Source organism: Falco cherrug, chromosome 6, assembly GCF_023634085.1.
Source record: "Falco cherrug isolate bFalChe1 chromosome 6, bFalChe1.pri, whole genome shotgun sequence".
Lineage (NCBI taxonomy): Eukaryota > Metazoa > Chordata > Aves > Falconiformes > Falconidae > Falco > Falco cherrug.
In genome coordinates, this window is record NC_073702.1 from 6,301,562 (window position 1) to 6,574,071 (window position 272,510).

General features: G+C 43.7%; 1 protein-coding gene and 2 long non-coding RNA genes across 4 annotated transcripts; all 3 read left to right on the forward strand.

Annotated features, from left to right (window-relative positions):
- Positions 1-8,933: 8,933 nt before the first annotated feature.
- On the forward strand, positions 8,934-150,104 carry LOC114014414 (uncharacterized). 2 transcript variants are annotated; one of them, XR_008732990.1, is made up of 7 exons: positions 8,934-9,080; positions 12,819-12,961; positions 13,317-13,381; positions 65,255-65,332; positions 131,541-131,656; positions 132,211-132,336; positions 149,843-150,104. It is a non-coding gene; the product is annotated as an uncharacterized LOC114014414 (long non-coding RNA). The 2 variants fall into 2 exon arrangements; XR_003557888.2 differs by lacking the exon at positions 8,934-9,080 and adding an exon at positions 9,777-9,848.
- A 94-nt stretch (positions 150,105-150,198) lies between these two features.
- Positions 150,199-150,759, forward strand: LOC129736343 (uncharacterized). Its single transcript, XM_055714044.1, has one exon. The coding sequence runs from the start codon at positions 150,199-150,201 to the stop codon at positions 150,757-150,759; it is 561 nt and encodes a 186-aa protein (XP_055570019.1).
- Positions 150,760-152,658: 1,899 nt separating this feature from the next.
- On the forward strand, positions 152,659-163,974 carry LOC114014415 (uncharacterized). Its single transcript, XR_008732965.1, has 2 exons — positions 152,659-153,301; positions 156,225-163,974. It is a non-coding gene; the product is annotated as an uncharacterized LOC114014415 (long non-coding RNA).
- The last annotated feature ends 108,536 nt before the right edge of the window (positions 163,975-272,510 follow it).

A 272,510-nucleotide genomic window follows, 5' to 3' on the forward strand; every position in this document is an offset into this window, starting at 1 on the left:
GGACAGTCACTGGCACTTAAAGAGTGATCCGTTTACTCTACAGTAGACGTACCGGCTGGGATTCATCACCTAAACAAAGGTGCTGGTGCTGTTGGTGGTCTTCAGGTATCCCCCTAGAATGGAGGATCTTGTGTAGGTCTGGTGTCATATCTGCCAGCCTCAAGTGGCTGTCTTGGATGTCTGGATGTCTCTTTTTGGGCAACTGAGTGTCTTGTGCCATGGCTGGTCTGCTGGATTTCTCTTTGGGGTGCATTCCCTGTACTGACTAGATCTCCACTAATTTTATGAGTTTAAACAGCTCATCACATGTAAACACCAGTCCTGAGTTCAGTTGCACCCACTTTGCCCTGATCCGGTAGCCCTGCTCTGAACCTGCTAGACAAACAGCAATGCCAGCATTACCAAGTGGACCAAATCTTCTAGAACCCATCTTCAGAAACAATCAGAATTATAGAATGGTTTAGGTTAGAAGGGACTTTAAAGATCCCCTAGTTCCAACCCCCTGCCATGGGGAGGGACACCTTCCACCTTCCACCAGACCAGGTTGCTCAAAGCCCCATCCAGCTTGGCCTCAAACACTTCCAGGGATGGGGCATCCACAGCTTCTCTGGGAAACCTGTTCCAGTGCTCACCACTCTCAGAGTGAAGAACAACTCTGGCCAGTCATTCTGCTTCTGGATGGCCAAACTTGCATGTATGTGCACACCAAACAGCATTTACCTCATTGGCATCTCTCTGGCCTTGTCTCTGGCCTCATCAGTCATTGTCCCCAGCCACGCTGTTTCTAAACAGATGCTGGTTCTGCCCACCACAGCTCTATGCAAACACAAAGAGCAAAAACCCAAAGGAAACAGAATGTACTTGCATACACAATATTGTCTCTGGCTTGTAGAGCACAACCCTATTCCAAACTCCACAGAGCTCTTCACCCCTGGAACAGTCATGCTTTAGTCTGGTCCAGGACAGTGTATCAGAAAAGACCCTGAGCTGCCCTGAAAATTCACTTCACCTCGTATCAGGGATGAACAATGGAGTACTCATAGGGGGGCCATCCTACCTCTTACGCCTGCTGGCCTTGGCCATTCATGATGTCTCCCTTATCAGGCTTCTCATTCTGATTCTGCAAAGATATCATGTCATGCAACCTTCATTTATGAGGTGATCAGACACATACATAGGCATCCTTTTGCTGCTTTTTGGTGACAGTGCCTTTATGTTGGGAAGCAGCTTCCTGGATATTAATTAAGGCAAGAAGAGGGAGAATACATGAGACCAGCCTCGTGCTAAAAAGGCCTACTCCAGAACCATGCCAGGATGCCCAGAGCAGGGATATTCAGGCCAAGGGATGTGCTACTACTAAAACAGGATGTCCATGAGATACCTTATCCACCTGCTCCTATTGCAGCCGCTCCAGCCTACCACTGATGTTTCAATGAAAAGCATAGCATTACGAAAATACACAGAAATACACCTGAGACTGCTAGAACTGAAGCTAGAGAAGACAAGAGAGCACCAGAAAGGTGCCTAACAAGTCTATGAGAAAGAGAGAGAGCTAAAGAGAGGAAAACAGTGCTTCATGCATAATTGTTAGTGGACTCCCTTTCTCCCCTTCTGCTCCTCTGGAAGAAGCGATTAAGCTGTGCTTCATGATGTTAGTGGCACATCCCGTGACAGTGGAGACCAATCTTCATATTCAGCACTGGCATGTGCCTCAGGAAAGCTCTTCCAGAGCTGCTTTAATAATTTTAAAAGCTCTCACACAGGACTGGTTCTGACATGGGCTAAAGTGTTGCAAACCTTGTTGGGCAAGGGTGAATTGCACAGGCAGGCAGCAGCACTTTGAGAGAGCATGGGTATTACCTCTCTTCATTGTCGTTTCCCTCTAGGAAGTGGGTTTCTCTATGTTGTTCCTTTAAGTCACTCAGCAGAGCTGTATGGGCAACGAGCTCTTTGTCTTTACTCTGGAAGCCAGCATGGAACACAGGATAATGAGTATGTCTTGACTTTTGGAGTTAAATGTTACTAGAAGTAATTCTGGAGCTTCCGAAGAAGGCTTCCAAGTGAAAGGCTTCTTTTATCACTGTGTTTCTTCCGGGAATCTCTGTCGTGGGGCCTAGCAGCCCACATCAGGCATTACAACATAGCTGCTTTCAAAATATTCTGTAATGGGCTACTTAGCTGCACTGGGTGGCTTCTAGAGGAACTCAGGGCACTGAGGCGAAGGGAGCCTTCTCTTCAGGGGCTGGCTCTGAGATGAATAAGGACTGTCACAGACTGGCAGCCAGCTGAGTAAACATCGCACATGGGTAGAATTTCTCATGCTCTACCACAAGCATTACAGGGTGGTCTGACTCAGCAATCAACTGAGCTGCTAGGAATGGTGGTTCCCGGCATTTCTGTGCTTGGAGGTGTTACAGGATAAACCAGACTTCCCTCTTCGGCCTTTAGCTAGAACGGGGCTTTCTCTGCTGTCTTTTTAGCTGTATGATTGAGAGAGTCTAAACTGAGGTCAGCCACTTCTTCCCCAAGACTGAGAACCCAGAAACAATGAACTATCTCAGTGGACTTCAGAAGACTGTCAAGTGTCATAAACGTCACCACTGGCTTCTCATATAGCTCCTCACTTCCATGCATGGCTTCATTTTGTCCCAGCTCACATACCTCTGAGACATGCTGTCATTGCTCTTCCAGGGCTTCCTCCCTGGGTACACTCCCACCATTGTGGCAGTGGGTTCTTAGGTATGCCTTAGAAGACAGAACGATACCCCATGCTGTTCCTTCCCTCAGTCAATCCTTTGCACATCATTCTCATTTCCACCCTGGTGGAGTGGAGATCCTCATCCCTTTTCTCTCCCTCCTGTGTCTTACAAGTATGAATGTTCACTGTAATGCTTAGTCCAAACAGACTTAGTCCCTTCTGATGCAACTGTATTTCTTTTCTTGATACCACTAATTGTTGTTAGACTTGTGGCATTAATTGAAGTAATACCTACTGCTTTATCTCTGGTATAGTGATTTTACTTTAATAACATCAAAAGGTAAAGTGCTTTTATGGACAATAATTCACTAATTTCTCTGTGCATGTGATTGAAAGGACAGGGAAAGAGAGTGACTACCACCCATAATTTTTTTTTTTTTTTTTGGTCTTTACATAGGTTTCTCCAGCAGTATGGCTAGTCAGAAATGTGCAAAAAAAGGCTCCTTCCTTCCCACAGTACAGTACAGCTGGAGTGGGAAGGGGCCAGTGACTAATACCATCCCTTCCAGCTGCTAAGGAACAGTTGTTACTTCTTCCCTTAGAATGGAACAGCAACCACATGTGGTTGGTTGAACCCCGTGCTGCTGCTGAAAGCAGATTTGACTTCTCAGTCTCTGTTCCCATTCCCATGGTACCTGCACTCCATGGTTCACTGTAGACAAAGTGCATTTCACCAGTATTGCTTAGGCCTCCTGGATGCAGTGCCTGGATTCAGCCATATCTTGGGCATATAGTGCTCCATTTCTACTTGACTGGAAACCATTATGATACCGGTATTATGAGTATTTATTGCCTGTTCTACAGAAGTGCTTAGATTTGAACCCAAGAAGTATCTCAGATGAGACAGGACATAAAAAAGAGCCCTTAGGCCAGAGTTTACAGTCCAGATTAAGAGTACATGGAGCAGGCTTTTAAACAAATAACTGGGCAGGGAAAAGTAACAGATGGAAAAAAGGGTCTGGGAAAGATAATGTAGAAATCTGAAATAAAACAAGTTTTGCGATCAAAGTTGCATTTTATTTGTACCTTTATTTTTTGGTCAGAAAACACAGTTTTGAAATCAAATCCACAAACTAACTGGGTCCCCTCCTGCCTGACCTGTTAAATTGGGTAGCTGTATATCTTGTACCTGCCATTAATAAAGTATGTTGGTTGTCACTAACAGTAGTATTTTTTAAGCCATGATGCAAAATATCTATCTTAAATACGTTTCCCATGAAAAGACAGGAAACAAGTAGTCAACACAGAGAGATGGGCATCCTATCTATCATGGGCACACAATTTAGCATAAAATCTCTATTGACTGGAGCAAGCCTGGAAGACTGAAGTTAGATCAGCTGAATCTCAATAATCTTGAAGGACAGGAAATCTCACAACCAACGCTGGCCATACAATCTTAATCTGATTTCACTGTGCATATGTCTTATCATCAGGTTTTAACTATCAGATCATAAAATATGCTTTTCAGCTGGACTTCTGATTCAGGTACTGTGCAGGATGGACTATGGAACCCCTCACTGCTGTACCTCAGTGTTAGCAGAATGTTACTTAATTTCTAGACCACCCCTCTGGGGTAACATAGTGATCTCATCACTGTTTTATGAATCAGGGATTTATGATGCACAGAAATTAAGATTAGAAATGTCACCTTCCCCAGCCTCAGTCTCCTAAGACATGGCTTTTCAGAGTACTCAGGTGGCCTTTTCTCAAGCATGGTACAACTTCAGCTGTTGCCTTTGGTAGTTCTGCACACTGCAGACTACTGATCCTCATGTCAAGCACCAGTTGACATGATCACCACTTAGAAAACAAAAGTGAGCAATGACTAGCAAAAGTTTCACTAAGTGAATTCCCAAATATCATGCCAAACCTGCAAATGTGCTAAAGTGCTGTTCTTTGGGATTTGTCCAGTGACTCTAACCACGGCATCATCCTCCTTCTATAACCCCCTTTCTTATGTCTTATGTTCTTTGTACTTCTGCAACAAATGTGGTATGAAGGGAGGGAAAGCACTCTCCTTCACTGTACAAAGCTGATCACACCTAGAACAAGCTTTTTCCATACAGAGAATGAAAAAAATTCCAGTGGAGAATAGTGGCTGTGTACTTCAAGACCCCATCATAATGCCTTTTCACAGGGGACTGGGTAAAAATAATTTTAATGCTGACTTCACCTGATTTTTCAAGATTTGACTCTGCAACCTTAACAAGGTTTTTAAAAATAATGTTGTCAGCAATGTCCTAGGGTTTTTTAAAAAGCAAATGAGAATAAAAACAAAACCAGAAGTTCTATAATGTGGCAGCATATTATGTCCATGGTACCACAGTTGGTTTGGAACCTCCAAATCCACAGTACAGACCTCTTCCTGCTGACTTCTGCCAAAACGACAGAGGGTGATAGCATATTTCCATCCTTCATGGTGCAATACTGTACTAGGTCAGACACGGGGTTTCACAGAGACTTGCAGGAAGCAGAATAGTGTCACATAGGCATCCCAAGGCCTCTGTAAAGAGGCAGGCTTTACTGGTTAACAGAATATCCTTTCTGCTTGTTCCTTTCCTCTTTGATCCCTCCTGTCTTATCTCTTTCAGCATGAGGTTTTTTCCCCCCATCTCTGGCTCCAGGTACTAACCCCATTCTCTTTGCCTGTACTACTTCTTGTTTCATTCTCTGCTCTGTCAGTCCTGTGAGGTCATTTGATTTCAATGTCCTGCCCTACCACCAGGCTACCAGTCACCTCATTATTTCTTCGGCTAACCCTCCACTCCTCAGTGTCTGGCCTGGATCTTCCTGGCTCCCACTTCCAATTGCAGTCCCAGATTCTTCCTCCTACTTTCCAGCCCCCAAACTTTTATGTGGAAAAACACAGTCAATCACTTAAGAGCATCGAAGTATGATTCAAAATTCATAAATGAAAAGGTATCACACTTTTCCTGGGAGATTTGCTTATTTGCAACACGCACACCCCTTTTATTTAATCAGAAGGCAAAGGGCTCACAGCCTTGTGCACATGCACTGCCTTTAGGGCGATGCTGCACTCTGCTGGATGTGGCTAGTTCTGTCACGTGCATGTTTTAGCCTTCCCTGTTTTCCTGCAATTAGTTTGTATTCAGCACTTTTCAGTACAAGTACAGCTTTAGCAGAAAAAAATTCTACTTTGCAGCATTGTTTTTCATAAAAGCTGACTGACGTCCCTCTTTCTGATTTGGCTTCCATTATACTCAAATCCTAAGAGATAAGGAAATTAGAGGAAGAAAAAAAGATGGGAGTAGAAATATGTCCGACCATCCAGGTGTTTCCTTTGTGTTTGCCAGACCTCAGCTCTGCAAGTGCCATCTCTTGTGAGAGAGGTCTCCATAGTCCATGCCCCTTTGACCAAACATCCCAACTATGACAGGCTCCAGGCACCTTTCTGTAACTCCTCTTCCTTAGAAGCACCGCTAAGGAAAAGTCTGCATGAAATTTGCAAACAATCAAGGACTCAACTGGTCTAATTAAAACAGAATGTACTAAGAATGTGTAGGAAAACTGGAGTGGACCAAAAGGACTTGCCTGAGTAACTAACACAGTTTACTCGGCAAACGTCAGGCTAGGGAGGTACATCTTGGATTCATTACAAAGGAAGCAATATCTTACTTGTCCTCCGCTCCTGTCCTCAGGCAGCTGTCAGCAAGACAATCTCTTCCTTCCTCTCCTTTCTGATCCTCTTGACTAGCATCTCAGAGACACAGCCTCTAGTGTCCAATGTCTCTTGTCCCTACTGTTCCCACAAACACCATTCCTTTATAGCCTGTGACCACTTTTGATGTTCAAGTTGTGACAGATTTCATTACCTTATAACATGAGCTGGTTGCAGTTGTATTTCAACAATGAAACGTCTGCACCATCTGGGATAAGAGTCTCTCTTCTCTCTACAGTGGTTAACACCTTCTAACATGACCCTCATCCCTGCCCCCTCCAGCTAACTCTGGAGTTATATTTCCCAATTTCCTTTCTCAGAACTTGGCATTTCAAAAGCCTCTTTGATCTTGCCATCACCTCGGCATGCCTGAAGGGTAAAGATGTGTAGACCGTGATTTGCATGTCAGTCTCCCCTCATTCAAGGTGTTGGACTGGCTAGGTTGATTTGTCCATAAACCAACAAGACTGGTATTTTCATACTGTCTTACTGATACATCTCCTCCATAACACCGATGAATTATTGATAAATGAAAGTCACTCATCCCAGTGGCTAGGGACTTTACTACCTTTTGGTCCATGGAGTTCTGTTTCTGGACTGTGTTTAATTCCGTATTTCTCATATCTAATGTATTAGATTCCTGTTTCACCTGAACTGTCAGCAAAGCAAAAGAAGATTCCATCAGTGGAATGAAAAGCAAAACAAACGTATCCTGACTCCTTATTTATGGCAGAGACGGGAATGCAGGATCTGAAAGGCCTCACCTACAAAGAACAAGTCCAGTCAAACTTTAGATTAAAAAATTAAACCATGTGTTCACACAGGAATTGTGTCCTACTACTTAGCTGGTAATACCCAATCCCTTAAAAGTGTAAATGGCAATAACCTTGCTCCTCCAGTGCTATGCAACAACAAAAAGCAGTATTTTATTCTACAGAAGCCCAGGACAATGTCAAGCAAAGATTTCACTACAGGACATCCCCAGAACTCTGGAACTCTCTTTCCCTGGCTCCAGCTCTGGTACTTTCCTTCTGATGCTGCCCACAACATAAGCACTTCCCAATCCCCAAAGGCCATGAACACAGGAAGGACCTAGTAGACCTCTTCTTCTTTTGCTATATTCTTTTGCACTCATAAACCAACTGCTGTTTCTCAGCTATAACCATCCAGCTTAGCATGACTGCCAGTAGGCTCCTCTTAGAAAATCACAAGCATTTCCCCTTAGCTCATCCCTTTCACCATACGTCTCGCATTTTGGAAATAGTTTTTATTAAGCACCTATGTGCTTATTCTGCCCATTGAGATGCTACTGCTGAAAGTAACAGTAGGTATTGTGCACTGGTAAGTGTAGATACCAGAGACAATGGGATTTCAGACTACAACTTAGATCTCTTGGTACTTCTGACACCAAATAGTGCTGGTGACATTATTATTGGTAGAATTAATGTCATTCCACTGGACAATGCTGATTTTTGGGACAAAATGTCATGCTAGAAGGATCAGTTCCCATTAACCTCAACTGAAAATTGTGTTGAAAAGCTTCTAAGAATTACCAGCATAACCTGCTTCACATTTTAAATTAAAACTTTTGGGTTTTAATTGGGAAGTGCAAATTCATTTTGAATTTTAGCGAATTTATGGTGAAATGGGTGGAAAAGCGTTAAGGTCAAAATAATACACTCTTTCGATTTTTCACTGGACCTGGTTTATTTTCTGTTCAAATGATAGGTTTATGAAAGTGTTTAAAGTTTTGTCTTTTTGACTGGTTTTAGAGAAGAACCTCCAGTTTCATGCCATAAACCTTTCCTGCATAGCAATGCCACTCACCAGAGGCGGGTACGTGCAAATTACCAACCAGGCCACAGAATACAGCAGGCCTGCAGGTGCCAACAACCTAGCTTGGGACAAACACAAAAAAGTACAACAAAACAAACGTGGAGGGCCGTTTAAGCCACGAGGCAGGATCTTGACTCAGCCGTTCTCGGATCAAGGCCCGGGAAGTGCCAAGGTCACACAAAAGCCCTAAGGCTTGGCGCGGTGCCTCAGCTTCTTCAAAATGGCGGCGCGGGTGGCGGTTCCCGCCCAGGCAGTTTTCCCGCCGTTTCTAACGGTTCCGAGGGCACCGAGCGCGCCAGCCCCGGCCCCAGCTCCCACCGCCCTCCGCGCTCGCGACGCACACTTCGCCCATGTCAGCGGCCTCCGCCGGCCCCCGCACACCTGCGTCCCGCCCGCTGCCTCCCCGCCGCTCCACAGCCATCGCGGTGCCGCTGCGGGCAGCAGCCGACTCGCCCTCCCTGCCGCTGAGCCCCCCGAGTCCCCGCTGGCAACGGCGAGGCGGAGCGCCGTGCGGCAGGGGAAGGCGATCGCTCTGCGGGCCGCGGCTGGGCGCCCGGGCGGGCGGCGGTGGGGGAGCCTGCCCCTCGGGGCGCCTTTCCCCCGGCCGCCATGAGAGGGGGCTGCGGCTCTTCTCGTGGCTCGGTCTCCCCGCCGCTGCCTCCGTCCCGCGGCCCGCGGTGACCGGGCGTCCGCGGCGGCGGCTGAAGCCTTGGCGCAGGGGGAGAGCCGGCGGCGTTAGCGTGAAACTTCATGAGGCGGCATCTGGCTAACTGGGGGACGTGGGCAGCGATCACAGAGGAAGCAGCAGTAGGTTCCCCCTTCCCCGTCGCTAGCGGGGGAATTGCTGCTCCCTCCTTGCGGCTGGCGCCGGGGCAGGAGAGGCCGCGGGGCGCGCGGGGGCCCCGGAGCAGAAACCGTGCCTCCTCCCGCCCTCGGCCCGGAGTAACCCCTGGCCCCCCCCGGGATGGAGAAGCTCCTCCGGGACAAGGCGTTGAGCATTTTTTCCTTCAGAAGGAGGCCAGACTAGCGGGCTGCGGGGCAGCTGGGGCAGCGTGCGCTCCCAGGGCCCGCCAGGCTGCGCGGCCGCACGCAGGAGGGGCAGAGAGATCGAGGAGCCGATGTTGCTGGGGAGGTGCCTCATACCCTGGGTCGGGATAATCCTAGTCTGAGTCCCAGCCAGTTGTAATCCCAGGTGGAAAAGGGGCAGTCCAATCATAATTCCCAAGTTTTGCCATATTTCAAAATGTTTAGGGTTCCGCAGCAGATGTAAAATTGGAGTAAAAGCTGGCACAGGAAAGGCTGGCTGCTGGTCTCTCATCTCGTTACCTTCTGCTTTCGTCGTCAGAGAAAAATGTAAAAATGATGTTTGGTTTAGATTACAAAGATAACACCAGGGTAAAGTAGCTGTAAGAGAGCAGAGTTAGTCTCTCTCTGCTAACACAGTGCAACAGACCTAGGAACAAAATGGCTGCTGCCTTTGCATATCAGCAGCGTCAATGGAAAAGTATGGAAAATGCACACAGCTCTCTGCTCCCCGGCTTCATCCCTTGATGCCATCCATCCTCCTTTGCAAATGTAAGGAATTGGCTTTTGCACTGAAACTTGTGGGTATTTGCATTTGTAGCTTACTAAATAATATGCAATTCTTGGTATTTTGCCTGACTCTCTGTAAGGGTCATCAGGCAGTCAGACTAGTATTGACCCTGAGGTGCAGTTTCTTAATGTTATAAGGGTTTGGATATTACAAATTTGCATTTCTTTGTCCAGTATATAATAGGGACAGTGTGCAATTGATGCCAGTTTGGGGGGTTTTGTCTCACCAAAGGTATTAACTCCAGGCCTCCTTCAGCTGAAGGGAGAGATGTCCATCTGTTATCTACTGGGCATAGTAGTTGTCTTCACAGAAAGCTCCAAATTTATGGCTCTCTTCCAGCTACCAACTCTGTTTTGAAAGGGCAGTTGATCTTATAGGTGATGAAATTTAAAATTATAAGTAACCCTGAGATGCTGAATACCTGGAGGACAGGTGACAGGGAAAAAAATCGATTTCCTATTTTCTCACTGTTCTATTGTAGACGTGATTTTCTAAGGGTGTAAATGGGGCAAGGTTTGTAGAGAGAGTTAACGTGTTTTATTAAATTAGTTTATATGGTTGGAAAAATACATTCAAGCTCTTGGGCACACAAGCACTTTTTAAGAGAGGTTGTCTGTTTTTTCCAGTTATATCCTGTTTTCTGATATTCAGCTGAATATCTGAATTTCCAGGTGTCTGAGTTTGTCAGAGCCTTTCAAGGGCTTTCTTGGAGCCTATTATAGAAAACCTCTAATTTATGTCTGAAATTTTTTCATCTTCTTTTAGAACTCGATGTATACATAAGCAGTGCTCTGATTGAATCCCTAATATGTGTGTATCCTTAAATATCAATATAAATAACTGAAATGGAAACAGAAATATGAAAAAAAATATTCCCAACACAACAAGGTTGGTTATCGAAAAAATTAAGCATGCAGAAGACCATAAATGTATAGTGCTAAAAGTGAGAACATTTTGTGTTGCACAGACAGCTTGGGATGTGCCAGTTTTCTGTCAACTCTTACTTTCCAGTTATAGATGCTAACCATCAGAGGGCACTCCTGATCCTACGAAGAAATAATGTAGTTTCCTAGAACAATAGTGAACAGTCAGACTTTCCTAATCTGGAAACATGCTTTACATGATTTATATGCCATTGGCATCTGGATTATGAGTCAACAGATGATAAAGTCAGATATTTATGACACCTCCATTTACCACCCTTTACAGCACAGTGCTAAATACCGTATAACTGATGCACTTGATTTAAAAGTCACTTGCAGCGTAGCAGTTCTAGTGATTTCTTCACAATTTAATATAGTACTTAGCTCAGGCTGTGAAGGAAGTTTGCTAAAAGAAATGATTAACAATAGAGTCTGTGTTTCTTTAGCAATGTCCTTAGCGTCCATATAAGAGTGTTAGTCCAGGTCAAGATACTGTGTCTGGTAAAGTATAGCATGTTCTTACTAATATTCACCTAGGAGCAGCTTATTTGGCTGTATGTGAGAGGAGAGGCAGTCAGATAGGTTAGGGGTGTGATTAGCAGAGAAGTGTGGTAAGCTTTAATATTTCCTTTCGTACAGTCTTATACCCCTGCAAATTTTGCCTTATAAGTCCTTCTGTAGGAGTGTCTTTTTTTTTTTTTCCCCTGTGAGAAACTTCCCTAAAGTATGCATTTCATTTTTTAATGCACTTCTATCCTCTTTTTGAAAGGGAGCACTTTCTTCTTTTTGCAAAAGCAAAAGCTTGAAAACAGTGCACTTTCTGAGTTTGTAACAGCATGCTCACAAAAACAACAAATCAACTACCAAAACATGATTTTTTGGGTTCTGGTTGTTTGTTTGTTTTGGTTTTTTTTCCTTTGAGGAACTTGCCTGATGGCAACCATGGACTCTAAGACAGGCATAAAATGTGGGGGGAACCTGCTACACCTTTTTTCCCCCAGCCTCAGCCCCACAGCATATTATCAAGTTTATTCCTTGAGAATAGGCAAATTCATGCAATTGGTTATACACGTGCACTCTCCTTGTAACAGTGTCAGGACTGCACAGAGCGATATGCAGGAAGTAGGAACATATCCAAATGGAGGGAGCAGCAGGCACTGCTTACATGTATGATCCAAGACCTCAGGGGCAGAATTCTTGTTTGGCCCCTGGTCTGGGCTCTTTATTCGTGCCAGTGTTCCTGTCTGTGTTTTATCTCACACTGATGCTGGTGCTTGAACCCAGGGAAAGATTTCTATTCTAATGGGTAGATCCTGTTGCATCTTTTTTTGGGGACATGGGTTTGGACTGTGTGTGCCATCCAGTTTAGCTTCAGTACTCTGCTGTTTGAGCTTCAACATCCATATGGTTTCAACAGTGTTGAAATTGCTCCATGCTGCTGTGACAATATAAACTGGGTTGACATGTAGCTTGATCCAAGACTCCAAATCCCATACCAAATCGATGGGTCTCCAGAAGAGTTCTGGAGAGAATTTTCTGGCTTTTGCCACTGCCATTCTGTGTCGGCTGATGGCTGGAAAGTTAACATGCATAGGCAGTTTCGGAGACAGTTCTTAAGTTGCCTGGAGTGCAAGAGGGAAAGTTCTCCTTCATATGGTCATAATAGGCTTATTAAATTAGATTTTAATTTTTTAGTACTCATGTGCGTGCCAAGGCAATGGGCACATAACACTGAAGAGGTTTGATTACTTATTACTGTGTCTCATATAGATGACAAAAGTACCCAATATGAGACTTGGGTTTTTATGAATGAAACTGTATGTAACTTACTGTTGAGTACTTGGTGTTTTAGGGAACTATTGCTGTTGAGTCAGCTCTCTGTTTACAGTGTAGATTCAGAAATGCTTTTAACTAAGCAAATTCATCCAGAACTTTTCTGTTGCTTGTTAAAATGTCTTCACTGATAGCAAAGAATATGAAAACAAAGTGTGGCTTGGGAGGACATGCCAAAGGTTGATTTCTCTTCAGCAGGTCAAGTGTTCCAAGCTGGGAACAAGAAACATTTTGAATGGCCTGGCACACTCATGGGGAGCTGCCTGAGGAGCGTGTGTGTATGCTGCCCTCCTAAAGGTTTACTGGAAACTCGTGGGCACAGATAGACCCTGGACTGGGTGAGTTTTTGGCTGGATCGAGGATGCATAATGGCCAAGGTGGGCAGAGCTGAGCAATTGTCACCTGTTGGCAGGATACTTGGACTCTTCACTTCAGGCCATGGTCAGATACCTAAGTCCCTCTGCCTAGCCTATGGGGAAAGCTGGGCAGCTCTGATGGCTTCTCGAGAGCAACCCGGAGAGTCTAAACAAGACACTGAGCTGGGAGATACCTAAAGGAATAGGGAGGAGGAGTAGTTTTTGATCAATAGGAAACATGGACTGAATGTCTGTATGTGCAGAGAACAGAATTGGGTGGAAATGAGGCGGTTAGAATGCAGTTCTTCTGTTTAGTAGTTGTCTCTACCACCTTTAGGAAGAAAGTACACAGCTAAAACTGTTGATGAAGAGGCCAGAACCAGTCATGCTACTTGTGAGAAGGTTAGTACCCAACATGTCTCAAGATCCATGCAGTCCGGGGCCAAGAATTGATGTGGACCATTAAGCTTTGTGTGATTAGAAAAGGGCAGCCCTCCTGTTTGACACCACTTCTGACCTTTCCTTAGAAGGACAGTATAATAGGTTTTCTGTGGTTCAGACTTACTTGCAGATTAATACGTATTTGGTTTTGTCTTTTTTTTCTCACCCATGGGAAATGATGACAAAGCAATTGTAATTACTTGGCTAGAAAATTACTTTTAAACTGTCTGGTGTTGACTGTCCATTTCAGAAGTATTTCTCTTATCACTGTCTCCTTTTTTCCTCATATTTTCCTCACACTTTCACAAGATTTATTAAATGCCCATGTCCTGGAAAGAGTTCTGCAGGGATTTCTGCTCCTCTTAAATCAAGGGTAGCACTCATAGGATTTACACTGCATCTGATCATTGGACTGTTTTTTATATTTCCTTGAAATGATCCCTTCAGGGGGGAAAATGATCCATGAATAATGAGATTGTTTGAAGTTTAGAGGTAAAGTTAAAGCAGTTTGGGTGTGGAGATGGCAGCCGTTATAGGCGCCATGGTCTGCCATCCTCTGCTGCCCCCAGAGGAGAGAAAGCAGAAGAGAGGTGTTGGGGCACTTGGGTTTCTGCCATCTTCGTGCTGGGTTGGCCACCTCTGGGACTGAGGGAAGGCACACTGTGGGACGCTGGTGTCTTAGACTGTCTCAGCTGGGCCTGACAAAGCTGATCCATAGAGCCCAAGAAGAGTAGAGGGGTTGCTCAGTGACAATCTTCCAAGCAACCCTGATAAAACAAATCATCCTGTTTATCAGTACTACAGAAGTGATGTGTGAGGTTGGTTGAAACATTGGGAGTGTAGAGATGCTGGAGAGGGCCAAGTGGAAGGCTACCAAGGTGGTAGAGGCCTGGAGGACATACCCTTTAGGGAAAGGTGAAGGGTGCTGTGCTTGTAGAGGCTGATGAGGAAGCAGCTATGGGGCACACTAATAGCCTGTAACTGGTTGAAGGCAAGCTATGGAGATGGTGAAGCCAAACCCTTCTTGATTGTTTCAAGTGGCAAAAAAGAGAGGGCCCGGCATCAGGTTGTGGCTTTGGAGGTTAGAATGGAAGTTAGGAATAATCTTTTCTCTTTGGAGGGTAGTGCAGGATTGGAGCAAGGTACGCAGAGAGGAGGTGGAATATCTATCCCTGATAGTTTTCAGGACTTGACTAAACAAAACCATGGCTGATTTGGTCTGATGCTGGTGATGGTCCTGGAGACAGGCACTTGGATTAGAGGACCTCCAGAAGACCCCCCAACATCAACATTTTGGTGAATGTGTGAACAATGTAAAGATTTCACTCGAGTTTGACCTTAGCATTGTTCGCAAGCAACTTAGAAGAGGTGATTTCTTTATTAAAAATTATAGGTAAAAGTGTTCACAGGAAACTTACAACACTGCTTCTCAGTGTTTTAAGCAATGCTAATGTAGCTGAAGGCTTTGATTAAATTTTTTTTTGTTTGTTTCAAATAATCTTTAAAAGTGAAGCTTTGTCACTTAATTTGCACAAAATAAAGAACTCCTTTTCTTTTCATACCACTGAATAAGCACTGTAGTTGATTAGGTACTTCTCCTTATCCAGTATGAATAGTTGCTGCACATGTATGTGTTTATATATATAGCATATCTCTAAAAAGGATAAATGCAAACATTTTTTCACTCAGCAGACTGCTAGCTCTCAGTTGTCACCTCATAACTATAAATAATAGCTTTGGAGCTAGGTATATTTCAGACAGAGGCACAGAAAGAGCAAGCAAATAGAGTTATTTTTTTTCCGTATCATTGGCACACCATTGTTCCGCTGTGGTCAGTGGTAGGATGTACAAACAGTATTTCAGATTCCATAGGAACCTGTTTTGTATTTATGCTAGGCCAGCGTCATGTGTTACTCGACCGACTGGAGGGATGGGAATGATAACCAGCAGCTTGCTTGGGCAAGAAGGAAGAGGTGCTCTTCCGTAGTTATTAAAGAAGCAGAAACTTGAAACAAAATCAGACTAAAATACACGTTTTTAGAACTTGAATTTGCCTACGTCAGCTAAGTTTTGTCATGGCAAAAGTGCAAAGAGGAATGTGGGAACACTTTTACCAGGTTGTCTTCATCTGAAAAAACAAAGTGAGCAAATTTTAACCAGAAATTGAATGGTAGCCACTTCTGCGAGTCTTCAAATGTTAACATCCATGGAAGAAATACTATATTGCTGTGGCTTTTCCTCAGTGCATTTGCAGGAAATGCCAAACAGTAATGCTCTCCAGTTTAAAGCATGAGTCATGTGACAGAAGGAAAATGCACGTGTAAAGTTGATTACTGGGCTTTTACAATATGTTTTCTGCCCATTTAAATGAATTTTAAAGAAGAAGTTAGCTTTTTTTGTTCATTGATGTCAGCTTTTTGCTATAATTTATGTTGGGTGCTAACTGCTACTGTGGCATCACAGGAGAAGAGCAGTGCAGTGGTTGCACACAGCAGTACTCTGGCAATGTCCTGCTGCTCAGATGCACCCCAGTTTGCTCCTGTCACATTAAGGGTGTTTTAAAATGAGCCATCATTTACAGATTCCACCTAAAGGAGTTTTCAGCTGGCCTTGCAGTGCATCTTTATGACCATTTCCTCTGCCGCATATTTATCCTCAGAGAATTATGAAATGCAGAGACCAAGTGGTTGTTCAGGTTCACTGAAATGCACAGGAAGGATTTTTACTGATAATTTCAAATCCTGTATTAACCGCATGGAAAAATATTTAATACCATTAGTAATCTGACCATATAATTCCCCTTGCCACTTTATGGTATATTTTCATGCAGTTTTTAAGAAGGAGAAAGATGAAGAAGCAGCCATACTCGAATCTGACGTTATGAAAAAGTTTCAAAAATTTAAGTTATGTTAACCTGCCATCTCAGGTTCAGTGAATAATTGTTATGGATTTCTAAATTTATATCAATGCAGATTAATGCTTTACAGTTCTTCTACATGAAGTTAGATCGGCAAAGAAAGTTGGCTTTCTTGGTTTTACAGTGATGCCCATCAGCTATGCAATTGATAAGCAGACTACTCAGACACAAAAGGTCACAAGGTAATACAGATCCATTCGTTGCACAAAAATTGAGAGCACCATGCGCTGTTTCAAAATAAGTTACCTAAAGTCAGGTTTCAGTTAAGATTCAGTTTCATCTTTAAATTCATTCTTGTGCAAGTTTTCTTACATCAGTAGTGGAAATGCTAAATGACCTGCTCAAAAGTTGCATTTCTGCTTATCTCGTGCTTCCATTGTTATCTTTAAGAGGATTCTTTGGGCAAATGACAGTAGAAGTTACTGGCGCTTTATAAATGTATCCATACTTTCCGATTTATCTCAGTACCAAAGGGCCAATGGCAGTTATGTACAGTAATGCAAGTTCTTACATGCTTAAGTCTGGTCCTGTGTGTATAATAAATGAGATCTACTCTGAAGAATTTGGAAAGCCAGGAGGTTGCAGGGTTAGCCTGCTATGAAATACCAGGGGACTGAGGCCCTGATCCCCAGTCCGTTCTTATTTGTAAAAGCACTTCAGCACATATGTATCTCTAGGCATGTGTTTAAGAGCCATTGACATCAATGAGACTTTAGCTGATGCTTAACCTCTGAGCATATGCTTAAGTTTCCTGCCGAATAAGCAGGGCCTTGAGCATATGCTTAAAAATACCCTGCTGAATTGCTGATCTCTCTCAGGCCTCTAGCCTGCCCCACATACAAAACTTTACTTGCTTCTCTAGGTCACTTGTTTTGGCTTGGACTTCAGATTTTTTCTTCTTTAGCATTTCCTTTTCACTCAGCTGGCTAGATCTATTTTCTACAGCCCCCATTATCACACACACATGGTGTTCATTATCACTCCACATTGCTCCACATTACAAAGTTGAGTACCCAGTTGGCTAATTTAATGCTTTCGGTGAAAGTGCTATCTATTTATAGTTTTCTGCAAATTTAAAATCATGTATGGAAGAAGCTGTTGTCAGTTAAATAAACATATTATTTATATTCAGATGCTGTTGGGATACAAACTTTTCACTATAATCCTTTCACAGTCTCTTTCACTGTGCAACATTATTGTTGCATTAGGTGTGATATTTAAAATAGCTACAAAAATCCATTGTAGCTTTCCCAGACTTTTGCACAAGTTGTAATTACTGTTGGCCACAGTATTTAGTACCGAAAATTTTCTTACCAAAAATACTGTGTTGTTTAAGCTGAATTTTTATAGGGTTACTTTATCTCCACTGGAAATTTTCAATTTACTTGCAGCAAATATATCCAGTAGTGTTTTTCATATTGAATCAGTGTTTCAGTATGAAAGTTTTTTGATTCATTTTATTTTAGCACATTGGGTTTTTCAGCAAAAAAAATTATGGTATTTTAAGTCAAAGTGAAACTATAACGCTCCTTTAAAATTTTCAAAAATTTCCCATGATGGAAACCTACAGTTTCAAAGGAAAAAGTTCAAACCAAGTTTTTTTCCGTTAAAACATTTCCCACATGAAAAAGAGGTTTTCTGTTTACTTTTAGTTAACAACAAAGAATTTACCTGGTGTCTTTTATTACTACCAAGAGAAGCCTGTGAAAGAATAAACTAAATATGGACTCACTATTCTGAATTTTTATGCAGTAGTCGTTTTAGAAGACTGACTATGCTGATCCAAGTCGGAATGTGAACACCCCCCCCCCCCCCCCCCCAGATTCATGGGTCTCAGGATAGGTGTTTCGTAGGTTTAGTAAAGGCAATTGAGGGCTCCTGAATGTGCCTGCAGCTCATGGATTTCTGTTAGAACATAGGATAATCTTAGCAGATACCTAGGCACATGTAAAAGGATAATAATTTCCCAATTCCAACAATTGGCTTTGGAAATTATGAAAAAATTACTTAACTGTTGTTTTCATTATCTGGTGTCCACTTTCAGATGCTTACCATTGAACATTCATGACTAAAAATAGTTTATGCTGCACATACTGTTTAAATACATTTCTTGGATGAATCCAGAAAACCACCAATCAGTGAACTGAAACTCAAGCTCCTACTCTACTTGTCAAGAGATTCTAGATCCTCATGTTACACCAAAACATAACAAACTGTTAAGACCATTTCATGCTTCATTGGCTTCAAATAAACCAGAAGTATCCAGAAAAAGGTTTCCTCCAACTTTCATTTGTCTACATCTGAATTTTGGTAAATTCAGATGTTCTGCACACTTTGCTCTTGGCTTCAGTCACTGCATCTTGCTAGGAGGGCAGTGGATTTTGTTTTCCTTGCAAGTAAGGAACAGAGAAACATTTTTTCACTGAAGTATTGTGGTTCAGATGTAAGGAGGCATTTGTATTTTACTGCCCACACAGACCCACGCTGTTAGCTTGCAGGCTGTCACCCCTGGTCGATGGAGTCCAAAGCCTCCTTGTGGTGCGGAAGTTTGCGGTATCGCCACAGACACACACGTCCCGTGCAAGTAAGTACTGGTAGCTGGCACGATCAGAGTGGGGATCTTCCAGGACAGATGGAATCCAACACATGTTTTATAAGATTTGAGGACAGACCGGTTTCTTAATTCAATGAAAAATTCCTTTTACCTCCTTTTTGCTGACTCAGCATATTGTTTGCAGCTGGACCAGAGTGGGAATGCCTGTGTAGAAGAGTTATATGACTCTGGCAAAACTAACTGGTATGGAACTAATTGCAGCCCACCCAAACCTAGCAGGAGGCAGAGTTTTCCTTTCAATTAAAAGCATTCTGCTAGAAGGCAGCACACAAGATCTGATGCATGTGTTCAGATGAATGCTTAATAACAGCTTTCATGGGCTATAATAATCTTCAGGAATGAAGGCAAACAGGAGACGGAATTTAAAGAAAAATATTAAAAAGGGTCCAGCTCTAAACCAGAAGGTGAGAATATCTTTCCTGAAAATAATTTTTCATTTACTAAAGGAACAGATCTGAGAGAAGAATTATAAAGGCCATTATTAATTGGACTGATCCATTTATTAAACTTCCTGTAGCAGACTGGCGCTGCTCATCTTTGCAACCCCTCTTATTAGCAAATTTTGAACCCCCTGGTTCTTGCGGTCTGTCTGGCAGGTGTAAGACATTTGCTTCATCCTGGTTGCAAGGCGGTGGGAGTTGGGAGGGCAATTACCTCCTAAAACACAGGGAGTTGTGATTGAGGACAAGAATTTTACTGAGGAAAGCTCAAGAACAGCTTGGCTTAGTTGACAGTTACATTTGTGCACTTATTACTCAAATTACCCACAAAACCAACTCAGCTGCAAAAGGCTGAAGTAGTTGGATTAAATATGGTGGAGGCAAACTCTTCATGCTGTCTTGTCTGCCAGGTGGTAAAAATAAAAGTTTGAAGCTGCCTGCAGTACTAAAGAAATTGTCAGCAGGGAAAAGGGAATGGAAATGAAGCTGTGGAAGGGCAGGGGGAGGTCTGATCTCTACTGGAGAATAGGCTAGAAATGGTGGTGACTGAATGATTTACTGTCATCAGGTGGGATAAGGATCTTTCACAAAGGGCCAGAAGACAGAGAAGGGTAAGAAAGGTTGAGGGAGGCTGTGTAGAGCTGGCCTCCAGTGAGAAAGGCATTGAGGAAGGCCCGTGGTGCTGTGAGGTGCTACCAAGGAAGAGCACGGGGTGCATGTGAAGCCTTTCACTGGCCAGACTGGAAACTAACATATGAGAAGTCCCTGTGGCAGGGAGCTGAGGGAGGGAGGCAGGAGCCTGTATTCAGGGAAGGGACAGCAAGAACCTGGTCATGGGTTAGAGGTGAGGACCACAGCGCTATTTCTGGTCAGGCACAGCTGTGGGGATGGGGGACCAGGAGAAGACTTTGGACCTACTGGGATTTTTGTCGTCCCACTGGAAGGAGCTGAGCTATTCTGCCATCATAAACAGCCATTCTTCCTTTCCTCTGTCAGTCATTATTTGGGGCATTGTATGGCGAACCTCTCTTCCTCTTTTGGAAATGCACCCGGTATTTTTACTTTTTTTTTTTTTTTCATGCTTTTGGGTGCCAAGTGAAAAGGCCCTGCTGTCTGCTGGGGACCTCTGTCTTTCTGTCTTTGATGATCAGTATTTGAATAAGGATTATTTTCCATCCGGTAATAAAGGAGAAAGATGTGATCTTAGTATTGTGGTGCAAGTTGCAAAAATAATTTCTGCTTGCTTGGTAACTTCATCCTTTGAAGTATGCAGATTCTCTCAGGGGTGTATGTGACCTCACCTTCTAGTTACCAAACTTTTCCAAATGTCGGATTACACTCAACACCAGATTAGGAATGTGCTTGACATTTCTTTATAAGGTGCAGGAAAATATCTGGGTGGAGATGAAAGCAGATACAAGTGGAACTGGGATATTGGAATAAATTATATATTGCTACTATTACACTTCTCTTCCTGTGCTTCAGCCTACCTTTGTGCTGGGGCTTTGGCTAACATTCAGTTGTCTGCATACTTCCTGAGAACTCATGAGAAATTTGTTCATTACAAGTCCAAATCACCTCAGGAAAGGGACTGCAACAGCTTGCTCTGCAGCATTCACATGGAACAAACTGACAGTCTACTTTTACCCTCTTCGTTATTTATGTCCACATCTTAAATTACAGGTGGCATTGCTGGTGCAGTAGAGTTTGGCAGTTTGGTGACTATGAACTACTGGAAGTGCCAGTACAGTGTTTGATCCTGCTGCTGTTTGTATTCAGAATTTATGTGTGGAAAACTGTAGACCAGCACCTGAAAATACTGCAAAACATTTTGCTATGACAACATAAATATAACTATTTTACAAAAGAGTGAATGACTGATCATATACCTCAGCAACATGTATCATATGTCCTTCATGGATAAACCTTTTTAAAACACTGAGACAAAACTTCACAATTCGGAACAGGAAAGAAACAGAAGTTTGTTGGAAGGTATGCAGGGCTACTCTAGGAATTTTCAGCTCTGGTCATGACATGAATAACAGGCATCATCAAGATAATAATCTCTGAGCATTCAATATTTCTTATTCATTCTTATTGAATAGCATCGCTATGGAGCTTTCAATATTCTTTGGCATGGCTTATGTTAATACATTGTCGGTCTTAGGCAGAATGAGTCTTAATACTTTTCATAGTTTTAACTTTTTAAAATGGTTTCAGTTCCATAACAAGAAAATTGAACTAGGTGTGTCTGTGGAATGACATATGCTTGTCTGTTTACATTTCTTAGCATGTTTTGTATCTATTTACTGCTCTGACTTTTTTCCTGAACAGTCTCCCATTTCCAGCTGAGAGGGGTGTGTGTGTGTGTGTGGTTAAAGGGACCATTTCATTAATCTCTTGCATCTTAACCTTTCTTCCTTATTTGAACCTTAGTTCTGACACTCACAGAAATGGCCATTGCCTGTACCTTCTCCTCACCAAGTGCTGCTCCGTTTTTCTCTCTTAGTAAGTTCCTTCTCTCTGGTCACTGTCTTACTACTTTCAGCAAACCATCGTTTCATTCTGCTGTTTACACAGAGAAGTGCATGTGCACTCTCTGCCATTTTTGGCTCTTTTTTCCTTATGGCATAGTAGGGTTGTCTGATTGTGAGCAGATACACTTTTTTAGCTTTGCATGGTATCTAACTCTGAATTAATGTCCTTGTGTGAGTGAGTTTGTAGCTGCTCATTTGCTCTGCTCCCTTCACAGTTCTTGAATAGCAGAGTTCCTCTGCCAAGCCTCAAGTCTATCATGCCAACATCACTTCAGCCCAGTGGTCTGCCTTGGCTTGATACTGCTTTCCCAAGGGAGAACTTGTGACCTATGGACCTCTTTGACAGTTTAAACATCTTTTTTTGCTTCCTTCCAAATCATTACAGGCCCCACTAGTCTATCAAGAGCCCTACTTACCCTCTAGCAGACCTAGTGTGGATGTAACGGTAAATTAGCTGGATCCAGTACTGGGGCTATTCTGTCTGTGTCGATAAAAGTCTGTGACTGTGGCTTACCACTTCTGCTGCCACTCACACAGGACTCCCAGCATGGTAGTTTGTAAGGCTGAAGCAAATGGTAGAGAGGACCTTAAGCTGGATAACATTGGGGTTAGCAGAACATTATATTAAAGGCTGAGCAATACTTGGAGATTTAAGTGTTAACTCTTCTATAATTTTGAAATTAATACAAAAAACTGATTACCTTGTACTTTGCTTTATCTCATGAGGCTTTAGATATAATCTTGATTTCTGAACTGAAGGCTGTTTGCGCAAGGGGTTCCCAAGAGCTTCCTAACAAGTAAAAACAATTCATGAAATGACCAGGTGGCCACGGTGGGTTTTTCCCTTGTTTCTAGGGGAAGCGATGGGGGGGTTTGCATGCATGCATCTGATACTCGGACAGTGCATGTGGTCTCACCCTGAATGATCTCTATCACTTGTCAGGCCTGCATATGCAATAGAGACTGACGCATTTGCACATGCTAGGACTGAGCAAAATGGGTTGCAGCCAGCCTACTCTTAGAAAAGTGGGTGGCTCAAGGGCATGTTCTGTGGTCACTGAACCTGCAAGAAACCCACACAGTGAAAGCTGAACCCGATCACTGGCAGAAACCTGAGAGTGGCTGTGGGCTTGTTGTTATTGTTGACCTCTGACTGCCAGGGATTATGTTTTTGTTTTGTTTCTACTATTGGACAATGTGCCCTACTAATCTATAGTTAATTTAGAAGAGGCTCTGAGGTTTTTTTGGAAGGCAAAGAGACCACATTTTCTTGTGCAAGTATTTAAGAATGACTGCTGACTTGTGGCTACTTTTCATACTGGAGGGAATATTGTGGAGAGCACCAGTATCTGCCAACCAGTTAGTGTTGATTAAAAAGTTTGGAGATGAAGGAGGCTTGTGAAACTGTTAATTGCACTTCCTCAATAATGGACCTGGCTGTAATTAAGGCGATGGCACTCCTCGTACACAACCTTGGCAGTCTGAGATGTTTTGTGAAAATTCTTGATAAATTGTGCTGGTTCAAAACTTGGAAATAAGAGGCAGGGATAATAGTGAGAAGGAATGCATATCTGGGATTCACAGGCTGAGGTCTGGCATTTGAAGAGATCAGGAAGGGGAGATCATAAGTGGATCAGAAGGAGCATGAAGCTACTTGTGGCCGTAGGGGAGGGGCAGATTAGGATGAGTTTACTCATTTTTAGGGAACTATTTGGGCTATTCATGTTAGTTAGGCCAGTGAGGATAGTCCTGTTCTGAATCTGCATCTAAAGGAGCTGTTCTCTACAGACTATGTATGGAGAGAGCCAAGAGAAATTAGCATCTCTAAGCTAAAATTAGCCTTCCTGAGTCCTGGAGTAATAGTCTGCTACACAAAATGATTGTGAGAGCTCATCTACTCCACCAGTTACTCCAAGGCAATTATCTACATTTATTGCAGGCACTGATGAAACCTGTTCTTAAAATTCTTTGTTAATATATTGAGACAGTTGAATTTCCACTGCACCACCTCACTAGTCTTGCCAGAGAAAGAAGTCTCTAATGTCTAACCTAAGACTTTTTTTGCTGTAAGTGCAGAGCATTTTTGGCCAATTTGAAATCAGCCATGTTCATGCTAACTGGTTAATCTCATTCGCTTTGCACTACTTTATTTTTAAAGTACTGTCATGATTTTGCAAATCAATCTGCTTTTTTCTAGATTTAAATAGCTTGAGATCCTTCAGCAATTCCTAATTTTCCTCATTTCTAGACATCTTCTTCAGACTTCCCACAGGAGGCTGGCATTTTTCATGAAGTGCTGTGCCACCATCTGACTATGAGACCTGGAGTGGCAGAATGATTGCTTTTTGACAGTGCCCTCATCGTTGCTACTTTAAAGAACTGCTAGTTCTTCTGGACTCTTTTTTCCCCTTCTAACCTGTTAAAATGGCATTTCTTGATGGTTGTTTTCCTGAAGTCCATCGTCCTGTTTGCTCTTTGTGTATTTCTTTTCTAAAGAATTCACAGTCACAATTACACTCCTACCTTCCTTACCCTGTCCCTCCTTGCTCCTTGGAGTGGAGTCCAGACAAATCCTCTCCTTCTTACCCCAGGACAGATGCATTTCAAGAACTTGCTGGGGAGGAGTCAGCACACATAACATATACATTAAGTATGCAGGCTATATGTCCAGGTTGTCTCTTCAGCCAGTGGATACATAGGGGCACATCCAGGAGCAGTTGACTTCATTTACGGTATCAGGCTAGGATTAATTCTTGTCAAATATTTATCTCTCTTCATTGACTATAAAAATGTTTCAATATTTGGGCAACTTGGATGGGACAAGCTTCACAATATTCCTTTTTCAACTAAAGATTGGGACATTAAAATTAAACCCACCAAGTTATACAGTTGAGGTCATTTTGATTACAATCATCACAAGCTTTGCCATGTGGATTTCCCAATGTGATTATTATGCTGTGCTCAAATCCAAGATGGCCCCAATAGTCCTCTACCCCTTCTGACATTGTCCAAAGACCTTAAAGTAGCAGGTATCTCTGTCTGGACATCAGAGAAAGTGTGTATGTATGCTTAATATGTAAGACTTTTACTCCTTCCTGACTGAACAAACTGTAATCTCCTATAAATATACCAGTTCTATATATTGTCCAATTAATTCTGCCGTGCCAATGAAATAATTTTCCCCCTTCATTCATGGACAATATACGGTTCATCGACCACCATCCTCCTTTGGCCTTTTGTAACCTTAGTGTTACTTAATCTTTTGTGATTTTAAGCCGCTTCTGCAGGCTGCCCTCATTTAACCCTTCCTTGAGAATTTCAGATTCTAGGGTCTGTCAATTCTGGTTTAAAACTGGTCATTATGTTAGCAAGCCAGTGTGCAAAAAGATTATTCTTTGTTAACACAAAGGTTAGGATATAAGAGAAGGTATTGGGATGGTGTGCCACTGGGGAGAAAGCATGCAAAGAGGTCAAAACAAAAGCCTAAGCCTGTTTGAAAGTATTTCTCACCAGAAATTTGAAGGGCAAAATTAACAATCAAGTTTCTGTCCAAAATTTTGCAGTTCTGGCACACCTCTTCACTGAAGTAAAATAAAATGCTAGTTTTAAAAAATATTAATCAGCTCACAGGAAAAAAATTATGATATTTATCTGAGCAAAACTGGGGTTTTTTTGTGTGGTTTGTTCCCGCTGTTTTTCACAGTGCGCTGATACTTAGAGAACATGACAGTGTAGTAGTGGGGAACTTGAAAGTATATATGAAATACAAGAAATAGAAGTTTGTCACTGGAAGTTTTGTACTGCAGAGTAGTTTGATACAGTTTTCTTCATTCTACGATCAGTTTGGGTCTGAGAGATCTTACAAGAACAAACCCGTATGCCTGGCAGCAATCTATGTGATTTCCATCCTGCTCCAGTGTGAAATATCGCGTTCTAGGCAGGCAATGAAATTTTCTAATGCCCTCATTTTTTCCACTGGCCTCAGAAAAATGGCAAACCTGGTTGTGATTGTACATTGTTAAATAAAATAGCTGTTAAATGGTGTTTCAATATATTTTAGTTAATATCCAGTTACTAGAGAATTGGCCCAACTTATGCATCCCATCAGACTTAAACAGATTAACAGGTTTAAAGTTCTGCATCGATTTCAGAATTTCAGGTAATTGTTCATATATTAGATTTTCAAGTAAGATATGGGACTATACTGGCCCCTTCCTGTGAAGAGGCAAAGCTGTTTTCAATCTCAGCCTACATGTCACAGCAAACTCTTTGCAACTTTCTGTCTTGCATTCTGAGTGCTTTTAGAGATGATCCATCATACCACCTAAATCAGGTCTAAACTCATCTGTTGGTCCTTCTGCTCAAGGCTTCTGGTTGGTTCACTGCTGGTCTCTTGACAGCAGAAGATTCTGCCATATTCTCCTTTTTCTGTCCCAGTGGTGGCCATGGGGATATAGACCCTTTCTGTGCTTGAAAAATTGCTGGGCCTGCTGAGGAATGCTGCCAGCGGTTCAGTGGACTGCCAAGGATGAGGTGTGTATATATGTGGCAATGAAAGAGATGTTAGTGATGGCAGTTATGCATGAGCTGTTTGTTTAACAAATGAGCTCGTAAGAACTTGAATTCATATATGCAAAGCGATAGCGCTTCAGAAATAATGTAAAAGTTTACACATTGATTCCATTGCTTTAGGTGTTAGTGTTGCTTCCCTGTCATTTATGGATATCAGATCTGTAGGTACTCAAGACTGAAGCCTACTGTGGTAGATCTGGGAAAGAATACCTTTTTAGGATGTCTCCTGCAGAACTTGGTCCCTATTTTTGGGAAACAACAATTTTTAGATATGTAATATTTATAACTAAGAATTAATTAATAAAGTGATATTTAATAGGACAAGGGGTAATGGTTTTAAGATAAAAGAGGGTAGATTTAGATTAGATATTGGGAAGAAATTCTTTACTGTGATGGTGGTGAGACATTGGCACAGGCTGCCCAGAGCAGCTGTGGGTGTCCCATCCCTGGGAGTGCTCAGGGCCAGGCTGGATGGGGTTTGAGCAACCTGGTCTGGTGGAAGGTGTCCGTGCCCATGGCAGGGGGTTGGAACTGGGTGATCCTTAAGGTCCCTTCCAACCCAAACCACTCTATGATTCTATGTTTTATATATTTATAAATACAGATAGTCTGCAGGTCTGTTCTTTAATCACAGGCTAGAAAAAAGCGAGTATTTTTGTGACTTGAGGAAGGCTGAACTTCTGAAGAACAAGCTTTTTTTTATAAATAGGACTCAGAATAAAGCTCCTTAAGCTAGTTTACTGTAAGACCACAAAGATGAGATCTTCAGCAAATTTGAAAGTTAAATCAACACCACTTCACTGAAGTCAGAGAAGCTGCATCCGTTTATACCAGTTAAAGATGACAAATTTCCAAGGTCTGTATTAATGAGAGGCCTGGAAGTGGGTGGAGGCATGAAATTACTTCAGTATTATTACTTCAGCAAGGCCTTCTGCACATACTCCTACCATGGGACCACCATGGAGCATTTGTCTGAGGAACAGTTTTGTCACATCAAACTAAATGAGTTTCTGTTGCTGCTCTCAGCACTCAGTCCCATCAAGGGCTCTCGCATGGCTGCTCCAGCACAGAAGAATGCATTCAGGAAGGAGCTGTGATCAAAGCTTCCTGGCTCTACTGAAAATGGGAGTCTGGACAGAGAACCGAGGCACTTCCACAGAGCAGCACACCCCGGGTGTGTGCTCATGGGGGAAGGCGGAGGTGAGCTGAGTACAGCTGGTGGGTGTGGATTTCAGTTCTGCTCCAAGTTACATGTCTTCACTTACATTTCCTTCAGTGTGAAATTATGTTTACATGTATTTAATTCACTTTAATGATTAACTCTTATTTGTCTTTCTTTATTAGACTTCATAGAAAAAGATCTAAGCTGTATGTCATGTCAGAGGAAAAGCCAAGCCAATTGAACTAAGTTGCCTGATGTAGGTTTTCCAAGTTAGCAATTGACATTAGCTGTAGTCTTGACCTTATTTAGTTTTTCAGATTTTGCTGGGGCTAGAGGTAGATCCTGAGTAGTTTCTTGTTTCCAGGTTGCAGCAGAAGTCTCAGCTGGAGTGAGCTCCTCTCTCCCAGAAATGGAGCTTATGAGCATTATGGCAATTAAGCAACAAGTTTCATGAGACAAACACTACCAAAGAGGTCCCACTCCCACTCCCTGTCTCTGTGCTGCAACCACTTACCTTGAGCTGTCTGTGTGTGGGAGCTGATTCAACTCACTGAAGTGGCAGAAAACAAGCCCAGCAAAGAAGTGGATGATTTTCTGCTGTGTAGAGTTAAATTGCCACAGCAAGGGTCCTGGGAGCATCACAGCTAGCAGAAGAGAAGGAATGGTGTTGTGTGGCTGGGAGTAAGAGAGGAGGGAACAGGAGTGCGACACTCTCTAACTCCTTTTGGGAGTGTGCTCAGCTGGCTCTGCTGAACATGTAGCTGTAAATTAGTTGCCTGGGGAGTTTCCAGGCAGAGGAGAGAAGTGCCTGATGAATTCAGGCTCCAGAAAGGTTAGGCAGTTTTGGAAGGCAGGCAGAGTGGATCGCTGTTGGTGTATGTGGGTTTTAGATGCTGAAGTTCCATCTTTGGTGGGGTTTGAGCAAGCCAGATCCCACCCTGAAAGATCTGCTTATAAAACAAACAAACAAAAGAGTTGTTCTGTGTTTTTCATTGGAATGCCACTAACTGTGTTAATGACAATGGGGACCACCAATAGCGTGAACTCCCTGTTCTAATGCAATACTTCCAGGCTTCTTTAAACTACATTTTATAAGAGGCATCAAAGGCAAAAAAATTCTGCATTAGCTCTATGGGAGCTGCGTGCATACATCAGAGGGCAAATATGGCCCCCAGTGTTCTCCCTGCAGTGAATTTGGGTCTCTGATAGCATCAGTGCAAGAAGAATAGAGCAGTAGCTTAGGAGGCATGTGGCATTTCCTGGCTGGGTGCAATGGATTCCCCAGCTGAAACCAATAAAAATCAGTTCAGGAAGAATTTTTCAGAAAATCCGTGGTGAAATTGACAGTCTTGAAATGCTCACACAATTCTTGCAGCTGTGGAGTCCTTAAAGTCAATGAGTTCCAGGAAAAATGACAATAGTTCTGGAAACTTTCCCATGACTGCCTCTGGGCAAGCATTCAGAATAGCTCGTTTACTCAACGATGCTAATTCATTAATCATTAGAGATACTTTTGTTCAGTTCCCTTTGAAGTTGGCCACAACTTTTCTTTTCTCCTAAGATGAAATGTGGTCAATTATATCCATACATAGATATAACACGGGGCAGGTTCTTCTCTGACAAATTATTTACTAGCTTTGTCAACCCAGACTTCTCTCTCTCTGATGTTTCTCTATTGTATATGCTGACCAGAAAATGTTGCAAGTCATCCAGTTTTAACTGTATTAGATCGACTTTTCTTTCAGCTCAGTTGTTAACGTCCTCGGTTGCTGTGATAAACTTTGATGTGATTGGTCTTAATTTTCTTACTATGGGACACATCATCTTCTGTGCTCACAGCCAACCATAGCATTATCTTTTCAAAGGCATGACTAGTCCAGCAGTACCCCTTCTCCAGAAACTGATATGTTTTGGTGACCTCTCTTGGCTTTTCTGCCTTTCCTTGCACTTCTTGAGCTGATGAGTGACCAAACTTGAAGCCAGATGGTGTCACAGAACTCCTGAGAAGACTTAGTCTTACCTAGCCTTGCCTTTGTGGTGGCTTGGGCCCTCCAGCACTGTGCCTGGACTGGAAAGAGCTCACTCTATTTCTTCTAGTCCTCTTTAGTGTATCTGGCCTCTCCAACAGGCTTTCTCCTCTCCTGTGAGTGAGGTTTCATGAGGCATCTGAGTCAGCCCATGAACTTGCTGCTGGCGAAAGGGGCAGGCCCATTCCTGGACCCATGCTCCATTTGTCTCCCTTCTGTCATCTCTGGGATGTGTCTGATCCATTAGCTCACTAAAGTGGTGAAAACTATTCACTTTTTCTTGATTTGTTTTGGTTTATTGCATTAGATTTCTGCCAGTTTAGTGAGCTAAATTCATTTTCTAAGGGGCCAAGTGAATGCAAGAGCTGGTGAAAGGGAAGGGTATGTCTCCATAGCTGGCAGCAAGAGAGGGAGCGGAAGTTTTGTTGGTTAAACTGAGCTGTTTTGGAAAAGGATGGCAGCTGCTGCTGCATTTTGAGTGTTTCTGAAAGCACTTGCTGCATTGAGTGCCTCAGGAGAGATTGACAGAGTGCTTGGTTTGCGGATCTGAACAAGGTTCAGGCCTCAGGTAGGTGTTGAACTCCTCAGGCAATTCATCATGGGGTATTTCCCAGTGGTTGTCCAGAAATGAAGTTTGAAGGGCAGAGGGAACTGTGGATTTTAGGCATGTAGCTTCAGGGGAGGAGTAAGCGTAAGAGGCACTACATGCTGCAATTTTGGATGCTAGTGTCTAAATTCTACCTAAGGTCTCTTGGTTGTGGCCATTTCTTCCTTCTGTTTAGCCAAGAAAGTTGTGGTGGTGAGGATGGCTGTTACAGTAGGATATCATACTGGTGCTCAGAGGTTATATTTGGGCTTGCAGTTTTAGCATGTAGTGCTGAAAATGACCCACAAGAGATGCTCAACAAATTCTGCAGTAGTCAAGGGAGCTCTCCACTGATGCTCTGAGATACAGTGAAGCAGAGGAACAAGCTTCCACCTCACTGTAATGTTAGAGACCTCAATGTAGGTTCTGCTACCCACTGTTTTGGGGAGGGCAGGACTGCCACTGAAAAACAACAGTGTGAGCTCCAAGGAAATCTGCCACTGGCTGGGATCCCAAGCCCTGAAGGTGTCTACATCTTATTTGTAGGTTCTAGGTTTATGCATCTCTGAATCTGGGTTTGGGTAACCACACCAGTCTGTCGTCGTCATCATCATCATCATCATCATCATCATCATCATCATCATCATCATCAGGGGCAGTATTGTCATCAGTTTCTGTGTGATTAATTCTGGAGCAGGAGAAAAAGGGAAGTTCACCAACACTGTTTTCTTACACGTAGGAGTGCTGTACGTGCTCCTCATGGCTGTGTTTAGCAGATTTCTGGGTGACTTTGTGGCTGTAGGAAGGCTGTATCTGTCTTCATTTGAGTGGAAAGAACAAGAGTCTGGACAGAGCCACAGGCAACTGAAGCCATGCCAGAATTCCAGGTTTGAATGGGACACTTCCCTGGGGAGGAAACACAGAGGTCTGAAATTCCCACAGTAGTCTTTTTTTTAAAAAAGGAGCCACTGATCTTACTTTCAGTGATCTGCTCTAGAAGAAGTTAGGCAGATTAATTTACTTTACATGCTTTAGCTGACCAGTTGAAATGCTGGAGCTTAGTCTCCTGAAACAGCATCTTCAGGACAGAAGGGCTACTTAATTCTGACTGATTTCTACATGTGAAGTTTTGAGGCCAAATAGTTTTTGTAAGGTGCTTACAGACACAGGAATTAGCTACACAAACAAAGAAGTCCAGTAAGTCTTTAAATCTGTTTTCTTTCTTAGTTGTGTTTTTCTTTCTTAATTGTGTTTGAGCTCCGGACTTGCATCTGTGGAAGGTTTGACATTTCTTGAGAAGTTCATCAGGTATAATTTTCTGTTTCCATCCTTTTTACTTTATTGGGAAAAACTGAGATCAATTCCCAATATAAACCGAGGTGAATTGTTTATACATTAAGGGAATGTGACTTCCATTGTCTTTCTGGAGTCCTGGGCTGCTCTTTTCCAGCCCATGGAGGGGGGGTTTCACTTTTTTCTTACTGTCTTAATACAATAAGAACTGCAGAACAAAAGGAATTGGTAGCTGCTTTGTCTTCTAGACACACAACTATTAATTATCAGAATACATAGACCTGTCAGAATGACGTATGTGTAAAAATAATGGTGCCAAATATGTTTCCTCTCCTGCACATAATACAGACACATAAGAACAATTCACTTGCCCCAGTGTTAAATGAACCTTGTGAAGATGTTGGCTAAATACAGTGTAGGCAAATGCAGATCTGCTGAATATCTGTTATTTGAGATGGCACATCAGATGGTGTGGGCTTGTCTTGCAAGGCTGAGCAGCCCTGTCGGATATTTTGACATGAAAAGTGAGCGACTTACACATTTGGTGGAGGGTAGAGCAGTACGGAAGTAAGCAAGAAGTACCAGGTAGAAAGTGAAAGAGAAAGCAGGCCTCCCATTTATTGAATTTGATGTCATGGAATACTTGGGCCTCTTGGGGACCATATTGATGCACCTGATGCAATCAGCCACTCCCACCAGTGACTTCAACTCCTAGAGTTACACCCATCTACATCAGGGCATGGAAATGTTCCTCAAAGAGTACTTAGCTCTTTGGGGCTTTGACCTTTAAGCTACTCCACTTTGTCATTTGTTTTCTGACCAATCCCATTTCTATGATTTAATTCTAACTGCTGCAAAACTTGGCTTACAGTCTACAGAACCATGCAGATGAAGCAGAGGTAACTTTGTGAAACTAATTATTTAGGGAAGCAGCTATTTTAGTTACAAAATAGAGCTGGTTTTGCTCCAAATCTTAATTCTGAGCCTTCTCTGTTACTGTTTTTTATTAGACTAACTGATAAAATAACAGAGACAAGCTTTCAGGCGTACAAGCCCTCTTTCAGATATGAAGCAGAAACAGCAAGTGTTAAGTTAAGGGTGTAATTCATTGCCTGTGTCCATGCCCCATTCTATGAACACTCGTTCTTTGTGCCAGTCTCTGTCTGCTGACTCCTGTGTTATGCTGACAGAACCATTTGCAATGGCTCCTACTGAATTAGATCAGGAGACTGATGCTGGTGAGGAATGGCTGTGTTTTGCTTCTTACTTTTCAGCCAGATGAGCTCTTTGGTGCATTGCTGCCTGAATGCTTGTGTGGGCACAAGGGAGAAAAGAACTAATTGTAGAGCAAAATAGGTTGACACTGAGAGAGGGCAGGGTCTGGGCAGGCCATCTCCAGCAGCAGGCTGTGCTCAGCACAAAGTCAGAATTTATCAATATAACGTCGAGCTTAGACTTAGGGGTGCTGATCTCAGCTTATATTGCAAAGAAACACACCCTTTGAATCTATTATCTGTCTCCCCTCTCTCTTTTCAGCTCAACCTGCTTATCCTTGCAATTTCAGATGTCTATTACGACCCATCCCATGTATCCCTGCTGTCCTTTCCCCGCCTTTCTAGTCTGTCGTGTGTGGTTTCATGTGGTATCACCATACTGAAAACAGGGAAATGTGGGCTTCTCACCATTCTTTCCTTTCTCTTGCTGTAGGACATTTCTTGTTGCCTTTGCACATTATTCTTTTTTCCACCCATACTCTCTTCCATTCCCTGCACAAGTTTCTCCTTGAGTTATTCTTCTGCAGATTTGTTCTGTGATATCCGCCTGTGTCTCCCACTGATTCCAGGAGCATCTGAATGTTATTCAGAACCTCTGAAAACTGTAGGGTGTTATACCTGAAAATGGATTTTTTGAAGGTGAGAAAAACCTACTGAAACTCATTTTATGGCTAACTTATCACAACTGGTCCAGTGGGGCATGGTGGTCACCATATCCACTTTGGTGTTTTGTCACAAACTCAGGGGGCTGTTACATAAAGGATGAAAGCTGTGCTGCAATGGATTTTATCTGTTTGCAGTAATTCTCAGTTTAATTGTGTCCCTACTTCTGAAACTAGGAACATTCCTGGGAATTATATTTCTGAGAAACAACGGCAGCACAAAATGGCATGCTGCACTGCTGGGAGTGACCCTTTGAAATAAAATGAATGTTCTCTGACATTCTTTCTCTCTTCATTGTAGCTTAACTGGCATCAATACAAAGGTTTACATCTGTATTAAAGATGTTGGTGATTGCTGAATGCATGATACATGGATGGCCATTATCATCTGCAGAGAGTTAGTGTACTATGCATATAATCAATCAGATTCTGTTCATGTCAGGAGCTGGCCAGCTCATTACAGCCTGTATCAGATTAACCCTTGCAGTGGAGTGATAAAAGGCAGAAATATTCTGGAACAGGCCAAACAGTGATCCTATCTACTTACTTTTTGTCTGGCAACCCCATAGGCATGCAGATTTGTTAGACACCAACCCAGACAACCTGAACACTTACATTTAGCCGCTCATGTCAGCTCTTGGGTCTATTTCTCGTTCACTCAAAAGAGGAGTTCATTTCCCACTTAGCATTATCCTGATATTCAAATTCTAGGCAATCAGGTACTGGATCTGGTCAGGAAAGCAACTGTCATCATCTGACATGCTGTCATCTGCCTTTTGGACGATAGCCTAGTGGTAAAAACACTCACCTGGGAAGTGGGAGGTGGAGAGCAGGAGGCAGGACAGAGCCTGACTCTAGTCCTGCTCCGTGGGCTGTACCTGAACCATGGGCAGAACTGGGGTTCCATATGATGCTGTCAGGGCTCTGTTGTTCTATCCAATGGCAAATCATTGACTTAAACACAGAACTGAGAGCATGGCCTAGAAAGCCAGCCTTGTAGTGTGCACAAAGTCCAGCGATCAGCAAAGTGAGCCAGTAAAAGCATAGAGGAAATAATGCGTTTTCTGGAAGAGTTAAATAACACTGATAAAGCTACTTCAGCTGTGGGATACATAGATCTGATGACTTTTATTGACTCTTATAAAGGAAATCAGATAATTTGTCTGGTCTCCTAATCTATAAAAGGCCTTGATCCCTGGCTTTGCAGCTCTACTGATGCTTCACAGCCACGATGCTGGCTTAACTGGCCGTATCAAGCATAGGAGGAGACAGGGCTCCAGCAACAGCTGGAGAAAGATTAGCTATTTGTAAATCAGTCGTTTTGCCATGACCTTTTCAAGGAATAGGAAAGCACAAAGAACCTCGTGTTTCAACTATCATGGCAGAGTTAGGTTAGCATGAATGTGGCTTTCTGTGCTCAAGTCATTACTAATTTCCATGATAACTCTCAGGCTCTACAGGACGCTGAACTTGCACCAAGGGATAGTCCAATGCACATCTGAGAAGTCCAAAGATGTCCTCAGACATGTGCTCCCACCTCTTGAATTGACTGTGCTGAGATCTGAATCCCTATAAACAGCTGGGGAACCTCTTAAAATAGCCTTAATTTCTGCAGTGAGATGATGACATCTTTGAAACTGTAGTCAGGCTTTGAAGCTGACAGTAGCAAAGCTGAAGCTTCTGGAACTGCAGCCCCAGACCCTGGCACAGATGCCTGCTCTTCACCCTGTGTTTGGCTTTTAATTGTTGGCATAATTTTTGAGTTATTGGAATTTCAAGAATAAGAAATTCTTCTAATCTAAACAAGTAAAATAGCACTATAAATAACATTTAATCTTCATTGTGACTAAATTAAGTGAAGCAAGAAGTTATTAAACACATTTCAATTCATTGCCATAGCTTCTCTTAAATTTTATGTGAAGCAGGAAGCTGCAGTTGAAAGCAGGGAAAGACAAAGGTTTCTGACTGAGCCAAGGATGTGGCACAGCTGGGAAAGAAGTAAATATAAATCTCAGGCAAAGTATTGCTAGCAGAGGCATTAAACAAAAGAGAATTTTTCTATGTGGTACCAATATGATCTTAGCTGAATTCTTACACAATTTTATCTGCCTGTGTTAAAAAACACAAAAAAGATTCAAACTGGAACAGGTGCAGAGAATGGTGGAAGGAAGCCTGCTTTAGGAGGCAGACTCAAAAAAGTTATTTAGCTTGACTGATGAAGGTTGAGAAGGGATATGAATAGTTTATAAATATATTTTGTGGATTAGGAGAATAGAGAATAACACAATTGGGAACTACTTAGTCTTGCCTGACTCTGGAGGTAAAGCACAGGACTGCAAACTGATACAGGTACATTTAGCCTGAAGGTTAGAAGAGCATCTGTAACCACTGGAGCAACGCGACTGTAGTTATTTAGTCCTTTTCTTTTTAGGACTAATGCCCAGCCCTAACCCGTGTCAAGTCTTCATTGATGGGGAAGGGGCCGAAGAAACAAGACACAAGGAGAAGAACCGTCAGGAGCAGAACTGATGAAAACTGAAAGGGCATGGTGTGAGGGCTGGGAAAGAGATTGCTAAGGGATGTGGGCTGGGGGACACTGAGTGCCCAGGGAACTGCTGGAAGCTGCCTGGTGCTCTGGGCTCTACTCAGAAATGGGGGTGGAGGAGGGAGCGCACATGTTGCACATCCACAAGTTACTAACATCCTTGCTGTCACATATCCTCCTCCTGTGGACCTGGGGGGTCAGTTTGGCCAGAGCCAGGAGGAGATTGTTGAGGAGAGTTCCCATGACTTGGTGGAAGCAACCTTCTAGTCAGGCTGAGGAAAAAATGTTACATTTAAGTTGGGACTTCTCTGTACAGGAAATAATTGTGTCTTATAGTTCCATGTACAGCAAGGTGATGGCACTCCATAGGAACAGTCCCTATGGGTTTCTGCTGTTACTGCCTTAAAAAAAAAGCCCCCCAAAACCCAACTCTTCCTCTAGTCAGCAATGTGGTTGTTACAGTCTGAAGACTTGTTTTGGCTCAGAGAGAACCGATTAATTACACAAAAGGTTCATTAGAAACCTGCTGGCTATCATTACTCTGCAATTCTATCTTTGGGAAACCTAAGTCAGTTTTTTGTCTGTTTTTTTTCTCTTTTCCTGAGAGGTATGGCAAAAGGCATCAGGTTTCATATCAAGCTCTGATCGCAGTAATAAAGCTGGACAGAGCTGGTTGTAATGACAGCTGCCTGTGTGATATTGACATACAGCAGGGTTTGATTGTAAGGTGCTTCTAAAAGTGGCTAAATGTTTGTCGGATTAATGTCTTTACATGTCAGTATTTCATTCACTGCATAGAAACGAGTGAGAGACCAGACAGCCTTAACAATATTATGTGCCATGATCTGTCTTGTGAAGACATCTTTCAAGCGCTTGGCATTGTTAGGTTTTTAATGTCTCCAAGAATCAGATAAGAATAGAGAGAAACTTGGGACATTGCAGCCAGAGCCAAGTGCAAAATTGCTGAAGCTGTTTCAGTAAGAGTGGAAAAGAAATGATTTCCCGCTTTCTTTGGGAAACCTCATTAAAGTTTACACCAGACTCAGACTAGAAGCATAATTCCAACAATGCTGCTCAAAGATGTTTTATAGTTATCCTTTTATCTTTCCTTCCCAGCTTTGCAGTTAGTTTTAGTCCCCGTGAATTCATTGGAAGAATGGATGCCACTAAAGCCCCACCACCTTACATGTCCTGAGGATCTCTTGTTGTTCCTTGCCAAAATCACTTCAGATTGCATTTGATACGAAGTATCATTGATATGAAGTATCACTGCTGTGATATGACAAGATTCCATACATTTATTTATATATATATTTTAATATATATAAAATCTATGTGTGCGTGTGTATATGAATATACACATACATTATGTAAATAAATACATCATTGCTGTTGTTGGATGACCTTCTGGAATCAGTGTGAGACACCAGAGAGACTCTGGTTTATCCCTATTTTACGTGGACTCATTTCTCAAACTCTAATTGTTAAACAACCTGTAGTATATCCTTAGGAGGACACAGGTTCACATATAATAGCCCTACATGCAAGTGATAATTTTTATTGAATATTTTGCTATTAACCATTCCATGAGGAAGGCCATAAAATCCCCTAAAAACTCTCCAAACCCAACCTCTGTTTAAACTCTTGTATTTTAAGTGCCCTAGGAAAAAAAGCTTATCAATGTCATAAAAACAAAATAATTCCCAGAATCTATAATGATGTCTACTGGGACAGCAGTTTTCATTTGACATTAACCTAAATAGTAATAATCTGCATCTGCCAGAGGTCACACTAATTATGGAATAGCGCTTCTCCTAAATTTGAAGTTTAGTATTTTCTCTACTCTTGTTTTGCACATTGTCTCTTTCAACACTGCCTTTTAAAAATTGAACTATTGGACATGTTGAAGCATATTCTTTCTCCATATTCTTTTACGATGTCATAGTTATATAAAGCACATTCATTTTAATATAAATTTTAAACAAAACATATTGTTTTAAAATGCTGCAAAGCAAGAATGACCAAGAAATGCACTTAGAATAGAAGTAGAGACCTAGAAGTATTTCACTATCAGATTGACTTGTTGGCTTTGTTTCATTTTTACATTCTTTGCCTGGCACCATTAGAAAGGGTGTCCTACTTTTGGCTAGGACTCATCTCACCTGAATTTAGGTGTTCAGCCTAGGAGTTTAGTCTAGACTGCCTCTATCACTGAGACAGGCACTGCCATATTCCATCTTGCTCATTTTAAACAGCTTGTCTAGGGTGGGATGTCCTGCCTCAGAAGCATTTCCCTCCCTCCCCTCACTACAGCTAGAATTTAAGATGAGCTTTGAATAAGTATTTAACCTTTGAATGATCACCTTGAGATGGCACGTAATGAACCTACACTGTTTAGGTAAATGCGATTTTAACTCCAAGGTATTCAAACCTATTACCATGGTGTGTTTAGTCTTAATTACGGCTAGACCTATTTTAAGTAACCAGCTGTAATAATGATACTCTTCATAATTAGTATTTTCCTTACTGGTGCTACAAGTTTCATAACCTGCTCATGAGAAGTTAGTGTTTCTTCCTCTTGTTTGACAGGCTGTGTCGATAGGTCGCTCCAAAGTATTTGCTTAACTTGTATTAGTTACGGTATCTGTTGGACGGCATGCATGTGAGATAAATAAGAAGTGGGCAGTTTACGCAGATTAAAACCACGTGATTTGAAATAAACATGGTTTTAAGAAAAGGAAACATTTGGAACTTGTTAGCTTTGTGAGCACTTCTTGAAAATAGATGTAATTCTAATGGTCTTCAGGATCTGTGCAAGGAAGAGGATTAATCTTCCTTGACTTCTGAGGCAGAATGATTGGCAAATATTGGGACTTAATTTGTTGGAAAACAAATGATGTCATAGTTTAAATGGCTTTGTCAGTGAGTACAGTAAGAATTATGAAGACAGAAATCTCACAGGGAATGAAAGAAATTTGGTGCCCCAGCGTTTTATTATGAATGCTTTCAGTAATGCATTTACTCTAGTATTGTCTATGCTGATGTACAGTAACATCTGTTAGTCAGAGAAATCCAATTTTTAATACTTGTCTTGACAAGGCACAAAAAAGATCAAGTAGCTTGCTCAGGGTCACAGAGAGAGAGAGAGAGAGAGATTTAGTTTGTGCTTGCAAAGAAGTACTGCCTGGATCCCAGCCTTTTATTTAGTCAGTAGAGCTCATATTCTCCTTAATATTTAGAACTTGTTCCATATAGCACATTATTAAAGTGCTTATGGCTACAGCTTCAAGACCTGCTGTTATTTGAGTTGGAACTTAAAGCAATTCTATTCAGAGTGCCAATTAAAGATATTAGATAGAAAAGTAAACAAAGCATGATTTTCTAATATATAACTCTAATAGTTTGGAAAAGCTAAGCTTGTAAAGGATAGTGCAGTCACTAACAGCATAATAGCTAATGTGCAGTATTTAAATCCAGCTCTTTAAAAACATTTTTTACATTGCTTTCAGACAACTGGGAACAGAAAATGTTCTATTATTGTATTATGTATTTGTTATTTAACACACCAAGCTAGCAATTTTTAAAACACATGATACTCCTTGTCTCTTTAAAATTTGTTATTTACTTTAAGAAGGACCTTCACTTTGAGTTTTTTATTATTATTATTAAAAATATTATTAAAAAGAAATATCTTGGGAATAAAAAATTCCTTCTTTTTAAAGACTGAATCTGACAATTGTAATAATAATAATAATAACAATAACAATAACAATAATGATATCTTTTAATAAAAATTTAGGCATGTGGTGCTGCAGAATCTAAAATTTGTTGAATATTCCTTCCAATTAGAAGTTATTTGGCAAAACCACTGCAGTGGATTGCTCAGGGGTTCAGCAGGTCGATATGGGTGTGTAATACCTATGTTCAAGTCAAAACTATTAGATTGGCCTTACCATTTCAGAGCAAGGGCCCCATTTGCCAGTATCCTGAGTCCAACAATGGCTGTAAGCAGATGCTAGGAATGATGAGGAACAGGACAAGCATGTGTTGGTACTGCCTCAACAGCCTCTGTACTCTCCCAGTTCCAGCTATACTGTCAGCTCAGGAGATTTCCTGGTTCTCTTGTCATTTGTCTATTTGTCAGCCTTCGGTGATGTGGCTAATAAGTATGTGTTGTACCTTCCCTTGTCATGACGTGCGTATCTGCAACACCCCTTGTCAGGGAGCTGCGCAAGTTTACACGCTGCGCTGCTGCCACCTCCTTTTGTTTGTTTTGAATGTGGCTTGTACTAGCGCTGTTTAATGGCTCCTAGCTCTTTGTAGTGGAAGATGCCGTGCGTAGTTGAACCTTTCTTGTTACTCAGAATTGTAGACTCACCTACATTTTTCAGGATAAACCAGCCTAACCTACCCTGCAAATCTCTGCAATGATTCCCAGTTCTCCTCAGGATGTATTTCAAAATATTATTTGCAGACTTATCCAAGAGACCTTTTCACGCTTTCTGGTTTGCACTGTTTTCAGTGTTTAACAATCCAACTTTCAACCCTTCAGGTCTGTCTGGAGTAATTTTTATTTGAAAACCCTGTAACACAAATGACAGCTGTCTATGCAGTAATCTTTAGGCCATGTTAGAAAGAAGATCCGTTTTGAATTATATTTGATGAACTGTTTTCCACTGTTCTTGTTTCCTTGTTTTTAGTGTGCATAATTTCATCTTATTTTTAATCTCCTTAATTAAAAACTAGTATGCTTCAACTATAAAAACTCAGGTTCTCTGTGGATAACTGGCTAGCTGAAAAGGGTCACATAGACATAGTCCAGCTGGCTGGACAAAAATGCACATCGCTCTCAGCTTATCTGAAGTAAAGCAAAAATACACTGTCTTTGGCTGTCCTTGTTACACAGTAACAGGAAGATTTCGGTGGGAAAAGAATGTTGCAGGTGGGAACAGAAAACTACAGAAGGGAAACAAGGGGCGGGCTCGGTATTTAGGCAACTAACCAATAATGAGCTTAACTTTTGTAATATGTATGAGCTAATTATAAGAAGGCATAAAAGGTGACTGTAAGAGACAATAAAGGAAGTCTGCTGATCACTCATATTGAGCGACTGTGTCTTCCCTCCGTCGCGACAGTTCTCAAATATTACACTGACAGGACTGAAAAAAGTGTAGATACTTTTAGTACATTGGTATTACAAATGAAAACAACCCTGGTACCTTGCTGTAGTTCTGTGCAGCGTATCAGTTCCTGATCCCTATGATGTGGCAGTTATGTCTGAGAAATAAAGTACGGTGGAAGTGCCAATTAAAAATATCTGTTACAGTCATAAAGTTTATCCTGCGTAAATTACTTTTCTCAGAATGAGAAAATAAAAAATAATATTTAATGCTCTGTTTTAATTTTAAGGGTAACGTTGGCAGCCTCCCTCAATATTCTCCAAAACATTCAGCTTCATCACATCTCAGGCTGTGGTGAGGTATTCAGCACAAGTGCCAAACAGGTTGGCATAAACAAACCCTGACTATCCTCGAGCGTTCATTGCTGCACTTGTGTCTGATCACCCAGGTTTTTTCATGTGTTTCTGTATTTACACTGAAGAGATGCATGTGTAAATGTGACTATGGTATTGCAGAATATGTTTTTAAAATAAGGGTTGCCTGCCTCACTTTATCCACTTCAACACTTTAGATGCTGAAAAAATACATGTGAAAGGACTGGGAAAACCGTGTAAGAGTCTCTTTTATGTCAGAAAGGAAGCGGGAAGAAAGTATGGTATTAAGTAAGTGCTGCTGGGGAAAGTGATTGGCTCAAGCAGTGGGATGCAGGATGACTCTTGTCCAGAACTCTCCTGAGGTACTCAGCTGGCCAAAAAGAAAATTTGTTGTGCTTTTAGCAACAAGTAGTACTGCCAGTCTCAGGCATTCCAAAACCATGAATCAGGCCCCAGAAATCACAAGATTAGGAAGAAAAAGAGAATTTTTAGAAACAGTACACATTTGGAGATATTTGTATCTTGTTTTTTCAGTCTTTACTGTACTTAATAGCGTATTTTGAGTTTTCTTCCACATCCTTGAGGAATAACAGATACTCTTAAATTCACCTGATAACATGAGTTGAAGAGCTTGGGCTTTGTGGAAACCACTGGCTATCAGAAACTTTGATAATACGTTCAAAAGCGTTAGCAACAAAGAGTAAAAGAATGGGGAAATGAAGTAGAAGGGCTTCAGAAAGATCAAACTGCCTGTCTGAGTGAGTTGACTAGCACTGTTACTGAAATTAAAGTGAGGCTGGCCAGATGAGAAGAGATTGTAAAGATTTTATTGATTAACCTTTTGCAGGGAACATACATCTCATTTTTCTGATAAAACAGAACAGGCTCCAAAGAGCAAAATGGGGTGATTTAGAAAATGCTCAAAGGAGAAGCAATGACAGGATTTATGGCATTCCTAAAAATGCAGAAAATAACAAAAATGTGGGAATGTTGCCTCTGTCACTTACAGAATCCTTGCATTTTGATAGTCTTATATAAAGACCTTATAGGGCAGAAGCAAAAAAATCCCCAGATCCAGCTAAGATATTTAGTTTTCTGTTTCCAGAATTATCAAACTCAGCAATAATTTTTTACAGGCAGCTGGGAAGAACAATGACTAGCTGTATAAGAAAAAATTATCTGCTTTGATGACAATTAGTACCCTGAAGTTCAGAAAATTTGGAGGCATGTTGGAGCTAAGCAAAACCAGCTTAGGAAAAGGGATAAGGTCCTTCATTTCATAATCATCACAACTAAGATGGGTATTATTATATAAGAACAAAAGGTCTCAGGGAAGCATTGTCAGTGCTTGGCAGTTGAGGCATTGTGATCCTTCAAAGAAAAGAAACAGAAGGATTAAACATCCAGTCTTCAGTAATTAGACCAACATCTGACTTCACAGCACATTCACCTGGATTTTACAAAGAGGCAGGAGGGCTGTCATGCATCAGGACTGCAGAAAGAGAAGCAGAGAGAAAGAAATGAAATAAGAAGTCCGGATGCTCTACTATGTCCAAGGAGCAAAAAGGACACCCAGGGGAGGAAGTGTAAAGCTGCCTTTTTCTGGGATGCAGCGTTCCTGCATCCAGACCCTTGGAGGAACTTCCAGCAAACTTAAGGCTGTTTGGGGTTATGTATTATCTGGCAATGGGCTCAGGGGTCCAATAAAGCAGCTGGGGATCAGCTTAGAGAAATACTATCTCCTGTGGAAGCAGTAGGAAGAAGAAGGGGAAATTCTGAACTGAAATTCTCATTTTCTAGCAAGCGTAAGAGCACAGCTGTATGAACCACTTGCACGCTGGCTATATCAGGCGTAAGAGCAAAATCTTTGGGCTGTGAAGCCACACCATCAAAACAGGCAACAAGCTTTATAAACACCATGTTCTACATTGTGCTACCATGGCAGGTTTAGTAGCCAGTTGCCAGGGAGTGATATAATGGATACTAGGAAGGGAAATAAATGACAGGATGAATCTATTAAAATACAAGGCTGTACACTGGGTAAGGCGTGCAAAGAACTACTGATAGAAGAAGGGGCAAGTAGACAGAGGATAATACAGCCTGCCTAAGTCAACTGCCTCTGTTCCAGACTTGCCTTGTTCCTCTAGTCCTTATTCTGAAAAGTAAAGAAACAAAAATTAGAAAAAAATGTAAAATACATTGCATCATTCTGCGCTGTTTCTTTTTCCTTCATATTCTTTTAATACAACGCAAAAGTTGGTTGGGGAACTTCCTGGGAAGGCATTCTTTGCCTCCTTCAGCTGTTAAAAATAGTAGTTGTAGTGCTCAGCCTACTGATCTCTGAAGTCACACAGCTTTTCTGTCCAAATTAATTTGAGTTCATGAACAACTAGTTTAAGTTATTTGTTGATCCTAGCTGAGAGTTTTCACTAGGTCAGGACGGCTTTATACCCAGAAAAAAATGTAATGCTAGCTGTGTTCTTTATTACGGCATGCTGGATATATTTGTATTGTTATACGGGGGAGCTAAACCTGAAACTAAAGCGTTGCCTTTCTTTCTGTCCACTCTCCTCTTTCTTTAGTGCCTTTGCCTCCAGAGCTAGGTCCATACCTACACATTAATGAACACCACAGCCCTTCTGTCTTTCACATGGGACAACAGTGGTGATGTTTTATTTTCTTTACAGCAGCTTCTTTTTTAGGAATGTTAACATGAATGTGTAGGTTTGTACAAGATTTTGTGACTTGACGATGAAGCACGAATATCGACCATTTTGAAAGAGACCATTAGTGTTTTTAGGGTTGTGGTGAAAGAAGCTTTGGACAGTGTTCACACAGAAACAATTTAAAAGACACACAGAGCAGCTGCAGTATTAGTTGCTGCCTAACCTCTCCAAGGGTGATGCTTGGAACTCAGATGCTGGGAATGGGAGAAACAGGAGAAATTTAGGCAGCAGGTTGTGGGCTAGAACTTCTGAAACTCCTCAGCCGTGCTGTAGTTAGTTGCAGTGGTATGAACACCAAATTAGCTATGTAGTAAGCTCAAGACACAGCCAAGCAGTCATAGAGACTTTAGGGCTGAATAGATTCTGCTTTGTTCAAATATAGTTAATACAAGCAACACATCTGCTGGTGGTTAAAGAGCCCTCAGTGTGGCTGGAAGACAATGTACTGTAAATTGTATGAGCAAATTATTGTTGGCTCTGTCTGTTACTATGACAGTAATGGTGTGTAAAATATGAAGCTATAGCCAAGGTCACGATGGACGGCACCTCAATGAGTAAGATATTAAGTTGTTTAATGTGGCACAGCTTAGGTCTCCGAAGACAGAAGAGAACCATGCCAGCTTTAATTCTCAGTTGAACTATTTGAAGATAAGAATAGATACAAGTAACTCGGTATAGATAATGATTTCATATGGAATATTTGCCCCCATTCTGTACAGCCCTGTCATAACAGTGCAAAATGTACAGAGGCATTCTGCTTATATGAATTTAAGAGATGACATAACTTACTGGTGCTAAGATTTGCTTCTATCTGAACTGTCAGAAATACGAGATCATCTTCTTCTTCCTTACTTAAACTGACCTTTTCCTCTAGAAAATATTTTAATCATAATTTCCATTACAGTCTTGCTTTAGGCATTACATACATGCACAAAAAGGAACATTTTAAGAACACTTTCATCCCCCTCTCCAAACCTGAAAATGCTACCTATCCTGATACTTCATATCAAGTGGAAAAAGTAAACAAAGTTAAGAGAAGGAGGTAAACTGGCAACTAGTTGTGAACTATAATAAGTAACAGTCTTAGCACCCCAACTGAAAATCATCAAGCAGACTTGACCTAACTTGCTCCATATATTATTTACCGTACTTTGGGCTCAGTTGCTTTTAATTTCACTGCCACAGCCTAGCAGTCATTTTGGTTTGTTTTCCACTGTGACATGTTTAACAACACACCCAAGGAAAACAGCAGACAGGTTAAAGCTCAAGCAACTTGATCAAAAATTGCCAAATTTTGTATTTGAATTCTAGAATGATGATTTAAAACAGTCTAGAGCTAACCTGTTCCCAGGCAAACCTGAATAACTGAATAACTAAGCCAGGCCCTGAAAACTACATACTTTGCAACATGATGGTGGGAAGCACTACCGGGTTCTTGCAGGTAGTTTTACAATAATTCATGTTCCAGGTTGAGTAGCATAGCAATTTTGTTGAAAAGCTGCACTCTCAGTTTAGCAATGCATATTTTTAGAAACATAGCAGTGCTAACTGGGATTGTTTTCCACCTTGATTTCTTGAGTTAGGTATATTACCTGACACCAGATACCAGAAGACAAGGAGTGTTGCAATGCTGGAGAGCTGACTGGCTCAACAAAATGTGACAATATTGTTTTCTTTACATGTGGGCAAGGTTGACCTTTCCTCACATCCTTTACTGGCTTACTGACTTTTCCCAGTCTGGAGTTCTCCTTGTAACTGGCCTTCCAGTGTTCTTGCTCTCTTGTGCTTGTTCTTGAAGTGTTTTGAGTCCCTCAGTCTCTGCTGCCAGGCTCAAATCTCTGAAAGGAGAGCTAGTAACCCTACAGGATTCCATAGCATATATTGTCCCCCATTTTTTTTTTTTTAATCTCCTTCTTGGTAGAGTTAAACTGCTCCATTCCCCAGTGCTGCCTGAACAAGTCCAGCCTTGCATATTGCACATTAGATTGCTTGTCCAGGCTCCCTCTTCCTTAATGCTCTCAAAGGGAGCCTCTAGTTTCTTCTTTTCGCGTTTGTGACTTCAAGCTTGTATGGAAATTTGTAATGATCCATCAGTCATTTATGCACATTTTCCCCCTTCTTCCTACTTTCTGCTGCCTTTCTCTGGTTGCTCCTTCTCTTTTGTCCCTTGCCCCCATACTTCTATTGATCTCCTCCTGTGGATGAATGCCTGTTTTTCTGAGGAGCCAAGACAGGATGTTGTAAAAGACTTTTAGTTCCTTCCTATTACTCTGATGCACTGACACCTGTAGTCCCTCTGGGCTAAAGTTGTAAGCAGCAGGCAATGCTGCAGAAAACACCTTGGCAAGCAACTGCAGTATGTCTAAAAGAAGTCAATAAGACCACTACATCGGCACAGTTCATACAGTGCAGCGGTCAAAATTTGCAAGTGAAACCTGTAGATTCTCCACCCTTCCTACCTTTTTTGTCATGGTGCATCACCTCCATCATGTGGGGATCCTCAGACTTAGTGGGGCTCCTCTGATGAACCCCTTGGAGTCAGCCAACCCAAGGATGTATGTTTGAGCCACATCCAGCACAACCCATTACTAGCAAGGTCAGATCAAAAAACCAGCAGTCAGCACCATTTTACAAATACAGCGTTATTCACCGCTGGGGAATGGGAAACCTAAGTCAGTTCTTCCCTCAGAAGAGTACTGATGGAGAAGAATATTCGCCAGCATATGGTAATAAGCGGCAGTTTCCAATCTTCCTTTGGAAGCTGGGCTGCTCTATAGAAATAAATGCAAGTTGACAGATGACCCTGACCGCTGACTTTGTATCCAAATAAGTCATTGGTACTTGGGGGAGACCAGTGCTGGGCTTTCATCAATTCTTTCAGGACTGTTTACACTATTTTACCCAAATTTTAAATCCCAAATGGATAGGGTCTAAGACACTTCTTTGTAGCATTTTCTGTTGGCTTCCCAGTATGGTTCTAGTTACCAAACTAATCTTCACCTGCCTGACAGTCCTGTGCGCAGTGTAGAGAGCACCAGTGGCTGTTCAGTGCTGTGGATTTGAGACTGATGACCATGTAGTCTATAAGATAGCCATTGAGATGCTTGGCATCATTTACTTGCATCCCTTTGCGTCTTATTAAAATAATGAGAAAGGAGGTGGAGGGGGAGGCAATCTTCTGTCCTCAGAGAGAAGTGTGTTCCTAACAGTGGTCCCAGCTTCTCTTCCGAAATGGAAGATGCCCTTCTTTTCACCTCTGTGGCTCTGCCCAGTCAGCAGCTTCTGCTCTTTGCTTTTGACTCGAGTGTTCTCAGCTGCCAGCTGGTTCTTCCATCGAAGTGACTGAATCACAAGGCAGACTAGGGCTCTGTGTGACATACTGAGTGGTATCTCAAGAGGTAGTAAATAAAGGCTTGTTTATTCAAAGGAAATGAAATACGTAATAATGAATAAAATTCACGGATTTTTGCTTAAGAAAATAAGTCTAGTGAGATTCATTTGAAGAGTAGATTTTTTTGTCTGTGTTTATTTTTAAAAGAAGTGCATGGATGCCAGAGTTCCAGGTATTTTTTTAGGATAAGTTCATGAATTCTTCAGATGCGACTTTGAAGCTTTTCCCAACCTTTTGAAAGTATAAGTAATAAAATTGGGTGGGTTCAGTGCCTCAGATGGAATCTCCTAGACGTAAAATCCATCTACTAAGGTGTTTCATATTTTCTAAAAGCCAAAATCATGCAAACTGCAGCCCGAACTACGAGGTGCTTGTTAAGCGTAGGCAGAAAACAGTGTCAAATGTTCTTTAGGCTGCATTTCATAATCACTTGTTGGCTCCACTCCTGCAGGACCTCCTACAAGGAGGTCTTGGCCATGTTCTAAAATAATACATTTACCCATAGGCAGCAAAGGCTACAGCTGCAGCCTGCTGGTTGTGTGAGATTTAAACACCAATGGAAAGGTCTTTTAACTACTCTGAATTCCTCATTAAAATGCTGGTGTGATTTTGAGCAGCCACCTCAGCACAGAGTAGCAGCCCAACAAAGAAGCACTGGAAAGGATTGGCATTGCATGTTTCTCTTTGAATTGTGGCAAACTGAGGAATAAACTTGAATCCCCCATCAAGAAAAATTGCAGCATGAAGATTATTTTCACCACTAGCCACTGTGGGTAGGGATTCTGTGGAGGCAGCTCTCCAGCAAGGAGCTGGTGATGAGAAGTTCAAGGAAAGACTGCAGTCTTGAAATGCTGCATGTCTTTGTAGATCCTGTTGCCTTCTTAAAAAAAAAACAACAAAACAAAACCACCCCCCCCCCAAAAAAAAAAAACAACCAAACCCCAAAAACCAACAAAGGGTTTTTTCTTTTATTGCAATTTTTTCTCTAGCTGGGCTTTCCCCTCTTAACACATGAGCTAGTCTGCCTTTGCTGTCTACCCTGATCTCTGGGAGTGCAGAGGAGACAGGATAGGACTGTCAGAGCTGTATATATGTATGTGTATGATTATGGACAGGTTTATTTGTCCAAGGAATAATGAAAACCAATGGCCTGAAACTGAAGCCAGACAAAGTCATATTGGAAATAAGACATGACTTTTTAACAGGGGAAAGATTAGCCTTTGGAAAATACCACTGCAGGGAATGTTACTGTCTCCATCTCTGGACACCTTCAAATCAAACCAGACTGTCGGTGCTAGATCTGTGTGCTGGACTCACCAGAGCCAGGTGCAGATGCCTTGGCCAAGCTGAATCTGCTGGGCCCAGCACAGGAGTAACTGGGTGTGATTTAAAGGCCTGGGAAGTCAGGCTATGTGATCCAGTTCTAGCACATCCTCCTCACTTTTTGGATATGAGAAGCTTTGTAAGGAAAGGAAGAGCCCTGAAATTCAGCCCAGCTTTAGATTGACAGGCTCAACTCTATTACATCTGCTTGCTTTTACTAGATGTGTAATGATGTAGTTAAAAGGCATAGTAAATAGTTTCATTGCAAGCCTCCTAAGATGTATGAGCTTTAGAAAGCAGTTTCTCAAGGTTAGCGTGTACCTGATGTATAGATGTTTCCTAAGGCTAATATAATCAGTTTTGTCATATTTTTACCAGTTGTGCTAGGGTGTAACAGATTTCTTACCTGGGCACTGTGAAATGGTAGTTTATCACCTAAACAAAGAAGGCCTGATCTGTTCTTGGATGCACCGTGTAGTACTGTGTGATGCAATCAGGTGTACTGAAATGGATGCCACTGTTTGCTGAGTATTAGTAAGTTTCAGAATCAAACTGGCAGGTAGTGTTTGTTATTCACGTGTGACCAGAAACATTTTGCATTTAGAAAATGCTGTCTGTTTTCAAAAGATCAGAATAAAAAAATCAGAGTTTGACATTCTTGCAATGATTATTTTGAGATGAGTCCATGGCGGCCCAAGAGGGGCCAGAATTGTGTGCAGCATGGGTGACAGCTGTAAAAAACAGCTGTGTTACCAGAGAAAATAGGGAGAGAGGAAAGAAGGTTGAAAGCAACTGGAATTAGAAAGCATTTTTTTTCCTAACATCCCTTGAAGAGAAGTATTTGCCTGTATCTCTGTCTTAGAGGTGAAGTTTAAAAGTATGCATGGTTTTATTTATTATTCAGAATATCTGGGTTTCTGCTGATGCTTTTAAAATGGCAACCACAGTTAGCATGGCGTGAATTTGGGATATCTTTGTGTCTGAAAACCTTTATTAGATGGTTTGTTGCACTTCAAAATCCCTCAATCTCTGTAGACATTTGCACAAATCTGCTTAGCTATATAAAGCTTTTTTTAAAGGATTAAGTCATTTGGTGTTCTCTTGACTTTGGAAAGGCTACAAGAGTTAAGTGGTTTAATAAAGATACTAGAGTGAAAATAATAATTTTATTGTAGAATTAGGAAAAGAAAGCAATTGTGGCTAAGAGTAATGCTTTTACTATGGACAGGTAGATACTGGACCTGAAAACTTTATACTGCTTGTGAAGTGCTTTTTTTTGGTGGAGGAGAGGGTTAAAACCCAGCAGTGCTTATGAAAGAAGGCATCATATGTGACAAATTATCACTGTGCAGTAAATAACTGAAAGGGAAGAGATCTGCAAGACTTCACCCAGAATTTTATTTGCCTTGATATATTGCTGTCGCAGAAGAAGATGAGTCTGGTTGGGAAACTGTGGTGGGATACCTACATGAAGGAGTAACCACTGGTGTGGATCCGGTAGATGCACCGGTTGGAAGGACAAGAATCCAGCCTTGTAGCTGAGGATATTACCAACAGAGGCTCTGGAAAACAAGGGTTGTCATCAAACTGTAGTGCTAAAAGGCACTGTAATAGGAGTTTAAGAGTAGGTGTAGAGCTGAAGGAGTATCAGTTAAAGTGTTGTGTGCAACTGAATTTCTGCTCACATAATTATGTGCCACCCTCTTGTTCAGATTCAGTAGCGTAAAGCATTCATCACATCCTAGCCTAAAATACTGCAGAGAGTTTCTGTACTTTGCTAAGCATTTATGACAGGCTGTCCTAGAGGGTGAGCACGTTTCAGTGGTGGATGAAGAGGTCCCTGTGTACATTGGCCACTTATCAGCCTAAGTTTGTAAAATGTTTTGGAATCCTTTGGGGCACAAGGGCTTGTAATGTAAGGCCATTATCATGTTTGCTCAGAAAGCTGGGTTTGCTGCCAAAAAAGACAAAATCTCCTTTAAACTTTGAAAGCCTATAGCTAGACTCTGCATTAAAATAGTGCAAGAACAAAGTACTATGGGAATTACCGGTAATTTCAGTGTTGCCTTGGCACTGCCTCTTCCCGATGTAGGCAATGCTGATCCTACTCCTTTTCACCTTCTTCCTCTGGGTTCTCCAGAGTCCGTGGCTATAATCATGGGGTGGACTTGGCAGCCGTGTGTAGGACCTGGAATGTGTTTTTCCAGCAGCCGTGTCTGGATTTGTGGCTGACTTCTTTGGCTGACGCCACGGCTGGCTCCGCTGGCAGACAGATCTTCTTGGGGGCTGTTTTGGGTTCACAGGGCTGTCAGCTCACTTTCTGTTCTGCCCTGGATGCTGTTTTCCTTGAGTCACACTTCTGGGTTTTTGGTGGGTTTTTTTTGGAGGACCATGTTTGTGGACAAATTTTCTATTATGAAAACATATGATATAGCAAAAATCTTTCCATATTTCAGGGTTCTTGTAAATGTTTTCCTGTGAACCAAGACTAAATGTGCACATGTGCTCAGAAAAGTAACTCCTGCTGTAGATGTGGTCATTTCCAAATAAAGCTGCTCATCTGGGGACCTTCTGTGGCAATTTCTGTCACTGGTATTGTGGCAAATCCTGATTCCTGTAACAAAAGTGCCCTGTAGTGCCCTTCGCTGAAATAAGACCTCGATCTGCAAAGGTATTTAGGTGACTAACCATTATGTAGGTTCCTCATTTCCACTGACTCATATTAAGTGCACTAACTGCTTTTAAGGATGTGGGCTTAAACCTTGGAGACAGCCAGAGCCATCAGGTCGTGTGAGTGATGCCAGCTCGGCAGGACGGATTCTTGCTCACAGTCCTGGATTTCCACCTGATCGCTCATCTGCTGACTATTTGCTCTGCTGGAGTTTTGTTATGTTGCTACAAGTAGTTTCACCAGGGGATGGGATATGCCATTCATAGTAATCTGAAAGACCCTCACTGGATCCTCATGAGAGCTCTCCAAGTCTTTTTTGCTTTTTCTGAGATTTTGAAATATATTTTCAAAGATCAATTTTCTTTGTTTTTTTCTCCCTTAGATCTTTCTCTGTTTCTTCCCGCTTTTTCTTCTTTTAATTTCTAGATTCCTTCCTTCAGAGACAGCATGGAAAAGAAAGCAAGCAGGAAAGTAAGGAAAAAAAGGCAAAAAAATAGGACCATAGTGCAAAGCAAAAATATTTCAGTTTGGAAAAGCAGCCTCTACTTTTCAGAAATTATTTGAATAGAGAATGTTCAGAGCTGTAATTTTAACTGGATTGAGACAACAATTCTCAACCTATGTTAGAACTGGTTTTAGGAAAAAAGTGTTTCCTTTTCTACGTTAGATGGCTTTATAAGCATTTTGCATTGTGATGTCTGTACTCCTTAGACAAAACTGTGGACGTGTACTCTAGGCCATCTCAGCACGTCAGCAAAGTTAATTCAGCTTGTACCCTCTTTTGGCTATGGACCCTGGTTCCCAACTGTAGAGGCATTACCGTACTCCTGGGCTTTTTTCTCAAATAAGCCAGCTTTGGATATAAGCTAATTTCATGCACTGTTGAGTAGGTAAGTGACTAGCTTGAAGTCAACACTCAACTTTCTCTCTACATTAGAGAGATACAGATTTGATGGGTGGACCGTTTGGTGGATGAGGAATTGGTTGGATGGTCACATCCAGAGGATAGTGGTCAATGGCTCGAGGTTCAGATGGAGATCGGTGACAAATAGTGTCCCTCAGGGAACTGTACTGGGACCAGTGCTGTTCAGTATCTTCATCAGTGACATAGTGCGATCAAGTACAGTCTCGGCAAGTTTACAGATGACACCAAGCTGAGTGGTGCGGTTGACACGCCTAAGGAATGGGATGCCATTCAGAGGCACCTGGACAAGCTCGAGAAGTGGGCTCATGTGGACCTCATGAGGTTCAACAAGGCCAAGTGCAAGGTTCTGCACCTGGGATTGGGGTGACTCCCGGTATCAATACAGGCTGGGGCATGAAGGGATTGAGAGAGTCCTGCAGAGAAGGACTGATGGATAAAAAGCTGGACGTGAGCCAACAATGTGCTCAGAAAGCCAACTGTATCTTGGGCTGCATCAAAAGGAGCATGGCCAGCAGGTCGAGGGAGTGACTCTGCCCCTTTACTCCACTCTGGTGAGACCCCACCTGCAGTACTGCACCCAGCTCTGGAGCCCTTAGCACAGGAAAGACACGGACCCGTTGGAGAGGGTCCAGAGGAGGAGTATAAAAATGCTCAGAGGGGTTGACGTGCAGAATCAGACTCTGTAATTCAAGGAGAGTTATAAAGCAGGTATGTTTATTGCGGTGCCAGGTGCAAGGGGGATCACTTCTCCTAACTTGCACACTGAGGGGTTAAGTAAGCAGATACTTATTACACAGAAACATGCATATTGGGGTTATTACAATTAGTTCCAGGAATTCATTAGCATAAATCTCCTCCCTCTGGTGCAGGGGTCTCTGGGAGCAAGGCTCCCAGTCTTCTTCAAGATGTACTATTCCCTGTGGCACAAAAATGCGGAGTAGTCCACATCAGCAACCGCAGAGCCAGATTGTACTAGTTCTCTTCCGGGGCAGTACATTTTGTAGACAACACAATTCTTGCTTACAACTTACTATTCGTTCTGTATCTACACGTGCAGGCAGCGTCCTTCTTAGTCAGTCTCTTACGTACTAATGCTGAAGCACTAGTTGCCAGTTCTACTATTTACCAAATGACTTTCAGCTTTAACTATTTCAGGGTGAAACGCCTCTCCTGTCAGGAAAGGCTGAGGGGGCTGGGATTATTCAGCCTGGAGAAGAGAAGGCTCCGGGGAAGACCCTATAGTGGCCTTTCAATATTTAAATGGGACTTACAAGAAAGATGGGGATGAACTTTTTAGCAGAGCCTGTAGCAATTGGACAAGGGATAATGGTTTTAAACTAAAAGAAGGTAGATTTAGACTATATACAACGAAGAAATTTTTTATGAGGGTGGTGAAACACTGGAACAGGTTGCCCAGAGCGGTGGTAGGTGTCACATCCCTGGAAGCATTTAAGGTCAGGTTGGACTGGGCTCCGAGCAACCTGATTTGGTTGAAAATGCGCCTTCTCCATTGCAGGGGGGTTGGACTAGATGACCACTAAAGGCCTCTTTCAACCCAAATTATTCTATGATTCTATGCCCTTTATATGGCTGAGCTTGAGTCTAATTATTTCCAAAACAGATATATGCACAGAGTATGTTTTCTAAGGGGACTTTTCCCTGGAGTCCACCTTGAGTACATTTTTATCTTTTGCACCTTCTAATCCATCTCTAAAACACAGAAGCAAGACTAAGAGGGAATTAGTAAATAACAATATGGCTTTGTGCAAGAGTAGTGGGAATATCAAGTTCCTTTTTTGAAAATAAATTGGAATTCCAGCTTTTTGACAAGGAACAAACTTTTCTTGTTATAACAGGAAGGCTGAGCAGCAAAGGAGAAGTATGAAATATTTTCTGAAGCTGCAGAGTGAAGTGGGAATCCCTGCATTCTGAATTACAGCTGCAGTGATTTATACCTTCATTATGTAGAGACATGAGAATGACATAGCAGAAGACAGTGGTTTTCTGTTAGTAACTCCAACTTTGCTTCCTAAACAAATGTTTAGGAATATTTTTGGTGGATATTTTTTTGCTGTTGTTTTAAATGTGCAGTGTTATGAATTTGAAAAATCTGACAGAAAATATCTTCAGGAAGTGTTTATGAGTATAAAGTGTGCATAAGGGTAGTATATTGCTTGCTGTAACATTTTAGACAAGTGAGGTTAAGTGACATAAATGGCTAATTCAATTGAAAGAGTCATAACTTGTCTTTTGCATTTTGATTTATAAATATCTAGGAGGTATTTATCAAGCAATAATAGCTGGCAAGCTCTTGCCAGCCAGCCCTAGACAGATACCTAATGTTTTTTTCAGTGATTTGTCCAGTTTGCTCTTGAAGTTACTAGGAACAATAAGACTCCTGCAGATTTTCTTCAGATACTAATCTCTTAGTTAACAAAGCTCATTGTTAAGAATTTATCCTAGTATATTAATTTTCTGTATTTTCAGTTACACCTTCTTGTGCCAGCCTGGTTATTTATTCCCTTCCTTGTTGTTTACACTCTTCAGATCCTTGACGTGGTTGACATACAGCTGCTGGATATTGTGTAGACAATTAAACATAATTCCTTTAATCTCTCCTCATAAATCAACCCCTCCAGCTCTTCGGTCATTTTCATGGCTTTTTTTCACATACCTATCATTCTGTTGCTCTCTTTCTGGTCTTGAAGTACCCAGAATTGTGTAGAGATTCCTGCATATAATCCCCCCCTCCCACCCCAGAGGGAGGCCGAGTCATTCACTCTTGTAGAATATCTGTGACTACATACACAGTTAACTGCAAATTCTGATTTGCAGAATCTGTCTCGCATCCAATAATTTGGTGCTTTGTAACGAGTCTTCCGTTCTGGTTAAACCAGAACAACATTTTGGACAGATTCAAAGTGTCATGTTTTAACCCGAGCTGGTGACTCAGTACCACGCAGCTGCTTACTCACTGCTCCCCTACCCCCCCCACCCCCCCCGCAGGATAGGGAGGAGAATCAGGGAAAAGGTAAAACTTGTGGGTTGAGATAAGAACAATTTAGTAATTAAAATAAAAGAAAATATAGTAATTTTAATATTAATAATAATAATTCTAATGAAAAGGAGAGAGGAATAAAACAAAAAAAACCCCAAGTGATGCGCAATACAATTGCTCACAACCCACTGGCTGATGCCCAGCCAGTCCCTGAGCAGCGATCAGCCAGGCACAGCCAACTCCCCCCAATTTATATACTGAGCATGTTGTTCTGTGGTATGCTATGGGACATCCCTTTGGCTAGTTCAGCTCAGCTGTCCCAGCTGTGTCCCCTCCCAATTTCTAGTGCCCCTCCAGCCCTCTGGCTGGCAGGGCCTGAGAAACTGAAAAGTCCTTGACTTAGCATAAACATTCCTTAGCAACAGCTGAAAACATCAGTGTGTTATCAAGGTTATTCTCACACTAAATCCAAAACACAGCACTGCACCAGCTACTAAGAAGAAAATTAACTCTATCCTAGCTGCAACCAGGACAGAAAGCTTGAATTAATAAATTTATGCTATTTAGAAATTTTAGGAGGGATGCTGTAAATTAGTGATCACAGGTTTGCATAACAACCAACAACAAATAAGGACTAAATGTGATACTGCTATGTCAGGAAGAGATGTAAAAGAAGCAAGTATTTTAACACAGCATGTAGGAAGGAGATATAGTATTCACATGCATTAAATGGCAATTGGTAGCATTACTGAATCAGAAAAATAAGAAGAGTGGCATATGAAGGCACAGACCCCAAGTGAGATCCCCCAATGCATACACAAGTAGTGGTTATATACAATAACTTATCCACCCAAATTCTGCCCCAAAATATGCCTGCATACAGCAAAGCACCTTTGCAGCCGGGTTACGCTCCACCGAGCTGTTTGCCTCCTCTGTGCTCACCTGAGGAGGTCCCTGCTTCCCAGATCCTTAAGCTGTGGGAGGCTCTGGGCAGCCCCTCATTGCAGCCAGGTGAGCACAGAACTGACTTGCAGGTGAGCTCAGGGAGCCAGATTTCGTGCTCGTTGCTTCCTCGCTGCATTTCAAGGAACAATCACTCTGCAGCCCGGCACCCGGCCAACGAGTAAAGCCTTGCCTCAGAAAGGGCCCTTACAGTGAAGGATCTAAGACACCACCTAGTCTATTATCCTGCCTAGAGGTAGGATGCAGTGTAGCTCTGTTGCTTCTGATGAATTTATCTTTCCCGTTATTAAGGATGTCCACCAAAGAGGCTGTAATTTCTGCGGGAAGTCAGTTCCAGTATTTACAAAGCAATCTGGCTAGAAGTCTTTTCCTGTTTTCCAACCTGCATAATTTTGATTTTCAGGCTTCTCAGGAGGATTAAAAGTTGCCTTTTTTTGTTACTCTAAATGACATTGATGAAATATGGGAGTAGGAACTGGGTGTACCTGTTCCTTACAACAAAAAGAAGACACAAATGATGAAAGAAATATGGTTACTGTGTGGCCTGTCATTATTAATCTGGTTCTCTAGTCACAAAATATTTAAGCAGCTATAATCAGTGCTTTTGAGAACAACTGGGAAGGAGATGCTGACAAGAAGTAGTACTATTAATTCAACAAGAAAGGCTTTATCCATGCCAGAGTCCCAGCTGCTGATAAGATGATTGCAGTAGTGCTGTGCTGATTTGCACCAGCTGAAGGTCTGTGATCTAGGTAGACTGAGTTTGTTTGAAAAATACAGAACTATGGTACAAATTTCACCTCGGCTCCTTGCGTGTGTACCTGCAGTTTCTTCTGAACTAACAAAACTTCACTTGTACAATACTATTAATTCAAAACTGTCCTAACAGATAAAAATAGCAGGACAAGATGCAAAACTGCCCTGGAAACACTGTAAGAAGTTATTTCTTAAGTTGTGTTTAGGATACTTAATTGGGGGCGGGGTGGGGGGTCGTGTGTGCTGTAAGTACCTTGCAAATGTTTTGTGGTTTTATTGATACTTCAGCCCCATATTCTATCCCATATTCTAGCTAGTGTCTGGAATAGCAGGGACACATCATGGAGAAAATGCTACCCAAGTCTAGAAGGTGTTTAGTGGTCTGGGAAATGGTCCAAATTGGATATTCAACACAAAATATAACACATCTTTTGAAAGTCTCAGAAGTGTTCCAGTTCCCATGTAAGTATTAGCATTTACTGAAAATGTAGTACAGACATACACACAGGTCATTCTTATCCAAAACTGAACTCATTTGATGAACAAGTAAACATGCTTTTAAAAGTAAGGACTCAGTTTCTCAATTTTGAGATGTGGTTATTTTAGAAATCAGGTATTGTGATAATTACATGCCATACTTTCTGCCATTTGCTGCTCAGAAATGAACTAATTGTAATATCCTCTGTGTGGATGAGCCTGGAAAATTTTTGCCCAGATTATGTACCCAGAAAACATATAAGAAATGTGTCATACCTCAGACAAAAGTGTCACAGGCAAAAGAAGCTCTTCGGAATATTCACCTATCAAGCAGGAATAAGGCCATCAAATATGTCTAGAGCGCTTCCCAACATCCTCCCTGATGTCCCTTTTAAGAATAACAACAAAGCAAATACAATAAAATGGCACCATCTCACAATTCTGTAACACAGAAAATCACAATACACTGCCATGTAACCCTGTAGGGCTTGGTTTACGCTACCTTGCTTTAAGCACCTCGTTGAAACACCTATATAATGAGCAAAATCCTTCAAGAAGTTCTCTAGGGTCAATAGAAGGGGATGGACACCACTAGAAGGCAATATAGCTGTCAAAGTCTGAACTGTAGTGTTGGTATAAATCAGTTCTGCTTCCTTCCCCAAATCAAACCTGAATATATATTTTAATTAGGAAAAAAAGTGCAATTTACCAACTAAACTAAAATACAAACCTTAATAGTCTGCACATACCACACAGACTGAATCTCTCCCAGAGAAGTGTCCCGGTCAGTCAGCCTCACTGAAGGATTCATTGGGGAAATGGATATTGATGTACAACAGACCTAAAAATCAGTAAAATCAGACCGTGGGGTGGAAAGGGTGGAAAGAAAACCTCAGAATTAGGATTTTCTTACTTAGAATGTCCTGTATCTAATATGATCCTTTCATATTTAACTTGGGATCCAGTCATGTTAGTGATGGAATTCCTGGTTTTTAAAGATGACACTTAGAACTGCATAGAAAATTATTTTTACTCAAATTGTTTTAAACGCAGAACTAAGAATATATGTTCCTGTATATTGTGGATTGTATATATACATATAATATATATAATTATCTATTTTATTTTTCAAGTATATTTCTGCTTTTGGTAAGCCCATGCCACCATTGAATTCTCATATCTTGAGTGAAATATAGGAGATAGGAAAGAAACTAAGAGTTAAAGCATCTACTTCTAATAAAACAGGAACTTTTTCAAGGATAACAATATCCAGCAGTATGTATTTTACTAAATGCTAATGCTCTACTAGCGTTTCATGTGCAATACCATGCTTACGTGCCTATTTTACTGAATTTTCTGTTCTAAAAGTGGTATTCCTCTTTTGTAAATTAACCACCATCTATGAATGGATTGTCTATGTCTAAGCTAGTTAGCCTCATGCCCATATATATTTTTATATATATATATAAAATGGAAAGAAATGGGCACCCCCAGGGAGCAAATACGTCTGGGCCTGTCTTTTCCTTAAACAGAATGACAAAACTGTGCAGGTTAGAATCAAACTCTGAAACTCACCTAGTCCAGTTCCCAGCTCAAAGATGGGCCAGTTGCTCAAGGACCTGTCCAGCCTGGTTTTGAAAATCTCCTGGGAAACCTGTTTCAGTGTTTGATCACCCTCGTGGTAAAGAGGTTTTTTTCCTTTTATGCAATCAGAATTTCTGATCCAGCTGTGATTGAACTTGCTTCTCTTGCATCTTGTTTCATGCCTGTGTACCTCTGAGAAGAGGCTCCCTCTGTCTCCCATAGTCCACCTCATAAGATAGTTACAAGCAGCCATAAGGTCCCCCCCCAAGCCTTGTCTTCTGAAGACTGAACAAATCCAGTTCATGCAGCCTCTTGTCATGCACCCTGTGCATTGGCCTCCTGCCCTTTTTGGTGGCCCTCCACTGGGCTCACTCCAGCACGTCCGTGGCTTTGTGGTACTGAGCAGCCTAAAGCAGGTGCAGTTTCAAAAGGGCCAAACAGAGGCAAGGAAACCCTTTGTTTGACATGCAAGTTGAAGCGCTAATACAGTTCAGTTGGCCTTTGCTGCAAGGGCGTAGTGCTGACTTAGATTCAGCAGATTTTCCGTCAGGATGCCCTGGTCCTTTTCTGCCAAGTTGTTTTCCAGATGGTTGAGCCCCAGCCTTTATTGCTGCATGGAGATACTCCCTCACAGAGGCAGGACTTTGTATTTGCTTTAGCCCTCATGGGGTTCCCGTCAGCCCGTTTCTCCAGCCTGCCCCAGGTCCCTCTGAACAGTAGCCTGTGCTCCTGCATATTGATTCATCTTCCTCTTTTGGTATCACCCATGAAGAGGCTTGAGTGTGTCCAGTCATTAGTAAAGACTAAACAGCATCAGCCTTGGAGAGGTCAAGATGTGCAACACCTTTTGCTCTTCCCTTGTCCATGAGGCTGGCCGTCTCATCATAGAAAGCAGTCAGATTGGTCAGGCATGATTTGCCCTTGCTAGATTCCCGTCACCTTCTTGCCTTTCTTGTGGTCAGAAATGGCTTCTAGCTTCCCGGAGGATTTGCTCCGTAATCTGCCCAGGGGCTGAGGTGAGGCTGACAAACCTGAGTCATCCTGCCTGCCCTTTCTGAAGATGAGTGTGGTGTTTACTTTTTTTTCAGTCATCAGGAACCTCCCCTGACTTCAGTGACCTTTCAAAGATGATGGCTCTTTTCCAGCGGTGTCAGCCAGCTCTCTCAGCACCCTCTGATGTATCTGGCCTGCTCTGTGGGTTGCATGTGCTTAGTTTGCTTAAGTGGTCTCTGACCCTGCCTTCCTCTCCTGCAGGTATGGTGTCATTCTCATAGACTCTGCTGGTAGCCTTCAGGGGCTGGAACACCTGAGGACACATCTGCCCAGCAAAAACTGAGGGGAAAACAAAAGAGATGGAGTACTTCAGTCTTTCACATGCCCTTTGTCGCTCAGCCCCTTGCTCCATTGAGCAGAGACCCCATATTCACATTAATCTTCTCCCCATCGGACGTTTTTCTTTTTAGTGAATAGAAAGACAGAGCAGGCAGATTAGCTTAGTCTTGACTAATTTTCAAAAGCCTAGGAAACAATTATGTGAATCATATTTCAGATTCAGATAAACCTTTGATTTGTGATTGTTGTCATTACTGACCTGTGCTGGGCTGGTGCAGCCTGGGCTGGTGGCATGTTTGCATGAGATGATAGCTGCCTTCAGCAGCCCGGCAGGGTAGCACCACCACATTGCACAAGGAGCAAGGGCTTTGATCAAGCATCAAAATCAGGATTTTCAGGCTTTTATTCTTTGTTGTGTTCTGACTTGCATACTGCTTTTAATTACTTGAAGAGTGATTGATGGCAGAGAAACACAGCTCCATGATCAGTGCAGTCTCAAGCAGTTACCAAGCCTGTGATAATGTGGATCACCAGAAGTCTTCTGGCTCTATGGAGGTTCCTGCTGGTATGCAGAGAGATGTGTGCTTGGCTTATTTGTCACATACAGCAGTTTTGTAGGGTCTAATTTTTGACGCAGAACGGTACTAAGTCAAATGAAGACACCAAAGATTACTTTCTCTTATGAGCTAATACTAAAGGAAGGTGGTACAGAAGGTGCTTGTAAAGTATTTAAAAGCACTTATGGGAAGAGTAATCTACATGGAGAAGTCATTCTGCCGTTGTTCTGCAATGCTTGTTTTTTTAGGGGCAGTTTTACTCACAGGAGGCACACTGTCAAGGCAGATGTTACCTTTATGGGTTCTTCCAGTGCAGCTGTGCTGTTGGATGGCTGATTTAGCTTAGGTTTTATACATCAAGGTTACAGTAAAAATCAAACCACAGGACTTTTACCTGAACAGAGCAAAACAAGGCAGGGAAGCATTTTCTGTCTTAAAACTCCTAAAAAGAATGCTCTACATAATGTTTGGGGAGTGCATTGGGGTGTGTATCATGATAATAGAGTGGAATGAAAAGTGCTATTTATGAAAAAGTAAAAATACATAAGTGCAAAAGAAGAAATAGTTTATCTCAGTAACCTCTCTGCCAGTGCAGTCCTTCCTATAACATCCCTTGTAATAACTATTCCAGGAGATTTTTGCCTGCCAGGAGAGCAGTGTTTCCATGGAGCATGCAACACGCCAAGGGCCTGTGCGGGTCCCAGCAAGGGCGAGGGATGGATTCCAGGTGACTTTAATGCTTTTTCAATCCAAGTCTAAAGCCTACAGTTTGCCTAAGACTACAGTTAAATAAGACCTTCCTGTGCTTAAGAGCTGAGATCTGCTAGAGCAGGTAGTGCCAGATTAGCAAGGCAAAAATTACTTTATAGATCTTTAGGCTGCTGTAAAACTATTAGAAATTAATCCTGGCTACCTGTGAGCCCAAAGAGTATTTCTGGTAGCAAAGGAGGAATATCGTATCGATACTACACCCTCTAGCTGAAGAAGGGAAGGTGGCATACAGCAACTATTCCTGCTTTAAATTACCTAGTGTTTCCCCTGATGAAGAACCATCAGGAGAGCAAGACTGCTGGGTCTCTAGCTTTTTTGCACTGCTGAAGTGGCAAAAAGCAGCTGGAGCAGACCTGAGAACAAAGCTGCACAGCTCGTTTCATTTAGCATACTTCTATATTTTCTTCCTGTTTCTGAGCTGTACGGCAAATGGCAAAACTTTCAATTGGCTTTAATTACTCAATATGTTAAAATATTAGTAAACACTCATAATACATGAATTACCAACAAATTTCTGAAGACACTTACTGACATTGATTAATTACATAGGAGATGTGTGTCTCTTATAAAATGGATAATCCTCAATAAGCTTATTTCTTGCAACCATTCTGTAATTATTTTACACTAACTATATTTAGATTTGGTAGCATAAATCATAAAATACCAAATTATTATTTAAAACAATATTTAAAAAAACCCTAAGCTGTGTAAGTTAATCCTACAGAAATATGTCTTCAATAATCAACTGGTATTTTTTAAAAAATGCAATTAGAATCTTATTAAATCTAAATTAAAAGCTTACATGAAAAACAATTTAAAAATAGATATTGAAACCTAAGAATTCACACTCTTCAGTGTTTGCTCCTATTACAATGCACACTTAAGAATTTGATAATTTTTTCCAGGTGGACAAAAACAAAAAGGGTTTAAATTTGTAGCTAGTTTCAGATTTTAAAGTAAACAGGGTATTTAAATGGAAGGACGTGGTTTGCCCTGTTGTACCCATATGGGAACATTTAAACACATCATAAAAATAAGGCAGATTAACATTTTTAAGCAACTTTGTGCCATTTGAAGGGAGATTTTATTTTCATTTCAGACATTGAACTTGGTTTTTCCAACATGCAAGTTCTGGGTCAATGATAGGCACAGAGAAGCAAAAGTAAGGATGCAGTGGGCAAGCGTTCATTTCCACAAGAGAAATTAAAGTGAAAAAATCTGTTGAGATCACTGGGTGTGAGGGCATAAAGTATAGCAAGTGTGATACATATATATGTATATATGTATATACTAGAGTGACACTGAGCTTGAGGCAACTGGTTAAGCCTAAAGCCATGGTTTGCTCTCATTGCTTTAATGGAAGGACAAAAATCCCAGCTCTTAGTTATTGCTGAGCCAATTTTTGGTCAATACTTCCAAACTGGGCTGTTACGAGATTCTTTTACCGTGCCACATAGTATGTTTATACACTGAAATTTGTGCTTAGCATTTCTTCTATCATATCCACAGGGCAAAAGCAGAATTAGACATAGAAGCAAAGAGACTCCTGCAGGGAAAGCAGCAAGAAAGGACAGCATATGAATTCTTTCTGGTTTGCATAGAGTTGTGTAATATATGAACTGTAGTTGCAGGTTATGCCTTTTGAGCGCAGATGTTCAATAGTTGATACTTTCACATGTTATCTATCAGGATAACATAATAGCTATAAGACAGTATGATTTTACTGACTTTCGATCACTGTTAAGAATTTTTTAGGCTTTCTGGGAAGTTTTGCCATCTTTATTATATATCCCATGAGCACAGAAGCCTCTCAAATGTCCATTGTTCTCAAAGGATTGCCTTTGGGAACTCAAGGGACACTTGCCTGCTTTTTTGTGGAAGGAAAATAATTAACTTAATGGAAGAGAATCAGGCTTATTAGAGCAGGGTATCCATAGAGCATTTCTGACAATTTGGGGTGTGTTTTCTGAAACATAAATTTTCTTCTCAGCTGCAGGATTGGGTCATGCGCCTACTTACTCCTGATGAAAGCAGTGAAGTGACTGGAACATGGTTTTCTTTCTCTAGAAAAGAGAAACATAACAGAACAGCTTGAGCTGCTACTGTATCATCATCTTTATGACTCGTCTATCTCACTGGACATCCAAGGGGGAGGGTGGTCTCGCAGCGATAAAAGGGAGGCATTATGGACAAACACAGACTGTGTGATTTGACTGTTCATATCCGTCGTATAACAGAGTATCCTCCACATCTCTCTATGTTAACCTACATGTAAAGGCCTGTCAATGTATGTGGCTTGTATGTCAGTCATCGCAGGGAGTTATTTTTTGTTTAGTTGCAGGAAAGATGCTGAGCTATTAAAGCATATATAAGTAGCAAGTGGAAATGCCTAGGAAGGGTAGGGTCTCCGTAACATGGGAATTCATAGTCACGCTAGGAAAGGGTGTAGTCTGGCTAAGAGTGGCTGTCTGGCAGATGTATAGCCTGTGTTCTGTGAAAGAGACCTCTTGGTAGTTCGAAATACTGCTTTGCCCACAAGGGTTTGTATGCAGAACTTCACTGTAAAGACACTCTGAAGGTCTGAATCAAAGGGTTCCTCCTTTTCTGGGGGAACACTTCCTTTTCTTTTCTTTCTGGTCCTATTGAAGTGTACTGTAGAACCTGCTGGTGTGACCTAAATATTTATTAACATAGAAAAGATTTGTGTAACAAAGTCGCTCATACTTCTCATTGCCTGCTCCAGCTGCTACAATGGATAGGCTTGATATTTAAATCCTTCTTTTGTCTAAATAGGGGAATACTCACTTTCTGCTTTACAGAGGACTTGCTTTCTAAGAAAGGATTTGTAAAAAGTGGCTTTCAGTCTTCTTATTGGCCTCAGAAGGCTGTTACAGTTACTAAATACAGATGTCCTGAGTAAAATAACTGCCTGCCTAGAAGCAGCTGATTAGGTTTAAGGACCCATTTGATCCTCCCTTTTACCTTTTTGAGCCTTTGATATATGCTCCAGATAAAGACTTAAAACTCGTACTGTTGTGCTCCTGTGGAGGTCAGGAAAGAGTCCTGCTGGCTATAATGTTCATAAGATGAGATGAGCGCTCTGTTCTTATTCCTCAGTCTGTGGAATCTCAAAGCCCAAAATATTGGATCAAGTCATCCTTATGGCAGTGAGTTGGGCAGCCTTTGAAGATTCTGTTGAAGGACCTCCAAAACTAATTTACTTTACCTCTTTTCCAGATGTTCGTAATCTCCATTAACTACAAAGGAGTCTAGACAACCAGCTTAGTCAGAGATGGCTCCTCTGTTTAACGTTGGGTAAGTGATGTCTCACTGAAGGACCCTATTGCTCCTCAAAATCTCAACCTGAGTATGCCTCATGGTCTTCAGCTCTATTTGTTCCCTTTGACCCTCTGGCCACTCTTCTGAGTGGTGGTAGACGTCTTAACCTCTATGATAGCTCCTTCCTATTTATATATTTCTCAGGCTCATTTTCCGTTTGGTAATCACTGTTTTCTTTTAAAGTGTTTTTTGTATTATGAATGTCTTCTGAACTTCTTAAACATTTCACATACCCTGCAATTAAAGCCCAGGGAAGTCAAAGAAGTGAATTTCCTTGGGCTGCAGGTCAGGTGGCGTAGTTCTAGTGCCATGTTTATAAGGAATAAGCAAAATGCTCCTGGTTTGCCTTTTCTCATCATGTTGCTGACACAGAAAACAGGTGAACATGAGCTGTGTTCTCTGTTTCTGTGAGCTTCTGATTTGCAGAGTTCTGTTGTTCATAAGCTATAATGCGAGAGGGCTCTGAGAGAATGGGTCAGTCACTATGATCTCTCTTCAGTGTTTTACCCAGGGTGGACCTGTCAGTGTGACACAGGCTATCTAGTGTCAGAACTTCTGAATTATTCAGGGATTTCAGAGGCTAAACAAAAATTCCTTTACTGGCTGAACTATTAATCTTGTTCATTTATGTGTTTAAAGAATGATGAAATTAAAAGTGCAGTATGAAAACAGTGACATTTTTTTCATATTTTTCCAACTGTAGGTTTGATTCTGCTTCCTGATAGCTCTTTCTAAGTGTATATTCGTACTTCATCCCCAGAATTTCCTGTGGTTTGAAATTCTTTTGCGTACATGAAAACAGTTATGATTTGAAAAGCAGAATAGTGTTGAAACTGGTAATACATAAAGCAGTTGAAGTTATTAATATGGCTCAGAAACAGGATAGAAGTAAAAGGTGCCATTTCCTATGTGTAAATGGAAAACCTATGAAATGGAGGGCTGGGAATCTCTCATGATTGCATTGACAGACGATGCAAAGAGCAGGATCCACTTATAGAGACTGACTTGAAGGACCTAAAGATCTAGTGTCAGTCCCAGCAGAGACTCTAGGTGAAGCTTGTTTGTACAAGGAACTACTATAGATATAATGAAATAGCTAAATGCTCCTTTAGAAGCTGTCTTTTTGGGATCCCGTTATATTTCTGCTACCAGGTGTGAGAGAGGAGTTGTGAAAACCTTGCCATCCCACTTTACCTTGCCTTGCACCTTATTAGCATTGGCTTTTTCTCAGGGTTGTAATAAGACTTTACTCAGTGTTAGGTATTTTCAGTAGCCCTTCCTGAAGCAGGATGCTGCGGGATGCCTGTGCAAGGCATTCAGCTCCCTCCTCTCCCCCTGCATGAACTGCACTGGTCAAACACTGCTCTGCGTGACCCAGTGCATTTCTGGCCAAGTGCATCTTTATGTTTTCTTGCCAAGCAGTGATATCCCCTTCTGTAGTTAAAAGCGTATTGTTACCTTCACATTATTAAATAAAGAGGCAGATTCCAGAGCCTCTCACTTCTTTCTGTGGATGTCACCCCCCTGAATCTTAAATTTATCACCTGCTGAAGGGAAATGTTTTTGTGGGAGCCACTTGTTAGAATATTGGCACCACAGAATAATTTAGGTTGGAAAAGACCTTTAAGATCATGGAGTCCAACTGCAGAGTCCAACCATCTCCCTGCCTGGGCCACCCATGCAGTCTGGCTGCCTGGAGGTGTTTCCATCATCATGTGCTACTTTGTCAGACACGTGTTTATGGCAGTGACCTGCACGCCTCCCTTCTCCCCTTCAGGAACAAGATGGCTTTTATTTTAATGTGTTAATATATGTGGTAGAGGAGCATTCCTGCTTAGACATGGGTACTCTGTTCTAGCTGCTGATGTTTCAGAGGTGTTGGAACAGCTCAGGAGAAGGCCAGGTTGAAGCTAGCCCTTAAATGAGTATATGGAAACCAAAGGTAGAAAATCTTTATTCTCTCTACATGACGTCTATAAAGCAATACTCAGCTGTGGCACGTTGAAGAAACATTTATTTCAGCACAGTGACCTTTAAAGGGCCAGACAGGGCAGAAGAAGGGATATTTCCTTGCTTTTTACTAAACCACTTCTAAAAATAAGAAACCTTTCTTGGGTTTTTGCAGTAAAGTTTTGGTAGTGGTGGGGGCTACAGGGGTAGCTTCTGTGAGAAGCTACTAGAAGCTTCCCCTATGTCCAATGGAGCCAATGCCAGCCGGCTCCAGGATGGACCCACCGCTGGCCAAGGCCGAGCCTGTCAGTGACAGTGGTAGCACCTCTGCGGTAACATATTTAAGAAGGCGGAAAAGTTGCTGTGCAATGGCATTGAGAAGACAGGAGTGAGACTATGTGAGAGCAACAACCCTGCAGACCCCCCGGCCAGTGCAGAAGGAGGGGGAGCAGCTGCTCCAGGCGCTGGAGCAGAGATTCCCCTGCAGCCCGTGGTGCAGCCCACGGTGAGGCAGGCTGTGCCCTGCAGCCCGTGGAGATCCATGGTGGAGCAGATTTCCACCTGCAGCCCGTGGAGGACCCCACGCCAGAGCAGGGGGATGCCTGATGGAGGCTGTGACCCCGTGGGAAGCCCACGCTGGAGCAGGATCCTGGCAGGATGTGTGGACCCATGGGGAGAGGAGCCCAGGCTGGAGCAGGTTTGCTGGCAGGGCTTGTGACTCCATGGGAGACCCAGGCTGGAGCAGTCTGTTCCTGAAGGATGGCACCCCATGGAAGGGACCCACACTGGAGCAGTTTGTGAAGAACTGCAGCCTGTGGGAAGAACTCACATTGGAGGAGTTTGTGGAGGACTGTCTCCCATGGATGGGACCCCACACTGGAGCAGGGGAAGAGTGTGAGGAGTCTGCCCCCTGAGGAGGTAGGAGCACAGAGACAGCGAGTGATGAACTGACTGCAACCTCCTTTCCCCATCCCTCTGCGCTGCTGAGGGGGAGGTAGAGAAAATCAGGAGTGAAGTTGAACCTGGGAAGAAAGGAGGGGTGGGGGGAAGGTGTTTTTAAGATTTGGTTTTATTTTTCATTATCCTGCTCTGATCTGAATGGTAATAAATTAAACTAATTTCTCCAAGTCAAGTCTGTTTTGCCCATGACAGTAACTGCTGAGTGATCTCCCTGTCTTTTTCTCAATCCATGAGCCTTTCATTGTATTTTCTCTCCCCTGTCCAATTTAACAAGGGAAGTGATAGAGCAGCTTTAGTGGACACCTGGCATCCAGCCAGGGTCAACCCACCATAAAACCACATTACCTTGAAGATGGAAAGAATAGGCAGGTGGCAGGGACCCTGCAAAGACTTGATGTTTTCTCTGGCCACCAATAAGTGTCTCATTTCTTGGAATGTTCTTTGCCACAGCCAGAGTAGAGGCTGGGCTAGAGGCAGCTGAGGCCACGTGAGGATGAAGACATCATGATATGGAGCATCTCCAGGAACAGCTGCCTCTTCTGCACTTGGGTCATGTTGCACAGTCACTTAACACTTTCTGGGCTTCTTTTTAGTGGGGAACAGGTATTCTTCTATGGCTGTCATCTGCTTGGCTCCTACGTAGGCTCCTACTCCTGAACTGAGCTGGTGGAGGAGAAGCATAAACTCCTCTTGCTCTCCTTTCCTCTCTTCAAGTGCTCATGGAGGATCTGGAAGACAGTGGTAGAGGTGTTTGGAAAAATGGAGTTTTGACTTGGTGAAAAAAGTTAGCATTTTGATGTTATTGTCATCTAGAATTAGAATGTAAAGATAAAATACTAAAAAATGTCAAGGAAAGGAATTTTTCTCAGAAAAAAATTGATGTGGAGGAAAAAGCTTTTAGGCAGTGTAAAAGGTTCGTGGAGTGTGTGAAAGATAAATTCCCAAAGCAGCTGGTGAGTGAGCCAGCTAGGGAAGCTACCATGGTGAACCTGTTGTTTATGAGCAGAGGACTTGTGGGTGATGTGGTGGTTGGAGGCCATCTTGGGCATCACAGTCATGAAATGATAGTTTTCAATTCTCAGAAAAGTAAGGAGAGGTGTCAGCAGAACTGCCAGAGGGCAGTTTCCAGAGGGCAGACTTTGACCTGTTTCAGAGCGTGGTTGACAGAGCCCCTTGGAGGCAGCCCTGAAGGACAAAGGGGTCCAGGAAGGCTGGGCATTCTTCAGAAGGAAATCTCAAAGGTGCAGGAGGAGGCTGTCCCCATGTGCTGAAAGATGAGCTGGTGGGGAAGAAGACCAGCCTGGCTGAACAGAGAGATCTGGCTGGAACTCAGGAAAATTAGTTTATGACCTTTGGAAGAAGGGGCAGGCAACTTAGGACTATGAGGATGTTGCGAAGTTATGCAGGCCATATAGAAAACTATAAGGGCCAAAGCCCAGCTAGAACTTAATCTGGGTAGTGTCATGAAAGACAATAAAAAACAATTCTATAAATATATTAGCAACAAAAGCTGGGCTAAGGAGAATCCATCCTTTCTTGAATGCAGGGGAAACAGCGCCAAAGGATGAGGAAAGGCTGAGGTACTTAGTGCCTCCTTGCCTCAGTCTTTAATGGTAAGACCAGTTGTTCTCTGGGTACCGCCCTGCCCCCTGTGCTGGAAGACAGGGATGGGGAGCAGAACGAAGCCCCCGTAATCCAAGGGGAAATGGTCAGTGACCTGCTGCTCCACTCGGACACACACAAGTCTATGGGGCCAGGTGGGATCCACCCAGGGGCACTGAGGGAGCTGGCAGAAGTGCTCACCGAGCCACCTTCGATCATCTATCAGCAGACTTGGCAAACCAGGGGTGGGTGGGGTGTCCCAGTTCACTGGAAGTCAGCAAATGTGACACCCATCTACAAGAAGGGCCGGAAGGAGGATCCAGGGAACGACAGGCCTGTCAGCCTGACCTCAGCGCCGGGGAAGGTTGTGGAGCAGGTCACCCTGAGGCCATCACACAGCATGTGCAGGACAACTGGGGATCGGGCCCCGCCAGCAGGGGTTATGAAAGGCAGGTCCTGCCTGACTGACCTGATCTCCTATGACAAGGTGACCGGCCTAGCGGAGGAGGGAAAGGCTGTGGATGTTTTCTCTACCTGGGCCTTAGCAAAGCCTTTGACACCGTTTCCCACAGCATTCTCCTGGGGAAACTGGCTGCTCATGGCTTGGATGGTGCACTCTACACCCGGTAAAAAACTGGCTGATGGCCGAGGCCAAAGAGTGGTGGTGAATGGAGTTAACTCCGGTTGGTGACTGGTCACAAGTGGTGTTCCCCAGGGCTCAGCACTGGGGCCAGTCCTGTTTCATGTCTTTATCGATGATCTGGATGAGGGGATCGAGTGCACCCTCAGTAAGTTTGCAGACGACACCTGGTTGGGGGGGAGTGTTGATCTGCTTGTGGGCAGGGGGGCTCTGCAGGGGGCTCTGGACAGGCTGGACAGACAGGCCGAGGCCAGCTGTATGAAATTCAATGAAGCGAAGTGCCAGGTGCTGCCCTTGGGTCACACCAGCCCCAGGCAGCGCTACAGGCCTGGGGAAGGGTGGCTGGGAACTGCCTGGGGGAAAGGACCTGGGGGTGCTGGTCAACAGCCGGCTGAACATGAGCCAGCAGTGTGCCCGGGTGGCCGAGGGGGCCGACAGCATCCTGGCTTGTGTCAGACACAGTGTGGCCGGCAGGACCAGGGCAGTGACTGTCCCCCTGTACTGGGCACTGGTGAGGCCGCCCCTCGAACCCTGGGTTCAGGTTTGGGCCCCTCACTACCAGACAGACACTGAGGTGCTGGAGCGTGTCCAGAGCAGGGCAGCGGAGCTGGGGAAGGGGCTGGAGCACAAGTCTGATGAGCAGCAGCTGAGGGAACTGGGGGTGTTTAGCCTGGAGGGAAGGAGGCTGAGGGGAGACCTTATCGCTCTCTACAACTACCTGAAGGGAGGTTGTAGGCAGGTGGGGTCGGTCTCTTCTCCCCGATAACAAGTGATAGGACAAGAGGAAACAGCCTCAGATTGCACCAGGGGAGGCTTAGATTGGATATTAGGAAAAATTTGTTCCCCAAAAGGTTTGTCAAGCACTGGAACAGGCTGCCCAGGGACATGGTGGAGTCACCATCCCTGGAGTTATTTAACAGATGTGTAGATGTAGCACTTAGGGCCATGGTTTAGCGGTGGACTTGGCAGTCCTGGGTTAACGGTTGGACTTGATGGTCTTAAAGATCTTGTCCAACCTAAATGATTCTGTGATTCTATGATTTATGGTCGGTATGAAGCATTTCAGTACTGTGAAAGGAAACAGTAAATTGAAGTGTTAACTTACAGCTGAAACCATTTGTTTCAAACCACATATTCAGACAAAAAGTGTTTTGTAAGGGCAATTCAAATCTAAAAATATTTTCAAGACATAACATTTTCTAAATTCTAAGGAAATCAGATTTTCCGAGAAAAACATTATCTGGAAATCACTCAGTTACTTCTAGGCTCGGAATTGTATGGTGCCGGAGTTATAAACACAGCAAATGGCCCCTGTGCTGCTCATTAGCTTGGGTGTGCATAAGGGGAGCTGCTGGGTTTGAGCTTCCTTGCCACCTGCCCCTGTCCAGACACCGGTGGTCCTTCCTTTCCCTCTGGTTGGAGGTGTGTAGATGCCACATGTGTATTGGCTTCCTGGCAATGTTCTACCAAATCATGCTGAGATCAAGCATTTTTAATAGTTTCTTTCCAGCCTGGATCATTCTGACCAGCTAGATTTTGGAGTGACTACATGGGCTGTTATGCTTTGAGGATACTTTAAGCTTTGGAGAAAAGCAATGGACACAGGCAGTAGCTTTTCCACCTAGCTCAGCTGCAGTCCCAGGTGGCATGTCTGACTTGCAGCCACACACTCACAGGACAAAGTTACACAGTTTTCTTCAGTGGCGAAGCTGGCATAGTAAATTCCTGCCTACGCGCCCCATCCTTCCTCTCCAGCTCTTCAGCAGCAGCTGTGGACTTGCCCTGTAAGCCCAGTCAGCAAAGGTGTACTGAGTTAAAAACAGCTGTTATTCAGAGGTTGTTTCAGGGCTGTCTGAGAGCAGGGCTCTGCAATAGCTGTTTCAGCCCAGCCAAGGAGACAGCAGAGTTGCTGGCACCCCCGTGGGCCTGTGTGAGCTGCCCACACCTCGGCAGCACGGCACACTTGTGCAGAAGCTGCATGGACCACGAAGAGCTAGCTCACCCCATGGATGTGGTCCCAGCACAGTTGGGGAGGGCAAGACAGAGTAAAACAGGACTGCAGGTTTGGTCCTGCTCAGCGTGACCAAATGCTTACCATGATGCTTGTCAGATAAAAGCCTTGGGTTTAGCTCATAGGGTTATGCCTTCTGCTGCTGCTTTTTTTTGCTGCTGTTCTTTGATATCTATCTAGCATTACACAGAAGCCCTTTGCGCATCTTTTACTTCTACATGTGAGCTTACAGAGCAGCAAATATGAAGATTCCCGTTGTATCCTCATGTCTGCTGGAGTTAGTATCAAGTTCAAATCTGTTGATTTTAAGGGATTTAAACTGATACAAAAGTGGTTTGAGGACAGAATCAGGCTCAAAGCTTAGTACTATGAAAATCAACTAAGAAGCGTAAACCATTGAAACTGAAAGCAAATGCATATTTCCAATAGTAAGGGACAAACATTGCAAAGGCACACAGTTACAGACAGTCCTAATCAAGCTGTTAAATTCACAAAGAAAATGTATTGGTTTCTTCCTTTCAGAGGAGTTAGGTTGCATGATCTCCATTAACCAGAATACGCACATTTAAAACTAATAAATAAGTAAGCAAATAAAAGATCAGTGCCACAACTGTTTTGTTATTATTATGACAATCTCCCTGAAACTGATTATTCTATCCTTGTTACTGTTTATTTGCTTTCTGCATTATGTTCAAAGCTTAATGAAAATTGCCTAGCCAGGTTTATTTCCAGAATGAAATGCATAAGTACAAGTGACACAAGTTTGGGACAATACATGTATTGATACAAAATATTTAAAATCATAGTTTCTGCCTGCAGTGTCCACTTTTTTGCCTAAATATGCTTGATGTTGTTCTGTTACAATGGCATCTGGTTTTTTGTCTTTGGTATGCTCTGCAAAATTTGTAGCTCAATGTTTGACGGATATTAGAGGATACACAGCTTCAATCAGATCATCCTTCTTTGTGTCTGGAGGTGTCTTATTTTAAGACTGGATTCATCTCTCCTGCCTTCCTTTTCTTGCTTTTTGTTTCTTTCCTGCCCCTTTGTCCTATTTTCTTCTGATGCTCTGCGGATATTTTATTTATGCAAAATTTAACCTTAGAATCTCCGCTTTTCCCCCCGACCTAGTTTGGTACAGTGGAGATAAACCTGGAAGATTTAGATCTGTAGTTTTAGTTGTGTGTCTGAGTTGGATAAAGTTTTTCTTAGTTTTCTTCTTGAAAAAATGAATTGGGTTTTCTTTAGACTGCCTCATACTTCCTATGGTAAACATTTGCGGTTGGGACATGGAGAAGGATGGTAGTTTTGAACCATCAACTAAAACCAAAGGGCAGATATTTGTATGCTGCTGTGATGGCCCAAGCCAGAAAATCTTTCTAGCTAGGGCTTCCCTAAGGGCAGCTTGTCGCAGCCTGGGGAAAGGTGACCACTAGGGAGAGTCAATCTTGAGGAGCTCAGTGCCCTCTTTATCAAGATGCCACCATGTTGGGGTGTAAATATTGTCATCTACTGTCTTCAGGTCTTTAAACCTCATGTCCTAATGAGGCAAAGGACTCCTGTTAATAATTCTGTTTTCCATTAGGAACTGGGGAGGTGCTTTGCTTGTACATGTCGTTGCTTGGAGTGGGACGTTGGTTATTTGCCGGTGTGGATGGCAGTTTCTCATGAAGACATGGTTTTCTGGCTTCAGTTAAGTCTTCAAAATCATTCAGATTCTCCTGAAAATCCAAAAGTGGCTGATATATGGGCTCACATGGTGTACTTTTGCTTGGTGACTTAGGAGGTCCAAGGTGGACCAACTTTCTGCCTGCAAACTTGGAAACTATATAGAATATAGAATAGATCAGATCAGCTGAAATAGTATTTTCAAGTAAAATAACATGTTAATATCAAAACAGCTTCATCCCGTAAGAAACCCATAAGAAAGGCGGTACTTGTACAGCCATAAATAAAAGTAGTTCTTGACAAAAGAAAATTTTGCACCAAGGATTTAAAGCAAATGGTCATCTGCAGGTAGGCAATCAGCAATTTTTTGGTTGGGTGAACAGTCTTAAATGAGCATCTCAGCATAAAGTTGCCTAGCTTAATTTTAGTGACTATCGTTCATTTATGCTTCTGGGGCTATTTATTACACTAATTTAACCATGCCACCTATGTGAAGAGCTGTGGGTGTGCAATAACTGGAACAGAAGTAAGTCTAAATTCAGATCTGGAGTTTGATTATCAAGTACTGTGCCATTTCTGTATTTTTGAGACTATGGAAAATGATACCATGGATGTGAGTGCAACCTCTTCTTGAGCAGATTGAAGTTGTGATGATTGCACCATGCTCATATTCATCCTGGGAATTTAAATAATCTCCTTTTTTTACTCATAAACATTTATTCCTGGAAGTGCCTTAGCAGTATTAGTACTATCCCAAGATGACTCATAGAGGAACTAATCTGCACACTGACAGAGAACAGTTGTAATCAGTACCTGATGAGTATAAACTAGACCAGGTGTTCACCTGCTAATTTTTTCACCTGATCAAAATTAAATCAATCACCAAACTTGGGGCTGGGAAACAATGGTTGAAAATACTTGTAATTTCAAAACAAGTGGGAGGATATTTCTGTAGCATTTTCAGCCATTGTTTTTTTCCCCAGACAGGTACTCTAGTAACTTTTCAGACTAAGATGCCAAGACTATATTTCAGAACAGTACCTTCTGGTAAGTTTTCTGGGTTTTTCCAATGCGATCTCATCTTCTTAAATAGCATCTGGCGCTGCCAGGGTTAGTACAGAAGGAAATGCCCTATTGCCGTAATTCCTGAGGTTTTCCAGAGTGTCCATTTCAGTCTTCTGGGAAATCTGAATGTCTGTATTCTGAGTCCTTATTAAAATGTTATCAGGATTAATATTGTGGTTTTCTATTTCATTTTCCCTCTGCAAAATGATCAGTCACCATTCAATTAGTTTGGAACAAAAAAGCACCTTGAACTTTAAAGGAAATCACAGTACAATGTGCAATGTGAAATCTTGTTTTCACACAAACCTTAGTTACACACATCAGCTTTTCATTTGAGCAGACCCCATTGCAGAGGTTCTTCCTGAAACCCAGCTGCACATGGGCTGGCAGACCCTGCTTTTCACCACACAGCCCATAGGGAGCCAGTTTTCATGAAAATCCACTGGAGACTAGCGTGCCATCTTTGGAGAGCCTGTAGCACTTCCTTCGAGGCTTACAGAGTTTGCTACCAGATGTCTAAGGGAGACCAGGGTACCACAGCTCATGCTGCAAAGTAGAAAACATTACAGGATCCTGTGAGCCACTCCCAGATCTGGGAAGAAAATTACTGTGGTTCTGTTGCTGTCTGCTGTGAGGGCAGGCAGTCAGCACAGGGCTAGAGCAATCCTGGGAAGGTTTTGCAGTGGGAGTGCGGCAGGAAGGCCTCCATGGAGCTGTGCTAACAGCACTGTGCATCCTCATAAGAACACGGGCTCCAGGACTTACTCCTGCTGCAGTGCTGTAACCCTTACTCGTGATGCATCCTACATGCACGTGGGGATGTGTTCTCATATGTAGGACACTTATCCGTCCCATGATCCACGTTTTCAGAGTCCTCACTCAGGCATGCTGAGTTGCACGTATCAAAACCTTGAAAATGCAAGGGCTGCACAGTGAAGCAAGCCTCCTTCTACAGTACCAAGTCTCATGATGAGCTATCTGTGCCATGTGCTGCTTCTGCCGAAGACTGTCACCTCTCAGGTCTGGCACTCCTGAAAATGAAATTTCTGAAATGTGTTGACTACCTACGTGGATATGGCCAGTGCCAAGCCTTTTTGAATGTTCTCTGTATCATCTTTGACAGATCTGCTTTGTCGTTATGCAGCTACCACTTCAAGGATTATTTGTATGAGTTTTGATCTTTTCACTGCCATCCCCACCTAAACCAAACTTCTCACTTCCAGAATTGGAGAAGTCATTTGTTTTACCATGATATATTTACCTTTCATAGTCCTCTTCTATTCTTTGCATTGCAAAGTACTCCCCCTGTGAAAAATATGTTTTTAATCTAACATGCCATTATAAAAAATCTGTGTAATTTGTGGAGAAAAGGCACTTTTGAATGCTTGCATGTATTTTCTGAGTTAGCGAGAATGTTTGGAAAAATTTGAAGGGCCCCAAACCTCAAACTTGTGGGGTTACTCTATCCTTCCTACATATCTGCAGCACCCAATCACAATTAAGGAAATTATTTTTAAAGTATTTATAAAAAGAAACACAATATGTTTAAGTTGACAACACATTGCTAAAACCACACTAGATCAATTGGGAATTTGAGATGTCATAAGCATTTTAGGCTATGCAATCAAATAGTCTCCCAGGATTTTACACGCTGCTAGTTAAGAAAACAAATTTTCATCTTACATTTTGCAAGCTGTCACCTTATATACAGTATATCAGAAAACTTGCCATGACTGGTTTTACTGCCAGACCTCTTAAGAGCTAATTGGTTAAGCACCTGGGCAGGAAGCTTTTTGGCAGAAATGCTATTTTCTGCAAGGACTAGCTATAAAGTTCTGGATGGCAAATTGTAATCATTAAAGGCTCCTTCTTCTGCAACAGAACACATAAAATGTAAATACATTGCTTGGAGAAACTATGATGCATAAAAGGACAGGCTGTGTTTTAAGTTTATACAATGACTTATGGCTCAAATTTGAACATGGAAAGGATCTTATGCTTTTTTCAGGGTCAAGCTTTCAGCAGACTTCTCTAATTGCACCCAGAAAAATGAGAATCACATCTGTTTGCATCCACCAAAACTATTATTTGCATTTACAAATGTTCTGTATACAAGGAGGAGTTGCAAATACAATGACTTGCACTGGTTTTTCAAACACATGGGTTTTGTACATGAAAAGTAATTTCCACAGGCTTTTTTGCAGTTGTAGATTACAAGTTCTGCTGCAAAATTGTCCCCAGGAAATTGTATATTTCTTTAGTATTGTGTCAAAAATTGTAGTGTAGTCTGCTGCCTGGAATGAGTTGAATGCAGTGTTTTGTGAATGTGTGTTTGAATTCCAAACCATGTTTTGGGCTGATTGTGTTGGTGGAATTTTTTATTGCGTGTTATTCATGAGTATTGTCATGAATGCAAATACTTTTTCGTCTGTGTTGATATTTGATATGTTTGGTACTTTATGGACAGAATTTTCAGAAAAGCCAGATGCCAGCTTTCTCTACAATTCACTAAGAGGAGGAGAGCTTTTCAATTTGCTCAAAAAAATTGGAGTATTTTTTTACCATAAATATACTCCTTTATAAATATTAGCTGTCTGTATATATCTCTTTTCATAGACAGACGAGATTATGCAATGGCCTTTATGGTCCTAGACAGAAATAATGTAAATGAATGGCAATTTGTTTTCAGGGTACTTTATTTTACCTGTGACTGTTAGTTGTTACTTACTTGTTTTGGTCATTTAGGTTTAAGTTTACACTCATTTAGCTGCAAATGCTAATGTTTGTGCTTCAGTTTTATGCACACAAGTTTTCTTGTTGAGCTCAGTAAAACTATTCACATACACAGGTTGCACACATTTGCAAGATCTGGAGAGCTGAAAGGAAATTATGTGATTTAAAGAGGGATCACACACTGCTAGTAATAAATAGCGAACAGTTGGCATTATACAGAATAGGAGGAACATCTATCTATGCATTTTGAAATATCCTTGGCATAATTTGTAATACAAATATCAAACGCCCATGCTGTTGTAATTAAGCTCCAGTAACATTATCAGGATCTCAACAAGATGAAGAAAAAGGGGGACATTTTCCCCTTGCGCTCCGTTAACAGTCTTCACACTTCTTTTTCAGCTGTCTGTGGCTGGGTGGTTGGAGAAGTGCATTGCAACCTGCCAAAGAGGTGGTAGAATTTGGCCTCTTTTAGACCAAAGCAGAGAACCCTCCACCCAAGATAATGCTTTGCCAGCTGCCGCCTCGGAGAGTCGTGCCAGCAGTGTGGGCTAGGCACCAGGGGAGCTGGGGGCTGCTCTAGGCTCTGCCTCTGCCCAAAAACGTCATGCCACCCATGTGGGGCTCCACCTCGGGATCCAAGAGAGGCATTCTTTTCTTTTCCCTATATACTTTGCATACGCTTAGGGCTAAGTTTTGCCATTGTGTAAGCATGTGCATAAAGTAGCTTTTGCTGAAGAACAGGCCAGAGGACACTGGAAAAATAAGAAGAGTAAGAATGGCCAACTTGATTTCTTAGCTAGTCTTCCTCTCTCTCTCCCCTCCTTTTGTCCAAACCCCGGCCTTTCCAGGCAATATGAGTATTATTGAACACTGGAGAAACTGGCATAAGATGGTAGCACTGACGATCGTGATTTAAAAGAGCTCCTGGGGAAGAGTGATTGCACAGGTTAATTGTGTATAAGGCTTGAATAAGAAACATTTGAGAGGTGATTAACTACAAAGAGCTGCAGAGCCTAACTGCTAGCAAGGAAGAAAGATTCATATTCATAATACAGAAGAATATAAGCGGGACTAGAGGGACGAAATTAAGAAACAAATGATGTAGAGTGACTATCCAGAAAAAAACCCTCTGAGTTTTACAAACATTCTTTGGTAACAGAATAATCTTTAAATGGTACTTGCAGCAGCTTTGTGTTTATGAATTTAAAGGTAGCATTTACAAGCCTTGTGCTAACAAACAAGAGGAAATAAACTTTTATTGTCATGGACAGATGTATGAATCTACCTGTTCTAATTTCCTAATTTCTATGTTTTAGTAACAGATATTAGAAGGTATTATTTATGATAGCATCCTCTCTGCCAAATTTAGGCATCCAACTTGTGCCTGTATTTCAGGTTCTCAGCAAAGATGTCCTCCTAAAAGCAATTAATTTCCCTGCAAAGCAGTCAAATAAAGATTCTGTCTGTCTAAATGCAAATTTAAGAAGTCCCCACCTTGAACAGGTGAAGATTTGCAGATCAGCATTGTTTTGTGGTGCGGAAGAAAGACCTGAACACCTGGGAGCTATGTGGAAAGGGGCATAGGAAAGGTGTAGAAATAGGAAGCAGTGGTATGACATGGCTGAACAGACCCCAGAGTGCGTACCCAATTCACATGCTAGACATCCCTGCTAGGTTTAGTTCAGCAAAGGAAAATGTCAAGTCCTGTTCCTGAGGAGGAACGACCCCAGGCACCAGCGTACGCTGGGGCCGCCCAGCTGGAAAGCAGCTCGGCAGAAAAGGACCTGGGGGTCCTTCGCGTTGGGCACCACGGTGACCATGAGCCAGCAGTGTGTCGTGCTGCAGGAAGGCAGGTGGTACCTGGGCTGCGCTAGGAGGAGCGTTGCCAGCAGGTCGAGGGAGCTGATGCTGCCCCTCTGCTCGGCACTGGTAAGGCCGCAGCTGGTGTTCTGTGTCCAGCTCTGGGCTCCTCAGTACAAGAAAGACATGGAGCTACTGGAGAGAGTCCAGTGAAGGGCCGTGGAGACGGTGAAGAGACTGCAGCGCCTGCCCTGCGAGGAAAGGCTGAGGTTGCTGCCGCTGCTCAGCCTGGCAAAGAGAAGGCTCAGGGGGAATCTCGTCAATATATACGAGTATCTCGAGAGAGAGTGCGAAGAGGATGGAGCCGGCTCTTTTCAGTGGTGCCCGGTGCCAGGACCAGAGGCAGTGGGCACAAAGTGAAACACGGGAAGTTCCCTCTGAACATCAGGAAACACTTTTTTACTGGGAGGGTGACCGAGCCCTGTCACAGGTTGCCCAGTGAGGCTGTGGAGTGTCCGTCCCTGGAGATACTCAGAAGCTGTCTGGGCATGGTCCTGGCAACCAGCTCGAGGTGGCCCTGCTTGAGCAAAGGGGTTAGACCAGATGACCTCCAGAGATCCCTGCCAACCTCAGCCAGGCTGTGATTCCGTGAAAGTCACTGCTCTTTTGAGCTGGTAGCCGGCTAGGTTATTTTGGGACAGTACAGGGCCAGGTTTAAACCTTCGACTGGAAAAATGTCAACACAGAGAAAGAAAATGGCAGTCATTCCTTTGTTAAACTACCTTTCTTTTCTTCCTTGGTCTACTAAAACCTCCAGCCTGTCTGGGAAATACATATATACTAGGACTTCAAAACAATAATTTGTAGTGTTATTGCCTTACAATTGGAGCCAGTTTTTGGACCTGTGCTTGAATTCAGCTTGACTCTCTGCCTTAAGAGGCCATTTTGGATACCAGGAGTGGCAGGAGGCAATGCAGCCCCTTAATCGGTTTCTTACTTACTTTATGCACACGGTTGCTTCCCTCTTCCACCGGGGTAGGATGCTGAAAGAGGTCACAGAGGACATGAAACACTACCACTTGCCTGGAAGGCTCAATCTCTAGGGGCTGTAAATCATCTTGATATGCAGAGATTCAAGAAAGCTGGTCAATAGCCTTCACAATATGGCTCTTTTTGAGTGACTTACGATTTAACAGATCCAATTTAAAATTATAAAATGAAAAAAATCACATATGTGAAGGAAAGCCTTCTCCCCCTAAGCGCACGCGTGTGCACACACACACACACACACACACACACTCCCCAACTCATATTTTTGAGTTATGGCTCTGCCTGCAAACACTGCACAGGCTGTTGTGACCTTGAGGCTGTGAGCAGGGATGGAGATCTGGATCTGCTCAAGCTCATCTGAATAATTTCTGGAGGAGTTAACTGGACCTTCTCAAAATACAACTTCTCCAGGGCGAAGGCATTGAATGGGAGGCTAATGGCTGGTGTGTTGTTTTGTAGCTGAAACTTTTCCCGTTGCACTTGTGTGTTAGAAGCTGGAATTTGGCTTCCTGTCTGCCTAGTTTCTGCCTGAAGCAGAATTTTTATGACTGAGCTGTGAACCCCTTAGTGGAGACGGTTGTAAAAGAAAAGCTTACAGCCTTTTTAACTAATTGTGGCCTTACCAGTGATTACCATAATTTTCTGAATTTATTTTTAAAATTTTTGTCCTCTCTGATCTCACTCCATGTCCCTGAGTGAGTCAGAGATGGAGTGTAAGCATAAGATAAAGTGGTAAAAATACAAAAAAAAAAGATGCTGGGAAAAGATTTTACAAATTTCACAGCTTCCCACTCTCCTCCTCAGACTTTGGATCAGGCCAATTCAGACCAGTCAGAAAGGGAAGGAATGGCGAGGTCACTGAGATGCTAATGCTCCATTTCTCAATGGAAAAGTAATCTTTTATGTAAAGCAAAATAATTCTCAATCCCATTACAACCACCAGCCCATTTTTAAATGCATTAGTCATAAAAAAGGGTATATTTATCTCGGGGAAAAAAAGAAAATCTTTAAAAATAATCACCTCTGAGTATGCCAGAAGGTAGGTTTCCTGACACTGCACTCAGATCTACAATTTCATTACTTTTTTGGTGAATTTTGTCTCCATTCCATGGACAACCACCTTTTTCACGTGTGCTGTGTGGTTGTCACGATGTTCCTCATAAGAATCCAGGGAGCACTTTATGCCTGCCATGATCATGATATCTTACCTGGGCTCTTTTGCAGTCTTTCTGGTACCTGAGCAGTTTCTTCAGCAATAAACAATAAGAAGCCGTGGCAGGAGTGGGTCTGTTATTTATTAAAATCTTGATAACTTCTGAAAGACTGAACTCCATCATTTCTCTCATGTAGTTTAAAAGAATAGGATTCAATTCACTGGGGCAAAGACTGAACTATTAGGAAAAAATATTTTAAAACAAATTATGTCTCCAGGTACAGTGTCAGAATTTACAGTAAGTGGACAACACACTTCTTGTAATGTAGCTGGAGTAGCCTAAGTCAATTGTACAGGCAAATTACAATACACAGTTGTACAAAACCCCTCTGTCTGGCTATGCTAACTTCATTGCTGGGCTGAGGCTCTGTTACTGCATTATAAAATATCCTATTGTTGATAAAATCGATTACTCTGAAAGGACACCCACCAGGATTAAGCTTGAAAAATGAAAAGATGGAAAACAGCATTTTCTCATTTTAATCGAGTGTGTATATTTTGGTTCTTAGTACAGTAGTCTCAAATGGATTAACAGAGAGATAGTGTGCATGCCTGTGTGTAAGAAGACAGGAAGATCCCCAAAGGCAGGAAAATCTCAAAGGACAAAAAAAGAAATAAGGAAAGCACAGGAGGATTTTTATTTTTGTATAAATCAGATTGGGAAATAAAGCTTGTTGTAATGATAATTATTTATCTCACAGGCTTCTATGAGTAGTAAGGTCTAGTAAAGTCATTTTAGAAATACAACAGCCTTGGATTCTGAGACTCCTAAGACATTTTTTCAAACTTGTCAGACTTCAGTATGAATGGGCACGGGCACATCGAGGGGAGGGAAGGAGGGTAAAGGTAGGAACGGTGGGCAATTCTCAGCTAAATAAACAAATTATGCATAGATTTATAATAGCTCTGGCTGTGACTGGCAGTGGATTGCCTGGATTGTCGTAGGAAAGCCTGTCATGTGTCCTGTGGATGGTGCAGATTACGTAGGCCCAATTACTCTCTTTTTTTTGATTAATGTAAATTATTGACTTTTAGAGAACGATCTGGGCACAAAATATTTGGCCCATGACTAGCTACTTTTGGCTGTGAGGAAGATATAAAAGTTCCATCACTGAAATTAGGTATTTAAAGACATGCAAAGTATACTTTGCAGCCGCACAATATGAAAGATTAATAACATCTTGAAAGTTGGCAATGTCTCTGTGAAGTGTCATATTGCACATGTCTATTTTAAACTTTTATAATAAACTTAAATGGCAAAGTGGCTAGTTAAAAGAAAAAGGAGACTACTTAAGGTCAGTTACAAAGACAGATGAGAATAAAAATTATTAGAATAACAAGAATGTCAGTGTAATGAAAAAGTATCATTCCTGGAGGTGGGCACGCGAGACCTAGTTTTTCAGGAAAAGATTAGAAGCACGCTGTCAAGAAATTAGTGGCACCAGTGAGACATTCTGAGAACAAAATTACTGATACAACGGATATAATCAGTCCTATGAGGTTGTTTCATCTTGTATAAATTTATCCATGGTTACAAAAGTTGATGTGGTGTTTTCTGAAATAAAATTCTGTCATTTGGAACAGGCAATCTTCTAAAACAAACAAATAAAAAAATTCCTAAAACTCCCAACACTACTCACACACCCCCTCCCCCCAATCCCAAATTCTGAAATCTCAAACTGGAAAAGAGATGTGAAAATTGTTACCTGTTCTCATCGGTAGCAGCCCTCTGTGTTTTCCTGGTGAAGCCTTCGTTCAACCATTTGTCTTTTATCGCTTTTTGACTCCAGGCCTCTTAGCAGGGTCAGGCTCAAGTAAGGACTGCATGAAGTGTACAGCTCCTGTGCAGTATTCAGATGAAATGACTTGTTTACTAGTAATATCTGATTATTTGGGCAGTGCAAAATTTTCCTTTTTCGGAAATGTGGCATGTGCCCTGCTTCTCCACATCGTAAGAACCTCAGCTAAAATCCAGTCTCTAGGGCTACCTCTGGACGGCTCGATAAAACAGTTCTGGCTCTCCTCCGAGAGTGCTGTGGTCCCATGTGGTGATCCTGTTCCCCCAAGGACTCCTGAGCAGGGTGAGCAGCATGTGCCAAACCTTCCCAGGACACACGCTACACACCTATGGATGCTGCTGGAGATCCAGCACTGGACCTCCCTTCCTGATTTGCTTGATTTACCCCAGTGCATGCAGCCTGTGGCATCGATAGCAATCTCAGCATTGTGCTCACTCAGCATTTGATCAAGGCTCTGAGAAGGGGCCCTCTGTGCCAGCTGAGGACCCAGGAGCTGCATTCCTCACACAAAGAAGCTAATCTCATTGATCAGAGTCTCTGTATACAGGGAGGGAGATGGACTTCTGTGCTCCTATGACATATTGTCCTTTGGCTTCCTAGAGTTGGGACAGGGAAAGCTCAAACATTCCCATATGCCTATCGCTCAGCTCCAACACTGTGTAAAGTCCCTCTATTTTTTTTTTCCTTCTTGGGAAAACTCTACTGAATTCTTCCATATTCCTTGGGGATATTTTGCAGAGCAAAATGACAAGTGAGCATTAAACTGGGAACATACTGCTCCTTTCACTTGTAATCTTCTTCAGAAGAACTTAGATCTAAAGTATGCAAAGCTTGTTTACTACTGCTTTCTCACTAAATTCCCAATGGGCAAGGGAACAATGGAGTTATCCGCAGTCTTCCACTAACTGTGTGGGCTTTGTAGAAAAGCAGAGATAATGCATTTATTAGTAGAAGCTATAACAGTAGCATAAATAAGAAAAAAGAGAAATATAATAATTGCAGCTATGGAGGGCTTGTAGACAAATGGAGCTGCTATCTGGCAACCAGTCTCCAAAGAAAGATAAATGAGAGAGTAATGTACAAACGTACTGGATAGCTATGGTAGATATCCTCATACTGGGGGAAAAAAAGAAATTGACTCATCGCATTATCTTAATACTGTAACTCCGGACTAGATCCAGCTAGCTTAGTCTGGAACTGTCTGCTGCTTCCCAGTGCTTGGCTGCAGGCAGCCACTGGAGCTAATCTTGGTTCCTAGGCTCGTTCTTGCCTGTCAGAGCAAAGCTGCTCAAAACGATGGGGAGATCTGAACTCATGCTGGTAGATAGCTGGGCAAAACATGTCTCATTCTGCTCTGCTTTCTGAATAGGGCATTGAAGCTGCACGATAACGGCTGTGAGAAGGGGCCCAAGCCTGTGGTGATCAACAAAGATGATAGTCCAGGTGGAGAGAAAATAGGGACTGAAGCCAGAGGTGTATAGGAATCATTGCGAAGCAGCAGAATCCTGAGCTCTGAGGAAGTAAATTTTGTACTGATAACCCTGACTGTATATACACCAACATGACTTCTGTATTTTAGAGCCATGGACTGTAAATCAGGCTGGAGTTTTTGAGAACTGTCTTTCCCAGGTGTCCTAAAAGACCCCATAGACTGTTCCTCATTAAAGATTGTCAGTAAAATTCATTGAAAAATGTTGTATTTCAGTTCTTTCTCATGAAAAATAGGAACAGGCTCATCACAAAAATAACCCTTCCATTTCTTTAATTATCTCAGTGTTGTGGGTTCTGTCAGTAGCCAAAAGATAAGCTCTTCAGGGAAAATTATCTAAGGTTTTGATAACTGATTTTTGGGAAAACCAGGAAAGAATGCCTGGCTATGGCACACAGCATGGAACATACTAAACATGACAGCGTTCTCATTTATTGCACAGCTGCTCCACTTATGTAAAAGCAATGTGCATTTTATTCCTCCTGTGAATAAGAACCAAGAATAATAGTCTTTTGAAGAGACAACAGTGTTATTTTCCTAGTAGCCTGAGATAAAGAGATCTTGCCTAAGGGCATAAAAAAGTTCATTCTCAATGCAAACAAAGTAACTGGAAAAGGTACCTCTTATTTTCCAGAAGACTCTGTTATCGCTAAATTCACTTCATTACACAGGTTAGACCTTTTATATTTTTAATAAAAATTAGAGTGCTTTCCCAGGGGAGATATCTGAAGGAATAGGGCTGATTTCTCCAATTAACATCTTTTGATGTAGTTGCTTGATATTAAAAGGTTCCACCGTGAAGGTTAATGTGCCAGTTAGCATAGCAAACAAGCTTACACCTTTGTCAAAGAAAAAGACAAACATCGAAGCTCTCTATAATGCTAATAAATATTTGTCAAAAAATCCCAGAAAGCTATGAGTCAGGTTTCAGAGATTGGCCTTCAGTATCAAGAACAAGGTTACAAATTACCTCTAAGCAGCAATTTCTACTGAATACACATCTTGCACATTTTTTCTTTGTGTAAATGCCATTTTATCTGGAAAAGAATATTGTGGGAAGTGTGTATAAAATAGACTGTACAGTGAGTGACTGGAAAGCCTGCAGTGTTGAAAGTGGAAACCTGCTGTTTATTTTTAAAATAAGCTCATTGGAGTGTCAGTGTGGTGTACCCAGCCCATCAGAATAAAGCATTTCGGTTTGGAGGCTGAGTGACAACACAGAGCTGGGACTGATGCGATAGATCTTGCTCCAAATAGTAATTCAGTTCTTCTTGCTTTGCTCAGATTGCTAAATTAGGTGTGACTTATGCCTAGAAGGCATTCATTTGGTAACAGCTTGCTGTTGGCTAAAGACTTAAAACTTTAACTCTTGCAAAAGATTAACAGTCTGCTAGCAGTGATCAGCAAACTCTGTGAAGGTTTGCCATTCAGTTTGGAAAAGCACCAGCGTTGGGAAAACTGGCTCGGCTGTCCCAAGTTTGCGAACGGGAGGTTTCCTTGAACACTCTCCATGGTACTTCCTTGCTCCAGCCGAGCTGTGCCACCACAACAGCGCTTCTCTTCACCATCCTTTGCCATTCCTCTACTGAACTCAGACGAGACAGTAATTTCAGGAATTCAGACAATTCTAATTTAACTTATCTGGTTGGTACATTAGTGCAGATGCTGATGTTACCTGTGAGACAGATCTATTTGTGGTGTGCACAAATGCGATCTTTTTTTCATGTTTTCAAACAGTTGAAAAGCCATGAGAAGGTGGTGGCACCTTTTCCTGAATGTTGCATTGGATTACAGTTGAACCACTGACCTATGGATAAATACTTTTTATTACTCTTGACTAGGAATTATCTTGTTTCACTTTAACCATCTAAAATCTAGGTATCAGTAGTTTTCAATGGAAAGAGACAGGCCTCTCCAAGAGAGATTCATCACAGCTGTGTTATACAGCTATTTTAGGCTACAGTTAAGTGTCTCAGGAGATGAGCTATCTCCCTGCACTGACAATAACAGGGCATTAACTGCCTAGTATAACCCAGATGCCTGGTTGTTAAACGGCTTTCTTTTTTATCTTTGTCAAATGGCTAAATTTTGGTGAGATCGATCTCTTCTCACTTTAACAAACCTTATGATAAATCTGGTAATGCTTTCCAGACCTTTCCTGATGAATCCTTTGAGTAAAAAAACCCAGAGATACAAGGGAAACATGCTGCAATGAAACAACATTGAGTTGACTGAAGTAGCAAGGATTGTCGTTCTATAATACATTACAGCACATGGATTAAATGTAGCTGGAGTTGAAGCAAGGGAAGGGCCCCTGAATATTCTCTGATGAGTGGGAGTAACATGCAGTGCAAATGAATCTTTAATGTCATTACAGCATTAAATAAATTTTTCTTTTCAACACTGCAAACACTACCATGCACTTTAAATTGCTGGTGATGATATACATGATTGGTGCTTTAAACTGGCAATAGCTCTTTTCATCAGCCTACTGGATGGGGAAATCCCCAAGGTATGGGAATTTGGGGAACGGTGGACCTGCCGTCCTAAAATCTGTTTTAAAATCTTATGCACAAATTGTAGCTAGTTAACAATAATGCACTTAGTAGTTAATTGTGAATGGAATCTGACGGTATGTTAAACTTGAAAGTTTATTAGCTATAACAAACTGCTTCTCTATCCCACTGAATGATCTGGATTTGTTTGAATCCAGCAGCCGTTTCCTCAATTCAGCTGGTGCACGAGAGCTAATCACTTCCCAGTCCTCCAAAGAATCTTTAAAATCTCATGCACAAAAGTCATGATTAGGCAAAACAGGCACTGCTGTTCACTGTTGCCTCATAGGAGCCTTAGCTGCATTGCAAGGAATCTGGTTGGTTTTCTGAATGTGCTTTTGACTGTATGGCTTTCTGGTTCCTGTTGTAACGCCTCCTTGTCAGTCCTGCTGAATAAAGTCAGTATTTCTGCACTATACCAAAATCTTTTGATTCCAGAATCTGTAATCCTTTACTTATTTTGTGACAATAGATGTAAATTATCTTTATAATTAATATTTTAGTCCATCAGAATTCCCTTTGCCTCTATGATATTGTGAACAATTCAGAATTAAATTGCAAATATGTTTTATGCCTAAGATGCAGAATATGTCTGTGTTAAACACCAAGGGCCATATAGAAGTTTTATGTAGCCCTTGACCTGTTATGTGGTATTTATTAACAGAGTGAGCTCAGTAAATGGTTCTAAGATTACTGCTTTGCCCTCATTCAGGCTTCTGAAATGTGAGATAAGTATTACCCTATTTAAGTGCAGACGGCATCCTCTAGACCTGATTTGTCTGTGTTGTATCTACGTAATTTCACAGTAGCACTCCTGAAATCCAGACTTACACTGAAGTAATTTGGTAGAATTTGTCCCTTCATCCTTAACTTTGTGACCATTCACACACTGCAAATTTAGGAAAGGTGAGGTGTAAGAATCATAGTTAGGTCAAACCCCTAATATATAGTATGTCTGCCAGAAGCAGGTCTTGAGAGGAATAATGCATATTATATATTTATGTGGATATAAGTCCTCTTTCTCTTTTGAGCATATAGGAATACTAAGCTTCTGTTTTAGGCATCTGAATCAGATGCCTATATGTAGGTACCAGCAACCCTGTAGAGCAAACAAAAACATTTTGTCCTCTCTGAATAACACAGTTTAGTAAAGACTGCTGAGAACTCCTCAAGGAGACTCCATACTCTTACAGCTGGGCGAGCGAGTGGAACATCCCTGCTCAGAGCAGTTCTGTATATCCATGTCTCCCATTCCTTCTGGCGGGTGTCCTGAATGAGGTGGTTTGGATCAAATGCAGTGTTGTGTGTTGAACAGAAGCAGAACATTAAGATTCTTTTGATCAGTATGGTTGTGGGGTGAGATGGGAGGTGGCACTTCTAAGCCAAAAAGTCCAATTACTCTTACAAGCCTTGTGAGTTGTTTGAAATACATGGGCTTTTATCATTGGCTTCAATAGCTGAATTTTTACCCTGCCCCTTAAGATACTGCTAGGATTTATGGTTATAATTATAAATAGGTGAGAGGAGTCTGGATAAAGGTGCATTTGACCAGCCACTGGGTTTTTTTGATCTTAATGCTCTAGGTGAAGATTTGGCTTAGTCTATATTACTCACGCTTATTTTCTGTGCACGGAATCATACCTGCTATGAATGGGCTTAAAAAACATGTTCTCAGTGCAACACTCAGACCTGGCATATGGTCACAGCTAAGGAGAAGGTGATATGTGGACATATATATATACACATATATATAAACACGGACTGCCTTTCAACAATTGATAGACATGGAGAGTCACTCTCCTACCCAGATCCATGAAGATCAAAGGATAAAAACATTAATTTAATATACTATCATTTTCCCAGCTCCACCTATAAAAACTGTCAAAAAAGTAAAACCCCCACAACTTGGCTGCTAGAACTGCAAACTGCAGGTGCATTTGAAAAGTCTGAGTTAATTTACGTGAAAAACTGTTCTTCTGTGGCACCTTCTGCATTCTTCTTTGTTATAAGAGATATATCCTGTAGATGTAATGAACAAGAAAAATTGAGTCCATTTAGGTTTGTGCCACCTACGAAGTAAGTAACTCCGCCTTTTTATCATAAGCTGGTATAAAGGGCCTAGCTAAGGTACGGATGAAGGTCTCATAGCTCTGCTATAGCCACATCTTTGGTCTGTGTGTCCCTGAGACTCATTTTTTCTGTTTAGATTTCTTCTTTTGTTTTGATAAGTACATTTTTAGATCTACTTACATGGACCAGACATCCACTTTTGGACCATATTTCCTATGAGCAAGGAGTTCTGGGGCAGCATAAGCTGGGCTTCCACACCGGGTATGTAACAGCTCCTGGGAGAGACCCTTGAACTTTGCAGTGTTGCTTAGTCCAAAATCTGATGGTTACGAAAACAGAGGCAAAGAAGTTTTAGTCTCTTCTCAAAATACTTTAACTTTACAAATTGGCTGAAGATAGGAGAAAGATGAAAACAGCAGCTAGCTGTAGCGTTTGTTGATGTCTCAGCTGTGGATGCCAATTTGGGTTCAAATAAATGTGCCATGAATTAGAAGAGGAGTAACAGTGAAGTTACCCCGCCATGGGTCTGATTTGGTCAGTTTTGGTTTAGCTCTTTTAGTTTGCCTCAGTTGACTGTATGCTGGTACAAGAGCTTAGCTACACAGCTGCATTAGCATGGCTTAATGAGCTACAGCATTTGGCTCGGCTGAATGTGCTTTAGCCTGCTGTAAATGTTGGGTAAAATGTGCTAACTTAAGCCTTTTTCTCTGTATATGTGCATGTGCGCAAGGGGGAGGGAAGAGAAAGGTGTGATTGTAAAGGACTGGCTGGCTATAAAACAGGGGTGAAGAGTTGGTGCCTTTTTTCTCAGAGGTGTTAAGCTTTTAAAAGTTTGGGAAACACTGGGTTAAACATGTGGCGTCTCTAAGAGTGAGCTTCCCTTGCGGGGAATTTTCTGTGTGGTTTCCATAGAATAAAATTAATGTTTCTCTGAGCTGTGTTAACTGCTTGGTGCAAATTCTCTCATTTTTATAAATGTTTGCTTCACAACTCTAGCAAGATTTCTGTTAGGGACCAAAACAGTCGTCTTTTCCCCCTCCCCCCCCCCCCCCCTTCTTTTTTTTAACACATACCAAATGATGAGATTTCTAGTTGGAATAATGACTTGACAGAAGCTAATGTGTCCATACCTGCATTACACCCCAGAAGATTTATTTCTTTGTCTAGAAATCACTTCTGCTAGGAACAGCTTTCTACACGTAAAAGCTGTAATTGTTTCTTGCTTTTCCAACAACACACAAGGGAAAACAATAGGCAAAATTTCTTTCCTCATTCTCTTAAAAATATTTTTTAGTTAAAGCTCAAACAAGCAAGCTGATAAGTTATACTTCATAATTTTTATTTATTTATTTATTTATTCTAAAAACTTGAATATGTTTATTAAATAATCACAGGCTCACTCATAAAACGTGCTGTTTAAATAGCAGCTGAACTGTCACTGAAAGCCACACAAAATAAAAAGCTGAAAACAAGTTTCACAGATAACGTGTACCTACCAGCGATTTTGATGTTGTTGTTCTCATCAAGAAGAAAATTTTCAATTTTTAGGTCCCTGAAATGAAGACAGAGAGCAAACTTTAGATACCTTATGTCCCAGCTAACCATTAGCAAATAGTTTTTAGCAAAGTTTAATTGAAATAATAACAATAGTTCTGCACAGCTCTGACTACAATTGTAACAAGATCCTTATTCCTTCCTGAAGTTTTCAGTTGGGAAAATGGCAAGTTTCTGTAGTTCAGGGAATATTTTATGAAATATGTATTATTTATATAAATACATAAATATTTATATAAATATCTATATTACATATATATTATATTTTAAATAGTCTGTTCATTTGAGGAATAATCCATTCTACTGATTATTTTTTTTTTTTTTTTTAACAGCATTTATTTCTACCTTTGAATAAATAAGAAATATGCACATACTTGGGCTGGAGGTTTTTTGTCTTTGTTTGAGGTACTGAGCATTGCTGAGTATTTCAGCTTTCTTTGTGAGTAAATCATGCCTGAGAGATATGAAGGATGAGAAGGGAAGTGGAAGTGAGGTCTGCCTTGCTTGTGGAAGAGCGAAGGTGTACCAAAGCTGGGCTGGGGGCAGATACCCTGAAGGTGGAGACGTGTCTGCAGTGATGTTTACGTAAACAGAGTTAACCAGTATCAGCCGCCCCCACAGAAGGACGTAATTCAGAGCTGCAGGAAAAATGCTTACTGGCTTATTGTGGGAACATTTATATCCTTACAAATTCAAACCAAAAGGCGGAATATTACTCCACTGTGGGGAACGCCTGAAGTGGCAGCTGAAATCTTTTGCAGCACTGAGGAATCCTCAGCCAGTGTAATTTGGGTGTTGGGAGCTGGTCCAGGAGCCTGCGATGCTTTGCTGACTCCCATCGCAGCCTCCCGCGTGCCGCTGGGCGCTTCCCTTGGCTCTGTGGGGGTCATGGGGGGACAGAACAAGTTTCAGAAGCAGCACCGGTGGATTTCCCTCCCACCCACTCTGAAGTCATGAAATGCTTTCATCAGCCCAAAGACCTCGGAGGGTACAGGAGGACAAACCAGAAGGAGGGATGGGAACAAGGACAGGAGCAAGAGCTGGGAGGACCGGTGCTGCCCAAACAGCACTGCAGTGCTGCAGGGGATTAAGTCTGCAGGTGTCCCTGGTGGTCCCGATGGGTGGTTTTGTGGGAGCATCCTTTTATCTCCATAGTTGTGGATGAGACAGCATTGCACTTGAAACCCTCTGCTGCCCGAGGCTGGGAATGGGATGGAGATGGTTTTAATGATAACTATTTAATCAGTTTTAATTTGAATAGCATGTTTTCTGGAGTGGCAAATAAGCCAGTGTCCAAAAGCTGGGAGGTAGATTTAAGACAACTTTGTTCATAGCCTATCCCTGTGACATAACCCTGTGCACTAAAACTGTGCGGTTTAAAACTAGTTGTGTTTCAGGACACTGCAGATCTGACATTTCTATGGGTTTTAGTACCCAACAGTGCACTCTGATGGCTTTTACTACACTACAATTAAATAATACTACATTGGATTGCTGCAACTGCTGTTCTATAGGCTGCGCTGAGTGCTCACACAGTTAATAAAAATGTATGCTTCCTTGCCTGAAAACCCTGATAATGGTCACTATTAAAGTTTACATAGTGTCAGATGTTATCTTGCATCAAAGATACATCTTGTTCTTTTTTTCCAAAGGAAACTTTCCCAGAAATGCTGTAAGTTTAAGCAACATCACGAATTTTTTCTCATTCCCATAGGGACTTCAGAGGGAGTGCTTAGGAGGCAGCTTGTGATGCTTCTCCAGGTCTTTGGTCCAGTAGTGACTCGAAAGGATATATGACACTTTTATATGGGAGAAGGGAAAATATCCAGGAGAAATATCTAGGAAAAATGAGGAACTGTACATACAAGCAAGTTACTGTCACTTAGCAAGTGCCAGCTTTAGGAGCTGGTAGCTGACTGTGTGCATGCGCTAACCCAATCCAATTGCAAGGTAATGTGATTTAACTTATATGTCTTTATTTGAGGTTTTTAAGCTCAGATGCATTACCTCACCACTTGGCCATGTCTCGAGCAGGCATAGGGATAGTTAGCAGAGCTCAGCTGATGAGTGTTAGCTTGTGAAGCTGTTGAACCTGATCTTGTGCCTAAGCCTTCATATATCTGGCACAGTAAAATGCTGTGTGCTGGGATAACAGGCAAGTGAGTCAATGCTCTGTCTTCTGGATCATTTTGGCAGCTCTGGCATCAAAATCCCCGGTGATATTGCATGTACAATAAAGGCAGTACCTTTACTGTGAAATGTAGACTCAACCTTAGTTTAAGCCGTAAGGATTTGTCGGATCAGTGTTGATTTTAGTGCTGAAGAGGGAAGTAAACCCATGAAACAAAATACCTGTCAAAAGACAGTACAGGATTTCTGATAAGCAATATCAATTTGGACTAAAATAGCTACAAAACTGGCCAGTTTCTCATAAAGTATATTATTAAGGCAATAGAAAATACTGTTTTTCTGAGGTATACCCCAGGGTTAAAAATCAGGGATGCTCATAAGACAGGTCTGAGCAAAAGTCAATTAAATTAGCAAATTCCTAACCTCATCACTCATAAATGAGACCCTGAAATCACCAGGCACCCCCATTCTAGTAAAGTAAAGGGGCCCCAGGCATAAACCCAACCATTCACACAGAATTATCCATCTCATGAACCGTGATACCTGGTGTGATTTTACCAGCCCCCTCCCCATGGAGCAGCAGCAGTTCCCCATGGACAGCTTGGGAACCCTCCTTTCCTTGTGTTAAAGCAATGCAAAGAGTTGAGCTTTGCTTAGCGCTTAGATGAGAAAATCAGACTGACTTCGTGAGGTAACTTTGCCATTTCTATGCTCATCTTTCTGGAAACATTGATGCCTTCTTTTCAGAAGAGGTTGCACCCACAATTATCCTCATCGGCTTAACCTCTGCACTGAGTTACTATGAATCACTGCAACTAGAGTTGAGCAGGGAAGCCCTTCCAGATCTTTCCTAGTCTGCTTCTGGTATGAGGTCAAGGGCACAACTCTGAATCTCAAAGCTAGCAGCAGGCCATGAGTTGAAGTACTGCTGACCAAACCTACTCCCACAACGCAGCAAGATGGCTGGGCTCCTGCTGGATCGTGCAACTTCAGAAACGCTATGACAAGGCGCTTGAGAGCCAGGGATGATTTTTTCTTTGTTTAGTGGGGCTTGATAGTAAAGCAAGTCTCTGGAGGAGCTCACATCACTTCATACCTGGCTACTCTCAGGGTGTGCTGCAAAATTCTTCTCTCTTGCAAAGCTTTCCCAGCAAAACATTACCAACAAAAGAAGATAAAAGCAGGGGGAAAAGTCAGGCTACTCCCCTGCTCACCAGGAAGAGTTGTTTTGAAATAAAAAGAAGGGAAAAGGGCTTGAGCAATTAATGAGGAATGTTGTCATGGGAAGAACATAAATGTTATGATCATGAGCACTGAATAAATACTGTAAAATAGATTAGTTAGGGAACAAGCAAGGCAGAGATGTCAGCCTGGATTAAATGGGTGAAGTCCCTTGAGTTGATTTTCTGGTGGGTTTTTTTTTTTTGTTTGTTTAAATTCTCTAGGTCAGATACTATTTCTTTCTTGTCTGTTCCTTATTAATTAATAAATCCCATATAATTAAGTGCTGGATTGCAAGCATTTCAAGTCACAAAGCACTTCTGAATGCTGAGCCATCACATTCACAGCTTATTTGTTTCATGGTTGCTGTAATGATACAGTTAGCTGGATTACTTGTTTGGTCCTGGGGGCTTTCTTGATGAGTGCATTTGCCATTTAAAATTAAGGATCTGATTGACCATGAATTATTAAGTAAAAGAGAAGAATGTTGGGAAAAACTACTTCTTGCCTATTCTCCCACCTAAAATGGAAGTCCTTATTCTGCTGCTCTTGGCATATGCACCAAGATCCCCTGTAAGGGGGAAGAAGATCAGCTGTCCTTGCATGGGCTGCTCAGGTTCCTGTAGCAGTGGTTGAAGTCATGATCTGTCCTCATAATGCAAAAGCCAACGTGGTAAGTCAGTGACCTGCCACAGACCTGGACCTGCAAGACTGTGTCCTCTGAGCAAGCAGTGAGCTCTGATTCCTCAGTCTTCTGTCCTGAGTGATGCGTGGTCATTTCAATATGTTGTGGCTAACCAAATAAGATCAATATTGATATGCGTAGCCACACTGAAATTTTTGAATTAGATACATGTTTGTCACCAGCTCATTCTGAGATAATTGTGGCTAAGTATTGATTTGTTGCACTCATCAGCTCTTATCCCTGGACTTTGTTTCTTTACTCCGTAAGGAGTGCATAACAGCTTATCTTCTACCACCACTGAGAATAAAGTGCTGTATTAAGATGGGCTGAAAGAACACAGTCTTCTTTGCAATCCCCCTGTTTTTACAAGGGAAAATAGAAGAAATGTTCTCGGTGAAGAAGAGCACTCTACATGCTTGCACGCTTTCTTTTCTTAACGTTATTTGGATGGGGGGGAAACGTCTCACCTGTGAACAATCCCCTGGCAATGCAGGTGCTCTACTGCAGACAGAATTTGCCTGGTTTATCTCCTTACTTCCCTTCCCACCAGCCTCCCTTTGTCACAAATTCTGTCCAGGAGGTCCCTGCCAAGGCACAGCTCCATCACCAGGTAATAGGAGTTGTCAGTCTCCAAGGTCTCATATAGCCGAACAACACTGGGGTGCTTAATCATCTGGTGCATCCGTGGCTCACGCTCCATGGTTTTCAAAACGTAGGAATCCTGCTTGGCTTTTCTCTTGTCAATTACTTTTATGGCTACCTAAACTGCAGGATATATGCAAACTGGCAACAAGCTTTTCGACCCAGATAAATTTTCAAAAGGATGGGGAGTAAGCTGACATGTGGGAGAAGCTGGTCTTGACATGGTTTTGATAATCAGTATCACAGAGGGAGACATTCCCTGTGGAAGAACACTTTTTATTTCTCTTGAAGACCAAAATGGAAAGGCTGAATGCTGTCATATTTATCCCTCTGATTGCATTAATAAATACCTGACTTTGCTACGTTATTCCCCAAGGAGTGTATAACAGTTTATTTTGTACCACCACTGAGAATAAAATGCTTTATTAAGATGGGCTGAAAGAACATGAAATGCATAAAATCCCTACCTGCTTAACTGGTAACTGCACCTGTAGTGTACCACATATTTTTTCTAACATGCTCCCTTCTGACTTGGTCTAAAAGCCACTCAAGATACTGGCTATAATGGCCTTGGATTAGACCCTTTGCAGTTTGGGAAGCTAGTCAGCCAGTGAAGCCACAAGAAAAGGAAAAAAACAGAAAGCCACTTTATAGATTCACCTTTCCACACGTCTAGTGCAACATTATTTTAGCCCAACTGATCTAGAGGTAACAGCTGTTATCTATGTCCTGCCATATAAATGATTCCTGTCAGAGTGACGGGCTGTTCAGTAAGTGTTGTCCATAGCTTTAAAGGTCAGATATACAGCACTAATTACTCAGGATTATCAGGGAAAGCAGATTTGAAATTGCCCTTACGCCATCATCCTGTTCTGTTTCAGCAGGAGGATATCTTTATTGTCTATATTGTTTTATAATTGTGAAAACAGTTGTACTCCATACATATTCACACATGTGACTGATTATACATGAGCAATAAACTCAGTTTATGAGCTTAATTTATGAGGATAAGGTTCAGAGGATAATTCACTGAATAGATTGTGGTTTGCGGATTAAATGGTCTGAAATTTTCTGACATAAGTTAGTAGGAGGTTACTTGCAATTCCTCTCATCAAGAACTTACCTTCTCCCCAGTGGGGACGTGCAGCCCCTCCGTTACCTTGGCAAAAGAGCCCTTGTTGATCATTTTGCCTACTGGGTAATTCCCAGCTTGTTTGGAGTGAGGGAAAGTCCTTCCGGTCTCTTGGGGTGTCTTGTTAAAACAAGCAGGTATTTCTATGTCCTTTAAGTTTTTCTCCCAGTCTGGTAATGTCCCACCCAAGTTGTCAGTATCTGTCATTTTGTCATCCAAGCCTGCTTTCATCGCTGTGGGCAACCCTGGAGCGCCAGATTTGTATAGCTACTTTCCAGGTGTAGCTTCCGATCCACAGCGGATCCAGCCATTAAGTCTGTACATCTTGTGGTGCAAGTGCCATCCTGCGGATCACAGAGCAACTAATCCTTTCCCTCCGAGGCTCTGTGTTCGTCAGTGGCCTGTAGCCTGAGCACGCAGATCTGCTCAAGCAGAACCAAGTGGTAGGCTATTAGCCTAACCTGATACGCGATGTCAGTTAATACCACAGAGGTGCCGAGTCAGATGACACAAAAACCCGGCATTGGCCTGGCATATACATTGCTCTTCCTCCTACAGTAGTTCCCTAAACACATGCTCAGTGCAAGCTGCACCAAACTAAAATGAGCCACAGTTTTCCTGGATGCATATGGCTGATGTGCAAGGACGCAACTTTATTCTAAGAACACCATGCTAGCGTGAATGCAAAGCCGAGTTACGTACCTAATGCTGTTTAAGCATTACACGTTTGCTGTGTAAAGCATATAAATATATATGCACTGGCAGCACATTGAAGTCCCAGGGCCCTGGTCTGAATCTGGGTCTCACAGAAGTATCTTGCATTTTGTGGGACTCGATTCCCATTCTGTAAAACGTAGCAGGGGGGTGGGGGGTGGGGGGGTGGAGAGTTTTGAGAGACAGTTTGAGAGTTTGAGAGAGAGAGAGAGAGAGAGAGCACGCCTTTTCCTCCTTACAGCAATGACTGACAAAAAGAACAAAAGAGGTGCCTTTTTTCCACAGCTGTTGTCTATCTACATCTGTCTTCATTACCTGGGTTCTTTCCAAAGTCATGGAGACAGAAAAGAGCCTTTCCAAAGAGCGCTTTCACATACCTGTTATTTGAGCCAGGAATTGCCATCTCTCTCTGCTGACTACGATGAAATCTTAGGGACCCAAAGCCCTTCCCAGAACTTAGTGCGATGACAAAGCTTTTCTCCTCCCTTTGTCACTTGGAGTTGAACAATAAGCGGTGTCCCGCTTGTCTGATTTAACTTATGAAGCTCACGAAGGGCAAAAATTTGCCAGGATGAGTGAAAATGAGAAGGAGCTTTTAAAAAAGTGTTTAAAATCCAAAATGGATTTACTGTATGCTTGCTTTACAGTTCAGACTCTTGCGGGCAAGTTCAATGTATTGTCATCTGGGTGCAGCTGCTTGCAGGCACAGGGCAACCCCTTCCCTCTTAGCGTCCAAGTAAAAGATATAGTCCCACTAAGCTGAGCAGGTTTTCTCTTCATAACATACTCAGTTTTCATGCTTTGAGCTGTATCAGTTGCCCAGCTGGAATGGGACTTTGTTTGCTAACTTAAGTGGCTTTTTTCTGTTCCTTACAGAAAGCCAGAAACAAAGGAAACATGGGTTTCTGAGGGAAGAACGAGGAAATTCTCCTTGGTTTGTGCTTGCTATTTGCTCTGCATCCTTCCTGTCTTCCTAAACCACTGTTCATTGACTTTCCCACTAAAAAAAAAGACAATAAAAGTGAGGGGAATCACTGTATGGAACAGAAACCCCATATTTCTGGCACATTTAAGAATAAAGGAAAAAACCTTTTTAAAACTATAACAAACGTTTACAACATGATAGCTAGCTAAGTTAACTATTGCTGTTTTTGGGGAAAGTCCCAGCCTGACACCTTGAAAAATGTTGAAATCAAAAAGCTTCCAAATACCTTTCAAAGTAATTTTTTTTGGCACAGCAGAGGATTAAAAAGAGGGAGGCAGAGAAAAAGGAGCAAAAAAAGAGTCCATCTCTATATTAGGGAGTCACAACTACTGATCACAAGCCAAATGAAGCCGAAATCCTGGATGAGAAGGGAGCCATCGGCTGATGCTAGTGCTGTCTGTGCTCCCATACAGCTGTTATGTGATGTACTGCATTGCAATGTGAAAAAAGTGTGAGAAGAGACCAAATAAAGCAGATCTCTGATAGAAGAGAGATGCCAATAAGGAATAATCTCCAGTAGGGAGGAAAGGATAGCACCGTAGAAGGAAGGACTGCCTTAATGGCTTCAAAAAACAAACAGCCCTCCACCTCGAACAAGCCCTGTGGCATATATTTGCCACCTTGCCTTCATTTGAGGGTGGGTGGGAGGGGAGGCAGTTCTACTTCCTTGAGAACTAAAACAGCCCAAACCAACAAAACCACAGATCTGAGGAAGATACACCATTTTCCTATAAGCAAGTTAAAAAAAAAATAAAATTAATATATAAGTTGGAGACTAATTCCATGTTTGAAAAGACAAATTTTGCTTTATCGTTCCATATGCTTAGTACTGTTCCAGGGAACCTCAAATGAAAAGCATTTCTCATGATGTTTGTGCTACTGATCCAGAAAATATGAGGCTGTGCGTGTGCAGGAGTTAACTTGATGTGAAAGTCAGGCTAGTTAAACAACCTCATTACATCCAGGAGAAATAAAACAGCATGAGCAGGAATTTGTCACTTCACAGCCACCACCTTGGATTTCCTTCTATGAAGCAAAACCCTGCCTGGAGCTGTATCCAAAGCTCTTCTTGTCTCCCATTAGAGATGAGGCAATGCGGTCCTGGTTTCTGCTTTTTGCCATTTCAGAATGAAGACTTGGCTTCATGAAAGGCTGGGGTTTACTTCTTGGAGTAATTTTTTTTGAAGTCCTAATTAATACTCTTGTGAATACTGCCGGTTTTATAAGTTCTAGTGTGAGATTTTTCAAAAGGGCCAAAAAGTCAGATTCTTAAAGCTGTGAAGTCCCACTGATTTGACTCAAGCCCCCCCAATCTGGCTTTCTGGCGTTGCAGATCATACGTCCTACCTATAGATGTGCTTTCCACAGGTGCTGAGGGCATGCTGACTTGATGGGGGGCTGTGTTGCTGTGCAGGATCAACGCTGCATTGGGCTGGGAGATAAGGCTCGTTGGTCAGCAAGCAGCCTCCTGCTGGAGATGGGTCTCGTTAGCTGGGAGGCAGCATCCAACTCTCAGGAAAAAAATCAGCATCTCCCCCTGGATTGACATCGTCATAGGGACGTACCGGCGTGCACAGAACTACTGCAAACATCTCTTTTTCCAAGAGTGTGCTTTAATGCGCGCATATTCTTAGGTGCTTTGGCAACTCTCCCCTTTCCCTTGCCTTTTGACTTCCCCACTAACTGCTGCCGTCTGCTGCTCGAGGTACTCGTGGTGCTGGCTGAGGTCCCGAGCTTGGCCTGCTTTGGAGTACTTGAAGGTTGCAAACAGTTCATATTTCCACATGGCTTAGGTTACCTGGGTGTAGGATGTAGGCTTAGCAGCTCCTTCTAAGACTGGAATCTTTTCAAGTTTCATGCTGAGAAGTGGGGATTTCCTTTTCAGAGAAGGAAATCCAAGATGGTGGCATCTAAATGTGGTGAATGGAGCAAATAAGGGGAAAAATAATGGTTTGAAGACATGGTAGGAGGAATTTCATCTAAACAGCAACCTCACAGTCTGTATCATCATAACTCTGAGATCCTGGAACCACTTCAGTCTGTGTTTTATAACGTACCTAAGACATGCACTGTAACACCTGCCATATTGTAAGTTATTTCTGACTTCTCATATGCTTTTTGGCAGCCATACAGTTTACTTTAGGAGTTACTGCATGTGCAAGTTCAGCAGCTTTTCTGCAGGCTTTACTTACTGCCATGTGTTAAGGGGTTAAAAAGGCATGTAACTCAAGGGCGGGCTAGACTCTCCTCCCAGAATGGTGTAAATCTCTTTTGAGAGTTGTAGTACTTTGTCAAAGAGGTGAGGATTCTTCACCACCGAAAGACCAGTGGAATCAGAAACATATGGATTGTTGTTTTCTTGATATCAATCTGGTCCAGCATTTACACAAGTGAATGAGAATATTTCTTTTATCTTCTTAAGGAGCTGGATCAGGCTGTTAAGGCACAAAAGACTTTGTTCTCCGTAATATATCAATTTTTTATTCATGTAAGTGTATTTCCAAGATGTCACTTGTGAACATATTTGCCCTACACTATCCACAATACTGCTAAATTTGTATCTGATTCTGCACTGATTCCTTAGGTTAGCTGTTAAATTAGACGATGAACATTTACTTTGCAGATAGTCTTTGTCTTTCTGCCATGCAATATATGTTTCCCAAATTTGCAAAAAGTTTGTCACACATATGGATATTTATTTTCAAATTATTTTCTGGTTTGAGGAAAGAAGTCTTGCACCTTCTATTAATCGTCCATGAGAATCAGTATTCATGGTATATTTTAGATGGAGTATTTACGTCAGACCTGTATTTCCTCCAAAGGAGGGCCTCTGTTTCTCAGACATATTGGCAACTTTGGTCTAGTAACCCTCACCTTAGCCTTTATACTTTCCTTCATGTTTCAGTATCTTGTTATGTCTGGTTCTTGAATACATGGAGTCCATAAAAGTACACTATTTACAACAATATCTTTCAGACCCTGTGGATACCCATAGCTTTTATCTTTAAACCCAACGTATTTTAAGTGTTATGCTATGATAAGACATACTAGTCCTTCATGTATGTGTGGACCAGGTACAGGAATGGCAGAAGGATCTCAGTAATCTACTTCCAATTTGGCTTGAAGAAAACAGTGATGGGAGAGGCAACAGTAATTTCCAAAACTGAAACAGTGTTTGACAGCTACCACCAAAAGTGTCCACAAATGATATTTATATTCATCTTTGGATACCGAACTCAGACAATCTGCTTTTTTTCACAAAAGCATTAAGAATTTATGGTCAGAGGGATGATGTGGATTCAGATTGCTGGTAAAAGTGAAGAATTTCAAAGATTTTGCTGAAACTGGATTTCTTTTTCTCTTATATCAATTTAATTTTCTCTGTTTAAAAATTTCTCTAAAGGCTACATTAACACTTTCAGCTTTAATCCCCAAACCGTAAGCATCTAGTGCAGATTGTGAAGAGCTGTGTTTGCTACATTTTTGTGTGATTGGGACAAGATACTCACCAAGGTGACTGCAAACACTACAGCATCTGGATTGTTTTATTTGTTTACCTATAGCCTGGTGAAGGACCAAATTGTCATGCATTCAGAAATGGGGCATTGCTAGAGTTATTTATTTACTTTTTGACCTCTTTGGTATCTCCAGCTGACTGTGGTGGAGTTAAGTGCAAGAATAAGACACCTTAACTTAGTCATTTACAAGTAGGTGTCCTCAAGGGGGCCAGTAAAGGGGCTCAGTTGCCTAAACTTAGGCACCTAGTGGTATTTGAATTACCTGCAGGTATCCCATCAACTTTCAGCTTCTGCTCAAGGCAGACACAGGTATCCCTGGGGTCTCACGCCAAATCTGCCAGCCCCGTGAGGGTGCCTTGGATACCACAGAGCATCTCAAGTGACACTAGGTATCTACATTAGTCAATTGGCCCAAGCGGTCAGTGGCAAACTAAGGACGAGATGAATCACTGCCACGACTTCTCCAGCAGTACTGGGATCTCCATGTGGTACAGTGGGAACTGTGACCCTCCTCTTGCCCACAGACACCGGCTTGTAAATATTTCCATGTGGGAGTTTTGATCTCAGACAGAAACCACTCCTCAGTGTGCTCTGTGTGTGTGAAGATAATTCTGTGCCCTTGATAACCTGTTAATTTAAAAAAGGCTTTTATCACTGCAGCTTCGTAAAATTTTACCTGTGGCACTATGATTCTCAGCAGCTTGATCACTTCAGGAGACAAAGTTGTATTGCTGGAGCTATTAACTGATTAGACAAAGTCAGATCTCATTATTACCTTTCTTCATTAATGCCTTTTGGAAAAGGATAGATATGCTCTTTTTTTGTGAGTTTGTCTTTACTGAACTCAGGGGAAATCAACAGTATCAAACTGTAGCTCTTAATGGACTGAACTTGGAATGAACTCCCTTTTTCTGTCAGTTCTTTGTTGTTTGTTTCATATTTGCTTTACTTCTCTGAATTTAGGAAAGGGATACTATTATTGTCTGGAGCCGGTTGTAATCAACATTATTTTTTTCTCCTCTAAAACTCTCAGTATAGGCTTAACACTGTCCTTCCTCAAGTCAATGAAAAACTACCTCTCACTGAAATGGGAGCAGAATCACGCCAATAAATAGTCCTGAAATCCCAGTGAAGATGGGTGGAGACCATACCATTTCCTAATACACTTTAATGCAAACATATGTTGGACCTTCAATTAATAATGACTACTGGAGACAAAGAGAAGGGCAGACAATTACAAAAAAAAAAAAAAAAAGTTTCTTAGGCATTTTGCTTGTGTTCAGAGGTTTAATATACTGCTGGCAGCAAAGAGGCAAATAGGAGCCATTAGTTTATATGATGGTGAGATTTCTTCTGATTTTCCTTCTCTGAGTCCTCACCAACCAGAGGTTCCAAGCATGCAGTACCATGTAGAAGTGGTACCCTCTGTCCAGCACTCAAGATCACTGACATACTGAACATGTAAAAGGTCACAAATTGTACAAGGTCAATATATGCTTTTGTGGTGTCAAGAATACAAATCATTACTTTATACCACAGTATCCATGTTCTTGGTTGTCCATATACCAGCTGAAGTAATGAAGTTCTGTACTGAATTGCATCTTCTCTTCGCTGAATTATCTTTTGCAAGCAATGTAATATGCTGTTTACAGGTTGCTTTTTTACAGTGGCGTTGTTTTGAGCCCAGCTGACCACCATGTGCATGGTCATTGACCACAGGGAAAAGTGAGAGCTGAAGAGATCTTTATCTCTGCAAGCCCCACAATTTCTCAATGTGGCAATTCCCTGTTGTGATCTTGCAAATTGATAGCCAGTGCTTTGGTGATAGCGAAGCTTCTCCAGTGGTACAATTTTTCAGACAAGCTGCAGTCTAGTCATTTGTAGCTGGCTGAAGTGTAAAAGGTAAGAGAAAGCATGAAACCTTGATCTTACTGACACCTGGTTCCTGCAGGTGGTGGGAGAAGCATGCAGCCTTTGGGTTGCTTTCTTAGTGAAGGGTTAAACAGTCTTGAGGGAGACAGCGCTTACTGTGACACTTGTCCTTCCTCCCGGATGAGGAAAGGAGCGATGTCAATACCATCTGAGTGATTTAGTGAAAACATAGAATCCCAGGATATCTCAAGTTGGAAGGGACCCGTAAGGATCATTGTACCCCAAATGAACAGCATAGTGTAAACTAAGCTCTCTGTGAAGGCTGTGGAGGTATTAATATAATGTGGTTTTCTTCCATCCCCAAAAGCTAGAGTTTAATAGTCTGCTCTTGACTATCCCCATTTTCCATAGCTTTCTTGATGGCAAGTTTACAGATGTGAGAGAATCTTTGGCACAGCCACATCCTTCTGCTTTCCTTTGGGATGCTCAGCATGGCTTGCCCGAAGCTGCAGGGACAGCTGTCTGAGAATCCAGTGTCATATGTCACAGAATCATGAAATAGATGACTTTGGAAGGAACCTGTAGAGGCTTTCTTGTCCAACCACCCCTGATCAAGCAGGGTCGGTCAGAGCAGGTTGCTGAGGACTTTGTCCAGTGGGGTTCTGAATATCTCCAAGGATGTAAACTCTACAACCATGCTGGGCAACCTGCTCCAGTGCTTGGTCACCCTCACACTAAAAGAGTGTTTCCTGATGCTCAGAGGGGACGTCTTGTGTTTCAGTTTGTGCTCATTTGCTTTTGTCACTGGATACCGCTGAGAAGAGTCTAGGGACCCCAGAACTGGAGACAGCACTGCAGATGCATCTCACCAGAGACGAGTAGAGCGGAAGGATCATCTTCCTCAACCTGCTGGTAAAAAGCTCCTACTCATGCAGTGTAGGAGGCAGTTGGCAGTCTTTCCTGCAAGGGTGCATTGCTGGCTCGTGGTCAAATATACATCATGACTGCCTCAAGGCTAGAATCAAGAAGTGCTGTTCTGGTTTTGCCTTCATTGTTTTTGTAAATATTTTTTCAGTGTCCTAAAAAGGGATGAGGTAGACAAACAGGATAAGAACAACATCAGAGGAGTAAGTGTGCAACCCCAGTTTAGTCTGGGGTAAGTAGGAACACAAGGATAGCTTTGAAGGTACTGATTCTGAGCGCCGATAAAGGCAGGCACTCATTGCCAATTCTCCTCTCAATTGCCACTTGAGAAACCACCACTCGAGTCCATTAAGGGACTAAATCAGAACCAAGCTTGTGCTTGGCCATGTAAAAAGGAAATAACAGGTATTAAAAAAATGTAAACTCCCAGCAGACTTGTGAAGACCAGTAAAAAAATTAGAAAACACTGAAGGATTATAGAATCATAGAATATTTTAGGTTGGAAAAAACCTTTAAGATCATCAAGTCCAACCGTTAACCTAGCACTGCTGAGTCCACCACTAAACCATGTTCCTAAGTGCTACATCTACACGTCTTTTAAATACCTCCAGGGATGGTGACTCCACCACGTCCCTGGGCAGCCAGTTCCAATGCTTGACAAACCTTTTGGTGAGAAACCCTCTCAGAGAAGCTTGTAGTGAGTTAGAAACACTGTACTACATCATCTACAGGGTTAAAAATAGCATGCAAATGTAAGTAACACTTACAGCAGGTTTTCTGACCAGTAAGTCTGGTCAGCAAGGATGGTCCAGTGTGTAGGGCGCTAGCCGAGGGCTTGGGGAACCTGGGCTCATTTCTCTCCTCAACCACAGAATTCCTGTGTGACCATGGCAGGTGACTTAGCCTCTCTGGGCTTCGGTTCCCCATCTGTAAAATGTGGATAGTAACACTGCACTGTCTCACAGGGATGCTGAGAGGACACGTAAATCAAAGGCTGTGAGTGCCTAATACCAAAGCAGTCAGACCAGGTACCAGAGAAAGAGACGGGGAGGGCTCTGTTTTGATTTTTGGAAAAATCGTACTGTTTGCACAAACAAGTTTGTAGCAATGTAAAAATGAAAGCAGGCTTAAGCTTGAAGAAGACAGAGACAACTACATTCTGCTTCTGACTGTATTGCCCCAAACCCTCTAAGCAGAGACAAGATTAACATACATACTATTTTACTTCTGGTGTCCACCCAACTCCAGCAAAGTGCTCTACTCCTTCAAAGAGGATTTGGAATGGCTGAAATAGCTCTTTATCCACATCAGCAGTCTGTTGGGAAAGCAGCGATTCAGTGACACCGAGGTGAGGCCCCACAACCAGTTTTTGTGCACAATGAGAGCCTGGACACAGAAGACTTCTTCTGTGCAGCTCATGCAATTTAGATTGTTCAGCCCTTGCAATACAGGGAATTCAACCACATCTGCAGCAAGACACCAGCACAGCAGGAGAGCTGCACACTACCAGCACAGCCAAGGCTGGCACTTGAGAAATCTGGATGCTGCTCACAAATCCATCGTTCATCTCAGACAAATCACTTGGACACTCAGTTTGTCCATGTAAAGGGGAGGTGATTTGTACTGAGCTATTTTGCGAGGTGTTTTCATCAATAGATGTTGAACATCCTGCATGGTCATGACTAATAGTGGCAAGCTGAAGAGTCTAGACAGCAATCTATACAAGGTGTATTCAAGAAACAGACATCTTTACTTGCATATTTGGGGGACTTTATATTTTTGTTTGTATACATTCTTAGGACAATCATAAAATATGATGTCATAAGTATGAGAGAAAAAATTCTTTGGTAGGAAATAAGGTAAACAAAAATAATGGGTCTCTTTCAGTGGGTAGCAACTTTTAAGAAATATTTCTACTTTTTAATTAGTTAGCCAGTATTTTTATTCCTAAAGGGCTCAAGTTTTTGAGCAGTAATGTGGAAAGAAGTTCCAGAACTGTCAGAAGTGTGAAAGTTTGGCATAATGTATTCAGCTGACATATCAATTTCTCAGCAGCTGCTAAGTCACGTATATCCACAGGATATCTAGGCAATGTGAAAGCAGTAAATCTCTGATCAAATGGAGCCCCAATCATAAGACTTTGAACTGAGGAAAGAAGTGTCTTGCAGGGTAATGTTGATGACATCCCACTGTCTGATAGCACATATTCCTACAGGAGCACTTGCTGAAATTAAGGGGAGTGAAATAGGAGTCACAAGCTTCAGTGCAGTGGAACCCTGCGCAACACGTGAAGACATGGGAGCACTGTGTGCCCCCAAAATAAAACCTGAAATCCTGGCCCTCCTGTACCAACAACTGAAATGGGCATTAAGAAGAATGTAAATGTCTTGCAACTTGGTGCAAATAGTAATCAAGTGCAGCATATCATAGACTGTGCAATTCTTCTTTTAGAGGTTTTGGTTATTGCATGAGATTTCACCAAGCCAGCTACTGTTAGCAATACAGATCCCAGCCTGAGTAGCCACTATGGGCTGTGGGTTTTGATACTGAACAAGCTGGGATTTTTAAAAATTGAACGTTTTTGTCAGTAGACAAATAGTAAACTGATGGTTCATCAGAATGTACCAATTCTGATGAGACAGATTTCTCTGCTCCAGGGTAGAATTTGATCTGAAAAAGAAAGATTACAGGACCAAGCGAGTAACAGTGTGATGGCTGAAGCTTTCCTATGAACTGCTGGAGACACCTACCTGCTGAGCCTTCCAAAGTCTTCTGGCACCTAAAGAAATGTTTTAACAGCAACCACAGGGAAGCTGCTCCACTTCTTTAAATGAATGAAGTTTTATTGAGACAGAAAAGGTGGAACTGGATTACTGACTCATTGTTTAATGCATTGTCTTATATATAAAAATGGCTGGAAATTGAAGGATTTGAACTTCAGTTTCACTTGTCCCAGCCCAAGTAGTGGCTGTTGTGATGATCTTCTGGAGCTCAGTTTTTGTCATGGAGGAGATTTTAGGGATGTGGTGGCATTCTAGTGCAGAAATAGATACTTTTATTTTCTATTGTCTTGGAAAAGTCTTACAAGGTGAGAAGACCATCTCCTGCTCAGTTCTGATAAGCCCAAGCCCAGTATTGGCTACGTCTTGCTCCCCTGAGGTTAGTCATAAGCCATCCATTGGCTCCACTGGTCGAGAGTGATTTCTTAGTAATCTACTGCTCAGTGGAAAAATGACACACTTTTATTTTTTCCTAATTATTTAGCATTCAGGGGAAGAGCAGGCTGTTCTAGGGCAATGTGCCTTCCTGAAAAGAGACTCTGTAGACACATAAAAAATGCAACTGGCTTGAAAGGGATAGAAAGGTTAGATGCCCGGGAAAGGGTCCCGCCGCACTAAGGCAAAGTCAGGCTGTGCTGCTCCTTCCTAACCGTGGTCTTTAGAACACAGCTTCAATGGATGTCTCCATCCTTTACTGTGTCTTGGTATGTCTTTTTTACAGTGTGGTGGGATGGGTCTGGCTTGGTGCCAGGTGCCCAGCAAAGCCACTCTATTGTACCCCTCCTCAGCTGAACAGGGGAGAGAAAATACAACAAAAAGCTTGTGGGTTAGGATAAGGACAGGGAGATCACTCAGCAGTTACTGTCATGGGCAAAACAGACTTGACTTGGGGAAATTAGTTTAATTTATTACCATTCAGATCAGAGCAGGATAATGAGAAATAAAAGCACATCTTAAAAACACCTTCCCCCCACCTCTCCTTTCTTCCTAGGCTCAACTTCACTCCTGATTTTCTCTACCTCCTCCCTGCCAGTGGCAGAGAGGGATGAGGAATGGGTGCTGCAGTCTGTTCATCGCTCACTGTCTCTGCTGCTCCTTTCTCCTCAGGGGGAGGGCTTATCACACTCTTCCCCAACTCCAGCGTGGGTCCTTTCCATGGGAGACAGTCCTCCATGAACTTCTGCAACATGAGTCCTTCCCATGGGCTGCAATTCTTGTGGGGTCCCCTATGCGGTCACAAGCCCTGCCAGCAAACCTGCTCCAGCCTGGGCTCCTCTCCCCATGGGTCCACACATCCTGCCAGGATCCTGCTCCAGCGTGGGCTTCCCACGGGGTCACAGCCTTGCTGGGGCATCCCCCTGCTCTGGTGTGGGGTCCTCCACGGGCTGCAGGTGGAAATCTGCTCCACCATGGATCTCCACAGGCTGCAGGTGGAAATCTGCTCCACCATGGATCTCCACGGGCTGCAGGTGGAAATCTGCTCCACCATGGATCTCCACGGGCTGCAGGGCACAGCCTGCCTCACCGTGGGCTGCACCACGGGCTGCAGGGGAATCTCTGCTCCAGCGCCTGGAGCAGCTGCTCCCCCTCCTTCTGCACTGGCCGGGGGGTCTGCAGGGTTGTTGCTCTCACATAGTCTCACTCCTGTCTTCTCAATGCCATTGCACAGCAACTTTTCCGCCTTCTTAAATATGTTACCGCAGAGGTGCTACCACTGTCACTGACAGGCTCGGCCTTGGCCAGCGGTGAGTCCATCCTGGAGCTGGCTGGCATTGGCTGCATTGGACATAGGGGAAGCTTCTAGTAGCTTCTCACAGAAGCCACCCCTGTAGCCCCCCTACCAGCAAAACCTTGCCACGCAAACCCAATACATGTAGGCTCCCCTGTAACCTACTCTAACCTTCACATGCACAGGTTTTAAATCTCTGAACAGCACTAAAATGGTAAAAAATAAATGGGAAAATACTAAACCATTCTCTATCTGATCTGAGCTGCCCCCTTAACACCTTTCCATTAAATGGATTTGTTTTTTGAAAGGAAGTATAAGGGTTAAAGACCATATTTCCATGCAAGTTATTTTATTTATTTATTTAAATGGACAGCTGCAGAGTTTGTACTAATGAAGCAAGCAACAGGAATGAACTGGAGAGTAAGGCCTGTTGTGCAGCCCTATTGACAAGCTGTCAGGTTTACACTGACCTGGAATTTTTTGTACCATGACAGGAGTGCCTATTTTCAGAAACAGTTCAAAGAAGGAAGAAGAGAGAAAAATGTTTTTCTCCCTAAGAGCCTATGTAGAATGCAGTTTGTACTGCCTTTGACTTTTCATTCCTCCGTGGATCAATAAATTAAGTAACACATCAATACCAGATAGCAAATGAATCTCTGCAGAGGAGAGCTCCCCTCTGTGGGTTTCTCTCTTGCCATCAGAAATGTTTGATCTGGGTGTGCTGTCACAAAAGAGAAAAGCAACTTCATCATCTTCAGGAATTTTGATTTACTAACTAGAACTGATGACGTACTTGTTTCTCAGCCTTAATCTGAGGTGGTATGTCTTTAGTCACTTATTCCTTCATTAAAGGTTTTGCTTTTTGGTGGAGAATACCAAACTGAGAAGCAGATAGGTGAAGCATTTGTGGCAACTGGTCTTTGAACAGGCACTGCAACAGACAGTGCTATGCTGGCAGGCAAAACGCAGATGAGGGCAGAACAATCACTACACAAAGCCTTCCTTGTGCTAATAGTGTTTGCTAGGGCTGGACTTTGTTAAATCAATACTGGATGCAGGATTTTGGAAATGGTTAATACTCCTCATGCCTCATCAGATGGAGCCCTCTGCATGGCTTCCAGAAGGGGCCAGGGAGCACTGCTGGATGCAGGCAGCCTGCCTGCGGGGCGATGGCAGCAGCGTCTCCTCTGTTGATCTACAGCACGAGATCTCTTGCACTCAGCAAGGTAATCCCCCACTGATGTATATTAGGAATACAGTTTGGGAAATACCTGGTGCCGGTTGGGGCTGCCTAGGGTTTTGTGCAGATGTGTGTGGCTTTGCCTCCTAAAGCACCTTCCCACAGTATCTCTGGAGCTGCCAGGCTGGACGGGGCTTGGAGCAACCTGGTTTGGTGGAAGGTGTCCCTGCCCATGGCAGGGGGTTGGAACCAGGTGATCTTTAAGGTCCCTTCCAACCCAAACCTCCCAGCCCTACTCTGGGAGTAAATCCCTGCGCTTTGGGATTTCCTCGAGGTGGGTGCTACCTCAAAAGGGAGTGCAGCTGCAGGGGAGGGTGAGGAGGTGCCTCCAGACGCTGCCAGCAGCCTCAGCAGCAGGCATCTTTTAAAAAACACCCAGCGGCAAAGGCAAATCATTCGTCAGGTTTGTTAAAAAGTGAAGGCCTGCTTGAGAAGAGGATGAGGCAGGAATATGTTTTGTTTTTGCAGTGGGAAAGGAATTTTTCCCCTATTTGCTGAGTGAAGCAGGGGTAGGTTAAGCCCACAACCCGTTCTAGAAGGATAATTCTGCGTGCTACATCTGCCAGGTAAACAGCATGTGTGTGTAACACATGCAACAGTGCTGGTGAGTTGTTTGTACTTCAGAGAATTAAAGATGTAGCTGACTGTAATTTCTTGAAGAGGGCTCAGCATTGGGCAGTGACTTTTATTTACAATTTAACAGTTAAACATATTATACTGCATAAACCTTGAAATGGCGTGATTATAAAATGTGTTTTGGAAAGTCCGTGTGCCTTCCCCACAGAGTGCTAAACCTGGTGAAAAATGGGTAGCATCAATAAACACCAAACCTTGTACCAATAAATGTGTTCCCTTCATTACCCAAAGAGCCCAGAGCTATGGAGGTATAAAAGGCTCCATTCTCCCCTACAGGGGAATAACACACGAAGGGTAGAGGAAACTCAATGAATTTCAGCGTGCAGTTTCCTGCTCATTTCTCTGTGGGAGGGGGATGGGTAAAGAGTTATGGCTTGCTTTCTCCATGGGACAAAAAAAAAAATAATAAAAAAAAATAGCTGCCTCCCTAATTTACAGATGCTGGGAAACCCAGAGAGTCAAAACCTTCTTTTATAGTTAACTGTCCTACAGACTGCTTTCGCACTCATCATTAGGTACCTTTCACAAATGATTTTTTTAAAAAAGTGAGGCAAATAAGTTGTGTGTTGCAGTCCTGTCATTAGCACAGGAGGGGTGGGAGCTCTGTGTCCATGCAGTGCTCCAGGCACCCTGACAGACCCTCACACCAGCACAGTGTTTGGTCATAAATTGCAGACTTTGAGTTCCTGCAGTCCTAACGGGCAGTGGGAATCTGCTGTGGTTTTAGAATAAATTAAAATTACATTGTTGCCATGAAATTATGCAGGACGGTTATAAGGTTGCCTGTATTACCTGTGCTTTATGTATACGTACATATAAATATACAAAGGCAGGGCATGTGTAGTTTCTCTTAAGTTTAACCCATTCATCTGGTGCGGATGAGGTGTAGTAGCGTTCGTTGAGTCCTATCGCTACAGCAGCAGCTACCTTCATCAGCCCAGGAACTGAACTTGGGGACTGCCCCAGACCCAACTTTGTGCACGTGAAGGTGTCTGAAAGGAGGCAGATGCTGGCCACGTGGGGTACATGGAGAAGACTTTGACAATGTGGTCCGTGGTTTTCTCTCCTGGTTAGGGGTGGCTTGGGTCTTTTCCACTCTTTCCTCCTTCCTCATGCACTCTGCAAAGCTGGATTCCAGTAAGACCGGGGTAAAATTGGGATATACTGTAGTGGCTGAGTTCCCAAAATGCATTTTTTTTTTTTTTTTGCAGCAAGTTTTCTTCCTTTGGTTGGCCCCGATCTCAGTTTGAGCCTAATGGACATCTTTTCTTAGACTTTGAATCAGATCCAAGACGAGTGTGTGCATTGTCTGTGTATGTGTGTTGAATGCTTTTAAATATCTGCAAAATTATGACAACTTTAGTCTTTTCAGAAAAGTATTCCCTTTGTCTTAAGTGACCATTTTTACCTGACCTGTAAGTTGAATAAGGATTCTCCCATTCAGCTTTACCCTTCATCTGGAAAAAAAGATTGAATTTGCTTCAGGTGTTTTTTGTTGTTTTTGTTTTTGTTTTTTTTTAATAAGCTGTCCCTTTTTCACCTGACTTTCTCAAACATAAATCCCAGACAAAGCATGCTGGCAGAAGCGCCCCCCCGCCTCTGTGCAATCTCTCTGCAAAAGCCAAGCAGGAGCTCCCCAAACGTGACAGTTGCAGATGCATTGCCCCTGTGTGGCAGATGAGAGAATAAACAACATATGGGAGATGCTGAGTGTTGCTTCAACGGGATAGCAATGAGCACAGGATAAAAGCCCCTGTTAAACAAAATAGACTTTTTGCCCTAATCTGCGTTTAAGTACCATAAAATTACATTTATTTCAGGCACATTTCCTTAGCGGTTGTTCTCATTATGTTGCTCTCGAAGATTTAAGTTGATGTATCTGAGCACAGACCCCATGCAGTTCCTTGAATAATCAGAAAATGCTTATCCTGAAAATTCACTTGAGCAGCTGAATTTCACAGATCGGTTTTTCCTTTTCTATACCAGGGGTTGCTTTCCTTGTACCGTGGCGGTAGCCTGCAGCTCCTAGCCATAGCTTATGTTTGCCCCCAAAATATGCTAGGAACTGCTCTGCAGACCCCCGTGCTGCCCGTGCCCTGAGCCCCCTGCCCAGGCCAGCAGGCTGCTCGGTCCAGGGTATGCCATGGTGGCTGTTTTATCCTGGCAGGAGACACCCTCTCCTGTAAACACTTCAGCACCAGTGTGTTACCTTCAGGAAAAGTGCTTTTGTTGCTAGATTCCTGACAAAGTTTTAAGAACTTACAATGTTGGACTCTTAACCCACTCTGGTAGCGAAAGCATGAGTCTGTAGTGAGGATATTTATTTGTTATTTCCCATTGCTGTATACAGCTGTAACAGTTAAAACAACTTTGATCTTTTGTTTTCCCCACTTAGAGAAGTCCTCATTACCAAAACATCACCTCTGACCTTCTTTTACATTTTCAGTGTGCATTTTATTAACTCCTTTTTTATATGGGACATGTGGTGTCTGCCACTTGGTACAAAGGAGACAAAGTTTGCACTTCTGATGCAAAGAACAGCAGTGAGAGGAAGTTGGTTCCTTGCCAACAGTTTATGCAAAAAGAAAAAAAAAATTATGGGGAGGGGTAAATTAAATCTGTGCATATAGTCAGACTTTCTTTGGGCTTGCTGCTGGGGCAAGCCTATTGCACTTAATGGAATTGAGCTAGGGAAGGTGGAACGCATCCTTGTCCCACCCTGTGCATGCACTTTACACAAAGATGATAAATTTCAATCAATTGCCCAAGGAATTTATTTTCACAGCACCTCTTTACTTCCCAGGCTAAGAAACAAGGCATCCAGCCCTTCTCTGCCAGTAACACTGGAGGTTTTGCACTTATTATACATTTGGTGAAACAGTATGCGACAGTGAAAATTTACTAGATGTTGCAGAAAGAAGCAAGGGAAAGTTAAAGCACAGTCTAGAAAAATAAAATGAGTACTGTTTGCATAGACTTTTTTTGATTTCTGACAGCCATGTTATTTTCAGGGACAACAGAAGGGAAAAGAATTTCAGTCTTTGAATGGATGAGTGATATACTACCCCCTGTTTTTAACTAGTCTTATATGTTGTATTTTTTTTGTGCTGGTGCATGCATGTGCAGAAGGGTGTCTACCTAATTGGCCTCAAGAGGGGATTAAACTAAATAAAATCACAGCCCACAGGGGGCCTCTAAATATGGATTTTTAATTTGAAAATTTTTGTGGGTTCCAGTGTAATTCAAGCTTTTCAAGCTTTATTAGTGCACAGTCGTTAGTGCAGCTTGCAAAGCTCCCATCTCGGCAAGTTTGATATGCCCGCCCCTGCTCAAGCAAAAGACAGAGCACTCTCTTCAGCTGCAGAACGCAGTCAGTGACATAACAAAAGCCCTACTGTAAATAAAACACATGTTAATAACAGTGACAGGAGGCGGCAGAAACCAGCAATGCTCATCCAGGCAGCGCCGCCGCTTGAAAGTGGTACTAAATGGAGGTAATGACAGTCAGCAAGCATCTCTCTGCTCTGCCTGTTACAGAGGCACTGGGAGCAGATAGGAGTAAATACCAGCAATTTTACATGTTCGCTTGTAATAAAAGTCAAAATATGCAGCTTGGTGTAACTAATTGCTGTGGAAGGAGAACGAACCAATAGTGCTCGTTGCTGTGAAACTGTTAATGGAGAACTTATGGAGAGAAAGTCCAAGTTCTCTCGTCCAAATTGGAATGTGAAAGAAATCTGTTGGAAGGTGATGACAGAAATGAAGTAAAACAGTTGTTTCCTGATCCATGTGCCAGATGTGTCACATACTGTGATAAATAAGATCTGCATCTTACACTCCAGAAATTGGGGAATATTACAAGCGTTTATTATAGTGAGGTACAAAAAAATGTACTTGAAATGCTTTGTTTCTCCTGGCACCAAGCAGTGAGAAGTTATTGCACAATGCCTGGAGCTGCTAATTCTTTTGTTTAAGTTCAATCCAACACAGCCTATTAAAAGCTTAAATTCAATTTTATTGTTAAGGTATTTATTAACTGATTATGAAAAGACATTAAAGGGCTCATAATTAAACTACTAAATTGCTCCTTACCTTGACGAATCCCCCATTTTCCAAGACTGACTTCCATAGTATAAAATATCAGGGTTTTAATTTAGAGAAGAATGCTGGTCACAGGCAAACCCCAGCCTTTGCTTTAGCTCTTGAGTCAATCCCAGGCTGCCTTGCTGCTGTTCATAAGCCCAGAATATCATGGAAGAAAGCCTAATGCATTGGTGGCATTTCTTGGGAAGGCTGCTCTGCAGGTTTGTGGCATGTTGTCACACATTTGCAGAAATAGCTGCGTGTTGATGTTGGATAACCCAGTCTTATTACTCAGGAAAAAAGTCCCATTGACTTTTGGCCCATATGCTTTTGAAAATGTGTATTGTGAGCAGCTTGCTAGCCCTGCTGAGATTGAAGGCACATGCTTCCAGGCAAAACGGATTCCCAGAATAAGATGCGGTTTCCAAAGATTTGCTATTTAAATACTTCCCCCAATTCAAAGCCTGGGAAGCCAGTGGGAGCTGAGTGACTGGATCTCCTACACCAGGTCAGGATCTCCCACACCAGGTCAGTGTAGGACCTCAAAGAGTCTGATGACCCTCCAAGCCAATGATTTTATGCAGGCAACTGCATAGTGCCTTCATCTAGATGGCTGATGTTTGGGTGGAGTGGGATGGGTGCGGGAGGCAGCCAAGGAGGATTGAGTCTTTCTGGTTTTCCCTTCAGAAATTGCTCTGTTCATCAGAAGGGTCGTTAACCTGCACCGAGGTTAATGGTCTACCCGGAGATCTTACAGCTCTCAGCTAGCTCTGGCTGTCCACGACCTCGCAGAGCTCACCTGCAGGGCTGTAATACTCAGTGGCCTTTCACACCAACTTAATCAGGAAGTTTTTATTGTCAGAACAGACAGAAAGTGCACATCCAATTACCACAGGTAGAGGTGAAAGTTTGAAAACCCTGATAAGCATGATTTGGGTGAACCTCCGAGGTCCCTGGCACGTGATGGTGAACAGCAGTTCCCTGAATGCCTTACTGCGTGTAGATGAAGCCCACCCTGGTTACCACTCATATTTTCCAGGGTTACTTCAGAGAGATTGGCTTGACATGCATTAAAAAAACCTGACATTTACAAAAATGTTGCTTTGGGGAGGTGCCAGTACCCAGTTCTAGCATGTAAGACCTGTAGGTGAGTCCCAGCTGGGAATGTTTCCTAAAGCACATTCTCTCCTTGCTGCCCAGTTTCGCCACACAGACCCCCTCAGGATAGTTTTTAACCTTTGCTGTGTGAATTAGTCTGTCCCACCCTGAAGATGTGACATCATCTACAGTCTTCATCAGTATCCCACCAGCCTTTACTCAGATTTCAGAGGAAAAGACCTCTGTATCAGTTTTAAAATTCTTGGAAACATATTTCCATATTGGAAACATGGAAACTTTGTTTCTTAGGCTACATCTTCACTGCTGGAAGAGCGTTTTGTTACCCCATGGTAGATATCTCATTCTAAAACCCTAATTCAGAGCATCATAGGTAGCTTTTACTTTGAGATAGGTCTTTCACTCCTTCTGGGATTTCCCTTCATTAGTCATAGGGAAGGAAAAACCTCTCTTGCCCTCCTCTCTATTGATGTTTACCAGTGAGATACTGAATTTAGCAGCCCCACTGGAAAAACCACCCTTTTTTTTTTTTGGCAGAGAAGTTACAGCTATAAGTGTTTATGGGAAATAAAATATATCTGATTAGGGTTTTTTTACACACGCTAAGCTGCATACCCTCTGGTAACCTTATTATTTGTTATGCTGTTGGAGGCTGTGGAAGAATGGAAAGACTGCAGTTTCTCAACGGCGCAGCTAGAACTGGCCCACCTTCCAAAATACAGAGGTGCTATTGCTGTTCAAAGATGCTTTATTGAAGAAAGTGATGCTGGTTTTGACAAAACCAGGCAGAGCCTTACAGTAAGGTCTAGTTAGGAGCCTCAGCAAAATGTTATTTTCATGCAGAGCCATGTTTACCCTTAAGGGACACATTAGAAAAAACAATGGACAATGGGCCATACTGACAGCTTACGGGAGGAAATAAAGGAAAGAAATAAAACTTACTATGCTTTTGATGAAGAAAGCTGACAAAGGTCAGTACGTTACGGCTTTGCAAATGGCAGAAATATCATTTGTCCTGGATTGTCACAGAAAGTGAAAACACCTATCATGCACCCTGGGTATGTGAAAAAAAAAGAAGATACTGCAGTGACTAGCCAGGGGTGAATGTGGTGGATAATGTGTGATGCACATCACCTAAGCCAGTGAGTGGATCCTCCTGAGGCAGGGAATATTTTTATGTTGCCTCTTTATACAGTGTGGGATTCATTTCTCCTAAATGGAGACTCCAGAACCCAAGACCTAAAGAGTCCAGTCTAGCCACTTTCCTAATCTCACAGGCAGCTAAATTCATTAGGTGCTTCCCTCCTTAGGGTGAAGGATCCTGAAGCAATGAATGTTAGGGGCCAGAAGTACCTGTTCTGGGAAGAAGATGCCCATCTGCCCTCACGCACCCTCCCAGAGGTCTGCTGTGACCCAGAGGTAGTTGGAGAGGAACCTCGGCTCCACCTGGGGTTGTGGCAGAGCCCTGGCATGGAGATGCAGTGGGGATGAGGGGACCAGGCTGAGGGCTCAGTCTACTCCCTGGGACAGGGACCAAAATGTGATACTAGAACTCCCTCAAGTCAGGCAGCCAAAGGACTGGGTGGGCTGGATCCCTCCCAGTGTTACTGGTAACACTGGGATTCCAGTTAGGTTCACTGAAAATCTGTGCAACAAGGGCCATGGGCAACAATTTGGGATTGTTTACACCAGTGTGGTTCTCAGAGTTTATGCTGTGGATTTCTTGGTCTAGCACAGATAAGCATTGCCAAAAAAAGTACATTCCTAACTCTGGTTAGGTAATCCAAGTTAGCTATTTCAATCTGAATTCCCTGTGAAAACAAGATGACTTGGGTTTTAGGCAGAGCCTGGAGCAGCTCGCTCAGCTTGCTGTGTCTTTTGGGCTGTTTTCACCTAAAGCAGATAAATCGGAGCAGCAAACTGCAGAGTTCAGAAAACTCAAAAGATCTCCCCAGAGATCTGCCCTTCACACAGAGCTGCACATGTGGCTTTATGTTCAGGACAGTGCCTGTAGCTGTGAGGGGTGCCCAGCGTAGCGTAGGGGTGGACGTGGGGCCCCTGCCAGCCCAAGGAGGACCTGGGGCAGCTTTCCCTCATAAACCCTGCTGAGGATTGCCAATTCATATTTCACAGTCTGTACTCCTCTTTGCATGCAGAAAATAAAAGCGTGTCCTATCTTTGCAAATACAGCGCTGAATATGATTTGGGTGACCCCTCGGTGAGAGGAGGGCAGTGCGTCATGCATGAAAAGCACAGTGTCTCCAGTGCGAACTTGGCCCTGCCATCAGCCTCACTGAAGAAATGTGCACTGGCAGTTCCCGTCCGTAGGTGTTAGTGACTGACAGATAGCGATGGAGGCAGAAAAATGTCAAAGTGTTAGAAAAGTCAATATTATTAAGACCTTGCTCCCCTCGCTTCCCTGTTCTGAGTAGTTTCTTGAGTAAGACCAATTACATTCTTTTTTTATGACCAGTCACAAATACAGTTTTTATTAGCTGGTTTGCTCAATGATTCAAACGTATAGACTTTATTTCAGTCTCATTTGAGTTGGAGGAAAGCATACAAGGATTTTTGCTGGCTTAAATTAGTGGAACTGCCCCTTTGGCTGAATGACAGGGCCCTCGCCTTGCAGAGCAGAGCTCCAGCCCCGTCTCTGACTTTTGCCTGTAAATTAGTTTGTGAAGTGGTGTTTATTGCTACATTGGGAGGTTAAGACAGCCTAATTGTATGTTTGTACAGGAGAAAACATCACGCCAGAGCCTTAAGCAATTATTCTTTCCATGTCCTTTCACTGTTTAATCTTGACACTGTTCAGAGGGGAAAGGAGACAATTTGTCTTCACCCTACAGCCAATTAGCAGTAAAAGTTCAGAATGGCTAATGCAATATCCACTGAAGTGCCATCATCCATTCATCAAGATAAGATCCTGGAATAGCATGCATCTAGAACCCCTCGATGGGAATTGTTCTGAGCCCATGCCTGATCTCAGGCAAGGATATCTCTGTGATTTATAACCCAGTGCATGGTTCCAACATGTGACAGTGCTCAGCACCTCTCCTCCCACTTTTCCTCTGCAGTGGTCATCTTCTCTTTGTGGAAGTTATTCTCCAGAGGACCGGTCTTTTTAACAGGCCATTACTCACTGAAATATTTTGTCTTTTCTAAATAGCTAAGGTGAATCATGCGGAATTGCCTTTCTTTCCCAAGGAGAACATGCCAAATATAAGCTGGACAAGTAGTGTCTTCTCTGCATTGGCTAAAAGGTATGTCACAGCCAAGGGAGTCCTTTAATATGACAGCCACTGTGTTAGAAAGAAGAAATGTCTCTTTCGGACCATACCTCATTTATGGAAGTGGCAAATTCTTAAAACAATCCCGGTCTTCTGCTTCACATTTGCATGCAATAAGCCTAAAACTCACAGTCAGACCCAGGATAAATGACAACGGTGGAGCGCTAGTCATGTACACACGATCTGTGTTTGGTTCTGCACGTCCAGGAGTCAGTTTCCTTGAAAGTGTCTGCAGGCATGTTCTCTCAATGTTTTTCTTGTCCACAAAATACTTCTCTTCAAAGTGCTATATAAAAGCCAGCAGGATCTATCTTCCTTGGGGCCAGCGCAACAGGGCCCCAACACTTTTTTACTGGATGCTTAAATATATGCAGTAAGAACAAGCTCATTCTCAAATTTTGCTTTCAACTGTCAATGCAGAAGTTTTCTGGGCTTCTCCCCAAGAGTGATCTAGTCCTATATGTTTTAAGAGGTTAAATTCAGCCCCTTACTTTTGGTACAGGCAATTGCATTGCATCAGGGATGGGCATGGCCCCTAATTTCTATAATGAATGATACAAGAAGAAACCTACCCAGAAATTCTCATTAAATCCTTCATGTGCAGCTTCATCATCCCAATCCATTTTGATGGAGTAAATGAAGCTTTCCATTAAAAATGCTGAGTTTAGATACAGGAAAACTAGACATTTTCAAAGAGGCTTTATTTGCTGGATGGAATAAAAGGGAGGCGCCAAGAACATTTAATCAAATGTTCATTACTGAAAGGATCCAAGAAAAAAACACTGGCAGCCCTATTCGCTTCCAAGCCAACAGACCATTTTGAAGGCTTCAGCATCTATCTATCTATGCATACATACACAAGATGTTCTTCAACTTCCAGCAAAGGACAGGTGAAGGAGGACTAGTGGTTAGCAAGATGGGAACAGGACTGCATGGGAGACTAGTCTGGGAAACATGTTAGACTGTTCCAAAGCTTTAATTTTGACCTTTCTTCAGGAAAAAAAAAAAAAAAAAAAGAGTGCTTTATGTAAAAACTCTCAGATCTTTAGCTTCTCAGTGAAATTGTCTTTTGCCAAGTAACACAGTCACTTACTTACATTCCATACGCCTCTGCCAGAGGGTATGTCCCAGGCCTGATGTGCTAGTAAAACGGGGAGTGTAAATCTGGATTGTGCTCTCACGCCAAGCTTAGGGATGTAAAAGGAGAGGAGACAGGCTTTAAAAGCTTTGCTGCCTTAAAACGCACCTAGGAAGGCAGTCACGAGTGCTGCAGTGTATGTGGAAGCTCTGCTTCCCGGGTACCCCAGGGACAGGAGGAATGATGTCACAATGATGTCATGCTCATCCGGAGTTTCCCTAATGTTAATCACAGCAGCATCTGCTGTAGGCAAGCATTTCTGGGAGAAAGGTGTCAAAAACATGACACTTTCCAACTGTAGCTGGAGTGGGGAGTTTCAAGTGGCGGAGCGCTGACGCTGTGTCCCCTGGGGCCTGAACCACTTCTCTTCTAGGTGTCTGACTGTCAAATGTGCTGCGGCGCGTGTTTTTCCTCTCTTTCATTTACTTTATTGAGGACGGCATCCGTTACAGCTGTTTAAAAAATATCTGAGCAGGTTATTATGGGAAAGGACAGAAGTTCTTATTGCACAAACACAAAACTCAGATGGCTTTCTTTGCAAGGGTGAAGATCATTAGTGGTTTTTCTTCCTGGGCTGTTTCTGGGGAGGGGAGGCATCTTTGGTGTAAGAGAGCTAGCAGAATGGACAGTTGGGGATTTTGGACCTCTGACTGCAGCTCTGGCGCTGATTCCCGCTGAAACTTAGCTAAAAATTTCAAATTGGAGTCTCTGAAAGGTCAATAATAATAAGTAATAGGGCTGGCCAGAAAACAAGAATTCTGTTTTGTGAAAAATGTTGTGGTTTCAAAATTTGTTTTTGTTCCAGTGGAGAAAGAATATGAGATCTTTCTTCCTTTTTTTCTTTTTCAAGGCAGAGGGGAGGGGAAAAAAAAAGCCAGATTAAAAAAAGCCTTACTAGTCTACTAGGTTAGGGCAATGGTTCAGATGAGGAACTTGACCTGACATCTCCTCATCCAAGGTGAGATGGGGGATCTTGACTCTCCAGAGTTGTTTTTCCCACACAGTAATTCTATCCCAGAGATTAAAAATCTTCTTGACAACTTTTTCATAGAAATATTTGTGTCTCTTTAAAAAGTTTTAATACAATGACTTTATTTTTTTATTTAGAAAAGGAGTTGGGATCTATCTTGATCATTTCTAATAGCCACCTCTATGTGTATTTTTATGACTTATAGCAAATGCCAGGTGCAGAGGCAGTTCTTCATCTCATAGACACTGTCCAACTGCTTGCTGACATTGAGGGAGATACAGGATGGCAATATGTCTAAATATTTGGCTGCTTCCATATAACGTTGCTTGGAATTCTGATTGTGTTTTGCTCTGCAGCGTCAGGCAGACATGTTGGAAATAGAAGTCTTAACCATCTCTGACTTCACCTCTGCCACCTCTGAAATGCTGGTGATAATACCAGGATCTTTTGCCAGCTGGCAGGGATGTTGAAAAGTTTAATTACTATCTGCACAGCTCTTTGAATATGACCGTCTTAAGTGCAGTTTTGAATACCTCATCACCTTGAATACCTCGTATGGACAAGACAGTCAGAGATGTAATCAAAGCTACAGACACAGTGCCACATATCAGCAACAGCACCCCAAACTGTCTAAACTGAACCAGCCCAACAAAGGTGTGGTCGACAGGCCAGCTAATGGCTGTTCTCTCTCTTGGCCGTGGCACGACAACATGAGATCATTTATAAATAATCAATTTTTGTTTACCCAAATGTTTTTTGTGAAAGCTTTGGAGGGTTCTCCTAGGTAAATTGAGTCAATATGAAGTACAACGGGGATGAGGTGCAGCTGTAGCTACTACTTTGCTTGTTATAGCTAATAACCAGTGCTTAAGTGGTGCTACAGGAGATGAGATTGCAATTGCAGGGAATTCACACAAGAAACAGACTTCTCTGCAGAACACTGTAGACATTAGACCTACAGGTGCAGCCTGTGAACTTGTAAAGTCTTTTCAAAATTCAGCTGGGGCTTTTCCAAAGCAAAATACAATTTCTGTAGGCAAAATAGATTTAGCACCTAGTCTTGCATAGCTGCGAGTCTCCTTAGCTACCACTGAAACCAATTAAATTTAAAAATACAGTATTGGACTCTTGGTATATAATAGTTTTGTGCTGACTAGTTCTCAGATTGCAATCTTTTAGCCAAGCAGAAAAAAAATACTCAAACAGGCCTGTCAATACCCTTTGTAGCCTTTCCTCATCTACTTGCATCAAGCCATGGCGACTCTTTTTCAGCTGAGATGTCTGGAATGTGATCTTAGGGGCTTTGTGGAGGAATACAGAGAGCCTCAGGGAACTGGGGAGTGACAGATTTCCCTTCTGCTCTGGTGACATCTCTGGCAAGTCCAGTAACATTCAGCAGCAGCAGCAACAGTAAGAACAAACTGAGATGCCACCTTGTATTTTCGTAATATAGCAGAGTCTGGTGAGTTAATCCTTGTAAAACAGCCTCTGAAGTGGCAGAAATGGTTTGAAATGGGAAGCTGGAGTTAAAACAATCAAATTTGGGTGTCTATAGTAAGGCAGCTAAATATGAGCATCTATTTTCCCCCCCCCCCTTGAAAGGCAGAGTGCTGTGGCTGAACTTGTTGATGTCCAGGTTCAGAGTGGGTTTGCAGGACACAGGATTTATCTTTTGATCTTTCTCGAGGAGGCCCAGGGTCTGCTTCCCCTAACGTGAGCATTTCCCCAGCTGCTTGGGCATGGGGATTGTTTCAGGGCTTTGTTTATACCTGGGAGCAGAAACACCGGGTTCTCCTTTCCCTGGCTAAGAAAGCAACGATGGGTAAAATTCAGTGAAAATTCATCAGTTTAACAACAGGTTTTAGACTGCAAATGTGATTATTTTATAACTTGAGAGATTTGGGGGAAAAAAAGTCTGTGCCTACCTTCCACATTTGGAAAGCTCCTGATATTTTATAGGTATTACAGGAAATAAAGACAGGAACAGGAGTAGCTGGTTCGTGACGCAGGACACAAAGTTATACTGTTGAATAAGGGAATTACACAGAATAATACCCTGGCCACAAGCAATAATTTTTATACTAATACTATGCTGTACTGAATTCATCCTGTTTAGCAGCTGAAGCTGGTGTAGCTGGCATTTAGACTGTGCTGCCAGGTTAGGTTTAAGTGCATATCGTAACTGCAACTATTGTACCGTCGTTGGCCCAGAAATCTAACAAACAGATTATTTGATCTGTTTGTGCTGCAAACAATAAGCCAATGAGCTGTGAAAGCTCACTACATTTAAGGCAACAAACCCCCAAACAGCTATTTTAAGGCCTGGAAATCTGTACTCTTGGTTTCGATGGATCTGTGCTGCCATATGGAACCTAAGCATAACTGGGAGAACGGGAGGGAGCTGAGGGAAGGGTGGCCTCAGGCAAAAAGCTCTCGCAGACTTCTTGTGACATTTGTTCTGCTGCTCTCAGAAATACGGTCAGCAATGTCAGACAAATAAATACATGTATTCACGTGATAGTAGAACTGTGCCTTGGGCCGTATCTTAAAGGTTTGACAAAAAGCTCAGAGAGAAGCTCTGAGAATCAGTGGCAATCCTTTTCATAAATACAGAAAAGTAACTGTAAGTTCCCTGCAGGGATAGGGATCTACTGGAGGAGGACACTTACCCCAGGAAACAAAAGATTTGGCTGCTGCCACAGTTCCATTTTCCCAAGATTAAAAATAACACAAGGGAAGAGTTTGTGGAACCAGCTCCTGAGACATCAGGTTTTTGGAATTTGGAATCAAAAATTGATTCTTTTGGCCCATGTTTGGTGAAAACAGTGGAAAGACTAGATTTATTTGAAAGAGAAATTAAAAAAACATGAGCAGTAATAAAAAATAGTACTGACTGTGACAGTAGGACAATTTATAATTGGGGGTCAAGTATCCTATTAGTTTGGGACTATTTCTCTTTAAATAGAAGACCAGTCACAAAGGATTCCTGAGAGATGATATAATCTGAAACTATATTGGAAAAAAGTTTGCTTCTCTCTTAAATTACCAGGGCCTTTTGTATCCTAGTAAAATACTTTATTACTTGATCTGGCTCTAGAGAAACAATGATTCCATAACAAACCTTTCCCAGGACTTTAATTATTTCCTTTATTATATCCTGAAAAAGGACCAGGTCACTTCTAAAGGCCACAGAAAGAGAATAATGTATTTTTTTTCCTGGGCAAACAAACAAAAACCAAAGGAATGTTTCTTTATATCGCAATCCTAAATTGAAGTTTGGTTGCTAAGTACTGAGAGTGCAATAGTTCTGTTCCCAGAAACACCTCTCAATATATTTTAAAGAATTATCTGATGATCTTCCAGTGAATCCCTTAAAAACCAGCCCTGCCCCAACACAACTGTGAATCTTCTTTACCACTACAAATATAAAGAGGGTTTTCAAATGAAAGCCCATGGGGCTTGTGAATCATTTAGGTGCTTCTATAAAGGCCCTGATATTTGATGTTTCAGTGACGGACCCAGCTGTGCATCACAGGGCATGTTCATGCTTTCAACAGCTATAAATTTCTGACAGTGCTTGACCAGCTCCTCGTATGATGGCCCATTATGGATATTGTCCCTCTGAAATTTGCGTGCTGAGGTGGCCACTCAACACAGAGTAGCAGTGAAAACTAGAAAGATGTGCAAGTGTCAGTCACTTTGCAGGACAAATAGGCAACGCAGGGCCCACCTGTGTGTAATTCTACTGAGAATTTCTGGTAACAGAAAACTATAGCTTAATTCACAGTTAAATTGCTAGTAAAACTTGCTAGTCTTTCCTTCCTTCCTTCCTCCTTCCTTCCTTCCTTCCTTCCTTCCTTCCTTCCTTCTTCTTTCCCTCCTTCCCTCACTCCCACCCACCACCCTTCCTTCCTTCCTTCCTTCCTTCCTTCTTCTTTCCCTCCTTCCCTCACTCCCACCCACCACCCTTTCTTCATTCCTTTCTTCCTTCCTTTCCCTGCTATTGTCTTGATAGTGAACTGAAAAGCATTTGCTTATCTACAATATGTGATTTCCTGTACATGCAGGTCATGATTTTGCTTCCCGAGAAGAAGAGAACAAAAAAAGAAAAACCACAAGTCATGCCACAGTCTCATTAAATATATAAAAAAAATAACTGTCCTCATTATAACTAACATCCCATTTCCTCTAGCATTGCCTTCAGGACGCTCAAACCCTGTCATTTGTAGAAATACCCTGAGTGGTCCCTGATTGACTGCATGGCTAGAATTCAATCACGGGCTTCTACTGACACCAGGAATCACCAGGGTACAACTTAAGGGTTTATGAATGGCAGGAAAGCTCCCAGATTGAATTATAACTTTGTTATTTAATCTGAGAACGTATTTTGTTATTTATAGTCAATAGAAAACTCATATGGACTTTTTCAGGTAGAAAATGGTAAATCAGAGTAACAAAATGATCACTTTAATTTCAAATGTAAAGTTTGTGAAGTAGGTAGGGAGAGAAGGATTAGTGTGCACATGATGCAAGGTTATTGGGGTGCGACGGGCAGGGACGACGATGGTTTACAGGGAAATCAAAGGCAGAATTTCACTGGAAAGTAAGCACTTTCTGTGGAAGTTATTAGGTGACCAACTACTATAACTAGTCCTAAAACCATAGTAACAAAACCCAAACAGAAAGACAGACCTCACCGATGGGTTCTCTCTCCCAAAACACCTCAGGTCTATCTTTACTTGCAAGTGTGTTGTTTAAACAATTGTCAGTGGTGGTACCTTTCAGTCTCTCCTGTACTTGTTGTTCTGGGAGTATCTGCAAATCTGTTTATGCCAATGAGTCCAGCGTTTCAAAGGGAAAACCAACAAAGCACTGGTCTGGCATGCAGAAACCCTTGGAGACTTCTGACAATATGGACTAAAATGTAGGTTTTTCTTTGTTTCTTTCTTGGTGTTTTATGGTGGGAAAAAAAAAGAGGCAAATGGTCATTACTGATATTACTGGTTAGTTGCAAGTACTTTTATGGCCCGTGGTGATTCTTGGTTATTGATTCTCAGGCATGTGAAGCCTGGTTCTTCAATGGACCAATTTAAACTTGTCTGTGGTGGTTTTGCAATCCCTTTACCTGATCCTTCTCCCCCAGCATCTTTTCAATACTTTGAGCCTCATTTCCTATATAGCAGTTAATAAAAACAAACTGGCAAGAAACCTTCTTTCCAAATTTATGAAACTGTTGTCTTGCTGTTATTTCACTTTTTTCTTTTTTCTTTTTCTTTTTTTTCTAATTTTTTTTATTTTATTTTTGCCCCAGGTTTTGCTTGCCTGTCAAAGTCATTGAGTTCAAACTTTTTTGAATTTTAGAAACCTGCATTCACACAGTAATTGGAAGAACAGTCCCATAATTTCCAGCTCCAGGGGGAAGCTATCTTGGAACATAACAGCAAAAAAGAAACCCTTGGGTGAAAGAAGAAACCGGGTCAAAATAAAATCACAGATCGTTGATTGAAAATGTAGATGTGATTATTTCTAATAAGCAATGAAGGCAGGCAATTAGAACAAACTGTGTACATTTCTCGAGCCTAACTGAGTAGTCATTTTTAGAGCTATGAGGATTTATAGATTATCCGGTTTAAGGAAATAAATGCAAATATTATGGGGCCTTATTCTGGAAGTTATCCTTTAGGCATGCTTCTTCAGGTAAGGTCTGGTAAACAGGGTGCAGAAATGAACAGTCACACGTAGAGGGGAGCAGGAAAAATGGACTTCGCTGCCAAAGGAAACATATCATGCATCATCTTAGCTACCGAAATTAGGCAAAGCAAGTCCCAGCCAGTGTGCTCTCCAGGTATGACTCAAGCCCAAACAAAAGCGGCAGCCCTGGCTGTCCCTTGTCTAGGCTCTGTTTTCATACCCCTGAAAAATAAATAACACAACACATACTTCCTGCAGAAGGTAGCCAAGGACTTGTCCACATTGCATTGCACAATGTCATATAATCTTCACGTCCAAGGGAGGTTGTTCCTCTTCTTCAGTATGTGAAAAATATCTAGTGTATCCATAGATGGGGGCAACAGTTAGGAAGTGTGTTCCTCTTCATGAATTTCCCTGTGATCCAGTCACACCGGCTGTCATTATAAAGTAAAAGTATGGAAATTCCATCATAAACTGAGATTAATCATTGGCGTAATTCCCCTCCTGCTTGGCAGGACCAGGATTTCACCCAAAGTATCGCTAATATCCAATTAATCAGCTGACACAAAGTCAACAAATGTAGAGCTTTCCAGGCATGGGAAATCAAAATGCCGTAAGAATAAAACTTTATAGCAGTCGAGCTCCCTGTGGAGCAGAGCAGGAGGGTCACTGTGTTCCCCATTGCAATTAGGATTATGCCGCTGTTCCCTGTCAAAGGAATGGACCTTGCCATGGCTCTTTCACAGAGCTGTTCCTGGGGATGCAGGAGCTGCTAGCAGGCTTTGCTCCAGGTGGTTCTCTCCTATTAAGCTGGTCTTAATCTCTGCTCTCTGTTTTGAGCTAAACAGGCAGATGCAAACTAGAAGAAAGGAAGTGGTTACTCCAGTGTCTATGGGAAAGGCATTGATGTTGCAAGAGGGCTTATCAACAACTTCTATATGTACAAAATTCATGGAGCGGCTCCCTCCCTAGGGGCTGGCAAATGTGAGTTCCCACTTCTGCCGCTTCTGAGACTGACTGTGCAGAGACTTCTGCTGATGCAGTAATGTGGGTCTGCAGTACGGTAACTATTAGGAAATTTCTGTATTGATAAAACCCTTAGTGGAGGCACAGCTGCACAGGCAGACATTCGTTTTATAAATGCCTTTGCCAACATTGACTGCTTTCTTATTTCAATTCCACTTTTCAGAACCAGTATAGGATACAGGGGTGGGGAGATATTTCTGCATTAATATCTTCTGCAAATTGGGAAGTTTGCAAAGAGGCAGCTACCCTGACATCGCTAACTGCTGTGTATCTGCTGCTGGTTTATAGACTATCATAAGCTCATAAGTAATACTGGAATGCGAGTACTAGAAAAAGACAGAGGAAAAAATGAGCTTCCCTCTCTCAAGTTTTGAGTGATTCTTGCTGCTTTTGAGTCATTTCTGCTCCCCCCCCCCCGCCCCTGCCCCGGCCCCAGCACAATTTTCTGGGGACAGTGCAAAATCCCAGCTGAATATTGAAATATGCAGCATTACATTTTCCCTGGAGCAGTGCTGGATGTGGCCCTTCCCTTTTCAGACAACAAGCCTGACCACCTCTGCCCCTTATGGCAAAGAGACCTGAGGCGCTGGGAGCTGTGGGTTCAACCACTCAGGCGAAGGAGAGGCTGTATGTGGGTTCCTGATGCAGGGGCTGCCTGCTCTGCCTGCTCTGCCTGCCAGATGAGAGACACCGCTGCCTTCTACTCGTACAACAGTTTAGATGAGGACATCAGTGTCCCCACACACCAACAGGTGGGAGATCTTTTATCAGTGGAGAGAGATTTGCTAACTAGTAGCAGAACAGGGATTGTTCTTCCTTAGCTCCAGCTGCTTTTAGCAGCAGGCACATGGATGCCCAGTGGTTTTAACTGCAGGAAATATTGATACACAGAGATTTCAGGGTCTCCAGGGGAATGGGTGCCAGCCATGTTCAGTTCAGAGGAAATGGATTTTGAGCCCAGAGAGCTCAGATTTTGAGCCTGTGTAGAGGCAGGCATTGTGTACCTACACTATTGTGTGGCTCTGGCCTTCTGGTGCATTTGCACACGAAAACATGCCAGAGTCAATGATATGGCATGTCCCAGGGACTGCTAGAGATGTGCCTGTGAATACTCTGCTCCCAGCACAGTCACAGGGTTTTGACTGCACTCTTAAAGCCAGTGGAAATTGCGCAGTTCAGTCCTGTGGCATCAGGGTCAGATTGCAGGAGACTGAGTACCTTTCCTGGTGGAATCCTGAAGTTATCCCAGAGAGATAACTGATCAACTACATTGTTGGCACACAAGTCAGAAGATACAAGACTTCTTCAATCTAAAGAAATACATCTGCAGATGAATTTTCACTGTTAAACAATCTTACTGGCCTCTCAGCTGTTGGTAAATCTCAAATAACCTGGTAAAATTTGTTACTGGAGTGGTTAAGTGCAGGTGACAAAGGCACAAATGATTGCTGGCTTAGTGTTTCCTCGCATGTAAGTAGCACGGTTTTGCTGGTGCCCTGTGATTTCCAGGCGATGGGGGAAGGCTGAGGGGGCTACTTTGGCTGGCAGCCAGTCATCCCTTCATCCACCCCACCACATCCCACAGAGCGGGTGGGCACAGCTGGGTGGGTAGCAGGGCCATGGACAATTCATCATTATGGTGGTCTGACCACTTTTCTGTGCCTGTGCCTTCCTCTCCTTTCTGTTTGTCTTATGCCAGGGTATTCATTGTCAACAAAGAAACACAAACAAATGTTTGAAGGATGCACATCTGCGCTAGCAACCAGCCCACTGCAATTATACTAGCTCTTGCTTACCCAAAAATGGATCCTTGAACTGCACATGAGTAGTGTCAGCTGTATTACACATCGAGTCTGTCAGCTGCCAGGGTTGGGTGCAGACAAAGATAAAAAAATGAATGAAGACACTGGCAGACTGGGAGGAGAATTCTGCAGTCCTGTTGAGTTCAACAGATACTGCATGAGAAACAGTTTTCCTACAACCTTGTATGGGGGAAGAATATGGAAACATTATGGTGTTAATGCTAGGAAACCTGTCTTTGTAGCTTTTGTCTCCTAAAGGACCCTGTATGATGTATCTTTACTGATAAAAAGGTATTTTTTTTTTAGCTCCAGATTGCTTTAGTTAGAAGAAAAGGATACCATGTTTACCCAGTTTTGGAGAATTTTCTCAAGGATGAAATCCTGTCACTCTGGAAGTCAACAGGAGTTTCCAAAAGGGAAACTCCTGGTGATTTTAGCAGGCCCCAGGTTTCACTTCATGAACTATTTGATTTATCCCACAATACACAAATATTTAAAAATGTTATGATTTTGTTCTTTGAAATTTGACTTGAACCTGCTAAAGCAGACAGTTCAGTAAAATACTTAATCCATCAAAGTAATCTAAACCCATGTGCTTTTCAAATCACCCTGAAAAGGGTCAGATCTGCATACAGTTTCCAATAGATTTAGACTGTAAAATGTTTCTTAATTTATGTTCTTTGGCTTGTATCCAACAGCTTGAGCCTTCGATATTGTATTGATGCCATCCTCAAGACATCCAGTGCTTTGTCTCCACGGGGATAGCTGTGGTCTGAGGTTACAAGCTGGTGTGTTTTGAGTACACGTCACTATGGTAAGGTACAGGAAGTTAATCCGTAGCTTTACCAACAACAGTTTCAGTGCTATGGGGCAGATTGTAGCTTGTGTCTGAATGCAATGTACCTGTGTCCATTGCTATAAATAATCCTTGAATCTGCTTTAGTTCTGCTTTGGAAAACAGGTTCATGTTGAATTTATCTACTAAAGGTCTAAGGCCTTGTCTGGGCATGCAGAATTGGATAGTTTAAAATAGCAATTCTGCTTGGGCGATTCCAGTATAATTTAACACCACCAGGATAACTCCCTTATTCTCTCGTGGGGTAAAACTATCTTACAGGATAAACCTCCTTATTTTGTAGGATAAGACTAAATTTGTTAAAAAATAATTAATATTCCACCTGCAAAGGTGAAATTAATTGTTCTGGGACAGGGATGTTTTTATTTTGGAAGAGAGGGTCCACCTGAGGAGTTGGAAACTGCTATGCCAGCAGCTTCTGGAGGGGAGAGATGGGGAGGGAAGCCAGGATGATTTTCTGACCCTATCCTGTGTGAGTGCACTAGATGCAGGTTTTCCTCCCACCATCCCAGGACCACATGAGTATCCCACTCTTGGTAAAAAGAGTTTGAGCACCAAGAAACCGAGGGAGCACGAGGGCACCAAGGAAGTCGGATGATCAGGAAGGCACAGTTACACCTGAATCTCTCATGGCTGCGGTGAGTAAAGCAATTGCCAAGATTTAAGAGTTTTAAGAGGTTACGAGACTTTCAGAGATGGAAGGGTGCTGCTGTCCACCTGGTGATGCTCTTGACTGTGAATCCTGACACATGAGCTCTGAGGGCCCGTAAGTGCAATCCTATACCTGCAGATCAGGACAATCCTATACCTTTTCTTCTGGCACACTTCTTTATGTTCTTCTTCAGGTCATTTCCAGTTATGAAGCTCAGCCTCTTTATGCAGTGTTTTTTGGTTTTTTGTGAGATCCATCCCAGCTTGTTCCCCAGGAGCATTTGCTGAAGATAACGGGCTTCCTAGCTGCAGTGTATGAAATTTTAAGTGCTGCAGAACTGAACCTAGCCTTGTGCCATTTCACCTTCAGCTTATGCTGGTTTAACATCAACTTGCTCTCCTTTAATATTCTGAGGCATTGCCCACAGTGCCCTTTGGGACCCTGTTGCTCAGTACTCCATCTGAACATCTGCATCTGCAAACCAGCCCCCTTGCACAAAACATAGTAACATGTGAGACTGAGAAGAAAAAGAAGTCCAGAGAAGCTTTTCTGCTTCAATACTGAAAGAGGACCTCCCACCCCCACAGCTGAAGAAATGAGTAAACTGAGCATTTTTTACTTTTCTGCTGGATTGAGACATCAAAAGAATGGCTAACTGAGCAAACCTGAGTGCGTCTAATTGACTTCAGCCCCAGATTTATTCACTGTTCTGCACCTGCTTTGGAGAGCTGATTCAGGTCTTGACCCAAAGCTCTCTCTTGACTTTAGTTTTCATCAGGACTCAGAATTCCAATTGAAATGGAGCATTTCTTGCTGATTTTGGTGAACTTCATTGCAGTGCCTTGGCCCTTTGATAGTGTTTTAAGTCATTTCTGAAACTTCATAATGAAGCAATATTGAGTACATCTGAGTGCTAGCAAGACACTAAAGACACTGTAGGCCATATGTAGAACATGGGTATCACACTGAGCAAGGTTACTTTGAAGTAAACAAAAATCCAAATACCAAAAATTCCCATTTAACTTTCTTTAATTTTTTTTCTACTCTGGGTGGGGAAACCAGCTACATTAGATTCTCTGCTTTAGAAGGGTTCAGTTTTGATTAGTTAAATAACTTTGTCAGCCTTTTGTATTTCAGTATTTCTAGCCTTGTAGCTGAAAATGAGAAACTACTTTGGTCTTACGACGATTTCATAGGATGTACTGATGGCCTGAGAGCTTTCATCAACCATTTCTTCTCTTAACCTCACTGTGCATGATGCATCCCAGTCTTATTTAACCTGTAGGTTCTGCTTACATGGAGAAGCTTTGGTGCCCAGCCTCACAAGAGTTATCTAACTGATTTTAGGGAAACTTTCAGATTTCTTTGTCTTGCCATCTTGAACCTGCTGTTTTCCAGGTTCCTGCTGTTTTCCAGGTTCCGGGCGTAACAGGAGGTCTGCAGCATCCCTCAGGCAGGTGGTGTGCTTCATGGGACGGGGTCCTCCCCTCCTCTAGCATACCATGGTCCCGCAAGGTCTCAAGGCTCCCATTTTGTGCTGAATTCCAGGGTCAGAGAGCTTTAGTCTGACAGGGATGATAGCTTCTGTCTGAGGCAGGTGATCTTTACGCCACTGAAAGACTTTGCAAATTCCACACTTCGCATTGTCTCAAGCCCCTGCTTATATGGGACTCTTTCTACTCTTTCTTTTGTGCTCTTTTCTCTTCTCTTCTCTCTTTTTCCCTCCTTTTCTTTCTCCTATTCTTTTTCTTTTGTTTTCCTTTTTTTTTTTTTTTTTCTTCCCTCCTTGTTTTCCCATCACTGCAGTATTTTAACACTTCTGTGCACTCAGAAAAACAAGTCACGGTCTGGTCTTTAAGATTTTGTGAGAACTGACAAATTTGGTCAAGGGTGAGATTTTGCAAATGCTGTTAAAAACGCGGCTTTTCATGTGGCAACATGTTCTTTTATACTGGAACACGTCCTAAATTTTCACACATGTGCAGGAAGTGAAATCACACCTTTTTATGGCAGAAACAGCTTAGCACAGTGAAATGACAGCTTTTGCCTATAAAAAATGCCTTTAGTTTTTGTGGAAAACAGTGAATTACTTGAGGCAAAACCACAAAGTGTTTCATCAGCAGCACAATGGTTTTTAATGCAGCTCTGCCTTGAAAAGAGCTTGAGGAAGATGGAAATCAGAGGACAACACCACTAGATGTATCAGCCTTGCAGCCCAAATACGCTGTACAAGGTTTGAGTGCTTTTTCAAAAGATTTTTAATTTAATGGTGTCTTCTAAGTCTTCCTTTTCCCTCCTTCTCCATCTTCAAAGTCTATTATTTCCTCTCCTTTGATCCCAAAATTTCATCCCATGGTATTTTTAACTCTCCCTTCCCCCACCAGACTGAGTCCCATCCCCACTCCCCTCCACATGTGGCTGCCCGGCTGCTCCGGCTGCCTCTCCCTACCGCTCAGGAAGCCAAGAGCCAGGCAGACTGGATACAACTGGAGTTTTCTGATGTGCTTTAGCGGTACCTGCATGTCCTGAGCTAAACACACCCCGGTGTGTGTCCTGGCCAGCAGGACATTTGATAGCCCTGCCATCATAATTTTATTGCCTTCAGCGGGAACAAGTGCTGCAGTATCTGGAGGACCAAGGCAACTGCTTTTTACTGGAAAATCCATCCTGTAGAGCTCATAGCTGGATATACAACTGGAAGGAAGATATATTTTATTTCTAAGTTTGCTTCTGCATGGGACAGAAGTTGCAGTGAGGTGAGATGGGTTGCCATGAGTTGCTCTGTTCTCTCCCAAGCTATGCCATTCTCAAATGTAGTTTGCCTTTCCTATGCCTCCTCTTTAACATCTGTGTGTGCTTCCCTTCCCTTAGGCCATGTAGAAACCTGTAGATTTAGAGGGAACTTACCATTGTTGCTCCTGGGGGAGCTCTCAAAGCAGAGTCTTGGAAGCCCTCAAAGCACTTTCAGCATTTGGGTGCTTGGCAGGAGTCAAGAAGAGTCACTGCATGCTCTCAATGTGATGCAGAGTAATTTCAGATTCTGTGCTGTCATTGAGGACCTAAACTGTGACATGGGAGCACCGAGAGGACAAGGACAATTTGCAGTAGTTGAAATAAAAAAGTCAGTCAGTAAGTAGGAAGTGAAATGTATGCGTGCTCTGTCCTACATTTGCAGGTACATCCATGTGTGTGGGAAAGCGTACAAGTGAAAAAGGCATTTGTACAAGTTTCTGAGCAGGTTGTATGCACTGGAGCCAAGCTGCCTACTTGGTGAAGGAGAGATTTTAAACCTGCCCGTAAGTCCAGTAACCAGCTTTCTAACCACACACATCCCACACCTACATTTTTGTGTTCTACAGCTTTCATGTTGGTCAAATAAAAAGCATCAGCACCACATCTACTTGTTTGCATTGAGGGCCAATATGTTTTCTTTGCACTTTAAATACTGTTTAGAGCTCTCTTTATGAGCTTCAATTAGGAGTTTGCTATGGAGGGCTTATTAGAGCAGTTTTATTGGTACTTTAACACATTTTCTTTGTTAAAAGCTAGTTTAGAAGCTAGTTTAAGAAGCTTGTAAATGGGAGCTACAGTGAGCTGTCTGTTCCACTGACAAACACATATCAACAGGCCTCCCAGAGGGTTCCTCAAGTCACCTGGTCCACCCCTGCACAAGCGACTGCAGTGAGCCCCACCATCTGCCAGGCTCTCAGGAAAGGGAGTTGGGTGGGGACATCAGGGAATAAATATTAATTCTGGAATTCAGGGAAAAAAAACCAACCTCCAGACTGGAAGTTTTATATTTAATATAAACTTAAGATGTATGAGATATCCAGTCATTTTGGTATCCAAAGCAATCAGGTCAATAAAATACAAAGAGATCACCCAGACTGGTTTCACCAGCAGAAACAGAGAAATCAGGACTGGGAGTGAAGAAACTTTCCTGCTACCCAGGTTTTCCGTCCAGGGCTCAGGCTGGAGAAGGCGACAGTGTCATGTCCCCTTCTGCTCTGGCCGTGACCCGAGGAAAGCCTCCCTCTTGTTGCCGCTGGAGACTCCACGCCAGGGCAGACATAGCTGATTAGACCCCCCTCCTGGATGAGGCGCAGTGGAGAGCACCCGAGAGCTGTGTCCATCCTCATGCCCCCCACATATGCCCCTGCCTCTGGAGCAGATACCGTGTGTGCTGGTTTCTGTTTTCTCTTCCAGCACAGTTCTTGTTTCAAAGGCACCTAGAGGTGAGTTGTGGCCACAGAGGAGTGGCCTCGGGGAGCCAGGAGAGCCGCTGCAGTAGAGGAAGGAGCGTGAAGGTCTGCCTGAGAGCACTGCCCACCCTGAGAGGCACTTACAGCCCCTCTCAGGTGGCAAGACAATTTAAACTAATTCATGTCTTGGATTCCCCCTCACCTGCCATAGCGCTTTTCAGATGTGGCTGCCCCATCCGCACCAGTTCCTCACAGCTCCCCAGTTCCCTCAGGCAGGGTCCCCTTGCAGCCAGACTCCCGTTGCTGCCATGTCAGCACAGCTGCCATCCTCCGGCCCAAAAGGTGCCATCAATCCTCCACACCTGTCTTTCTGCAAACACCTGTAAAGCCTGTGCCCACAAGAGTCCCACCACAGAAACCCCTGCCGTGACTGCTGAAGCAAGCTTAGGAGTAGGTGGAAAGTATCTACTCCAGATCCCTCAGGGAGGGCCACACGGTATCTAAACAAGTCTGTTTCTTTACCCACATTTATATTTTCCTAGGAAAAGTATGCAAGTAAATATTTTCTCCAGGCTTTTTTCTTTTCTCTCCTCTTTCTCTTGGCTCCTTTTTTCCCTCTAAACCTACAGTACATCACTCACGACGACTTAAATAGTGAAAACTGTCTACAGTTTATCTAAGGATCAAACAGCTGTTGTCTTCACAGGCCTTTTTTATTAATATGAATTAATGTTTTCCAACTTATTTCCTACATTTCTGCTGGGAAGAATAACCCTTCCCAGAAGCATTCTTTGGCAGATAGCAAAATAATTTGAGTAGCAGATATATGATCTCATTTTTTTCTGGACAGATTACAAATTGCAGATTGGCTAGAAGTGGATGAACACAATAAGTATTTTAATCTTGCAGTGATTTCATGTGCCTAAATGCTTCAGCTGCCTACACTTTCCAAGCTATGAGCTGCATCCTTAAGCACTTAAACTGTCTTCAGTTGCAGAGGATACCATGGCCCAGACCTACTGTAATGGAAGAGGGAGTGGGTTGTTTCCATTTGTATGTCACTGCAGAGGTCTCTGAGCATTAACTACTTGCCTGACCAGCATTTCTCGGATGAAGTGCTTTGGAAATATCAATGTTTGAGTCCTACTTTCAGCCTGACATTCACAGAAATAGGGGTTTTTTGACGTAGCTGGACTGCTCCTTCTCTGCAGCTGGATCCTGCACAGTGGGTCTGCAGGTAAAGGTCTAAAAGTCCTGCCTTAGAAGTGTTCTAATAGTATCTTCCAGGGAGAGTCTTTACTGATTTAAGCTGCTTTAAGCAGTTTTATGGAGAGCCAGTCCTTCTAAAAGATTGCTGTTGACCCCGAGAGCGTTCCTGGATCTATTCATACGAACTTTATAACCTACATGTATGTCACAGAGACCTTTGCCACTTGCATGTGCTCTTGGAGCTCTTGCTGACCCTACCTAGTTATGGCAGTGACATGTGAACCATCACACTCCTGCATCTCACCATTTCTGAAACAAGTAATTGTGCACGTCTCTTCCACTGAGAGCTGAAAGTCCCTGTGATTTGCACCCAGCTGTGGGGTGGGTGTTCATCAGAGACACAGCAGATTCAAGAGAAACTATTGTCTCTCAACTCCAATTATTTCTGCTTTTGGAGAAGATTTAGAATTAGTTTCCAGTTGCATTTACTCAGTCTAAATACATCAGTGGCTATAAGGAGTCTTTCTATGTAAGCACTGTGTTCCTTAATAGTCCCTGCTCTTCCAGTGCTCCTCTCTAGCCAAGTCAGGAATGACAAATAACTAAGAATTCAGTGTCCTCTGCATCTCAAATTACATTCCATTATAATTTTTTTTAATCCTGGAGCAGCCAGTTAATTTTGCTTCTTTGATGTTTGATGAAATGTGTATGTTGTGTATATGAAATGAGAAGTTGATAGGAGCCTTGCACCAGATCTCTGCTCTGTTAAACCATGTGGAAAGGACTGAGTGTGATGATAAAATCCTGGGAAGCCCACTTCCTTCTGAAGAACGACTGAACGGAGGGAGGATCCTGCTCAGCTATAACACACACTGGTACAACCAGGAGCTGCTGGCACTTGTGGCGGGTCTGTTACCTCTCTGAACCAAATCCAGGCTGGACACTGCATGTCCTGACCAGCACTGCACTGTAATAATTTAAGCTGAAGTGATTTATCTAAATCTGGACTGGTTTTGCACCTTGGTTCCTTTTTCTTTCTTTGCATTTCATATAATTCTCTCGGGTTTCCTACTTTCCTCCTTGATTATTTTCTTCCTTCAAGAGGGCTTTTCTGTATGTAGGTGATAGGAGCAGCCAAACAAAACGATACAGGATATTGTAAGAGACACGTTGTATGAGAGTGACCTTCACAAAACCGATTTCTTGGCGCCTCAATCTCCTTTAGGCCTTGCACCTAGCTGCAAACTAGTGGGCAGGTTTTCATCAGTATCTTTAATCAGGTTTCAAGACACTATAAAAACACAACAAAAATCATAAAAATTCCTTTTGTCTCAAACACATACCTTAGCAGTAAGGGATGTATCCCTAAATATTTCCTCAGGAAAAATTAATGAAGCAAATTAAAAGAAAAATTCTTTCAAGCTGTTCCAAACAAACTCATTTCACAGCCTTTTATCATGCTTCCTTGCCGTTTGGGAAATTTATTTAAGTTATTAAAAAATTCCCTAAAATTCTCAGCTGAAAAGTTGGCTTCTGTTTTTTCTACAAAGCTAACTCACCTGATTTGTCAGAACAGCTCGAAAATGAAGTGCTAACTGGTGGGTTTTATTGAAAGGAAACCAAGTGGAACAACATATGTATTTTCTTAGGAAACTAAAAAGCTCACAGTCCTGTGGTGTTCCTTGGGGTAAATTCTTTGTTATGAATTACAACCTGCTTACTGATGAGTTGTTAATAAAAAGTAGACCTGCTGGGCCATTATTTTTTTCCACACAGTATACCCAGTTTAGCTTTTTTTAAGCGTTTTCATTAATGCACTGAGTGTGAATAAATCTGTTTCCAATTTGTAATTGTTTTCCCTTCATCTGGACATTAATTTATTGCCAAATCTAACACTCTTCTATTTTTAATATCCCTCCAAACTGAAGAGCTGTTTTAAAAAGAAAGAAAGAGATTAGTAAAATGCAGGATAGTGGGAAGGATCTCTCCTTTTCTTCCTTCTTTCCTTCTTTCTTCCATCCCCTCTTTCCTTCTTTCTCTCTCTCTCTTTAATCTTTTGCTCTTTCACTCTCTCTATTTCCTTTCCCCCCTGCTTTCTCTCCTAGATCATATCCCAGTGTCTGGGACCAGGAGAAAGGGGCGCTGGGTCTCTCCTGGGGCCCCACCGTGTTTAGAAACAACAGCCGCCAGCTGAACTCATAGGTAGTTGACAAAACGGTCTGACGGAAACACTGGAATCAAAGTAGAAACAGATGGTAACCTGAGGTGGCAGCGCAACTTCATTTAATGTGGGGTGGCTTTTTATTTATTTGATTTATTTGTTTATTTTCTAGCTAAGCATCTCTTTGCATGGGGGAGCCTCCTTCCTCGGTCATTACTGCATTGTGTCTGGGCAATAGCAGCAAATCTCATTTGTTGAAGAAAATGAAGGGATTAAGCAGAAGGTAGTCAAATGGCAGTGTGTTTCAATGGGTATTATTAGCAAGTGGGTCTCTTGCTGCTTCAGTTCAACACATTTGCATGTATTCACATGAACTGGAGGCAGGAGCCCAGCCCTAATGGTGGAGCATTACTATCGCAGTCGGGAAAATCTGTGGAATCAGCAGTAAAAAATGTGTCTATTATTCTGGCCTGTTTCTTGCCATGAGGAGGAGGACGTATGAAGGAGAGAAAGGGGAAGGGAGAATTAGTGGTTGCTGAGGTGTTTTCAGAAGCAGTGGCTACTGGTGGTGGCAAATCTCTTGTCAGGCTTTAAGCTGTACGTGTGCATGTGAGGAGAGACACCAGGAGAGGGCTGGAGATGCATAAAATAAAAGCAGTTGATGTGGGATCCCTGAAGCGGTGCTCCTTAGATGCGGAGGGTGCAGCCAACAGCCCAGGTGTGGTGGCTTTGAGGGATGCTGCACGTAGCCAGTAGTAGGGTTGGTACCGGGAGCACCAGGGCATGCGGGAGACACGTGCCCCATGATGCTCTGTAGCAACCCGCAGTGGCTGCTCCGGCCTGGAGAGCTACTTCCAGAGAGCGGGATGTTCACACACAATTTGACCGTGGCTTTCCACCTCCCACCTGTTCGGCTTCATGAACGCCTTTTCTTTAGCTTTTCTGCTCTCCTGAGAACCTGGGGCTTGGTTTTGGGGGGCAAATAGCCACCGTTGGGCCCCAGGCTCCCTTGCAGGCAGAGGGAAGGGAAAGCAGTCATGTTTTTTCCCCTTCAGAAAACCCCAGGTTTCCAGGGAGGAGGGCATACGCAGAAGTCTGTACCTTTCTGGGCACCTGAGCTGATATTAGTCAAGGCTAATTTTTAGGCTGTACCAAGCAGACACCATCCAGGGTCTTGGACTCAGCTCTGCTGGGAAAGCCGGGGGGGCACTGACATTACTGGTATTGTTTTGTAACATTAAACACAGTCAGGAGATGGATGAAAATGCCAAAATAGTTAACCATATATTTGGTGTTTGCATAGCGATTACACCCACTCCATGTACCATTGTCAGATGTGTTTTTGTGATGGACTGGGTGTGCTTATCCTAAAACTCCTGGCAGCAGTTGCAGGCATTTTTCACTAGTCAGATGGTAGCATGGCAGCACAGGCTAGGTGACACAAAATAAAGAGAAAGGAAAAAGAAACAAGGTTTCCCCCTACTCCCATATGGTGCCAGTATCAGCTCTCTGCTGCAGGGACACTCCTCCATCACCCACCAGGATGTGGGGAGCAGTGGGGACACAGCACATTGCAGAGAGGAAGAATTTCTCTGTCTCAAATGCTTTTGACAGCAACTTCTGTGCTGCCTCCGCTCCCCCAAAGATGCTGGTTTTCTCACTGTGTGAACTATGCTCTTTGGCAAGCCAGAGAAACTGATGCAGACACATTTTATATCTCAAATATTTATTTTTTTTTTTTAACCACAGTTAATTCTTCCCTTTTGCCCTGGGTTATAGGACTTACGTCCGGAAACAATAGGAGCCTAGCACCTTCCCATATGATCTCTTTCTTCGTTTTAGCTGCTTGTAAAAACCTATCTTGGTCCCTTGAGTCCTAAAGAGTAATATGTCCATTGCCTCCACAATTGCCTACTCCATCTGGGACTCTCATTGGGATTCAGTCCACACATTCAGTTCAGGTGGGATCTTCAGAAAAATCAATAACCAACATGTCTGGCAGCACTTTACTGCATGGTATCTGTGTCCTGCTTCCTGGCTGGGACTCTCAAAATACTGATGTTCTGTTGAATTGGGGTTTTTCCAAGGTTTCCAGCCACCTCTCTGTTGCTCTGTGATTTTTTTTTCCAGTTGACTGTAATCTATCTCTCATAATCTGTATAGAGATGGCCATTCTTCCTGCTTCGCTGTTTCCCCTCTAACTGAGGCCCTGCAGTTTGTAGCGTTCAAATTACGGCCTTTGGTATTATGGAATGATGCTGCTCCTTTGGAAAGCCGTGGGTGACTGCAACCTGCCAGTTATATCCGCTGCTGCCATAGCACCAGGCTTTTGGTGGAGCAGTGGGCTCTGATCCCAGTGAGGGGGCACGGCTATGGGGTGGGCTGTGCTCCGGCACCCGTAGTGTCAGCTGGGCAAGGGAGGAGATGGGGAGCGTTGCTAATGGTATCCCCCACAGCTTATCTGGGCTCATGTTTATACTGAAACGTAGAGACAGGTTTGTAGTGACACCCACAAATGCTAAGCCAGCTTTAAACTTGCTTGCTTGGGTATGGGTAACAGCCTGCCTGAGGCAGCACAGAGCTGTAAAACAGCACAAGCTGTAAAACTGCTAAAGTACCTGGATCTGGTCCATTCTGAGCTTTCAGATACTGCTGCTAGGTCAGGGTTGAGGGCTGATAATGTAGATCTATGCGGCTGCAGCTAATGCAATGAGCTGCTGTGCAGCCGTCCCCCCAGGGAAAGGAGCAGAGCTCTGTGCTGGACTGAAATGGCCCTTTTCACCCCATGCATGTGAATTCAGCCATTCATACCTGGGGAAATACCATGGCTGTTTTCATGCAGGGAAAGCGAGGCATAAGGAGATTAATGCCTGATTTTCGGCCACGCTGGCCATCTCCACCTCTTGCTAATGGATATATAATGTAGCTTGGTCACAGCTTCTGAAGAAATTGACCCTCAGCTGACTTACTTAAGTTTGCAGAGGCAATACCTGGAGAAGTACTGACCCCATAAACCCTGAGTCTCTTGCTGGTGGGACAACTGGGAGACCCTTTTTCCCTCTCCAGAAGCATCTTCCTTAAGCAAGCAATAACAAAGCTTTGCCAATGTTGAAAATGGTCTGACTTAGTGTAATTATTCATTTTGCTAAGGCTGGCCCTGACTCAGTGCTTCTGAATGCTTTTGAATCTGAAGCCTGCAGAAAGCTGTTGTTCTGTGCAATAAGGAGTTATCATCTTTGCTTAGGCACAGCTCCTGCTATGCAAGGAAGGCAGGCTGTTGATGAATCTGGTTTTCAGTTTCCCATACCATCACACCTGTTTCTCTTTGAGGAGAGGGTCTGAGGTCCCCTGGAGAGATGGGGACTCCTTGTCTCCTGTGTAACTTTCTCTCCAAACAGTGATAAGCAATTGCACTTTCGCAGCTGCGCTGCTATTGACATAATTTCGGCTCCGAACATGCGACTGCTACCAATCAACACAACCGTAACCAGTTTTAACCTGGCCTGTTCTGTTATTCAGAAGTCAAAAAGGCTTTCTAAGCCGGCCACTGAAGGACCAAGCGGCTTTTCAGTCCTGTGAAGGTGGTGTATGCGTTGGTTTTGGAGCACCTGAATTCTGTCATGTAACAGCAGAGGGCATCTTCACAGGGCTACTTTTCCATATAAAGAGAGGATGTCCCTTTAATGCAGCATCAGTGAAAATTCTTCAAAGATCCCTTGAATTTCATAATTATCTATAATTTTACACAGATTTACATTATATGTGGGTTCTGAACAAAGGGAACCTTTCACTTTTTTAAAAAATGAGTTTACGTTGATTATTTCACAAAGTGTTGGTAGCTGACCATAATGCTCCTCACTAACAAAACAATGTCCACTCTGTGGATATTTCTTTTTGAGAAACAACTCTTTCCCATCTTTTAGAATAACACAATATGTTAGAATAAAAAAGATACACTTAGGAAAAAAAGATGAAATGGATCTTCAGGGTCTAGCCCAACTCCTTGGCAGGTTGAAACAGATAAAGTATCACCCACAAATATTTGCCACTTGTGTACTTAAATTCACAAAATAGCTCTGTCGTGTGTTGATAACTTCATGTTCAGGAAATTGTCTTCCATTCAATTAAAACACTGACTGTGGATTTCTTTTGGTACTTCTCCCAGTACTTATGGAGAAGAATCAGGTACATTGTCTTTTAAACTTGTTTGGATAATTAGGCTGTTCTTGTGGTTCCATTTATGACGAGTGCTTAGCACTAAGTCCATGGTGAAGCAGTACCATTGAACTATGGCACTGTAAAGAACTCCAGTTTAGCAGATTCAGAACAGAAAAGACTTATCCTAAGGCCTGTTGATAGAAAATCTATAAGCAAAAGGCAAAGCACTGTGTGACTGTACCATTTGCTACAAAGATAAAAAGAACATCTTCAAATTATCTGAATATCAAAATGCAACTTGTCTGGATATATTACAGGGGAAAATATCCATCGAGAATACGATATAGAAATTTGAATTACATTTTTTGCCTAATCTGTCCTATGATTAATGTTCAATGAAAAATGCATGAAGGATAAGGGAAAAAATAACTTTTTATTATTTTATTACCTTAGTGCCATAGTTGAACTCAAAGTATTCTTGACTACTGAAAATCCAAGGCACTCTGTGTTTTGCAAATAAGTCACTGGCGGAAGGTTCTACTTGAAGAGGTGTGTAAGTAGCTTTATTCTATTTATTTTTAGGTGGATTTCATGTAAGCATTTACCTAAGTATCGGCAGAACCTGAAATCATCAATGCAGTTTCTTGTCAGACTATTCTCCTGTATCCTGGCCCATGACACATGGCCCATTATACATTAATCAGCCTTCCCAAGCTTTGGTTCATATAAATGTTATGAATTGCATGCATTTGCATCACATGATATTTAGTAGGAATAAATTATCTGGGATGAAGGAATTTTAGGCATTTTCTTTTCAAATAAATATCTATATATTTTCCTTTTGGCCAGACTGGGCTTAATGAATCTGATCTTATTTCATCTGAGGAGCAAACATGTTTCAGGCTGGTTAACGGAGAAACTTGGCTCAGGCCACGGACTCTGTATGAGAATTTGATGATTATTAAACCATAGAAACTGAATGGAAACACTGCTTTAGGTCCCATCATCACTGCAGAGCAGATGGACAGGAAAACAAATACATAACTTTCCCTGTGCTGATGCTGAAAATTATAGTCTCACACCTGCCTTTATGGTAGATTTCTTGTATGACTAAGACAAAATAATTCAGAAAAACATTTTCAAAGGCAATTGTAGCACCAGGACACATGTGTCAGTGAAAGCCAAAGGCAGTAAGCAAGCAAATTTGAACCTCTGAGCTGCAACGTCTGTGTCCCAGCCCTCCACCCCTGAGGTGGCTATAATTCTTCCAGTCTTCCAAGCTATTTTATTCTCTTTATAGCGCAGGCAGTTTTTGGAAGGAGCTAACTGACCAGCCAGGAATGGCTAGAAATTCAAGATTTCCATTTTGTGTGACAATGCGGCATGTCAAAAAAGATTTCACTCTCACCGAAAGGAAAAATCTCTGTGTCTCATGGAGAAGAAACTTCTGGCAACTTTTTCTCTTCAGGAATGTCAAGATAATTTCTTCTGACTTCTAAAAAATGAAACAGAGCAGCCAGCTACCCCAACACAACTTCCTTCGTACAGGTTGTCATGGAGCCTAAGCGATCTGGACGATTTGGACTCCAGAGGGAATTATTTCCATCTTGAACTAAAATTAATTGAAACAGACCCGAGATAGTTGTCCTTGTCAAAGATATTTACATGTATTTACACTGTTGAACAGGTCTGTTAGACAGCAAAACCAAAACCTATTTTTTAGCTTGCAGGTCTCCAGACAACACCTCCGCCCTGGCTGGTAGATTGTCTTTGTTTGTTCCTACATTGCTTAAATCATTCTCTAGGTATGAAAAGCTCTTGGCTTAAAGTGCTTCCCAGAATGACAGCAGAAATGCACTAAAACATACAAAGGAGCTAGCCAGATTGCAGTACTTGCCTCCCTGATAGCTTTGTATAGTTTATGGATGCTTTTTAACCTCATTGGTGTAATTAGTTCTTGGTTGGACCTATCTGCACTGGTTGTGATGTCCTTGGGCAGCCTAAGCTCTTTGTATCAGCCGTCTTTGTCAAAATTGCCAGGAAATAATTTCTACAGTGAACAGTGAACACAAAGTAGCTTCTCAAAGTGTCCATGTTAAATGATGGAGTCCTCACTGGGAAAGCTAATTCAGTGCACTTAATTTATGAGGAATTTATAGATTACTCTAGAATTACATAATGAAATATTGTGAGAACAAATGACAAAGGAGAGTCCTGTTGCAAGAAGTCCCACTTCTCACTGGATGAAGTGGGAAATTGTACCTATTTAACTATTCATCCCTAGCGTTTGAGAGAAGAGCAGAAAATTGGGCTGGAGTAGAACATAAAAGACTTCCAGTCCATACTTCTGCCATGAGGAAGGATCTGTTGTTCTTCAGGTATCACCGTCAGAGGTTTACCCAGCTTCTCCTCAGGAGCCTTCAGTGGTGGAGCCTTCCTGAAGGCAATGTATTCCGGTGCTTCCGAATATTGTTTTTTTCTAATTTCCAGACTAAAACTTCTTGGTTGGATACGGTGCTTATTATTTCTAACTCTAAATACCTAGGTGGTGGAGAACAAGGGATTCTCTTCCTCACTGAAGTCCCCTTTTATAATTTGAAAACTTATTATCCAGGTTTATAGTAGGAAATTAAACGCACTGGGGATCATTCTCTGGCACTGGGTCAAATGGCATGCAGCAGCCTGGATCTATTCTAGCAACTCCCTTCAATCTCTAATACAGTCTGATCACATTAAATCTGCCGACTGGGAACATTCCTGGGTTCTATCCCAGGCCCTCTGCCTGGCAGCTGGCCAGGAGAAAGCCAGTGAATCCAGAGAAAATGCGGTAGCCATCTCACTTCAGTCTCCTCTTCATCAAATTGTTATTATTTCAGTCTTTTCTCATAGGCCACATTTTCAAGATCTCCCTTCATAACCATTGCTCTGTGGTCTCGTTCCCAGTCACCCACATCAAACCAGCATGTGATGCTTCAGCCAGAGCCTGGCCCATGCTGAGAGGAGTAATGTTCCTCTGCCTTGAGGGCAAACTCCTAATCAGGGAGCCCACTGTTGCCTCTGTCTTCTTTGCAGCAACAAGATGTTGCTGACCTGTGCCCAGCTGTGGTTGACTAGAAGCACAAGATCTTTCCTGCAGAACCTATCCATTTGTTGCCAATCCTTTACTCGTCTGGGTGATTATTTCTGGGTAAGTGTAACATGTAGGTGGGAATTCTAAGTGAACAACGTCATATCTCTTTGTCAGACCATTTCTCCCATTTGTTCTTATAAATATTTCTGTCCTGCAGCTTCTCCCACATTGATGTTACAAAAATCTTCAGTGTATGTCATCCAGATCATTAATGAATACACAAATGTTGCTAAACTCATAAAGAGTACCATTTTCATAATAAGTTAATGGCTAACTCTTATCTGAGGGCACTGTTCCTTTCTTTTATACACTCACTCAATGATGATTTAATCTAGACTACATCACCCTGCCTTGTCTTTATGAGGCAGTGTCAAAACTCTTGTTAAAATCACTGTATACGAACACTTACTAGCTCTCTTCTCTCCATCCATTAGGCCTGTTACATTGTCAGAGAGGGAAATAATTCAGATTGATGCAGTGCAGTTCTGGAGCAATCCATGTTGCTGGTATTTGCATTGTTAACTTTTAGGTGCTTATGGATTATTTTTATTATTTGTTCCAGTCATATTCTGGGAATTGAAGCCAGTGTGTGGCATCTATGCTTCCAGCTGTGCTGTTTTAGAGACAGGAATGCTGCTTAGCCTTCTTCCTCTTCTTGATCCTCACCTGAACTCTGCAAGGCTTTGCAGAGTACTTGCAACCAGCAACACTCCTTAGCTTTAGCCAGGTATGAAAAATAAAAGCTGTGGCTGATCTGAAAGGCTCTAATTTGTTAAAGTACTCCCTTGCTTTTTGTCCCCCTATTCTAGCAGATCTCACCTTTTATTTGTCATACTGTATTTAAGCCACCCAATTTTAGTTATTACTTCCAATGAAGGGTGACGCAAAAGAGCTTTTGACCTTCAAGAGACCATCTGTTAATAGCTTTCCTTCAGTACTTTCTTGATTTTCCTCTTACAGAGTGATTTCTTGTTATTATTTTGTGCCTTTGCCTTCCTGATCTTGTATTTTACTGTCACATTACTTATTTTCATGTTTAGCAGCCTAGTGTAGTTTCCACTGCTTGTATGTATTCCAGTGTCTGAAGTCAACAAAGAACTTGTGGTTTAACCACGTTTTTTTATTACTTTTGTTTCTCCTTCCCCTGCTTTGGAATGGTTTACTCTTCTACCTGCCATATTTGTTTCACAAAAAAAAAAAAAAAAGAGAGTCAGTTTTCCTTGACTCCTTTTTCTCATAAACTGTCTTTACATAAGATCTTACCTACTTTTCCTCTGAATTTATTGAAATCTGTGTCCTTGAAGTCCACTGTTTCGATCTTGCTGCTCTCTCCTTCCTTTCCTGTGGATCATGTGCACTGTCATTTTGTAACCCTCATCTCAATTTCCATGTTTGCATTTTCAGCCATTTATTTCCAAATCTGGAGAAATCTTCCCCCTACTCTCTCTGCTGGATTTTCTTTACCTATGTGTCAAGAAATTGTCATCAGCACATTCCTGGAGCTTGCTGAACACTATGCTTGCATTTCACGACACACAAAACGTGCCCACAGCTGTTCTTTAGAACTGAGACCAACTGGCAGAGAGTGGCCCACATCTGGACAGCTAAACTCTCTCACCCTCCAAAACTGGGAGGCCATACCCTGGCCACGGGATCTGGCTGCTGCTCTCTGCTAACTCCAAGCAGTGTTTGGGAATTGTTTTGGGACAGTGGTGGGTACCTGAGGACAAAACCATGTCAGGGAGTGTCCCAGCACTTTGGTAGTATGAATGGCAGTGCATCAATGTTGAGGAATGTGCTCCCTCTGGAGCTGTTTCATTTACTGCAATAGATAGTCTGTTGTCTCTTGGTTTATTACTTTCTCTACACGTTGCTGAAATCCCTGGAGAGCATCACCTCCTGGAGGATCCTGCCAGTTGCTCACAAAATGCCATCTCCATCTGCACTTGCTGAGAGGATTGTCCACTTACCCTGATACTTACCCTGAGAGCGCCTGAACTCCTTTCCCCTGTGATCAGACATTCAGCAACTTTTTCTCCCTCTGTTCTGGAGCTGAGGATTAGCTGTATGTGCTAGGCAGCCACGCTTCCCTTCTCCCCTTTCTTGTCCTTCATGAACATGCATCCTCTTCTACTAATGCGCCAAGTATGAGTTATCCCACCATAAGCCTATTTTATGCCTATTAATTTTTGATCATTATATAGACTTCCCCTTATTAATCTCAAGCTTTCGTGCATTAATCTAAACATCCAGATGTTTTGTGGGCTGACATCCCCCAGCACAGGCACTCTCTCACCCCTCTTATGATCCTTCGGTGGACAGATCTGTGGTTCTCTTTGGCTAGAAGTAGATAACGGAAATTATTTCATTACCGTGGGCAAAAATGAAGGCATTAGGTCAGGTATGTTTTGCTTAGCTTCCGATGAGGAAAACAACTCGCAGACACAGGGCAATGACACCCGCCCTCCATCTGAATGTGGTTCGTCTTCCTGGGGCAGAGCCTGTGCTGGAAGCACGTGATATCCTGGCAGTAACACAGCAAATGTCCAAGAGGGAAATGACACGTTAAAACGAAAAGACAAACACATTTTTCACCCTGACAGACAGCTGGCTTACATCTGTATTTTCACAGGCATCAGCAGTGTTGACTGTTATTGTTAAACGCTCAGATACTGCACTGGAGTGTCAGAGGGCCCGGATTCTCCGCAGTGTTATTGCCCACGTCTAAGACATCCTGAAGTGATTAACGGGCTTTCGGGCCTGCCCGCTGGGACGCCCTAACGGCCGAGGGCGCGGGCGGGGAAGCGGGGCCGCCCCGAGGGCGCTGGTCACGGCACCAAGCATGCCCGCCCGCCGGGGCAGCGGCCACGGGCAAGGGGGCAGGGAGCGCCGGGGCTGCACCTGCGGCTCCTCCGCTGCAGCCGCCCACGGCCGGCCCGGGAGCAGGAGCAGGAGCGGGAGCAGCCCAGGAGCGGGAACGGGAGCGGGATGGGAGCGGGAGCGGGACAGGAGTGGGAGCGGGAGCGGGATGGGAGCGGGAGCGGGACGGGAGCGGGAACGGGAGCGGGACGGGAGCGGGAGCAGAACGGGACCGGGAGTGTGAGCGGCCCGGGACTGGGAGCGGGACGGGAGCGGGAACGGGACGGGAGCGGGAGCGGAACGGGTGCGGCCCGGGAGCGGGAGCGGGAGCGGGACGGGAGCGGGAGCGGGAGCGGGACGGGAGCGGGAACGGAAGCGGGACGGGAGCGGGACTGGAGCGGCCCGGAGCGGGAGCGGGAGCGGGAGCGGGACGGGAGCGGGAACGGAAGCGGGAGCGGGAGCGGGACTGGAGCGGCCCGGAGCGGGAGCGGGCCCGCGCTCGCCCTGGCGCCCTCGCCCAGCAGGTGGCAGCACGGCGGGCGGCCGCGGGGCTCGGCCTGGCGGGGCCTCGGCGGGATCCGCGGCGCTGGGGCTGGAGCCGGGCGCGGAGCCGGCTGTGCGGGCTGGCAGCGCCAGGGGACAGCCAGCCGCTTGGGTCCCGCAGCCCGCTGTCGTGCGGCGAGGCGGTAAGGACAGCAGCGGGCACTCAAGATTTTGCAAGGCACGTTGAAGCAAAATTGAGACACGATCGTGTATTTGCAAAGTGTGGGACAAATCCCGGCTCCATTTGTTTGCTGCTCGGTTGGCACGGCGCGGGGTCAGCGTGCCCCATGCAGAGCGCCGCCCCCAGCCCTGCCCGTGTCCCCGCAGGAGGGTACCGCAGACCCCGCTGCCCCCCGGTGACCTCCCCTGGCGGCAGGGACGCTGCCCCCGGTGGGAGAGGCACGGCCCCGGCACGGCCCCGGCACGGCCCCGGCACGGCGGCCCGCAGCGCCCACAGCCGCTCCCGCTCGGCCGCCCGGTGGGGCCGCGCACAGCGACGTCGCGGTGGGACAGCCCGGGTGCGCGCGGCGACCGTGTGGGCGGCCCGGGGACCCCTCAGCCGGGCGGGGACCGGGCAGGGCGAGGTGACGGCCGTCCTGCCGCTGCCGCTGCCGCTGTCCCCGCCCCGTCCCTGCCCCAGCCCCTGTCCCTGTCCCTGTCCCTGTCCCTGTCCCTGTCCCTGCCCCTGCCCCTGTCCCTGCCCCGTCCCTGTCCCTGCCCCTGTCCCTGCCCCTGCCCCTGCCCCAGCCCCTGCCCCTGTCCCTGCCCCTGTCCCTGTCCCTGCCCCTGACCCTGTCCCTGCCCCTGTCCCTGCCCCAGCCCCTGTCCCTGTCCCTGCCCCTGTCCCTGTCCCTGTCCCTGCCCCTGTCCCTGCCCCAGCCCCTGTCCCTGTCCCTGCCCCTGTCCCTGTCCCTGCCCCTGCCCCTGCCCCTGTCCCTGCCCCTGTCCCTGTCCCTGCCCCTGTCCCTGCCCCTGCCCCTGTCCTTGCCCCTGTCCCTGTCCCTGTCCCTGCCCCTGCCCCTGCCCCTGTCCCTGTCCCTGCCCCTGTCCCTGTCCCTGTCCCTGCCCCTGCCCCTGTCCCTGCCCCTGTCCCTGCCCCTGCCCTGCCCCTGTCCCTGTCCCTGCCCCTGCCCCTGTCCCTGTCCCGTCCCTGTCCCTGTCCCTGTCCCTCCCCTGCCCCTGTCCCTGTCCCTGCCCCGTCCCTGTCCCTGCCCCTGTCCCTGTCCCTGTCCCTGTCCCTGTCCCTCCCCTGCCCCTGTCCCTGTCCCTGCCCCTGCCCCTGTCCCTGCCCCTGTCCCTGCCCCTGCCCCTGCCCCTGCCCCTGCCCTGTCCCTGCCCCTGCCCTGCCCCTGCCCTGTCCCTGTCCCCTGCCCCTGTCCCTGTCCCTGTCCCTGCCCCTGTCCCTGTCACTGCCCTGTCCCTGCCCCTGCCCTGCCCCTGCCCTGTCCCTGTCCCCTGCCCCTGCCCTGCCCCAGCCCGGGCCATCTGCGCTCCCTGCCGCTTGCCAGCACAGCACCGCACGGCCGAGGCCCCTCGCTGATGCTGGATGCCGTTTCTCTGTCAGGGGTGCCAGGAGACATTTGTTTGGCATTTGGAATACTGGTTTTTATGGATTTTGGCTATGCTGGGGCTTTGATTTTATAATCCTTCTACAAGGGCTTGGAGCAAAGGCAGGGGACATTTTCCACAAGCTTCACTGAGAAAATACCACAACAAGCTGTCCTGTCAGTGCGGTGGCTGCTCGTGTGCCAAAACCCGTGTGCTGAAATGGTTGTGAAGGGTGTCAGGAAAGGGGGACACAGGCTGGGAACAGCAGGGTCTGGGCTTATGTCCATACGCGGTTGTCCCATCTTAAATGTGTCCTTGTTCTGGCCTGACGGTGCCTTCGCAGCACCCAGTTCATTTCATCGTAAGGTTTATAGATCGTGGAGTTATGGAGAAGCCCGGGTTTGATATAGCGAGCCAGAGCGACAACCTGCTGCTAAAGGGGGAAAGAAAACTGAGGGGAGGGAAGGAGGGAGGGAGGGAGGGAGCATCTCTGTGGCCTCAGTGTGACTCTCCGGAGGTGGCCTGGAGACACCTCAGCAGGTCCTACTTTGGCCCCATTGGCACAGTGGAGGGGAGAGAGCCATACCCTGCTTCTCTCCCCCGTGCTGCTCCACGTGGCTTCTCGGCACATGGCTCCAGGGCCATGAGCTGCATACGCTTGGGGGGCCTAGGTGAAAAGTCAGCCCTGAAAGCTCTTCCCTGCCTCCTGGCCTCTGAGTCGGGGTTTGGGTAGTTTTAGATCCTCCCAGGCTGTGGGGTATAATAAAAGACTTAACTGATGATGCATGCAAGATGGAGGCCCAAAGTGCAGGGTGATGCACAGCTATGTTGCTTTTCTCTGCCCTAGCGGATCTCCTGGGAAGCCCCTCTGTCCCCCAGTCCCCGAGCTGCAGCGTCCTCCCAGAGGATGGAGCCTTTTGCTTTCGGAGGAGGAGAGCCGTCACAGCAGGCTTCACATCCCCCCATGCTTCCCCGGGTGAAGAGTTTTTGCTTGAGAGCCACATCTGTCCCCTGCCATGAGCTGGCCAAGATGCTGTTCCCTGGGGGCACGCACCATTTCAAGGGTGAAGCCCCCTCCTAATTCAGAAAAGGCGAGACGTGCCAGCCCGCCCTTCTCCAGAAGCCAGCAGAGGGGTGAAAGGTGGGGACATTCAGAACGCGCCATAAGACGCTTCTGTTTTCTAGTGCTTCTGGGAGGGTTCAGAGGTACAAGAGTCTGAGGGTCTCTGGGGAGGGTGGGATATTTTTAGCTGTCACTTGGCTGATGTTTGCTGTCATGTAGAGAGTTTGTTTTTCATTTGTGTATGGATGATATTCTTTTAGGAACAGCAAAATCTTCAAGAGTCTGGGATAGGTGCTTTTCCTGCATTCACATAGGAATAACAGTAATAACAACAGTAGTAAATTAATAACTTTGTAGAAATACTCAAGGTTTTACCGGAACACCCCATCTTCTTCCAGCAGTGTAGCTGCTCCGTTCTAAAAACACGTCGTCTTGTGTCAGCCTTTCTGAAAAAGAAAGAAAAGGATTATGCAACTGGCATTATAGACCAGCGGTTTGCCTATTGTGAACTCATGTAGCACTTGAAAACAGTAGTTTTTTGGCCCAAATTCAGCACATCACTTAGGCATATGCTTAACTTTAAGCATGAGAATAGTCATATTGAAATCAGGGGGACTGTTCACATGTTTACAGTTAAGTCTCAATCCAAATGCTTTGCTAAATTTAGGCCTACTGGGAACTGAGAATGCTAATACAGTTTTCAGAGCCTGACCCTGTAAAATATTAAATACAGCTGAGCCCTCTAATTCCCACTGAAGTTAATGGAATTGAGGGTACTTGGCATTCCTCGGGTGCGTGCAGCCCTGCACAGAATCAAACCCTGAACGCAGCCACCAAAAATGGTGCTCACGCGCTTCCTGAAATCAAAGCATGATGCTCCTTGGTTGCAGGTCAGATACAACCTGCCAAATGTAGAGCCCTTGATCTTAAAGGGGATGTTTCACTGCGACCTTTTGGAGTCCAAAGGACCCAAGGTTACATGCGTGACAAAAATATAGCGTGCGACCGTGAGAAGTGGCGGGGGGGTGGTCGTGGAGGGTCTCAGCAACACGCGTTTTCGGCCGCACTTATTAATTACGTTCAGAATGTAACGCCTCAGAGTGATTTAGAAGCATTGCCTCCTGACTTGCCTTGGTATTTGTTACTTTGCCAATTTCTTGTAGCCATTGAAGCAGAGTTTTGGTATGGGATTTGGAAAAGGAGAGCAGACCTGGCTGAAAGGTCTGTATTTTGAAGATTTTATTTTTATGTTTGTATTTTTATTGGCTTGCACTTCATATTTTTATTATAGTTCTTATTGGAAAGAGCGATTTTGATGAGGAAAAGATCCAAAAGTTTTCAAACCACAAATGCAACCGCATACTTAAAGGTTTTAAAACAGTCTGTAGAACAGGCCGTCAATTTTTGGCAATCAAAACTCTTGAACATTTTAATTATTGGTAAGAATTGAGTAAAAATGTATTCATGTTTTGTTACTTATTTTTCTCCAACAATTTCAGGCTGAAGTTGTTGACAACCCTTTTGCAACCAGTAACTTTTTTTTCCTAGTTGTCACTAAATGACATACAGGTTTTTCAGCCAGGCTTAGAAGTTTAGATGGCTTTGCAGGTTGGTTCAGGCTGGGGAATCACAAGGAGGTTGGCTGGAACGAGGAAAGTTGCAGTGGGTGACATCAGGGATAAGAGTGAGAGTTTGGGGGTTTGATGGGGAAGAGGGTTTCATGGTAAAGAAATAAATCTGAAGAATTCGAAGAGGCATCAAGTTGCTCAGATTAGAGCAGTAGCAAAAATAATGATTATGGCAGCTTGTATTGGAGGCTATGGGACATTTTTATCAGGATGATTTGGCAGTCAAGAACACAGCTTCTCAGCGATGAACGTTTTCTGTAGCAAAAAGGAAAAAGCTTTATTTAAGGTCTGATCCAATCAATTTTTTTTAATTAAAATTATGTAAAATATGTAGTTTCAAAAAAGTTCAAATTAAAGCTTCCTTAGGGGAAAAGAATGGGACATGGAGACTCGTGTCTTCCGTTGTGTAATCTGCAATTAGCTCACCAGGCTGCATAGTACAGAAACGAGCATCATTATTGTGCCTAGTGGGAGCTGTAGGACAGCCATGAAGCTCTGCTCTCTCTTCCTTTCTGGGTGGGGTCCCTCACTATACCATATATTTCTCAATGCACACTATATGGTCTTTCCACTGTATCATGCACTACAGGTAGTGAAGTCCTTGTTACGGTGAAGTGTAGTTTCCTATAGGTTTTGGCTCAGAGCAAGCAGAATCTGCAAGGGAAGGCTAACGCAGCCTGATGCTCATTTTACTCTACATAAAGCATGTCAAGTAAACGAAACAAAACTCAGCATTTAGAATTCAATGATTAGAAATGCTGAAAAGTTTTGCCTAAATATGTAGAGGTTAAAATGTTAGTATTTCTGAGGAGGTGCTTTTAAAATCTGAGCCTTATATCCTATTTTGGATGAAAATGAATGTGGGAATTTTCAACTGGAAATTCTGCGTTTCAGTCAAGTCTGAGCTAGACTGATGGGAAAAGAAATGGCAGATCCTGATAATCAAGATATGAGGTGATGAAAACTGGATGAAAATTCCAGTAGACTACACGGGAAGTCTGAATGATTTAAAAATTGCAGAGGAAAATGCATCCCAACTTAGGTAATATTTTTGTATTCTAGCCAAGAGAAAGAAAGGCAATGGCCAAAAATGCTCACCACTCTTGAAACTGCGTGGCAGAATGATGCTAAAGTCACTGGAGAGTGAGAGATGTCCTGGAGAAAAACTGGTGCCTGTTTAATTCAGGCAGATACTGGTATCTGGAGGAGGCTCAGAGCGACAGGCTGGGATGTGCGATGGTGTGAAGGGAAGCTGGACTGAAAAAGGCATCTGACAAAATCAGATCTGAAGTCATGGGAGCAGGATGAATGCCCCAGAGAGGTGGAAGAAAAGGAGAAATCTGAAACCATGACCTTTTCCTCTTTTCCCATAGATCCTTCTTCAATACAGACAGGCCTGACCTTCCTCCAGGGATTGCAGCAGAGCGCAGAGCAGCATGGCACGTGGGTCCTGTGGCACTTCAGAGAGGTTTGCGCCTCTTACTGCTGTAAACAGCCATAAATACCTCAAATTTGGTTCCAAGGTTTCTGCTGAAGGCAGCTGACCAGATAGCCTAATCTGACTGTACCGAACAGATGCACTGCTTTCAGTCGAAAGAGCAATTGACTGCTCCTAGATTTAACACGTGGATGCAGCAGCCTGGGGGTGCTCAACGGTGTTGCTTGAGTGGGATCTATTTCCCCAGGCTTTCCCATTCCCTCTCTCATGTGCCCTGGGAATGCTCTGTCCCTCCCAGACCCCACAAATGACCGAAATGCCACAAGACAAGGAAGGATGTTTGCACTCGCCTGTGCACTGTTGCCCTCTGCTTCTCCAAACTGCAGGGGCCACCTTACAATAATACTTATATAGGGCTATATATTTTCCTAGCATTGTACAAATATTAACTAATTAATACCCAGGACTCCTGTCGCCCATTCTGCTAGACTCTACCAGCCCCAGGCAAGTCATTTAACCTCTGTTTGTCTTAGCTCTGCCATCTGGTACACATTGTTTTTAATTGTCCTCTGAGAAGCTAAGCAAGTTGAATGAGATCTTGGACATGTAAAAATAACTTGCACAGGATGGTGTGGAATGGCTTGGCTAAGCTCCTTGTGGATCCCTTGTCAATCCAGGTTATATTTTAGCATCACCACCAGTACAGCTAAACTAGGCACTTGGCAAACCAGGTTCGTATGTGACTTCCAAGGGGGAGATGAAGTTCCGTTCTGATCACTGAGGTAGAGGGGGTAGAAGAGACAGTATTTAGCAGGAGAGCTGCTCATGTGTCAAGTGGGAGGTTACTTAACCTGTGTTAGTCTACAAAGGAGTGGATCCAAAGACCTGCACGAGACATGTGATGTGTTTCTCCAGCAGCCCTCACTCCCTGGAATGGACAATGAGAAATGCACTAAGGCTCCAAGGAGGACCCCAGTGGGGAACCAGCCTCAGAGCAAGCCAAAGGGCTTGGACCTCAGCTTCTGCACATATTTTGGCCCTAACCTGGCTACAGCTTGGACCCTGAGCCTGCCCTGCAGGCTTAGGAGTGAAGATGGTAGGATGTAAGTGGTCAGTGATGTGCTTATCCTTATGTGAGTACAATCCCCGCAAGACAGCAGAGCTACGAAGGGGGCCAGTGGCCAGTAGGTACGCTGAGGCAGGAGCTGAATATGAGCTTGAGGCTCTGCAGCTGGTCATAGATGAGCATGGGTCATGAGATCAGCCTTGCGCTTTGGCCCTCCTGACCCAGAGATGTATTTCTGTGGAGCATAAACACTGTGAAAAAATTGAAGAGCTTTGATGCTGTGATGGTCTAAATCAGATTTTCCAGGCACAGATTTCTGGGAGGAGGGGTGTAACAAGGAAAGCTGGGCAACAGTAGTGAAGCTACCGGTGTAGACATGCCATCACTTTTCCCAGGAGCATCCCTACCCTGTGGTAGAGCGGTATGATCCCAAAGACTCTTCTGATAGGGCTGACAGACCTGCAAGTATCCTACATAAACCCCTCCCTCTCCCTTACTTTCTGTCTCCATGTGAGACCCAGTGAATGGAAGCCCCTGTGATGGTAAATTGCTACAGCAGCTCTGTACCACTGGGGAGTTTTCCTCCAGAAGGGATCCTCACTTGCCTGACACTCAAGGGTGCCCTGAACTGCTGGTTGGCTTTGCTTAGGATTCATGGACTGGGAGATCTTATCTCCGTCAGAGTAACCCATCAGAAGGACATGCTGCTGCCTTGCTCAAGGCAGAAATATTATACAATGCTCCTAGCAGGTTTTTTTTGCTTCACTTTTCACTTAAATGTAGCACACTTCTCATCATACTCTTAAGAGAAGAAGACAGCTCAGAGTCCTTTATGTGGGCAGTGTGGCTTTTCCAAAACTTCATGTTTTCCAATGCCATTATTAAAAGGTAGGAAGGTAAAGCTTTGCACTAAAAAACATTTCCGACTGCGTGAAATCCCCTTCACTGATTTACATAGCTTTAAGATGGTTTTACAACCTGTATTTTTAAATGGAGGGATAAACATGTGAAACTTTGACCCAGCAAAGCACTTAAGTACATGTTCAACCCCATATGTAGTAGGTTGCAGGCTGGATTGAGGGCATTAAGGGGCAGGATTATAAACAAACATTTGCAAAGCTGGTTTTACTTTTTTAATGAAAATGGAAAACTGGCCTTTTTAATGTAGAGGCTCTAAAATGGGTCATTGCAAGTGCATGTGTAGCATTGCAGGCTGTTCCTGGGCATAATCAATAAGCACGTGAGAAAAGTTCTGAAATTGTAGCTTTCACAATGTGGCGAATTCTTGAAAGTATGGGAAATCTGCTTTTAAATCCAGGCTGAGTTAGACTGTGTTTACAGCTGTTAATATAAACAAGGAAACCTAGCTACAGAGCTCACAGCATGACTGCGACATCATGTTTTCGTTACACTGACTGAAAACTATGCATAATAATCAGCAGATTATTTGGTATTTAAATACAAGTATGGATTCAGTTATAAACCTCTGAAGATGGATATTAAATTAAGGCTCCTTAACTCTTGTCATCTTTTCGCAAATACCTAATAGTTAACTCTTGCTAATTTTTGCATACAACAAATCTGGAGTTAAAATGGTTGCAATTAAGTAGTTAAACAGTGTAATCAAGAGTCAAACTGAAAGTTAGCTCAGCTCAGCAAGTGTGCTAAGCATGGAAAGGGGGGACTGAGCAGGAGGGCATGGATTAGACGTACACATTATTAAGACAGCTTTTCTTGACGTATGCAACTTCCAGTATGCAACTGCTCTGTGCTGGGTGAAATGAAACAATTCAGCCATGGCATCTCCATTGGGCTGAGAAGCATTTCTTTGAAAGAATTATATTCTCTTTAGACAGTGAAATAGGCTTTAGGCTTTCAAAATGCCTGGCTTCTCGAATGCTTGTAGGCAAATATTGTTTTGGGGAAAAAAATGCTAGTGCTCCCCCATTCCCTTCTGCCCAAACAAACAGTAAAATAGTATGGGAAGAAACAGGAAGGTAAATAGGATATTTTGAAATTATTTCTGGCACTCTCATGACCCGATTTTGATCTTGTGCATCTTAAAGGAGCCTTTGTTCGAATTTAACACTTTGGCAGGAAAATGAGGCTGAGCAGTCGTGTTGGAATAGCACAAAAAAGCTGGAAAAACTACCTTGGAACAGCCCTGGAGACCACGTGAGATACAGTGGTATGTTCTTAGCTGGTGGATCCCTGTTCAGTTCTACTCTTTTTGCTTCCCAGTAGAAAACACGTGGTTTGCAAATGCCACGTATGAACCCGACAGACAAAGGCCACAAGGTACACACTGACCTTCTGCGTGGGGTCCTGATCCCACGGTGTTGTATGCACATGCCTCTCTTCACCTGGGTGAGAAACTCCTGTGATTGTACCAACTTATCTAAGGCTGTGTAGGACCAAAGCCTTTTGGTGTCTCAGTAGTTTTCAGGTTAATTTGCAGAGTGAGTTCATCGTTAAATACCATGCTCTTCCATCAATCTTGGCCAAAAAAAAAAAATAAGTATTGGCCTAATTTTGCAGAGATGGGGGCTTCCTCCTTACTCTGTGGACCCCCCGAGGTTTCAAAACCCCCAGGAGGGTTTAGAGACGGGGGGGCTTGCTTGCCTGCCAGTTCACCGTTACCTGTGGCATGCAGAATGGTGGCAGGGTGGCAGGGGCTGCCAAGGAGGGGCAGGCACTCCTTTGGGAAGAAAGTGTTGGTTTGGTGGCCGTGGTTGGGTGGAAGAGAGAGAAAAGAGACACATGCTGGAGGGAAAGGTGAGGTGGTTTGTGCACGAAGGGCTGCATGCAAGGGTAAGACCAGACGCCTAAGTGGACAGGCAAAGGCAAAGTTGGGGGGTTTAGCCCATGATCAATCTCAGCGATTTGTTGTGTCCTGAGACTGAAGAGTGGCACCTTGTTCCCACTCATCAGAGCCTAGACCACCATCTAAACGGGAGCTGCTTTCCTCCCGCTTCTGATTTCTACACAGGGACCTTCTGAGGAAAAGTGCCGTGTTTCCAGTCACGTTTCACAGTCGAGCTGCACTTTAAGAGCAGTGAGCCAACCTCAGCGCATCTGGAGATACAGCGTGGTTAAACAACCCAACGTTCAAATAAACATGTTGCTTTTTGCTTCATTCTCCCACTGGGCCAGCCCCGGGTTTTGCTGAGCTCAGACCTTTTCCTCGCGGCTGCCGCTGAGCTTGTCCCTTCCTCAGTGACTGTCTGAAGAAGGAGGGGTGTCCCAGGAGCTGGTGGGACCTGGAAAACCCAGGTCGCTCCCTATTTCAACTGAGATTGTCCTCCATGACCTTTGCCAAGACACTACCTCCACCCACTGCTTGTGTCTCACATTGATAAAAGCAGAAGACACATTTATCTAATAACTGGTCTTGTGATGATGAAGTCAAGCATTGACTGCAAGAGACTTGGACGCTGCATGGTGAAGACCATGTACATGTATGGGTGAAAGGTAGCTTTCCACAAAGGTTCTCCCGGTGGCTCCCTCACTTACTGCCCTTTGACTAAGCAAGCCCAGACATCCATATTTTCTGAATGAAAGAACCAAAAAACCAAAGAGTCTGGAGGGAGCAGAAATGCGGGAAGCCCCTACAGGACCCTCTGCAGGAGCACATGCTTTGCTCTAAAAGTATGGATTTAAAAAAAATACAGGACTTTTGGAGAGGTCAGACTGCATCCTTTCTGGCCTCAGAAACATATGCTCTAGCAATCAATGCACGTCCTTGACCCTCCCCTACCTTTTCTTACCCAAGGGTTTGCCATCTTGTGTTCATGAGCCAGTTTTTAACTGAATTAAGAAATTTCTCACGTGAAGGCAGCTCTGCTAATCTAAACAAGGCTCGTATGTAACCGGTTTCAGCATGCCGTTCTAAATTGCCTATGGAAACGCTTTCGTCTAGATTGAGCTACGTCTGCCAGGGGGCCTGATATAAAGCTGTGGGTACGGCAAGCGCTGCTGTGATCCCCAGCCCTGGGGCGCCAGAGCTGGGAGCCGCCGGCGTGTGATCGCCCCTCTGCAGCGTGCACATCTGAAAGCGGTCAGCTCCCAAATCCTCTTGTGAATCCAGCCCAAAAATTGGAAACTTTTTGTTTCTGAAATAGGCAAACCCTCACGATTTTTTCTGATGATTTCCTTGCCCCCAGCCCCCCTAAATTTTTGGGCTGAAGCCTAGTCACTAAATCTGACCCAAATTCAAAAATAGCTTTGGCTGCTAGTGGGGAGGGAAAGGTCTGACTCTAATGTGATGTTCCAAAAATCTGGGCTTTTGTGTGAATTAAAGTAGGGGGAGGTGGGTTTGGTTTTCTTAATAGCCTATCAAACCTCATCCTGTCCTAATATTGGAGCATTGCTCAGAGCCATTTCTGCTCTGCTGGTGTTGTATACCCAAGAGTTTTGACAAGATGTTAACACAGCGCACTCAGTATGTATTTGGTTCATAGCAGTTGTTGCTCATTGACATCCAAGCTGCTTTCTGAGTGAGCCTTCCAAGTAGACTCCTCATGATTAACGTTTTAATATTTCCATTACAAACCACTTTTCTCACAACAGATTACTTCGGTGCAAAGGGAAGACACTTTCTGTGTCCAAACTCGCAACTGAGGTAGAGGGGGGAGCAGTTTTTGGGTCTTTTTTTTTAGCTTTGGCTCTAGATGGCAGTTTGATTTGACTCTTTCCATTATGACAAGTCTCTCCCTCCTTCAAATCGCAGAATTTCCTTTTCTAAAATTTTTTCATTCTGCAAATATCCATGTTTGGACTTTCTTAGGCAGGTTATTTTAATCAAAGTTTAAACCAAAGGTTATTTTTTAAATCTCGAGTGCATGTTCTAGGAAGGATATTTTCTCTTCTGTTTGGGTAGATAGAAACCCAGGGCTCATTCCTGATTCTCCGGTGCAGAAGGGAGGAGAGCATCAGCCCCCAGCAGGATAAAGGGTGAGATACTGTGCCTTTGTTTTGGGTCAGCTGTGAACGGTCTGTGGTTTGTCCTGTTGACTTCTGTGGAGTCACTTCTGAAGGATGGTCTTAATAGGTATGAGCTGAGGCAGCTGTATCTGGTCTTAAGGAAAAGAGGGAAACTCACTAAGTGCATTAATTGGGTTATAAAAGTTGTCTCTCAGGAAGGAGAGGACAAGTGTGATGAATTGAGTTAACAGGAAACGGAGCCAGCCACAATAGCTGTCTGAGACCTGTTCATGGTCTCCCTCTCAAAACATAACCGACTGCAGCCAGGCGTGACTCCGCCATTGTTTTTGAGGTGGCCCTGGTGATTTTTTTACAAGGCTACTGATAGGATTCCTTGGCACGCAGCCTGGACTCTGCTGCTTCTTTTGTGGGAGGGGGACTGTTGGGTTTTCCCTGCTGTCTCCTGCTGCAGAAGTTGAACGCGGCTGCTACGCCACACTGAAAGCACCCTGGGAAGAGGAACTTTTGTTCCCCTCTGGATGGCTGTCGAAATAAGCCAGGGCCCTGAGCTACCGGTGAGCTTGCATGTGCATTCCACACAACCACGGCTTCGCACGCGTGGGGCACTTCATCACCGCAAGCACACTGTCAGCAGCAGCTCCCATGGAGGGAAGGATGGGTTTTTTCTTCATGGGAAATGGGAAAAGCTGTGCAGGGAGGCTGGCGGCGTGACCAAAACTACGTGAAGAATCTGTGTTAGAGTACAGCTTCGAAGGCATGCCTCCTTGGTCAAGTGACACAGGATTGACATAATCCCTGTGCTTCCTGCCCTTCTCCCTCCTAGTTCCTGGTTAAGTGGAGCCTGTGGCAGCCTCAGCGTGGCTGACTGTGTGGATCCTCCTCAAGCCGCAGACTGAAGTGGGACCTTCCAAATTGGCGACGCAGATGGTTTTCACAGGCTTTACTGGCTGGCTCTGGTCAGTCTTAGGGATCTGTTGTTAATCCGTCATCTTGAGCAGGTGACTGACTTTTAATCAGAGGGAGCAGTTTCTATCTACTTACCCATTCATGTAGAGCAATAAAGCCTGAAATCTTTAAAAAGAAGGGAAGCCAAGTTTCTCCTGTATCTCTGTAGATTCTGCAAATCCTTCTGTGGCTGTAAAGAGTTGATCCTGTCTCCTCTGTTGATAACAACATGTGTGTGCTTATGCCATACACCTCCACCAAAGCTCCTCAGCAATTCCTGTTTATTTGACTTGCTTTATAAAGCAACGTGTCAATTTGAAAATCATTAGGTATTCCTACCAGGAGTCAAAGACCACATTCAGAGTGGATTACACGCATGTTTCTTAAAAGTGTTAATGTGCTAATCTGCTGGTTACTTGATCCAGGCAAAATGCCATGATATTCCACATGAGCAAAATACCACGGTTCTTGGAGATTTCATATAAATATTACCCACTGTGTTTCCACATTTGAAGTGTTATACTTGTCTATTAAAATCAACAAGCTGGAACTAGGATCTGGAAATAAGTGATATTACTATTTTATTTATGAACTTCAGATTCAGATTCTTTTTAATAAAATACCTTACAAATAAGGAACAGAACATGAATCTTACTGTTATTTCATGTATTCCATGTAAATATTTCAACTATGCCTTGCAGCAATAAAAGCACATTATATATACTCTGCATTACCATTGTGACCAATAATGTTTGACTCACTGTACTGTATTTAGTCCAAAACCAAAACAGAGTCAGGGCAACACCGTGGCTGTTGTAACAGTGTGCTGCGAGTAAGGAACAAGGCTTGCAATGAATAAGGCCTCACACTAAATAAGGGCTTGTTCATTATGAAGCCGTTTGGATTATGGAGTACTCCTGACTCCGTTAAAGAGTGAAAATTTCTTACTTGTGCTCTGGAACAGGGGGTGGGATGAGGCCACACAAACAGTAGCCAGTCTGTGATTTTGAGATTCACAGTGTGGTCCTTGCTGTTTCTTGCAAAGCAAACGCATGAACTGGAGAATAAGCTGATTCTCGGTACAGCGGGACCCCAGCAGTGAGTCTACAGGTGTTACCCAGGCGTGTCCAGAACACTATCCGGTAGGAACCGTCGGGTCACTTCTGCTTTATTTCTTTTATGCTTAAGCTGAATTATCCCTCGAAGGGCTTGTCCCAACAAGGAGCAAAGCCCATTACTGTCTAAGGATTTGGCTGTCTTTGACTCCCTCTGCTTATCAAAGGGAGCACAAAGATGGTTGTTAGCCTGCCGGAGGCTGCCACCGGGTGCAGTCACTGACTGCGAGAAACCTTCCCTCTGGAGAACATGGTGCCAATAGGGATCATTTCTGCTTTCTTCTGTTTGCTGTCATGCAATCTAGCTCAAGGTAAAAAAGGGCCATGTTATTTCCATCTCAGCCACAGATGCTTTTATTGTGGGATTTGGCGTATTGTTTTCAGCAAGGTTTCAGTGGGGCGGGATGCAGGTGCAGATGCACAGATAACATCTCGGCTTTAGAATCGGGGCATGCGGTTTATGTTGCTTAGGACTAATGGGGGAAATGTATGTTTGGTTATAGATCTCTCAATAAACTGTTAAGCTAACACACATTACAAGCCACCTTTTCCTCCTTTTCACCTTTTTGGGGAATCTTATTTTTAATTTACAATAAAATGCCAGGGGAAAAATATTTCTAATTGGTTTAAAATTCCTTCAGATATTTCTTTCAGATCAATTCCAAGTTGCTCTTCTTCTCCCTTTCCTTCCCCCAGTCATGCCACTGAACTGAACAACCTCATATTTTCTCAGTGCTGCTTCACTGGCTACTATTATACATATACCCATCATTTGAGGCTTAAGTAGAAGTTGACTTATATGCATTCCTTGGGTATAGATTTCACTCTGTGTGGCTGCCAGAAACTTACATTCATCTTATCAAGAGTATCACATGAGCCATAAGGAGAGAATAGGCCATATATCTTTGTATTCAGTGATAGAGGCTTGGTCCTGCCCATCTGCCATCTCTAAACCCCTGATGCAACCCCTGCTACACTTGAATTTTAACAAGTGTCTTTTATTCAGGGCTTATTCACAGTGGACATGGGATAAGAGTTAGGCTAGAAAACTACCTCCAGTTTAGAGACAGATGTGCGGCTAATGTCACAGCTGGTAAAACATCAGGCTTAGAGGATTGATGACGGTGTACAGAGCCTTTTCTTTTGGATCATATTTTGCTCAAGATGCCAATACTTACAGTAGAAAATTACCATCTGAGATGTATTTGTGACATCTGGTAAATGAATGATGCAACCTTATCTCCTTTCCGAGCACGTCAAGGATCTCCAGTGTTTGACCGACATTGCTAGCCCTGCTGGTAGCCTCCGCTGCCACGGTGAAAATCCTCAGCCATCGGGTCCCCTGGCACATGTTCTCCTTTGCCCATCTGCTCCTGCAGATGGCCTGGGCTCATGTTCACTGCACCCCTTTTAGGCTCTTGGGTTTGGTACCTACTGACCCTTGAAGGAGACTTCCTGCTCAATGGAAGCTCTGTCAGAAGGTGGCTCAGCCTGTGAAAGCAAGGGGTGCGCCAGTCTCTCTGCAGGGATTACTGAAGGAGAGCTGGGTGTCTGCACTCCTTGCTGAGGGATCTCATACAAATGTCTAAAATTAGGGGAGGTGAATCTGGGCCTTGGTCTATGGCTTCCAAGTCAAGAGTTGTTCATGAGCACTGAATTTATTAGAAGATATCGAGACACAGGTACAGCTAGGCTGCAAGTTCAGCTACAGAAAGGGATTTTCTAACGCATTCTAATATCACAAGAAGCTCTTAGTCGTGGAGGATCCTATGCTCCAGTTAAAGAAACCCATATTTTCTTGATATTCTCCCTTTGTTCAGTTCTCTGTGAACCCAACTGTTCTTTGGACACAAAAAGAAAAAAGCTCTCCAAGCTCTGCCTTAGATTGTGTTAGAACTTCAGCTCTCTTGAGGAACGAAATTTAAATAGCCACACACAGACTAAAATGGTAACAGCAAATCAGCCAAAGCTCGTCAGCATGTAACCGAGGATGCATTGTTCTTCCCTTCTTCACTGCCAATAATTTTTGGGTCTAAAGATATTCTGCTATAACTCATTTCCTATGGCTAAGAAATTCTGTCCAGGATGCCAGAATATCTAAATCCAATAATTACTTCCACTGGCCCACTTGGCACAATTCACCATTATCTGTTTAAGCTTCCAATTAAATCTTGCAGCAGAGAACTGATGCTAACGCTGGTTTAGGGCATCGCTAAAGTCAAGCAGAAGAGAGCTTTGCAGGTTCCCTTGGAATGACGTTGTCTTGATGTCAAGGTGACAGCCTCGGTCAAAGCCTGCCACTGACCTGCAGCAACATTTCTGTCAAGGTTATTGTTAGTTAGTGTATATTTCTGTGCAGCTGAGACTTGGATTGGTCTTCCAGTGCCATTGGAGTGAAGTAGTAGGGGGAAATAAGTGTTTTGATGTTTTCTAGTTTGTGTGAGTGGATGCTTGAGTTATCAGAACTCTGTTGCAATCCAGCTGAGATAAACCAATCAAGTTTTCACATAGGTATTACTCTTTAACAATGCCCTTTCCCTGCAGCTATTCAATATTTAGTTTCAGTTCGTAGGGCTCTTAAATTGAGTTAGCGATACAGCATAATCCTGGAGGTATCCTGTCTCTAATCCTATAACAATACATTTTGTCATTTCAAGAAATGGTCTCTCTTTTTTTCTTTTTTTTTTTTTTTTTGTTTGTCCCAAAGGCAAAGTCATGTCATGCTGCAGGAATGTGTCTATTGCGGCCAAAAGAGGAAATCCAACTAACCAAAATGTTATCAGCAATTAACAAAATAGTCTAACGATTTTTTTCAGCATTTCAGAAAAAAGAAAATAAAACACCAGCTCAGACTAAGTCCATTTAGCTGCATTAGACTCTGGTATACTGCCAATATTCTTTATAACAGAGATTTAGAAGTTAATAGTATTGGAGATTAGAAATTGGTGTCAGTTACAGAACTGTGCAAAGTGATTTCTTTGCATTAAGACATAACAGCTGAAATGAATAAAATACATTTCTTTCTTATTTTTTTTTCAATTCACTGTAATTGCAGTTTTGGCATTCTGACCAAATCTCTTCATCCTGGTGGGATAGCCTCATTCCTCATTCAAAGAACACCAGGAAAAATTTTTTAAAAAGAATGGCTATCATAGTTTATCCTGGAAAAAACAAACAACCCACCAAAACCACCAGTCCCTTCTCCACCTGCTTTACAGGTAGCGCAGAAAACTCTGCTTAAAGAATAAACGAACAAGAGAAGACTGAGGTCTGCCTCAGCACCAGAGCTGCATCTGCTCCTGCCAGACCCACAGCTGGTGGAGGCTGGTGCCTGCGGGCTGGCCTCCAGCAGCCGCACTGCACCCGCGGGGCTGGGGCTCTCACCTGCCGAAACCATCGTCACCGTCCTGAGATGCTTTGGTGGTACCAGGTCTGGCCCTAGGTCTTCACCACGTCAACCTGGAGCTGAACCTCCCCCGGCTGCCAGCAGGCGCAGCTGGACGTGCCTTCTCCTCTCGTGGGTCTGCAGGAACAGGCGCTAGCCGTGACCCACAAGCAATGGAAAGGTTCGCAGCCGCCCATGAAGAGGGAGGCATACAGATCTGCATGGGTATGTTTTTCATGCTCTCCTACAGCACTTCACAGCTATAGCTAAAAATACTACATGAGAACCTTTAAAGTTGCCCAAAAGCTCTTAATTAAAGTTGGGGGGTGGGGGGAACGGATCACAGAAAACCCATTGATTAGGTTCAATAGGGCCTTGTTTTTAAAAATGGAATTTGAGGCCCCAGAGTAACCCTTTAAACTGATCTTTGTCAAATACCTCAGTGATTCAGCACGTGCCATTCCACATGGAGGATTTATTACAAACTTAATAACATAAGTAATTTTAATAGACTGAGTGTGTGCACATGTGTGTGTGTGTGTGCATGATCGTAAGGGATTATAGTTTTTCAACTACTAATTTCCTTGCAAATTAAAATGTTAATATTCAACACACACTTGAAAGTCTCCCAACAACAAACAAAAGTTAAGCTGAGTTGTTAGCGCACAGAGAAAGTACAGAAAATCTGCCAACATCACTGGATTTGAGTTTTATGTAACTAATAGCTTATAAACACTTAATTGGAATCTGTGCAAAAATGTGTTTCTGGGCTGAAACCACCTGCCATGTCCAGTCTCGAATAAATAGTACCTGCTGAGGATCAGCCTTCAACAAACACACGGGCAAATTGCTGCTTAGCCCGGCCAAGTGCCACCCGACGGCAGAGCGTGTCCCACCTCACTAAGGGCTGCAGAGCTTGGATCACAGATAAAAAGAAGCCCACGCTGTAGCAGATGCAGCTGCAGTCCAGAAAGGAGTGTTGTTAGTGGCTGTTTAACAAGGGCTGTCTCTTATCAGGAAAGCACTCATTAACCGTTCTTATTTATTAGTAATGCCAGGCAGGGCAAGAGAGCAAAATTCTTTTTGTTTAGGAAAAATAGTAACAGTAATGTGGCATGTGAAACATTAACTATTAGCGAGTTCTTAGTGGGCAAGTAAAGCATGCTTTATATGTTATAAATGGTTTTATGTGCAAAAATTCATTTAAATGCTAATCTTCAGGTAAGGCACCGTCACACAAAACATAATAGCCGTGGGAAGGCCCCCGTGCACATGAGCAGCTTTGCACAGGAGCAGTCACAGATGTGTGTGCAGAGACCCCTTGCCAGGGCCAGGTCCTGCATGCTCCAGTTGGACTCCCAGCCCCAAGGAGGACCATCCTTGCTTTAGCAGAGGCTCTGGTAAGATGCAACAGGCCCTTTAAGTGAGGATCCTTTGGAGAATGCACTTAGAGGACTTGCTTGGGTTGACACCAGGGTGGGTCTGCAGAAGAAAGAGCAGCACCGTCCCCTGGCATTTCTTAAATCAGACCTGTAACGGTGTTAACCAGAAAGCGGTGTTACAGAGCACTTTCTGCCTTGGAGGTGATTGGCATGCTCTAATTAGATCGTACTTCTATTTGCGTTATACATTAGGAAAACAAACACTGTTTTTTACCGTGCAGTACGTAGCTTTCCATGGAAATTTATGAGCAAACTTTGGAGTTGAGTATGATTTTCAGTAATGATGAAGCTACAGTGAGAGTAAACATGAATAAAGCAGTATTTGATTTATAAATCTAAATCTGTTTAGACAAAAGAGACGCTCCTCAGCTGCGCTGTAGGACAATGCAGCCCTTGGCCACAGCGCGTGGTGCAGGGCCCCGTGCAGCAAGCTTTGTTGTTCCTTGCCAAAGAAAACCTTTGCCTGCTCTGGGACAGGCTGCAACCTGGGCTCCTCAGAGAGCAATTCGCTGCTAGCACTGGCAAGTGAGCAACAGAAGGTGGGAATGTGGCAAAGGTTTCTGCAGAGGCTTTGCTGTTTGTGGCCTGAAGAAATGCAGATTCAGGCAAAGAGCACCGGGATGAAAGGAAAGAGGCTGGGACCTCTGGCCAGCCCCGTCTCTGCCCTGAGGTTGGCATCAGAGGCAGTGGTCGTCCAGCCTGACTGGTGTACACAAATCCTAGGCTGTGGGTCCACACGAGAGCTTTTTGCATCAGACCAGCACTGCAGAAGAATCAAATGTAACCCTACTAATACGATGGCCCCAAATCCCCAAGTGACTGTTTGCCACATCCCATCAGTGCCCGGGATTGATGGAGACACAGCTGCAGCCCAGGGTGGGGAGAGTTTTCCGTGCAAGTCAGGGGAAGGAATAACATCTCTGAGGGCCAGGGAGGAGGGTGGGACCATGGCAGCCCAGACATAGGTTGGCTTAAGCTTCTCCAGAACCTCGTTCCCTACTCAAACGAGAGATAGCGTGACATTAGAGGGGCCATTCTGACACCTGCTTGAGGATGGAATGAAACCTCCCTGGGTGAGAGTCTCTCTCTCCTTTGACCAGTAACTGTTTTATGTCAGTTTAGATTCTGTGCCACACTAATACATGCTTGATTTAATTACACGTGAATGCTATCAGAACAATAATTTGACTGTCTGAAAAGAGGTGGTTTTCTTCTTGGAATGAAATACCATGGAATTTAATCAATTGGAGTTTTGTTCTGATTTAGAGTGGAAACAAGCTTGAACATGTCAAAATATGTCCAGAAATGGCAATTGTGCAAAACCGGCTGTATTGCCAATGCCTGCTATTTCCCTGGAAATACCCGAAATATTTGTTGTATTTTTCTTTAAGAACCAGCATATCTTTTCCAAAACAAAAGAAGTAAAAAATCTATCGCACCACTGTGAGTCTAAATTAAGAAAATTAGGAAACCTTACTTTTTACATGCATATTAATAGTCAGTAATTTCTGGGACAGCCTCTTGGTTTTGCAGGACTTGTTGCCTGATTTTGAAACATTTGCAGTTTTTTTCTTCTGACTCGCAGGACCCAGACAGCATCAGTCAGAGGGAAGTCACAGAGTTTACTCAACCAAGCCATCTTCCCTGTAGGACCTAAAGGGTTACTAGTGAGCTTGTGGAAGTACAATGAGGCTGACAGTTATGTGGATGTTTTGCATTAGGAAAGCTTGAAGTCTTGGGTTCTATCTGCTCAGACTTTCCTGCATCATATTCCAGCACCAAAACACAATTTTGCTCATTTTCTGCATTTTTGTCCAGTGATGTCTCCTTCCTAATAGTTTTTAGGTCCTTCTCTGAGGTGATGCACAACCCCTGAAGGTCTCATGACATGTGCTGCATTTCCGTAGCCTCATGGCATACGGCACATATAAGGTAGAGACAAAAAAATAAGTGAAGAGGCTCATGGTGCTTTTCCGATCACCAAGGGAAAGCAGGACCCTCAGAGGGGGTTCAGAGCCCCACTCGATGGCTGGGTGCATGCGAGGCCAGAAGGAAGGAAGGGGTGAGACAAGGAAAAGGCTTGGCCATGGTATCCTGCCTGGAAGGTGGTGGGAATGGAGGTGGGAGAGGGGCTGGGACAGGCAGCCGGTGTGCAGTAACGCAGCCTGCAGCAGAGACCTCGGCTTCTCCGTCCAAGGCCTGGGAGAGGAGGGAGGACTGGATTCCCCGTCCCTGTGCTAATTGTGCTCTGCTGCTGCAGGGAGACCTTGGGGTTTTGGCATGAAGGCCAAGCCACCTGGTCCCTGAGGTGTCAGGGAGGGCTGAGCTGAGGTGAGGAGGAGAGAGGCCAAGGGGTGGTTGGACCCCACAGACCTCCTCATCCTTGCTCTCTGTCTCTGTGTAACGCTGCCGGGCTGGTTTTGCTCTGCTTGCCCAGGGCAGTTTCCACACTTCGAGCATTTTCCCCAAGCAAGGGAGGAGGGAGGCACCAAGGTGGCATCCATGTAATTGTGCCATGGACTCTTTTTTAATACCCCTGGCTTGCTATATAAAGTGAGGGCTGAGTCCATAAGGCTTTTTCAGATATTATGGCCAGTCTCACGGTAGAAGACCTGGCTTTCACCCAAGAAAGGGGAATAACACCACTTGAAGAACCCTTTACGGCTGGGGCTTCATAGAGCGTAAACTCGGGATTAGATGTCTCAGGCAGTGCAAATGCATGGACTTGTAATGTGTCTGCTCGGGTCCCAGCTAATCCCAACAGGTGCCATGCAGACATACTGCACATTAAAGATTTGTTGTGGGGATGAGGATAAAAATAGCAAGGAGCTGGGAGAAAAAGGGCATTTAAAAAGTGATTTTCCTCCTCACAGAAATGCTGTACTTGCAAACAAAGTTCCCTCCTGCACAAGAACCACATGCACTGATTTTATTTATGTTCATATGCAGTTTGGAGGAGAGTCTCAAATATGCCGATCCAGCATTGTTGGATTTAAGGAAATTAATAAAAACAACTCCAAGCAGCTGGTTGAAACAATTATGCTTTTCACAGAAAGCCTTGCAGACTGCACAGAAAGTTATGAAAATAATCCTTTCAATTAGTGTGTGGTCAGTGCACCTGCAAAGGAGACTTGTCCAAGTAAAAGTATCAACTAGTGTCAATGAGAACAATTCATGAATTCATCACGAGGGCCTTTTTCTATTACCACATTTACACAGATGTGAATCCCTGGGGTGCAGACACCAGAAGGGTAACCCTACTGTAATCCAAAGAGCATGAGAAACATGAGTTCAGATCAGGAAAGCTATTAATTTTTGTGTATATTTGACTTCAGCATCCTTTCCCCTCTTCCACACACTGCGTTTAATAATTATATCTACCTACCTTCCCTGCACTGCCCAGCTCTCTAGAAAGAAATAACATACTATTCCTGGTGAAAAATGACATCAGCTGAAGGACTCTAGAAGAGCAGAAGAATTTACAGCTGGATAATTTTACCACCTATACCATAGCTGTAAATGAGTTCATCAAGCTGGTAGAATAATACTCATATTATCGTCCCGTTTGAACCCATTGGTGCTGTGTGCATGCATCACGTTATATATTGTCCAACTGGTCATCACAGCAGAGTGACATTAGAGGGGGACATGTGAATAATTTGAAGAAGAGTGTTGAAAGAATGGGAAGTCCAAAAGCAAACATAGCTGAGATGAAAGTGGAAGTTGCATGAAGCATGTAACGTCTTCTTTGTCTTGTCCTTCTACAATTTTCTTTTGCAGTTATGTAAGAAAACCGTATTTCTGTAATAAAAAAGTTGCACTAAATTCTAACAACTGTACACATTTACTCTACAAAATGAAGAAAACTGCCAAGTTTGCATCTCAGTAAACATACAGTGAAGCCCCGAAACAGCATAAAACATTAAGGACAGAGAAAGGGAAGACCGGGATGTTTATCAGCAGCTTTTGGGCAGGGGACATTATTTTAATTAAAGTATGTATTTATTGACGACTTCTGTATCAGAATATACTGTCCCAGTGGTTGCAGCATATAAAGTAGAGGCCAGCAGGGTGTGTGTCAGAAAGCCAGGCCACAGAGGGATTGCTCTGCTATCAAAGACCTCTGCACACTTTGAACATTTAGATAAACATTAGTTGATCCAAATTGCTTTAACAGTATTTCCCCAGCTAAAAACACAATACTGGCAGTGGTGAGGCTTTGTAAAAAGTGCTGTTCTTTACATTTGGCCACTCTTAGCACATTTTCCTTTTAATTTTTAGCTGATAACTAATAAAAATGCCTATTGGCATGATATGGTATGTGCTTCCTCATGGGCTCTTTTAGTAGTCCATGCAAAAGAAAAGTGAATAGAGGTATTTATTTGCAATGTATTCTCCGTTGTAAGCTCAGACCAGCAAGAATGCCCTGACCAGCCATAATGCCCCTGATTGAGCTGTGCTTTGGGATTTGCTGCACCACAAATACAAGAGCTGAGGAAGCTCCAGAGCTGCTGGATGTCAGTGACACCCCTGATATTGGAAAATCAACTCCATCTCGACCTGCAGGGTGGGGGCTGGGATGCAGCAGGACCGCACTGTCCATCACTGCATAGTGAGCAGTATGCATGCTAGCTAAGGGGGAGATGAAGGGAATATGTAAACCACGAGTCCTGTTCGGAGCTGTTAAATAGCATCTAGGAAGCACAGAACAGAAGCAACATGGTGGAGCAAATGTCTCCTTCATGACTCCAGGGAAGTTAACGTGTCTCCATCAGCACGGAGGAGACTGGACTTCAGTACCTGCTAGTTGAATCAGGAAAATAAGATGGTAAAGATTTGTCTCATTCGTTCTGGAGAGAGTTTTGCCTTCAATCAGTAGGATTCAGGGGTGTTAATGAGGGCAGGGTTTGGTCCAGGGGTTTTATTTCCCCACTTGTCTTGTGCTGGAAAAGAGGCCGAGTTTCACAGTGCTTTGTCCCTGGAGAAGTCATTTGCACCTGTGCAATGTGTATGCAGCCCTGCCAAATTGCAGGGAGAAGTGTCTGCGATGCCAAACGGGCCTTGCAGATTTCTTATTTAGCAATCACTTCTTAGCATATTTTTCCTTCTCCCTGATGTATCTATTCAGTTCATTTGCAAGGTGTGCTTCATGGCATTTGAAAGCAGTCTTGCACAAGCGCAGATGCACGCAGTCCTGCAAGTGCTGAGAGCAGAGCTCACCAGAGGAGCCAAAGCACAACATTTGCTTCAAATGCACGCTGGCAAGCAATTTCTCGTGGATCTCAACAAAAGGTGAGCTGGGATTTAACCCATCCTCCTCCTCCCCAAGACTGCTGTTAAGACTCAGGCCATGGGGGAAACAGTGAGTGCTTCCAGACGGTTAATCACTGCGTGTTTACAGACTTGGAAACCAGAACTAAAGACCCTTGGAAATCCAAACCTCGACATTTCTAGGCCTGATTCGGTATTGTTTTGTCCCCGGAGCAGTTGCTTGCATCTGTGCAGAAACCTGCCATGATGATCTGGCAGGGCTTTCCAGCCCTGCTGCGCAGGTGCAAATGGCTGCTGGGGAACCATCGTGAGGAACCAAACCCTCTGTACCCCTGCCAAGGTGGACGCCACAGCAGCCACCGGAGATGCAAGCTGAAAGAGCTGTTCCATACGTGACCTTTTCATCGCCCTTTCACAGCCATCTCACAAAGTGGACTGCTGGGCTGAGATAGCCTTACACATATTCTTTACAGCTGGCTGGAAGGGTTTGTTGGGGTTTTTTTTACCCCTTTTTAAAAAATAATTAAATTGAGAACTATTGAAATCTACACTTTCCAGAGGAGATTTGACAAGCAGATTTTTAACATGTATCATTGAATTTCTCCGAGCATTTTATTTCAGCGTGGAAAGAAACACCACCTGATCCTATTGTTTGACATCTAACCTCTTTTCAAACTTCAAATTGGATGCAGTTATTTTTTGTAATTTATAATGGCAGTTAAAATGCAATATTTTGAACACCCTGAAATCTGCAAATGCCTCAAGAGACAACTGAGGCAGTCTGGTTGAGGGTAAAGCTGACACTTCCTACCCATGGGCTCTTCTGATTATCCTCAGTACCACACTCCTACAGAGAAAATTTCCCTTACTTCTGAAAAGTCCTGGAAAAACAACACAAAACCAGCTTTACATATTTTCTTAGTTTAGTTCTATGGAATGAATCTTGTTTTATTCATATAACTGGATTCTGTAAGTATTCAATACAGCAATTTGCAAGAGGCAAACATGTCATTCTGATGCCTCAATGGGAGACCACCTCTCCAAAAAGATTGCTACTGGAATTTTTATTTTTGCAGGAAATACAAAATGTGCTCTACTGTACATGCTGGGGAGTGGGTATATAATCCAGAAAGTCCTACAGGGGCACAGGTTTATCATTTCAGTGGCTGAATGGGAAGTTCAACACGTGTTTCAGGTAAAACAAAACTGAATTCAGCTTGTTCTCAAACCAGAAAATGTCAAAATACAATGTTTGACCTTTCCCAAAGGATTTCCCCTCTATTCTTCTTGTTTTCTTTCCACCATCTAGGAGTCCAAGCCCAGTTCTGGATTTGACCTTACCTCACAAGTATTTTTTGGAGCCTTTTAAATGGCACTGCTTGGTGAATGCTGTGAATCCTGCTCAGGTCCAGCCACAGGGACTTTTCCCTGGGCTCCAGAGGGTCTGCAGGTGGTCCATGGCTAGGCACAGGAGATGGGCAGAAGAAGATGTGCCCCTCCATCGCCACTGGGCACAACACAGCAGCCCAGGCACCAGCATCACCCTCTGCAGCTGCAACACAGCTGTGTCTCACTCCTGAATGGACTGGAGGGAGGGTGCCACCTCCTCCTCCTCCTCCTCCCTGCCAGCATCCCTCTCCATTGGGTGGGCAAGGGGAGCTCGGTTCGGTTTCTGCCATAACAGAGGCTGGAGGCTGCAGCAGCTCCCCGCTTGAGGAAGGGGCCACAGGTCAGGTCCTGCAGCTGCTGTAAGTAGTCACAGCACTATTTAATTCAATGCAGCCTTTATTTACATCAGCTGATCTGGCCCCACTTCTCCTGTTTTCCTCTGCTTGTTTCCTTTAAGATGCATTTTTACAGCCTTGTAAAACACCACTGTATATTCCTGTATAAGCTAGTAAAGATATAAGCACAATGTGATTCTGTGGTTGTTATTACAGCAGCCCCTGAAAAGGGACCCCAGTGTTCCAGGGTCTGTGTGGCTTTCTGAGTGTTGGAGAGTTCGTGTCCAAAACAGGCAAGGGGAGAGAGGATGGGAACAGGGGAGGCTGGCCCAGCCAGGAGAGGAGAGACAAGGCAGCAGGAGCCAGGGGCCAGAAGGAATGAAGCTGAGATGAAGAGCCATGAGCTGGAGGGGGGGTAGGGTTTGGAGCAAACGGCAGTGAAAGACTGAATATGGCCAGTGAAAACTGTGCACAATACTCTGATGTCTGACTCAGCTGCTCCTGCAGCTGTTCTGCCTGCACCTGCCTTTGCCGGGCTCTTTCCTGCCTTTCCCTTCCCAAGGGCCATGCGGCCCAGGGGAGGGGCTGGGGGGAAGGGGGGAGAGGGACAGGGAGAGAGCACAAGCCCCCTGAGAGGTAAGGAAGGACATCTCCCTGAGAAGCTTTGGGTCCAGCCACTGAAGGGAGGAAGACGGCTCTTCAAAGCCCCAGATTCCCTCCCTCCCTTTTCCTGCCCTCTTAACCGCCTCGTGACACGGCTTGGGGCTCCTCAGCCACCTGAGCAGAAATAAATCCTGGCAGAGGTCTTGGTCACTGTGTGCATGTTTGGCCCATGTGCCCCCCTGAGGGAAACCTTTCTTCCACCCAGGAGAAAAGGAGATACGCTGCAAAACAACCAACCTACCTCCAAGCCCCCCAGTATTCAGAAGGAAGGACCGGCCTCAGGTGGGGAAGCTGGGCAGGATAAGCAAAGGAGCAGGAGGAGTTTTCTTTTTTACTGTGTTTTGATCAGATTCAGACCGTGTTGTCGTGTGCCTTGGCGTCTGGGGTGCAATCACCAGGCACCCCACCAGCCCTCCCAGCCCTGGGAGCGCCTGAAGGGAAGAGTGCCTAGGGGGTCTTTGCAAATACTCCTGCTCGCAGTCTGGCATAGGTGGCGGGTTTCTGTGGCCTCCCTGGAGGGCAGGACTACCCTCTCAAAAGACTGACACAAATGACAACGGGCTCAGGCTCTCTTCCCTGAGCAGCAATGTTCACCAAGGTTGCTTTCACACCTTCCCTGGAGTCCAGGCTACACCTTCCTTGGGTTTCCCTACACACATCCACCAGGAGTGGGGAGGGGGAAAGGGGCATGTGCCATATGCAGCGGGGAGAACAAGATGGGATTTCACACGTACTGCAGCTATTACTCCTGTAACTTTACAGAGTAGCTTTCCTGTAAGTCACGCTGATGTTCCTCTGATGTACGCTTTTAACCTTTCAGATCTGTCACTCCACATACATTTTCACCCAGACTTTTATCAAGAAAGAAAGGGTCTTATTTTTTATTTCTTTAACTTAGTATTAGATCTTCAGGACCTAGGAACTGGAATGAGGTGTATAGGAGGCATGGGAAATGCTGCTGAACCACACAAAATGCCATCCAGGTACCACCGTGTCCCAGTCCCAGTAAGACATCACCACCCTGGGGAAGCACCTGAGCATGGAGGTTCAGCACCACACGACCAAAACACAGCTGTGTCCTGACCCAGGACACTTCCTTCAGAAGAGAGGGAGTGTCCTGCGTTACAGTTCCCCGTTGCCTTGTGGTGACCAAGGAAAGGTGCTGCAGCGTGACTAACCCAGTAAGACTACAAATGACAGATGTGAAGGAATTTCGGAAATAAACATGTATCGAATGCAGAGAAAGTGTTTAGGAATGAAGGTTGCTTGTGAATATGGGACAGTTAAAGGTAGTGGCTGGAGAGAAAAAATCCAAGAGGAACGTGAATGATGTAAATAAAGGGAAAACAAGAAAAGAAAATTCCACAGGCAAAGAAAGTCGGTTCTGCTGTACAGGAGACACCAAGCTGTGCATTGATAATCAGTGATTACTCCAAGTACTGTGCCTGGAGCCGTGGGTTTGAATCTGAAAAAGTTCAGGGACAAAAGGGAAGGGACAAATCACAGGACAGACAGAAGGAACCGCAGCATAAAGAGAAAAGACGTTGGCTTCTCTTGGCAAAACATGTTCAAGAGCGCACGGTGAGAGATTTCTACATGGACAAATGCAGGAGGTTGTGCTTCTGCTCCACCTGCACTCGGAGCAATCCAGAAGCCCATTGGTTTTGGGCCCCATAGCAGCAATGGCATAGCACAGTATGGGCTCGAGCTGGTAATATACATTCTCTGAGCAGGCCTTACTCTTTCTAGCTCTGGATCGTACTAATGTGATTGCGTGTCTTGCAAAGAACTCTCTGAGGTAGCGCCTGAACACAGTGTACGCATGGCTGCTTAGAGCTAGGCATGCCAGCATACTGAGAGGCTGTGTGTAAAAACATACCCACTGCAGTGCCTGCTGTCAGCTTCAAAGAAAGAAACGTCTGTTTTGTTCAGATATATTTCACCGCCAGCTTGCATACTGGGGTATTACCAAGCGTAGACCTACGCAGGGAAATCTTTTACATGTTCCATCAGAAAAACATTGATTTGTCTGACCTTGTTTTCAAGAAGCACCAGGTCTGACCAAGCTTTGATGATAAGGGGATTCTCGGATCTACAAGGGAATTTGTGATCAAAACACATCAGACTCATGAATCTCTGGGGCTGGTGGAACGTGGGAGGCTCATGCCAGCCCAGCCACTGCCTCTTCTGGGCTCCATCAGTTTGGAGCTGGTTCACTGTATATGGACACTAAGCATTCCTCAGCATAGTAACCCAGATCCTTTCCTCCGGCACCCCTCAGGCGTGCAGCCTGCACACTCTCTGCCTGCTGCTAGTCTTTCCTTTACCGCCTCTCCTCCTGGCAAGAGATGAAAAGCAGAGCCAGGGGACAGAGGAAAAGCAGAGCAAAACCAGCACGTGAGTGGTAGGGCCGTCACTGCCTATCCCAGGGGCTGAAGTGCTGACTTGGTGGTGTTGTCTGAGACTCTCTGGAACAGCTGCACTTGAAGGAATGGCTCCTCCATTACTCCCATTTTAATCTTTGGCTATTTAAACTGTTTTCTTTATTCCAGGCAACTACCTGTTCAACCTACACTGCGTGCTTCCAGACTAAGTGCAGGAGGCCACAAGAGACTGCAAACCAAGGCAATGAGCAAATGATGATGTATGTGGGGAAGGATGATTTCAATTTACACCTTCTTCAGCTGGGATGTACCTTTTCGGGATGGTAAACAAGGGGTGTAGAATCAAAGACAGGTGGTTGTATTTAGCCCAAGCCACTTGCTAACCTCATGCATTTTCCTTTTTCCCCCTGGCATCTCAAGCATATTCCACCAGGGACACCTATAGCTTGTCAATCATCTAATGAATTTATTTGAATAAACATCTTATGTCAACCTGAGAACCAAAAGAAAAGGGTCCTAGCTCAGGAGAATAAAGTGCAAAAAGTATGTAGAGGAGCTTTCAACAGTAGTAAAAATCAGCTCTCTTGAACAAAATTGTAAGGCTCCAATAATAGACCTTGATGACAAGCGAAATTAAATAAAACATGAGTGATGAAACCCTGTAATGTTTATGGTGAGGTAGTCCAGACAGCTGATTATTAACTGTTACCAAAACAGTGTCTTGGCAGTAGATATGCAGTAACCAGGATGGAGACTGGTAGCTAGTTTAAATTACTGGTAAAGATCTGTTATATGTTTCAAAGAATCCTTCTAACACAATGAAATAATAGCATGAAATCAGTAATTATATGTGTGGGGGAACAGTGTCTGACAGATCATATTCAGAGGAGGGAAAGGGGTTATTTCCCATTTCATTCTGACTTGCTGTCATATCGCCGCGTCTAGTTTCACAGCAAATGCCTGAGGAGCAGGTTTGAGGCTTGCGTGTTGTTTTTAGCTAAGCAGCCATGCATATACCGTGTCGCACCCAGCTTGAAAACGAAAAAAAAAAAATTAAAAAAAAAATGATTATTTGTTGCTCGCTGACACACCTGGAAATAAAATACCAGCGATCCCTAGATGTAACTCACTGACTGATTCCAGTCTGACGGAGATGCCCAAATCCAGCCTCTCCTTTGGCCAGAGCAGTGACGCCTGCCAGGCTCAGGACTAAGTACCGAAGAAGCCTTTTGGGACCAGGAACACCTACATCTAAACCGGGCAGGCGCAATTCATAAAAGCCTCAATCTACTGGAACGAACTGTTTCTGACCCATCGCAGATCCCAAGCACCGTCACCGCCTGCTGCAGAGGACCACTGTTTATGTCCCTTATTGACAGGCTGTTCCTGCAAAAGCTTGAGAGCCCTCAGGGAGAGGGGTAGAAATTTCCAGGACTTGTCACCCTGCTACAAAACAGTGCTTGTCTCTCACATATGCTGCGCAGTGCATTAAGTACCCCATTGCCTTAGCCTCTGTAATGCTCGGGGCCTGCGATCCGCAGCTCCAAGACCTTTTCCTGAAGCTGATGAGGCAGTGTTTTCCAGATTCTCTTTGGCAGTACTTTTCTTTAATTGTTTTTATGCTGTTGTTCTTCTGTTATTTTCATGGGCCTGCACCTGCAAATCCTGGCAGTGTTGTCAGGACAGGACCTCATGGGAAGCAGCTCCCACTGCTGTGGGAATTGACCTCCTCTCCCCCGCTTGCTTTGTCTCCTGGTTTGTACATTTTAGTCTAGATTAGAGAAAATCAAACATAGTGCACAGCAAAGTTAATAATAATAATAGCAACAATAATAATATGCAATAATAATAGTAAATACTCAGTAAATGTTGCCCAATAATATCCATACACGCAGAAACTTAGCAACCAGTCAGTGTGCATTTGATGAGCATACTGCAACCATCACTAACGGCATCATAAACAGAAACACCCCATAAGGAGTTTGAGTGGGTCGCAATAAAAAATATGTTCTACTAGGGAAAAAGCCTGTTGAAAATCATCTTCTTCATCCTCATCTTCAACCTCAACAGCTGCTGCTCTGGAGGGGGTATCAGAGGAGGACTGTGGTCTGGGACCCTGATGCTGCACTTTCCAGCTGGCCCTGGACAGAATTTTCCTTTTATCTTTACTCTTCCATTTGTTTTTATTTTTCCCCAGAAGTAGCTGTCACAGTTAGAGTGGACGCATGCCTTCCGCTACAGGCCAGCCTGGTGCTGCAGGGTCTGGGCTGGTCCCACCACCGCCCTGGCCCAGCTCCCCTGGCCTCGCGGGTGCCACAGGGCTGAGGTTCCGGGACCTTTATGTCCCACTGGCAACACCGACTGGCTGTGCAGCACTGAGGCAAAGTTTAACACAAGTCCTTGCTTTTTGTACCACTCACCTGCCTCAGTTCTTCAGCTGCCCTTGGCCTGAACCCTGGCCCAAACCCTGCCTCTTTCTCAAGACTCACTGGTGATACTGAGCCTACAGACGGCTCAGGATGGCAACGTAGCCCTAAGCCAAGCTTAGCGGTGTCTTCTTCGCCAGTCCGTGCAGCCAAATAGCAACTTTATCCTTAAACCTCAATCTCATTCTGAGGCTTCCTAGCCACTAGCCCAAGTGCCATGTATAGTCCCAAATTAATTAAAATTTGCTCACTCTAATAAGTCAACATCTGTCACCAAGATCTTTTAATACACCACCCTGACATCATCTCCAGTCAATCCTGAAGTAAAAGGCATACAGTAATGGTTGTAAACCTAAGTAGCCGTTATTAGATCCAGTCATAACACATGCTTCCCACTTAAACCCCAAATCCAAACCTGTTATACAAGATAGTACAGCTGTCTTCAGAAAAGAACAGCAAGCTCAGTCTGTTTTCAATACGCAGATACATGGCCCCATCACGTTAGTCCCACACTCGGATAGGAGACCTCTCCAAAAGCCATCAATCACCCTCATGTCCTGGACTCCATCTCTAATCCTAATTCTTGCTGTAAACCCAGTGCTGGGCGTTTTCCCTGGATTACAAGGGTTTATTGATCCAGTTTTAGCACTGTAGCTGAAATGGACCATCTAGCTGTGAGCGGGTTTGGGTCTGGCAGAGTTGTCGATTACTCCGCAGTCACACCACAGCTGGTGGTAGGGCCAGGCTTCAACTTATTTGTAGGTTTGGGGTTAGAGTCAGGCTTTCACTCACCAAAGAGCCAGGAATTTGAGTTGTTGCTGAATCAAGGTGGTACTTTTAAGATAGGTTTATCACTATCAGGGCCCACTTCTGTGTTTAGGTGCAGTCTGACAGTCATCACAAGTCTATTCTTGGGTATGGGTTTAGAGTTGGGTTCCATTTGTAGGCGAGATCAGGGTTTGACTGGCATCGGACATTTGTCTTCATTTATGTTCAATCCAGAAATCACTACCAAGCTATTTTAACACCTCTTGCAAAAAGTGGCAGGGAGTCTATGGTTGTTTCGGTGTCTGGCAGGGTTTCCCGAATGAATTTTCGAATGAAGACTTCATCCAAGATTTAAAACATGTTTTTTCTGTTAAAATCCTACCTCCTGCCCATCACCGGGTTTATTAGATGTTGGTTTGCATTCCCCACACTCAGTCCCTCTCCCATTCAAGCAATCCACCCGGCTCGGTCGACTGGCAAACTTTCACAGCGCCCTGTGGAAACAGCACTCCTTTTACACCTGGTGTAAAACTACAGTCTGAACCCACACCCGTTCTCAGCCTGCCCCCGCGTTCACCTGTGTGATTCATGGCTGCAGCTAGTCCCTTTGCTGAGTGTGGGGACAGTGGCATTTTTGCACCGATGTTCGAGCTCATGCAAGAGGCATATGGGTTTGTATTTCACTGGAGAACATGCTCCGGTTTTAATACCATTTTTGTGCAGGCAGTGTGGGTTTCTTGGTGTGGAAAGTGAGGTACCCACTTTCCCGTGTTTCTTGCGCTGCCTCTGATATTACTGCAGATCTCTAGCAGTAAGTGTGAGGTGTGGGTTGCTTCAGCCCACAGCAGATCTCTGGCCCTCGCCTCTGTGGAGCTGCAGCCCTCAGTGCTTTCAAGACCATGTTGTCACCAAACCATGTCTCTGCCTCCTATCTCACTCACGCAGAGAGATGTGGAAAAATCTATGCGGACCAACTTTCTGCTCTTGGGCAAAAAAAGCAGAGAGCGACCACACTGCCCTTGGCTGACCCTCTAAGGGTTGGTGGAGCCATCCCAGCATTTAATTTCAGTAGTACAGTGAAATCAATAGCCTTCATTTTTCCTGCTTCTCAAGGTGCCTCCAAAGGAACTTGCCAGCCTATTGCCTGACTGGTGATAAGGGCTGGTGAGAACCTGTAGTCCACTGCTATTCCTATATTCAAAAGTATTCAAATAGCACTGAAAGCATTCTCCAGCACAGTGTAAGTACAGCCAAACTCACATAAAATTGATCACTGCACGACAAGAGCAATGTCACATGCACCCAGCTTTCATTAAGTGGTAGGAAGAACCACTTAATTTGCTGTATATATTTTCTCATTGCTAACAGAGACGCTGAGTTATGTTCCTTTGCTTGTGCAGTCTGTGTTGCCAGAGAGCCCCCAACAGCCCCCTGGCCCACAGCTGCCTACCATTTATTCTGTACATAAAGTATGAATTAACATTCTACTCCAATTTTAAAGCTGTTCATCATTACAATAAATTAGATGAATAAACAACACATTGGACAAACTCATGCCTTGAAAAATTATTGTTAGGTACCATAGGGTTGAGTCTTCTTGGTCCTCTTGGTTTTTCTGTGTATTGTTTTGTTGTTTTGATCTTTGCCGTAGGTCCGTTCTTTCCTTATTTAATACCCATTCCCACTCTCAAAGGGCTCAGAGTTTTCCTCGCCCCAGAAAGCAAAGGACAAGACATCAAATCCAGATCTCTTGGAAAACAGCATAATGCACAAACCACAGCAGCAATGGGTGTTCTGAGAGCATCTTTTCAATGTTAACTTTGGCCCCTGCTTTGATGCTTTCTCATATGCTCTCTTGAAACATGGTGAATCTCTGTTAAAAGTTCTACCTTCTGGTTTTATCCTGTGCAAAAGGCAGATCCCGTAGCCTTGTAAAAGTTAGTAGTACAGGATAATAGAAAAAGTATGGAGAAGGTTTTCAGGCTAGAGGAGAAATTAGAGTTGACAACCAACATGCCACCCACTTCCTATTAAAAGATAGCGGTTATTTGCTAAAGCCCTGAGGATTAAATCCTAGCATTACCTTTTATATCAGTTTTAACAAACATCTCCCACAAATCACGAACAGATCTTCAGACAAATTAGACTAATGCCCTGTGAAAATTGTAAACACTGTTTCTCTCCAAGTTGAGAAATTGTCACAGTGCAAGGAAGACTATACTTCCTTCTGTGCACTCACATCACCTTCATTTTTTTCCTGCTTGATGTAATCCTTGTCAGGTTGTCAGAAAACATTTCCACAGTCAGCATTGGAGATGAGGCAAAAGATATTTTAAAAAAATTGCTGAGCCTGGCAGAAAGGAGCGCGGGTTGAACTGCCACGTCACCATGGTAGGGACGATCTGCGGTACATTTTTAAGAGGAACCATCCTTCACATGCTGCTGGACGCCCATAGGTTGTACCAGCATACCGGCCAGAGCATTTTCTTTGTGTTAAGAGCAGGTGGCTGCCACGTCTCACATCTACACAGAGGTACTCTTGTTTCTCCCCAAAGAGGGCACCTTTGTCCCTGCCTGCCAAGTGGGAGCTGTACCTGGCTCTGGCTGTCCTGTGTGAAGAGCTTGGCACTAAGTGGGAGAAGGTAGGCTGGCACCAGCCACAGCCTGGTGGGGAGCGTGCCAGCAGCTACATAGGCTGGACAATCCCATGCCAGTGTCTGAGTCCATGTGTGCTTTACCGTTACTGGCACAGCCCAAGAGCTCGTTCCTAACCACTGATGACGGTGGTCAAACAGGGCTGGAAAATCTGAACCCTGCCTCCCACTGTCCTTCTTCTTAAGGACGGCAAAGCCAGCCCACCCACACTGGCAGGAGTACTGTCCCGAGGAGAAGTGCTGCCTGCTGCTTCCTAACACCTAAGCCCAAAGCCCTCGTAAAGAAGCCCTGAGGTGTCAGGGTTCCTGGCACTCTCAATATAGGAAGAAAGAAGCCCCGTTCCAGCAGCATGACTTGCTTCTTGGGAGCCTGCAAAACTGTATGTGTCTACTGACCACAGGGAGAAAGCCCCCCTTGGCTGAGGAGCAGCCCTCTGCAATAGCTGTCTTCACATGAAGGAGCAGCACACCACCATTTTTCAAAACCCCACTGCAATGGCAGGCTGATGCCTGATGCTGCCTTATGCACTGGCACCACACTCCAGAACCCCTCTGCCAGTAAAACATTTTGCAAAAGAATTCCGGTGGGATGAGGATATAAAATCAGAATGAAAGATGGGAAGAATCATGAATAGGAGGGTAGGTCAGACACCAAAGCATTTTGAGGCTGGTGACAAAATGACTGCTCCCACGTGCAAGCACAGCTCTCTGTAGCACAGCTAACTTCCAGCTTTGTTCAAATGATGGAAAGTCTCCGAATGGCATCAGCACAGCCATGAGAAATTTGGGACGTTATACTTCGTGAGCAGCACCTGGAATTGATTGGCGATCACCCACAGTATAAAGGCAGGGCTGGCCTGGGAATTGTTTCCTACTGGTGCAGCTCTGAGATGCTAGTTCCCTTTCTGAGTCCCCAGAGGAGCAGCTGCATTAACTCACTCCAGCAGAGATGCTGCGGAGATGATACATAAAGGCACCTCACAGCAATATTTTCATCTCTTGTTCTGCTGGCTTTGAGGAGCACCATGCTTTGAAAAGCCACTGGCTGTGACATTGGAATCACCCCTTTAGCCAAAAGACAGGGCTAGCCATGAGGTAAGGCTGCTCCTCCTACCTGCTGTGTGGGTGGTCTCTAGCTGTTTTGGAGGAATGGTGTAAGAATTGTCCTGAGCTCCGACTTAAAGATCATGATCCAAAGCTTACAGAGGCTGTCCATGAATTTTGAGTAGGTTTTGGAGTAGGCACTTCTACTCAACCTTACTGCAATTCGTTGACGGAAGTGGCATGACTTTGCCGAGCTCCTTATGTGCTTCTAGGGGCAGTTGCGGGAAGGGATTAAAGGAGAAGAAACTAGTAAGTTCTAGGTGTCATTTTCTAGTGCAGGCATGTGCCAAAATATGTGAGCTGCTTCATCCAAAAAAAGGGTTTGGCCCACCCTTTCAGGCCAGCAGAGCTGCTCCTGATTCGGCAGTAGTGGTGATTTTAGAGGCTGGAAGAAACTTTGCAAGCAGACAAATGACAGACTAACTGTTCACAAACTGTTTGTCTAAATGTTTATCTGTGGATATGCCTTATAGTATAAATGCTTATATTCTTTCCAAATACATCTATTATAATTCTAACTAAGGGGATGTGTACTCTTTTCTAGGCAAAGAAACAATAATTTCTTGGTTTTTTTCTGGAAGATCTCTTGAAAGATTTTTCTGTTTCTCTTCTTTTCTCTACCCTGCTCTGCGTTGTCCTGCTCTGCCCTTCTTTTATTGTAGTTTTCATACTGTTTGATAAAAGACCCTGTAAACAGTATCTCTGGGTTTAATTAATACATTTTACACCAAAAAAAAAAAGGATGCAACAGTTCTAACTTGTAGTAGCAGGGACACCTAAAGTCTAGAAGGTCCCTGTCTTGATGGGAAGAGAACACAGAAGAAAAGGTATCACAGAGCAGCTTTCCCATCATATTAGGAGGTTGTTTCACATTAATAATTTCCCTTTGTCCAGATTTCTCTCAAAGTGGTACTAGGATTTAGCCAGATTCTTACTAATTGAGAAAATTGAACTTGAACTGAAAACCATGCTTAGGTCTCTTTTTCATACAGCAGCAACCAAAAGTGGGGACACATGCACAAAGAAGCTTTCCGTTCCTTCTTTCTCTTTTTGGAATTCCTTTTTAATCAAAGCCGTGCTTTGGGGTATTTTACTTATATGGCTTGAGGTTTTTAACCCTTTGAAATATATCAGAGTGTAAAAGAGGGAACATTTGAGTTTTCGTAACTTTTCCCTTTCTCTCCATATTTTCTTAGTTACATCACTGGTATTCTTTTAAAGTGGTTTGCTCAGCAAAACATTTTTTTTCCCCAAAGCTTTCTGTTTGAAAAAACAGTCTTTTTTTTCCCCCTAACATTCCCATTTTAAAAAAAACTATTTCGCATTAACAGGGATAAAGGCTTTGCAGAAGGAACGAAGCTCTCTGTCACAGTTGTGCAAGTGAAAGGGGCCACGTGAGTGAAATGGACTGGAACATCCTTTTCATGCTGGTGTAGTTACAACTGGCCTCAAAAGACGGGCTTTTCATCACTTCAGTATGCAAGGTAGATGGAATAAGCTCAGGAATCTCATCAACTTCTTAGTGGTGCCAGTTTCACTTAGCTGGTCCTTAGAGCAGAACCACTCGTTAGCAACTTGGAATTTTCTTCCATTTCCATGTCCATACTTTGCGGCTGAGGCCACTTTGTGCCAGACCCACAAAGGTATTTGGGGGTGCAATTTCTATATAAGTGTCCAACTTGACAATGTGAAATCAAAATCTTTTTAATCCTGCCTAGCTTTATCCTATTCTTTCCTTTGTTATTGTGAACTGCATTTGGCTTTTATGGCATTTATTTTTCAGAAAAGGATAAAACATTTTATCACTTATGAAAATGTGGTTACAATTTGTATGCAGCTCTATAGAATATTACTTGGAGGTGTAACTCTTACCATGCCATTTTCTGAATAGTCTATTTACTAAGTGTTAATGTGAGTCCCAGCAGGGTGCAGTTAGTAAACTTATGGGTGTTTAGAAGTATTACATTAAAGACTGTATTAAATGCCTGATCCTGCAATTAGAAAACATGCAACTAATGCTTATGCACATAAATTGTCTCTATTGTCAGAGCTATTTGGATGCAGCCTTGATCTGAGGACAATTAGGCTGTTGCCTTTTCCAGACTCTGCACAATGCTTCCCCAGCAGAAAAGGGCTGTGGTGGGCATCAGCTGGACCCACCACATCATGAGCAGGCTGGACAGAAACAAGCTCCCACCTTTGTCTCCCCCATCGGGGCTGTTCTGGCTTTGAATCCAGCTCAGGTGTCTCAGTGACACCTCAGGGTAGCTCTGTCCTGAGGGGACCAAAACCATCAACACATTCCTGCACTTAATGCAACTAAGACACTGTTTTCTTATCCCTGTTTTATAGACAAGGTACAGGGAGACTCTGGATATGGCTATACAGTATAGCAATCAGCTCAGCATATATATACACGTATACAGGCATATACATACGTTTATGGGGATGTGTCTATACCCACAATGTACTTAAACATGCATACATATGTGCATCTATGTATGCACATGCTCACACTTTGATATATAAAGAAAACCAAAGTTGGTTTAAACTACCTAGTTTTAGTTCTGTTGCAGTGCTCAGCAGAAGAGCTGGAGATGATTTGTCCCACACTGCTGTTGCTCTGGCTGCTTCTGTAACTGCGCTCTCAGTCCCAGATTCACCGTGTCTGATGCCACCTGAAAATGAGGAGTCCGGTCTCTGACTGAGGTAAGCTGTCCTCTTTCCATTTAACTGCAGAGACCCAGACCCCAGCTTCAACACCTGGGCTTTTGGTTGCTGCAGTAGGGTGAGATGAGCCCTGTTCCCCAAGGTTTCTCCAAGGTCCCACTGGAAATCTTTGCTGAAGGTGGACTGAAACCAGGATTCTCCAGCACAAACCAGCAGCCAAGCCCTTGAACCAGCTTTTCTTTCACGTAGTGTGGATCCGCATGTTTCAAACTGTAGTCATTCTTCATGTGAGTGAATTCCTGATTTTCTTTATTTAGGTCCTAGATTTCTTTAAAATTAATTTTAATCCATGGCCCTGCAACAGGTTGTCTAAATACATATAGATGTAGAAAACGATAATAAAAAAAATTCCCAAAATTATATTCTTTAAGTTTATCTGATCTTCAATTCCTGAATTACGTCTGGATCGCTCTTTACCAGATCTTGGTTATACTGCTTCATGGTGCATATGCATAAAACCTATATATAAAGCTTCTCCATGCTCTTTATTGTATCAGATAAACTATAATACCAAATGAGTGGAAAAATCTGAGTGTAGCCAACTTTTTTGCACTAATTTCTCATTATCTTTTATGCAGACATTTTCGATATGCACCACACCTGTTGGCTCCATGGGCTGGAATCTGGAATTGCTAACACTGATAAATAAATCGCGCTGCTGTTTTGTTTCACGGACCCCCTTCTTCTGAAATGCTATTTTACAGCTTCTGGCATTAGTGTCTGTGAGTAAGTGATGCAAAGAAACAAGAACTCCCACATCATCATGGACACACAGGCTTTTCTTAACCTCAAGGGTAACATCTTTCCAGTGTCACAAGTCATTTGCTGCCCCAGGTCTCCTTGCTTCACAGCCTGCAGATTATGAACCCACAGAAGGGGTGTACAGAGGGATAAAAGCACTAAGGTAAGAGGAAGGGCTGACAATGAGGATCTTCCAGCAGTGTCAATATGTAAAATAAATCTATAGAGGAGATGAAAAGGATATTGCAGCACAGCATATGTAAAATGGTATGTTTTTAATGAGAATTGTAATTGAGGTAATAGATTTTCATTCGGAAACGTCAGTATTTACTAAGACAGCAGCAGGAGAAAGTCAGTGCTGGGAATGTCTAGATTTTGCTTGGGATTGGAGTTAATCCTGTAACAAAGCTAAATTTAACATTTTTATTAAGGGGAGGAGGAGGGGGAGAGCAGCAAAGAAGAAAAACCCCAAGGCTTTGATATTTCGTAATGTTCCCTTGTGCACTGAACTACCTGTTGAAACCACACAAACTTGTATTTTTAATTGGAAAAAGGACACGTCTATGGAATTGGAAAAAGGGCAAGTATGTGTGCCTATGCTCGTGTCTCATGGCATTTTCTGGGAATCAGGATTTGTGGTTCAGTCAATGTGTTTGTAGTTATTTCTGTGGATGGCACCAGCTGCTCCTTTGCTGGTCCAGCACTGGAAGGGGGTCTCTACCAGAAAAGAGCTCTGCTTTCAGAGCACCGCATGTCCCTCTTCTCGTACCACCACCATTACAACTATTCTGTGAGCTGAAGAGGAAAACAAGCCTGTCCCTAACAATCAGGGCAAGGGTAGGAGCAGGTATGTTGGTCTTTGCAGAAATGCACAGAATCCAGGCTATGTCTTAGTTCATGCAAGACTGCTGCATCAAGGAAATTTGCTTGGCTAAAACTTTGGATATAATTATCAACAAAAACCAAAATGAAATGAGCTCACTTACAGTAACTGGGGAATTTCAAAAAGTAATATTTTCCAGACTTCAGGCTAGGAAAACGTGTTGCTTTTTTTCCCCCTGAAATCTCTGGGGACATCAAGAAGATCAGCAGAAAGCCCATTTTTGTCTTAAAACAAGTGGAAGAGGTTCCCTGGTAGGCAGCGTCTCCAAGCCTGGTCAGTATTTCTCAAGACAGGTAGCAAAGCATGCAATAGAAAAATCAGTTCTATTTGCAAAAGCCCAGAGTGTACCTCAAGGAGTATGATACCATCTTCCTTCTGATTTCTTAACTAGCATTACTTGCCACGACATTTAGTTAATTAGTTTTTTAATTAAGGTGGGTAAATGCCAGTAAAATGATCAAATACTACGTATCAGACATATGTAGCTATTGGAAATGCCATCAGAAGTTATTTATTATTCCAGGCAATAATATGAGGGTGAATTAAATTCAACGTCTGCAATCAAAGAAGGTTTAGTCATACCTGTATAGGTAAAACCAACAGGCTATCCATTACCTCTGCAAGTGCAAAAGGATTAACAGTGCAGACAGGAAAAAAAGGCATAGGTTTTAATGATTGATGTCCCTGTAAACAAACTGGAAAATAAAGCTACTGTAGTGACCTTGGGATTTCCACCTATAGACATTTTATAAATATTTGGTGATACCTAAAATGTATTTTGAACATGTGTTTATTATAATATACTATACTAAAATGAAAAACAGAATAAACTCCAATTACTTCCTAAACATTTTGCCTGATAAATCTGGAACATGTTAAAAATATTTTAGGAATAATTGAAACATTTCACACATATAGCATTGATGCAGCATTCTTTTTTATATCTAAACCATCTGTGTGCTACCCAGGGCTTGTCAGATGGGCACTGTGAAAGGAGCCTGCTGATTTGCTGGGAATTGCTCTGGCTGAGAAAGCATTTGACCAGTATAACCACACAGGTCACAATTTATTAGCCAAGGCAGCACGTCACAGCACTCAGGCAGGTATCCAACATGAAACTTGCCTCAGAAAGCTGCAACCCCTACTGTTATCCCCTGGAACCTAATCCAGAAAACATGCCTTGAGGGAGGATCCAGCAGAGGCGTTGCATGATCTTCTGCTGTTTCATGGAAATGCTTTTGGAAGTTATTTTCTGGGGTAATCCATCATGAAACAATCATGGAATAAACGTGTCTTATATAAAGGTCCTGATCCTTTAACTATTCCTCCCTTGGCTTCTCCAAGTGGTTGCTACAACAGTGGTCCTACTTCTGCCTTACACAGACAGAATATCACCTTCCCGTTCCCAGGCCCCATCTCTGTATTTCCAATGGTCGTGTTAGCCTTTTTAACTACAAAACTGTTTTAAGAATTCATGGACAGTCGATTATTTGTGAGGATCCCCTGTGATGCGGTGCCCTGTCCTGTAAACATTATTTAAACACTTTTATTTCTAAATTTGAACCTGTATTTGGCTGCATTTCATTGAACCCAGCCTATGAAGTGAGCCAGATCACCTTCATGCACGAGAGTACTGTCATCTCTACCACTTCCCAGTCTGTGTCACCTGAAAAATGTATTGACAATCGTTTATATGGTATTTGTGATTTAAGCAGATCATGTTGGGTAGAAATGAGAAAGGGGAGATTTCCCTTCCAGAAAGTCTCCACCCATTGATAATTGTCGATAAAATATCCACATTGAAATCTGGCAGATGTTTTTAAAATTGCCATTTTTAAAAAATTTGCAATCAGATAATTGATTTATCAGTTTTCTAATCTTGAAATGTTTTCTATATGAATGAAATCAGGATGATTTGACAAGCTCCAGCTGCCCTGATGTCATAGTAATTGGCACAGATTTTTACCTCTGCCTTCGGTATCAGCCATTTCCTATCTGCTATTCCCAAATGAAAGCTAGGCCAGCCAGCTTGCAGTTATTTGTGTTGTTCCCTTCACTTTTTTTGAGAACAGGCACACCATTCGCTACCTGCCTAGAGAAAGCTCCTTAGCTTCTGCCTTAAGAAGCCTTGGGGACATTTAATCCAGCCTTGCTGAATCAAACAGATCTGAGCTGACTTGCGTTCTCCCAGTTTACTGTTAGACCAGAAAATATTTCATCAGCATCATATGATACTCATACTTGCACCAGCTTTGATCCACCATAACAGAAATACTTACTGAATGCATCTGTCTCATAATGTCTCATTACCAGGAGTTTAACCATCAACATTTAGTAAGGGACTCACACAAGTTCCTTTCATTCCTCATGTATATTTGTAGAAGACATTTCTCGTCTTACATGGGGTTTACCCTCTTCTTCTCTATGCAATGTATAGGGGGAGAAGCATCTGGTTGGTACAGCCTGAGGTGATTAAAAGCTCAGACTGGGAAGGCTCTGAGGAGGCAGAGCTTATATGAACCAGGCTGGGGCAAAAACACCCAAACACCTTGGAGCTCCTTCTGTGGGGAATCTTCTGGAGGAGATTTTGAACAGAACTCTCTTACGATGTCAGGACCCAATGCCAACTGTAAAGGTCTTGTAAGAAACCATTAAAAATATCTGTTTTCTTCCCTGTGAGCTGACCAAGTACTTTTGCACCTGATCACACCATCTGACCCAGAGCACAAGGCTTTCTGTGCTCCCATGAGGCTGCTGTTTGTGGTGGTAAAGTCCCAACATCAGTAGAAGAATGACGATGCCAAAGAATGCCATTGCCTTAGGAAGAGCAGGACAGACCATCACTTCATCTCAGCCGACCTTTTGTGCTCAGCAGATCATGAGATCTCACCCAAACAGGCCATCTCAGTTCCAGCCAGGAGAGGGAATCCTTTCACTGTTGGCTCATGCAAAGGTCTTGGTCCCAGCTGGTCCCAGCCAGCTGGTGTAGCAGCCCCCAGGGGGCAGTTAGAAAAGCTGGGGATTTGCTGGCTGTCATTAGGCCAGCTCAAGCCACAGCTGGGGCAGGCAAAGGAGGACCAGGAGCAGCTCTGTGAGGCTCACAGGGATGGAAGAATGCTGGAGTATGAGTGGCACTTCCCCCAAACTTGACACTTCCCAACACCGGGCACCACAGCACCTGGTTGCATTCCTAGGGCATGTTCATTGTGTGGCCAGCCAGAGCTACGGCGTATCACTCCGGGTGTACCCCAACGGCGGTGTTAGTGCCATGCACCTCGCCGTCTATGCAAACCTCCCATAAAGCAGCTTTTTTGAGCAGCCTCGGGTCTGTCTGCAGTGCAGTGCAGGCAGATGCAGGTGTAAGATCACCGGGGCAGAGCACTCGGTGCAGTGGGCTTTCCCCCGTTTCCAGTGGCAGTGCCTCTGCAGCCACCCCTTCTGCTGGAGCCCACCGGGACCTCCTCAGTGACTCAGCCATGAGCCACCTTCCCAGGTCGGGATCCACGTACACGACTGAGCTGGAAGAGGTAAAATAAACCCAAATCCACCCATCTGGTGCTCACTGCAGGACCTCTGCCAGCATGCAGCTCCACTGGGATCCAGGCCTTACATGTTATATTTTCTGCAGATATTCTTACAATTAAAAACAGGACTACAAAGGAATCTGGGAGGGAGCTCTTGGCAGCATGTTGAAAGCCCCTGAATAATTTTTTAGAAAAAGATTAATGTAACTGTTGCTGGTACCTCTAGGGAAAAGAACAGCACCGTTTTGCAGCAGGCTGTAATTTGTAAATTGAATCTAATATTGCCACATAAATAATGCTGCAGAGATTAAATCTGAGGAAAGGTGTGAAATGAGAGTGCTACAGCATCTAAGAAGCAAATGCAGCGAATACTTTTACAGTCACTGCAGAGCAGAATGTATTAACAAACATTTCTATTGTTCAAGTTAGCTCTCTGCTAAATGAGAATAACATGCACTTTATATCACAGGGAAAGTGCCAAATATTGCATTTTTTTTTCTATTTCCTCCAAGCTAGCCTCTTTGGTCTCCATGTTGCAGTCTTCTGTTACTGTTCCAAGAAAACTTTTGTGTCTTCAATGTATTCTCTACAAACTGAAAATTCCAACTTAATACGAAAGATTTGTATTTTTTTTGGCTGGGAGTGAGGTTGTGAAGCTACTAGAATGCATTATATCCATGAAAAGATTACTGCCTCTTAAAAAAAATTAGCTAAATGTAAAAGAGTTCCATTTTTGACCTTTCATCCCTTGACGCTGTGAGACATCCAGCAGCCTGTGCATAAGCATGATCCCAGAGTGTGTGTGTGTTTAGGGTATACTCTTGTTAAACATTACTCTCACTAAAAGTAGTTAGGTCTACTAGAACTTATAACCCGTAGAGGGAAAATAGACCCCCATGTGCTGTTAAAGTGGTTAAAAGAGACATTTTCTGAGCTATTAGCTCAAATTTTGTCAAAGGAAACATTTCACAGGCAAGTATTGCTTAGCGTCGTCCTGTGGTCTATAGGTTTCTCTTTTCCTTTGCTGTGTATCAATCACTTATGTTCTCATACCTCAAGCAAATTTCTCCTTCGTCACAAGGGGGTAGCAGCTGGGCCATCTCCCTTCCTATAAATTACGATAAAGTTTGATACCCTGCTCCGGCCCAACCCACTCAATGCCCATTAAGGAGAGGAGGGACATCCCCACTGGCTGCGGAGTGCCCAGCAGTAGGTTTTCAGCCTTGCCATGGACACTAACTCAACTACCAGAGTATCTTGTCACTGGGAGTTGAATGTGTAGAGGGAGATGAATATCGTAACCCCCATGCTCTTGAGCCAAACAGACCATCTGCATTCAATAATGCCACAGAACCCCCGAATTTTTCATAGCTCTTTGCCTTGTTTTGGGCAGCTGAATGTTCTGGTTGCACTTTACTCCTATCAGGATATTTGTAAATACATAGCGCCTTAGGTTTTCTCATTAGAAATGTTTGTGTGGTGTCAGCCTCAAAAAACTCCAATTCAGTAAAAATTTAGATGTCATTTTCTATTGATATTACTGGAGTTTCCTGAAACCTGTGAAAAGTTTGAAAATTTCCAACCTGGAACAGAATATTTCTACAATTCCAGGAGATGACTATACATTTTTTCTTAGGCTGAAAGACAAACACTTTCCAAGCCGCCCAAACAGTTGTCAGTGTTTATTGCGGTATGGGTATTATGATGGAAGATCAGAAAGGAGAGAGAGGCTTTGTAAACATACATACTATTAACACCTCAGAGGATGTCCAATCTTCTGTCCAATCTGCTGCAACATAAATTTCCTGATGAAAGAACCTGGAAAGTGTTAAAACAGTCAGTTATATATAATACTTTGAACATTGGTACTGAAAACAATCAAAGCACCAACAACCTTTTTTGAATCCGATGTGCTCTAGAAGCTGCTTTCTTGTGAAATTTCTGCTATTTCTTGTGAACATCTTGGATTTTATCTTTTTTTTTTTGAAGATGAAAACGAAACCCACATGGTACTTGGGCAACAAGCCATTTCTTTCTGGATTTTTGAAATGCTTGAAGTCCCATAACTTAGAAACATGAAAACAGCTGTAGCGGGTGAGATGAAGAGCCTGTCCAACCCAGTATCCTACTTCTAGTAGTGTGAGAAGACCAGAGGGGAAGAGCAAATGAGCAAAGCAAACACGTGTGATACTTCTCCTTGTTGTCTCCCAGCCGCCCACCACCTGCACCATAAATATTTCTCAAGGCAGATGTACAGATGTAATTTTTATGAATCTGGTAACCCTTGATGGGATACAAACACAAACTGTGGATTGCTTGGGGTTTTTTTATGGATTATGACCATTTGGATTGATCCAGAAAGTAGGAAGGAGAATAAAACATTGCACAGGATGGGAAGGGACCCTTAAGACCAGGCCCCCCCAGTTGTGAATAACTATGGAAGAAGTGCCCGGTTCCTTGTTCAACACGAGTTAGCCTTTTCAGAGCCCATAATAGCAACATACAGGCCACAGTTACTTCAGGAGCACTCCTGTGATCATTTGTTATATGTTCCATTCTCCTCTTCGCCGAACTCTGTGTTAGTGCTGTACCGTTTTGCATCAAACTTTAATAAACAAGGGTTAACCAAACAGCTTTTTTGTCTGCTTTTTAGGTGGGTGGGCAAGCACAGCCTAGTGGACAGGCCATGTCTTGTTAGCCCATTATTGGTATACTCTGGGTATCCAAGGAGTATCAACCCCTGGTGCTCACCCTACACTTCCCATCGGAGAGGCTCAGGGCATCTGCTGAAGTCTATCCATCCACCCCTTCTGTGCCCCCTAGGAAGAAGGCCTGGGAGATGGTGTGCCTCCATCCGCTGTGATGGGGAAAGCAAACCTGCTCCCCTTAGTATGGTACCTCCTGGGTTTTAGAGCTTATACGGATGGGAGTATGGGATCAGCTCGCCGTTATATGTCCTGTTCCCAAGGTTAGCAGTGAGAGGCGTTTGGAGGCATTTGTTCTTCTCCAGATGGGGTTGCCTGCTGAAAGCGGTCCTTAGATAGTCCTCCTGAGGGAGGGTGTCAAAATTATCCCTGGACAGGTAGATGGGGTCTGTCTGTCATCTAAGCTCACTGATCAAATCACATGTCCCCAAGAAGTGAATATTCATTAAAGGCCCCATTCTCACTTTCTTAGTGCAGAATCACTCTTCCTCTCCCCATCCCCCTGAAAAGAAAAAGGACAGGGGAGAAAAAAAAAAAAAAGAAAAAAGAGAAGAAAGCCATGAAAATTCAAAGTTCATCTAAACCTATCAACATGTGCATAACGCATGTCTGTGCCTATTAATCACTGCTGGGGAAACACAAAGCCACAATGCCATTATGGAAAAGACAACAGATCATACCAAAGCCATATGGCCACCACCATTGATCCTCACATCCAGGAATCAATGAATGATCTTGACTGGTAAGAATGTAGAATGAGAGCCAATATTCTAAGTCCACTGCTTCCACAGACTGTGGGGAAATATGCCTGGAGAGTAATGCAAAACTGCAGCAAAAGGCACATGGACGTGTGCTCAGTATTTGCTATCAAAGGATTTTATCATGTGGTGTGATATACGTTAAAAGTGATTACAGCAACTTTAAAAAGCATTTGTATTACCCCATTTGTTCCTTAATAAATCAGGTTTTTTAACTGAATCCTGAATGAGCTGGAACCTAAGTTATATGGACAATCCTCAAAAACTTTGCAGTAGTACGTGGTCCTGTGTATTTGAATAGGAAACCTCACATGTGTATGCTAGCACTTGTTAAAAAATCATTGTCATCAACATCATTTCGAGACTTTCAGTAATGCACTAAATAGCACAAGAGGATGCAGGATGCAGCATCTACGTTTTGGTGCCTTCATTGGTGCAGAAACCAGATTGGGAATTTCCAGCTTGTATAGCAGGCTTTAAACATCTTCAACCATTTTTATAAGCCGTGTTAGAAAGTAGGTGGTCTCTGACATGGTCTTTAAATGCAATGGGCCAGATACTCAGCTGGTATTAATTGTCACTCCTTTGTCTTTGAGAGCATCATGCCAATTTAACCCAGTGTAGGATCTGGCTCAGCGTGGTCCTTTCCACACTGTCTGCTTAATCTGTTTAAATCCAAGTTAATCTAAAATAGCTTTCAGTATCGTTTAAAACTACCCCAAGGAACAAACTTTTCTTTCCAAGGATGAAATGGCATCCAGAGAGATTTCCTTATAAAATGTGCTTTCAGAAGCTTATCTCCCACACTGCAGAAGCATGCATCAGTCTTCAGTTCTTGGCTGGCAAGGAAAAAGGATCTAAATTTGAATCTCTCAGTTTGCCATCCCAGACCTCAAGAAAATCTGGATCTGTTCTGCAACTTTGTGTAATCTGTTTAAAAGTTTATATAGATAGATAGGAGAATGTCTCATTACAAACCACTCTTAGGGCAAGATTTGCAGTGAGAATGAAATGCAGAGGTGATGCATCTGCCCCTTCTCTGACATTTGTGGGCTCTCTCTGGGCTGCAGGGAAATGTCACTCCCCCCTCAGCTTTCACCATGTGCAATATTCCCATTGGGTTGGCACCTACATCCTTTTCTTGTGGAAAGCCTATAGGTTTTGTTCATTTCATTGGCCTGTTTAGTTCAAGCTACTGCTTTCCCTGACAAGCTCAGCATCTTTTTCAGAGCTGAATGAGGAGCCACTAAACGTGTTTCCCTTTCCTCAGTGTTTTGCTGGTTGCCACAGCAACCTGTGGGATGTGAAACATGAGTTCAAATGCCCACCACTCAGAGGAGTGTGCTCCAGGCCGTGAAGTGTTAAGGATGGTGATGCTTGGCTTCCTCACCCATATGTCAAAATAGTGAACCATATGTCAAAAGAGTTTCAGTCTGGGATTTTTCCACTCCTGTCTGAAGGTTATCACAGGTCAGAGATGATTCCCAGAAGGCAGGGCAGCTGCAGCCACCCTGTTTGGGGGGGAAAAGGTAGTGATCTGTATGGACATGATCCTTGCAGTGACTATTGGCCTCAGGATCAGAAAAGAGTCTCTGACTTAGTTATGTTGGAGTAGATGCAGCCCCTCATTTTCTCATATTAGAGCTATTTTGCTTTGCATAAAATATTGAAATAGTCAGCGGAGTGGTGTCTGAAGCCAAGCCTTTCCTTCCCACTCTTGGCTACGGTGAGGGGACGTGGTGCCAAACACTGACATGCCGAAAGAAGAAGCTGCCATGCATGACAGAAGAAACTTGCGACCCTGTGGAGTTAGGAGGAGGTTCCTTGAATGCCAGTGATACCTAAGGATTAGATATGGATCCTCAGTGCCTTTTGGGGGGCTGTTCATACCCTGCAGTGAGAAGCCCAGCTTCGGCTCTAAGTGAGCCCTGCAGAGTGTCGCAGTTCCATGCAGAAAAAGTGCTCAGCTCCCAGCACAGCACACCCGCAGAGACGTCCCAGATGTGTTAGCCCAGGCGGGGCACGTACAGCTATGGCCAGGCTGCTTGCCAGGCTGGAAAGGCCGCGGTCCATGTTTGTGCTGCTGCCACAGCCTGCACGTGCCCCAGCGCCGAAGCCGGGCAGCGCTGCTGCTGGCAGTGCCTGCGCAGGGAGCCGCTGGGCTGTCTCCGTACCCCAGGCGCAGGAGCTATGCATGTGCATCCCCTTGGCTGACTATCAGGCAAGAATACATGAAAATTAAACAAATTACTGGTTATTACAAGAAACATATTTCGCTAATTGGCTTCTGAGGGCAACGTTTTATTGGGCAACAACTATCAATAGGCAAAGTGTGGCACTTGTTTAATATTAGAACTTTATTCTAGCCTAAGGGAAAGGAAAGACTAAAGGATCAAGGAGACAAATGAAAAACAAACATGGAAAGCTGCAAAGTTAAAAACACTGAGGGGAGGAAGCCACAAGGGAATGGGATTAGATTTCAGAGTCTCCATAAGTGAGCACTAGGATCTTTCTTGTAAATTAATTCCACACTTAATTTTTCGAATTCTTTCTTACTTTTCCAGACTCCAGCCAAAACTAAGTCAGATGAAATGTTATAAGAGATTGGCATCCTGGGATGTAGTGGTAAACTAGTTTACTTTCACAGTTTCCTTTCATATGTAGATTAAGCACTGAATTTTTCTTTTGTCATTGCTTGCAAAGATCTAAGTTTCCTTCCTAAGGCATCATCTTTTATTAATCAGCTTATCCACAACAGAGTCCAAAGAGACTGGAAATGGGTTCAGACAGATGTTGATAAATGTCTTAAGTTTCTTATAAACTAAATCAAGGCCAGCCATGTTTTATTAATAAGCTAACCTTCAAACATACTTTGCCCTCTGTATACTGTATCACACTTTATATGCCATCCTGTTTACACTGCTTGTCCCAATTTTATTCAAGGCTGTTAACATCCCTTTCTTAAAAAGGCAAACCCCGATGTATATGTATAATGCTGTCATAAAGGCTAAATGTTATCATCTGCAAAAATACATGCTACGTACCAGGTGTGGTAAGAATTTGGAAAGACTTATTCCTTTATTGTTACATTCCCTTTCCTTTCCTTTAATTTCTTATTTTTTTTTTATACCTGTTGCTAGCTAAAAATATTTAACCAGCATGCAGCTTAGCTGATACTATCACCTTGCCATGGAAAATAGACTTCTGTCCCTAGAGCCTTCCCTGCTCTCCAGCAGCAATGCTGTGGAGTGGATACTGGGATCACACTATCCCACTTCTAAGAGCCTGTTCTCAGCCAAGATAGACTAGAAAACCCCAGACCATTCCAGACCAGAAGAAAGACAACATTCACTCTCTTTGGATCCCAAATCCTTCAACTGCTGCCAAGTACAAAGTGGACACTTGAACATGCATTTTTGTTTTATTGATCATTAAGATACATAATATAAATGAGAGGCATTTAGAGTAATGCTTCCATAAAAGAACTGCATGGATCCATGAATGATTGGGTGAGCACTGTGACCAGGATGATCTGAGGAACCAAAGGATCTATATAGTATTTCCAATGGAATATTTGGTGATGGGGGCAGATGACAACCCAAGGAAAATGTTTAGGGAGGTGGGGACAACATGGACAGTGGTCTCTGGCTTAAAGTGTTAGAGAAATGTTGATCCAGACATCCCCCAGTGACCAGAACTGTGAATGTGATTGATGACACCATCACCTTCAAAAGAGCTTAAATTATTTTAGAAGAGAGGGGGAAAAAACTGTCCAAACAGCTTTTGACAAGACTTTTTCTTCAACCTGTCCCTAGAGGTTAGCATTTTAAAGGCATGACAACGTGACTGAAAGAAGCGTTACTGCAATTATAGGCACGTGGTTTGTTAAAGGTGTCCTGCAGTGTGCCTTACAGCATGACTATCTATAGGGGCGTTGTTGTGCTCCTCAAATTCAAGTGTACAATGTTTTGCAGGATCAACCTTCATTAAAAGGCAGATGACACACAGAACATATATTAAAGAGGTACCTTTTCTTTGGGGGTGTTTTATAGAATTTTAGGCTTCTGCAAGCTGATTTTTCAGAGATGCTGAGCATTTTGGCTTTCATTAAAGTATTGCAGGGGCTGAGAGATTTCATAATTTTGAAAAAGAAAAGTCCAATACCTTGGGCAAAATCCTAGCTGTACTGTCATTGATTACATTTTTATTGATGACTTTTTTGAAAAAGAAAAAAAAGCCAAGCTTTTTGCTTTTTTATAAAGAAATCATTAATAAAGTTTACACTGTCTCCACTAAAGCTGGAAATTAACTTTATGTATGTAAAACAAAGCACCAAGAAAAAAGCATGTACAGTCAGAGGCCCCTCTCGCAAATATGGCTCTGGGACATGCAGCTGAGAACAGGATGTTCTCACAGGCACAAAAGCCCAAGTAACATGTATCATGAAACACTTCCCATTAGGTCAGAGTTCGAGTGCTGATTCATTAAAATGCAAAGCGTTGCCCTCAGACTTCAACTTTCAAATGAAATGTTCTGAAAAATGTACCTTTGTGGCTGAAACAGCGTGAAGTCCTGTCCTGTCTCCTTGTCTCCTCTCCCCTCCCAAGTTTCTTACAAAATCTTCCTATGGGAAAAGTCATGAAAAGATAAGCAGAATTCAAGCGGAGGAGCTTGAAACACAGCAAATAATTTATCTCAGTGAAAGGGGTATCCATGAGAGATCTGAAAAGACCATTGGATGATTAAAGTGATACATGATTGGAAATTTATTTCTGACTGTGTCAATTAGGCATCTGTTAAAGGTTTTAACAGAAACTAATGAAACTGCGGAGAAAAGAGAAAAAAATCAGAAGGACGTCTCCAATTTGCTAGATCTATTGTTTCATAAATGTATTTTCCATTGTATCTCAGCATGCTAAAACACTTTAAATGTCTTGCTCTCATCAGGTTCTTGCATAAAGGATCCCCTCTGCTCTTTAGGTGCTTTCTGACAAGTGCAAGATTCCTCTTTGCTAACCAGCTTCAAATCTCACTGAAGCTAATGGGAAATCAGGAAGGTCCTTCATTTTGCAGGTGTGGGCCCAGAGGCAAAAATGAAAATACTTTCACTGTCTTTATTGTGTCCAAGAGATGAAAGGAGAAATTTCGGTGGCACTTAGCACTAGCCTTTTAGGCTCCATGTTCTGTGCCTTTTTCAGGACACAGAAATCCCATGTGCCAATTCCTCTTATTTTTATGGTAGCTGATGAAAGTTCTCAGCATGGGGAATCATGAGAGTCTAACTGCCACAATTCCTTTGCAAAAACCCAGCCTTTAAAAAGTCAGTTTTCCCTCCAGAAAGGACAATCTGCACAGTTCATGACTACTCAGTGCAGGGTGTCCTGCTGAACACCAGCTCCAAGGACTTTCCTGTATGCTCTTCATACAAAGCTGTAGCATTGCCTCCTGCCAGGCTGGTCTGCAGTGGTAACTACATGTCACTGAGGTTTAAAAAAGAAAAACTTAGAAAATGCCTTTCTCTGTAAAAAGAAGTGAGCTGCAAGATCGAATAGCTGCCTGATCCGTGAAAAGAGGGGCGCGTACTGTCAGTGGGTGCATTATAGCTTGACATTCCCAAATTTTTTAAATCAGTAATTTATTTTCCTATCAGCTACATTTATATGTAGCAGCAGGCAGTCGGAAGTCCATTTGAGCTGGATGCAAAACTTCGTGCGTCAAAGTTGCAAAAAACCTCTTGGTCATCCCAGTGGCATCAATAGAAAAATTAGGACCATGCCTACCCTAGCAAAATAAACAAGGTTGGAACACAGGCATGGGCTTTCAGCACGGGCTAACTACTGTTCTGCCAAGCCATTCCCAAGCACAGCTCAAATAAAGTAAAAAGAGCTTTTTTCTTTAATTCCTTGGGATGTCCTCAGAGAGGATGTTCGCTGCAGTTTGTATTTCTTGTGCCGTGGGATTTGCTGAAAAATCCCAGTTCTACATCTTCAGAATAGTTATCTTGAAAGACCAATTGCTCTTCATGGGTGAACTACTCCTCCTGCTCCCTGCAGGATGGAGGGGCAGGGCAGGAACCCCCTAAACCACCCCCGGCCACCAACCGTACCCCAGGAATCATTCAAATTCTGCTGCAGCAGCAGCATGCACACACCGTGCTCAAAACGGGCTACTGCATGGTCTCCTACTGCATCAGCATTTCCCACGGACACTCCGGCACAGTGTCCGTCTGTGGTGCAGTAGCGGCTTTACTGCCGCCTTCTCCACGTTGGCCGGTGCAAAAGTGTAAGCTCAGATTGCTCCTGTGCAGCATGCAGCGAGCAAGCAGCTCCTGCGTGCACTGCCTTTATGTTGCGGGTGCTGGGCCAGGCATAAAAGCTCCAGCTGCTGACTTTGAAGGCGCAACCCTAATCCCGTGCCAGAGAGACTGCAAAGCCCAGTGGGCGGCGAGCAGCGAGCCGAGCGGTTGAGCGGCTGTGCGTGTGTGCCCGCGTGAGTGTGTGCATGTGTGTGCTTTGAAAAGCATTAAAATGGCAGGCTGTTGGCGGGAAAATGACTTGTTTAATTGCTCAGTGGAGGCCTGGCCCACCTATAGTGAGACTGGAGCAGTGTATAATCACGGGGAGTGTAACTGATGGGAAAAATGTGCCGGTTTTACTGAGTGTAATAGATGCTAAAAGGTATAACCTGCTGTGTAGTTTAACAGCTCCTATTAAACCCCCAGACAAAGCATTTGCCGGGATTGTGGAAATTCTGCAAAATCGCCTGTCCCAAAAGTCACCAGAGAGCATGGAGCCTTTCTCTTTTTATAAACTGAATCATAAAAAAATAGAAAAAGCAATTTCTGAATATGTGGCTGGATTAATGAAATTAACAGAACACTGTTAATTTAAAAGAGTTTAATGATGCTCTAAGGGAAATGCAAAACGAAGGCATTAAAAAACCAGTGACTGAATGAAGCTGACTTGATCCCTTCTGTGCTACAAATTGCTCCAGCAATGAAGACAACTGCTAAAATGCCAGGGAGCTTTGACAACATCTGGTAATCTTTACAACAGATAAACTGGTGGTGAGCAGACAGCACAGGCGGCACTTGGACTATGCTTTTTTTCCCTCTCCTCTTGTGACAAATAATCTTCAAAGCACGTTCAGGCACAAGCAAGACACTGCAAAAAGTGACACAAAGAAGAGCAACTGCCTTCTCACAAGGCAAAGAGCGAAGGACCCCAAATCGCCTTTTGGAGTCCTTGGAGAACACTGCAGCAGCTCTACACTCAATTAAGCAGCGCTGGGACTTCTTTACAATTAAAGGAACAAATCTTAATACAAAGCTCATTTCACAGTCTGCTGCTTGTAACTGCAATAATGCCATGAGGGATTGCTCAAAAGCGTATCTGGATGTGACTTCAGCACTGCTGAAACATGCAGAGAGGAAATCCTTCCTGCATTGCCTGCTGCTACAGTGAATGTAAAGAAAATTACAGAATATGCTAAATACTTGAGAAATGAGAAGCTAACATCCACCTTTGTGAGTGGGTGTATGGTTTGGTACTGTGGGAGCCACTGCTCTCATAGTGGTAGAGCCAGCCCATCAGGGTACGCCGCTCGGAGCTTTCCCCCGCAGGCATCAGTCCTGGCCCTGGGACAAGGCTGCACCTCCCTCAGATGGCGCAGGCAGTGCAGGCAGCACAGGCAGCACAGGCAGCCTGAACTAGGCAGATTGCCCCCATCTGCTGCTCCCAGCAAGGCAAGAGGTTGCAGGTCCTGCAGATGGAGGGTGGCAGAGAGGAGGCATTTTCAACATGCAGAAGGATTGCAATGAGGAGTTGATGACCACTGCAACAGAAGTTGGGCAGAATTTAATAGTACAGAAGTTACAGTCATAGGTTGCGGTGCTGAAACAATCCATGCTAGCTGTATGCAAAAAAAAATAAATCCAGGATAAGTGGCTCATGAACAGATGAGCAGAAAATCTTGACCATCAGCCAGTTATGGGATGACTCAGTAGCTTGTGGCTGTGGGAGGACCAAACATGTCCAGAGGGTCTATTACAGCAACATTGTGAGTGTCCCATGAAGTGCTGGTGCTATCAAGCAAGAAGGCCCTGGCAGACCTACCAAGACTACTGATATGGGCTGCTGACAGTTGCTTTTAACAGAGCTTTAAGGCTCCAGTGAACTGACAGCTTTTCTTCAGTTACCCTTCTGAAACCAAGTGTCTCATCTGCTCTCAGAAATTTTAGATGGCTCAGATTCAGATCATTCATGAGTCAGTCTCTTGGATGTCATATCTGTAATGAATAAACTCTCATTACTCAGCGAAGTCTGAAAGAACATCCCCTTTGCGTGAGCCATTACTGAGGCAGTCGGTCCTCACGGTGGAAAAGGTGGATCTTGTCACTGTAGGAAACCGTGCTCTTCAGTCACAGGGGTTAAGCCTTCTACTTGGCCCCGTGGTTTTTCATGTGTAGCCATTTTCATGGTTTTCTGTGTAGCCATTGCTGGAATATGCAATGGGAGGGACTGTGCATCCCTCAAGTGCCTCAAGTTGCAGCTTGGCTACTAAGCAGTAGAAAAGTAACTAAATTTACAGCTTTCCTGACACCACCTACCCAAAGAACAGGGGTCCTCTCCAGTCTCCTTGTTCTCTCCTCCTTTCTGCTCTTTCCACAGACAAAAAGCTTGAGACATCTGCCACATTGCAGATTGAGCATCTCTCACATTGCAGGTGCTGTGTATTACGTTTAATCAGCCAGATCCTAGAAAGCACTTTAATCTCAAAGCGGTGATACAAAAAGCCTTTCCCTCAAAATGTTATTGTGCATAGAAAGTGCTGAGCCTTAGCCTAAATTAGAGCTTGCATGAATTTGGTTGTGAAACAAGATTTCACAGCCCTGATACACATGGTTATTACTATAAAGACATCAATGGATCCACTTCTGATAATTTCCAAGAATTGCACCATGCTGAACCTAAACTCTCATATTTTCTCTTAGATGCCTGGAAGCCCTGACTCACTAAGCAATCGTGTTCTTCAGTCTTTTATGTATTTTCATTGTGTGCAGCATATATTTCACACGTGCAGAAAACAGTCAACAGTATGTAGCATATTAGCCTCCTCTGCATTTGTACGTTGGAGCGATCTTCTTCCCTTTGTCTAAAGGTCAGATTACATTAGCAGTTCACATTCCTGGTTAAACATGCAGGCAGATGTTTTCTTCAGGGGGCAGATCATGTAGGAGGAGGCATCGTTCTCTCCTCCGGTCTTCAGTCAAACTAGACTTGTCATCCTCAGCTGTGTAAATGTGCATCTTAACTGAATGGCATATGCTTCATTTCGGACTAACATTTCAAAGAACTTAAAACCATTTGAGGGTCTGTTATCTCTTTGCTTAAATCCTGGGACACTGAAATTAATGGCAGGTCTGCTGTTGACTTCAGGAAATGGTACTGGGACTCCTGCCTCCCCCTCAGCCGAAATGTGGTTCGGTCATGAAAAATGGAAATCCATTTCACTCTATTTAGCAAGGACGCATTCTGAAATGCAATTTAGCACTGAGGAAGTAAGTCTGGTTCATAAAACAGCTACGTATGCAGAAAAGAAATGACTTTTGCAAAGCCTCCAGCTTCTCTTTAATTAGACTAATAACCCAAGACTGTGACAGGTCTTCTGCAGAGCTGGAGGTCCTTGTGGACCCAGCCTCCAACTGCAGATGAACATTTCAGTCCTACTAATTTTCTATTCTTTTCTGTGAAATTTGCATCCTCCAGCTTGAATTTTCAAGGTCCAGTTGAACATGCCATGCCCTGTACAAGAAGCTTATTAATGCAAGTATTATTGGGAGACCTTAACATAAATGCAGCTTTCTGAAACATTTGCTTTTAATTCATGTCAAAGAGAAGTTCGAAATGACGAAAAAGAATATAGATAAGGCAATGCTCCCTCCAAACAATACTCCCACAATAGCACAGGCGCTGAAAGCTGATTGTTTGAAGATTGGGGATGCAGGGTTCACCTGTGCTGTTTTAGTGAGGGACTTCCTCATGTCTAGGCTGAGTCGGGAGGTAGGGATTGTCTCTGGTACTGCCCCATCATCTCCTCACTAGGGTGTTAGAAGTCTTCACCCTTGAGTGAAATTGCTGACAGTGTCTCCTGGTGGCTTCATGGTTGCATGTGGCACAGTTTGGCATATATCACTGCCACAGCAGACTGAAGGTAAGGTTGAGTTTTGAGCTGGTGCTGAGAGGCAGAATTACTCTATATGTGGGGTGGGGTTTAGGGTGATATTGCAGGGCTACACGTACTACCATCTGCTAAGATTGTTGACACATCCTGATAGAAGATCCTGTTTTCAATTGCTAACAACTCTGCAAAATTATGGTTTGAACATTCCCAATGGTCACCTGTGGTTGGGTGAATCTTCTGATAAACAGTTGAACAACTACTATGGCAAAAGAAAATTTATGGCCATATCCATATCTATATACATATCCAAGACCGGACTAGGAAAAAACCAAACACCTTTGCCTCTCTTGAAGAAACTGGTGACCTTTTCTATTTAAAAAGGAAGCTCAAGTACAACCTCACTGGAGGACTCATCCTTTCTCATGTGACCTTTCCACCAGGGTTAGTTCTGCTCCTGTGAATGCCTGCCCAGACTGGCTAAGCTTTGGGAAAGAGGCTGTTCCCATAGCAAGAACTTTCTACTGCATCGATTGGAAGAGTGCGGCACTGCTGAGCACACTCAGGTCGCTCTCAGCCTGCACAGGTGTCAACACTCAGGAGATGAGGGTGTCCCAGCTCAGCCCCTCCAGTGCTCCTGCTGCCAGCTGCCGGGGAAGCCCTTTGGAAGAGGAGGAGGAAGCCCTCTGATCTGAACCTAGTGCGGGACGAAAGCAAAGCTGGGTGGAAAGGAAAGAGCCACATTATGGCAGCAAGATGTTTCCTGTAGGATCACTGGCAAGTGGAAAGGAAATGTGGGACTACTTAGGCAAGGAGGCACGGCCTGAGAGATGGAAACAAGGAAGGAGGGATAGATCAGAAGAGGATTTAGGAGGGGGAACTGGATGTCGGCTGGAAAGGAAGTCATGGCTAGAAGGTGAAATCTGAGGAACAGATCCTGCGGTAGTTAGGTAACAAGGAGAAACTTCCCTTTCTCAGCTGCAGTTCTTTTCCCAGTCTCAGAGTCAATCAATCAAAAATTAGGCACTTGGAAAGAAGGTTATCCTGCAAAGGAAAAGATTGCAATCCTGTGGGGAAAAATACTATGTGATCATGTAATTAAAGTCTGCATCATGATGCGTATGCGAAAGTAGGCCAAATTTAAATTGTGCAGACAGTAAATATTATTTTTTAATTAAATTGTAGAAATATTTTATGACCTGATGATTTTTTTTGTTTTATTTAGGGGGAAGAAAATCGTGGAAATATGTACAGCAGCCAAAACAATGAGATAGAGAACACTAATACTGGAAAATATTCAAGCACTGCATTGAAGTGACAAGAAATTATCTCAAGAGAACCACAAGCTACCAGAATTTATTTCTCCTTCACTTGTGAGTTCATATGATTTTTGTTACTTTTATTTTTTTTCACCCCCCTGGAAATGGATCAAATATCTATGGGGATACATTTTTAGCCACAACACTGCATTTCAGTGACTAAATACTGCTGATGTCTCTCTTAATGACTCGGTTTTCTGTTATTTCAAGAGGAAGTATGTGTCTATTCCTTCATGATAAGGGAAGAAGTCTGAATTCTGCAGAAATTTCTCAAGTCTACGGAGTGCCATTATGTCCGGCCACAGACTAAACAAACACACCCAGCAACATATGGAATTAAGGGCTAAGGAGAAAGTCCACTAATATGAAAGGAATTGTTTCTTCAAATGCTTTGGATCAGGCCTCACCTCACATTTCCACTGGAAAAACCTTCAGAGCCCATTGTATTAGGAATATGTGAAGTGAGGGTGTTGCTTCATGAACATGTGGGTTTTAAATTCACTGTACATGCTGTATGTCAGAGATAACTTTTGTCCACTTCAGACAACGTTTCTGCGGCTGCCAAAATGGAAAACGGAGAAGTTTCCTGATGTGCAGAAGAGCCATTCAGTTGGTCCACCAGAATGGAGGCAGCAGATCAGCCCTTACATTTCGCTTCTCGTGGAAATAAAAGGGCCTTTTATGACTTTCACTTCAAGGAAAGAGACTTGCAACGATCATGAGGGTCTGTAAGAATTTCACCCTCTGTCTAGCACTCCTGGAAGGGCTCAGACCACACCACCAAGGCTGTGCTTTCCCACTTCCTTACAAATGCGCCTCTTTACAACCCAATATTACATTTATAAAGGTTCATGGGGTTTCGTATTCAAGACCAAATTGTGGTTTGATTTACACTTTGTGCTTTTCCAGGAAGAAACTCACCACGCTGAGAAGCACCTGCCTCGGTGGGTGAGCTCCTCTAAGGAAGAAGCCGCGATGCCCCAGCAGGACGCAGCACCAGGCTGCAGTGCTCCCCGGGAACCAGCTGCTGAGAACCTCAGCGGCTCATTTTTCTGTGTCGGGGGTGTCAGCATTTGGCCAAGAATCTCTCTGTCCCAAAACAGCGCACTGTCAGATACAGCAGTCTTGTGGTTTTTATCTACAGCGCCATTATTTTCCCTTTCTTTGTGTTTGCACAGTGAATTAAGTTATTTTGGAACAGAGCCAGCATGCTTCTCAGCCTCTATCTGAATATATTCCCATAGACTTTCGTTGTAGTTTGAGGCAAAACTAGACCAAATCTGCAGCCTTTTAGTCCTTCTATTATTAAATAAAAAAGTAAAAAATAACAAATTACTTAAAGCAGAGGCTATCTTGCCACGCATTCAGATAGAAGAAGTTTAGAAATGTCAGTGAGCTTGGTTCCCCGACCTACTGAGAGATTTTTTAAAAATGAATGCATTTTCTTTTAATTCATGCATTTGGCTTCTGTCATTGGGCCCAAAAGCATGCACTCACCTCCAAAATATGGCCTTTGCCTTGATTTTAATTAATGTGCTGGAGGATTAGAGGAATCTGACCTTTGTTTTGCTACATTTGGTAGCATCTTTTGCATGTAAGCAAGACCGGTGTGAGCCTCTGTGGGTGTGGGCACAGGAAGGGGGACCCTGTGCAGCTCCATCCACCTGCGCCAGGAGCAGCTGCTGTGCTGGCTGTGGCAGCGCTGCGCTCTGCCCCTGCACATGGGCTGCCGCAGGAGCAGCCCCTTCAAGCCCAAAGATCAGGTTCCTCCTGGACCATCGAGGGACTTCAGCAGCATTTATGTCTGTTTCTTGTAAACGTGTGTTGCAAACATTATATGTCATTTTTGTGTTGCAGCTGATAGCTTTAGAGAGCAATTATTCTGTAAGAGAAGCTGGTCTTTGAAGTTAGGGCTTGAGACCACAAACGGAGGATGTGCGCCCAGCCACTCACAGGAAAATAAACAGAGAGGCCCGTTCTGCTGTGCCACCTTTAACAAACATGCAGCACTATTCAGGGCTTTTAAAAGAAAACAACACAGTTCCTTCTGCCACCCAGTAAAAAATGTACATTTGCAATCGCGTCTTGTTTTGCATATGATTGGTAGCATACTTTTAAACTGCTGTAAGTAATAAAAATATATATGTGCAAGTTGGCTATAAGAAATGCCAAAGTTTCACCTAATAAAATTTTGGTATGCCTCAATTTTCAAAGTAAATTTGATTTATTTGAGCCACCAGCCATCTGATGACAGCCTTGTGTTTTTTATATGAGTCATGTCCCAAGGGGTCTAGAATATGCCAATAGTGTACCTTGGATTGGATCCAGTGTCCGCAAACAGGTTTTCATTAGACTTTGATGCCAGTTGCATTGGGGAGCAGAGAGGCTGCTGAAAACCAGCTTTACCTTGGGATCATTTCTTTCTTTTAGAAAAAATAACAAAGATCTTTTTTAGAGAAGCTTTACGCCTCCACATTGTAGGTGTATGGCAATATTTTAGGGAACAGTAATCTGTTATTGCAGGTGGTCATGCTTCAAGCACTTCCGTATTTTGAGAATAGATCAGACAAAGTGCAACAACTTTTATTGAAAAATTGCCGAATTTGTAAATTAGAAACACATTTTTCTGTGGCTAAGATTAAGTTAGCATGTATTACAGTCACTGGGACTTCTCTGAAGCACTAAGGGGAATATAATTACACAGATTATTCCACATATCCTGGGTTGGGACCATGGGTGTACTAAGGGCACCTCAACCACCCAGTTCTAGATCTGGGTGTTTAGTATCTGTGGTGATACCATGGTGCCTTTGGACTCAAGGCCTTTGACAGGCAATGCGTACCACCTTTCCCCTCATCCCCCCAGCACGGACATTGCTCTCTCCCAGTTGGCAATGTGGGAAGGCAGCAGGAACTGGATTTCAAATTCTGGGAAGAGCCAGTGCTGCGTACTGCCTTACTGCGGTTGCTGTAATAGATTCAGAGGTATCACATTCAGCCTAAAAATGGACCCAGGCCTGTCCTCCCCTTCCTGTAAGGTTACCGCACTTAGAAATTTTGAATAGGACAGGAGGGTAAATGGCAGCAAAGGAAACTCTAAGAGACACTTGGACATGCTGGTGGGTGCATACTCCAGTCCAGTAAAATAACACTTCTGAGGCAGCCAGATTTGTATTCACCATTGATAATTCTGTATGAATACGTAGAGCCTTTGGCCAATACCTGTCATTGATAACAGGCAAAATATTGAAAAGAGGGTTTAACTGGAAATCTTTTTTTTTTTTTTTTCATAATCCCAGAGCACTTCTGACCCTTCTTGTCTAAAGTTGCCACGGGGGGGAAAAAAAAAAAAAAAAAAAAGCCTTGTATTTCTTTAGCTGGACACCTCTGTTGACAAGTAGTGGGAATGGGGAGCAATCCATCCTCCCCAGAGCACCGTTAGCCACAGTGCCGGATGGCAGCAGGAGGGATGGAGGGAGGGAGGCAAGCTTGTGCCCGGTGGGCTGCACACCTACCAGGGAGGGCAGGGCGAGCCAGTGCTCGCATAGCTGTGCACCCATCCAGCTACCACCATGCAAAATGCTGTCCCTCCTGTTCTCACTGTGCAGAATTCTCCTCTCCCTGCTTCAGATTTTAAGGCAGAATTACGCTGATGCTGGAGATCCAGCATCCGTGGGGTGGAAAACTGCATGAAGAAGGAAGAAGACGGAAAAATCATCCCTCCTCTTCCCCAGTGGAGCCCTGCACACTGTGGCATAGGCTTGGGGGGAGGCTGAGCCCTTCTCAGCCAAGGGGTTTCACGAAACTGCAAGTCTGACCCAGCTGTGAGACTACAGGCACTTCTGGAGAGCCTCCAGTTGCTCTTGAAACTCCCTCAGATAGCATTTTTTGAAGGCAGCGCTGGACAGGGAAAGGAAGGAGATGTGGGGCTTGCAGCACCAGGCAGAGCCAAGCTCAGCTTCCCTGCGAGGCTGAGAGCCAACACTTTGGGCAGGGGTTGTCTATGAACTGTTCATCCCAGCACCTCCATTGCCGGAGAGAGACGGGCCTCCCCAGCGAGCCATTCCTTGCTCCCTCCTCTCCCTGCTGGCTTCAGTACCCGCAGTGACAGGTGGCCCTGGAAACCATGGAGGTCCCATCCTCAGGGAAGCACAGAAAGATGAGTGCATCACAGCCTGAGAGTCATGTAGATGTAGGGTTGATGAAGGCCATACCCATACTGTAGACAGGAGCAAGACCCTCACAGTTTCCTTCTGGCAGCTCTCTGAAGATGCCCCTGCAACTGACCTCAGCCCGCATCAGTAGCTGAGCACCTCTCTTCTCACTGGCTCCAACCAGATGTGAGGTGATCGCACAGCCGCCCAGTGCATGAAAGCCTGCCCAGTCTCTGGAATTTACATTTTACGGTGCATAGTGCTTAGGGAAGATTGGAGCAACGAGCAACGCACGCTGAATACTTTTTGATGAGTTACGTTATCTTCCAATGGGATAAATAACTCTCACAATGCAGCTTACTGCCCAACGGTAATTTTCTAATTTACAGATAGCATGAATACCCTGGTATTCATTATCTGCTTCCTACTACTAGTTTTCTAATGAACCCTGCAGGTGAACACTGCATGCTCCCTCCCACTGGATGCAACCCAGCAGCCACCCAGTGTCAGGAGGCACTTGATGTGTTGCTCTAATTGCCCTCAACAGCTTCAGCCCTTTATTCTGTCTGCCTTCCTGTGCGTGCTGCTTATGCTCTCCTCAAACGATCTGGTTTCACACGCTTGATGCTTGCAAACAGAATCCATACAAATACCCCGCGCCATACGGTCATTAGTCACGCTTGGTTACACTTTTCAACAACTTCTCAGTGTGAACCCTGCAAAGGCCCCGCTCTGTTTTGCAGGTTTTAAAGCTTGCAACTGGTAGAGGTGAAGGACAGGTTGCTGGGGTGGGTTTATTTGGCTTTTTAATTCCACTGCATTTTCATGGGAAAGTTATATTTCTGTGAACTTGTGGACACCTGCAGAGTGCAATGCTTAATTCATTTTGATGTTCAAAATAAAAGAAATTGGGACACCCTAGCTTTATTTTCACATATAAGGTTTTACATCCGGCTGTGGTGAAAGCCTTTGAAAAGCAGCCCCAAGGAGATGCAAGATTTCCTCCCGGATGGACATGCTTCTCAGAATGTTCTGAACCTGGAAACTTTAGCAGCATCTGCAAGAGGAGAGGGGCTTGGACGTAAGGCCTGCCAGACAAGCTTAGGCAAAACGCTGTTTCCAATAGCTAACTGAAGAAGCTATATTCAAAACCGAGGTGAAGACAGTGCCAGCTGCACCCACCCATAATTTACACTGTGAGAGATTCTGGTGTCCTTACACCACGCTAGACTTTCTTACACCCTTGCAAAGAGCGGAGCAAACTGAAGCTAAACTGGTACAAATCAGTCATATAAAACTAAAGAAGATTCAGTTCAAGTGCCCCCTGTGTGTACGTATAAAGTACCCTCCAGAAGGAGGTCTCACATAGTGCCTGGAGCACAGGTTAGGGCCAGCTTACTCCTGGTTTGCACATTAGTAGAGGTGATGCAAGTGGGCCTAAGACTCCCTGAGCGTGACCAAAGCTGATCTAATGCACAGCACACCATCTGTTGTTTCTGGTCACCATCAAGTCTCTACTGGCAGAAGCTGTGCATAAAAAGCAGCTGCAGGTCCCAGTATTGGGCACCCAGGATGTTGCAGCAACATTTGGCTTTAATGTGACAGAACATAAAAAAAACCCCACGTGTACACTCTGTGTGTATATGTATGGTGTATGTTCCCATGTACAGTACTCCTTTTCTCAGTTTATCGTTCCACTTTGTAGCAGAGGCAGACACTGCCCCATCTATGCAGCTGAAATCATCTTCCGCCACCAGTCCCACTGGTGGTCTCAGGGCTACTGCCAGTGTTACTCCCCGTGCAGTGCTTCTGCCCTGCTCACTCGGACCCTGCCCGTTCTGGCTTTTTCTCCATTCTTCACTCTCAGGAAGAAAAAAGGAAACTTGAGAAGGTTTCTTTGTCAGAAGCCATTTTCCTCCATCCAGAGCAGCTGCACCATGAAATTATTTGCCCAGCTATTGCCACCTGGCTGCTGCCTCCTTCTGGTCCACCCTGCCACAGCCACCTCCTCGGCTCCCAGCTCCTCCAAGAGTGATTACAGCCCTGCTTCTGGAGTCAAACACCCATTACACCTCTCAGCTTTGCACCCTTTCATTCTTGCAGCCTGGCCTCTGTAGAAATGGAGAAGGAAGGGATGCTGATATTTCTTAATCTTGAAATATTTTCCAGTAAAAAAACGTGTGTTACGGATAATTTCAACTTTTCTTATACATCACAATGTCAGTTAAAGTCCTTAAGGTTTCTATTCATATCTTATTCTTTTTATTTTTACTCTTTTTTTCTTTTTTCAGACAACATTGAAAGATTTGTGCTGCCCTTTGCAAAAGCCCTTTCCTAAGGTGAAACATGCACCTCTGAAATTTGTGCTTGCAGTTTGCTGGGATTTGTATTGTACTTACAAACAGCTTCTGCTCCATCCTCAGTGGATTCCAGAAATAAGTGTTAACACAAGGTCAGCTCACCAACTTGCTTTGCAACAAGACATATAACTGCCACAGGAAAGGACAGCATAAAATGCACCTATGTAAGACAAACTGGCTTGAAGAATAAAACTATGATTTCCTTCTCCTGCCTAAACCAATGAGAATTATGTATTTTTTTAAAATCAATCAAACCCCAAAAGAGGAAAGAAAACTTTTCCCTCCATTGGTCTTCTGCCTCTTGTTCTCCAAGCCATAACAATCCCTTAGACAATCAGGGAATGAATTACCAAGGGTGATGTTACTAAGCATTACGAGGAGAAGCTGACAGCTCTAGGTGTGTCAGGCTTAAGAAGAGAAGATGAAGGTGGTCTGCAACTATTTATGGGAGGACAAAGAGAAGGCAGAGCCAGATTTGTCTCAGCAGTAAGCAGCAAAAGGCTAAGAGGCAATAGGCACAAGTTGCAATATGGAAAATTCCCATTAGATATTAGCAGGATTTTCCCACACTGAGGGTGGTAAAATGTTTCAAAAGGTTGCCCAGTACGCTCTTGAATATACTCAAAACTCAGTGATCTGGTTCGGACCATGTGATATCCAGAAATTTCTTCCAGACTAAACTAATCTATGACCCTATTACAACTGGGAGATGGTAGAAAAGTCATAAATGAAGCCACATTGCTCTCATGAACATTTCAGTTGTTGTAAAGCTGGACACAGACTGAAACTCTTGGGTGCAAAGACAGCTCAGTTTTCTGGCAGTGCAAATGTCGCTGGATTGCTATTGCCCTGTGGATAGGGGATTGTCCAAGCAAAAACCATCCACCTGAGTCAGTGAAATGATGTGGGGTGGGTGTGGGAAGGAAAAGGACCAGTCCTAGGACAGAGAAGCAGGAGGAGAGCTCCAGAGAATTAGCTCATGGTATTGCCTGCTGCCAGGGGAAGCAAAGGACGGGGAGTTACAATATTTACATTCCCTTCCAGCAGTATTTCCCTCCTTATGCAGCCAGCTTGGCCTTAAAGGGCTGTGGTATAGGCAACAGAGGCAGCAGAAGCAAGGCTATTTATGACCTTCTGTCATATTCAACCTGGAAGTCACAATAAGCTCTTTCCTGTGCTTGAGACTGGCCCTCACTCATTTGATACTATTTTACATGACTTTTTTTCCTGGGGATGAATTGTGTGTGAAGCTGTATCACCCTGTTAGGTGTTATTGATTTATGAAGCTCTTATTGGCATAGGTCTAATGTTGAGTGCCATTCTCCTTTCATTCTGGTATCAGCTCAGAAATGCAGAAGCAAAGGAGTGAGAGTAGCAGACTCCCTGGTGGACCTTCTTCTGAAAGCCCTCTGCTCCCCTTCCCCATGCTTGTTCTGAAACAGACCGAAGCTAGTAACATTGAAATGTGCTATAAACTCCATCTCTCCCCATCCTAGCATTCAAGAAGGTAAAAGAACTGCAAAAGAGAGTACGTGGCAGAAAAATTAAAAATTTCCATCTTTGCTGCTGGGACACCAGAGAAGGTGGAACTCAAGTAAGTCCAGTACAATTGAGATAGTTATGCTGAGGCAACAGAGAACATTCATATGTTCTTTTTCCTTGTAGAAGACTCCGGTGAAAGTTTTCAGGCTTCACCAGTGAATGTCATGCTAGTCCAATAAAAATCAACATTTTGAAAAATGATTAGATCTTCAGTGTGGAAAGGCTCAACTTTCCAGAAAGTTGGAGTGTCAAAATGGGCCCCCTCTGAATCAATCAGGAAAGCTAGTCGTAAACTGAAGTCTCTTAACTCAAGCCTTCAATGTCAGCTGATGTTTTGTATTATTCAGAATAAACCTCAGACACCGAGCATCGTGGTCATAGCAGTGATTTACTGATTTGACTCCAAGACACTGCTTCACTTGTGTTAAATTTCTCTGAAACAAAAGTAACTTGTTGCTCTAATTGTCCTTTTTTTCAATAAATGGGTATAAAAAGGAAGAATTGTGAGCATAGATCTAAGATATCTTGTTTATATGATAAAAACAATGTCTCTGAATTTGTGTTGGCCTGGAAACAAGCATTGACATGAGAACCTTTTCCCATACAACTTATTTATTTTGAGATTATTTTTAAACAACCACAGCATTCATCCTCTATCCAAGGATAAGACAAAAATCATCCAAAATTTTTTTCTAGATTATGTCTGCTCTAGCAGTTTGTTACAGGGTATTTCTTAGAAAGAACTGATATCTGTTTCCAGTAAATGTCCCACAGAAGGGAACAGACTGATAATTTGGGAAACTAAGAATATCTGATTTACCTAAACTTGATAAAAATATTAACATGTTTACTTTTAATTCATTGCTGTGTATTATCTCTACACCTATATCAGTTTCCAATATTGCCAGCTTTCTTGCAAACCTCTTAAAACATAGCTGTGTTTCCTCCTACATACTCCCTTGTGGGATGGACAGACCTGTCTGAAAATGGGATCTTTTTTTCTGTCTTCTACTTCTATGTTTGCTTCTTGAACAGGGAAAAGGAGGAAGTACATTCTACTTTGCAACAGTTCACATGATGGGTCTCCATTTTTTTCAGTAAGATTAATACCCAAACTCTCATTAATTATGTTTTTATGCATCAACTGATGGGAAGAAATGTTCAATCCATGGTCATAAATGCTGGCACAACAGAAAAAAACATTCATTGGAGTAGTGCTAATGGGTGAAGAGGCAAGACAGAATGGCTGTGAACAACAGTAAAATGTGGGAATAAACTGCCTTAAAAGACAAAGGTGAATTTCTTGTATGAGTTTGAAATACTCTATCTAGCAGCTCATTCTTTGAATACATCTTCGCTGGCCACTTTAAAGAAAGGGTCTTGGATTCAGGTCTTCAAATTCGTATAATGGCTGAAGAAAATTGACATGGAGGTTGAAGGACCTGATTTAGGTAGAAAACTCCCAGCAGGATATTATTATCCTTGTGCTTTGAGCCCCTGTTAAAGTATCTGGGATGCATGCACACAGTTAAAATTAATTTTTCCACCCGATTTTGATTCAGGGCATAGGTATTCTCCCCAGGGTAATACAGGAGGCTTTGGGGTGAGCCTTGGCCCAGCTCTCACTGTGTTTCCCAGCCAGTCTGTTTGACTTTCTAAGTCTATGGCTATAGCTTTCACCTTTGGGAGAGACAGGACTCCTCAGACAAAAATTGCTTCTTTCTGAGGAAACTTGCTTCTTTGTCTTGATCTCTAGAGCTGTCTCTTCTAAGAAAAAAGTTTCACCGAAATAAAATAACCAGCATGGGTGTAAAGCTGCTGTCTGATTTTTGTCTTGCTGCTTATTGACATTTGAGCCTTTTTCATTTTCTGTAAGTCAGACATTCCTCTTCATCTCGTACGTTGGAAGGCAGGCAAGCATTTTCTCTCGTAGCACTGCTTTTAGCCATGAGCTTAGATCCCTCCATGATATGAACCATAACTCCCCGTGGCAATCGCTTCCGCTAGTAGTGCTCACCTTGTAGGCCGTGCAGGAGTCAGAGGTGGAGAAGAGTTCTTGAGCCACAGGATCCTTACGCAAGTGTCCTCCTCTCAGCTCAAAAAGCAACATACACCCATGACCAGGGAGCAGAGCACTGTCACCGTGCCCTGTGAAGAGGACATAAGAGGTCAGATTTTGCATTATTACAGTGGTGAAATGCCACAAACCTCAGTCAAATAACTCTGAGTCTAAATGTATACTTGTGCAACAAAGCTGGCCCATGACCTCCTCAACCAAAAACTGGCTGGTGACCCCTATCCCATCACCCAAACAAAACACATTATGGGATGTAGATCCTGGTTTTGCTTTGGGAATGAGAAGATAAAACACTTTCCCGTCACCATGGAAATATGCAGTAAAACACAGCTCAAAGCTAACAAAATGAGCAAGACTCAAAGGCTGAGCTGTAGTCCACAGACTGTTGTACAACCACTCACATCTGCTGTTTTGCTATATGGAATCAGAAAAACTTCTAGTGCAGCCCACAAACACGACTCCAGGAAGGGAGTCTAGGAACGCTGAATGGACTACAGTCTGGGGGGCCAGACACTGCCCTGGCCAAACTGCTCCCCAGCCCTGCTCTCAAGACGTGCAGAACGTGAGGCCGGGGGTCCCATCAGCCCAACAAAACCATCTCGTCCTTGGAGGCCCTTTCCTTCATTCATACTATACCTTTTTCTAGATGAATTGCAGAGGGATGAGCGTGTTTAAATGGAAGATGAATCACTCCCACACTCAGCCAACTTAATAAAGCAGAAAATATGAATGAAACAGCCCTTTTAATAGCTTTGGCTGGTTCTGCAGGGGGATTTAAAAATCAGGAGTGAGGCACTGGGCCTGGCATTCAGCTGGGAACCAGCAACATATGGAACAGGGCACCTGGATGATATGGTCCTGGCAATCTGAAATGGGCCGTTTGCTTTCTGAGCCATGTGGAGTCTCTCTCTAAAGTCAGTGATTTCATTACTTAGCAATCTCAGTGATTCATCTGTTCATAGCTATGTGGCTCACTACAGGTAGGTCAAAGCCGATGGGCTGGAATAAGTTCTTCTGCCAATAATGGTTGTTTCTGAATCTAATAGCAGGCAAGTGTGAAGGGCACCAAGACTATGGGAGCTTTGAGAGCAGGACCTTTGACGCATTGGGACACCAGGTTTAGAGATATCTATGTTCCTAACTCCTGTTTGATTTCTGTGGGAGCTAAGAAGCCTAAATAGCTGCCTGGATCTGTGCTAAATGTCTTTGAAGCATTTCCTCTGCTCGTGGCATCTACCCCTTGTTAGCCATGTGAGCAGATTGCACCAAACAATAATCTTGGAGGATGGGTATCATCTGTACAATGCTAGTGTTAATTGAAAAGATCACATGCCAGGGAAGATTCACAGGAGATATTAGCCTGCAGGCTAGGGTGAAACCAACAGTGTTCCCTGCAGACTCCCAGGGCGGAGCACACCTCATAACAACATCAAAATTACATCTGAGTAGAATGGCAGGAATGAATTGGTAAGGCTCAAGGCTGACTTTCCACAGCTGGCTCTGCAGGTTAAGCCTGGACTACAAGCATAAAGTTCCTTGGTAAACACCTCAGCTCAAGGTGGATAGCTAAAAAGAACAGAGGGAGATGCTGGGCAGCAAAGCAGAACCTTTTGCTCAAGTCTTTTCAAACACAAGGCAGAGGTAGGCAATGCTATCTCTTTTTAGTCTTTTCATGGCATGATGTAAGTTTTGAAGCAATATTCCTGGATAAAAATCAGTAGATTGCAGCACATGTTATGCATCATATAGCCACATGTTCTTACATTTCTTCCTCGAACATGAATTGAAGAACTTTATTTAAATTACCAGTCAAAGGCCTGGGCTCATATTCTGTGATCTCAGATAGAGCATTTTTAAGGGATAAATTTCCAGATAAGTAAGACAAATCTCCTCAGCAGAGGAAGATCAGATTAATGAACAAATCGACATACACAAGTCCATGGTGCCCAATGGGATGCACACACGAGTGCTGAGGGAGCTGGCCAATGTCATTGTCACTCTTGATCATCATTGAAATACTATAGCAAATTGGAGAGATTCCTGAGGAATGGAATAAAGTATATGTCACTGCTATCTTCAAGAAAGGGAAAAAAGAGGATCTGAGAAGTGGGGGTAGTCAGCCTTACCTATACCCCAGGGAAACGATGGAGCAAACAATCTGGAAATGTTTCAAAAAATATTAACAACAAAAGGGTTATTGGGAATAGTTAGCATAACCATACAATGGACAAATCATACTTGACCAATCTGACAGTCTTCTATGATGATATGGTTAGTCTGATGGATGAGGAGAGAGCACTGGAGAGCAGTGAATGTGATTTATCTTGATAGTGAAAAGGCTTTTGACACTGCCTTTCATAATATCCTCACTGACAGGCAGGATGAAGTACAGCCTGCCTAATTGGATGGTGAGGTGGATCGAAAACTCTCTGAATTGCCTAGCTCAGGGGGCTGGTGAACAGTGACACAGAGTCCAGCTGGAGGCCGCTAAGTGTTGATACTAGGGCCAGTACAGTTTCTTGACCTGACTGATGGGACAAAGCATCCCGTCAACAAGTTTGCTGAAATTACAAAACTGTGAGGAGCAGCTGATAGACCAGAGGGTTGTACTGTCATCCAGAAGAACCTCAGCAGGCTGGAGAAAATGCAGATCCTGGCCCTGTGGAAGAACAACCCGATGCACCAGGAGAAGCTGGGGGTCAACTGGAAAGCTGCTTTGCAGAAAAAGATCTGGAGGTCCTGTGGGATACCAGTGTGCCAGCAACGTAAGCCAGCAATATTCCCTTGCAGCAAAGCAGCCCAACAGCATAGTGGGCTGGATGGGGTAGAGCATTATCAGCAGCCGAAGGAGATGATCTGTTGCCCTCTACTCAGTCCTTGTGAGACACATCTGGAGTGGCAGGTCCAGTTCTAAGTTTCCCAGTACAACAGAGATATTGGCTGACTGGAGGGAGTCCAGCCACAAACATGGCTAAGACACTGGCACATCTAACATACGGTTGAGAGTTTGAGAGAGCTGGCACTGCTCAGCACAGACATTAACATTACTTTACAGACTATACAAAATTATTGGCCCTATGTTAATGCCCTTCTGTTAACCCTCTGTTTTATTTTGGAGAGATTTAACATCGCAGCATGTAAAATATATAAGGGTTATGTAGAGTGAGTATGCTACAATGAATACAGTTGTAGAGTGAGTATGCTACAATGAATACAGTTATTGTTAAAAAAAAACAACGAGGTTTTAGGATTTGCAGAAAAGGGAGGAGGAGTTGCTTGGTCCTGAGGGATACAGGATTTCCCACCTTCTGCTTTAATCTAATCCCATCTGTTTCATGACCAATTACTTATGGGCATTATCTTTCCCATGAACACATAATGTTGTCTGCATGACTTCAGCTTCAATAGCAGGGCCATAAGGGTGGGGAGGCTTGTTCTGCTTTCTGGTTTTGGGTGGAGAGGGCCACTAACTCCATCTGAAGGAGTTTAGCCTCTAAGAATTGGCTGTCCTGAGCAACACATACCTCTGAGTGCAGTCATAGCTGGGTTAAACCCTGTCACTTCTCACTTCAAGCACAGACACTGAAGTACTGAGAGAGCTGGTATGAGGCTTTCAATGGTATGGTTTTTTGGAAGATATTTTTCCACTAGTCACTTAGTAAAACCCAAGCAATGCTTCAAGCTGATTTATATGGTAGAGATTTTGAGAAGGGCTGACCAACCTTTTATTTAAATTTTAAGCCTGTCATAAACTGGAATCTTATAACCATAATCTATTCACTGAACAAGTTTGCATATGGGTTTTCTTTCCCTCAAGCATTCCTAAAAAATTTGTGACATATCAGGTTGATTTTAGAATTAACAGATGGCTAATGTTATTATTAACATTATTAAACAAATATTTATTTATTTATTATAATTTTATATTTATATAAGAATATAAAATTATAAAAAATAAAATTATTATTTTAAAATGTACTTTTAGATAATGTCTTTAGACATCCACACATTGCGATAAATCTCTGAGTTTTTAACAATATTTTCTGTGCTAGCAGAAGAATCCCAGCACACTTTCCACAATCTCCATTACTAATTCTGTATTACAAGTGACAAAACTGAAAATAACTCTTGTACAAGAAAATTAAAAGCAGGAGCAAAAGTCACTCACAAAACCTCCTTGAAGTAATCCCAATATCAGTACTGAAAATTAGTCCTTTTTCTGAATGTTAGCTATGAAAACTGAAAGAAAGTTCTGCATCTGTCTATCTATCACCATCCCATGTGAGAATATGCTGTCATTACCCAGCAGATACGTATTTGGTGTGAACAACATGGAGCCTGTATGAAATCCAACATTGCATTTCACTGGAGCAAGGATCTGACACTTATACTTCGTAAGGAAAAACAGAAATCATGCAGCTTTCCGTGCTCCTGGAAAAAAAGGATGGTCACTTAACTGTGTGAACAAGTATTTGCTAAGTATAACCATTCCTTCGTTCCTATCTCTCCCACTCACCGAGAGAAAAACCCAGCAGCAACTAACAACACACTTTTCCCAAATATCTAGCCTCTCGCATCTACCTGAGACTGAACAATCTCCAGTTCTGGTAAAAAGTAAAAGTCAAGTTTTTGAGCTATTGAACTTAATGGATATAATTTGTCACCGAGTAGAACATTTCAGTGATTTTGCATAGAAAATGTAAACAGCAAGGAGAAGACAAATGTTCAGGTGAAAAATATCACCTAGCTGAAATATAGGCTTCACAGGCTTCACAAAAAATGATGAAAATAATGGAGAGAAAGTAGCGTATATCAGAGGGGAACAATTATTGCTGTCCATCTACATAATACCATCATCTTGCTGGATTTTTTTTTTCTACCCTCTTGGTACTGGCAAGGCGAGTGACTAATATATTTAGTGTTATGAGAACTCCACAAGGCAATGAGGCAATGACATCACATTACTCAATTCGTCTCCTGTGTCCTCCAAGGAGTCAAAGGTCTCGTGTACACTCAAAAGAAAATCAAGTGACCTAGTCTGAAATGAAAGCACTTTCCAACATAAACAAAACCAAAGATCCAGTATTTTTTCAGTTATGACAAACTAATTTGAAACTTAACGGTTTGGCCCTCGCTTTGAATTAGTCATTTTTTATTTTATTTTTTGTGAAGTGAAAGAAAAATGCCAAATGCTGTCAGAGTATGAAACTTATTGGTATGAGATTTCTCTGTTAGATGATGTTTCCTACACTGATCTTATGCTGCCAACAACTAAAATACCTTTTAATATGTTCTGGCTTTTAATGTATAGCACTGCCTGCGTTCCATATGTTTACCATTATCCATAGGCTCATCAGTTCCCTTTATTTTCAATAGAGGCAGTTGTGGAAGGAAGCCAGATTGTGCAGCAACACAGTTCCGGTAGTGAAATTAGCAACTGCACAATATTCCCAGAGAAGTAGTCCTGTTCGCTTCTGGCCATAAGCCTATTTCTGACACAAAAAATGTCCATAGGAAAGGAGTCATATGTGCACGTATGTTTGTAAGAGCATGTGTGTACAACATACTACATGCATTCACAGAGAACGCTTCGTGTGCAGCTCGGATCTTCACCAGATTGGGTAACCATGGGTAACTATTTTACAATGTAAGAAATTGAGGTGCTGAGGTGCAGGGATGCCAAGTAACTTTCCCAGAGTCCTGCTGTGAGTCTGAGCCAAGCTAGAAGCAGGACATAAGGCTGCAGCTCTGCAGCGTCCTGTCCCTGGTGGCAATAATGGCCGGAGATATTTCTGCATCTCACTCCATCCCCCTGCTCTTCTCCCAGTCTCCGAGCTGCAGTACAATGCCCCTGCGGCTCTGCCAGGACAGCTGCTTGTGGGGAATGGCTGTGAAACAGGTCAGGAAAATGGTTTTAAAAAAAAAAAAAAAACTTTAAAAATTTTTTTTGAAGGGAAAGATGGCATTTTGCAAATCCAGACCCCTTGCCTGGTCAGGGTCACAGCGTTGCTGCAAGAACCATTTTGTCAGCACAGTCTGAAGGCAGGAGGAGGTGATAGACAAGAGGAGATGAACAGGCAGGGATGCCATAAGCCATCATTAGCACATCCATGGCCTAAGTTATCCATACGTGCTGATGACATCCATGTGGTACTCTGCAGAACAAGGCAGTAAATTGAAAGTATCACGTGCCTTTCGCTTACCTCACTTCCAATTCCCTGACTGCTTTATAACATACTTCTCTTGTACTCCACTTTTTCTTAATGAACTAGTACTAAAAAAACCCATAAACTCCTCCTATTCCCTGAACATGGAATATTTATCCTCAGCTTACCCTATGTTTAGTCTTTGCATAAGCAGTATTTAGACATGGACTGATGGCACTTAGAGTTGAAACTTGACGTTTTCTCAGTAGAAAAGAAGTATCCTGCTGGCTTTGGTGGAAATCACCTTGCTTAGATGCACCAAAAATACAGTGTTTTTTCTCTTTAAGAATATGATCAAAGCTCACTTTTAGAGGTGTTACCCAGGTATGGGTTGCAGTTTATTCATCCCTTCACCCGTTGCAGTTTATTCATCCCTTCACCCTTCCTCCCCAAAAGAACTGAAAACACCATTTCAGGACAGCTGAGGGATGTGGTTTTGCAGAGGAAGAAAGAAGAAAGCCCAGTAGATGGGCCATCCATCCTGGGGTACAGTTGAAGGTAATTCAGGTCACCAAATTTCACTCATATATAAGCTGAGTAAGTAACCACCTCCCATATATGCCCGACAAGCAAGTATACCCACAGTTTTTATTGCCTTCACCACGAATGCTGTCCAACCTGACGGCTTCACAGGGAAGTTTTTGGGCATGAAGAGGTGATGCCCTGCTGGGGAGGTTGTCACTGACTCACCCAGGCTGGTACCAGCACCACACTGCACAGATGCCAGCATGCAGAAACACGTCAGAGGTGTCTCCTGGATGTATCCCATGGCCAGACTGCCGTTGGGTGCTGTGTGGTGGGGAGGTGGGGTGGCCTCCAGCTGTGCAGCCCTGGTGTAAGGTACCTCCTTGACATCCCACTGGCACAGGAGTCAGCAAGTGCACAATTGCTCTGCTCTGCATCTTCCTGCTGCTTTTGTGCTCCCCAACAGGCACATGGTCTCCACCACCCAGGCACCCAGGAGTTCCCTAAAGCTTAAACTACTTTACTGGCCATTAAAAGCCAGGTAAAGTCCACCTCTAGGTACTCCAATAACCAGGGAATCCAATGTAAGTCTACTGTAACCTCTGTGCTTCAATCTAGCCCATAACATTATCATTTTTCTCAAACAGAATGAAAATAAATTATCTACCATTCCCTTTTCAAAACTGTTGTTTGGGTTGTTTTGCTTCTTTTCATTTTCTTCACTGGATCTGTCTTTATCTCATTAAGCTTGAATTTGTCAAAGTCCTACATACTTTTGCTTTTTGCCTACTTGGCTTATCTGGGGAGCTATACCCATAGTATTGTAGGGAAAGATGGCTTTAAGATGTGCTGGCTGCTCCTGTGCTGGTCATTTGGAGCTTGGAGCATGCACAGAGCAAACCTCTGCCAGCTTATGTGGTTCTGCTTGTTTTCTGAGTAACGCAGTTAGCATGTGGGCTTTTATTACCTCTTCTCCATGACTCACCTGAGATGAGCCTATCTCCTTCCTCCTGGCAATACAAGGAATGGTCCTCCTGCTTTGCTGTGTTCATACACAATAGTTTGACCTGTAGTTATAAGCATAATGTTCACATTTCCCAGGAAATCAGCCTGGAGGATCATGACTGGTTCCATCTGGCCTTGAAATCTAGGGGAATATTAAAGTTTTTCCATAGGTGAATGTAGCCAAGTTGCCTGTTCTGTCTGCCTTTTTTTTTTTTTCCCCTCCTTTCCAGTGCAGAAATTGGGTAATTTGACTTTGTTTATCAAACGTTCAAAATAAATGTCCATTAAATATATGTTCAGCACATATTTAATAGATAGTGAATATATACCTGGGAGTGTAAATATAGCTTTATATGTGTATTTCGATATGTATGTATTTAAATACCTAGCAGGCTAAACTGATTTAGTATAGATCTGTGTATACAAGCCAGGATCCTGAAGTTCCTTGATGGGTGAAACCACAGAACATTGTTATGTTCCCTGTAAGTAAGCACAAGTGAAGGCTGCTCGAAGATACCAGAGAGATTAAATACTTGATAGAGTGCTCTGAGAGCTTTCCAGCCCTCCCAGTTTCATGTAGCTCTTAAGCATGCAAACACTGCAACCGCACCAAGATCCACAGTCACAGAGCCAGTGGAAAAGGTGGGTGTGCACGGGCCAATGGAGGTCCCATTTCATTCCTTACCCCAAAGTTCACACTAATCACTCTATGTCACTGTGTCCCCTCATGTATCCTCAAGAATGTGAAACAAAAAGCTCTGGGGCTGAGTGAAAGATGTGTGGAAACAGCAACTGAAGCAGGGTGGAGAAGAGGACTGCTTTGGTCCTGCAATATCTGCATGAAGCCTGAGTGCTCCCACAGATGCTGAGGGCTCCCACCTACTCTGCTCTTTTACTTTATGCTTGTAGGCACAGCTGAGCAGTCCCAGCTCCCCAGCACCAGGAAGGAAAATCTGAAGAGAGAAGCCATCATCCTGCTGAATTCGGGGGGGAGGGAGGGGATCCAGAATTTTGTAGAATAAATAAAGTGGATGGAAACACCTGGTACCTGCCATACTTGACCTGATCAAAGAAATTCCATGCAAATTAAGGCAGTAAGTGGCATGGCAGTAATGTGAGTTAAGTTCCTACGTACTTTGGACGTGTTTCTACTATTGTATGCAATGAAGAAGCCACGCATGACACCCTGTGAGGTGATCTGAACACTAACCAGACATTCCAGCTGGTTTCAAATACTCTCAGCTGGGTGTGTTTGCTGGAAATGTGTCCTTTGGAGTACAGCCACACTTTTTGCTTTGCTCACAAGTGCTGCTGGTGTGTTTGTGGTGGTAGTCGTGGTACTTATGTTAAACTGAGAAAAAGTAATAGAAATAACCACTTTGTGGTCATAATCTGAATTGCTGGGATGTAGAGGATGAATTTATTTTTCTTTTCTTCTCCATGTGGTGTTCCAGTGATGATGGCAGTGGCTTTGCACTGGATTGTATACATATCCTACAGGATACAGCTGTGGTGGAGGGGGACAAGTACTGTTCAAAAGGGAACACATCCCTGGTATCCTTGGAGACCCAGAGTCCCCGTGCATTGTGGTTACAAATCAGGGCAACTGTCCCTTACCTTTGTGTAGGAAGGACAACTGAAATAAGTCTGCCTTCACTTGGGAAACTCCTGCATGAACAGAATAATAGTACAAGCAACATTGCCTTAGGTAAGAGAAGCTGCTCCATTGCAGTGTCACCTCCGTCTTCAATTAGTTCTTCAATGTTGAGGTGCACTGTTGGGACTGATCAGTGTCAGGGGAACCAAGCCAGGCTCACTGAAGATGAGTGGTCCAGGAATCTGCTATCATTGAGCAGCTATCCAGCTACATCTGCTGCAGGTTTATAGATTTTTTTGTGGTGGCATGTTGCTGTACAAGACTAGTCAGGAAAACAAACTTCTTGAAACATGCAATAGGCCGGGAACACAAACCCTCATATACATTTGAAGAATGGTATATGGCAACACAAGGAATGGTACCAAGTACACCAGCTGAACTTTCAACCCAAAAAGGTGCTACCATATGAAAAATGTGTACAGATAGCTCCCATTTATTTGTCTTTTGTGCATATCAGCACATATTGATCACGAAACCACTGATGAAAATGATTTCCCATGCTAAGCAATGGGCTGAGGAGCCAAAGCAGACTAAAATTATTGAGATGCTTGTTTCTGTTCTTTACTTTGAACTTAGTTTTTCTTTGGGGCTGACAGTGAAATACTAGTCATAGTTATGGCACAAATCCAGTTCCACTGCAGTTTTCAAGACATTATATTGCACCCCATGGCACTGCCATCTGTTTCACTAGATGTAAAGGACACTTCACTGGTAGAGGTGATATTTTGCAGGACACCTGAGGAAGAAGGAAAGATCATGACAAATAGGCCAGCTTAAACTTTCTCTTGCAGTTCTGCTTTCTATTTGCCAGATGCTATTAAAAGCTCTTTTGCATAATTTTGAAGATTTTGGAGGCTTTGGCGTATGCTTGCTCCAGTTTTCCAGTTTTCTAGTTGAAGGAAAAGAAAAACTATCTCTCTTGATGTCCAGAAGTGTATTAGTGGTTTCCTTCCACGTTCTACCTCATTTTGTGGAAAGCTATTTCAAGTTAGAGTGTATTGCAAGGAAATTTTGAAGAAGCCAAGTCTTATTTTGAAATAGTTCATCAAGTCTTAATGTCGCTAAGAACATATTTAATAACACTGAATAAATCCAACAGTTTTTAACAAATGAAAGCACCTATGACATGGACATAGGTGCATACACATAATCATAACCCTAGCACCGGCAAAAAAATACCCTGTAACGAAGACCAAAGATGTCTGGAAAAAAGTGCTAAGCCAAAAAGCAAGGAGAGGTTACTGAAACATGGTGAATTCTGTGGGGTTCTGATAAAACTGATAAAAAAGGCTCATGATTTTGCCACCCTTTACATCTCACTTCTAATCCTCCAGCTCCCTTAATTAATTATCTACATTTGTCCTAAACATGTCTGGAACATTTTATATTTGAATCATGATTATATGATGAATATTTGATTTATGTTCATTGTATACTTGGGGAAAGTATTACAGACTCAAAATATGCCTAATAACAATTTAACTTATTGAAGACTTAAATAAGAGTGCCAGGAATTTGAAATATGACCTAATGGTGGCCAAAGGGAAAATTCAAAGACTTAAGGCATTTTATAACATAAAGTACTGCGATTTTAAAAATGAATGGGCTGGAGAACTTCACTCAGAAAATTTAATTTTGCAGGACTTAATTAGCTGGGTTCATTCTTTTGAAAACTACCATTTCATTTTTTTAATGAGGGCTTTGAGTTCCCCCATGTATTCTGGGACTATTTGTTTACCCAGAGAGGATCATGTGCTTGGCATAAAGAGTTAATTGCAATACCAACTGGCAAGTAAAGCAATATACATCAATAATGCAGAATGTAACCATCAGAGGGAAGTATTACTAGTTACTCTGGCTTGAGCTTGTCCTAGCAGGAATAAAAACAATACCGTAATTTAGAAAGGACTGAAGCTGATGGATCCCATGGAAGGCATGTGAAGGATATATAGAGGAGAAGTTGAAGGCAGACTTTTCCTCGTACTGAAACAGTGAGATGCACGTATGAATGAGAAGATGAAGAAAATAAATCAGATATGACTAAGCACTGACTGGCTGAAGAAGATGGTCTGTATAAGCAGAACAAGACCTACGTTATACAGCTTTTAACTCAGAAACAAAGCGTAAGGCCTGCATCCACCTTGATAACAAACTAGATCAGTTCTTGAGATTGTATTTTTATATGCAAGAAAGGAGGTAAGGTAGAAGTTGCTACAATAAAGAGAAGATGATGGGATCTTGGATACTCTGAATGAGAGGACAAAATGTGGGATGTTGTAGAGAGAGAAGTCAGCAAGAAGTGACCAGAGTGGACAAAGAGGGTTAAAAATGACAGTGGCTAAACCAGAAAAATATCACTGTAGCTACAGTGATATAAAAATTAAGAGCTACAGTTAACGTAGCTTCATTCACTTTTCAGGACATATTTCCTTGTTTTCCAGCATCAGAAATCTCATCCAAAGGGGTCTTCAGGAATTGCTGTGTCTGTATGACAGCTGCTTCTTGATTGGTGTGTGGGTTTTGTTGGGAGTTTGGGAACAGATGGAAGAGTCCAAATTCTAATTTTAGTTTCCAGTGTTACATGAAGACCGACAGAGTCTGGGTCCTCCCAGCCTGAACATAGTGAAGAGGACGGAGCAGTTGTCATGTGCACAAAGCACATAGTAACTGGCACGGGGTGGGAAAAGGTTTTCTGTGTGTGCCTGTACACCCTAAAGAGGGCCTTTCCTAGTAATTCCCAGATGGATAAATTTTCCATGGCTGTCCACAGCATGAAACCCAAATTCTTAACTTCCATTCCCCTCCCAAAAGCCCTGAAGGACTTCAAAACCCTGAGGCCCTTCAGTCCAAAGCCTCCTCAGTCCTCCCACATCTATTCCCACCTTGCTCCAGACACTGCATCAGATTCCCTCTGATTAACAAGACTCCTCCATGTCCTTTCAGTTCTCTGCTCCCTCCCATGCCCTCCAGTCATTCCTCTTTCTCTGACTTCTCTCTGCTAGCCTCATAGTTCAGCACATCAAATGTAGTCGTTGCTTTATCTTGTTTCCCTGGCCCCTCTCACACTCAGAGCATTTGAGGTCCATGCCCTCAGCTCCCTACCACTCACACAGGTCACCAGCACCTACAGCCAGTGTCCTGCTGTGCAGCACCGTCAGCCTCCACCTGCCTGTCCTCATAGATAACACCTCAAAATGCAGACTGGCCAAAACATCTCTTCACTAAATACTGCCCTGAACTACCAGGACAGAGAAAGAGGACATGTCCACACAAAACCCAACCCTAAAAAAACCACTGGACATATGGTGGCCCCAAACTTCGATTAAAAAATGTATTCTTCAATTCTTAATCATGACTTATCCATAGCTTTCTTGTTTCCATAAAACATGAGGCAGAAGAAACCGTGTGATGACTCACTTTGTTCTCATGGGTGCTCCAAGCCATTCAGATAACTGCACGTGTCTTGCTCAAAGACTGACGCACTTCAGGCTTTGAGACATCACTGCAGGCAGAGAACAAAATCAGCCAGGAGGTCCCCACACAGTGGAGACATGACTAAGCAGGGTATGGCCAAATTATTCCAGTAGGCAAACGAGTGCCACAAAGAAAAAAGACAAAATATCTCTAGAGTCACTACCAATCCAATGGAAAGGAAAATCCCTTCCTCTCCCAAGTGCACAGAGGAGCTTGAACCTGCAAGTGAGCAGCTAAGCTTTTCCCAAAGGATTGCTGCACCAGCTCAGTGTGCTGATCTGTCCTGTCCCGGCACGTCTCTTACTAGCTGTGAACTCCGCCTGTGCTAACCAAGTATTTACCCAGTTTCCCAAAACCTTTCCTAGGCTCTGTGCTGTTGCTGTCTAGTTGAGGCTAACTCAGACAGGCTGGCACAAGTCAAGGTCACTACAGTGAGAGGCCAGACCCTTCATTGCTTCAGAGGAAAGCAAAAACAAAATCACAGCATTCCCATGTTTCATCCAGATCATAACCTTATCAGGCAGTCTTGTGCTATTTGCTGGTCAAAACCATAAGATTCATTTAAATTGTTGTCTTAACGAAGAAAGGCAAGTGTTGTGAGACTATTCCTCCTCCTTACAGTGACCATGGAAGAATGGCATGACCAGAGGAACCCATCAGCTCCCGCAGTCCAAAACCAGCAAAGACTGTCAGGATCATGCAGGCCAGCCTCCTCCTTCCCTTTGCAAACCTAGACCCAACCCATCGTATTGTCAGAGGTGCCAGAGAGTCACACTTTTCAGAAGCATACCTAAGCTTATTGAAGTTGGCAGTCTTCTGTGGCAAAGTGCTCCCGTGTTTAATTACCCTCATAGGCAGGAAATTGCTTCTCACTCAGGTCAGGTTGACTTTGTCTCCTGGCTACTGGATATTTTTACACTTTTGTCAGCAAGTCTGAAAGTCCGTTGTCCCAGAGGAGTGCAGCTTTCACAGTCATTTACAGATCAAAACCCAGTCTTTGATGTAGCTGGGACTTGAGCCATTAATTTTTTCAGAAATCAGGATTGTGTCCTCAGACTGCTTCTGGAAGATGATGGGAAGCCACCAAAAGGATTTGAATGTAGAGTGAGGTGTATATGGTAGTCTGAGCCATAGATATGGCAGGTGCCTTCTTCCTGTGCCAACTGGAGCCTGTGCATCACCTACGCATTTAGCTCAAGACACATAAACTGCAGTAATCCACTTGGGCGTGGGGATAGGGGGGGTGAGCTGGATCCTGAAGGGAGTGAGGGCTTTGCTATTTGCTGGTCAGGAAATAGCAAAGTCAGGACCTGGGAGGAAGGGATTACTTCCCTAGCAAGCAGGAAGGGGCAGGGTCTGACCCTAACAACACTTGGTCTGTCCAGGTCCAGGGCATCCAAAGAGTTCAAAACAGTCTGGATTAGGCTCCAGCCTGTTGTTTCTCCTCCAGGAGGACAGCTGCATGTGTGTGGCCCTGTAAGAGTGGCTGGCAGCGCAAAGGTGGACCCTCTGACTTGCCCACAGGAAGATCTGGGTGGAGTGCAGGGTCAAACCTTGAGTCTCCAAAGCCCACACTAGTTCCTTCAGGAAGAGCTTTCCTCCTCAGTGTCAGCCCAGCTGGCCTGAACCATGATCATCCCGAGAAGCAAGCAGAAATGAGGGCAGGGACTGAGATACAGAGGGCGGTAGGGCAGAGAGAGGGTTGATGCGATTTCAGCAGAGATAATAAAAGAAGGCATGTGATCATTTTACAGTATTAAGGAATAGCAAGTAAAAGAAAATGCAGTCATAAAGAAAACTCCCAGGGACAACAACAAGGTGAGAGAGGAGGGAAGAAACCACAAAACAGTCTGAAGGCTGGAGGTGGCTGCTGACTGCTGACCTCTCTCAACAGTCTCTGAGTTAGGCTCCTATGTAAGGATTGCAGGCTCTAACTCCGAGGTCCTCTTCAGTTCTAAATCCCAAACTGCCAAGGTTGGCCCATGGATCCAAGTCATGAAAAAGGAATTTGGTCCCTTTCTAGCTGCAGGTCTATCGATTGCTGTGCTGCAAAATCAGTTCCTTAATCCAAAACCACCTCGTTCTGGCAAGGGTGTGAGCAGAGGAACAGGGAACAATGACTCCAAACTGTCTGGGATGCCAAGAGCTTTCTGAGAAAGAGATTAACAAAACACTTCAGTAAAAAGGTCAAAAAACCCCCAACCTAGTAAACTAGATAATATAGAGCAAATATTTGCTCTAGAAACTTGTTAGCAAGTGAGAGATGCTTAGAATATGTGATCACAGAAGGAACTTGCTATCTGCTAGACATGAGTGTTGAGGGATATGTGGGGGATTAGCAAGGAAGCTTATTGCAGCACATGTAATCTATTTTAGATTTCCAGGAAAATTGGGAAGTATGGGAAATTTTGAGAAAGAAAAGAGCAAATATGGTACCACTCATCCAAAAAGGAAGAATGACTGACTATTATTGTCCCACAGGGAAACATTTTAAATGGCTATAGATAATGGACTGCTGATCAGCACCAGAGCACATTGTACACAACAACTTTCACTAGATATGCTTGACCATTAGAGGAAGGAAAAGCAGTAGCATTCATACTTGGAAATATGATTGCTCCCCGTGTTTTATGAGGTAATAAAGCTGTCTCAGGCATGTCTATTTCTCATGGAGACTGAGGACTTGATAAAGAGCAGCAGACAGAGAAATACTGTAAAATGGCAATATATAGACCATAAGGGAAGCGTCTAAGGGTTCAAATCAAAAGAACAAATTAGCTTATTTGTATAGTTTATGTGCACACTCGCAGCATGCAGACAAAAGGAAAAAAAAAGCGCCAAGTAATACGGTTTAGCATCAACCGCAATGAACATGAAGGTCCTACCATGGACGATGATAGGTCCAGACCTGTTAAATACTTCCCTTCGTGATTTAGGAGAGTGAGATACAAATATGGTATTAGAAAGGACTGAAAAGTTTATGACTGCATGAGACGCTCTGCAGTACGGATGTGAAGAAAACAGGAGAAGAGAGCAGATGTTTGGAGGTCAAGGAAATTTCTGGGAATCAGTTATCTCTAGAGGTAGCCACCAGGCAAGGAAAACTGAGCTCCTGTTAATGACCTCCAAACATCTGCTCTGCTCACTCCCCTGTTTAGTTTCTACTATGATTTGGGGGATGTCTTATGCAACTATGATTTGTCGTCAACAGGTTAGGGGGGTTGGCTGACTTCCAGTCTCTGTTTCAAGTGGATGTTTCTGCTATGAAGTTTTTGCTGTATCCTTTGCAAATGATTATCAATACCCACTCTCCTCTCTTTTGAAATAACATTGAAATATACTCCTGCCTCTCTTTTCTTCTCCTTATCCTACAACTTCTTTTCTAAAAAGGTTTCCCTAATGTGTCAATGTGGTGAAGTGTAGTTCTGGGATAGCAGATTTGTTGTTACAAGGTAGACAAACCATCTGACCCAAGGCTTGGTTCACTGTGTTGACCACCAACCCAAATCAGAAGTTACCTCAGAGTGCTCTCTTGTGCTGGTCAGTCACCTGAATGTAATGAAGCTTTATATTATAATGCTGTATAAGATTCAGTGACAGCAGCCAATCATGTGCCTTCTGTACCTTGGCTGCAGGAAAAAGAAAAAAACCCCTCCGTTTTCTCAATGTGTAAAATTCAATTTTATACTGGTAGAGATGAGTAAACCAGTGGAAGGGAGGTGTTTTTTTCTTTAGTGGTTTAGTAAAACCTCATCATGAAGGAATTGGCTTTGTGAAATGTAGGAAGGGCTTGTTTGAATAAAATGTTCCCAGGCTGGCTGGGAATGGGTGGGCACCTTTGGTAAACTGGTCTGGTTCTGTTGTAAGCCGGGATTTTTTCCCCCTCTCTTACATCAAAAAGGAAACAAAACTTCATCCACATCTATTTTTAACATAGATGACTTTATATGACTAAATAAGTGGGAAATTAAATAGCAGTCAAACGGAGATGAGGTGTGAGGACAATATCACATAAAACCAAGGAGACAGTCAGGGAAGCACAAAGCAGCAAATAACAACTCTTCAGAAGAGCCACTTACAGTAAACAGTTTGTTCCTTGAAAGTAGAGATAAACAGACCTGATTTCCCACAAAGTTTTGCCCTATGCAACTTAATAGCTTTTCCAGCATTCTCAAACATCTGTCATTCAATAGCCCTCCCACATCTACTTGTTTTCCTAGTGAGGTGGCAGCAGGTATTGTGGCAGGTCCAGGGCTGGTGGATCAGCCAACACATGGCCACCACAGGCTGATATCTGTTTATGTGTGTCTCGGTGGATGTACTAAATAAGATCTTACTTCTCTGTTTAGGTGCCTGTATTTACAACGGTTTAAGACACTTTGTCTCTCTGGGACATCCAAACATCTCTTGAATTCCTTTGAAGTTGGTCTGCTCTTCTAGGGGGACTGACAGTTGTGGAGACTCTATCAATTGACAGGTACAGGTAGATGTTGAGAATGACATGCAGGTAGGCATAACATGCCATCACATGAACATCTTAGGCAGTTCATCTACACATATACTTATGTATTTTTAATAAGAGAATATATGCAGACAGAATTAGAGGAGACAGAAAAGAAGACACTGAGATCCAAATCCTGGGGAAACAAAAAGTCGTTTGTATTCTGGCAGAGATCAGGTAACAACCAACAGAAAAAGACTAACAACTTCTAATGACAAACTGAATGAAATTTAAGTCTTATCTAATTTAATGAATGATAGGCTATTTAAAACAAGAAGCTGTGGGATAAGGTTCCACATCAAAATAAAAGACACCATATAAATAGCTGACAACAAAGCTGATATTCCATGTATGCTACAAACTGCCATAAAGCAGAAGACTGAAATTTAGGAGGACTTGGAAGGTAAAAAATGAAGCAAGTTGAGGAAAATACATAGGACAACAACATGGAAAAAAACATGGGAATGTTTTGCTGAAGGATGAAGTCTTTGACTGCCATGTTTGCAGCAGTGGGCGCTGAAGGAAGAGGCACTGCAGTTCTGCAGGGCTTCGTGGGTCGCAAGGCTTTGACATCCAATTGAAAACACTTGAGGATATCATTAGAAAGCTGGCATATAGCTCATACTTACCAAACAGGTGAGGAGAGGTGCAGAAACTGAATGTGGCTGAAAGCTATCTGTCTGCCCCTTTACAACTAGACTTGCCCAAGCACTATCTTCATCCCACCTTTGCTCACAGAAATGAAGTTGAAGGCTGCTTAAATTAGTCTCTTGAACTTTGCTCAGCAGAAAGCTCCTTCACAACCTGAAACTGGGGGAAGTTCACCACAGCGTAATGCTCCACAGACTTCTATTTTTCCACACGTAAGTCCTTGAAAAGGAAAATTTTCTGTCTGAATTTTTATAGTTTAAGAGATTTTGTTGACTGGAATGTATATCTTTGAAAAACATTTTCTCCTGGCGATGTCTTCTTCGACATAATGAAATTCTGAACTGTTTTCAAATTGGGTTTTTCTTTTTTCAGATGCCAAGTTGACACACAAGAAATTTCAGTGCCTGCCTTCTACAGGTGTCAGCATAATGTTGTCTGTGTGCAGAATTGATAGTCATTTGGGTTTGAAGTAAAGAAAGACAGTTACAGCAAGAAAAGTTAGAGAAGTTATGCATTTTAGGCTCTGGGTAGTCCAGCTGAAATCAAATTATTGACTGACTCGTGGAAGAACTGCATTTTATGATGGATTTAGATGGTGATAAAACTTGATTAATCTGAACCATGAGGACATCTTTTCCTTTCCAGATTTTTAGGTTATAACCCTCATAATCTTTCAGTGAAGAGACAACCTTGAGGAGAGACTACTTGCAGGAACTTGGTACGGGGGTCCCTCACGTGAGTTTGGCCATTCCATTTACTGTAGGAGGAGCTTGCTTAGCCTAGACACTTAATTCTGACACAGACTTAGGCAAAGTGAATCCCACTGTTAAAATGTGCAGCAGTTTTGCTGAGAAAGGGACCCTGTTCCATAAAATGCTGTTGTTCACTACGAGTTGTTTAGAGAATATAACACTGAAGGCATTAGGCAGTGTTGTTAAATAAAACCTGTAATACATAATGAAAGGCAAATAATTGTTTCTGAGAGAGAGATTCAGATCTCCTTGGCACAGGGTCAGTCACCTTTCAATATAATCTTTTAGGTGAAACACCATGTTATAGATTTGTTAAGAGAAATACCAAATTTGATATGCTTTGAAGGCTAGATAGTATGGCAAATCTCCTCTTCTTCATCAACAATTTTAGGGCTTGCCAGAAACAACTGCTGTGCAAAGGGAGCACACTCTTCAGTATGTTAAAATTAGCTAGAATAGGGTGTCTCCTAATCAAATTTTGTCCTGAATTGCCAAATGATGTATAGTTGTTTGTGTTGTAGATAACGCTCCAGTGGGGACTACACTAAAATCCCTGAAAACTCATATTATGCACGACCTCTGGCTGAACTTTAACTCTGTGCTTAGAAGTGAGAAACTGGTGCTATAAGCCACCCAGATCTACACCAAATACCATGATTTTAATTGTACACTTAGCTAACAAAGATCGTCTTTGATTAAATAAGCAATAAATTCCCACCTCTACAAAATGAACTACACAACAATCCAGATGCAGTGTAAGCTGCATTTGAGGCCACCCTCAGAGGAAATGCTGGCAGAAAAGGGACAAAGTGGCCATCACATCATTAGTAGGATCCTAGTACTTTTTGCCTTTGTGTGCAACAGATGTTTCCGTGAGTTGGTCAGTTGTATCATATAAGCTATAAAATAAAGACAGAAGGCTTAACAAATAATTGGCACAGACCCAACACTTAAATCAGCTTCAAGTAGTATGAGAAATGATGCTGCTTTGAGGGCAACTATAAGGAAAATCTATTCTGATGGAGTGTACCTATTCAGTTTTGGCTGATTGCTGTTTGAACTCCCCCTGCTTACAAGTACATTAGGGAGTATATATTTCAAAAAAACATTGCACAGCATTGTTAAGCACTCTGCATATATTTATCCTGTTGAAACGTTTGAAGTTACAAGCCACATATGAGTTTCTAATTTCTTTCCATTTTTAATATGCCCCATTGGAAAATGTCAGTGCATCCACACATTGCACTTGCAGTGCCATTCCAAACCTCTGAAACATTTGCATTAAGTAACGGGGCATCAGAGGCAAAGCTGAGTGTTTGTGTGAAACACCCTTTGCTTGTGCAAAACACACCCTTTATCTTCTCTGTTTTTTCCCTGAGATCTACAGAGCCTCTTTCACCATGCTGCTGCTCAGTCCTGGCTCATTTCTGTTCTTAGGCTGGCGAAAGCGGACTCTCCAGACTTGAAGTTTCAGAGGATTCCTGTAATAGAGACCTATATGAAGGGTTTCACAGTTGGATCTAAACTGACTTGTGCTGATTTACCCCAGCTGTCTGATCTTCTGGACAGGGAGAGATCCCGCAATGCATTTCACGATGTATCTTTTCCTTCTGCTGAGGAGAGGCCCTAGTACCCGGTAGTGCTTCCATTCTTGGGCCAATTTCAGGGGAAGCCTCTTCCTTAAGCCCCCTGATCCCACTCAACCCTCATTGCCTTGGCTTTAAGGGGGGTCAGAGCATCTGTGGAGCTGTCTGATCGAGGTGTACCTCCAAAGAGCTCTGCTGATCTCATAGCTTTAAATTATAAAGGTGATTTGGGGCTTAATGCCATACCCATGTTCAATTCCCCCTCACACCCTGCACTCAAACCGCTGCCATTTTTACAGCATGTTTGCATGCAGCAGGCACCCCCTCAGACCCCTCTCCGTGTTTAGATAGAAAAAGAATGAATATTGGAATACGACGTCAGACAACCCCTGTTATATCTCATGTATGTCCATATCATGATTTTTTTCTTTGAATAACAGCCATCAGCCTTCAAACCTGGGGTTTAACACAAGAGCAATGGGGAGCTTCTAGGTCCTGAAGACTACAGCAGCTTTCTCCTGTAATAATATCAGCCATCATAAGGGCTTCCTTCCTGTGACCTGATCCTTTCACTCACTATTGCTTTTACTATTGGCTACTTGCTATATTATTTGCTATCAGCTTATACTGTTGCTATTTTGCTTTTATTTTAAATTGCCCAAGAACCATTAAGACAGCTGCACTATTCCAGGTCTGTACAGCTACCAAAACTCAAAACAGTGGAAGGAATAGCCTTTGTAGTCAAGAGATCCTGCTGTGGAAGTAGTTTACTGCAGGAGGTTAAGGATAAGCAGAGACTGGCTGCCTTTAGAACATGTTGTAAGACTTCTTCTCTTTCAAAATTTGGATGTGTGAATATTCAAGTTCATGGAGCATGAGAACAGGGATGGGTGACTGACATCTGTCTATTGATATTTGAGCCAAGACCTATTCCTGCAGCAAGGGAAGAAAAACAGCAAAATACACCACAAAATTAATTAGGCACTGTCCTTTCATACTGGAAGACTCTGAGACACTACAGAGGTTGATAAAGAAAGCTCCAGAGCAGATAAATGGAATTGTGTCTTAGCTTGATTTGGCTTTAGTGAGCGAGTTAGATATTTCCTTCTTTAGAAGCAAAAATAAAAAAGCCTTCACTTTTTTTTGATACACAAATATGTTTCCTTATTAAACCCCAAAGGAGGAAATGCAAGCATTCCCTGGTGGATGCCTATAACCTCACAAAACACCCCAAATGACGAAGATCTCTTTCTGAACCACTCTGATAATAATTTCTTCACCCAGAAAAAGCATCAAAGTCACCCTGTTTCAGCAGAGCCATCTACATTAAGTGGGGTTGCCACATACTCCTGACTATGGAGTGGGGGGTATCTGGCAACTCCTTCCAGCTCGTCAGCCACGTGTGCACCGTAAGGCTGGTGCGTGGCATGACACATTGGACAACTGTGCATACAGAGCACATGTGGTAATCCTGGCTTTTTCAGAAACGTTTGATTTATTACGTATCTACCATGGAACTGGTTGATACTTACACATTAGAAATGTCTGGTAATTCCTGATATTCAGCAGCTTGGTCTGAGCTACTGCTACTGCTATGATGAGCTAGAGGCACTTCCAAAAATTCTGGTTGTATATGGAAGCTGGTCTCTTTATACTTGGATTGCAGCTGGGGGGAGGGGGCGGGGGGGATATAAAAAAGTAAAAGAAATATGTGAGGAAACCTGGATTTCTCTACCTGCTCAATTTGAGCTAAAAGCCTGATTCCACAAGAAACAATGGCAGAACTCCCAACACCTTTCATAAAGTCAGGATTTAACCTCTGGCATTTACTTGCTGGTTCTCATCTCTTAGCCGTAGAATATACTTAAAGCACTCAGAGGTGGATCAAGCAAAACTGTAAGGGACAAGGCTAGTGGGACAGCAAGAGTGAGGATTTCCTGGTCAGTCATCCACACGCACAAGGACAAGGCAGCCTTGGTTAGAAGCTCACGTGCCACCGCACCATGCTTCAGAAGCTCGTAGAAATGTCACAAATGCAGGGTGATAGAGAACGTAACAGATGCCAACACCTCCATAAAATTCTGTTGCTGTAATTCAAAAGGGTCATGGGTTATAAGACCAGAAAAAGCTTTTTCATCCACAAGTCCCCTGTTCTTCTGCATAACACCAGACACAGAGCTTCAAATTTAGCCCCAACATGAGTGATTGACATAACTGGGTGGGTTAGCACTGTGGCTTCTGCAAATTCATTGGTGATTTCTTATTACCACAGCAAAAGGATGGTAAGATGAAACCAGGGGTGTGCTGGTAGTGTGGGTTAAGAACCATGTGTCCAAAGGCACATGGCAAGTCTGGCTACAGATTGGCAACCAAGGCCACCAGCACTCGTCCCTTCTCTAAATCAGTTCCAGCACATCTGGATTAGGAAATCAAAGATAGTGGCATTGGACACTAGCCATGCTAGTGCCCTGTTGGCCACAGAAAACAAGGTTCCGTATCCAGCCGAGCCTGTCAAGACAGCTGGTTTTAGATGGGTCCTGGATACTGGATCCAAAGTGCCTTAAACACCAGGTATGTGATATGCCACAACTGCATCATAATTACAAGAGCATCAATGCAAAATGCTATTACTGCTGTGTCATCAAAGTTTTGACTGTTCTGAAACTCAAAGTATTTATGTCCTGAAATAAACAAGAAAATATTGTAAAAGAAAAGGTATGTGTATTTTATTACTTAAATATAAGCTTTATCATCTCCTTATGATTCTTGCATTGATTCATTCTTTCTTTGCTCCACTAGTATATAATATTGAGTATATTACTTTCCTGCAAATGCCTGGAAAAGGAGGAGTTAATGCATCATGGAAAATAACTTTGTGTGGAAGACATTTATTTTTATGGATCTGGCTCTAAGACTCTCTCTCTAGTTTTAAAATTACTATCACAGCCAGATTGTGCATCAAAAAGATCCCACTTAGCAGAATATATGATCTCAAAAATGAATATCTGTTAGATTGTTCATACAGAGTGCTTTGAGAAATAACTTCTCACAGATGGAAAGCTATAAAAATGGTGTTCTGCTATCTTGTAGTTTGAACCACAATCTCAGAACATATGAAATATTGATATTGAATCAAGCTGTACCTGGTTCCCCTTGAATTAGTTTCTCCAAGTTCTTGACCTCTGTTCTAGTGCTGTTTCATTTTAGGCTGGAGTCCAATGGAAAAAAAAAAAAAAGCACCACAACAAAACCCCCAAAACCCTCAACCTTTTGTCCGTGAGCAGAGGCAAATCGGGAACGACACACTGTTTTCTAACCAAACTATTAGATATTATATGCTATCTTTGAAGAGAATCGTTATAATAAAATATAATGACATGAATGGTCACACACATGAACATTTACTTGGTGACAAGTGTTTTCACTGCTCTCCCTACAGAATAGATATGTCTTTACAAAGAGAGATGGCATAGAAAGCACTGTTGACATTTTTAGGTGATGGAATAATGAAAATAAATGTTTGTAACTGCTGGCTTTTTCTGGAGAAGATTCTCTACTGACAGTATCACTCAGTAGAAAATGCCGACAGCAGCAGCAGAGAAGTCTATCTGTGAATAGGAATTTTTGCTGCGGGAGTCTCCCTCTTCTTGCACCACTTCAGTCCTAGCACAGTTTTCAGAGCGTACTGCAAGGATGCTCTCAAGCACATTGCCTTTAAATCAGTGCTGAGGCCACACCAAAAGTACCAGTATAACATTTTCCTGGGAAGTTTTCAGTGCTCTCTCCAGGTGTTCCTAACTTTCTTAATAACAGTAATTCACAGTGTCAAGGTCCCGTTAGTTACCAGATGGATCATTTAACCACTCACAGAAAGCATCCAGCATTGACCTGGCTGATCTGTGTTTCCTGATCAGTCTGCTGCCTCATGCCTTTTGATCTTGAGCTGCAGAATGATTGTGACTTGTTGTGGACAACAGCACGAACGTCGACACCTAGTGCCTCAATGTAAGCCACTTGTAAGCTACCAGAGACCCTGGAGGAACAGCTGGAGAGGCAGACCATCAGTGGTCAGAAACTGCTGCTCTCTACCATAGACCTTACATGGGATCATTATATTTTTTCCTTTCTTTTTTTAATAAATAACCCGTATGGAGCAACTTGTCCCAGGCAAGCTTTTGTTTAGTTCAGCTCAGTATAGCAGATCATTTACAGGTATATTACTTTTTATTTTCCATACCTTTCTTTTCTACATATTTATTATCCCTCACCTAATAAATCTTTTATCAAGTTATACATAAGGCTTGGATTGATTTAGAAAAGGGTCTGTGGCAGGTTTTACAGCTGAACATCTCAAAAGTGCTATTTTATCTCTACCGGATTTTCCATATAACTGCTAATACCTGCTGGTCCCTTTCTGCAGACCAGCAGCTAGCTGAAGCATGCTCTTTGAGGGCACCCCAGCTGTTTCTCCCAGTACAGCTGCTCTTTGCCCAGTTCAGGGCCCAAGCAGGCTGAACGATGCTTATAAAACCTGATGCTAAAACTGGTGCTAAAGGCTGTTCTTCAGCATTTGTTTGGCAGGTGGTGCTCCTGCAGCTCCCCACAACAGCAGCAGCAGAAGCAGGGGTTGCATGTCCATTGTAGCTCAGGTTGGGCTGAGAGCCATTAGGAGCAAAAGCTGGCCACCTTCCCCTGGAGGAGGTGGCCATGAGAGGTGGCAGGACCCCCTCACTATGGAGCAGCCTATCCCTCTGCTGTGAGCGAGCCTGGGGCGCTCCTCTTAGACAATGTTTGATGTCTAAAATCAGATAGGTTAGTGTCTTCGAGGCAGAGAGCTGAGGTCCATTCGAATGCGTGATGGGTCTCATACCATGGATCTGCTGGAAGCCGTACACTACTCTGGAAGGGCCTGGAAATTGTAACTGAGACAGGCAACCTGCTGCTGCCAGAAGGCTTACGCTTGTGGAAGGGCACATTCCCTGAGAAAAGAGAAAGGGGACTGTGGGCTGAAGTGTTGACTCCTGCTGGTTGAGAGGTACACCTCAGCCATTGTGCAAGGCGTGATCAAACTTCCCCATGTTCAGAGATGCTCAGCTCTCACTGTTCTATAGCCGCATTTGGACAGCCTTGCACTGCAGATGAGAGGAAATATTTTTCTAAAAGCTCATTGAAAAAAACCTGGGCTCTCACAGGAGATCAGTGGGATTGGACTCCTTTAGGTCTACATTAACATCTTTCCTCTGTGTCCAGCCAGACATCACTGATGCATCACAGCTTTCAGCTTTAGGAGGAGCTGAATGCCCTCTGCTACAGCTTGCCCAGGGACCAGAAAGCCCCAAACCCCAGTCCTTGTGCTCTGCCATACAGCTGTAGGGTCATGCTGGAGAACCATGCATGGTGCATGGGTGCTCAGGCTGGTTAGAATCCCCTTACTGGCTTTTCTGACCATGCGAAAAGGGGAAAAGAGAGGAAAAGCAAACCAAAAAAAGGTCAAGTGCAATGACTCCTTGCTTTTTCTATTTTTTTTTTCCTCTTGTGGAAATACAAGGGAAAAGATAGGAACAACAGTCAGGTAACATTCAGTCTTGGATTCTTATCCACTTCATTCGTGTTTTATATTACTGTTTGCTTCACCAAAACACCTCTTGCTATGCGAATGCACCTTCACATCATAGGTTTGTTGCTTTGAGCACGCAAGCAAGCAGCCTTCAGGACTGACGGTCCAGGTTTTCCACACTGAACCTCAGGAAACATAAGTTGCAGGTGGGCTAGGAACATACTTCCCTGTAGGCAGTGGAGCACAAAAGTCTCTCCAGAGATGATACAGATCTCAGATGGGCTGACATGCCCCTTGGAGATGCCTCACTCAGTTTCCTGGGGCTACATAGAAACAGCAGAATAACGTGCTTCAGTCATGTGCCCAAAGCTGGCATTTGTTCCACAGAGGTTTTCATCAGATGCTAGCCTAAAATTAATCTGTCTTTCAAAATGCTAAATAAAACCCATGATCCATCTTTTCTCAACAAGGGAGTCATTGAACTGGAAACAGGGAGAAAACTCCCAACCGGGAAGACAGTGCCAGCCACCCACCAAGATCAGGTCAGGACCACTAAGCGGGGAGAAAGGAGGAGGGAGGGAAGGAGAGGGAAATTCAGGGTGTCTCTTCTGCGGCCAAACAATGCTCAGGGCTCTGGAGGGCCTGGAAAGTTAGGAAATGCATCTCCTCACCCTCCCCAGATACCTGCGGTTTCCAAGGCTGTTACCTGCTCCAGCACTGCCAAGGGAGCTGGGGACATGCCCAGGGAGCCCAAAGCAGCTTTCGGGTCCCCAAGGCTGCAAGCTCAACATCCACTCAGCCAGAAAAGGATGTGAAATCCAACCTCACCAAGCTGTCTGGAAACAGAGCTGTCTGGAAAAGTGTTAAGGAAGGGCCTTAAAACCTGTCCACTGCAGCAGGTTTAGATTAAAACAGGTATGTTGCAGGCAAACCCAAACCCACTCAAGTGGCTGGAGCTCCCGGCTCCTGCTCAGCTTGCACGGATTATGCACCTCACACTGACCAACTTCATGCTAAAAGTCGACCCAGGTGCTCCTGAGCTCCTGTCTCCACTATAGACCCCACCAGGGCTCCTTTCAGCAGGTGATAGCCATTTGCTCTTCAAAGCAGGATCAGTGTCGAGCCTGCTAATTGATGGGCGATACAAAGCCTTATTTTTCCTGACTGCACACAGCAGCACCATGGCAGGAGCATTGGTGTGCCCAGCTGACCCCATGGTAGCACTTGCAGAGATCCTCTTCCCACCCACACATTAAAAATTGCCCTGTGTAGACACTTCCACACACTCTTGTGAACACTTTGCTTTTGTTCTTTTTTGTTATGTTTCCCTTAATCTAAAAGAAGTTACTCAAACTGAGAACACATTGTTGCTCTTTGTGTGTGGAAAAACATAACATAGCAACTTGTCTTAGCTTTCTAATAGTTTCACGATGTGCTTTTAAACAATGTCAAACTTGTTCAAGACTCGTGACATTTGAATTTGGCAAGTAAATCAATGTTTGTTTGGTTTTTTCCAAAAGCGAAACTTCTTAGAAATAAAATGGTTGCATTTATTTCAAAAGAAAATATTCATCCCTGTTTTTTCGGGTTTCTTTTTTTTTTCTTTTATTTTAGACATAAAGTGCTGTGTATGCAGGATTATTTTTATTTTGTATGTATGTTGCAGTGCTCAACATTTTAATTGCCACTTCCTCAATAAAACTATTGGAAATCTTCCATCTTGCCATTAGCACTTACAAAATAACTGTTAACAATATGTTATCCAGACACAGAAACTTTATAATTAACATTGGACTAGTCTTCAAAGTCTAGTGACTAAAATATATCCTATAAAATTACTGGACTTCATTCAATGCTATTCTGCTGGTTTAATGTTCAATAAATGTGTTGAGGGGAGATATTTGGCAACATGCGTTAGTCTCTCTGGCAGAGAGAGTGACTACAATGGGGTTTGCTCTCTGCTGTATGGCAAGAGCACCAAGGCTCTACTGGGCTGCCGCGCAAACACTGAAAGATTGCTGCTGGTGTGAAATAACATCGCTCCCAGACACACTGCTGTGCAATCCTTCAATGCAACGCTCCTCCCTTGTCAACTGACAAGGAATTGGACAGTTTTCACATAAGCCATAAAACACAACAGGCAGTGTATTTCTGGACCATTATAGCACAACTGGGGTAGTGTCAGAAGTCAGAAGGCTGAAGGCCAAGCGTCTCAACTACGGGAGAAATACAAGATTGGCTCTGAAGCGTCTTAATGCTGTCCCAAAATGGAATTTCTACAGTACATTAAATAAGGAGGAACACTTAGACCTGTGCCTTTAACACAGACATGGACATGACATCATTGGCAGCTAATTAAGACTTATTCCAGCCAGAACTGTGCTGCAGCCATAGCAGGCCATTGCACTGGTAAAGAGTTCGGAGGACAGGATGAAAAGGATTGGAATGCACCTTCTTTTGGATTACAATATGAGAAAGGTATCATAATGGATTAAAAAAAAAAATCCTTTTGCAGGATCAAGGTCATTTAAAGCAGTATCTCCAAATAATCTGGCCATGTGAAGCTCTTTCCCATGGGAAACATCTGAAAAGGACCCCTCTGCCTAGTTTTGAGACAAACAAGACTAATGGATCAACAGACATGTGGATACAGTTCTGGAAGTTATTTTTCAGGGATACAGCTCTGAGTCAAGCCAGCAGTATCATTGTGCTTAACACTCTAAGTGTTCATTGGGAGAAGCGGTCAGTGTCCCTGTACAATTCCAGCCCTTCATAAGTATGAAATACTTCACATGCAAGGTGATATCTATGCCAGGAGCTTAGGCCAAGAGTCAGGCTGCCCAGGGTTCCTACCTAGCAAGAAAAGTTGAGGAGTCAGAAGCAAAATGCTTGGCCTTAGAGCCACAGGACTCTGTGGGACACCACGGAAAGGGGCACTGGATGGGCGCAAGGGAGCTGTGCACACCTCTCCCAGCTCTGCAGTTTTTGGCCTGGGTAGTTCCAAATGTATAAAGAGAAAAATGCATAAATATGAAGTATAAATATTAATACAGATTTTTGCTGTATCCAAAAAAAAGCAAAATTACCTGATTTTCCAGACCACTTCACTAACTTTTTACAGATTTTTAGCAGGCAATGTGCAGCATCTGTGGCAGACTTTCCTTCCGAAAAGCAGCCTTAGTAGAAACTATTTTCTTATACTCTCTCTGTTTTCCCCTCACAGGTCATCTGGTGAGGCCACAGGTCGGATCAAGGGCTTCAGTGGAAGAAGAGCACCAGGGAAAGGCTTTCATCTCTCTTGCTCATTGCACACTTGAACATTTCCTTTCTGTCAACAAGTCAGACACCCGGTCAGAGCAGTTATTTTCAAATTGTTTGTCATTGCCTGAGCAAGTTTGGTCTCTTTGAAAAATGTGATTTTTCATATCTGTCACAAGCAGGAACAGACATTTGAGCAAGTGGTTGGGTTGCTGAGGGGGATTGTTTGGGCTCAGAAATTCCTACCAGGACACAGTGAAAGCTCCTATAATCTGGACATTTCTCTGCACCGAGTCAGTGGGCTCATTCTGTTCAGCAATCTGCTAATATTATAATGTAATAATACACTCATCAAATTAAGTTACATATCATTGTGAGGGTAGCCAAGTAGTGCTAGTATAACATCGCTATATCATGACAGTCAGGTCTCAGCTCAAAAATGTTGACAATTTTTCAGGGAAAAAATCCTTTGTTGATTCACTGTCAAGCACTCAGTCTGAAGAGAGCTAAAGGATTTTGGAGGACATCTTTCCTGTGCATTTTTTTTGCCATCATATAGTTATCAATCATAAGATCAGAGAAAAAAGATCTGTAAGGGACATTAAGAAGTTATCCCAGCTGATTCATCTCTTCCATGGTAGGGCATATGTACACTATTCCTACCATGTGCTTTTCTAACCTGTTCTTGGGTACCTTTCATGATTTGGCTTCACAGTTTCCCTAGACCATCTATTTCAATGCTTGCTTATTTATGACAATAGAGACAATACTCTTACTGTTCTGGTACCTAAGAAAATTATTCCTTGTTTAAATTAGCTCATTTTTTATGTATAAAGGGCAGAGGAATGTTTTTTTCATTCTTCTTGCTGCTACCCCCATGTATCTGAAGGCTATTATCACAATTCCTTTTTATTTTTCTGCAGACTAAAAAATCTGAATTCCTTCAACCATTACTTCTAAGCTGTAAGTGTAGACCTTTGACAGCAATCAGTGCCCTCCTCTGATCTCCATCCACCATGGCTTTTTGGTGTGCAACACCCAGGATTTACCCACATGGACTAGAAGGAACATGTCTTACAGGTAATATCCCTGTACAACTGTCTTCTTCCGAGCTCTGGGACTGGGAGGCAGAAAGAAGAAATGGGAATCTTTCACACTGTGACCATGATAGGTACTTTATGAGAAAGCGTTTCTGTGATCATTATCCAATAAAACCATTTTCATCTTAAAGTTCATTATTTCCGTGAACATGTGTTTGCATACTCACAGAAGGCAAATGCAACTGAGGATACAAAGGCTGCTGTAAGAAATTCAGACAAATATTCCTAAAACAAGTGTAAATGGAGTCTCATTCAATAGAGATACCCTTCCTTAGGGCAACCCAAGATGCTAAATTATTCTGCAAGTTTGATAAGAATAATGGTAAATACTCAGTAAACTGGTAATAGATGTACATCATGCTGTAGTTTTGAAGTTTTAAGAAAAATGAAGCAATGCTTATAAAGGAAACACGGTATCTCTTATGCTCTAACTGGGGGGGGAAAAACCCACACAAAAACCCCAATAACAAACAAGCTGTCATTCATACAAGCTGTCCTTAAGACATGCTTCTATCTTGGACCTGAAAAAGGGTTTTTGACCCAAATGCTTGTCTCTTTTTTCCAACTATATTAGTCAACCTAATAAAAGAGAGTGCCTCTCTCCATAAATCTGGTGGTTATCACTGTAATATTCGCTGCCATAAGCCCCTAGGAATTCACAGATCACTCTGTCTGACTTGCAAAAAGACAAAAAGAAAAAGGTCAGACGAAACCCTATTCCACCGCAGGCCCATATTCCTCTGTAAAAGAGCAGTGTCAGGGATTGCTATATTGGCTTCAGGCAAGCTGATGGGTCCGTGCAGCAGATTGCAGTGCCACGAAAAAATGCGATCTTGCATCCCGAAGCCATGTGGCCACCAGAGTCAGCGCTGTACCGGTATGGTTACACACACCATCGCCGGTTTTGGAGGGCTCTCCCAGCACTCCCCCCTGCTCTGCTGCAAGCTACAAACATAGCCCAAACTTCTGGTGAGACTTCAGCTCCTTGGGTGCATGGTGGCTTTGGAAAAACACAGCCTCTATTCACAAGCAGGAGAAAATCACCAAGTGATTTGCTACAAATTATTTGCCATGCTCTAAGAATAACCAACTTATTTCATTTAAAAAGAGGGCAGAGAGGTTCTCTGCAAGCACGTGAGCATTTTTCCCCAAGGAAAATTTCATAATCGTTAATATAAGCAGAACTACAGTAGTGCATATGGTTAACAGCTGCTTTAACATGATATGGCATAACAACTGTCTGGAAATCATTAGCCTAACTTTTCTTTAGTATTTGGATAATTAACCAACAGACAGAACTATTTCAGCTTATCAGATAATACATAGATATTTTTTTTCTGTATTATTTACAGTACATACAGTCCTGTTTCTCAAAATAATGCATGAAATAATTGCTGAGTGGATGAAAAAAAAAAATCATAGGTCTCAATAGATACTTGACAGGTATTTAGATCTTTCCAAAACACTGAAACATTCATGGGCTCCAAAGAAGACTTTCCTTTAAGGAAATTAAAACATAAAACTCTATTACTGTTAAGGTTGCATAGAGACTAACAAAAGCCTAGAATATAAATATTTATATATATATATAAATTTTGTTAAATATATTAAACCATAAAGCACAGTTCTCAGGGACTTTGATAATGTAGATCACCTTTAGGTACAAAGATCTTGTAGCAGGCTTTTATTGCCCTTCATGACTGCCACCTTCCCTCTTTTTTATCTGCTCATAATAATTTTGTTGGAAGTACAGCTATTCTTTAGCTTAAACAGTAATATCAGGAAAAGTTTTAGTTCTTGTAATATTAAGCAGAGCCAAAACTGAAGAGGAAGGGAGATCAGCACCACATATGGAGGGCAAAATAAACTTCCTGGCTTTGTGTTGATCTACAGAAAGCTAGAAGCTGTTGTCATCTTGCATGAAAACTTTATATAAACATGTATGGAGTCAAGCAATTATAGGAAGGCAGCTTGAAAAACAGACTAGCTTAACCAGCCAACAGCTCTATAATTTGTTAACATTCCTGGCCCAGAAGCTTTCTTGCATATTCAAACCTTGTTCATTCTGCAAAAGAATTAAGTTTTAACAATCACACCATTTCCAAAAGCTTCTTTAGGAAGTAAATATGGTCAAAGGGATGACTTAAAATTTAGACTGTACATAAGTAGCAGAAATAAATACTCAAAATCGTAAGAGCCGAATCCTTGTGAACTTCCTGTGAGTCCAGGTAGTAGGGAGGTAAGGATGTAAAATTTTCCTTTTTGCTCCCCAGGGTGTTTGCATGTGTGTATTTGTGTACCTGTCCTTCCTTGAGGACAGCTCAGAATTCATGTTTAATATCCATACAACGCTAAACCTGTCCCTCGTGCAGGTGCATCCATATTCTTTCAAGTGGGGCAGTGAAATGTTCTTAACAGTTTGGTTATAATGAAGCTTCGGGAGTGGGGACGGAGAAGGAACATGACGGAGTGGTTACTAAGCTGCCTGAGAATAAGCCAGAGAGTAGTTTGACCCAATTAACTTTTCTTTTGGATGGCACTAAATGCAGCCTTCACCCTAGCTGCTCCACAGAACATAGTTTATTTCCCCTGTTTGGACTTCATATGCACCAAAGGATGTGTTTCTTTACAGCACACATCTGAAAACACAGTGGTAAATGCTAATCCTGCAACGGAGTTTGAAGCACAGAAGTGTTCTTGCTTGATAAAGATAGATCCCATTTCAACGGTAGCCATTTAGTAAGAAATGTGCAATGCACTGCTGCCTGAATCTGATGTACTGAGCTTCTGCTAATTCACGACATCATAGGAGCAAGAGACAAAAGACTTATTAAACATCAGTAGCTTTTCGACAAATTCACCACCGCTATTAATTAACTGCCTGTTAATGAGTGCAGCATGCTTTCTAAAGTCCAAATCTGGCAATTTGGATGGAGTTCAACAATAATTCCACCATACTGATAGGCTTTGACAAACTACCAAAAAGCCTATTTGCGGTCTTCATGGGACAGTATAGTCAGTAAAGATATCTGGTGGTATTTCCATGTGTACATGACTTATATGATTAATAGTCCAACATGAGTAATGACTGCAACACCTGTAAGGTCATGGATCAAACATATTCAATTGCTCTTTGTCAGTGGAAGTTGTCACAATGCAGATCAAGAGCCCATTTAACTCGGAGAGCTAAATTTTGGGAACAGATACAGTGTAGAATCTACTCCTAGTTTTGGTTCCATGGGAGAAGAAGAACTGAAAAATTCACATTTCCTCAGAAATGTCATGAGCTGAGCTATTTCTCCTAGCTCTCCGTATAGCAGAGAATGCTTGTGGGCTGACAGTCTTGCACAATATTTAATACTTGGCACTTAAATCTCAGAACAGTTAATTGCATTTTGTCTTGTTCAAGTTTGATCCAGAATGCTGCTAAAGGCAGAAGAAATTCACCCCATGGCTGAGAGGGACCTTTTGAGGTGCAAGAGTGGAAGTCTCACCATCTTGCAGCTGAGCATTCCCCTCCTTGCAGAGAGCACCAGGATACTTTTTGTGTGCCTACCACAAACTGCCATACACAAACACATTTTGATGGCAGCATCTGAGCCAGATTCCCATCCTCCCCGAGGAGTCTACAGGACTGCGATGTGCACATTCGGATGTGTTCCTATTGCTACCGTCTTTGTGCAAATGTAGGCATACGGCCATTCACAAACAACAGGTCACTGGAGTAAACAAGAACATAGGAATCTCGTGAGCATGGGGGACAAGTAATTCTTATTAAGGGAAAAGGGGTTTTACCTCACTTGCCCTTTTTTGCTCTTCTAGGACAATAGCTAGAGTAAATCTGCACAACAATAGAGTCAGATTTCTAATCACAAACTAATGTCTCCATTCCCAGCACATCGGATGGGGAAAAAAAATTCTGTTCCCTTTCCCCGTTGTTGGCCTCTGACCAAGTTCCATGTGGGTCTAATATTGCAATCTTCATTCAAATAAGAAAAGATTTATCAAAGTGAGGATCAGGACTTTTGTCTATAAAATCAGCTGGTTTGTGTTAGAAGATTCATTCAATCATGATGACATTTGTGATATCTCCACCAAAATCAGCAAAACTCATTCCTTTTGCTTTGCAAGATTCATCTTATTGTATCTTATCAAAGTCTTTTTGTTACTCAGACCAGTGACTGTAAAGAATTATCAGAAAAAAAATGCTGGAACTGCTTAAGACTACTGATTTCATGAGGGGGATGGGATGACTGCATAGAAATCTCCTTCCAAATTAATAGCATTTGAATTCTGAAACAAATGTAATGCAATAAAATTGTCTTCAATATTACAATAAACTTAATAAGCCTTCAAGCAATTCAGTCACAATAATAAAACACAGAATCATGCAAATAACACTAACAGTAACGGACAACTTGTAAGAACAAGTATTGCATCTATCTGATGATAATAATGGTAAGAAGACGAGAAAATAAATCAAATCAGAAAACATACTTTCAATGGAAAGCTTACTATCCAGGCATTTTATAATTCAAAATATGTCTAAAATAAAAGAAAACGTTAACTATCCTACCATACTATTCATATTTTGGTTGTTTGGGTTTTTGGTGGGTTGTTGTTGTTTTTTTTTTAGTTTTGTATCTTCTGTCTTTGTTTTCAACATTTAGGCAAAGCTTCCTGGCAATGCTTTTCATGGTTAGCTTCCTATTTATGATTTCTATTCTGTTATTTGGTTCTAGGGGGTAAGAAATGACAGTTTAAAAAAATGGATCAGTGAAAGAAAAAAGAGAGTAAATTACCTAGCTTTAGCTCCATTGCCTGTAAAAGGTACTCTTCATTTGTGAAAAATGGGAAATAACACATCATAGTTCCTAGATGCTGTTAAATCCTGAATCTACCAGTCCACATTCAAAGAGTGCCAGCAACAACTGCCGCCAAAGACCAAGTAATATCTACACTTCAAGAAACAGAATCTGTGTCCTAAAACTTTCTCCAAGAAAAGGGAGAACATTACTCCCCATCTTTATGGGTTTCTGAAGACACATTTAATCCATGAGCTAATTGATTTATTTTGGCATGAGAGCTGCCCTTTTCCCTTTCTCTTTTTTTTCCTTTTTTCTTCCCCCCCTCCCCCTTTTTTCCCCCGTGTGAAGCAAGCAGGCTATCAGGACAGCTTTTTAAAATGTGAAGATCTGCTTAATAAACTCCTTCAAGAGTAATTGGGACACAGATGTTTCTTATAATTATTAGTTATAGCTTGAGATAAAAAAGATGGCAAATCAGAAGTCTGAGTTTTATACTGTGTACCTATTAAATCTCTATTAGTGACCTTATCCAGCAGTATGCAACAATTGTATTACTGCAAAGCATGCATTAAATAAATATACCACGTGTATATGGCCATATAGTTGGATGATATATGAATAATGCAAACATTTGCACTCTTCTTTCTTGGGGGAAGCGTTTACTTCTGTAACGTAGGACATTCAGCCATTTAATATCCCAAAGTTCATCTGATACAAGAGACAATGTTTCAGTTTTCTCATGGCAAATACGAATTTTTTTCCCTGGGAGTGTTTTCCTATAATGCCTAGCAGCACAGCTTACGTCGCTCAGCCCTCTCACCACAGAAATAGAACAGCACTCACTTGCTGTTGACCAGCTCAACTGGCCACATTAGACCTTGACCTTTGGAAACGGGTTTTCAGTATTAGCCATCTTGTTGGTGCTTAGGGAGCTGTACTAGTGGTAGAGACCTGGCTCTTCCAGGCACCTCACACACACGTAAGAACAAAATTTTTACTGCCCTGAAGAGCTCACAGGCTCGAGAAAGCATTCTCTCCTCAGCCAGCCAGCGGTGGCTGGTGAAAGCTCCTTACCAAAGGCAGGCAGATATCTCCCAGCTGTGAGCAAGGGCACACAGCCTTTGGTTCCCCTCCAAGCTATGTTCTTAACTGCTGCCCACAAACAAGTCTTGTTTTCTCCATTTTTGTCATGTCAAAGCTCTGTAGCCGTTTCTCGTTGGTTTTTTCTTCCCCACCCCATTCCCTCTCAAACCCACCACTTTGACCCCACTGAACTCGTGTAAGCCATCAGGGGTTTAAGTTCATCTCTGGCAGAAGTCAGAGGATAGGTTTCTGTAGAGCTAACCTCTGGGTCCCGGGCCGCTTCCAGCCAAGCCCAGTGCTGGCTGCAGGAGAGCTCAGCACACCGTTTTTCCCATGCCCTCAGACTTTGCCTGCTGAGATGCCTGCAAAGCCTCTCTGGGCTGCCTGGTGGCCACCACTGCATCAAACAAAAAGCAAATTCTGCATGGTCGATTCTTGTTTAATCCTTATGCATCAGGAGCCCAGGCTCCAGCCAGGATGAGCCAGGGCAACCAGGTCAACCCAGGCAAGGCTATGCCAGGATACATCAATTGAGGACCTGGCCCCTGGTCTCAGGGGCCTCCCTTGAAGTTCACCGGGAGATTTTCAGCCAAAAAGCTTCACGTTCCCCTTCCAATAGAGGCTGCTTTTTCCAGCTCTGAGAGCTGAGTTCTCATAAAACATGTACTCTTGTTATTATTACGGGACAGTAACACTAATGTTATAGCAGTACCCAGAGGCCTGGAACGAGGTCCCACCACATTATACGCTGAACAAACACAGCCATGGGTCTTGGCCAAGGCATCAGCTCTGCCACAGCCGCAATCACCACCACATGCCCACAGAGAAGCTGAAGGTACCAAGCAGGAGGAGGCCCCCAAGGCTGCCAAGTAGGTGCACACCAGCCATGTCTGTCTTCAAATACCCACCCTTTCATGCCCTGAGGGTGGGTTTTCACCCTCCTTTTCACAACCTCAAGAAACCTGTCGGGAAGAAAACTTACAGGATACAACATAAGACAGAGGGTATGACAGGGAGGTCACCATGACTCTCACAGGAGAAATAAGTTAATACCTGATCTGTGCACTGCCACAGCCTTAATCGATCTGTTTTTCAAGACAAATATTCCAGCCACAAGCTGGCCCTTCCAGAGAGACTTTTAATGGCTTATGGCAACGAATAGCTAGCTTATGCTCCCTCCTGGGGTGCCGAGATCACCCTTTCACATCCAAAAGGGAGAGAGAAGGTACACACTCCCAACTTCTGGCTCTCAGACATACCTTTAGAAATTGTACGGTGCCCTGCAAGGGTGTCACAGGGGAGACGTCACCAAACGCAGCCTGTCTGAAGGAAGATTTCCATGGCTCAGATGTGTGAGCTGCTGGAGAGACATGAGAGCCTACAGTTTGTTTGTTTGTTCATTTATGTGAATAAGTAAAAAAACTACGTTATTTCATTAGGTTTTGACATATTCAATTAAATATTTAACTGTGTCAGCATGAGAAAACTCTAGTTACGGTGCCAGTTGGTTTACTAGAGAAGCAGTTATTGACTGATACATGCTATTTATCGGTACTCTCTAAACACTACATTTAACAGATGTGGCATTCCTCAAGCACAATTTCAGTCCTAGTGCTTCTGTTTGCTATCTGTCCTGGGGTACCTGGAGGCTGTCTCCATGCTTTGCCATTCTGCGAGGTACTCCATAGGTGCACAATGTTTCACAGACCCTATTTCAAAGACTTTTAAAATGACGTTCGTGGTTTCTGGACTGGAGTCTCTCTTAGTTTAGATTGGCAACCCTGCATCAGTTTCAGTGGAAGTCTGGTAATTTACACCAACTGCAAATTTGGATCTTTATTTCTTCTTCTTTTTATTTCTGAGGACAGATTGGTTTATTTTAAAACCTGGCTGCTGACTAGAAATGTGTGAAATAACTTTTTTTGCTGCATAAATATTTTTAAACAGTATTTTCAAGGATTTTGCAGTGAGTTACATGAAGCTGGCAAAGCTCTGGTACCCCCTTCATCCTGTGCAAACAGAATTATGTAAAGAACAGGCCTTTGGGACATTAACATGTTCATGCAAAAAGAACATTAAAAAGCAACTTTTTTTCCCAAGGACCCTTAACCTTTCCCCATCCTGGCCCCTGGAGTGACATTCCACCATCCAGACATTTTACCTGACTTATCCTGACTGCCCCCAGTAGATTTTCTTTATACTTCAGATAGGACCAAGTGGCCCGTTCGCTGCTTGTGTTTGCCATCACTGCAAAGAATAATTAATCTCATGCTGTGAGTCCCTCAGTCTATAAAGCCTACTCCAAATTCAATTAAATTTTGAAGTGTAGGCACAAGGCCATCTAAAAGTTGTTTTTCCCTTGGACTTAATAGGCTTTGGCCTAGAAAACTGGTCCTCTGGCCTGGTAGTTTTTCCCACATAAGGGAAGCCTTTCTCTTTCTTTGTTGTTCAGAATTACCTCGACATCTTCCCAGCAGTAAGCACTCACTTAGCTATATACCCCCCCAAAATGTTTTAATGTGATGAAGCCACTGAGCATTTCTAAATACGGGAACAAGTATTTACGGCTGTACTCTAAATGGTTTCTGCATCCCTTTGAGCATTATCCAAGGCCGAAACTGAGCGCCAAGGAATCAAATTTAAAACTTTGAAGTGAAAATCAGGACTTGGTATCTGGTCCTTAAAGGAGGGCTGCACCTCTGCTCAGGCTGCCGGGATGCCTTGCCTGCTCCAGAGCTGCCTCTCACACAGCTCTCTGCACATGTCTCAGCATCCTCTCTCCCATCCAAGGTTTTCTTTCCTTTCTCACTGGTGTTTTGGGGAAGCCAGTCCTACTCTGTGCAATATCCAGTCTCTCCCCTGCTGATGAAGCAACTTGCCTCCTCAGCTCTAACCGCTCTTTTTCCAGGCTCCCAGTTAGTTACGCACCTGTGTTACCAAAGTTAAACGGTAACAATTTGGGCAACAGCGAGACTCAAACACAGCCAGACACCTAAATATATGTGGGATGTCTTTGATCCCTCCTTGGAGCTTGAACGCCCTTCACCTTCTCACCTCTGAAGGCTGCAGTGGGCATGGTGGTGCAAGGCTGCGTGCGGGTGGGGGCAGCTGCACAGCCTGCTCCAGCCCCAGCCCCATGCTGAGGGCTCTCGCAGGTCCTTGGGCATTAGGGTATTGATGGCTCCTCCTGACCTTTGCTTCATGTGAAGACCCGCATGCCTCGCACCAGTGCACTCTTCCATCTAACAGCAACGGCTGCTGCTGCCTGACCCTTTCCGCCGCCCCAGATCTGTCCCCTGCCTGCCCCTGCTGCTCAGCCCCATCTTGCTTTTGCATTTGCAGCCCTGGGAGGCTGCTTCTTTGGCTGCACACTGGTTCGTCACTCCTGCACCCTCATCATACACACACAAACACATCTGCTTCTGCAGGGATTTCCACAGCTCTCTGCCCACCCTCCCACGCCCACTTTCTCCGTTCTCAGCCTGGCTGGGAAGAAGGGTGCAGAGAGCCTGGGGATGTGTATCCACCTTCTCCTGGAGGTGGAGGGCAAGGCACAAAGGGTCAGGCAAGGAGGATTTCCTTTTGAAGGCAGAGCTGAAATTTCTAAGAGGCCTCGAGTTCTGCCTTTATATGTTTCCTGACTCTGCTCCCTAGAAAATCGTGTCAGTAAGGAGAGCTGGCAGCACCATTGCCCCCCACCCCCACCCTACCCCCCCGGGTCCTCAGCCCTGGAAGACAGGCTCAGCGCCCAGCCCTCTGGCTTCTGAATCACGGCTGAGCTGCACGGGGAGCTGGCTGTTGCTCCCAGCCTTTGCTCTACCCCTCCATGTGCCGCTTCTGTGAGTCACAGGTGTTGTGCATTTCCCTCAACAGACTGAAAGGAGTTTTCAAGAGCTCCAAAATCACTCAAAGTTAATAGGAGCCGGGAGCCCAAAGTGCCCCTGAGGAGCTGCACTGCCCCAACGCTACTCAAGCCCTGGTGTGCGCTGGAACTGGGATTCCTAAGTCACAGGATGCCTTCAAAAATGTGTTTCACTCTCTCACACAAGTAGGAGCCAAGAGCTTGCAAGTTCTGGTCTTGCTTCTGCAATTAAACTGTTCTGAGGCTTTTAGGCAAGTCACAATCCTACTGAGCCTCTTTCACCATCTGTAAAAGGGAGATAACAATACTTAACATCCTTCCAAAGTAAATGTTAATAAGACTTCAGCAGTTTACGTCTGCATAGGGTCTTGAAGATACAAGGCACTGGGAGAGCATTATGTGCTGTTGTTACTAATTGTGAATATCCTTTGCTTTAGTTTGTTGTCAATTATTATTAAAAGTGAGAATTTGTGATCCAATGTAATATTACTCTGAAAAGATTTAGTATCTTTCACAGCCTGTAAATAACTTGGTTGTATTTGTCTGATGCAGAGATGGTAATAGGAAACAGATTTCAAAAGTGGTGCGAAAAGGAATGTGTGGTTATCCTGACAATATAGTTTTCTTAAATTTAAACCTGATAAATCAGCTTTGGGATCATATTTTCTCGGAGAAGAATATTTTTAGGGGAGGCAACATAAATGAATTCCTTAATTGGAACATAAACATTAGCAATATGTTTGTATCCTTCCATTCATTGTAATGAATAAACAGACACGTCGGGGCTTTAAACGACATTTGGCAAGGCAGCATAAGGAATTTGTTCGCAAATTGCAGAAGGAATCTGGTGAAGGTCTTCCCACTGCCAACTTTTTGACCCCAACAAGTGAAAAGTGACCCACACATAGCAAGGCTAGACACGTTGGTGCCACAGAGGGCATAGTGACGTATCAGCTGTTTACCAAAAACATTTGTCTTCGTTACCGTGAAGTATCTATCTGAAGCCATCTAAAATTTGCCAGGTGAAAGTTAATTGAGCTGCAGTAAAGATATGAGATCAACTGACCCCCTCATGTGGGAAGTTACTCAGGCACAGGAAAGCTCTGCTCAGTTTCCTTTATCTTGTTCCTTTTTTCTTCAGGAACCATAGGACACTAGATACATCCACTCTGCATCTCCAGCATGAATGTTGTTCTTCCTCCCCCATCCTGCACATCCCTATGGATTCACACTACCATGGGCTTCCCTGTAGTGGGGGATAGCCCTAAAAATCAACCTTAATATAAAGGGTGGAGCAGCTCTTTGCTGTTGTGCTATGAAGAAGTCAGTTTAGGAAATGCAGGCGTTTTCTCAGGGATATGGGATTGCTGGTTTGGGTTTAACTCTTTGAGATTTCCAGCCCCACTTGCCTGAGTCTCCATCCCCTAACACCAGAGGGTTCCCAGCCCTTCTGGGTCATAGTGCACTAGCTGAAGGATTGTTGATATTGCTATTCTTCTTTTCACAGGAGTGAGTAAGCACACAAGTACGGGTCACTGATGCAAAGCAGCCTATTTGTCTGCAGAAAATGAAGTCTGGACTCTTTCTTCCGTGGATGAGATTTCTTTTATGCTCTCAAACCTCATAAAACCACTGTGTAGCTTCAGGTGTATGTATGGTTTTGTGTGGTTTTAATGTAGCTTCTTAGATTCTTTGGATTAAAATCTGTAATATTTTTCTAATATAATAGCAGTTTTGGAAGGGCCAACTCTAATGAATTTTATTATAGTTAGTAGTCGTCCTCAGCATATATGGATCTTTAATGGGATCTCAGCTTCCGTGGAGCTGAAGCAGATAGGAATTTTTCAAAAGAAGAGAAAGGAGTAAGAATGCTAGTCTTTTCCACATTTCTAAGCAGCCAGTTATTTTGGAATCTATTGCAGATGTATCCCATTAACTGTCAAGTTACTTAGTAAACCCACCAAATTACTGCACACTCACTCAATAAAAGTGCTAGATATATAAAAGAGCAAGGAAGTTCTCAAGGTTTTGCTTAAACCTCACTAGGAAAAAAAGAATTGTTTGTTCTTTTTTTTTTTTTTTTTTAAACAAGGAGTACAGCCAGGGAAAATGAATGTTAAAAAACAAGCAGCACAAAATGAGGGCTTACATTTCCAAACCTCGACATACCACATGTGCCTATAAAATACAGGAAATGGGTACAAATGTGAAGCTGCACACAGGATTAGAGGCACATGAACACATTTAAAGCAGGTGGAAATAATGTCAGCTGGAGCTGTAACGTTAGGTTTGTACCAGGGGGCAAAGAGTAGATGGGGCTATACTGCTATTAAAGTACTCTTGATACAACTTTCTGAAAATAAATCATAAACACAAACAATTTCTGGCATCCTTAAACAAATGTACAGATGTTAGCTACATCTCTTCCCATTGCTTTTAAAACAGGAAAGCCTCCAGGCCTTCAGCTCAACTGCAAAGCCTTCCAAATCCAAAAAGCTACTTTGTCAACAAAAGGAGCCTTGGGGAACATCACTAAAGTGACTGTTTTGTCAACTGGCATTACAATATCACGCAAGGCCAACACATGACATCAAGCTATTGGGAAATCTGTGGCCTGGTGCTAAGTTATCCTCGAATAAGTGTGTCATGCATTGAAACAATGATGGGATGCACGCAGGACAAGTAATACGATGGCCTCTACTGCCCCCACAGACCCGTCCCTGCAAGATCAGCAGGGGCAGGCATAATCCTCTGCAAAACCATATTGGTTTTCCCCTAACCATCCCCAGTTAGGACGATTTTGGGTATGCTGTATCAGAAAGAGCCTGGCAGGGTCAGTGTAAGGTCTACAGAGGACACACAGTTTTGACCTCTTTTTGGGTAATCCTACCAACAGTGAGGGTAAAAGTGACTTGACATTAGCTGTGCCCAAGGCTACCGTCTCCTCTCTGAAGATGCTGTGGGCAGCTGGAGCTGACAGAGCCAGGCAGCCAGAGGAAAGGGCTCGGAGCTGGCACAGAGGCAGAGCACAGGATGGTCCCGACCCTGTCTGCATCCTCTGGGATATAAGTTGCTCTGTATGCACAGTTGGTGAATTTTACTGCATCCTGTGCCTCTCCTGCCAAACTCTCGCTCCCAGTGAGAATCCAAATCAAAGGCTCTCCTGCCTCTACAGCCCTGCCTCCCCGTAGCAGCTTAGATTACACATTTTCCATGGACTAGAGGAGCACCCATATCCTACAGCTTAAAAGCAAAAACTGAAGAATTGCCTGGGTCCAAAGCAATCTGTGTTTCCAAACAGGACAAAATGTGAATGATTTCAGAGTCTGGAATCCCTTCAGTCGATGCCTTCCAAAAGCAACCCTAGCCCTGCATCCAAAATCTACTGAGGGAGAGAAAACAAGAAAATCTTTCCCGCTTCTGAAGATACGGCTTGCTTCAGTGCCCATTAAATGAGATAGTAAGTTTTTCTCCTCTTTGCCAGGTTAAACGACAGATATTCCTTCTCATTCTCTTGTACTGTTTTCCAGAGCACAAATAAAGCACCATCTGGCCCTTCATTAACTCTATTTGATTTCCTTTGATCTCATGTAAACGATGAGAAAAAGATCTAAGACTCCCTTCTCCTCTTTAGACATGTGCATAACTCACATCAGTGTCAATGGGAGTTAAATATGCCTATGGAGAGGAAGAAATAGAAACCACTGTGTGTTTCACTGTAGCATTTTTGCATTTGCAAAATGGAAACAAAATGGTCCAAAACCTAATTCCCAGATCACATTCCTCCAAGTCTGAAAGTGGACCTTGGAGAGGATGTAGAAATACCAGGGTACTGTGACAGGACACAATAGGGTAGCTGATGTTCTTATTCATAAAGCAAATCATTTTGGTTGTCTTGAATTCAAGTGTCTGCAGCTCAAAGGAAGCAAAACCGAATAAAATTTAAAATGCATTTTGAAGTTTTCCACAATTTACTTTATCTTCTATTTATATACAAGTCAAATTGCGTAAATTCAAGTCTGAGGTCACAGAGTCTTCCAAGGCCTCTCTTTTATTTGCTCTCCCGCTGCCCCTGCCCCGCTTCCCCCCACCCCCACCCCCTTCCCAAACAGCACTATCATTCCCCAGCTGAAGGGAGCAAGTTCAGCATTTTCTTCTCTCGCTGCTAATCGAGTTGTTAAGAGCAAAAGATGCTCTCTGTGTTTTGCATTGGTCAAAGGAGCAATAGGTCTGGAAAGCTAGCACTTGCCCATTAACACTCCACACTTCCTAAGGCATGTGGGGAAGTTTGTGCCTATGTGACATCACTGGTGGTGAAGTCCAGGGGCACATGCACCCCCAGAAGAACCACAGCCACCCAGGCAGTCACGGTCAAGCAGCAGGGCAGGGATGATGCGTACCCTCTCACATCCCCTGGAGTGGGGTGCTTGGGGGAGATGCTGAGGCCTTCACCCTGTCTTGCACCACACTCTGGCACCTAAGTTCCTCCTTTGCCCTGCTGCCAAGGGGTGTCTGAGCCCCTGTCCCACCCCTCAGCATCCCCTGCTGCCCATTTAGTGAGGCTTTTCATGGATCACATGCTGAATTTAGGGGTGTCTGAGCATGGTGAGAGCTGACAAGCCTGCCCAAGAGTTCATCAGTCTAATGCATGGTCCCTTCTGCCCAGCTGAAGTCCTGTATATGCATGTGTGCACATTTGTACACACACACTTATGGAGTCACACAGCATGGTGAGGGTGGGAAGGGACCTCTGGAGATCATCTAGTCCAAACCCCTGCTAAAGCAGCTTCACCTGGAGCAGGTTGCAAAGAGTCACGTCCAGGCAGGTTTTGAATGTCTGCAGAGGAGAACCCACAGCTTCTACATACACATATATCTACACATATAGACACAAATATCTGAGGTCTGTTTCTGCAGCCCAGCCCATCCAGGTGTTCCCGGCTTGGGCACTGACCGTACAGCGCAGGCACTGCTGCAGGACGTGCCGGGCGCTTTGCCGCCGGACCAGGACGAAGGAAAACCGGGGGAGAGGGGCTGGGGGAGCGGCGGGGCTCCGCGCTGCGGCTGCGGGGCTCCACGGGCGCGCAGGCGGCACGGCCCCGGCCCCGGGCTCGAAGCCGTTTGGCGGAGCCGCTGCGGGCGGTTTGTCCCGCCATCCGCGGGTGCGCAGCGCTGCGGCGTGGCCCTGCGGAGCCCCGGAGCGGCGAGCCGCGGGGAGCTGCGGGCGGAGCCGGGCCCTCCCTCACGGTCAGTTTCGTTTCCCTGGCGTTTAATGCGGGGTCTGATCTAGTGCAATAATCAATAACCATCCTTCAGTCTTTGAACACCAGGGGGCTGAGAGGACTTTTCAAGACAAATTCCTCGGGCGATGATGTATACTTCACACTTACTGTGCACTTTCCACTGAGAAAAGAGAGAGAAAGAAACGGGGGGGGGGGGGAGGGGGCGACAACACCCAAAACACCAAAGGAAAGACTTGCATTTATCTACAGAAATCAATGACTGAAAGAATCCCGACGGCAAGGAGTGCCTGTATTTAATGCGAAGACCTTAATCGATGTTACATGTGCGTGTGTTTGTTTATGCATACATATAGATTTATATTATTATGTATATGTGTATGCATATGCACACACGCATTTGTTTATTTTTAAAAAGGCGCCAAGGGGCTATACACACGCAAGCCTTACAGGAGAGTAGCTTTAAAGCCCCGCTTTGCAACACGTAGCTCGAGTCTCCACAGGCGCCTCGCCCTCGCCCCGCTCCCCGGGTAATTACAAGCAGAGTGCTCGCACAGTTTTTAATAACTGTCTCCCTTTCAGCACATCGAAAAAGCAATATATTTAAAAGATATATTTTGAATGCAACACTTGATAGGGAGCTCGGGGGAAATGATCTCCTGGATGTTACCCTGAAAGTATTTTGGTCTGGCTGATTGCAGAGGAATTTAATTTCGACGAGCCAAATCCCTTCTTTCAGGTGATGGGGGGAATGGGACCGCGCTCAGGCGCCCGGCCGGCACCCTCGCTGCAGCGGGCGAGCGTGGGGAGCCGGCGTGCGTGTGCTGTGCGGCAGAGAAGCCTGTTTGATGGCTCCTTCAAAAATCGCTGCCCAGATGGAGCTCAGCTTTCCCTTCGATAAATGCCTTTCTAGCCCTAAAGCCTCTCCGCCTGCCTCCTGCTCCGACGGTTCTCCGCAAACGCGCTGGCCCGCCGCCGCCGGGGCGTCCCTGCCGGGCGTCAGGGCACGACGGCCCCGTTCCCAGGCGGAGCCCCCCCACAAGCGGGCAGCGGAGCCGAGGGACTGCGGAGAGCCCCGGCGACGTCCCGGGGTGCGCGGTGCCCCATCACCGTCCCGCGGCGTGGGCCGCCGCCAGCCCGCCGCTCGCCCGGGCTTCGGGGATGCCTGCAGGGGAAACGAAAGGGGGGGAAAAGCAGAGGCCGAGGGCCTGCGCCCCCGGTGCTGGGTCTGCGCTCCCCCGCCACCGGGGACGCGCGGGGCTGCTCCCAGAGTCCGGGCGGGAGGCTCCGGGGCGAAGCCTGCGGCTCCCGGCCCCGCGTCCGGCTGCGGAGGTGAAACCAGCCGGCCAAGGTGCGCTTCAGCCAGCGAGACGTTTCAATTCCCCTCGCATATAAACACAGGAACGGCCTTTCAAGAAATTCAGACAACTTTGTAAAACACCGTCTACTCACACGTTCACACCGAGAAGAGCAGTAAAAGGGTATGAGTGTAGGGTCTGGATTTTATATTTTCCTGTCCTCTGGGGTCTGGCTTTAGACGGAGGGAATTGGGTTTTATTTTAGGGATATTTTTTTTTGCCCCCCCTTTTTCTGTGTGGGGAAGGATTAACCTTTCGAGCCGAGAAATACAGGTGCTCCCAGGAATTTCTCTCCCCTCCCCGCCCCCCATCTAGGCGAGGACCGCAGAGCCGCGTTGTGCGGGACAGCGAACGGGAGATTACAAAGCTGAAAGCTAAAACAAAGGGCTCTCGTGTTTCCCACCGAGCAATACCGGGCTAGTTATGGCAGGGGAAAAGCCAAGTCCTTAGCAAGTGAGAGAAGCAGGACGAAAGCCAGTTCAAGGCGTAGAGGCAGGGACTTTCGTTCACAAATTGATCTGTGCTTGGAACAGGAAATATTGACTCTTCACATCTTCCCTTCACATCTGTCCGATTATTTCGGTTTATTTATAGCTGATGGGGAAATATCATCTTTTCCTTCCCCTCCCTGGAAACGGGGAAAGCACTAGTGGCTCTCTCTCCTACGGGATAAGCTGTTCTGCCGCTGCGAACAAGCGCCGCTTGTGAGACCCGGCGGCGGCCGGTGGGTGCGGGGGCGGCGCCGCGCACCTCCTGCCCCGGGGAACCCGCCGCCCCGCCGCCCCGCCGCTGCTCTCCAGCGAAGCCCGGTGCCGCCGGCAGGTCAGGGCCGTGCTTCGGGCAGCTCTGCGAGGCCCGATCCCGCGGCCAGAGTCTCGCAGCTTTTCCGAGGGAAATCCTAACTGAGCAGAGACCGCAAGGTCAGCTTCGAAAGCAGCCGACTGGGATGTTTCGTGGCCATAAAGTCCTTAAGTAACCTTGCATTAAAAAAAAAAAAAAAAAAAAAAGGAAAGAAAGAAGGGGGGGAGGGGGGAAGAAACCTTCTTTGACACGGTTCTGTATTAAAACAATCGAAAAAGCTAAACCTCTCCCACTCGGGCGCTCAGAGAAGGGAGTTTGCAATTAGCTGCAAAATCCCCCTGTGAGTTAATGACCTGATTTTTGAGGTATACATTCACTAACTGTCTTTGCTTTCTTCTTTTATTTTTTCTCTCCCACCCGCCATCCCCCGACTTCTATGGAGGTGTCTTTATTCATTTGTTTGTACTATACCAAAACTATGACTTCGCCACTTTGCTGCGCGGTATTCAAAGAACGGCGAACACTCGCTTGAGTGCCCTTGGCTTTGTAAATAACTGCTTTGCCAATAGATGGCATAGTGTCCTTTCCGTTGTGAGGAAGCTCCGCTTCCCCGTTTATTTACCTTGCTTGTTTGTTTTGGTCGCAGCGATTTTTTTTTTTATTTTTTTTTTTTTTTTACGCATAAACGTCTTTTTGCATTTCCTTCCCTGGAGTACAGAAAACATAGGTATCTTTAAAAAGGTATATTGCAAAAATTAAAATTACAGATGTAATACATACTGTGAAACCTATAAAAATGCGTTTACAATGGTTACTTAAAAAAGAAATTTATAACTTTCATATGTACCTAGCTCGTGCAATATGCAACGGCCATATGTTTCCTAGTTCCATAATTCAGTTTTTCCTGGACAGCTGGAGCAGGTAGTACTCCTTAAAGTACATTTCATGTAATATGAGAACTAGCCCTGACTAAAGACCGAAAGTTACCATAAAAAGACACAAGCCTTGCTTAAAAAATGTTGTTTAACTACACATCATTTCTTACACTGCTATGATATAAACGTTCCCGTAGACCCACGTTATGATAAAACGGGGATATACCGTATCTTTTTACTGCTGAAATCCCAGCCTCGCAAACATAAATATTTCCAATTAGTTACTCTACCCTAAACTATAGTGATTTAAGGCTCCCTAATTTAACTTAATTCCATACATGTTTTCATATTTTTCCTGAGACAATAGTGAAAACATAAGTTAAATTTATAGGAAAGCAATAAAAAGGTAAAGCCGGAGGTTTCTTCAACCCTCATCTAGCGTTTGCAAACGTTTATTTTGTGACCGGAGTAATGAAAAGGCTGTATTTAAAAATCGTTTGTCTGAAACGAACAATAAACGTAAGCGGGAGTGTAGTATTAAAGATTGGAGATTTCCTTAAAAATTGTTCATAACAGAGGCTGCGTAATTCCAAATTAAAGTAGTAATTTAAGCGCTATAAAACGCAATCACCAGAATATTTACAATTTTAACACGGGTGCCTTTAAACTGTGTTTTCAGTTCTTTAATGCGATTCCTCATCATTTTCACCCGTCTGGAAAGCCGGTCGGTTGGCTGCGCATTTATTTCTGTACGCTGATCTTATTTATACTCCGCAGCAGGGGAGCGAACATTTTTTTCCGCAGTTTTACAACGAGACCTGAGGCTGCGGGGACACCGGCCGGTAAAGACGGCCGGGCCGAGGGGCTCGGTGCAATGCGCCGGGAAAGGCCGGTAGCCGCCGCGCGGGGGACGGCCGCGCCTGGCTGGCGTCCCGGGCGCCCCGTCGGCGAGCACGGCGGGCCGACCCCGACCCGTTCGCCTCCTCGGTGCGCGGCCGCCCGGCGCAGCGCGCTCCGCCGGAGCAAAACGTGCCCGCCGCGCCGGCAAGCCCTGCTCTCACTCCACTCGCGGCCGCCGTGTGAGCGGCCGCGCTGTCGGCAGGTTGGGCTTGGCTTCGGGGCGACCGGCTACAGCCGCGGCGAGGCTCCCTGCGGTCCAGGTTAACTCTGAGTCACCGCAGGCGACAAATGGCCGCGTGAGCAGGGAGGGCGCGCCGGTCCCCCTCGCCTGCCCGGCCCGGCTCCCTTTCCTCAGCTCCTGAGCACCGAGGAGCACCGAGCGGGATGTTGCAGGCGCCCTGCTCCTGGAGGCTGGGGCCGGCTCGGTTTCGCCGTCCCCGTGCTTCGGGAGCCGCCGGTGGAGGTCGAGCCCAGGGTGTCGCGGTTGTCGGGGAAACCGGCCCCGCTTCCTCCTGCCCCTGCCCGGCCGCGGAGCTCAGCCCGTCGGGCGGGCTCTTGGGTCAATGCGCCCGGAGCAGGCCCCGGGACGAGCACCGGGGGCTAAGCCAGGGTCGCCGGGGCTCCGCGGGCCCGGGCCCGGCGCGGGGTGAGCGGTGGCCGCCCGCGCCCCTCGCTGTGAACCGCGCTCGTTACGCGCCCGCGGAAGGCGGCGTAGACGAGCCGAGGCAGGGTCCGGGCCGCCCTCGTCGGAGAGCGGAGGGGAGCCCCGCCGCCGCCCCGGCCGGCCCTGCCGCCTCCCGGGTGCCACCTCCCCCGCCGGGCTGCAGCCCGCCTGGAAGCCGCGAGAGCAGCCCAGCCGCAGGGTCCCCGGCAGAGCGGGACGGGCAGGCTGTAATACCCGGCCGCGGCCAGGGGGGCTGAGGGGGGCTTTCCTGCCTCTTCTAAATTTAAGCCACGCTCAGCCTCCTCTCAAGCCTGTTTTGAAGGTGGTGTGTATCGCGGGGAGAGTCGTTGCCGTGCTCCCACCCAGTTACAGGAAGGCTGGAAGTGCTAATTCGCCCCCAGCACCCCCGGTCCTCCCTCGCAGCAGCACCCGAGGAGCGCAAGGGACAGGCACGGGGCGAAGGTGTGCGTGGGATGCACAGGACGGGGGAGTTACATGCCGTTTCCTCGCCGGCGTCTATAATTTTTCTCCAGTTGATAATGTTTGACTGACTGCCTCCGTCCGCTACCTGCTGTCAGTTTTGAGCGCCACGTCTCCTTAAGGTGAAGCGATTAGGCTCACTGGGGGGAAAAAGCGGGTAATGATATAAATGTTTTCCTTGGCGGCCGCCCCTATGATCCCCTGCTGGGAAGTTACAGAAAATCCTGTCTTTGAAGAGAAAAGGACGCTGTGGATATTCTGCTCTCTGATGGCACCCGGCTTTAATGTTCGAAAAGATTTGCAGAAATCACACTGTGAATGGCAAAACATGGCCCTAACGACCCCCTAAATGTCACTCGAGATTTTCGAAGGGAGCGCAGGAAAATATCTTTCTAATGGAAAAGAGTTTAAACATCTTTTTTTTCTTTTCTTTTTTTTTTCTTTTTTCCCTTTTTCCCCCCAGGAAATCTAAATATGCGATTCTCCTGCATAAAATAAATAGCGCCTCACCCAAATGCCTAAAAACCCGGACTGCATTTTAAAGTCCGGAAATAAAAGTAACCCCAGAAAGGTGTTTTGGATATATATATATATTATTCCATTAGCAGATCACTATATATATAGATTCTTCTCTCTTTCATCATCCTATAAAAAAATTAATCGGACAGACATATGGATCACAGGTTGTTCGATAAATTTAAATCCACCCAGTTATTTTAAAAGGTCGAGAAATGAAAACAGCATGCTACATATCTACCTACAGAAATCTGGCAAATAATAAAAAAAAAAATCAACAACAACAAGCGACCACCCTCCCGGAAAAAAATAATCCGGGCGATTTGTCCATCCGCCGTAGGACGGGCAGGCTGCGCGCAGCGGCGCGGCGCGGTGCGGAGCAAGGGGTCAGGGTCTCCGCCGCCGGAAAGCGCGGCGGTCGGCTCTGGGAGGAGGGAAAAGAATAAAACGAGCAGGGCCAGCAACCCCGTGCCCAGAGGCTTCTCCGGGACCCCCGCCGCTCCGTCCCCGCCGGCGCTGCGCCGCGGAGAGCCCGGCGGAGGCGGGGGACAGCCGCCCCCGCGGCAGGTCCCGGCGGCCGCTCGGGGCCGACCCCGCTCTCGCCGCCAGCGCCGCGCTCCGCCAGCGGCACAGCCTCGGCCTAAAGCCCCCGCGCTCCCCGCCGCTCGCACGCCGGGCCCGCGGCCGCGGAGCGCCCCCTCCTCCCGCGCTCCTCCGCGCCCCCCCCCCCCCGAGCCGCTGCGGCGGCGGGGGTCGGTACCTGCTCCCGCGGGCCCCGCCGGGGCCGTCGCACCGGTGGCGGTGGCGCGGGTGGGGCCCGGCGGCCGCGGGCGGGAGCGCGGAGCGGGGCCGCGGAAGGTGCCGTCGGAGATGGGCGGGCGGGGAGGCTGCCGGAGAGCCCTCGGACAGATAACATCCATTTCCTTCCTTCCTCTCCCTATCGATCTCATCCCCACCGCCGTGGCGTTTAAACTCTTGCAAGATCCTCTAGCTTAGCACGTTTCGATCACTCCCGCACATCTGATTTCCTTCAGATTCAATCACGGCTGGAACAGGCAGAGCAGACAGACTTTAGACCACGGAACAGTTAATATGTCCCAGATTTAATGTAAAGATAAACTGACTCCGCAGCACTGTTCGTCGGTGACAGGCATTAGGCATTTTCTGCTCTCCTATCGATTCACAGCGACAGCCACTGCAGGGGAATTTTTTTCGTGGTGACGAGTTTTTCTCAGACAAATTGCCATCTCTCCCAATGTGGAGAGGGTTAGTGCTCCTGCAGCGGTTTCGTGGTGGGGTTTGTTTTTTTGGTAGTGTTTGGTTTTGGGTTTTTTTGATTGGGGTTCCCCCCCCCCCCCCCCTTCTTTAATCAAGTATTTATCTGTCACATACCTATATTTTCGCGTCTGGAAAGCACTTCTACAATCTTAACGCTGATAACCTTATTTGAGGTGATAATTTATCTCTAGAGTACGTTTATTAATCAGCCCCTTCCTCAGACTCTCTGACGAAGCAGCTGTTGAAATTAGGGATGAATTTGCATTTTAGGGCTAGGTAAAATGCGATAGTGGGAACGGTTACGTCTCCTAAAAGGTAACTCTTTCCTTTTTAGATTACGATCAGAAATCTCAGCTGTGCCACTCGACGGCCCGAACGGGACCTCCGAGGCTGTGACACAGACGAAGCGCACCGCGAATTTGTCTTTGCTGCTCAAAACAGCGAACCGAAGCCGAGATCCGAAACCGTGAAATTTGCCTCATGATTTTTTACAGAAGGAGGATTTCTACTCTGTTTCCTTCAACGGAGCATGTCACCCCATTCAGATCTGGGGGGGTGTGTGTGGTGTGTGTGGGGGTGGGGTGGAAGGGAACAAAATTATCTCCCAAAAAGAAAGGGGGGAAAAAATACAACAAAAACCTCAATAGCTTTTTCATTTCCCTGGGCATGCAAAGAAAATAATATCTGGCTCCAAACCTTTAATAGTTTTACTCACTGGAAAGATACAAAGGGATTTTCCCCTAACTATTCTATGCACCTGAATATGATTATTATTAAAGTTGCTGCGGCTGGCTGCATGGATGTTCATACAAGGTTCGGTTTAATTCTCTTTTTATTGCAGCTTCAGCGCCTAATGGGTTGGGTTTAGAGGGGGCTATGGATGCTGCGCTGAAGCCCTTCTGCGGCCAGCGTCTGAGTAACAACGCGATTAATCTCCGGGCGCGGCAGCTGAACAATACCAATAATTACTGATCTCTAACAGCAAGAAAGGGCCCAAAGTCATTTTTTTTAAGTCCGAACGGTTTTTCCCGAGCGAAACGCAGCGCCCCGGGAGGGCCCCCCTTCCCTCTGCGTTTCGGAGGGAGCTGGGGCCTCCGGCCAGCCCGGTCCCCCGAACCCCGGGGGGGAGTCTCGTTAACGTTTGTTGCGGGGTGCATCTGCAGCGGGCTGGGGAGCACGGGGCGGCGGGGGCGGGCGCGGGACGGCGGGACGCCCCCCACCCCCGCCCGGCCGCCGCGGCGGGGGCCCCCTGGTAGGCGGCGGGCCGGGACGGCGGGGCCGG

Excerpts from the sequence above, each read along its gene's own strand:
- LOC129736343 (XM_055714044.1), top strand. The coding sequence starts at position 150,199 with ATGGGAGCGGGAGCGGGACAGGAGTGGGAGCGGGAGCGGGATGGGAGC.